At 41.8% G+C, this 220,361-nt stretch overlaps 47 protein-coding genes, 4 long non-coding RNA genes and 1 pseudogene across 97 annotated transcripts; 32 read left to right on the forward strand and 20 right to left on the reverse strand.

Moving 5' to 3' along the window:
* Positions 1-298: 298 nt before the first annotated feature.
* LOC108614442 (ankyrin repeat domain family member sosondowah) lies at positions 299-4,762 on the forward strand. Of its 5 annotated transcripts, none has more exons than XM_089467345.1 (6): positions 299-425; positions 1,662-1,734; positions 1,818-1,907; positions 3,329-3,377; positions 3,783-3,809; positions 3,870-4,762. In XM_089467345.1, the coding sequence occupies exons 1-6, from the start codon at positions 421-423 to the stop codon at positions 4,544-4,546; spliced, it is 921 nt and encodes a 306-aa protein (XP_089323471.1). In that variant the 5' UTR covers positions 299-420; the 3' UTR covers positions 4,547-4,762. The 5 variants fall into 5 exon arrangements, with proteins under 5 accessions (XP_089323471.1, XP_089323473.1, XP_089323475.1 ...); XM_089467347.1 differs by lacking the exon at positions 299-425 and adding an exon at positions 1,382-1,428; XM_089467346.1 differs by lacking the exon at positions 299-425 and adding an exon at positions 1,423-1,553.
* Positions 4,763-4,767: 5 nt separating this feature from the next.
* Positions 4,768-5,606, reverse strand: Pmm2 (phosphomannomutase). Its single transcript, XM_018005907.2, has one exon. It carries the CDS (start codon positions 5,604-5,606, stop codon positions 4,854-4,856), a length of 753 nt encoding a protein of 250 aa, XP_017861396.1. The 3' UTR covers positions 4,768-4,853.
* A 286-nt stretch (positions 5,607-5,892) lies between these two features.
* Positions 5,893-6,626, reverse strand: LOC108612866 (uncharacterized). 2 transcript variants are annotated; one of them, XM_089467351.1, is made up of 2 exons: positions 6,473-6,626; positions 5,893-6,132 (listed from the first exon to the last, which is right to left on the reverse strand). In XM_089467351.1, the coding sequence occupies exons 1-2, from the start codon at positions 6,580-6,582 to the stop codon at positions 5,976-5,978; spliced, it is 267 nt and encodes an 88-aa protein (XP_089323477.1). In that variant the 5' UTR covers positions 6,583-6,626; the 3' UTR covers positions 5,893-5,975. The 2 variants fall into 2 exon arrangements, with proteins under 2 accessions (XP_089323477.1, XP_017861403.1); XM_018005914.2 differs by lacking the exon at positions 6,473-6,626 and adding an exon at positions 6,194-6,329.
* On the forward strand, positions 6,331-10,079 carry Tsf2 (transferrin 2). The gene is made up of 7 exons (XM_018005880.2): positions 6,331-6,473; positions 6,792-7,219; positions 7,288-7,421; positions 7,480-7,637; positions 7,695-8,221; positions 8,282-8,446; positions 8,507-10,079. The coding sequence occupies exons 1-7, from the start codon at positions 6,416-6,418 to the stop codon at positions 9,569-9,571; spliced, it is 2,535 nt and encodes an 844-aa protein (XP_017861369.1). The 5' UTR covers positions 6,331-6,415; the 3' UTR covers positions 9,572-10,079.
* Positions 10,080-10,230: 151 nt separating this feature from the next.
* nst (phosphoglucomutase 3-like protein nst) lies at positions 10,231-13,473 on the forward strand. Its single transcript, XM_018005893.2, has 3 exons — positions 10,231-10,523; positions 11,349-12,792; positions 12,856-13,473. The coding sequence occupies exons 1-3, from the start codon at positions 10,423-10,425 to the stop codon at positions 12,955-12,957; spliced, it is 1,647 nt and encodes a 548-aa protein (XP_017861382.1). The 5' UTR covers positions 10,231-10,422; the 3' UTR covers positions 12,958-13,473.
* A 388-nt stretch (positions 13,474-13,861) lies between these two features.
* eIF2beta (eukaryotic translation initiation factor 2 subunit beta) lies at positions 13,862-15,281 on the forward strand. The gene is made up of 3 exons (XM_018005905.2): positions 13,862-14,021; positions 14,229-14,631; positions 14,692-15,281. The coding sequence occupies exons 1-3, from the start codon at positions 14,007-14,009 to the stop codon at positions 15,213-15,215; spliced, it is 942 nt and encodes a 313-aa protein (XP_017861394.1). The 5' UTR covers positions 13,862-14,006; the 3' UTR covers positions 15,216-15,281.
* Positions 15,217-16,084, reverse strand: ver (verrocchio). The gene has a single exon (XM_018005911.2). The coding sequence runs from the start codon at positions 15,928-15,930 to the stop codon at positions 15,283-15,285; it is 648 nt and encodes a 215-aa protein (XP_017861400.1). The 5' UTR covers positions 15,931-16,084; the 3' UTR covers positions 15,217-15,282.
* Positions 16,085-16,139: 55 nt separating this feature from the next.
* Positions 16,140-19,099, forward strand: Gcn5 (Gcn5 acetyltransferase). Its single transcript, XM_018005882.2, has 3 exons — positions 16,140-17,627; positions 17,692-18,344; positions 18,413-19,099. The coding sequence occupies exons 1-3, from the start codon at positions 16,378-16,380 to the stop codon at positions 18,940-18,942; spliced, it is 2,433 nt and encodes an 810-aa protein (XP_017861371.1). The 5' UTR covers positions 16,140-16,377; the 3' UTR covers positions 18,943-19,099.
* A 1,305-nt stretch (positions 19,100-20,404) lies between these two features.
* On the reverse strand, positions 20,405-24,901 carry tral (LSM14 family protein trailer hitch). Of its 7 annotated transcripts, none has more exons than XM_018005891.2 (7): positions 24,363-24,901; positions 22,959-23,417; positions 22,287-22,828; positions 21,992-22,204; positions 21,564-21,793; positions 21,143-21,498; positions 20,405-21,073 (listed from the first exon to the last, which is right to left on the reverse strand). In XM_018005891.2, the coding sequence occupies exons 1-7, from the start codon at positions 24,481-24,483 to the stop codon at positions 21,066-21,068; spliced, it is 1,929 nt and encodes a 642-aa protein (XP_017861380.1). In that variant the 5' UTR covers positions 24,484-24,901; the 3' UTR covers positions 20,405-21,065. The 7 variants fall into 7 exon arrangements, with proteins under 7 accessions (XP_017861380.1, XP_017861378.1, XP_017861377.1 ...); XM_018005889.2 differs by having other exon boundaries at positions 21,992-22,207; positions 24,363-24,900; XM_018005888.2 differs by having other exon boundaries at positions 22,287-22,840; positions 24,363-24,900.
* Positions 24,902-24,987: 86 nt separating this feature from the next.
* sti (citron rho-interacting kinase sticky) lies at positions 24,988-31,461 on the forward strand. The gene is made up of 7 exons (XM_018005870.2): positions 24,988-25,577; positions 25,635-25,873; positions 25,931-26,281; positions 26,438-27,817; positions 27,885-29,384; positions 29,444-29,639; positions 29,701-31,461. The coding sequence occupies exons 1-7, from the start codon at positions 25,316-25,318 to the stop codon at positions 31,290-31,292; spliced, it is 5,520 nt and encodes a 1,839-aa protein (XP_017861359.1). The 5' UTR covers positions 24,988-25,315; the 3' UTR covers positions 31,293-31,461.
* A 127-nt stretch (positions 31,462-31,588) lies between these two features.
* On the forward strand, positions 31,589-34,157 carry LOC108612854 (uncharacterized). The gene is made up of 2 exons (XM_018005898.2): positions 31,589-32,297; positions 33,024-34,157. Exons 1-2 carry the CDS (start codon positions 31,782-31,784, stop codon positions 33,693-33,695), a joined length of 1,188 nt encoding a protein of 395 aa, XP_017861387.1. The 5' UTR covers positions 31,589-31,781; the 3' UTR covers positions 33,696-34,157.
* LOC149269092 (uncharacterized) lies at positions 32,304-32,922 on the forward strand. The gene is made up of 2 exons (XR_016269815.1): positions 32,304-32,742; positions 32,811-32,922. It is a non-coding gene; the product is annotated as an uncharacterized LOC149269092 (long non-coding RNA).
* vih (ubiquitin conjugating enzyme vih) lies at positions 33,753-35,275 on the reverse strand. The gene is made up of 2 exons (XM_018005912.2): positions 35,036-35,275; positions 33,753-34,925 (listed from the first exon to the last, which is right to left on the reverse strand). Exons 1-2 carry the CDS (start codon positions 35,134-35,136, stop codon positions 34,496-34,498), a joined length of 531 nt encoding a protein of 176 aa, XP_017861401.1. The 5' UTR covers positions 35,137-35,275; the 3' UTR covers positions 33,753-34,495.
* Positions 35,276-35,384: 109 nt separating this feature from the next.
* On the forward strand, positions 35,385-37,155 carry LOC108612856 (EARP-interacting protein homolog). Of its 6 annotated transcripts, none has more exons than XM_089467336.1 (3): positions 35,385-35,762; positions 35,834-36,029; positions 36,085-37,155. In XM_089467336.1, exons 2-3 carry the CDS (start codon positions 35,859-35,861, stop codon positions 37,060-37,062), a joined length of 1,149 nt encoding a protein of 382 aa, XP_089323462.1. In that variant the 5' UTR covers positions 35,385-35,762; positions 35,834-35,858; the 3' UTR covers positions 37,063-37,155. The 6 variants fall into 6 exon arrangements, with proteins under 6 accessions (XP_089323462.1, XP_089323460.1, XP_089323459.1 ...); XM_089467334.1 differs by having other exon boundaries at positions 35,385-35,727; XM_089467333.1 differs by having other exon boundaries at positions 35,385-35,699.
* Positions 37,072-38,090, reverse strand: LOC108612862 (kxDL motif-containing protein CG10681). The gene is made up of 2 exons (XM_089467350.1): positions 37,678-38,090; positions 37,072-37,623 (listed from the first exon to the last, which is right to left on the reverse strand). The coding sequence occupies exons 1-2, from the start codon at positions 37,854-37,856 to the stop codon at positions 37,152-37,154; spliced, it is 651 nt and encodes a 216-aa protein (XP_089323476.1). The 5' UTR covers positions 37,857-38,090; the 3' UTR covers positions 37,072-37,151.
* An 86-nt stretch (positions 38,091-38,176) lies between these two features.
* LOC108612858 (aldo-keto reductase 1B) lies at positions 38,177-39,640 on the forward strand. Its single transcript, XM_018005904.2, has 4 exons — positions 38,177-38,363; positions 38,465-38,632; positions 38,697-39,212; positions 39,341-39,640. The coding sequence occupies exons 1-4, from the start codon at positions 38,292-38,294 to the stop codon at positions 39,536-39,538; spliced, it is 954 nt and encodes a 317-aa protein (XP_017861393.1). The 5' UTR covers positions 38,177-38,291; the 3' UTR covers positions 39,539-39,640.
* On the reverse strand, positions 39,340-46,838 carry Tasp1 (Taspase 1). Its single transcript, XM_018005903.2, has 3 exons — positions 46,597-46,838; positions 45,548-46,524; positions 39,340-45,442 (listed from the first exon to the last, which is right to left on the reverse strand). The coding sequence occupies exons 1-3, from the start codon at positions 46,622-46,624 to the stop codon at positions 45,359-45,361; spliced, it is 1,089 nt and encodes a 362-aa protein (XP_017861392.1). The 5' UTR covers positions 46,625-46,838; the 3' UTR covers positions 39,340-45,358.
* On the forward strand, positions 39,769-41,231 carry ARY (Aldo-keto reductase on Y). The gene is made up of 5 exons (XM_018005899.2): positions 39,769-39,942; positions 39,995-40,162; positions 40,214-40,383; positions 40,439-40,781; positions 40,851-41,231. The coding sequence occupies exons 1-5, from the start codon at positions 39,769-39,771 to the stop codon at positions 41,148-41,150; spliced, it is 1,155 nt and encodes a 384-aa protein (XP_017861388.1). The 3' UTR covers positions 41,151-41,231.
* On the forward strand, positions 41,622-42,854 carry LOC108612275 (uncharacterized). The gene is made up of 3 exons (XM_089467343.1): positions 41,622-41,763; positions 41,812-42,113; positions 42,176-42,854. Exons 1-3 carry the CDS (start codon positions 41,622-41,624, stop codon positions 42,707-42,709), a joined length of 978 nt encoding a protein of 325 aa, XP_089323469.1. The 3' UTR covers positions 42,710-42,854.
* Positions 43,683-44,630, forward strand: LOC108612860 (uncharacterized). The gene is made up of 3 exons (XM_018005906.2): positions 43,683-43,824; positions 43,893-44,194; positions 44,262-44,630. Exons 1-3 carry the CDS (start codon positions 43,683-43,685, stop codon positions 44,571-44,573), a joined length of 756 nt encoding a protein of 251 aa, XP_017861395.1. The 3' UTR covers positions 44,574-44,630.
* Positions 46,839-47,227: 389 nt separating the features above from the next.
* Positions 47,228-54,125, forward strand: ClC-c (chloride channel protein 3). Of its 4 annotated transcripts, XM_018005879.2 has the most exons (11): positions 47,228-47,321; positions 47,751-47,815; positions 48,153-48,459; positions 48,930-49,096; positions 49,159-49,362; positions 49,422-50,054; positions 50,116-50,330; positions 50,396-51,120; positions 51,179-51,392; positions 51,461-52,570; positions 52,633-54,125. In XM_018005879.2, the coding sequence occupies exons 2-10, from the start codon at positions 47,807-47,809 to the stop codon at positions 51,549-51,551; spliced, it is 2,565 nt and encodes an 854-aa protein (XP_017861368.1). In that variant the 5' UTR covers positions 47,228-47,321; positions 47,751-47,806; the 3' UTR covers positions 51,552-52,570; positions 52,633-54,125. The 4 variants fall into 4 exon arrangements, with proteins under 4 accessions (XP_017861368.1, XP_089323454.1, XP_089323452.1 ...); XM_089467328.1 differs by lacking the exon at positions 47,751-47,815 and having other exon boundaries at positions 47,242-47,321; XM_089467326.1 differs by having other exon boundaries at positions 47,243-47,815.
* Positions 54,091-55,779, reverse strand: LOC108612851 (uncharacterized). The gene is made up of 3 exons (XM_018005895.2): positions 54,809-55,779; positions 54,473-54,758; positions 54,091-54,408 (listed from the first exon to the last, which is right to left on the reverse strand). The coding sequence occupies exons 1-3, from the start codon at positions 55,621-55,623 to the stop codon at positions 54,142-54,144; spliced, it is 1,368 nt and encodes a 455-aa protein (XP_017861384.1). The 5' UTR covers positions 55,624-55,779; the 3' UTR covers positions 54,091-54,141.
* Positions 55,780-55,845: 66 nt separating this feature from the next.
* On the forward strand, positions 55,846-58,224 carry ATPsynbetaL (ATP synthase, beta subunit-like). The gene is made up of 4 exons (XM_018005892.2): positions 55,846-56,085; positions 56,146-56,292; positions 56,353-56,555; positions 56,612-58,224. The coding sequence occupies exons 1-4, from the start codon at positions 56,058-56,060 to the stop codon at positions 58,118-58,120; spliced, it is 1,887 nt and encodes a 628-aa protein (XP_017861381.1). The 5' UTR covers positions 55,846-56,057; the 3' UTR covers positions 58,121-58,224.
* A 218-nt stretch (positions 58,225-58,442) lies between these two features.
* IleRS-m (Isoleucyl-tRNA synthetase, mitochondrial) lies at positions 58,443-61,639 on the forward strand. The gene is made up of 6 exons (XM_018005875.2): positions 58,443-58,607; positions 58,668-58,938; positions 58,995-59,199; positions 59,255-60,460; positions 60,518-60,848; positions 60,908-61,639. Exons 1-6 carry the CDS (start codon positions 58,443-58,445, stop codon positions 61,559-61,561), a joined length of 2,832 nt encoding a protein of 943 aa, XP_017861364.1. The 3' UTR covers positions 61,562-61,639.
* Positions 61,572-63,923, reverse strand: IntS9 (integrator complex subunit 9). Its single transcript, XM_018005884.2, has 3 exons — positions 63,753-63,923; positions 62,510-63,667; positions 61,572-62,446 (listed from the first exon to the last, which is right to left on the reverse strand). Exons 1-3 carry the CDS (start codon positions 63,831-63,833, stop codon positions 61,634-61,636), a joined length of 2,052 nt encoding a protein of 683 aa, XP_017861373.1. The 5' UTR covers positions 63,834-63,923; the 3' UTR covers positions 61,572-61,633.
* Positions 63,924-64,028: 105 nt separating this feature from the next.
* Positions 64,029-64,761, forward strand: LOC108612865 (MRN complex-interacting protein). Its single transcript, XM_018005913.2, has 2 exons — positions 64,029-64,216; positions 64,274-64,761. The coding sequence occupies exons 1-2, from the start codon at positions 64,166-64,168 to the stop codon at positions 64,724-64,726; spliced, it is 504 nt and encodes a 167-aa protein (XP_017861402.1). The 5' UTR covers positions 64,029-64,165; the 3' UTR covers positions 64,727-64,761.
* Positions 64,748-71,150, reverse strand: Zn72D (Zinc-finger protein 72D). 4 transcript variants are annotated; one of them, XM_089467947.1, is made up of 6 exons: positions 71,009-71,131; positions 70,693-70,770; positions 69,122-70,572; positions 68,545-69,063; positions 65,773-65,975; positions 64,748-65,716 (listed from the first exon to the last, which is right to left on the reverse strand). In XM_089467947.1, the coding sequence occupies exons 3-6, from the start codon at positions 70,557-70,559 to the stop codon at positions 65,141-65,143; spliced, it is 2,736 nt and encodes a 911-aa protein (XP_089324073.1). In that variant the 5' UTR covers positions 70,560-70,572; positions 70,693-70,770; positions 71,009-71,131; the 3' UTR covers positions 64,748-65,140. The 4 variants fall into 4 exon arrangements, with proteins under 4 accessions (XP_089324073.1, XP_089324071.1, XP_089324072.1 ...); XM_089467945.1 differs by having other exon boundaries at positions 70,671-70,770; XM_089467946.1 differs by lacking the exon at positions 71,009-71,131 and adding an exon at positions 70,845-70,863 and having other exon boundaries at positions 70,671-70,770.
* Positions 68,238-69,128, forward strand: LOC149269093 (uncharacterized). Its single transcript, XR_016269901.1, has 2 exons — positions 68,238-68,314; positions 68,403-69,128. It is a non-coding gene; the product is annotated as an uncharacterized LOC149269093 (long non-coding RNA).
* A 36-nt stretch (positions 71,151-71,186) lies between the features above and the next one.
* Positions 71,187-77,442, forward strand: LOC108612839 (tonsoku-like protein). Its single transcript, XM_018005871.2, has 5 exons — positions 71,187-71,584; positions 71,643-71,814; positions 71,869-74,427; positions 74,487-74,662; positions 74,720-77,442. The coding sequence occupies exons 1-5, from the start codon at positions 71,314-71,316 to the stop codon at positions 75,793-75,795; spliced, it is 4,254 nt and encodes a 1,417-aa protein (XP_017861360.1). The 5' UTR covers positions 71,187-71,313; the 3' UTR covers positions 75,796-77,442.
* Mcad (Medium-chain acyl-CoA dehydrogenase) lies at positions 76,070-77,806 on the reverse strand. The gene is made up of 3 exons (XM_018005896.2): positions 77,665-77,806; positions 77,093-77,446; positions 76,070-77,034 (listed from the first exon to the last, which is right to left on the reverse strand). Exons 1-3 carry the CDS (start codon positions 77,680-77,682, stop codon positions 76,144-76,146), a joined length of 1,263 nt encoding a protein of 420 aa, XP_017861385.1. The 5' UTR covers positions 77,683-77,806; the 3' UTR covers positions 76,070-76,143.
* A 479-nt stretch (positions 77,807-78,285) lies between these two features.
* Positions 78,286-137,333, forward strand: Ank2 (Ankyrin 2). Of its 18 annotated transcripts, XM_089467929.1 has the most exons (23): positions 78,514-79,302; positions 84,926-85,027; positions 85,093-85,545; positions 85,603-86,367; positions 86,575-86,778; positions 87,200-88,127; positions 88,258-88,377; positions 89,187-89,469; positions 89,526-89,932; positions 90,006-90,217; positions 92,018-92,222; positions 93,335-93,361; positions 95,579-95,738; positions 95,800-96,638; positions 96,701-99,157; positions 99,220-99,318; positions 99,389-99,469; positions 102,489-126,872; positions 129,683-129,748; positions 130,141-130,554; positions 130,772-131,038; positions 131,595-136,656; positions 136,846-137,333. In XM_089467929.1, the coding sequence occupies exons 1-22, from the start codon at positions 78,787-78,789 to the stop codon at positions 136,592-136,594; spliced, it is 37,989 nt and encodes a 12,662-aa protein (XP_089324055.1). In that variant the 5' UTR covers positions 78,514-78,786; the 3' UTR covers positions 136,595-136,656; positions 136,846-137,333. The 18 variants fall into 18 exon arrangements, with proteins under 18 accessions (XP_089324060.1, XP_089324059.1, XP_089324058.1 ...); XM_089467930.1 differs by lacking the exon at positions 130,772-131,038 and having other exon boundaries at positions 78,516-79,302; XM_089467935.1 differs by lacking the exon at positions 102,489-126,872 and having other exon boundaries at positions 78,542-79,302.
* Positions 93,623-99,504, reverse strand: LOC149269094 (uncharacterized). The gene is made up of 3 exons (XR_016269900.1): positions 99,376-99,504; positions 99,232-99,308; positions 93,623-93,903 (listed from the first exon to the last, which is right to left on the reverse strand). It is a non-coding gene; the product is annotated as an uncharacterized LOC149269094 (long non-coding RNA).
* LOC108612846 (uncharacterized) lies at positions 127,117-131,610 on the forward strand. Of its 2 annotated transcripts, none has more exons than XM_089467948.1 (3): positions 127,117-129,299; positions 129,683-129,748; positions 131,595-131,610. In XM_089467948.1, exon 1 carries the CDS (start codon positions 127,117-127,119, stop codon positions 129,163-129,165), a length of 2,049 nt encoding a protein of 682 aa, XP_089324074.1. In that variant the 3' UTR covers positions 129,166-129,299; positions 129,683-129,748; positions 131,595-131,610. The 2 variants fall into 2 exon arrangements, with proteins under 2 accessions (XP_089324074.1, XP_017861375.1); XM_018005886.2 differs by lacking the exon at positions 131,595-131,610 and adding an exon at positions 130,141-130,215.
* Positions 137,334-138,231: 898 nt separating the features above from the next.
* LOC108614556 (uncharacterized) lies at positions 138,232-141,380 on the forward strand. Its single transcript, XM_089467949.1, has 3 exons — positions 138,232-138,935; positions 139,132-139,738; positions 139,835-141,380. Exons 2-3 carry the CDS (start codon positions 139,135-139,137, stop codon positions 140,809-140,811), a joined length of 1,581 nt encoding a protein of 526 aa, XP_089324075.1. The 5' UTR covers positions 138,232-138,935; positions 139,132-139,134; the 3' UTR covers positions 140,812-141,380.
* On the reverse strand, positions 141,285-142,016 carry PGRP-SD (Peptidoglycan recognition protein SD). Its single transcript, XM_018008729.2, has one exon. It carries the CDS (start codon positions 141,984-141,986, stop codon positions 141,405-141,407), a length of 582 nt encoding a protein of 193 aa, XP_017864218.1. The 5' UTR covers positions 141,987-142,016; the 3' UTR covers positions 141,285-141,404.
* Positions 142,017-150,026: 8,010 nt separating this feature from the next.
* Positions 150,027-150,957, forward strand: LOC108612660 (transmembrane protein 70 homolog, mitochondrial). The gene is made up of 2 exons (XM_018005612.2): positions 150,027-150,671; positions 150,729-150,957. Exons 1-2 carry the CDS (start codon positions 150,162-150,164, stop codon positions 150,933-150,935), a joined length of 717 nt encoding a protein of 238 aa, XP_017861101.1. The 5' UTR covers positions 150,027-150,161; the 3' UTR covers positions 150,936-150,957.
* Positions 150,958-151,743: 786 nt separating this feature from the next.
* On the forward strand, positions 151,744-154,328 carry eIF4E1 (eukaryotic translation initiation factor 4E1). Of its 6 annotated transcripts, none has more exons than XM_089466631.1 (6): positions 151,744-151,947; positions 152,692-153,089; positions 153,174-153,559; positions 153,612-153,711; positions 153,771-153,858; positions 153,924-154,328. In XM_089466631.1, the coding sequence occupies exons 2-6, from the start codon at positions 153,033-153,035 to the stop codon at positions 154,085-154,087; spliced, it is 795 nt and encodes a 264-aa protein (XP_089322757.1). In that variant the 5' UTR covers positions 151,744-151,947; positions 152,692-153,032; the 3' UTR covers positions 154,088-154,328. The 6 variants fall into 6 exon arrangements, with proteins under 6 accessions (XP_089322757.1, XP_089322758.1, XP_089322759.1 ...); XM_089466632.1 differs by having other exon boundaries at positions 152,890-153,089; XM_089466633.1 differs by having other exon boundaries at positions 151,744-151,911; positions 152,890-153,089.
* Fadd (fas-associated death domain protein) lies at positions 154,318-155,186 on the reverse strand. The gene has a single exon (XM_018008157.2). It carries the CDS (start codon positions 155,086-155,088, stop codon positions 154,390-154,392), a length of 699 nt encoding a protein of 232 aa, XP_017863646.1. The 5' UTR covers positions 155,089-155,186; the 3' UTR covers positions 154,318-154,389.
* Positions 155,187-156,088: 902 nt separating this feature from the next.
* On the forward strand, positions 156,089-170,615 carry LOC108614177 (uncharacterized). 2 transcript variants are annotated; one of them, XM_018008152.2, is made up of 7 exons: positions 156,089-156,785; positions 156,852-156,973; positions 164,975-165,206; positions 165,410-165,554; positions 165,639-165,759; positions 167,429-168,132; positions 168,194-170,615. In XM_018008152.2, exons 2-7 carry the CDS (start codon positions 156,885-156,887, stop codon positions 168,835-168,837), a joined length of 1,935 nt encoding a protein of 644 aa, XP_017863641.1. In that variant the 5' UTR covers positions 156,089-156,785; positions 156,852-156,884; the 3' UTR covers positions 168,838-170,615. The 2 variants fall into 2 exon arrangements, with proteins under 2 accessions (XP_017863641.1, XP_017863640.1); XM_018008151.2 differs by having other exon boundaries at positions 156,089-156,973.
* Positions 156,980-164,285, forward strand: LOC149269095 (uncharacterized). Its single transcript, XR_016270054.1, has 2 exons — positions 156,980-162,200; positions 162,327-164,285. It is a non-coding gene; the product is annotated as an uncharacterized LOC149269095 (long non-coding RNA).
* LOC108614182 (kunitz-type serine protease inhibitor HNTX-03141017-like) lies at positions 166,035-167,274 on the reverse strand. The gene is made up of 3 exons (XM_018008159.2): positions 166,912-167,274; positions 166,528-166,825; positions 166,035-166,472 (listed from the first exon to the last, which is right to left on the reverse strand). Exons 2-3 carry the CDS (start codon positions 166,619-166,621, stop codon positions 166,264-166,266), a joined length of 303 nt encoding a protein of 100 aa, XP_017863648.1. The 5' UTR covers positions 166,622-166,825; positions 166,912-167,274; the 3' UTR covers positions 166,035-166,263.
* LOC108614181 (heat shock protein 26 pseudogene) lies at positions 170,015-170,957 on the reverse strand (annotated as a pseudogene).
* A 227-nt stretch (positions 170,958-171,184) lies between these two features.
* On the reverse strand, positions 171,185-173,881 carry Hsp67Ba (Heat shock gene 67Ba). Its single transcript, XM_018008153.2, has one exon. It carries the CDS (start codon positions 173,185-173,187, stop codon positions 171,511-171,513), a length of 1,677 nt encoding a protein of 558 aa, XP_017863642.1. The 5' UTR covers positions 173,188-173,881; the 3' UTR covers positions 171,185-171,510.
* A 1,976-nt stretch (positions 173,882-175,857) lies between these two features.
* Positions 175,858-176,795, forward strand: Hsp23 (Heat shock protein 23). The gene has a single exon (XM_018008951.2). It carries the CDS (start codon positions 176,011-176,013, stop codon positions 176,566-176,568), a length of 558 nt encoding a protein of 185 aa, XP_017864440.1. The 5' UTR covers positions 175,858-176,010; the 3' UTR covers positions 176,569-176,795.
* Positions 176,796-177,881: 1,086 nt separating this feature from the next.
* Hsp27 (Heat shock protein 27) lies at positions 177,882-178,917 on the forward strand. The gene has a single exon (XM_018008928.2). The coding sequence runs from the start codon at positions 178,006-178,008 to the stop codon at positions 178,633-178,635; it is 630 nt and encodes a 209-aa protein (XP_017864417.1). The 5' UTR covers positions 177,882-178,005; the 3' UTR covers positions 178,636-178,917.
* A 979-nt stretch (positions 178,918-179,896) lies between these two features.
* On the forward strand, positions 179,897-180,874 carry Hsp26 (Heat shock protein 26). The gene has a single exon (XM_018007563.2). The coding sequence runs from the start codon at positions 180,035-180,037 to the stop codon at positions 180,671-180,673; it is 639 nt and encodes a 212-aa protein (XP_017863052.1). The 5' UTR covers positions 179,897-180,034; the 3' UTR covers positions 180,674-180,874.
* A 238-nt stretch (positions 180,875-181,112) lies between these two features.
* LOC108613827 (heat shock protein 27) lies at positions 181,113-182,095 on the reverse strand. The gene has a single exon (XM_018007564.2). It carries the CDS (start codon positions 181,882-181,884, stop codon positions 181,294-181,296), a length of 591 nt encoding a protein of 196 aa, XP_017863053.1. The 5' UTR covers positions 181,885-182,095; the 3' UTR covers positions 181,113-181,293.
* Positions 182,096-182,233: 138 nt separating this feature from the next.
* On the reverse strand, positions 182,234-183,493 carry Hsp22 (Heat shock protein 22). The gene has a single exon (XM_018007568.2). It carries the CDS (start codon positions 182,889-182,891, stop codon positions 182,340-182,342), a length of 552 nt encoding a protein of 183 aa, XP_017863057.1. The 5' UTR covers positions 182,892-183,493; the 3' UTR covers positions 182,234-182,339.
* Positions 183,494-183,629: 136 nt separating this feature from the next.
* On the reverse strand, positions 183,630-184,492 carry LOC108613829 (rhodanese domain-containing protein CG4456). Its single transcript, XM_018007567.2, has 3 exons — positions 184,126-184,492; positions 183,895-184,054; positions 183,630-183,831 (listed from the first exon to the last, which is right to left on the reverse strand). Exons 1-3 carry the CDS (start codon positions 184,460-184,462, stop codon positions 183,771-183,773), a joined length of 558 nt encoding a protein of 185 aa, XP_017863056.1. The 5' UTR covers positions 184,463-184,492; the 3' UTR covers positions 183,630-183,770.
* A 599-nt stretch (positions 184,493-185,091) lies between these two features.
* Hsp67Bc (Heat shock gene 67Bc) lies at positions 185,092-186,117 on the forward strand. The gene has a single exon (XM_018007565.2). It carries the CDS (start codon positions 185,288-185,290, stop codon positions 185,867-185,869), a length of 582 nt encoding a protein of 193 aa, XP_017863054.1. The 5' UTR covers positions 185,092-185,287; the 3' UTR covers positions 185,870-186,117.
* A 111-nt stretch (positions 186,118-186,228) lies between these two features.
* Positions 186,229-187,347, forward strand: LOC108613825 (GPN-loop GTPase 2). The gene has a single exon (XM_018007562.2). The coding sequence runs from the start codon at positions 186,372-186,374 to the stop codon at positions 187,293-187,295; it is 924 nt and encodes a 307-aa protein (XP_017863051.1). The 5' UTR covers positions 186,229-186,371; the 3' UTR covers positions 187,296-187,347.
* A 956-nt stretch (positions 187,348-188,303) lies between these two features.
* On the forward strand, positions 188,304-201,992 carry Hml (hemolectin). The gene is made up of 27 exons (XM_018007561.2): positions 188,304-188,444; positions 188,829-188,918; positions 188,977-189,072; positions 189,132-189,179; positions 189,238-189,633; positions 189,692-189,819; positions 189,876-189,971; positions 190,030-190,227; positions 190,294-190,460; positions 190,516-190,673; positions 190,850-191,004; positions 191,060-191,662; positions 191,728-192,849; positions 192,909-193,802; positions 193,915-194,463; positions 194,526-195,845; positions 195,915-195,984; positions 196,043-196,298; positions 196,355-197,096; positions 197,161-197,649; positions 197,713-198,219; positions 198,280-198,763; positions 198,827-200,610; positions 200,667-200,882; positions 200,949-201,404; positions 201,467-201,723; positions 201,786-201,992. The coding sequence occupies exons 1-27, from the start codon at positions 188,338-188,340 to the stop codon at positions 201,906-201,908; spliced, it is 11,511 nt and encodes a 3,836-aa protein (XP_017863050.1). The 5' UTR covers positions 188,304-188,337; the 3' UTR covers positions 201,909-201,992.
* Positions 201,993-220,361: the final 18,369 nt, after the last annotated feature.

Below are 220,361 nucleotides of genomic sequence, written 5' to 3' on the forward strand. Positions count from 1 at the left end.
CGATGGAGCGACAGCAATTGATGGCCGAACAAATAGTTCCAGAAGTGCAGCATATTGGGACACCGACGCCCTGCTGCTCGTTAACCGTCTCTCTCTCTCTCCCTCTCTCCCTCTCTCCCTCCATCTCCTTGCTTATATTAATATATATATACATATATATAATATGGCATTGTATCGGCTAACGATTAGTCAGTTTACTAATTAAGCTCTACTCCTTGCAGACCGCTTTACACTGGGCTGCCAAGCATGGGAACGAGGATGTGGTCAAGCTGATTGCCGGCACCTACAAAGCGGATGTCAATGCCCGAACGGTGAGAGCTCCAAATATCTATAATATTTAAATATTTGAAGTGTTTTTGATTTTAATTCGCATGTTGTCTGTCCAACTGTCGACGCATACATCTATATATTGGCTGCAGCATGGGGTAAGTGTTTTTTATCAAATACTTTTTAATAATATATACGAATCGAAAATCGAGCATCGAGCATCGCGCTTCGAGTGATTGAGCCTTGTCACAATCACGCGAAAATCTGCGTCACATGTCGCACGGCAAAACACTTCTTTAACCCTTCCCATGAGGCAGCGGAGAGCCCAGCCAAGCTGTGACAAATCGTGACGAGCAAATCCAATTGTGCCACAACACGTGCCCCTTCCCCTGGCTCCGGCCTCCTGCCACTGCCTTTGTCTATGCATGCGAGTTTACACAATTTTAAATTGAAACGTTGCCGTTGTTCGAAACAAATTAAGTTCCCTCAAATGTTTTCCAAATGTCTGTCTCCAAAAATTGAGACAAAGTGAATTGTCAATCACGACGAATGTGTTACATTCAATTTAATATGAATTTCCAACTGATTTGTTACGCATCTTGCCAAAAGGGTTCCAAGTGAAGGTATTATAATATGCCAAGTAAGAAAGCTCGAGTCGAAACTGCTCTTCGAAGGACTGATATTTCAATAATTCTTCGTTTCTTTTATGCTTATACGAGAAAGAGCATACGCACAAACTCACAGAAATTGAAGCAGACTATAGAGAAATACTAGTGCTTAAGAGAACTATAGAACAGAAGAGACTGATGTCTATGCCATCTAATAATCATAAATGTTAATGTACACAAGGTTTCTAGCATATCAAATACAAGAGACGGAGAAAATGTACTGAAGGTCATTTAAGTTGTCTATGTATGCAATAGTATTCATTTGGCATTTATATTTGAGTAAAACGACACTAGAATGCTTGCAGCAGCAGAGAGTCTTCCCATTGGTCACTTAAAGCTCGACTGAAACGTTCTCTACCTGTCGTCGTTCTCTCTGAGCGCGACCTTGACTTTGAGTGAAAGGTGCCCTATATAAAGGGCAGCAGCTGTAGCATTTCTTCAGTCGCCCAGACCTGCTGGGGGTCAGTCGTACAGTGCAGTAGAGTGAAGTGAAGTAAAGTGTGATCGTTCAGCTAAGCATTAAAGACTTGGAGGAAATACTTGGAAGACATTCTTAGTGGACTTTTTCTTTTCCTGCACCGCAATTTGAAACAACAATACTATCTCCATTCTATCAAAGTCTCTTTACTAGTTTCTAATCGAATCAAATATTGTTGTCTTGCTTAATATGCTAACTGTTTATAGCCTCCACTGTTTAATGATCTTGATCTGATTTTTCTTTTATAGGGCTACACACCGCTACACTTGGCTACACAATTCGGAAGGCATAATATATTCGAGCTACTATGGAATGTTTATAGTATGTATAGTAATTAATACTGAATATATGAAAAATTATAAATAGTTATTGATTCAATCATACTAACATATCTACTCTTGCAGAGGCTAATCGCGACATTATGGACTGGAGTGGCAATAAGCCATTGGACTATAGTCAACAGCGACCCAGTGTTTCGGCCTCAACGTGCAGCAGTGAGTATCAAAAGTATTTCCTTGGCACGGAGCTAAACAACAACTACCAACTGGGATACCAGCACGTTCTTGAGACTCCACTCTCAAGCTCTGGCAATGGCGGTGGCAATGGGATCATGGGCGGCACACTCGGCAGCGCACTAACACGTGGCAAGAAGCGATCTCAGCTGCGCAGCTATGCCACTATTAGCAAAGGCTCGGGTTTTGGTACTGTGACTCGTACGCAATCTCTATTGGCATCGCCATCATCATATCACCGCTATAAAAAGCCATCGGTGCAAAGTTTGCTCGATAAAGGACCCAATGATGACAGCGATTCAGAGTCCACGCAGCGACGCGACAAACGAGAGTCTGGCGAAGCCGGCGAGCTGGCGCCAAAGTCCCAAGCGAGCAGAGTACGCAGTATTCACACTCGGCGCAAAGAGAGCTTCTTGCGTAAAACGTTTCGGTCCGCTGCCGGGTCGAGCCGAACCCCACAAGATGTTGTTACTAACCCAACTAGCAATTAATCCCAGCATGCGCAAAAATAACCTATGTACTATTTACTATATAACTTACACTGCAGTCGAAAATAGCTATGTATATAGATTATGTATATATCGATATGCCCAGTTATAGCCATAGCATTAGCAAATGTATTAACAAAGAAACTATAATGTAAAGCTAAGCTGTTGCGTCGAAAACAAACTATCAGCTTATATATAGAATATGCCGATCCACCAAAAAAAATTTTAATTTACATAATTCATAATTTATAGCCATATATGTATATTAAAGTATTAACCGAAGCTTGAATTAAAAATTAAAATAAAAAACGCATAACCATTATATATATCAAGTAACCTTATATTAAAGAATATATAATATAAAACATATGGCTGGTCAGGGCATTAGAAAACAAGAATTATTTCGAACAATAACTAAAAGCTGCCTCTTCAGGCGTTTCATCTGATTCACTTGCCCATTGTTAGGCTTCCAGGCAAGACCATGTACAGTCTAGATTCTAGTTTCACCTTTGTGTTGCATGTTATTTAACAATATATAATACGCTTTGCCAGAGTTTTTTTAAATTATTTAATACTGTTATAAAGAACTTCTTGAGTTTTACCTACCCAAGCAATTCTTCCTTTGTAATACCTTCATTTTTCATACAAAACGGTATTCAAACTGCATGCCTAATCTAAATTTGTATTGAATAATTGTGTTATTCCTGCAACTGATCGCAAATACAATGATCAGCGAGTGCTCAAGTGAGTCAAGACTTGACAACTTAATAACATTAACTAACTTCTGTGGAGTCTGGCAAGTCTTGAATGACATCGAGACTACCCCTTCTACTATCCCTTCTACTTCTCAAATATCTAAACAGAATTTCTGGGCACCTCTCTCTCTATATTTATTTTCATTATTGCAACGTGTAGAAATTCAAGCGATGCGGCTCAACTCAAACGGACTCAATGGAACCTGGAGGCAGGTTGACTTAACTAAAGATTTTGAATGTTTGCCAACGATTAATGTTCAATAAAATTTGGTTTTTTGTTCGTTCGCCTGTTAATATGTATATATACATTATGATTTTGAAAATTATCTTTAAATATTGTTAAAAATGCTTTTGTAGCACACTTAAAATTAATTTAGTTTTTAAAAGCATTTGCTGCCTGTTTTACTTGTTTTCTTTGCTTGGTAAGTTTTTTATTTATTTTTTAATTCTCTAATTCGCAAACCTCATTTTGTCCTTCCAAACAAAACAAAAAATGTATAATATTGTTATGGTTTACATATTTATCATCTTTAATTGCTAATAGCATGTGCATGTTTAGTTCTTCTATAAAAAAAATGTGTTAAATAATAAATATCTTTAATTTATCTTTGCAGAAATCAAGGCACGAAAAAAGCATGCAAGTAAGTACTAATTCGAATTCGTAATATATAAATTCTAAATGGATTCCATCATATTTTCAGTCGAAAAAGATTTGGGCTTCCTGCGGATTGGTTCGTTGAATGTCCGGGTAAAGAAAACTACCGAAGCGTTCAGCAACTTCTTGGGAGTGGGCAATGGCAATGCCCTGACGGCGTATGGACCTGGCGGAGTCTCCGGAGCAGCCCCAATCGAAGCGGGTCGCCATCACCAGCGAACTCACCGTCACCATCATCAGCGTCATCCACATCATGCCAATGGTACGACACGGGATCGGCATCCGAATCAGAGAGCGTCGACGACAATACCATACGGGTCGACTAATGTGCTGGGCTCCCGGTCCAGTGTGCCAATCAATCGGAATATATATGACGCTGTACACAAATCGTGGGGCTCAGCCGATAATATAACACAGCGTCCCGACACGCTAATGCCACCACCGAAATCGGTTGACTACGTCTCGAAGCGTTACAAGTCTTCTAAACGTTCATCGTATGCCTCGAATGCCACTGACTCACCCCGTGACTCCATTTGCTCCTCAAACTCCAGCTCGAACCTTAACTCTGGCTACAGCAGCATGCCAACTACTCCAAATCAAATACGTGCTCCTAAGAACATTGGAATCACAGCCGATTCCGATTCGGATTCAGCTTGTGGATTTGACTCCAATTGGTCTGTCAACGGTCGTAATTCAGTTAACAATAATATCCTAAGATCCTAAATTCTAACAAGTTTATAAATTTTTTAAATACATTTCATAAACGAAACACCAATAATTCCATGAGGCATTATCTAATATAAGAATACAAAATTGAAGGGTTTACTTTCTAATACTGAAACGTAATGTACTACTAGATATCATATATAATATATATATATATATCACTCAGATGTCTATAAAAGAATCTCTCAAAAAATAAAAAATGTTAAAAGGCAATCACCTATTGAAACAACTATATATATTCATAAAATTTTACAAGACATAGAAAATGCAATGTTTTCATTTGGAATCATACAAATAAAAGTAATCAAAGATTCAGAAGCTCTGTTAGTATTCTCTTCGTGTCATTTGGAGTGTTAACTTTATGTCCTTTAAGGCGAGGATCGATATAGATCTCGTAATCATTGCCACCCGGTTCGGTCTTATCGCCAAAGAAATGAATTTCTTTGAAATTGTGATACGCCTCGATGTGGCGCAGACAGAAGGTCTTATCCCAACCATGAGGGAACACATCGAAGCTTATCTGGCCGCCAATGCTGTACGTAAGATCGATATCTGCAAACTCCTCCTTCAGCTTGGCAATCATTGTCGATCGAACCTTGTGCTCCTCATCGTAGGCAGCAAACATGTTGCGCTCCTCCCTGGTGCACTGTCGACCAATTGGGCAGATGTTCATCATGCCGTTGCGAAACTCAATAAACGTTCCACGTTTAATGGGCAGCTCCAGCTCCGAGAGGTATCGCAGCACATAGTTGATGAATCGCTGCAGAGTTTTCTCGCCCAAATGCTGTATAATATTTTGTTTGCCCACTTCTTTGCCAGCTTCGATTTGCACCAGACCATTTTCGGGGAATATAAAGTCAAACTCCTTCAATATCTTCTGGCCATTCAGCTGCTCGAACATTTTTTCCAGATCCGAGCCACCAACAATGCCAATGGTTGCCTTTGGCTTCACTTTTGTATAAAGGAACTCCTCAAACTCGGGCTGCACCACTGAGCGGGGCATAGTCAGGGTGCCATCCACATCGAATAACAGCAAAATATCCTCGCGCTTTGACATTTTAAAACAGACGAAAAAGAAACCCCACAGTTGTTACTCAGAATTGACCACGTATGTGTAAATAAACTGGATTGAGTCAGCTGTTTAAATGGAACTGATAAGAATGTCAAGCCGGTTGCGATGTTCACGCTACGATCATTTCTTATCGAATGCAAAGAAAGCTTGAAATTTTTAACTTTTTTTGTACGTACATATATTTATTATCAATTGGTAAGCCGGTCAATTACAAATACATATGCAAAATGCGTTAAAATCAGCTGTTCACATTTCTTTGCGCAATAATTAGTTATGGTATAAGAATAATAATATTTATTTACACTTGAGGATATATCGCAATGTAATACATATTATTTGCACTATTATATACTTTTATTTAGCATGGCTGCTGATATGCTCTTGTAGAGATTTATATTTTTTTGAGTTTATCATGGGATCCACAACAACTGGATATAGAGTAATTCCAATTGCTCCGACAATGCATGACACAAAGCCAACAAATCTCCAACCGCGTAAAGTTGCCATTAGACTGCAAAACAGAATTAATATAATTCTAAACTTATTTAATTATTTACTATTATAAAACAAACACCTGCTTGATGCGCAAATGGACTAAAAATTGACAAAATTCCTATGCAAACATCGTAGCTAACACTATCGCATATTCTATCGATGACAAAGGAAAAACACAAACAAGTATCGATTACCGTAGCAGTTGCGGGCGTGTCGTTGTTGTTAGGTTCATTTCGTTTGTAATTATTTTTTGTTTAATATATATTTAAACTAAATGTGTACTGCTATAAAAGTGTAAAATGGCTAGATTATTGCTTATATGTTTACTAAGCGCAGTTTATTTAATTACAACTTACGGTAAGTCCAATTTCATTTGTCTAGCTCGCTGACTAAACATTGGGCGTTGCTGCATGTAAAACATACATATATTTTGTATGCGTGTGTTTGTAAGTGTGTGTGTACGCATGTAAGTCTGATTTAATAAGCCATTCTTCTAGCTAGATTTGAACAATAAGTATTTATGCTGTCAAAATGTAGCTTAGATGAAATGTGTAGCAAATAATATTATCTTTTATATTAACTAAGCGTAACAAGTTTTTACAAAATTGTCAATCTCTGTGCGTAGCTAATTTAAAGCCAACATTAAAACTATTAATAATGTATTTATGATTATAGCACAACATCACTATTCTGAAGATAAAATTAGCAATATTATTTGGTGCACAAAAGGCCAGGAGGAGCAGTACAAATGCCAGAATTTAACCGTTGCCATCGAACGGGATCGTGCACTTTTCGATGATGTCTTCTTGAACCTCACCTGTCTTATGGCATACAGTGCCGATGAATGTATTCATCTCCTGGATCGCGAGAAGGCACATATCACCACACTGGATGCTGGAGATGTCTTTACCGCCGGTCGCTACAACTCCTTGATTCCCATAATGCAAGAGAAATTGGAAGGCGGATTCCTGGATTATCATTCAGTGGCCGTTATAAAGAAGAACACTTTAACCGACGTTACGGATCTGCGGCAGTTGCGCCAAAAGAGAGCCTGCTTCCCCTGGGTGGGCAGTTTAGCTGGTTGGATAGTGCCCATATATACGGTGCGAAGAATGCTTAATGTTGTCTAAGTAAATATTTATTAATATGCTTTCATTCATCTTTATTTCAGCTGCAACACAATGGTGGAATGGAGGTTGTAGATTGTAATAATCAAGTCAAAACCGCTGCCAACTATTTTAACAGCTCCTGCGCTGTGCACTCGTTGATTGATAGATACAACCCCATCGGAGATAATTCTGATAAGTAAGTAGAATTAAATCTTTATATACCGATCATTTCACATTTAGATTATTACCTTCAGACTTTGTGCTCTGTGTACTGGCAAAATACCTGGACGCTGCTCGTCTACTGATCCTTATTTTGGCTACGATGGTGCTTTCCGGTGCCTTCTGGAAGCGGGCGAGGTAGCATTTTTGCGTCACTCAACGGTTTCCGAAATGCTACAAACATCCGAATTTAGTGAGTAGTCCACCAAAACGTATAATATTATATATTTCATCTATTATTCCCGTTTAGAAAAACTGTCGCCAGACACCTTTCAGTTGCTCTGCCGCGATGGCAGTCGTGTGCCCATCAGCGACTATCGCCAATGTAGCTGGGGTCAAATTCCCTCAGATGCCATTGTAACTTCCTCAGCGCGTAGCTTCAAAGAGCGTAATCAATATCAGCAATTTCTGAAACGCGTCGCTGAGCTGTATTCAGACGCCATTCGCGAGGAACCCAATCAGCCTCAGACAGGCGGAGGATACAACGCATACAACGGCAACAACTATAACGATCAGAATCGCAATAACTACAACGATCAAAGCCGTAATAATCCATACGATAGTTTCAACAGTCAGTACGACAACAACAATCCCTACACTAGAAATCAGAACCAAAATCAATATGATCGATTTGATGGCTCGAATTATCGCAATGAACGGCTAGACAGCAGCTTTACCACAGAACGCGGTGGACTTGAGGGAAACACCTCAGTGCCTTATGAGAAATTCCGCATTTTTGAGTCGAGGCGATATGGCAAATCCAACCTGCTCTTCCAGGTAACAGAAAAAAATTTGTAATAAAGTATTTTAATCTAACACTCCAATTGAACTTCATAGGATGCAGCCAGAACCCTTGTTTCCATACCAGAGGATGATCAATCCTTTACCAAATATTTGCAAAGAGCTATTGACTACATATACGGCATTCGTGAGTGTCCCGTTCCTGCAATGACGCTATGTGTGACTTCTGAGCCAGAGCTGGAAAAATGCATTAAGATGAGAGTAAGTTAGATTAACCTTATCCTTAATCTCAGTTCAATAATAAGTGATTTCCTTCTCTAGACCGCACTCAAAGCACAAATCCTAAAACCCGAGCTGATCTGCAAGAAAATGCATTCGCACATAAACTGCATGCAGTTGATACAGTCTGGAAAGGCTGATATATCTGTGTTTGATGCTGGAGATGTCTATACGGCTGGCTTGAACTACGACTTGATTCCATTCATGTCTGAGGTATACAACTTGGGTGAGCCTGAATACTATGTGGTGGCTGTGGCCAAGGAGGAAGATCCCGATACGGAGCTTACATATCTAAAGGGCAAGTACACATGCCACACAGGCATCAATACAGCCGCCGGCTGGACATATCCGATGGCCTTCCTCCTCTCGAACGGTTGGATAAGACCCTATGGCTGTGACTCGATACGCGCTGCAGCAGAATACTTTACCAAATCTTGTGTGCCCGGTGCTATAAGCAGTGAATACAACACTGGCGTCCCGTATGACAGTATGTGTGACCTGTGCCATGGAACCAGCTATAGATATTGTAGACGTGACGCATCAGAGGATTACTATGGACACACTGGTGCCTTCCGCTGCCTCGTCGAAGGCGGTGGCCATGTGGCATTCATGAAGCACACCACTGTCATGGAGAGCACCGGAGGCAAGCGCAAAGAGTGGTGGGCCAGAAACGCCCTTAACGACGACTTTGAATTGCTGTGCACCGATGGTACTCGCGCCGAGCTCCAGGACTACAAACGCTGCAATTTGGGCAAAGTGAAGGCCAATGCTGTCGTTACCCGAGGCGGCGTGAACTACAATGAGACACAATTGCATGCATATATCAACCTGCTGACCTATGCTCAGCAGCTGTATGGTCGCAAGGACGTGGATGCCTTCAGTTTCAGCATGTTCTCATCGCCCATTGGACACTACGATCTAATCTTCCAAGACGCCACACGCCAACTGCAAGTCATTCCGCCAAACGAACGACGCTACGACACCTATTTGGGTGGAAATTACATGAGAGCACGTCGCATCACCGATTGCTATGCCAGCGCCACTCAGTTCACCTTCTCCACATTCCTGCTCCTAGCGAGTGCATTTGCTCTAAGAATTTTACTCTGATTGCATGAGGGGAATCTCTCAATTTCTATATCATACTCCAAATAGGGTAACCTTACCCATATTGACTCGTAACAATTCGAATATCCATTACGAATCTCACAACAAATGACAAACAAACATATCTAAGTGTACACCAAACAGAGAGTTCACAGTGTAATTTGTCGATCTGACCGATTCTGACTAAAGTGCCTTAAAATCTACTTTAAACAAGTTCATTGTTTATACAAATTTCAATTATCATTCCAAGTGTCAGCTACAAATTATACTATACACTAAATGTACAATAATTTAATATTAAGTTATAAAGATCAACTTTACAAATCAGAGTACAATTTTGTAGTCTACAACGTTCAACTCCGTCCTCTAAATTTAAATTATATTGTATTTTACAAACCGTCCAAGAACACATTTTATCTACAAGTCTAAAGTGTAATACATTGTATTGTTTTTTATATACTATCAGAATTATACATACATAGATATATTGAATAAACTTTTTTAGATTGAATATTGTCTTCTTTTCTTCTATAAATAAATGATCATACGTGCACACCATTTAAATGTAAATGGTTTTTGAAAAAGCAAATTCAACAAATGGTCAATGGTGACGTCAGTGGTGTGGTGAAACCGCGTCTGCAAACGTTTCAATGGTATTGACACTTTCTTCCTCTTCACATTCATTCAGCTGGTTCGCGCACTGACACGCGTTGCTTTTCGACGGTTTCTTATATGTGGGCTACTTTTAGTACAACAACAAGGTGAAAACGGAAAGTAGTTTTGCGACTGGTTGCGAGTTTTCACAAGGATAGTCAGTGCCACAGAGATATCGAGTCAGCCATTCAGTTATCAACATGTCTATCAATTTGCGCACCGTTTACGCTTTTGCGAGAGAAATGTATCCAAAAGTATCAAAGGAAACCATTCAATACGGAACAGCTGGGTTTCGCGGCAAGTGAGTTTACTTACCCCTTAGTTACATACATACATATAAATTGCCTCATACATACAAATACATATGTCCAATTGGGTGAATGTCCACGCCCACACCCAAGCAAACAAACACGACATACACACACACACACTCACCCGCATATTGCTAGATAAGTGTGCATATGCATGTATGTGTGTCTTTTAGGGAGTGGTGAAGATGAGTAAGGCGATGCACTATTTTGGCATTCAGTTATATTAATAGAATTTAATGCTTTATCAATGGACATGCACCTTTTAAAGGTACCTGAGTATGGCCAAACATCCATACATACATAATTAATATTAGTAAATGTGAGAAACGTTTCACGTCGTCAACAATATTTCAAATCCCATTTTTAAGAATTCGTTTATAAATATTATAAATTAAAATAAAGTAAAGTATATATTTGTACTTCTCATTAGGCAACTGAAAAGAACTTAACCTCCAATCAGAAAAAATCGTTCTTGTTGGCGGCTTATTTGAACGCCTAGAGGCAAAAACAATTGTTATGTTTAGTTACTCGTTCAAAGTAGAACACATAGATACACACATACATGGAAGAATATTATATACGTGCTGGACAGACTTTTCTTGCACGAATGCATTCGAATTTCGAAATGATAATAAAGACGTTCGACCGTTAACGATGAAAGATTACATAGAGAGACTACATATACATATACTAGTCGTATGACTAACAATCACAGAAATATACACGTTATCTTGTTTCGCTGTACAATTATATATGATTGCTTCGTAATTTATACTGATAATAATCAAGAAAATCAATATCTTCTTTTTGCACAGAGCCGAGCTCTTGGACAGCGTTATGTTCCGTATGGGCGTGTTGGCCACTTTACGCTCCCGGTTTAGGGAGGGCTCTGTCATTGGCGTAATGATCACAGCCTCGCACAATCCGGAGCCCGACAATGGCGTTAAACTGATCGATCCGAAGGGTGAAATGTTGGAGCCCAGCTGGGAGAAGATTGCCACAGATCTGGTGAACGTTAGCGATCAAGATCTGGAGCAGCATGTAGCTAAAATAATTAAGGATAATGAAATCGATATTACCTCAAGCTCTTATGTCTACGTGGGTATGGACAATCGCTATCATAGCCCACGCTTGCTCAAAGCTGTGGCAGATGGTGTCATCGCACTGAAGGGAAACGTACGAGAATTTGGCATAGTCACCACGCCAATGATGCACTTTTTCGTAGTGGCAGCCAACACAAAAGAGGCGTATGGTAAGCCCACGGAGGAGGGCTACTACGATAAGCTCATTTCCGCCTTTGAGAAACTTCGTAATGGTCAGCTGGAGAATGGCAACTATCGCAATCGGTTGATCTTCGATGGCGCAAACGGCGTTGGTGCTAGAAAAATGCTGCAATTCAACAAGCGCATGAATAAGTCTCTCGACGTGACGGTTATAAACCAGGGCGTTGGACCGGGCAAGATCAACGAGGAGTGTGGTGCCGATCATGTTAAGGTGCAGCAAAGACCTCCAGTGGGCATGCCCATTGTGGAACCGTTTACGCGCTGTGTCAGCGTCGATGGCGATGCTGATCGTGTGGTCTACTTTTTCACTGATGAAACGGGGCAATTTAGGCTGCTCGACGGAGACCGGATAGCCACCCTAGTGGCTGGCTACCTGATGGACTTGATTCAAAGTTGTCAGTTGGACCTGCGATTGGGCCTAGTGCAGACGGCCTATGCCAATGGCGCGTCCACAGATTACATTGTCAACGAATTGAAGGTGCCCGTTTCCTGTGTGCCCACAGGTGTTAAGCACTTGCACCACAAGGCCCTGGAATATGATATTGGCATCTACTTTGAGGCCAATGGCCACGGCACCATTGTGTTCAGCGATAGTAGTAAGGCGGCGATAAGCGAGGCTGCCAAGACGAACCCCAAAGCGCAGACTCTGCTGCTTGTTATAGATCTGATCAATGAAACTGTGGGCGATGCCATCTCCGATATGTTGTTGGTGGAGACGATTTTGAATCAGAAGGGCTGGGATGTTAAAGACTGGATTTCGAGCTACGACGACCTGCCGAATCAACAGCTTAAGATACAAGTCAAGGATAGAAACGTTATCCAGACCACAGACGCAGAACGCGTGTGTGTAAAACCGGAGGGACTACAGGATGAAATCAACCAAGTCGTTGCAAACTACAAACGTGGACGTGCGTTTGTGCGTCCATCCGGCACTGAGGATGTAGTACGCGTATACGCCGAAGCTTCAACAAGAGAAGTAAGTGTATATTGAAATGAATATAACTAAAGAAACTAAATGCCTCTTCTATCTTCCTTACAGGACACTCTTCAGCTGGCGTACGAGGTGGGACGATTGGTGCAAAAACTTGCGGGTGGAGTCGGACCGGAATTAGTTAATCCAAGCAACAATGCTCATTTGTAGTCAATATTTTTTAGAAGGCTTGCGTGCTTAGGCATAATCTCACAGAATCGCATTTAACCGGCGTGCTTAATTGGTAGCTTTTATTTTACATCCTACTTGGAGGAAATTTGTAACTAGTATGTTAAATTTATACACCGCCTTAAAGTATACCCAATTTCAATCACTTACAAATGCATTTATAATGTAATAATAATCGCAAAAGTGATTCATTTGTTATGTTTTTAAAAGGAATATAAGCTAAAATTCTCAAATTCGATTTTTTTTTATAATTTACAACTGTTAAAAAATGCATCGAAATAATTTTTAATAGAAAAGTCAGGGTGCTTAACTATATGCCTGTTCCTATTCTTAAGTACTTTTACACTCAGTCATATACCCATGTGAACCTCTTTAACAGCAATATGTATTTTTACAAATGTGTGTACTTGGAGACAATTCAAGAGATTTTATATTCTTGCCAGAATAAAAAGTACGGAGACTGTTATCACAATATTGTGATTGTCACAACTATATAAACCCGTAGTTTGCTCAAATTTATAAAGGCTTACATATCGTTAGATGTGCTTCCCCTTGTATCCTGTATAGAAAGTATATAAATTTTAATTGCATTGTCTTAGTTTAAAATGTGTTCCATATTTTTTTATACTTCAAATTTCGATTGTGAAATAAATAACAAAAATATTGTATATATTTGCCCTGTTAGTTTTATTTAATTGTTAAATGTATAAGCTAACAAGCAGACAGTTACTAATAAAATATATGGCGTACACATAAAACGATAGGTCTATTTAAATTTTGCGCCAAAATTCGACCACATAACATACTAAAATCACACAAGCTAATCAAATAATACCAAACAACAGATGATTAAGAAATACTATCGATTATATCCTAGCTATATCGATAAGAAAATCAACAACATCCCTTTAGCAAAGCCGTCAAACTGCCCTGCTGTCACTAAAGTATAAATTTTCTGATGCAATTTCATCTGTAAAGAATAGCTGAAATTTGAAATTGTTCTCTTATTCCTTGGGCATAAATCATCTAAAATGGAAGGTGAAGACGTAAGTGTCGTTAAGTTTTGTGTATTGCAAGTGTTTCTATCAACAATTATATACAAACGACGAGATCGTACATTGTGTTTCTCATGTGTGAGGTTATGTAGCGCATATGGAGCTCCATTAAAATTTGCATGAATTTCACCTATTCGCCCAAATATTTTATGTGCTCGATTCTGCTAACACATTTAATTATTTCAAAATATATTTTAGGGGTTCGATCCTACTTTGTTGAAGAAGAAAAAGAAGAAGAAGACCACATTTGACTTGGATGCCGCATTGGGACTGGACGATGCTGGAAAGAAAGAAGACCCCAAAGATGAAGCAAGTGCTGTTTCAACAGCAGCTGAAGTGGACGATAATCTGGATTTAGAAAGCTTCGGTAAAAAGAAGAAGAAGAAGAAGAAGCCCTTCAACTTAGATGAACTGGAAGGGGCGTTGCCTGATGGCGCGGACGACGCCACCGCTGCAGCAGCAGAAGACCCTGAGGAAGAAGAGATTAATTTGGACATGGACTTTACAATGGCCAAAAAGAAGAAAAAGAGCAAAAAGAAAGATTTGGATGAACTGTTTGCGGACAAAGTGGATGAAGATAAAAGCGAAGACAAAGAGAACCGTAAGTTATTTATTTAAACATTATTTGTTTCTCAATATTAATATATTAATTGCTTTTTAGTTGAAGATAACAGCAGCACCTGGGCTGGTTCGGATCGCGATTATACATACGACGAATTGCTGAAACGCGTCTTCGAAATCATTCTGGACAAGAACCCAGACATGGCAGCTGGCCGTAAGCCCAAGTTCGTGATGAGACCACCTCAGGTGCTTCGTGTAGGCACAAAGAAAACATCATTTGCCAACTTTATGGATATTGCGAAAACTCTGCATCGTCTGCCGAAACATTTGCTAGACTTTCTGTTGGCCGAGTTGGGCACAAGCGGCTCGATGGACGGCAACCAGCAATTGATTATCAAGGGTCGCTTTCAGCCAAAGCAAATTGAGAACGTGCTGCGTCGCTATATTAAGGAATATGTCACCTGCCACACCTGCCGCTCTCCAGAGACAATATTGCAAAAGGACACGCGTCTATTCTTTCTTCAGTGCGAATCCTGCGGTTCTCGGTGCTCCGTTGCTAGCATTAAGTCTGGTTTCCAAGCCGTTACAGGCAAGCGTGCCGCCATTCGAGCAAAAACCACATAAATTACTTGTATACTTTTAATTGGATTTTTTATTGATTAAAATTTCAATATATATACAAAAGCTCAACTTATCTATTATGGCTTTGATAGTAATCTATTAAGCTTTCACTGAAGGCTATTTCCAGACTACGCGACTTTTCGTTGTCCATAGTAAATGAGATCACGTCTAAACTAATTTGATCCTTAAAATTGTGTGGACGCCCATATAACATGACGTTGCTTCCAGGCGATATTACGGAGCCATCGATATACTCCGTGGCTTTACCCAGGAGCCGAGTCATGCTTGTTGAAATCTTCTCGTATTTCAAAGTATCCGCACTGCCAATCAGAGACTGGGCTTCATTGTAGAGACACTTGATGATCTTTTCTTCTCTTGGCTTGGCATAGATTCTAAATTTAATTGACCCAGTTCCATCGTCTAAAACGTAATTGTAAAAAGATTTGTTATGTACACCGCGACCTGCGACAAAACCGTACACCAAACAACTGTGATACTTCAATTCAGTGGGATTAAACAGAGTGAAGGCTCCTTTGTTGTCTGCATCTGGCTGGGAAGCTAATATATCTTTTATAAGTAATGGAATGTGATCATAAATCTTTTCTCCATTTTTTGTGGTTTTTTGTCGCGGAACATAAGTTGATGCTTGATCTTTTGTTTTTCGTATGATAAAATTATCCAGCTGATCCTCAATGTCGTCGGGCGATAAGTTTATCATTTCGAAACATGTTATTAATTAAAGAAGTTTTTAACAAATCTTTTGTTTGTTTGAAAATATTTATTTCAATTGACATTTGGGTGCCTTGCTATCGACAATTAATCGAAATCGATATATTTGTTGCTTATGTCATTAGCTCTAGCTCCGGTTCATTCCCTAAATTTGTTGACATTGATTCCATTGTCATTTATATTTCAGCTGGAGGGTGTTCGTTATATTAAATAAAAGCTTAGCCAAATATATCTTCTTTGTATTAGTTTTGTAGTTACTTAAACAACAAAGGTCAGCTATAGACATTGAACAGTAATTCAAAGATACATATATTGATTTCGCCATCCCTTGAAGCTGTATTATTTCATCATCCCTCGTCAGCATTTTCGCAGATTGTGAAATCAAGTTATAAATATAAAGTTTTTGAAGACAAAAACTTACAATCTACAACTAGGCATGTCCGGTGGACCAGCAATAACGCTCAAAAGTCAACCAATAGATGGTAACAATGGCAACAGCGGAAATGCTGCTGCACAGCAGCAACAAACTGCAAATAATGCAGCAGCAGCAGCGTCTTCATCCTCCTCATCCCAGGCTTCAAGTGGCACTGTGCCGCCAGCTCAGGAAGGCACACGCCAAAGTAGTCTGCAGCGCATCCAGCTACGCAAGCAAAAGGTATTTAACCTGCCCGAAGCACAAAAACTCGCCAAATTATCCATGTATTCGGCGTGCCAATTCGAGGGCTGCCGTTGCACTGGCTGGAAGACGCCCCAGGAAAACAGGCATCGAGATGTCGAGTCGTCCTACTGCCCAGAGCCGACTGAAGAGTGTCGAAATGCCAGTTGTCGTCACCCGCTCCGCTCCCACATTTCTCATCTCACCGAGATATCCAGATCTAGTATGGACGAGCTATTAGGCGCCATCATTGACATGGAAAATCTATTCATGTCCATGCAGCGCGTTGAAGATGAGGACACAAAGAAGGTTTACTTGTATCTATTCAGGTTACTGCGACAGTGTGTGCTCACGCGTCAGCAGGCTGTTATTCGTGGTCCTTTGGGCGATCCTCCATTCGAGTCGCCTTGTATAACAAAAGCTGTTCTATCCTTGGTTTTCTACAAGTACAACCACTTGAACCCCACTGAGCTGCAAACCATGACAGAGGTGGCAAAAACCTTTCTGAATTTTCTCAATCATTACAATTTTGAGTCGCCCTCCGCACGGCGCGGCGATCCAACTCTGACGCACGAGGATGCATCGACCTATAAGATCAATTACACGCGTTGGCTGGTATTTTGCCATGTGCCCGCCTTCTGCAATTCTCTGAGGCAGTTTGAGACATCTCTCGTTTTTGGACGCACTCTTCTGCGCACTGTTTTCCAATATATGTCGCAGCAGCTGAAGAAGAAATGCATTTCGGAACGAGATCGTTTTCCCGAAGACAAACGCTCCATCATTACGCAAATGCCAAAGTTTTTGGAGGCATTAAGGGCAGAGTTGCTAAAAGATGATTCGCCCATATGGGACTCGACATATAGGCCACCGAATTCCTTTGTCGTACAACAAAGAAAGCGTCATCAGGAAGTGGCACCACCAGCCACCATTTCGTCTGCTGGTGCAGCTGCTCCCAGTGGCAGCAAGCGCTCAAGCGTAGGAGAACCTGCTCACAAGAGGGTCAAAAAGGAGGTTGCAGAACGTGTAACCAGGTTAGTTTCTAGCAAATCGAATCTGTCTTTGTTTTAATAGACTACTATTTATTTCGTTCCATAGCGAAAACCAGGATGATTTGCCAATTGAAGTAGTGATGCGTGCCATGAAATCCGTTGCAGAGTCGAAGACATCAAACAAGTCGGAAATCTTGTTTCCCATCAATGTGTCACGCGATGAGAATGTCAAGGCCGAGGAGCAAAAGCGCGCAATCGAATTTCACGTTGTCGGAAATTCGCTTACCAAGCCCGTGGATAAGCAAACGATCCTTTGGCTGCTCGGACTGCAGCTGGTATTTGCCTATCAGCTGCCCGAGATGCCGCGTGAATACATAAGCCAGCTTGTCTTCGACACCAAGCACAAAACCCTGGCACTGATCAAGGAAAATCAGCCCATAGGTGGCATATGCTTTCGCCCATTTCCCACCCAGGGCTTCACAGAGATTGTCTTCTGTGCAGTAACCATGGCGGAGCAGGTGAAGGGTTATGGAACCCATCTAATGAATCACCTAAAGGATTACAGCATACAACGTGGCATTAAACATTTGCTCACCTTTGCGGATTGCGATGCAATCGGCTATTTTAAGAAACAAGGTTTCTCCAAGGACATCAAATTGGCACGTCCCGTCTATGCGGGCTATATAAAGGAGTACGACAGTGCTACACTAATGCACTGCGAGCTGCATCCAAGCATTGTGAATACACAATTTATTGCCGGTTAGTTAACTGGATGCGATCCTTAATTAATAGCCAATTGACAGACGTATTTTTGCTTCGTTTTTCAGTTATTCGCAATCAAAGTGAGATTCTTAAAGAGCTCATTGCACAACGACACAACGAGGTCCAAAAAGTAAGAACTGGCTTAACTTGCTTTAAAGAGGGATTGCCATCTATACCGGTTGAGTCCATACCTGGCCTGAGGGAAATTGGCTGGAAGCCGCAAATGCGTCCAGTGCGTGCCTCTCGTCCACTGGAAGAATCCACAGATCCAGAGAAACTGGCGACTCAGTTTGCATCTGTCTTACAATCTGTGCGCCAGCACACCGCAGCCTGGCCCTTCCTTCGCCCAGTTACTGCGGCCGAGGTTCCCGATTACTACGATCACATCAAATACCCCATGGACCTCAAGACAATGGGCGAACGCTTGAAGAAAGGATATTATCAGACACGGCGCTTGTTCATGGCCGACATGGCTCGCATTTTCTCTAATTGTCGCTTCTATAACTCTCCTGAGACCGAGTATTATCGTTGCGCCAATTCTCTAGAGCGATATTTTCAAACCAAAATGCGTGAGCTGGGATTGTGGGATAAATGATCTGACGATCCTATTTCGATCGCATGAACTGAATAAATTATGTAGTACCTATCATATTCATATACAAAAATATGACATTATTTATATTTCAGTTTCTACGAAGCTAAACTTTTGTAACTCTATTCCCAAGTTAATAAAATATTGAAAGGAAAACTTATCTTTCATTCTTTTTATTTTGGAAAACAAAAATACTTTTGAAACTATTTTAACTAATTAGCTCATATAAAGCAAAATGATGTAACTGAAATTGGATTGGAATTGAAATAATTATATATGATACTGTCATTTATCTATAATCCACTAGAGTATAACGATGATCCAATATATAATAATAATTCCCTTAACATAATTAGCTTAAGCTCGATTTCAGTACTTTTCGATGCCAATTTTTAAATTTAAACAAAACCCCATTATATTATCCATACCAATAGATCCTTCCAATAACAGATAGTCTATTGGAAAATTTGATTCGTTCATTACTTATAAGCAACATATACATATATATTTATTACAGTTTCATACAGGTTTGTGCTCAACATAGAAGTAGTGTCTCCATTCTATATTTAGGAAAAACAAAATAATGAAGAAAATCGATGAAAATAGAACCTATTGGGCTCTGAAATAGAAAAGTATAACTCAGTAAGTTATTTTGCTCTGAATTTAATATGAATTATATGGCTTATTTATATGAAACATTTACAAAAAACATGTTTGATGTACAATCCGTGGAGTATTGTTGTAATATCCCCATTCAATTCCGGCTACTCGAATACAGATGTAAAGTAAAATGATAACTTTAAAATAAATTTCTTTTAAAAATTAGATCATTAATCGGAATCTTACGCGAACGAACATCCACGCACAATGCGTACAGCTAACTCCTTAAACTATAAAACTGTAGTATAATGAGATATTGTTGTGCATTCCTGGGTGACAGAATATGTTTTCTTTTAACTTTTCAATTGTTTTTTTTTTTTTTTTTTTTTTTTTCTTTTTTGTCTGCAATTGTTTTGAAGGCTGCTGCAAGCTAAATACATAGTTGGTTGTTGGTGTAGACATATTTAAGTAGCGTAATTAAAAATATATATATTTTAGCTCCCTCAAACACATGAAACGCATTCAACTACAAACTATATATATATTAAGAACGATTTCGGCTATAGACCCGGAAAAAAATTATCGAAAAATTTAACTAATCTCTGAAAGACACGCTATAATTGTAGTTTTGGATTTTTGTTTTGCCTTTTTCTTATAAACAATAAGGGTAAGTATTTTATTTCTCGCCCACACTACTGCTGATAGGTGATTTATTTTTATTTTTTTTACAATTTTTAATTTCTTTTTTAGCTTTTTGTTTTTGTTGTGTTCCATATATGTACGAGTTGCTGCTAATTGTTATATATATGCATGTATTTCCATTTCTCCATCATTAAAATTGTTCTTAAAAAAGTTTAAATGCTAGTAACGCTTTGAATTAATTTATTTATGATGTCTGCCCACATTAAGTATAGTTGTAGACTTGTTTGTTTGTTTGGTTTTTAAAATATAAACATGTGAATTACGTTTTGTATTTATTAATGTTGGGAATTCCATGGATTTAATTGTTTCTTTCCTTTAATTTCATAATTTGCGACTCCTAGAGTTTATTTCTTTTTTAACTTTTCATAAACTTATGCTTAACTTTTGTTTTCTTCACATTTATTTCTAAATATATGTAGAGGTGTGTATGTTCTCTCACTATAATCAAGTGCTGCCTCGCTATCGACGTTCTAGCATGCCATTTACACAAAATACCTATCCATATGGCTGCTAAACGCTCTCGGATCATATATAATTAATAGCTAAGCAACACGGTGGGCGGGCAGAGAGTGCGCGCAGGACGTCATGAGCGTTACAACACTAAGTAAAATTTTACAATTATTTTGTTTTATGCCATTAGTTCCATAACTCGATTCTTCATGATGATAAGAGCCTTTTTTGTCGTCGATCGGTCGCTTGATTAGGTTGCATTCGGGAAACTAGCTTTGTAATGAGTAGGACTTTTGTTTCTTTTTTTTTTTTTCTTTTTTTTCTTTCATTTTTCTTTTTGTAAAGTTAGGCAAGGATTCTCCAATTGTGCGACATTATTGAGCTGCAATATATAAATAAATCCGAAGTCAAATAGTAAGTACGTTAACAGGTGAGACGTTATATCACTTACAAACTGCCGCGACTTGTTGCGTCTGCTCTGTGAGCGTAGACGTGGCTGTCTTCGTTGTTGCGGCATTCGATGCCGTGGTGTCCGTGGTGTTGCCTGTACCGGCAGCACTTCCTGCATTGTTGGCAGCTTTTAGAGCTGCGGCTACGCTACCATTTCCATTGGTTATGTTGCTCTGGCGGTTGCCGCCATTATTGTTACGATTGTTGCTGCGGTTACGATAGTTGCCGCCGCCGCCGCCCATGCGATAGTTGTTTCGATTGTAGCCAGGTGCGCCGCCATAGCCAGCATTCATGCCGCCATTGCCAGCACCACCCATCGCATTGCCATTATTATAATAATGGTTGCGCCCCCGGTAGCTATTAAAAAAAATCAATAAATTATTAAATTGCTGGAAGGAGGCGTGAACCTTGCTTTAACTTACCTGCCACGTCTGGTGGAGGAGACGCCAAACGTCTCGGTATTTAATTTGCGCTCCTGACGCCAGTCATTCTTCTTGTTCTTACTGCGATCCTGAGCAGCCTCGCACGAGATGTTGTCAAAGAACGATTTGGTCTTATCGTAGCCAATATGCACGTCGTCCTCTTCAGGCTCATGCTCGCCGGCGCCGGTTTCGTTGCCAGAGTCGTCTTTCTTATCGGTCTCACCATTTAACTGTGCAAAGTTCAACGGAATAGCAATTTAACAATTTGAAATGAAATACGCATTCGCATGAGTGTGTGGTGCATTGTATGAGTTGAGTGTAAATTGTTTTTTAAATAAATAAAATCATATGTTAAGTAAACTGAGCGCACTACAGTTCAGATGATTTTAAATGAGGCAAAAAATTAAAATAAACAAACGAACTTATACCTGATCAGTAGTGGTAGAAGTTGTTGTTGTTGTGGCTGTTGTGGTGGCTGTTGTTGTAGCTGTGGTTTTGTTGGGTTCGTCGCCCACCTTGAGTTTCGCCAGCTGGGATCGCAGCTCCTCGAACTTATTATTGGCCTGCTCGAAATCAAAGTCACCCTCAAATTTGATCTTGTTGCGCGGCTTATTCTGATTAGCCGATTGCGGACGATAGCCCTGCTGATAAACAAACAAATTCCAACATAAATATGAATGCCGAACGCGATTTGGAATGGTTTATTCTATTGCTAGAATTTACCTGATTTGGTCGCATTGGCCCACGTGTACCCATGCCGCGATTGCCGCGCATCATCATGTTATTCGGATTCTGTGGTCCGCCACGATGCATATTCCATGAACCGTTTCCACCACCGCCGCGCTGCTGCATAGCACCCCCGCCAACACCCCCACGGTTACGTTGATTATTATAGTTGTAATTGTTGTTGTCCATTTGACGGCCAGAATCACGGCGATCGCGCTGTTGCTGTTGCTGCTGGTGGGGATGATTGTAGAAATCGTTGTTGTGGTTATTCCTCTGATTCTGCTGCATGTTGGTTCCTCCTCCTCCTCCGCCTCTCTGCTGCTGTTGTTGCTGCTGCTGCTGCTGCTGATGGTTTTGGCGCTTATGACCGGCATCGCGCGCATTACCACCTCCACCGCCGCCGCCAATAGCTTGTGCAGAGTTTTGCTGCTGCTGATGAATCTGCTGCTGTTGCTGGGAGTGCTGCTGAGTCAGGTCGGCTGTTGGACTGATGATGAGGCTAATAGGCGTGGTCGAACGCGAAGCGCTCGCTAGCATATCTAAAACAGAAACTTTACATATAGACAGGAAGACGTGCATGTATGCATATTAATGATGTGTATGTGTGTGTGTGTTTAGGTGAGAGTGTAGGTGTGAGAGTGATTTTTATGTTGTGTGTCTACAACTTACTTTGTTTTGGCTGCTGCTGAGGCTTTTGTTGTTGCTGCTGATTACCGCCAATGTTCATGAACGGTCCTCCACTGCCAGGTGCGCCGGCACCTGGTGCCAAGGACCCGGGGCCCAGACTGGGTGCGCCCAAGGCACCAAATGGATTGCCATTCCCAAAACCAGTGCCAGGTGCTCCAGGTGCACCTCCACTGCCACCAGGCATCGATGGACCAGTATGTTGTTGCTGCTGCTGTTGTTGTTGTTGGGGCGCATTCATTGGGAAATGCTGTGGCATTACCTGAGGCCCATTCTGCAGTTGGGCCTGCATAATAGCCGGATCATTGTGATGCGGCAGCGTATGGTTGTTCACAACGCGAATGTCTTTGATATCGGAGCCGCGAAATAGAATGTAATCATAGATCTGCGACTGCGGAGCTATTTGAAACTGCGTATCGCGATCCTCCGTGCCAAAGGAGCGCACTGTTTAACGATAAAATAATAAGACATTTTATATATAACCTTAATATACATATATAAACTTGTATGTATGCATATATGTGCTTATGTATGTATTTTCTGTTATATTCCATACATATTTATGGATGTGTATGTATAAAATGCGAAAAACGCGGCAAGGCACGAGTATGAAGACAGTCATATCGAAAGTACAGTGTTGTAATTGCTGTTAAATTACAAATTGTAGATATTTAATTTTGTGTGATAGGTCAACATTAGCTTGTATGCAAAATCTCCCTTGGTCCATTTAAATCACTACCATGCTAACGGTAGTCGCTGTATATAATCCGTTAATTGACCCTGGCGCCAAAAAATGGTTTTGCCAGGGAAATAACGAACACATGTACAAGTCTCTATCTGACTAACACATGTATTTATTTTGATGTAAATCAGTACACGCACACATATATATGTACAGCTACATGCATTATATGCATGTGTGTGTACTTGTACGTTTATATGTATGTCATTTTGCGCGTGCATGGGGATGCAAAAGCAACACTGTACAACCCGAAGCTCTATCTGTGCCGACAGCATCTGAGCTTCGCAAACATGACAAACAAAAAGCACAAGAGAGAGGGAGAGAGAGAGGACAAAAGCGAGAGAGTGGGAGAGCGAGTTGAATACTGTCGAGTGTGTCTGACCGCTCTTTGCGCGATGAGCAGCAAATTACTGTAAAAACTAACTGAAGCAACCAAAAACGTGAACAAAAAAATTCAAAGAAACCATTTTCTTTTCAGCACCCGCCTTTGCATTTTACCGTTTTAGTTTTATAGCACAGATTACATTGTGCACATACATACTTACATACATAGATATATGTACATGCAAGCCTGTCCACATTTAAAGAAGAAAAATAACACGAACGTGTGGGCATGCATATGTACATATATTTTGTATTTTACTTACCACTCGATAGGGCGATTGTACACTCTTGTGGATCCACCGTATATAGGCGGCCTTCGTACCTAATGTCAGCTTTCGAAATTAGGCTGATCTTCGAGCCCAACTCCGGTAATCCCCCACTCATTTTGAATTCTGATTGTTTCACTGTTCGACCCGCGTATTAATACAAGTATATTTAATTCACCAGTTTTTACCAAAAAATGTTTCTGCTTATGGCCGACAATTGCCGACGAATGGAATAATCAAGTAAAGCAAACAATTATAGCGAGCGCGACGTTGCCCCGTTTGCGAGCGAGTGTTGCCTGCTGCGCTGCAGTTTCAACCTTTCGACGTTGACAAGCACGCAATAACTTTCTTTTTTCAGAGCAAATGTTGAACTTTCAAAAGGTAGATTTTTAATACAATAGATATGGAGCACAGTTTGAAAATTATATCAAATCAAATAGATAAATTAGTAAAAATGATAAATTTTTTGCAATTCGTAATGTGGAAAATTTTTTCACCTTCCGTCTGCAAAAACCTACCCGTCGAAAGTGGAAGATATTCCTACGAGCAAGAGCACTCGCTAGCATGTTAAGTGTTGTTAAACGTCAAAAGCTAGGGCTGCATAATTTTAAATGATTGCACACTTTTCACATATTGATGATAATAATCTTAACTTATATGTGAAAATCAATTGGTTGGGTTTTAAAAACATGATGGATGATCAATTTTATTTTAGTGATTATTCATAAATAATTGTTTGTATGTACCAGAAGTATGGCAACACCTTCAAAAAATTAATTCACAAGCGACAGCACTGGCAGCTGAACATGCAACCCTGCGTTTGTCACCGCGTTTAACATTCAAAACGTTCGATTCTGAGCAAGGCGTCGCTTGATTTTTGTCGACGGCATCAGCTAAATAAACACTGCATGTAGCTGTTAAAATATTGTTAAATTACACAAAATATTAATATGCCGCCACAACGCGAGCCAATTAGTGTGCGCACGACGCGACTTAATAATTTAATATTAGGTAAAGGAGTTGGCGCCGTGCAAAAACCTTTGACAAGCGCATCAAGACGCAGCGTTGTGCCTCTAAATACCGCAAGTGCAGCTGTTGCAGAAGCCATTTGTCGTGAGGGTTTGCTGGACGCATTCTGCCTGTTGTACAATGAGTGCGACAAAGAGACTCTTAAAAAACGCGACCGCAACATAGCGGAATTTGTAAATAAATGTAAGTTCTTTATTTGATTAACTTTACTATGACATTTAAAGTACCTTTCCAATCCAGTTCGTCCGATCATTGAGGAAACGCGCCAACTGCGCGTAAACGCCGATGATTTTGTTATTAAGGCCCTCATTGGCAAAGGCTATTTCGGAAATGTCCATTTGGTGGTCGAGCGCCAAACATCCGATGTTTACGCCATGAAGAAGATAAAAAAATCGATGGTGACCACATCGCAAGTGGAACGCGACATAATGTCCCAGCGTAATTCTGAGTGGCTGACCAATTTACAGTATGCCTTCCAGGTGAGTTTCATTTACATAAAAAATATATACATAATTAAATTTAATTTTAATTCGCAGGACAATGACAATTTGTATTTGGTCATGGAATATCTGCCAGGAGGTGACCTACTCAGTCTAATGTCCCGTCACGGACCTTTTGACGAGGATATGGCCCGCTTTTATTTAGCCGAGCTAACACTGGCTCTCCATACGCTGCATACCATGGGCTATGTTCATCGAGATATCAAACCGGAAAACATTTTGATCGATCGCTTTGGCCACATCAAATTGGCAGACTTTGGCAATGCTGCTGCCTTGGACCGAGATGGACATGTTTTGAGTCTGTCACCAGTTGGCACACCTGACTATATAGCTCCAGAGCTCTTACAAACTATATCAACCTATAAGCTATCGAAATCTATGCATGACGTGAGTGTAACTGTATGATTAAAATATTTCATCCTATTCACAAATGATATATGAAGGATGAACTTAATGAGTTTCTTCATATTTCATTTCATGATTTTTCACTGAACTACTTCATATTCAATTATAATAACTTTTGATTATTAATTTACTAAACAGGTAAGCTGCGATTATTGGTCCATGGGCATAATTGGCTACGAGCTGATATGTGAGATTACGCCCTTCCACGAGGATAACGTGCACGAGACCTATTCGAAAATACTTTCGCACTGCGAGGATAGCCGTTTGAAGAAAATAGTTAGTTTTCCCAGCGATCTGAAAATTTCTAGCAATTTGAAACATTTGATTGGTTCGTTGGTCACGAATCCAACAAACCGGCTTTCGTATGATCAGATCGTAAAGCATCCTTTCTTCGAAAGCATCCAGTGGAGCACAGTCCGTTCGCAGGTGCCGCCCATTATACCCACCATCAAGTCGGATGATGATATCTCCAACTTTGAGGACGGAATACGGCATAAAGCGCGCCGTGAACCGCAGGCGAAAAAGTCACTGACTTCGAACATGAAGTCGAACGATTTTAGCGGCAAGGATTTGCCTTTTATTGGCTACAGTTTCGTTCATTTGGAAAATGATTACAGTGCAGCCGATGGTTCGGATACAGCACGCACAACTAAGCTGCAGGAAAAGCTGCGAACTCTGCAGCAAAAGTTGAAATCACGCGAAGGGGAGATCCTAAAGCTAAGACAGGAGCTGGTTAAAGCTCAACAAACAGTTAAGCAGAGTGACGGCTCATCTCAAGTGGTGCTTGAAGCTAAAATGGAAATAACAAAACTCCAAGATATTATTAAGGAGAAGACTATGGAGCTGGCCAGCTGCAAGACTCAAATCAAAACGTTGCAGAGCTCAGCAAAAATTGACGAAGAAATGTGGTCGAAGAAAGAAGCCACAATAACAGATTTATTGCGCCTGAATCGCCAAAAGTACGAGGAGGCGAAAATTGCATCAGAACAAAGATATGAGAAGCAGCTGGCGGAGAAGAAACAAGAGCTGGCTTGCACGGTGCAAAAGCTGGATGCGCGGGAGCTCGAATTTCATGCCAAAACTGACGAATGTAAACATCTTCAAGACAAGTTGGAGAACTACAAGGAAATGCTGAAGCAGCTGAAGGAACAGAGCGTTAAAGCCGACACCAATCACGAGAAGCAGAGACAACAGCTAACAGAAAGCTATGAGCAAAGGCTTTCAGAGCTGCGACAGAAACTGCGCGAATCGCAGGACACCCACCGTCGCATGACCTTCGAGCTGCAAAATATACGCACGGAGCTGGATGAGTCAATTAGTTCGGGAAAATCAAACCAAGAAGCTAAAAATGCGACAGAGCGTAGCATCGAGGACATACTCCAGCGACTCAATTGCGAGATAAGCGCAAACAACGAGCTGCGTGCAGCCAAGGCTTCTCTAGAGACGCAGCTTAGTCTAACCAAAAAAGAATTCGCTGAAGTACAGTCGGAATGCAACCGTTTGGAGCGAGAGCTACAGGTGATTGGCATTGATTCCCAAATAACTTACAAGTGTCTATAATGATTCTCTTTTGCTTATCTTACAGCTTGCTGAATGCCGTGGAAACTTGGCAGAAACATCGCTTGCGTCTCAGACCTCGCCTTACGAAACAGCGCCAGGTTCGCTGACGGAGTTGCATGCTATTGAGGATCAACTGCGCGCCGATTTGGTGGCTGCAAAGGACGCGGAGTCGGCGCAAAAGACTCGCGCAGATCAGCTGCAGGAGCTGGTTTCTAAGCTGGAGAGAATGCTCGAACGTTTCAATGAGCAAAGTTTATCCCCCATGAAGGGTCATTCGGGGGGTGCTGGCAACAGTGCCGTGGGCGATATGCTCGAACGGCAGAATGAGAAACTAGAGGATAAACTGGCTGCAGTACGAGAGCAAATGATTGTAGAGCGTCAAGCGGCACGAACCGCTAACTTATCACTCTGGAAGGTGGAGAAACAACTGGAGGAGGCGCTCGCCGAGAAGAAGCTGTTGGCGCGACGCATGGAGTTGACGGAAGAGCGGGTCAAGAAGGCGCAGAATGAACGTGACGAGGCACAACGTAAACAGAAATCCACGCAGGATGAGTTCCGTCAGCGCGATGCACGAATTGATGAACTGAAAGCTGAGTTGGCAGCCAGCAAGCGAGATGTGCTGAAGGAGCATCGCATGTGGGAGAAAGCCGAGGAGGAGCGTATGAAGTGCAAATCCGAAATAATCGAGCACTTGGCAAACATCCACAGGCTGGAGCAACAGGTCCGAGAGGTGCGTCAAAAGCTGAATCAGTCCCAGCAACGTTGCGATGGGCTGGGTCTGGAACAGAAGCGTCTACAGCGCGAGCTACAAGAGGAACGAGAGCGCAATGCGGCAGCTGGCGAAAACACTCAGGCCTTGCAAGCGGAGTTGAAGCAACTGACGGATAATTTCCAGCGCCTAAAATATGCATGTAGCATCACTGACAATCAGCTGACGGAGGTGGAGAATATGCTGGAGGCGGAGCAGAAGCGAAACAAGACACAGCAAGCCCAGCTGGATGCTTGCCATGTAAAGCTACGGGAGCGCAACGATCAGGTCACCCAGCTGCGCAAGGATCTGAATGTGCAGGAGTCTGAGAAGCGGCAAGCTGAGCAACATGCGAAAATACTGAGCGTAGAATTGGAGGAGCTCAAGGAAAACTTGAAGCAGCTGCAGATGAAGCTAATCTCACAACAGAGTCAGCTGGTGGAGCAAACGAATGCTCTGTTCGGCGCCCAGGAGAGGGCGGATCAGCTGGATGTGCAGAGCGCCAGTTGCCAGGCGCAGAATGCTGACTACGAGCGGGAGCTGCTTTGCCTGAAGGAGGAGAATGCTCGCATTCTCAGTGAGCTATTCCACAGCAAGGAGGAGGTGCTGCATTTGCATGACGAGGTCAAGAATCTGCAGACAGTGCAAACAGGACTTCACACCGAGATCGATGAGCTGCAGAATGCGCTGACCGAAAAGGAACAGTTCTATGTACAGCGGGACATCAAGGCAATGGCTACGCTCGCTCAGCACAAGAAACTCATCGACTATTTACAGGTAATGTGATAGCTATAGATTATTATTGATAATTGATAACTAATACACCAAAATTGTAGCTTAAGGTGGAGGATTTATCTGCGAAGAAGAAGAAAACACTTGCAGACAAAATCTTTGGATCCAACAGCAATACCAAGGAGAACATATCGCCTAATGATGTGGAGTCATCAATACTATATCGTGCTCTGAAAGAGGAATTGCGCCGGGAACAAAAGCATTCCAAGATGCTGCAGGATCAGTTGGATCAATTAAATGGTAATGCAAGATAGAAAATGAAATGTCTACGGAATATAGTATGGATGAATTGTTCTTTTAGGCACTGCAACTTTACGTTCCCCACGTAAGTCAACCGTTGCTAATGGAGCTGCAGAAGAGCCCAAGCTGAGACCCGCTAGCATCGCCACAGTTCCCCGATCTCCACGCAAGCAGCCGACGACAATAAAACGCTCGGCAAGTCAAACGGAAACCAAAGCAAATTCGAAATCACCAGAAAAGCAGGAGGGCAAAGGCGAAGTAACGCATCATCGCTTCGAGTTGGCTTTGCAGGAATCGAAGGTCGATGCTGCCAACTGTGTGGCCTGTGATCAACCAATAATAGCCGGCTCGCCTTATTGGCGCTGCAAGGAATGCAAGGATGTATCGCACCGCAAATGTCGGACTAATGTGACTAGCAGCTGTGGCAGCTCAGTTGTGTCGTCTTGCGATGAGGTTAGCGAAGCTCGACCAGAGTCCAGCTGCAGCAGCAGTCTGGACACAATGGAAAGCGAGACTAACTGCACTGATGAGTACAAGGGCACACTGGCCTACAATGGCTCACAGAACAGCCACAACGGCGAGGTCATTGAGATCAATTGCGCATTCGAAATAGTGGAGCAGAAAATCTTGCTATTTGGCTGCAACAGCGGCTTGTTCACCTACAATGTGGATACACAGCGCTTGCTGCATATTGCTGGCATCGAGTCGGTCAGCTGCGTGTCCGTATCGACACGTCTGGCCAAAGCTATGATGGTGGGTGCCAGTGGCGAGAAGCTCTACCAGTGTGACTATCGGCAGCTGGAGTCACGTTGCCAGAGCACGATTCCCTGCAACAAGCCTGTGCTGGAGACGTCGGTCATTGAATTGCCCTTTGCCAATCGTTCGGTGAGCGAGAAGTGGAAACTTGTGCAGATCTCAAACGAATCTGAGAATGCTCTCGACTCGGTGGCCATTGCGGCAACTTCTACACGCATTGTCATACTCAAATACGATCACAAGCTGCATAAGTTCAAGCCAGTTCGTGCATTGGACACTGCCACGCCCGTAACATCGATTTTCTATACACGCCACTCGGCCATCGTCAGCTCGGATAAGTTTTATGAAATCGATCTGGATAACTATGCGGCCGAAGAGTTTGTCGATCTGGCAGATAAGACGCTGCAGCACACATCCAACTGTCAGCCCTTCGTAGCTGTGCGTATCTCTCGTCAAGAGTTCCTGCTCTGCTTTGCCGAATGTGGCATATTTGTCGATGAATTTGGTTGCCGTTCGCGTCCCTATGATTTGAGTTGGATCTACGCGCCAACTGGCTTCTTATACCGTGAGCCATTCCTTTACGTGGCGCACTATCAGTACGTGCAGATAATGCGGATACATCGCTCGTACAGCAAAGAGATGACCAATGCGGAAGGCGGAGACTCATCAGAAATACAACGTGCTTACTTGCCCCATTACATGCCTACTCTGCTGACTTCCAGTGGAGAGCGAAATATTTATACTCTGTCTATAGATAAGCAAGCGGGCTATCAGCAGGTATATCACCTGGATGCATTGCGTGCCTTCAAAAAGAAGCTCAACGTGTCCATGGAGACAATATCCTCGGTGGCAACATCAATAACGCTTGGCTCGGCGATGACAACGGATAGTCTATAAGGCGTACTTAACCAATAATATCTCTGCCTGTAATTACATACATGCGTATGTATATAGTATTTAACACAAATTTATCTTCAGTCACAAATCACTTTTTATATTGTATTTTATTTGAATATTTTAACTATGTTTATTTGCGATTTCAGCGAGAATAAAGCATTTTAATACATTTAGCGCCAAGTTTGAATGTCAGTTATTGGGGCACCCTGTGAAAGCTTCAGACTTGTGAACACGCCCTGTGCAGCATAACAGTTATTTTTCTTTTTAGTTCGCATAGGCTGATGGAGCGGCAACAGCATCTAATGAACGACTGCCGAGCTTTTGTTATCCAGCGCAGTAAAAGGCATTTAGGCGCAGGGTGCGGGCGTCATACATATTTCGGGTGCTCCAAACCACATACGCATACACACACATAAATGTATTGTTATTGTCGCAATTGATGTTAATTTATAGCATGCCGGTTGGCTGGGTATATGTAACCTGACGACGATGTTTAAATCAGAGCGAAAACAAAGCGCGCGTCGCACACTTGCTACAAGCGCAGCCGCTGCTGGTCAAATGTCATTGTGCCGAGCCTGTTTGGTACTGCTGAGCGCAGAGGAGCCCACCTACGATTTGTACCAGGAAAAGGATTTGGCCGCCAAGTTCATAGGTTGCATGCGTGCCGGCGATGGGCTGCGATTCTTGGGCGCTCCACTGGACAAGGAAGTGAGCCCACAAATTGTGCTGCGATGCATCTGCGATAGCTGCTACCAATTAGTGCAGCGATTCTATGGTTTTCAACGTATGTGCGAGGAGTCCTTTGCGAATTTTGAAAAACTCTTAGCGGAAGTCAGCTCGAAGACCAGCTACAACCAGAGAGAAAAGCATCCAACGGAGACGATAAAAGTCGCATTGCCAAGCCCTGCGGAAATTGATTTGCATACAAAAGGCGAGAAATCAATTGTTCAGGCTCGGCCTGTGGAGGCGTCCGTCTTAACGTCTGCCGAGTCAATTGAAGATATTGTGAGTGTAAAATTCAAGAGCAAACCCATGCACAGATAAGTTTTACTGTTTATCTGTGTATGTCTGCACAATCTAATCACATTTGGGTTGATGGTGCCGAGCGCGTTTGAAAGTATAACTGTTCATTTGAGCGTACGTGTGTAGGTGTGGGTGTGTGTGTGTGTGCATATGTGATACAGAAGACAATAAGCGCAAACAGTCATATATATATGTATGTTCGTATGTATATGGCACGCTTATTTTATTAGCGTGAGAACGTATCAACATAATCAGAATAGACATACATACATACACACTCACACACAAGTGTAAATACATATATGTATGTATATGTAATTAATTATCTGAATAAATGTTATCAGAGAAGGAAGCGGTTGGGATAGCAACGGCGTCCATTGTCGAAGCTTTTTAGCTGAAATCTAATAAGGATCGAAATGAAAAGGATGTAAAATATCAATAATTGTCAAGAACGGAAATTAAAGTTTACTTCACTTTTATATTTTATTTAACCAGCAAGCAACACCTGACACGAGGTACCTGTTAGGCAGGTACTCTTCACAAAATTATCTTGTTTATTTATTAATTGTATATACACAAATACAAACAAGTATAAACAATAAAAGAACTTGTTTGGTATCATCATTTATACATATGTATACTATATGTTCGGGCATAAGTATAAACAAGTTTAGCTTCTAATCTGAATATATATTTGTTTATCTGCAGGAAGAAGTCTATATAATCGAAGATGATGCGGCAAAAGAGATTCTGGGCAGGGAACGGATTGTCAAATCCGCTCAGCCAGGCTACACGAAACGCCCTTTAGGACTTCGCCATAAAATAGAATGCAATATTTGTGGTTGTGGGTTCTATAAGATGTCCCTTTACGAGGCGCACATGCAGAAGCATCAAGGCAAGCAGCCCTACAGCTGTACGGTCAACAACTGCGGCAGGACATATGCGCGAGCTAATTTGCTGGCAGCCCACCTTCGCGAGAAGCACCAAAACAAGCGAGCCTCATATGCTTGCACCCACCCCGACTGCAATAAGGTGTACACTGCGCTGCGCAGCCTCAACTACCATATCCGCCGCCAACATGCAAAACAGATTGAAGCCAAGAGTCCTATGCACATGTGTGATCAGTGCGGCAAGTCGTATGGGAGGAAGGCTCTGCTAACACGCCATCAATGGGTGCACAGGAGCAAGTGCGAATATGCCTTCGCATGCGATTTGTGTGAGCAACGCTTCTACACCAATCAAAATCTAAAGGATCACGTCCAGAGACGACATGGCAATAAGAAGCAACTGTGGCGCTGCAAACGATGTGCGCGCATCTTTCGCTCTCGAGTCACGTTGTCTGCTCACCTGAACAAGCATTTAAAATCTTGTAGATCCTAAGCACCTAGCCAAATTCGGTCCATAGTATATATATATATATATGAATTGTCGTATCGATTGACAGAGCTAATCAGTTATTCGATTTTATTTTAATTTTATATATGTATACGTAATTTCAATAACTCTTCAAGCTAACACAACTTATTACAATTTAAAAAGTACAATCATTTTGAAATACTAAAATTTTCGTTTTCGTTATTTTTGTTCATTTTTCTGTAATAGATATATGAATATTTATCGAGTCGAAAAACTGTTGATGCCGTTGTTGCATTAAAAGTAAATACATATATGTAGCGATTGGGTATCTGGGAGGATTACTATATAATTAGCTAACATTCACATGATGGCCGGGCCTGGGCCTGGGCCTGCACGAATTGCTTTAAATCAGTACAAAATTGATGGCAGTCGCCCGCTTACATACTTCAAAAAATCATTTATATAAAAAAAAAACAATTAACTAAATTTCATGCTTAAGTTTAAAAAAACAGACGTTATGGAAAATACATACATATATATCATATTACATTACATATAATTAATTTGCTTCAAATTCTTCAAAATTAAAAATCCAATAGTACCTATATATATATCAATGATAATCAGGAGTTGTAAATGCGAATGTACCAAAACAGCATGAACTAATATAAAGGTTGAGATGTGGGTGGGTGGTGTGTATGTAGTGCGGTGTTTGTTGGTTGTTTGTCGCACTAGACATACAAATGCTTAATAAATACGCCACAATATGAGCATAGATGAAAATGAGAGGGACGCCGCCATAGGTTCCTTTTTTTTTTTGGTGTTTAGGTATCCTTGTGCTTCTCATAGAAGGCATCTAGGTATTTTTTGTACTCATTTTGATCGTTCCACATCATCGCGGCCTGCGCATTTAGTGGACTCTCATTGTTCGGTTCGCCCAACAGAGATTGTATGGACAACAGTATGGTGCGCACGTCGTAGAGTGCCGACCATTTGTCTTTGAGTATGTCTAAACAAATAGCGCCCTGCAGGTCGACGTTGGGATGAAAGCATGGCGTCAAAAATTTAACCACTGGCGCGGCATACGGATAGGAATTTGGAAAGTCAAGCGACAAGCGATATGTCTGGCTCGAATACACAGTATTTATTGGGCCAGCGATGGTGCCGACCCATTTGAAAATGTTTTCGCCGTCTGGAAATGCCGATATTCCCTTCTCGTTGGCCATCATTAAGTTCATGAGTTCTTTGTGCAGTCTGTGTAAAACACCAACAAAACAAAAATTAATGCAAATCATTTGGTTGTTGCACAAACATACATATGTATATCTATATACATATATATGTATCAAAATTTGGCGCCTTACCTTTTGCTCACAGCATGATTGTCTTTGATAGGTAGCGAGTCATCATTGTGTTTGCTACTGCCACCAGCACCACTCTGTTCAGGGCTGATGTTTTGTGCCATTGCGTTGCACTCTGGGAATTTAGTTAGGTGTTTAATATGCTAAAAGTGTCACTATATATACTGCAATGTCAATTTTGGTAATGCGCGTCTGTTACTTTTGAGAATCTTTTTTCACTAAAACAAAATGGATGGAGGCAACACAGTGTTGCTTTGAGCGCGCGCAGGGTTGTATTTCCCGTCAGCTGAAAAATAACTAATAGCTTGCTCTATAAGCGAGTAACAAATAAGAAAATAATATTAATAAAGCAGCAGAATCATCAATCATTTATACATTTTTGCTATGACATCAATTAGTTGGAAGGAGCGATGTGCATATTTGATAATTTTATATTCTTCGCAGCTTTGTTGGTAGCACTTCAAATAAATATAAAAACTACTATGGCGATATTTAAATACTATGAGTTCATCTCTAATAAAATATCGTAAAAGTTTATTCATATTAAAAAATAAGAGCTTGATTTAAAACTATTTGGGTATGGCGTCGCTTCCGGAAGTATAAATGAATATGTATGATGTATATTGTTTCGGCTATTAGAATATGCCAAGGTGTCACAGGAGAATATGTATGCATCTAACGGTTTCAATATTGAAGTTAGCTTAATAATATGTTTATGTTTCATGACAAAGCTAAGCTATAAATGAATAATTTTTTTTTTATACAGCTTTATCAATGTGTAAAATTTACCTATCTTTTCAGAAGTCCAAACTGAATTCATTTCTAAATGGAAGAGAACAATTTGATTTATGGTTTGGAATTGCAGGCTCGGGCTCTAACGCCACAATACGGCGAAGGCAATGATGTATGCTTTTTTATAGCCACCAACTCGCTGAAGCCCACCAATCAGTTGCATCTGTTGCAATATGACGAGGAGCAGGGCACCATACAATCAAAAGTGAACTAGAAATATATTTATTGTACACATTTTTCATTGATCAATGTCTTTTCAGATCTTCGAGCATGCACTGGGTGAAGTTTGGAAGCTGAATAGCTGTCCCCACGATGCGCATTTGCTGGCATCCGTGTACAACGTACAAAAAGGAGCTCAGGTGCTTTCACAAGCAGCACTCTTAACCTTACCGAATGACGATTCAAGGAATAAAATGGATGCTGAGCCCATCAAAAGTGAATATATACCATGGGCCAAAATTGAGGTGCTAGACACGGTTGACTTGGGCGAGCGTGTGAAAACTGTTGAATTCCATCCAAGCCAAGAGCAAACGTTGGCCTGTGTGGTGGGCAACAAATTGGCCGTGATGCAGCGCGCGGAAGCATCTACTCGTGTGATAGCCGAAGTCAGTAGTGGTACCAGCGGTGCCAAGCACATGTCACCATTTACCACTGGCAAATGGTCGCATCATCATCAGGGACATCAGTTCTTGGCCTTGCATGACACGAGTATTCGGGCGTACGATGTGCGGGACACTCAACATTGCGCGTGGAGTATAGAGGATTCACATGGACAGTTCGTGCGCGATTTGGACTGTAATCCGAATAAACAGTGTCATCTAGTGACAGGTGGTGATGATGGATGCCTAAAAGTGTGGGATTGTCGCATGGTCAAGGCCCCAGTATTCGAACGCAGCGATCATTCGCACTGGGTGTGGTCGGTACGGTTTAACACATTCCATGACCAATTAATACTATCCAGCTCAAGTGATTGCAAGGTTCTACTGACCTGTGCAGGGTCAGTGAGCTCAGAGGCTCCAGGCACTGATGATAGCGAAGAACTTGGAACGGGCGCTTCACAGGAGAGACATAAAGTGCTTTCAGATGGCTTACTACAGACCTTCGACCAGCATGAGGACTCTGTGTACTGTGCAGAATGGAGTAATGTAGACCCTTGGATTTTCGCATCCTTAAGTTATGACGGCCGCGTTATAATCTCAAAGGTACCGAAACAATACAAGTACCAAATCATTATGTAACCTATTGCATACACTGAATATTCCACTAGAACGTATAATAAATATTGTTTAGGTAAATATGTTAAATAAAGCTAATTATTAATTAATGCTTAACCAGTATCTTCTGACGTACAATCGGAGGAGTCATTGGGATTGGCTGTCTCCACGGAGCAGACACGTTTTATCAGCTCATTTTCTATCTCAACAATACCGTTCTCGATAGCCTCCTGCATTTGCACGTATTCAATTGTCACTCCGCCCTTTTTGGGAGCTGGCTCAGCCGTGGGCTTCGGCTGGGATGATTCCGCTAACTGCGCAGCCTTCGCAGTTTCCGTTTCATCTTCTGCCTCCTCGGCCAAGCTACTGCGCTGGGGCTGAACTTCTGCATATATAGCAGGATATTGCTGCTGTAGCTTTTGCTTTATTATGCGCACCTTGCGAAATATGTAATCTAGATCCTTTTTCATTTCACTCAGTAATTTTACATGTCGTTTAAAATCTTCACTTGCATTCTTCAAACGGCTTTGTGACAAGGCATTGCAGTTGAGCAGCATTTCATTAGTTTTCTCAAAGCGCTGTAGCCTTTAAGTATATATTTGATAATTATTTATTTGCTTGTCATTTGTTTCTACTCACATTTGTTTTTGTGCTCTTATCATGGTCTCAACATCGCTCTGATTTACCATTCCAGATAGACCTTGAATAAAAGATTCGGCAGCTGTACAGTTGCTAAATTCATATCCATTAAAAGACTCCAGATCTGGTGTAGTATCTGCATTGTCCTCCGCTATATCCGTAGCTTTAATTTCAGACATTAAGCTTGCTGACCAGAAGATACAAACAAAACATAAACAAGTATTATTTATACAGCACTATCAAAGCTAATCGATAAATCAAAGCTTAGTCGATATATCGCGAAGTCACTGTGTCAACGGTCTGAAATAATTATTGCAAATTCTGTTACTTGTATATTTAAAAAAAAGATATATATTTATTTATATGTTAATTCCAACAGAAAATCTTGGACGAAATGCGTAAATACTTTTTGAACGTAAAGTCACTACATTTTATTGTTAACAGATGTTTTGCTTCTCGGGCAAATGTTAAATGTTAGTAAGCTCTGTTGATAGCATTTTTGCAAATGTTAAACCTCTTGACCGTCAACAGCTGTTCAGAGAATAGCTTAGCTTGCGGAATAATTGGAGAATTGTTTCTTTTTTTTTGTTATTCGTTTTATTATTTTATTAGCTATGAAGCTGGCACCGACAGTTAAATTGAATAATGGATACGAAATGCCCGTTTTGGGCTTGGGAACGTACAATGTGAGTTGCGTTTAATTATAATAAATATTTATTACTAAATAAGTATATAATTAAAAATTTGTATTTATATAATATTTATATAATTATATTAAATATTTTAGTCCAAGAATAATGAAGGGGAAATAGCGATAAAACACGCGATTGACATTGGATACCGGCATATCGACACCGCCTATTTCTATCAAAACGAGGCGGAGGTAGGCAAAGCTATACGGGATAAGATATCAGAGGGCGTAGTCAAGCGCGAGGACATTTTCTTGGTTACAAAGGTAAGACTGAATACTCGGAATAATTTTAAAGTCATATTTCAAGCAAACAAATGAATTCTTTTAGCTCTGGAACATTCATCATGATCCCAAATACGTTGAGACTGCATGCCGCAAGCAGCTGTCCAACTTCGGCTTGGACTATATTGATCTGTACTTGATGCACATGCCGGTTGGCTACAAGTATGTCGACGAGGAAACGCTACTGCCCAAAGATGAAGCAGGTCAGCTTCTGCTGAGCGACATTGACTACCTGGATACCTACAAGGCGATGGAACAATTAGTCAAAAGTGGCCTGGTGCGCAGCATTGGAGTGTCGAATTTCAACAGTGAACAACTGTTGCGTATTATCGAGAATTGTGAAATCAAGCCGGTGACCAATCAAGTCGAGTGCTCGCCGGCAATTAATCAGAAGAAGTTGACGGCCTTCTGCAAGAAGTATGATGTAACCGTAACTGCATACACGCCCCTGGGTAGACCAAATCCGGAACAGCAGAAGCCCGACTTCCTCTACTCTGCCGAAGTGAAGGCCATAGCTGAAAAATACAAGAAGACAACTCCCCAAGTTGTGCTACGTTATTTGGTATAAATAGTAGAATAAGTTCTATGACAACTGTGGCCTAATCCTACGACACTTTTTTCTTGAATGATTTAAGCTTAGTTTAAAATTCATTATCACTGTAATTTTTCATCTAACTCTTCTACTTAAAGGTGGAATTAGGTGTACTACCCATACCGAAATCCTCAAATGTTGGACGCATTAGTGAGAACTTTGACATTTTCGACTTTGAGCTGACGGCGGAGGAGAGATGTGTACTGGATGGCTATAACACTGGCGAGCGATATGTGCCTTTGAATTTGATCAAGAGTCTCAATCACAAGTACTATCCATTTGGCATTGAGTTTTAAAGCAAAAAAAAAAATACTTAAAAAAACATAAAAATATATATTTATGTAATATGATATTTAAAATAAATTGCAATTTGCGCACCGTTTCTTAATGGTCATAAATTCAAGTATTTAAATTATTTAAAGCTTTAGACAACTCAAAATTGCCAAGATATTGTGTGTAATCGAAATTGATTTATTATTTTGTTTTTATAATCCTGAACCAATAATATACACATATTCATAATATAATGATACCCGCACGTTGTTTAACCACATGTGAGGACGATGAGGAAGACAACACCCGGGTCGCTCTTATACTGGGCGAGAAGCCCGTCTGCGGGATCAAGAACCTGCTGATGGCACCCAAGATCAAGCTCAGCAGCGGTTACGAAATGCCTGTGCTAGGACTTGGGACGGCTAATGTAAGAGCAGCATCCGTAAATCTGTTAAATCCTTTCCGATTTCCCACTGCAGATGCGCGGCTATCAATGCCTGACTGCCATCCATTGCGCTGTGGAGACTGGGTTCAGGCATTTCGATACGGCGTACGTCCATGAAAACGAGAGGGAGGTGGGCGAGGCCCTGCGTACGCAAATCCAAATGGGAAATGTCTCCAGGGAGAATATCTTTCTCACTACCAAGGTAAGTCCGATTTGATATGCCTGCACAGTGATTCTCCAACTCCACGCTAAGCTTTGGAATATCCATCATGATCCGCGAGATGTGCGTCGTATATGCGAGAAGCAGCTGGAAGCACTTGGCTTTGACTACATCGATCTCTACCTAATGCACTTCCCAGTCGGCTTTACACACTTATGCGATGAGATTCTCTACCCCAAGCAGGACGATAAAGTACAATTATCGTACGTAATAGAGATTCGCATTGAAAATGTTCTCTTAAATATTCCATTTTGATAGCGACGTGGATTACATTGACACGTGGCGGGCGATGGAGGAGCTGGTTAAGCTGGGTATGGTGCGCAGCATTGGTGTCTCCAATTTTAATATGGAGCAGGTGCAGCGCATCATCCAGTGCAGCTCATCCAAGCCGGTTGTCAATCAGGTGGAAGTCTGGCCTGGCTTCATGCAAAAGGACTTGGTCGACTATTGTCGCTACAATGGCATCGTTGTGACTGCCTACGCGCCAATCGGCCAGCCGGATCGTGAAACTCATACACCCATCTACTTCTTCTCCGAGGGCATGCGACGTCTGGTGAAGAAATACAAGCGCACGCCTGCCCAAATCGTGCTACGTTATCTGGTATAGCCAGGAGCATGTGAGTTGATCCTGGTTCGTCGACCTGACTAATGGATCTCAATATATTCCCAGATTGACTATGGGGTGGTGCCCATACCCAAGGCAGCAAATCCCTTGCACATTAAAGAGAATCTGAACATATTCGATTTCCAGCTGACTGAGGAAGATAGGCGTCTGCTCAAGGGCATCAAGCCCAAGGATCGCCTTATGAAATTTGAGGAAGCTGCGGAGCATCCTTTCTATCCGTTCGAGCGAGAGGATGAGCGTGATCGCCGCACCGAGGAATTTGAGAAGGAAGATGGTACACCCAAGAGGGCGTCGGCGGCAGCACCCGCTGATGGGCCAGCCGAGGGTGAAGAGGGTGGAGAATAGACAAGGGAACCTATTGAATTATTCATTTGTTCTCACAAAATTGTTGTGCGTCTCAATAAAATTCGAGGTATTATATATTTATTTAGGAAGTTTTTCGTGCATATTCCTGAAGTTAGCATCGGAAGTATAGATATTATAAGGTAAAACAAATTTTGCAATACCTTAAATATGGTGAGCAAAGATAATAAAGATAAAGATAAGCCCCTAATGTATTCTAGAGAAAAAAGACCGATCTTCTGCCTATCGCAAGATAATTTATACAATTTTTGGCCGTGGTTCTTGTTGTTATGCTCAGCCAAAAAGTATGATTTGATATTGCTTTATGACCCGTTTGACAAGTCAACAATATTATAATGATTCCATAATCCCATAAACTGAAGTCGTGAAGGTTAAAACTTCTGGTATATAAGCCAGCTGCGTGGGCGGCATGGAATCAGTTAAGAACTTCCATTACAATCCAAGAGACACATCATGATCAAGTTGATCACAGTTCTGGTTATCGCTTCCCTGGGCTTCACTGCTGTACAGAGTCAGGAGGAGCTCAAATGCGGCACTTGCCTGGCAGAAAACGAGGTGCTTTGTGTATCGGAGACATCCTATTATTTTTGCTTTGGTAAGTAATGAAAGATACTCATAAGGACTTTCGCTAATATTAAATCAGATGGCGAGACGGTTGGCGACGAGATACAGTGCGCTGGAGATACCGTTTGCAGCAATGCAGAAGAAGTCTGTGTGCCTAAAACTCAGATATCCGAAACAGTGAAGAATGTATGCGGAGATGCTAGCATCGGAGGCTGCGGCAAATGTATCACGGGCAATAAATACACCTGTGTGAGCCCTACGCAAGCAGCCCGTTGCGTAAAAAACGAAATAGCTGGCGTCATCAATTGCAAGGCAGATGAGATCTGCATTGCAGACGTTGAGGTCGGTTCCGTCTGTGTGCCCCAGTGTGCCGCTGCCTATGTAAGTAGATCATTCAGAAATATTTAGCGAGTTCGCGGATTACATATATCGGGTCTTTACAGCTGGGAAAGAATGCCACTTGCAACGAGGATGCCGAGTATACCACACCAACTCCAGCGCCAAGCACAACGCCCAGTCCCGACGAACGTTCCAGAATCTGCAATGAGGCATCGGAGGGTGTTACAGGATTATTTTTCTATACATATGCCGATGGGAGCTGCAGGAACGGCGTCTATTGCCAGAGGCCCAGTCTCTCAAGCACCGACTGGACAACCTTTTATAGACCATGCTCCGCTCCCACGCCTTATTTCAATACGCTCCTTAAATATTGTGTTGAAACTAAGCCGACAAACTGTCCAGTCCCTACCACAACTGTTGCCCCAGTTACAGACTCTACTCTGGCCCCAGTATCTCCCACAACAGTTCCGAGCACAACTGCAGCCCCAGTTCCGAGTACAACTGCGGCCCCAGTTCCGAGTACAACTGCGGCCCCAGTTCCGAGCACAACTGCGGCCCCAGTTCCGAGTACAACTGCGGCCCCAGTTCCGAGTACAACTGCGACACCGGGTTCATCCTCCAGTTCAGCCCCAGAGTAATCCAGAGGTAACTCGCGGTCCATTATTGAATCAAATAAAAAATATGTATATAGAAAATATACTAAAATACATGCACATTTAATAACCATTATGCAACTTATATAATTTTCAAAAGCAAAATAAAATAAAATTAACATATAATATATTTAGATACATTTCTTGATTAGCATATCAAATTCCGCTAATGCGCCAGCGGAGGGTAAAGAGGGTGGGGAACTTTATATATATACATACATAAGTTGGAAGTATGCCAGTTCTAATAATTTATATGCAAGCGTATTGAATAGGACTTATGTATAATCGAGTGATTTAATGCGAAGTCTATACCTAATATAGGTAGTAGTATGATCAAAGGATTACATTACATTTATACGGAGTATTTTCAACCAATTTCTGAAGGTAGCATTGAAAGTACATACGTGATAAGTATTTTTACATGATCAAGTATACTCTTTTTTAGGAAAAGTAATTATCTTGTTTTTTATTCCATTTTCATTCATGTTTATGAGCCCATAAAAGAGTTATAATCAACTACTAGACTGGAAAATACCCTATAAAAATTGAAAAAAAAAAATCCCTTGGCCAAATCAAATTTTAAATAAAAACCCTTTAAGCTTAGCTTTAATTCTGAAAAAAAGACACGAAAAATATATACAAAAATCAAATCTAAAAAAAGCCCGCCTCCTTATCATTCTTGAATACCTTACATGGAGAGCAAAGATAATAAAGATAAAAATAAGCCCCTAATGTACTCTGGAGAAAAAATAGCGATCTTCTGCCTTTACTATCGCAATGTAATCTATACAATTTGTTACTGTGGTTGTTATGCTCAGCCGTTTAACAAGTCAACAGCAGTGTAATGGCAGGATCCATAAACTGCAGTCGTGAAGGCTGACACTTCTCGTATATAAGCTAGCTGCGTGGGCGGAATGGAATCAGTCAAGACGTTTCATTGCAATCCAAGAGACAAATCATGATCAAGTTGATCGCAGTTCTGATTATCGCTTCGCTGGGCGTCAGTGCTGTACAGACTCAAGAGGAGCTCAAATGCGGCGCTTGCATGGCAGAAAACGAAGTTCTTTGTGTATCGCAGTCAACCTATTATTTTTGCTTTAGTGAGTACTTAGGGATATTCGTATGGACTTTCGCTAATAATCTAATATCAATATCGATATTAAATCAGACGGAGAGCCATTTGGTGAAGAGAAAAAATGCTTTGAAGGCTTCGTTTGCAGCAATAATGAAGCAGTCTGCGTGCCTACATATAAGATTTCCGAAACTATTAAGAACGTATGCGCACCTGTTAAACCCGAGCTTTGCGGCAAATGTGTCCAGGGCTTTCAATACGCCTGTGTGACTGCGAATCAAGCAGCCCGTTGCGTAAATAATGAAATAGCTACCCTAATAGATTGCAGGAGGGATCAGATTTGCATAGCAGACATTGAGGTCGGTTCCGTCTGTGTGCCCCAGGCTGCCGCTACTTATGTAAGTAGATCTTTTAGAAATAATTAATAATTTATCGAGCGGAATCCCATTTATCCGTTTTCTACAGCTGGGAAAGGAAGCCACTTGCAATGACAGTGGCGGGTTTCTGGCTACCTCACCAGCACCAACGCCCAGTTACTACGAACGTTCCAAGATCTGCAGTAGGGCTGCGGAGAGGGTTCCAGGTTTATATGTATATGCATATGCAGATGAAAACTGCCACACTGCGCTCTACTGCGAGAGACCAAGTGTTACCAGCACCGACTGGAAAAGCATATACAGGATATGTTCTGCTCCTAAACGATATTTCGATATGGTTCTTAAATATTGTGTTGCCGATAAGCCGGAACTCTGTAACAAAATTACGTACGCCTTATAAAAATTATATCACTTATATAATATCTATAAATAAAATCAAATATTCATTAATAGGTAATGCAGCAAACTTATATTGTAACAATGCTTAGCTAAATACATCTTATGGTAATCAAATAAAATAAAATTTTAAATTTTCTTACAAAAAAAAAAAGAACGACCGAGACTGCAAACAGCTAACATATTTGTTTGTTTTTTTTTTTTTTTTTGTTTTGCTTCTACGTCATAAATTCTAAATATGTGATTAGAATATGATGTTCACGTTTTTCGACCACTGTTCGTCTGATTTATGAGGCGGGCAGATGCGTTGCGTTGCGCTTTAGTTTTAGATATATGTGTATATAAATATATATATGTGCAAAATAATCTTATTTTATTGCTAGTTGTGGCGTACACACATAAACATGCACACTATTTACATACATACATACATAGTGATATACAATGAAAAGTTGCCATTTAATGATTCCTAATATTTCATCGAGACAAGAGCAATATGAATTGTTGTCATTGTCGTTGTTGGTTTTGGTTTGAGTGTTGGTTTCGGTGGTGGCTGCAGCCTGGCTGGCTTTGTCGGTTCGCTGGTTGGGCGAAAGGCGGCGCGCCTGCATTGACAGTGTTTGTTGCGGCAATTAAATATTAAATCAAATCAGTTGGCAGAAGAGATGACGATGGAGGTGGCGCGCAGGCGGACCTGTGTCTGGGACAGAGCAGGCTGCCGGCTGTCGGCTGTCGTCTGTTGGCTGTTGGTTGTTGGCTATTGGCTAAGGCTATTTGGCTAGCCTCAAACTAAATGCGCAAATGGAAATTATGGCCATTGACAACGCACGATCTGCCTGGCACACTGTACGTGGGCAACGGAGAGTGTACGAACTGCAAAAAATAGAAACAGCATTAGAATATATATGTATATAGATATAGTATTCAATATGTAGATGGGCAAGATGATGGATGGATAGCTGATGGCTTTGCACCAACCTTTGGCACTTTTTGCGTGGTTGCCATGTACCCGACACAGAATGATTGCGTCGTATGGCTCCACATCACCTCGCCACAGCTCTGTTTGGGATAGTACAGCAGTGTGAGTGCCCCCGCATAGAGATCCTGCTGTTGCGGCAGCAGTGGTGAGTCCAAGAACTTTTGCTTGAATGTCTTGTGTAGGCTGGTCACAGCGCAATCACTACTGAAAGCACCATTGCATATCTCGCGGGCAAGCAGTGTCTTCATCAGGTACTCTCCATTGCCTGTCGTGCACGTGGCAATGGCCAGCTCATCCGTGTCGGTGGCCCAGCAGCCGGCGCCATAGGTAGCCGCCTGACCAACACGACCAGGCACCTTGAGTAGAATGCCACCGGAACTGCAGCCGGCTGCAGTATTCCCAGCACCATCGACACACACAGCGCCAACGGTGTCCAAGGCGGCAGCTAACTCCACCTCGTTGCTTGGCTCGGGGACAGCCTCGGCAGCTTCGACCGTTTTGCTGTCGCCGACAACTAGATCGTATTTGCTCTTATAATGATTATAATGGAATTTCGCTTTCGATGAGATCAGCACATTGGGATCGACCATAGCACAGCCCACTTGCTCGGCATATTGCTCTGCACCGCTAGCTGCCAGCACCATGGGCGGAATGCGTTCCAGTGGCTGTTGATCCGATTGGCCGTCACAAATGCGACGCGCTAGCTGTATAGGATTCTTTACTCGACTGACATTGGTGCATGCACCAAAGTTGAGAGTGGTTCCATTCATTATGGCTGCATCGCATTGCACGGAGCCGTCTAGGCAGAGATTGGAGCCAAAGCCGGCGTTTGTGTGACCACAGTTCTCCAGGCGCATTATCGCTGCCTCGCAGGCATCGATAGCGCTGCCGCCATTTCGCAGAATTTCTGTAGCTCGTATGCATGCCTCTTTGATGACGCGTTGGTATTTGGATTCGTCGATGCAATTTCCAGCTCCTGAAACAAATGTACGTGTCCGTAAATCGTAAATAACTAGATATACATATACGCTCATCAATCAAAACGAACCTGTATGCACCGCAACGAAACCAGCCATATTGTTGTTGTATAGTTGCTGCTAACGCCAACTGCACTCGCGTTTCGCGGCCTTTGTTTACAGCGGACAGAAGCTATTTTAGTATTTGTTTGTTTAAATAATTTTGGAAACTGAGACTAGAACGACCGTTTGCTAAATGCGCCAAAATACTGATTTCATTACAAACTTATTAAAAATACTATAAATTGTGCTTTTCAATACTGGTCTAATTGCACATTAGGGGTATCCAGTTCTACTCTTATCAGTTTCAGCGATACCATAAAATACGATTTTAGTATTTGTATGGTAAAAACTATCGCTAAAAACATTTATTGTTAATAGGTATGAATTCAATACATTGTATGGACGATTTCAAATAAAATCTAGAATTAGCAAACCTTAAGAGACGTTAATTTAGCCATGGTCCGTACGTCCAAATACCAAATAAATGAAAAAAAAAAAAATAATAATAATATACCTTAAATATATTTTATTAAACGTTCATCTCAGATTTACTTAAGGTAATGAAAACATAAATGTTTTTAAAGGTATTAGAATCATTTATATCAATTTAAGTAAATAACGGTCGCTCAACAGCTTAAAATATATTTTGGATTTACAAACGATATTGAAAGTATTTTCGCGGTATGCTTAACCTGGTCACACGGAATTGTGACCGTGATTTTTGCAATAAAGCAGAACAATTGAAGCTAGAAAAGTAAGATGTATTAATTTAGAAATGTAATTAACTAGTGCACTATTTAGTTCTGATCTGAAAAAATGTGCGCACATCTCTTTAGACAAATTAGAGATTAGGTGTAGACAGCAAGTGCAAGTGAAATGTGAAGTGTTTTTTTTTTTGTTTGTCCAAGTCGAACAACTGTTTGTGTGCTTGTATATGTGTGTGTTGTGTGTGACGTCTGGTTGCACTTGTTATGCACTAATACCAATTAAAATATGTAAAGAGTAATATAAAAAAGAAAAGAAAAAAAAAAAAAAAAAAACAAAAATAACCAGCTGCAATATTGCAACGCAAAAGAAAAGAAGAGATTTACCATAATCACTGAAATACCAAACAAAGCGACGCTTTAATACACGCATTTAAAATACTACGTTTTAATAAAAATGGACAAATTTCCATTAAAAGGTAGCAGAGAGGCTGCAGCGGAAGGCAACAACTACATAACCGCATATCAAACAGTCATGAAAAAGGTATGTAAGAGTCTAGTGCTGCCAGTCAACGTGATACGAAATAAGCTGCATATAAAATATGTGCTCATACATGAATTATTTGTGCACATTTTAGGGGCGGAATTAAGTTTTGAAAAGTGTCTACGTGGGTGTCAGGGCTAAACAGCTGAGCAGCCGCATGTACACCCTACCCCACTCCGCCCCCTTGCCTTTGGAGACATTAAAAGCCAAAAATACCATTTAAGCCTATCAATATGTTTGTGCGTGAGCAAATAATTATTGTGTCGCCTAGTGTTAATATGCTGTGCAAAGTACATGAATAGCGTTAAACTGATAAACTGAATTATCGATTTTACAGTCAAATGGCCATAGCATAGGAGCAGGAGACGGCGATCATCCTTTGGCCCCACACTCAAAGCAATCATATACGGCAGCGGCAACCACGTCACTCACCGCAAACACAGACGACGAGGATATGATTGATATAACGCCACGTTCTAGTCCAGGCGATCTTATCGGCGGCTCCAGCGGCTATCATCGTGAGACTGTCACCGAATCGGATACGGAACGCGACTTTGCGCCAAATCAGCGAGCAATGCACCATCATCATCATCATCAACATCAACATGTGCCAACTCACAACGCTTTCGGCGACCCCATGGATGGTGAGTATCAAAACGAGATCAACATAAGAAATCAGTGTTTGTTTATCTCACTTATCATCTTAATCTCGTTAGCCCGGGAGACGTCACAACAATTGTGACTGTACTTGCTTTTATTGATATTAATATACATATACACATGTACGAGTATGTGTTTGCATATGTATGCGGGCCATTCCCACTCGTTTCCATTAATTTCGTTTAATTATTAATAATATACACAACATGTGCACGATTCCAGTCTGTATTCCTAGTTAAAAATAACTGCAAGCTGTTGTATTGTTATATCGTCGATAAGAAATTTTTCACTGAAAGCATAACGTTATTTTAGAGTCCTAGCTTTGTTTTGTAATATTGATAGCTGATTGTTTACAGCCACTATTCAAGAATCAAGTATCACATTCAAAATGTGTTTAGCAAATGAGCAATTTAAATCAAAGCACTCTACTTTGCGATAATGTCTCTCACTTTAGGAGCACTATCGTTCTACGGCTCCTCGGAGGTACATGATGAGATACCGGGCATTGGGCAGTACGAGGACTTTCATACCATCGATTGGCAGCGGGATATTGCTCGCGATCGCATGCGACATCGTTACATAGTCAAAAAGCGACAGGATTCACTTTGGGATTTGATAAAAGTAAAAATTATATGCCCCAATCTCTCCATGTTATCACGACTAATACTCATCTACTTTTGCAGGGAGCTATTGACGCAGGCTCTGGCTGGCTATGCGTGCTGCTTGTGGGCATTGCGGCGGGCTGTGTTGCGGGCATGGTGGATATAGGCGCTAGCTGGATGTCAGATCTGAAGCACGGAATATGTCCGACTGCCTTTTGGTTTAATCGCGAACAATGTTGCTATCCAGATAAACAGTCTGTCTTCGAGGAGGGAAATTGTTCCATGGTAAGTCTTATTAAATGAAAATTCAGTCTAACACCATCATTAACATACTTTCATTTTAGTGGAAGACGTGGCCGGAGCTCTTTGGGCTTAATCGCACAGGCACGGGTCCGAATATTGTATCGTATATCTTATATATTTTATGGGCATTGCTTTTTGCCTCACTAAGCGCGTCGCTGGTGCGCATGTTTGCCCCTTATGCCTGCGGATCTGGCATACCGGAGATTAAGACCATATTGTCGGGCTTTATCATACGCGGCTATTTAGGCAAATGGACTCTGTTGATCAAATCGGTGGGTTTGATGCTCTCCGTGTCTGCAGGTCTGACACTTGGCAAGGAAGGACCAATGGTGCACATTGCTAGCTGTATTGGCAATATATTTTCGCATCTCTTTCCCAAATATGGGCGAAACGAGGCCAAAAAGCGTGAAATTCTATCAGCAGCATCTGCCGCTGGCGTCTCTGTTGCTTTTGGAGCGCCTATAGGCGGAGTTCTGTTCTCGCTGGAGGAAGTGTCCTATTACTTTCCACTGAAGACTCTGTGGCGCTCATTCTTCTGTGCGCTTATTGCTGCTTTTGTTCTTCGATCACTGACGCCATTTGGCAATGAACATTCCGTGCTGTTCTTTGTGGAATATAACAAACCTTGGATATTCTTTGAGCTGATTCCGTTCGTCTTTCTGGGCATCATGGGTGTAAGTAGCATATTTAAATACAAATGACATGTTGTTATTTATTTCCTTGTATGTCTTTCAGGGTGTCATTGGCACGTTCTTTATAAAGGCAAACTTGTGGTGGTGCCGCTACAGAAAGTTTAGTAAGTTGGGCCAATATCCTGTTAGTGAAGTGCTCTTTGTTACGTTGGTAACTGCCATCATTTGCTATCCGAATCCTTTCACACGCATGAACATGAACGAGCTCATCTTTCTGTTGGTTAGCAAGTGCTCGTCCGGAGACTCAAATCCTTTGTGGTAAGTATACCCGTTTTACAGCTTGGGCATAAACTAAAACTAATGCTATTGTTATTATCTGACAGTGATTACAAGCGAATGAATATCAGTACAGGAAGTAGTTTTATAGAGGTTACAGAGCCAGGTCCCGGCGTATATCGTTCCATTTGGCTGCTGGTATTGACATTTGTTCTAAAGCTGGCACTGACCATATTTACGTTCGGTATAAAAGTGCCCTCGGGTTTGTTTATACCATCGCTGCTGTTGGGCGCCATCATGGGTCGCATTGTTGGCATCGGTGTGGAGCAATTTGCGTACAGTTATCCTAACATTTGGTTCTTCACCGGAGAGTGTGCGGATAGCAATCTAATAACACCAGGATTGTATGCGGTTGTCGGCGCTGCCGCTGTGCTTGGCGGAGTAACGCGTATGACTGTCTCCTTGGTGGTCATAATGTTCGAGCTAACTGGCGGAGTGCGTTATATTGTGCCATTAATGGCGGCTGCCATGGCCTCTAAGTGGGTTGGCGATGCGCTGGGCAGACAGGGAATATACGATGCGCATATTGCCTTAAATGGTTATCCATTCCTTGACAGTAAAGAGGAATTTGCGCATACAACGCTGGCAGCAGATGTCATGCAGCCAAAGCGCAATGAAACATTAAATGTCATAACACAGGATTCCATGACGGTGGAAGATGTTGAGAATCTGCTTAAGGAGACCGAGCACAATGGCTATCCTGTCGTTGTGTCTAGAGAAAATCAATATTTAGTTGGCTTTGTACTGCGCAGGGATCTTAACTTGGCTATTGGTGAGCTAATTACTTATCTTTTCAAGTTGCATATATTTAAGTCATTCTTCATTGTCAGGTAACGCAAAGCGTCTTGTCGAGGGCATCAATAGTAATTCTATAGTATTATTTACATCCACGACACCCACTCAAAATCTGGGACCGCCACCACTTAAATTAAAGAAAATTCTTGATATGGCGCCCATCACGGTGACCGATCAAACGCCCATGGAAACTGTGGTCGACATGTTCCGTAAACTGGGTCTGCGTCAAACGCTTGTCACACATAATGGGTAAGTAGATTATTACATTAATACAATGATTGCAGAAATAATTAAACAATATTTGTAACTATTTGCAGTCGCTTGTTGGGTGTTATAACGAAAAAGGATGTACTACGGCATGTTAAACAAATGGATAATGAAGATCCCAATACTGTGCTCTTTAATTAAGTTGAATTTATTAGCCAATCAGGCAGATGCCTAGTTATTATTATTATTACTATTATTATTATTATTTTTATGTGTACTATTATCGCAAAACCAACAAAACTTCATATGAATAAGCGGAAAGTTGAGAGCACGAGTAAAGTGATTAGGAAATTTACGAACGGAATCGGATAGCGTGATGGATTTAGCAAAATTGTGTGCAGTACTACTATATACATATATACATATGTATAGTATATATTAATTGGTATATAACTATACACATAAATATATGTTTGTGTCGTTAATGTTAATTGTATAATTTATTAAAAACTAGTGCAAAATTTCGCAGCATATTCATAATTTCCACTCTGTAATTATTATCATTTGTAAACGCAATCAAAATAATATTGTCTACATTTATTTTAATAATATGTAATCATCCTATTTTTATATACCTTTGTACATCACGCGCATGTTTGAAAATATTTTTTGATTTAAAGCAATTTTTAAGCTGGCAGCACAGGCAATAGTATGAAAGAAATGATTTTATTTAATAGAAAGTTAACGAGAATGAATTATATGGTTTTGCATTTCGTTCATACCTTATATATATATATAAATACATATATATATATATACCAATATTGTATTTTGTTAGACATCTGTGAAATTTTAATCTAAACTCGTGTAAATAGCATTGAAAGATGATGAAACCATTAATAAACTTAAGCGAAGCTATATAAAAGTCTATATTATATGAAACATATTCTATATACTACTTTTATGTACATCAGATATTATATATACATTACTTCTATGTGGGTAACGTCATTAGTAGTAAAAAGCAATACTTGAATATTTGAAAGTTTATGTAAACAAACTTTGCACCAAAATTCATTTTTATTTTGCCTAGGTATGGAGGCATTCATCATTTCATAGTTATTTATCATTTATTTTATATTCAGTTATGTTGAAAAATTAACAAAGTCACAGAAAATTTTAATTTAGAAAGATGTTCACGGTTTTGCGATTTGCCAAAGGTAAGATTAGCAGACAAGAAAATTATATATTTTCTATAATTAATTTGGCTTTATTTATAAAGCATGTCCCAAAATTGGGTTTCAAACTTGTCATAAAGGCGAGAGTCATTCTCATGGACATCGGCTCCCATTGAAAACAGATAATTTATTTCATAGCGGGTCGACTTTTTTTAAGAAGACGGGAGACTACGACAAAACTATTGATATAACAATGGTAACGTCCAAAAGGAAAAGAAATAGGACGATATGCCCAACTCTGTCTGTCGACGATAATGATGCGGAAGCCTCTCTCAAATGCGTTAAGCAACCATGCTCGAGAGATAAAAGTTCTTTTGAAATGTTTATAATGAAGCACGCAGGCGAATCAAACAATAGATCGTCCAATACTGTTACTACCAAGCAGGCGGCACCATATCAAGAGGAGTGTGCCTCCAAGTATGAGGAGACCATCCCTAGTGAAAAGGAGAGAGACTCTAATGTGAATGAGAATTCCTCCGATGAGGAGAATGCCGGTTTATTTATTGGCTCTAGTGAAACAACAGTTAGTTCCAATAAGAAAGCGGCAGTCTCTCATGAAGTTTCCCATAAAAATCGGGCTGTTTCCAGACAAATAGCGACTGTCAGCAGAAACGAAGAGACTAACTCTCTTGAGTACCCAAACGTATCGACTGAGAAACCATTTATTCGCCGAAAGCAAAATGCCTCTTATAAACAATATGCATTGGCAGATAAAGAAATTAGTAGTGGCAGTGAAGAGCCCACTGCCGTCAGACAAAATTTTAGTTCATCTAATGAAAGCTCCGCTGGATTAGAAGATACTGCAGTCAGTGAGAGCTCAGGTAGTGAGGGTTGGACTCGCTTATGTGTAAGTTTGACATCTTTCAATAATCCAAATTTTCCGACACATCATATGAGCGCCGGCTGTATAAATACACCCGCCGCAAATAAAAGAGAGACTATTTCATCTTCTCAAAATCCGACGTCCAATAGAAAGCAAAGTACAGCAAATAAGCCTTCAGCTTCCAGCCATAAAGATCAGTGTTCTTCCTGTGAAAATCTTTCATATTTGTGTGACCAACCGATAGCCTATAAAAAAGTGACTGGCTACACAATCAGCTCGCCCATTGTTGAGCCCAAAGACTCTTATGACAGAAGGCCTGATGTAAAGCAGACCGCCTCCAGTACGGAAGAATACGGTAGAGCACAACAAATCTACAGTCAACCCAGTGAAGAGCCGACAACGCATAATAAAAACGAGATTGTCTTCAGTACATCTACGTCCTGTGAAAATCCCATCTATAAGACAGAACTATCAGGTCAAAGAGAGAGTAACGTCGACATGAGTGAAAACCAGGTCGAGGCCATGTCGAGCAACTCGAATGATATGAAGTCTACTGCTATGCAGAAACCATTAGGATTCAGCAGAAAACTGATTGTCTTGTGTGAAAAGGTATCTGGATTCTGTGGAAAGCTAATAATTTCAAGCAAGAAACCGAGTGGCAAGGCTTAACAATGAAACACAAATATTAATAAATGCAATAAGTTATTAACTTAACGGTAGTTACTTTTAGTTACTCTCTTAAATTACTCTCAATATAGAATATTTGAAACTCATTTCCATAGAGGCCTGTGATCAACCAGCAGCCATTGTCGCTGATGCGTATGAAGTGTCCGCGACCACGTAGGCCACCCTTTGCGTGAGCATGGGCACCATCGCTGATCCTGTAATACTCCAAGGCGCCGTCATTGCTAGGGCAGTAGATGATGTTGGCATCACGGCTGCAGGCGATGGCGTTCTTAAAAGGCAACGGAATTTGCACAATCAATTGCGCAGTGTCCTATAAGAGAATAAAAATGCTTTTACATATATGTTGACCTACATATACACATTCTCATACATACCTCTTCTTCGTGTCGCATATCATGATAGTAGGCCTGGCCACTCAAATCGCAGCTGACCACAATTTGGTGGCCATCCATTAGCGTCTTCAGCAGCGTGGATACCATGAAACGATGCTTGCGGAGTGAGAGCAACTGGAATTGCTTGCTGGATCTATCTAAGGCCGGCTGCCGACCTGAGCTCCAGCAACGGTAGACGCCTCCACTATTAGTACCCAGCACGAAGTCGTCCAGGCCGAGAGACACCATGGTCGTTAGCTCTGCACCAACTAAAGCTGGCAGGGAATATCTAAAGAACACATCTATAGAAAGTTTTTATTTTGTCTGCTGTTAGCTTACTCCCAATCCAAGGTCATTTGTTGAGCCACCAACCATTGGTGCACTGTGCCGTTAGCATAGCAGGCGAGCAGGCGTTGCTCCGTGACCCAATCGAGCGCCACAGCAGCGCCTTGTGTAGAGGAAACGCTGTGCAACTGTCTGATTTCCGCTGTTGCCTGTTCGTACAGCCAAACGAAGAGCTCTCCATCCATAGTGGCGCCGGCAAAGATATTCTTATTAAAATTATTTGTGCAAAGGCTGCGCAAACACGATTTGAGAGGTAAAGCTTTGGCCTCTGAGTATACTACAAAGTTGCCATGGGGCATACGCTGCGGCACAAAGAGTTTCAGCTGCTGTTCCATATGTTCGCACCAATCGTCGTGAGGTGCTACAGTTGTGACCACCAGTACGGGCGCATTGTTGGTGTGCACGCACAGCCAAATGGCCAATCCTTGCGAGTTCTCAATGCTGCTCATTGTTAGCTTCTGGTAAGCGTGCACTTGCAGCTGCTCCTGCAAAGTAACCTGATTTGACTGCTGCTCCTCCATGAGTGGCGTTGGTTCACTTAATTCCTGCTCCACCAGTGGGCAGATCTGCCGCAGCCATTTGGCCAAGGCACGCTCGTCATATTCCACATTTTTAATACTACTGCTGCTGCAGCTTTGCTCGGTTTGTGTGGACACATGCTGCTTCTGCTGTGTTTCGGTAGCCGTGTCTACATGGGGTGGCGGAGGATCCGTGCCAGTGCAATTGTCTACCAGTACACTTTGCTTTTCTAGCGGCTGTGCAGCTGGGAATTCGATCACAGGAGAGCTATAATGCGAAAGTACATCCATTCTGCAACCAATTCACTTTTCTGTGGACACAACACCAGTCAGCCGTTGGCATAGCAACTACTAACTACCCATGCTCACCAAACCTAAAACCTAAATTGTTTAAAATTTCCGTTAGAATTTATAGGCTATCGATCAATTTCCCTATATTGTTAACCTATCGGTAACAACTTATACTTATCGATGAGCCTATCGTGTTTTAAGTACTTGGTTCAATCTCTAACGGATTATTCTCAGTAGTCCTTGGAAAAACATCAAATTGAAGCTGTCACAGAAGGAGAACCTTTCATTTGCAAACAGAATCGAGTCAGTTGCAAATAAAACTGTGCTGAGAAATAAAAAATAAATCTAATTGAAAGCAATTAAAAGATAATAAATTTTGTTAAAGAATATCCATTTTTTTTCTCTGTGGAATAATAAAGCTTAATTTGTTAAAAATGCAGATCTTGTCTAGATTGGCAACGGGTAAGATTTTAGACTTTTCGCTTTCTTCATGTGAAGTTAAATTAAATTAATTATTTGCAGCTTGCACTAAAGTCGGCCTTAAGGTAAATCGTCAAGTTGGCCAACCAGCAAAGGCTAACTTTTCATTGCAGAGGCGTTGCCTTTATAGTACGCCTCTGCTGAAGGATGACGACGACAAATGTAATAAGTCTTGTCCGGATGAAGAAAGTAAGTGAAAATTGCAAATATTTGGCGATCGCTAACTTGAATATAACCTCTGTTGAACAGGCACAAAAGATTCTTGTGAAAGTGGCGCAAAAGGTGGAAAGGAAGGTGGCGGAGATAAGTCAAAGTTGGTTGGGAAAGGTAGAGAGGGCATAATTCACGCTGTCATTGGACCAGTAATCGATGTTTACTTTCCTGATGAGATGCCAGAAGTGCTGAATGCCATGGAAGTACAAGACGCCCCTATTGGTCGTTTAGTATTAGAGGTAAGATCTGTTTATTCGAGTAATTTGATATTTTTTTAAAGCGAATGGACAATTAGGTCTTTCATCATCTAGGCAACAATGTTGTCCGGTGCGTCGCTATGGATTCCACGGACGGGCTCAGACGTGGACAGAAAGTCATTGATACTGGGTACCCAATTAGGGTGCCTGTGGGCAAAACTGTATTGGGTCGCATCATAAACGTGGTGGGTGATCCAATAGACGAGCGCGGCGAGATAAAGAGCGAGTTTTACTCATTTATACACAATGAAGCTCCACTCCTGGAGGAATTGAGCGTAAAGCCTGAGATTTTAGTCACAGGCATCAAGGTGATTGATCTACTTGCACCCTATGTAAAGGGCGGAAAAATTGGTCTCTTTGGAGGAGCTGGTGTTGGAAAAACGGTGTTAATTATGGAGCTCATCAATAACATTGCCAAGTCCCATGGCGGCTATTCAGTGTTTGTTGGTGCCGGAGAACGTACCCGAGAGGGCAACGATCTGTACCATGAGATGATCGAGACCAAAGTTATTTCTCTAGAGGATGATACGTCGAAGGTGGCGCTCGTCTATGGCCAAATGAATGAGCCACCTGGCGCTCGCAGTCGGGTTGTGTTGACTGGTCTAACTATTGCTGAATACTTTCGGGATATTGATGGACAGGATGTACTACTTTTCATAGATAATATATTCCGATTCACTCAAGCTGGCTCTGAGGTGTCCGCGCTGCTTGGTCGTATACCCTCCGCCGTTGGCTACCAGCCCACGCTCGGCACAGACATGGGCACCATGCAAGAGCGCATTACCAGTACTAAAAATGGTTCGATTACTTCTGTGCAAGCGGTCTATGTGCCGGCAGATGATTTGTCTGATCCGGCGCCAGCTGCTACCTTTTCCCACTTGGATGCAACTACTGTACTGTCCCGCCCAATTGCCGAATTGGGTATTTATCCAGCTGTGGATCCGTTGGACTCTTCATCCCGTGTTCTCGATCCCGATATTGTGGGTGACGAGCACTATAATGTCGCCCGGGCCGTGCAGAAAACACTGCAGGGATACAAGTCATTGCAGGACATCATTGCCATTCTTGGCATGGATGAGCTTTCTGAGGAGGACAAGCTAACAGTGGCAAGGGCTCGCAAAATGCAACGTTTCCTCTCTCAGCCATTCCAAGTCGCTGAGGTGTTCACTGGCACTCCCGGCAAGCTAGTGCCTGTAGAGAAGTCTGTGGATGGGTTTAAGCGGCTGCTAAATGGCGAATACGATGACATACCGGAAATAGCATTTTATATGGTCGGGGACATTGATGAAGTTCTGGCCAAAGCAAATCAGTTGGCAACAAGCATGGCCGCCGATGGACCCCCCAAACCCAAGGAAGCGCCCAAAGATGACAAGAAAGGAAAGGAGGACCCGAAAGCTAAGGCCGATCCGAAAGCAAAGGTCGATCCGAAAGCTAAGGCCGACGCCAAGCCACCCAAGGCAGAGGCTAAAGATGCAAAGAAGCCAGAAAAGGGAAAAGATGACAAAGCCAAGGACAAGAAAGACGATCCCAAAGACAAGAAGAAATAGATTTTCTGCTACCATATAACAATTATCATTGCAATTGAATTTATACTATTTCGATGAAAATATAGATTTTTACAAATAAATGACTGTTGATTGAAATTCATAAATATTTTTTTGTTTATTTGCATTAAATAAAATGAAGAAAACTATTTAGTAAGCATAAGAAATATTATAAATTATTTTTTAATGTTAATGTTATTCTTTAATGTCAGTTAATATGAATTTTTTTAAAATTAAATATGTCGCGCAGTCTGTCGAACAGTAATCAGCTGTTCGAACAGCTGATTTTATTTGAACCGGCTAAATTGTTTTGGTTACGTACAGAATGTTTCGTGCGGTTCAATTTCGTCTGGGCATACGCCTTTATTCTGTGAAGCCGGTGAAAAAGGATGCCAATAAGTATACTGATACAATAAACCTGCCCAGAACCAAGCTTCCGAACCGTTTAAGTGCAGCCAAACGTGAGGAACTGGAACGAGAAATTCTGGATGTGAGCTAGTATGCCTATTAGAGCGCATTGCAGTTAAAATTGATTAAATGTTCTTTACAGCATAAGATTGCGTCCGCTTACCAGTACCAGGAACAGCACAAACGTAAGCCCGCTTTTGTGCTACACGATGGACCGCCGTATGCCAATGGCCAGCTGCACATGGGTCATGCTGTTAACAAAATACTCAAGGATATTACGTTACGTCAGCGCGTGGCACATGGACAGCAAGTGAATTACATTCCCGGCTGGGATTGCCACGGCTTGCCCATTGAGTTGAAGGCAACGAGTGCTGCGACGGGCGAGCGGAGTGCATTAGAAATACGGCAAAAATGTGAGTTTGCCTGTGTAGAGGTTATAAGTTGTATAACTCTTTCCCATTCCGTGCAGCGCGTGCATTTGCCTTGGAGGCCATCGAATCGCAAAAGGCAGATTTTCGCAGCTGGGGCATTTTGGCCAGCTGGCAGCCGGAGCAAATCTACCTGACCTTCAAGCCAGAGTTTATTGCAAACCAGTTGCAAATGTTTTACAGTCTGTACGAGCGCGGACTTGTTTATCGTGATCTCAAGCCTGTCTACTGGTCACCCTCCTCCAAGTAAGCATATCTTAAATTAATTGATAATTGTTTCTCTTAATCGTACTTCTTATAGAACTGCTCTGGCAGAGGCGGAACTGGAGTATGATCCGAAATTCGTTAGCCCTTCTGTTTACTTACGTCTCGTTTTAAATGGCTTAGCAGCTGCTGAAGCTGCTCAGGGAAAACAAGTCTATGCGCTAGTGTGGACAACAACGCCTTGGACACTGCCTAGTAATCAGGCAATCTGTTATAATAGTTCGTTGGAGTACGTGCTGGTCAAGCTGTTAGATCGCAACCCAAATGAACTTTACCTTATGGCCTCAGCGCTGGTAGCTCACTTTGAGAACAGCACGCAACTGAAGTGTGAGGTTGTGGAACGCTTGCCTGGTAGCGCATTAAAGGATTGTAGCTATCAGCATCCCATTGACAAAACCCAAGGAAAACTGCCATTCTTTGAGGCTACGCATGTGCAGGATACTAAGGGCACGGGCTTGGTGCACACAGCTCCGGCTCACGGACCAGATGACTTTCTGATTAGCTTGGCCAACAAGTTGCCCGTCAAGTGTTACGTTAATGAATCGGGCATCTATACTCAGGAAGCTCCCGAATTTTTGCGTGGTCAGTCAGTACTGGCGCAGGGAAATCCCCTGGTGCTGCAACACATTGCCGATGACGTTGTGCATGCATCCCAGTTCGAGCATTCCTATCCAATTGACTGGCGTACCAAGCAACCAGTGATAATCCGAGCAAGCGAACAGTGGTTCATCAATACGGATAAACTGAAGGCGCCTGCAGCTGCCGCCCTGGAACGTGTGCAAATCTATCCCCGTGTCAATGCTGAATCTAGTAAAAAAGCGCTGCTGACTCAACTGCACAAGCGGCCCTATTGGTGCATCTCAAGGCAACGTGCCTGGGGTGTGCCCATCCCTGTGCTGTACAAGAGAGACAACAACCAGGTGGTGCTCAATGGTGCATTGATTGAGCACCTGTGTGGGCTATTGCGAAGCGAGGGTTCAATGGATTTTTGGTGGTCCAAGTCCCTGGAAGAACTGCTACCGGACCAGCTCTTAAAGCAACTGGGTTGTGAAGCAAAGGAGCTTTGCAAAGGCAACGACATATTTGACATTTGGTTTGATTCGGGTAGCACTTGGTCTGCGGTACTAAAAGATCAGCCACAACAAGTAGCTGATCTGTATTTGGAAGGCTACGATCAGTTCACGGGATGGTTTCAATCGTCGCTCTTAACCAGCATAGCTGCTCGCAATTGCGCGCCCTACAGGTGAGTTGGTCCTATCAAAAATAAAGCAAAGTATCCATATTAATTTGTCTCTTGCAGAGCTCTTTTTGTACATGGCTTTACAGTGGACGAAAAGGGACATAAGATGTCGAAGTCATTGGGCAATGTCATTTCGCCCAAGGAAATAACTAAAAAATATGGCACCGATGTCCTTCGTTGGTGGGTAGCGTCGCATGGCACTCAACATATGTCCATCACAGTCAGCGATGAGCTGATGCAACAGGCAGCCGAGAATCTAAGTAAGGTGCGCGGAACACTGCGGTACCTCAACGGAGTCATCAATCAGAAGGAGCAGAAGCTGTGCATGTCCATAAATGATAGCTATTTGAATAAATTCCTCTTGCATAGCCTGGTGGAATTCGAGGAGGAGGTATGTCTACAATGGATTCAGTATAAAAACAAATATTTCAATATCCTCAATTGCTACAGATCGAGAAACTCTATAATGCATATGAGTACAATCGCGTTGTGGCTTGCATTCAGAATTTCATTGCGAATCAGGTATCAAGCATATACGTGCATTTGATTAAGGATCGTCTGTACTGTGGCAACAAGCAGGAGCTGCAGGATATTCGCTACACGCTCACCCAGTGCTACAGGCAAATTTGCAAGGCATTGTGGCCCATAGCGCCGTATCTAACTGAGGAGAGTTGGAGCTATTACGAGCCGACTGGCAGTGCCTTTCACGAGGAGACAGTGCAAGCTGACAAGGATTGGAGAAATGTCCAAGCTAGCCGAATAGTAAATGCAGCATTGGATATCAAACGGCTTGTCAACCAACAGGCAGGCGATGTCAATAGCTGGCATCTTGCCGTGAGCATTAAATGCTGCTCACCGGAACAACAGAAAATGCTCACCGCATTGCATGGTCAGTTGACTGTGCCAGTTGCGAATTCAGAGCTCTGTGAGATTCTGCAAGTGGGCAGTGCTACAGTTGAGTCTGAGCTAGACTCATCAATGGAGATAGCTATGGTTAGGCTGGAAACGTTGGAAGCGTCGCTCTGTCCTCGTTGTCGACGCTTTAGCATTGTAGATTATGCGATTTGCGGCAGATGCTCGGAAATATTATCTGCCAAGAATTAATTTAATAATATTGTTGTGTAGGTCATTTATGTAAAAGGTAATACGTTTTGTATATTATTAAAAAAGGATTTGTTAGAAGCTCTGTAAGCATTTGAGAAGCGTGTCGCGTAGCTTGAGACGCGTTGTTGGCTTGCCGCCACATATGATGTGAGTTTCATTGTCCTCGAATTTGATGGTCGTGTCTTCGTTGACTAGCTGCAGCGTCAAGTTGCCACCACTGCGATCCATTTTGATATTGGAGAAACCATCCTGAGCCAAACGCTTCATAAGCGTATCCACATCGATGGTTCCATACTCGTATTTGATATTCTTGAGCACATCCTCTTTGGAGGGCGCCACGGCATTAAGGCCGCTGCCGCTTGTGCCGGGCTCATCCTTAATGCTGTCTGCGCACGGTTGGATGCAGTGCACCTTGTCCTTCACTTGTAACACGCCTGTGAGTGTGGAAAGTGATACACCAGCTGCTACCTCACGTGCCGTGATCTTTTGTGCCAGCTCTGAGGCAATATAAATGCGATCAAGCTTGCGCTTCAACGGCAATCTGATAATCTCTCCGCATTTGAAAGTAATGATTTTCTTATCAGGCTGCTCTATAAATAGATTCGGTGCCGTGGGATGCGGCTTTGTGTATGCATCCGGTATGACTAGCACATTCGGCTTAAGCTCTTTGATCAGCTTGTTGGCCTGCTGATAGTTCAGCGAGGTGTCGATGGGACAGTAAAAAGCCTTCATAGCCAGCGGCTGGAAGGGAGCCAATACTTGCAGGTACGGAAAATCTGGTTCCGTGAATATAATCGAGTTATTGGGATTATTGCCCCACATTTCAATGAAATGCACTGCATCGCCAAAGCGCAAACTTGGATGACCGCAAAAGACAACGCACGGCTGTAATAGAAACAGTTGTAGATGCCATTTAAACAGTTGTGCTTCGGTTAAGAGTCAACTCACCTGTCTAAAGTCTTTACTGAAGCCCTCGGAGAAGACGTGGCTGTAGTGCTTCAGCTTGGAGTTGCGCAGGTAGAAGGCATGCGGAAAGGGATCATCGGGCAGATAGACTTTATTCTGCTTCGCCGAGCTCAGCCATTCGGCTAAAATGTTGGAGTAGGCCAGAGAGCTGTCTGCCACGGGTGATATGAAGAACATGGGCACATTGTTGAGTCCGGCGTTCTCTAGATTTTGTGTTAGGCACTCAAACAGATCATAGACAACGCCGGATGGGTAACAGGGTATCAAGGCTGAGCCATTGTTTCTTATCGTGAGCGCCACATTCATGCAAAGTTCGCCCAGTTTTGTATCCGGATTGACTGTTGGTGCCTGTGTTAATCCCGTCATAATTAGCACATCGGCGTGCTTGAGTGCTGACTGATTGATGGGACGAGGATGCGTTGTTAGCGTCGAAGAGCCACTGACATAGCAAATCTTCTCATGCGCAGTGCTAAGTACCCAATTGCTGGAGCCTAGGCAGTAACCCGAGCTGACGGGCGTTGCTATAAAAGCACCAAGTATATCCAATTTCTCATCATAGCCCATTATGGTCACCTTGGAGAGACTGCCCTGGACATCCTTTAGGCTGAATATGGTGCGCCATTTCTTAGCACGAAAAGCCTCACTCAGTGGACTGGGTAGCAAATGCAGTTTATCCTTCCACAGGCGTGCTGTGCATGCCTTGGGGGACACTTCGATGTAATCCACAAGTTCCTCGAGGAAAAATCGACCAATTTGAAGTGTTGGTTCCGTTGCATAGACTTTGCCCTTAAAGCCCGTATTCTCCGTAATGTAAGGCAGTGCCAGCATATTCAGATAGTTGGAGATAAGTATTACATCTATTTCGCTAAAGTCAAGCATTTTGTCCATGGGCAAATTAAACTCCGGTACTGAGTCCACAAACACGCGGCCGCAACACTCCTTTAGCTCGCCATCCATTTGGGGATCATGATCGCTGCTGGGTACGAAATTTGGCAGATTGGACAGTTTGAAGCTCTGGACAAAGGGAAGTGGCAAGAAGTTCAGCACAGTTTGCTCCGTTAGACCACAGTCAAGCATTATGCGCAGTCCTTTGAATGTGATGATGTAGCATGGTTTTGCCAAATCACCGCTGAGGCAATACTATAAAGATAGAACACAAAGTTGAGAATAATTTACATTGTCATTTCCTTTGATAACACTTGTTATTCAGGTGTTTTTTATATACCAATCTCATTTTGAAAAACTGCCAGTCGCTGTGACGCCGTGCGACTATTTGATTACAATTAAAACAATTGGCGTTCCGCATATAACATTCGGCAGAAATGTTATTAACAGCGAGGGCCACTTCGAAGATTGAGGTCCATGATAGTTTTTCAGCTCATTAACAGTTAGTTGAATTAGAGATGTAAACAATTATTAAGTGAATAAATTAATGAGTTTGCGCTAAAAAAAAATGCAGCTAGAATGTCAAAGTAATGTTTTAATTTTATATATATATATTAATAGTAGCAGATGCTAACATTCTCATAACAGAGCCATCTTCGAATCAGCTGTTCAGATTGACATCGAAAAAATAATGTGGTATCCCTGGTAATACGCATATAGCGGCGTTTGTTTAAAAATATTGGAACACAAAATATGTCTCAACAAATTCGCGTTTTACAATGTGTTGAGTGCAGTTTATATCAGGTATGATACTCAACCATTTTTTATATAATTTAATAAAACGAATGCTTAATTATGTAGGTGGATATAGTTAAGAAGGCAAATAGATGGGAATGTAAGGTATGCGGTGTTAAACAGGTGATACAAAAGGAATATTTTCGCGGTTCCGGTGCTGAATGCCGTGCAAAGGTGCAACAGTTAAATCTGGATTGTGGAGAACGCAAGGAAGCACAAGAAAAGCGGAAGATTTTGGAGGTACACGAAGAAATCCTAGGGGACCGTTCATTGACAGAGCCGGGAGATCAACTGAAATCATCGCACCGCTCTGGTGGCTCAAGCAAATGGGCAGAGTACATCGATGAGCCGATTGCAGGTACTTGCTCTGGCCCAAATAGACATATTGACCCCAAAAAGCTAGATGAGCAGGAGAACACTTCTTTTTACAAAAAGAAAAGCGGTTCCAATAAGCGTAAAGCACAAACCGATTTTGTAGCTGACACCAAATCCTTCTCAAAGTGGCAAAACTTTCTTTAGTAAATAAATATATAATTAATGTATTTTTATTAAAATTTGTATTTGTTCTTTAATCTTTTTTAATGTTTGAAACGCGGTGTGGAGGCAGTCAACTGTTTATAGTTTATGTTTATAGAGGATCAACGCCTCCACGGCTAATCGATTACATTTTGCATTAATTTTTACATAGTATAGAAAAATGCAACTAATTGTTTTGAGTTAAATATTGTTAGTATGGGAATTGTATTTAATGTTCTTGTTGCTTTCAAATAGGGCAATTTAATGGACACAATCAATATTCGTGTCCAACTTTAATTAGTGTGAAAGTGTTATAGTTATTATTCATCGCATTTTAGAGCGCAATTAGATTGAGAAAAAATTTGTTATATTATATTTGCTGACGGTTATGTATTCCTATTGCTGATTGCTTAGCACTTAAGCTGTGGCAGTTGAAGCACTTGCGCTTATATCCTTCTTAGCCACTTTCTCATCGGAGCCAGTCTCCTCGATGTCGGCAGGATCTGTTTCACCACCGGGTGCACCAGCTTTGCCTGATGAGCGGCGTCGCTTGCGATTAATGCGCCACGGGCGCATTGGATACTTCATGGCCGGCAGTTGATCCATGCCAAGCACTTTGAACATCTGACGGAAAGCAATGTAACGCAGGAATAACTGTGCCGACACAGTGAGATCTTCACGCTCCTGCTTGGTGAGCTGCTGCAGAGCATCGGTTGGATCCTTTTCACATGGATCTAACAGGCCGGGACCATTGATTAAAAAGCCCGAAGACAAAGCCTCCATAATTCGACGCAAACAGTCACCGGGTGAGATGGGGAAACCAGCCGATGAGATAACTTTTTCCACTAGCAACTCTAACGACCATTGTGGTAGCGATTGCCACGACGGAACGCGCTGGCAAAGATCGCGCAATATGCGAATAACCATCACACAAGATTGGAGTCCGGTAGCACGTGCCTGGAACCATTTGGCATGCCGTAAATCGGCGAGTGCCTAATATACAAGCATTAAATATAAAATCCTTATATGTATGGACGTCGAGTACTCACCCGCAGACAAGGCTCACGTGGCAGAAAGTCTGTTTCGGCAGCTGCAGATGTAGATGCCCCATCCTCGGATTTCGAAACGGGATCGCCGGTTTCACGGAGCAGCGGCGAAGTAAGTGTAATCTTCACAGCGACCACTTCATCGAGCACTATTACAGCAGCTTCATCCGCATTCACCTCAACGCGATAGTTGACTGGTGTTTCACCTAGAACGGAGAGTGTTTGGCCATCGGTTAATGACAATCAATACTTAACTATAATATAAGCAGTAAAAATTACGTCCGGCTTAGAAAAGAGACAAACATTGTTAGATAGATACAATAGATAAATTTATGTGTGGGCCCACAAAGTATATATATAGGTATATAAGACATGAAGGTGCACATCTGATAATCATAAGCAAAATGTAAATGTTTGTTTCTTCCTACGTTCCACAGATAAATTCCGCTCAGTTCCCAGCAAACGTACATATTACAAACATATATATATATATTGTATATATATGTATATACATGTATAATTATATATAGAACGATTATTTAACGTTGTTTAATGACTTGCGTGCTGGGATCGGACCGGTTTAGCCAGCAGTTAAAGCGACGACACCACCGCCACCTCCACCTGGGCCTCATAAACGGAATTGCAAGAATTGAAATTGAAAAATTGGAGCTGCAATTCCACTTAGAGCGCGTGGCTGGCTGTGTTTTTTGTTGTCATTTTTGGTTAGTTTTTTTTTGCAAACAAAACTAAAAACATTGACCGAAATTTTTCGTTTATTTGCGGCTCACTCAATTAATCATCGGTCCGGTCAGCATTCACCGTTCGCAACATAAATTTCGGTCGCAATTTTTCGTTCGATTTTTCTTTCTTTTTTTTACAATCAAGTTTGATACACACAAAACGGCAGCTTGAAGAGGCATCGATTCTCTAGTAAGCTAGTAGAGCTGCCCATTTAGAAAGGGGCGCAACAATTTTGGTTGATAAAACTATATAGATTGTACATTGTACATATATGGTACACAAATTCTATATATTCCATGAGTGTGTACGCCTTCTATGCGTCTGTCTGTGTGGATCAATCGCATTGCTTCAGGTCGGCTCTTTTACTTTTATATTAATATGTATAGCTGCTTTGAGCTTAATATATATATCTCAAAGGACTTTATTTACACAAAGTTTCATCGCATTGGAAGTGGAGAATGGGGAAAAATATGAGAGTGAGAGTGTGTGTGTGTGTGCGTTGTGTGTATACGTGTACAGTAGAACAACAACAGAGCACAACAGAGCGAGCACCCAAACTTTGTATAAATATATTCCTTTGGTTTCGATTGTTTTGTCTGTTCATTTTGTTAAGTTTCATTGTTCCACACATATGAACTCTTCCGCATCCGCATGGGCATCCGCGGGTTAGAGAGTGTGTTACCATTACGATTACGAGATCCGTTGATTGTTATCCACCACCAGCAGATGCAGTAGCAGTAGCAGTTGGTATCAGCAGCAGCAGACTTGGAAAGCTATAGACGGCTAACAGACACCTGAGTGTGAGTAGTGTGAGTGGATAGCATCTCAATATGGCTAAGGGCTCAAATCTCAAATCCTGCAGTGAAGAGAAGCTGAAAACGGCAAATACGTTTATATATTTTTTATTTTTTGTTTTGGTTTTTTTGCTTGCTATTGTTGTTGTTGTTCGGCTTTGTTTAGGCTGCTGTTGTTCGTTGTATCTGTTTGTTGCTGTTGGTTCTGGTCGTCAAACAATTTCAAATCCATCACGGCAACAACAACAACAGGGCTCAACAGTAGTACAACTAGTAGTAGTAGTAGTAATAGTAGTAGGTGGTAGGTAGTAGTAGTAGAGTATGTACATACATTAATTCAAACAATGATTTCACTTTTTCCACACAAATTGCGCATTTCAAACGAAACTAAATTGATATATTGAATATAGTACATCACATTAGTTGTGCTTTCGTAATTTATAATTTGTTTACTTGCTTTCGCATTGCTTTTACTAGCATTCATTATGGCGCTCCGAAATTTATATACTCTCTCGGCGAAATTCACATTCTGTTTCTGATTCAGTTTCAGCATTGTGAAATTGGCCAGGCAGAAGTTTTGTAAGTTTTGGATTTGCTGCTTTTGATTATGCAATTTGTCGCGATTGTTTTATTTAGATTTTTCTTTGACATGGATATGTCTTGGTATCACATTAAGTTTTATTTATTGTCGAATTTGTATTTTTATCACTTTATATAATTATAAATATGTTGTAAATGTTCTTGTAAATGTTGTTCCTTTAAGAGCTACAACTATAACTCTGTTCCACACAATATTTAGCCAATATGCAAAGGGTATATTATTATTTGTGTATAAAGAATAAAGCAAAGGGTATTATACGTTTGTAACGAGCCCATCAAATTTTCATACTTTAGCTAAATCTACACAATTTAAATATATTTATCCGTATCGGACAAACAATAAAAAAAAGTTATTCAAAACAAACATTTCCTAAAGAGAAGATGTGAAGTTGCAAGAAGATATGTAATGTGTGAGCATTTGTGTAGAGCCTAAGACATATCCATGATACATTTGTGATTTCTGGACTAGAGAAATTAAGAATCTGCATCTTTTTATAGGCATTTCTCTGGAAAAAGTTTTTGCAATCAATATTCACAATGGACACCGAAATATATATATAAGTGTATATATATCAAGGGATATAGTTATGCATGTAAATATTGTATGTGATGGACGATTGCCAAATGCTCTACAACATACCTGCAACCTCCTTGAGCTTATCGGGTAGCACATTGGCCACACGTTGCAGCAGACTTATCGTTGGCTTCTCTGCACAGAGAACAACCAGTTCGACCGCTGTGTCGCCATGCAGCAGCAGTCCCTTGGCTAAGAAGCCAACACGCATGACACCCTTTAGGATGCGCACCACATTTCCACCATTGTCGGCTTCTTTGTGGAATGAGAATATTTGATTATCTCGTCCATCCTTTTCCGATGCTTTATCGGCCTTCTCTTTTTTAGCGGCCGGTTCGCTATCACTGCCCGCAGCTGGCGTTGGCAGCTCAGCCAAAGTATCCGAGACGAGTTTAAGAGCGCGTTCTGTGTGCGACACAATGCGCTGTATAGTCTGGAGTTCTTCCTCCTTTGGATAGATTTCAGCATGACGCGCTATAGCGTGACGATCGTCGGTGCTCTCCGGACGACGCACATTTCCGCCGCCAGGCATCATGCCAAAGTGTGGCGGAGGTCCATTGCCCATGCGACCAAAGCGCTGGGCCCCTGTGATCAAAGTTAATGATAATATATACATTTTATTCAACTTATTAAAATGAATTACCTCCAAAGCTGCGGGACATCCAATTATTATAGTCATACTCTTCATTGTATTGACGATTGCGCTGCTCATCCCAGTAGTTGCCTCCTTCATGCTCATCACCACGATGTGAGGACATGAGCGCTCGTTGGGCACGCGCCTCGGCCAGACGACGCTGACGCGGTGTGGGCTTAAAATCGACAACTAAGTCTGGCTGAACTTTGCGCTTGTATTGTAAGCGATGGCGACGGCCCTTCATGTGCATCTCTTTGGCATTCGGATCGTTGAACTTGCAATCGCACAGCTTACAATTGAAGCTAAGTATTTTGCCCTCATCGTCCTTGACCTCTTCAATGTACTCGCCGCCCACGGGCTTAATGTTGTCCGTGTTCTCGCCCATCGAATCGTCCATATTGTCATCCATATTTTCAGATGCTGTTGCTGCTCCACCGCCTGCGGTTGCATCAGATTCGGCTTGATCAGACTTGGTTCCTGCTGCTGCAGCAGCTGCAGTGGTTGCATTTGGCCCTGCAGCTGGCACAAAGTTAATCTTTCCCATTTTCTTGGGCTCATCAGAAGGTATTGGCTTTCCCAGTTTCTGATGCAGCTTAACTACCTTCTGATGCTTAGCGCCGCGTACATGAGCCGCATAGGCATCGGTGCCAGTACAGGTGACGTCACACAGTTCGCAGTGATAGTTGTTACCACGATTCTGGGCGCTGTTAGCAGCGGACGCCTGCATTTTCAGTGATGCCTCCCGCTTCTTATGCTTCTGTCCTTCCAAATGCTCTCGATACGTTTGGGGACCGGCACATGAGATTTTACATACCTCGCAGTAATGCAGCTGCTGTGGTCGTGGCGGAGCCTTTGGGCGCATACCACGCAATGCGACTGCCCCAGGGATTGTCGGACCCATCTTTCGTTGATACCAGCTATTGTTGGAGCCGCCGTTTGGCTTCTGCTGCGACCCCGGATGCTGTTGTGCCACATACATGCTGGCCGCATTGTAGATCGCCGTATCATAGCCACTATAACTATTGCCTCCAGCGACATTTGGAGGTGGCTTTGGTGTACCATTCGATTTGTCCATTTTGCCCATGCCCTTTTGTGTAGAATTAGGATTCTTTACCGGCGGCGCCGAATAATGTGTCTTACTAACTGCTGCTGCTGCTGCTGCCGCTGAGGCCGTGTTGTAGCTGGCCGGTGCTTGTTGGTAGAATGTTTTGGTTGCGTCGTACGACTGCATGGCACTACGATAGTCACCATAGCCCCCATAGCCAGCAGCACCAGCACCGGCACCGGCCGCTGCATACCCACCACCCCCTTGGCCAGCAGCCACAGCAGCACTTTGATAGGCAGCCGCATTTGCATATGTTGCATTAGTTACGGCCGGATATGTCACCTGTCCCGTGTTGTACTGGGTGCCGCCGTAGTTGAACCCGGCATAGTTATTGTTCGCCATTGCCACGCAATTGCTGTAAAACGAATGGAACATACAAATTACCAATCAATGCAAATCAGTTAATGATCCAATTTTTTTTTTCTGCCTTCAAATCGACAAATCAGTTCATACTTATACATTTACTCCTTATTACTTTCTTATTGCTGTGCCAATATTCTCTTTGACTAGATATTTATTTATTTGTGCTTGTTGAATAATAGGCCGTTTATATCTGTTAATAGAATGCATGAAAAAGTACTTTTAGTCACGTCATGTTTCGCAGTCTCGCTGAAAGGAAGCCCCCACCATTTTTTTTTACCCTATCGATTTTTCTGGCACAACAATTTTAATGCATTTCATCACATATGCAAGAAACACGCACGCACAATCAACAATGTTACCTAAACAATGCAATTACATAGACATAAAAAAAAATAGAGTTTGAGGAAATATTTGCGCATTTAAATTACCTTCAATTTGCTGAACTGCTGAAAAATTTTTTCTCTATTAACCGGCGACAGTAGTGATGTGTGTACAAGTATCGGATTGTGCCGATAACAAACTTTCATCATGTCCGTTGTTTGCGTGTGAAGTCGAGTTGATATCCGATTACTATTGTATTCAGTGCGATTACGAAAGCACCTATCCATATGTTCGAAATACGATGTCTGACAGTGTGGCAACACTCTTGATTCGCGCCGAAAACAAAACGATGGTGCAAAAAATGTATTGAAATTGTGAAATTTGTGTTTACTTGTGTGATTTATTTGTTTTGATGGATGAAAAGCGCTACATAAAGCGCAAAGAAAAAGCGCGGATTGATGGCAATCGCGAACAATTGGCAGTCAGCTGTAATCAACTGGGCGACTTTTACTATCAACTGGGAAGATACAATGAGGCCGCCAAAGAGTATAAACAAGAGGCGGCAATATATAGCAGCATGGGCAAGGAGCTGGAGACGGCAAAGGCGAAGCGCATGCTGGGCGAAATGTTCACTTTGCTTTGTGAATACGATGCTGCCAAGGATCACATCAATGATTATCTAAGTGAGTAGTAACAGATGTATGCTATATCTATGTCGTAAACATTGCCTTGTCGTGGCAGAAATTGCCAAAAGACTACAAAACAAAGTGGAGCAGCAGCGGGCCTATGCAACGCTAGGACGGGTACACCTCCTGCACGGACAGAGTCTATCAGAGACGTCAGCCTCCGGTGCTATGGAGCAATTAAAACTGGCGGAAAAAAGTTTTCTGCGGAGTCTTTTGCTAATTAAAGAGTAAGTGCTGACTCCTTTAGTTTTTATAATCATTAACAAGAATTCGTTTTATAGGCTTTCAGGTCAGATTTCGAAACTAGAGCAATTGGATATGCAAGCGCGTTGTTACCTCAACATTGGCGTTGTGAAAGAGCATATGGAAGAGTTCGAGGCCTCAATCGAGTACATTGATAAAGCTATTAAAATCAGCAAAACTCACGATTTGTTCGAACTGACCCACTTGTGCTACATTTCGATGAGTTTGCTTTACAATTGTAAGAAGAACGACGCCGCGTCTGCGTTGCGCTACTGCAATATGGCACAGGAAGTTGCCAAGCGTTTGCCCAATAAGGTGAAGAAGATCTGTGAGACACTTATAACCAAATCAGAGATCCTGATCAGTGCTGGAGACTTTGCTAGTGTGAAGCAAATACTGACCAAGGCGTATAAGAAGCATTCCCCCGATGAGAATGACCGTGCCACTATTGAGCGATCATTGCGTGTTGTGGTCAAGATTTGCCAAACCCTTGATGAGCTGGTGCTGACAAGCTCGGTAAACTATGCCAAACTAAAAGATTTGTACGAGAAACTAGGCGATGGCTGCTGCCATTTGCTGAATTATGAAAAGGCCATCGACTACTATAAAAAAATGCTGGAAAATGCGGAGCTAAACGGGGAACGAGGCAAGAGCTTGGTGCCTATCTATGTGAGCCTGTATCAAACCTACAAGGATAACAAACAGTACGATAAGGCGCTGGAGTATTTGTGGAAAGAGTATGAGCTTAATCAGGATATGCCAGGGGAGGCATTTACGACGCTGTGCAGCATTGCGGAGATCTGTGAGCTGCTAGCGCAGCCATTCTGGACAATACATGATGTGTACCAAAAAGCTTTGAGACAAGCAGCCAAGGCCGATGAATCATCGTCCGCAAAGCTGGAGAAGATTGCTTTAGTGCGCTTACATAAGCTTCAGCTAAAGCATAAAATGACCATGCTAGCCGAAAACTTAGAGGCTGACGCTAAGGCCAAGGGAATCAATCTGGCTGAGGAAGCAGCAAAGCTGGACGAGGATGAGGATGCTGAAAGCGACGTGCCTGCAGCTTTGCAGCAGAACACACCTGACTGGGGGGATGATGTGGATTTGGATGCACTCACTGATTCCGATGCCAGCGATCTCGATGAGACGGACAAACCCCGCCCACAGCGCATTACTCGCGGCAACCGCACACTCACTATCAAACGCAACAACAAGGGCGAAACTCAGCTGCATCAGGCCTGCATAGCAGGCAACCTGGAATTGGCGCGTCGTTTGATCGAACAGGGCCACACGGTGAATGTACGCGATCATGCTGGTTGGCTGCCTCTACACGAGGCTTGCAACCATGGCCATCGTGATATTGTCGAGCTGCTGCTGGACAAGGGAGCTACAGTGGCGATCAATGACAAGGGCGGAACTAGTTGTGATGGCATTACACCGCTCTACGATGCCTGTGCTAATGGTTATCTGGACGTGGCCGAGTTGCTATTGGAGCGGGGAGCCGATGCAACTGTACGCACAGACTACAATGAAACTTGTATTGAGGGATTGGACAAATGGCGGCAATCCAAGCAACTACTCGATGGCGAACAGGCGCAGTATGCCCAGCTCCGCGAAACGCTTCTGCGAACGCTCTCCAAGGTGGGCATATGTAGCATGCGACAGGCACGTCCCTTGACCAATGCCAATGCCCAGCCATCTTCTAGTGCTTCAGCTTCTTCAGAAGCTGAAGAGGAGGAGCTTGAGCTGGCGTCACGCACCCTTAGGCGCTCCTTTAACATGCACAATCGTTCAGGCAGCTCGACACACAGTCCGCGTCAGCCATCAAGCGCTAGCAAGGAATATCGCAACGTGATGGCGCAACTTAAGCGTCCAAATCGTACACCCGCCACTTACGATGAGCCAAGCAGTAGCACGGCCCTCAATGTCAGGCAGAAGCGTGCCGCGCTCTTGGATGATAATGAAGTAGACGCAGATAACTGGCTAATCGATGATATAGGACCAGAGCGCAAGCGAAAGCGGTATAATTCGGGCAGCATTGGTAGTCGACCGATTAATTCAAAGGAGAATCTGCAGGACTCCGCTCTGGCTTGGGATGCGGAGATCCAGGCCACGCCTCCAGAGCAGGATGCTCATCAGCTGTTACTCGAGGCAGCCAATTCGAAGCAGCGGCAAAAGCAAATGCGTAAGCTAACGCTCTCGCGTTCCTCCAGCATGAGCAGCAATAACAGTAGCAGTAATTCTAAGCCCAAGCAGCAGGCATCTCTGCTGGACAGCGGCTTTTGTCGCTTTCGCAGTGAAAGTCCTTTAGGCAGTGGCGAGGATTCGACTGATGGGGCTTCGTTGATAAGCTTCCGCACGCACACGGAACCGGATTCCACAACAAGTGGTGCACAAAATGCTGGCATTCAGCTACTTATCTCGCCGTCTAAAATGGCATCACCCATTAAAGTGCAAGCCACGCCAGTGCTGGCAACCACTGTGTCCTTCAAAGTCAAAGTCCAGGACGAACTGCTGCTAGTGCCAATTGAGCGCAAAAAACTACAGGATATTAACATGCGCTGGCTGGCCGAAGAGACAGGGCGACGTTATAATAAGTGAGCAGATGTGGATAGGTATTGAAAGAATTAGTCTCACAATATCAATATATTTTTAGATTAACTGGACTCACGCCTTTGTTGCGTCTCAAGACATCCGATGGCTTTGCCTACGAGGAGACTGATTCAGTAAGCGTTGCGCTTGAGCAGAATATGCTATTATCCACAATTCTAGATTGGAAAATTTCACCACTTTCTCAACGCTATGAGGAAATGTGCCATCAATTGCAGAAAGGTGTGCAGCACACATTAATCGTGGTAGTTTATAAAATAACTTTTCAATCTTCTACAGCTGTCGACGATAAGATAAAGGTACGGTTGGAGCGTTCACAAAGTACACTCACACTGGAACTGTCGAGTCTGTGGCTACGTGACGTTCAAACAGAGCCACTGTTCAAGGCCTTGCTGCATCAGGCGCGTCTCACACTGTTAGATTTATCCTTCAATTTCATTGGCAACGAGGGCTGTCAGCAGTTAGCCAAGGCGCTGCCCACATTATTGCAATTGAAGACATTGCGACTGAAGTGTAATGGGATCAGTAATCTAGGTCTCGAGGCTCTGCTTTGCGGTACGGATATTGAAAATTTGGAGAACTTAGAGGAGCTACAACTTAGCCAAAATCCGCTGGGCAACGCCAGCCTGCGGACCTTGCATAAGTTTTGTGCTAGTCGAGCTGGTCGAGCGTTGACAACGCTGAATCTTTCACAATGTGAGTTGACCGAGCTGCAGGACTTTGATCTGGCGTATACGCAATTGACCAGCTTCGATATTAGCTTCAATCAGCTATCGCAGCAAAGTGTGCGCCGATTGACAGAGAAGTTGAATAGTTGTCGCCTGGAGCACTTAAATATGAGCTACGTACGTTGGCCACTGGATGAACAGAGTGGATTTGCGCTCGGAGAGCGTCTGGTTTCGCTACTCGAGAGCGGTACTAGTGAGAGATTTGTGCGATTGGAACTTGCTGGCTGCGGGTTGATTGATGCGCATATTTACAAGATGACACAACAGTTGGCCAAGGCACAGCAGCTGGAGTGGTTGGACATTAGTGACAATGAGCGCTTGAGTGGAGCTGCCCTGGGCTATGTGCTCGATGAGCTGCCCCATCTTCGCGTTCTCTTGGCCACGAATTGTATACGTCTGGTAGACGATCTGCGACTGCTGAAACTGGAGGAACAGAAACAACTGCCCAAGCGCATGGAACTGAGCATCGATGAGCAGGCATTCTCCTTACCAGGTGCCTTCACCACATTGGCAGCCATTTGGCAGTTAAAATGGGGTGACAATGCCAAATGCTTGACTCCCAGGGGCAAAAAGGGTCTGCTAAGACTCTATTTAGACGAAAGTGATCTGCATTGGTGCACTGGATGAAGTCAATGTGATATCTTTTGTTATTTGTGTTCTTTACGTCTTTTATGTCCCGTTTTATGTTTGACGTACGAAAATAGCCATAACTCCTATCAGAAGAACCAAGGGGGCAGACTGTCAAGAACTTTCGTATCTTATCAGCAAGCGTTTTCGAGCGCCCCAATTTAGGCTCGCGATTTGGTGTCTTCTAGCTAAGATTGTATGTATGTTATCTATAGCAATAATATGTACTATATGACTACCCCTATCAAATGGTTTTCAACTTTTTCAGTAATAGTTTAAGTACTTATATATTAACTTTATTTATCGTTGTTTGTGAAATGAGGATGATTGTGACCGTGACCTTACATCTTATCTGCTGGTACCGCCCTTGGCCATTTCGTACATGTTCCTTGAGATAATAAGACGTTGAATTTGAGATGTGCCCTCATAGATCTGATAGATCTTGGCATCGCGCATTAGCTTTTCCACGGGATACTCGCTGTTGAAACCATTGCCGCCAAAGATTTGCACAGCATCGGAGGCAATCTTGTTCGCCATGTCGGCCGCATGACACTTGGCAATGGATGCGTAGTAGCTGTTGCGACGTCCCTGGTCAATCTCCCAAGCGGATAGGCGCCACGCCAATCGAGATGTCTCCACGCCAATGGCCATGTCGGCCAACATGAATTGAACTGCCTGATGATGGGCAATAGGAACACCAAAGGTCTTGCGTTCCAGCGCATACTTTAGGGCCTCGTCCAAGCAGCGCTGGGCCAAGCCAACGGCTCCGGCTGCGACTGGAGGGCGGGTCTTGTCGAAGGTGCCCATGGCAATTTTGAAGCCAGCTCCCTCGCCAATCAGCACGTTCTCTTTTGGAACTCGTACATCCTCGAAGGTGATACCACGTGTGTCAGATGCACGCTGACCCATGTTCTGTTCCTTGCGACCAGGCGTTAGGCCAGGGGTCTCACGATCAACAATGAAACCAGTGAATGCTTTGCTGGGCGGGCACTTGGGATCGGGGTTGGTTCGTGCCAGCACAAAGTACCAGTTGGCCACGCCTCCATTGGTGATCCACATTTTCTGGCCATTGATCACATACTCGTCGCCCTTCTTTTCGGCTCGAGTCTTAATACCGGCCACATCAGAGCCAGCGCCAGGCTCCGTGACACAATAAGCTGCCACCAAAGGCTCTTCCAGCAGACGACCCAGATACTTCTTCTTCTGCTCCTTGTTGCCGGAGAGGATCACAGGTGTTTGCTAAAATATAGTTGCGATTAAATATATATACATAGAATGTGGAGTCATATTCACTTACGCCCAAGCCGCTAGCCTCCAGAGCAGTCATAATACCGGTGCAACCATAGGCCAGTTCCTCGGCAGTCAGGCAGGTCGTAAACACATCTAATTCTAAGCCACCCAGCTCGGCGGGTATGTGGTTGTTCATCAGACCCAAGCTCCAGGCCTTCTTGATGATCGGCCATGGGTACTCGCCGGTCTTGTCGTATTGCGCAGCCACTGGAATGATCTCTTCACGGGTAAACTTCCGCGCCAGCTCTTGGAGCTGTTGCTGCTCTTCGGTCAGAGCAAAGGACGGGCCGGTGGGCGAGACGTGAGAGACGGCAGCGTAGCACCGGCTGGCGGCCAGCTGACGTATAGCAGGAGCTGCGAGCTACAAGCAAACAAAATAATTAGTCTCGGAATTCCGTGTGGGTTCACAAGTCCAACCAAGGGGCAAAGTACAAACACAACAGATAAGAGAAATAATCTGAAAAATCTCTATCTCTCTTTCAAACGCATTTCAAAATGTCTGCCTAATGATCAGCGGCTGTCATTGCTTTGGCTAGAGTCAATAAAGCTGTGTTTATGCTCAACTAAATGTGTACAAACCTTATTTAAAAATGCCATGTCGCAGCAAATTTATTATCAACTTATTGCAAATTAAGAGATATTTAATAATATTCCGTTTTTATTTAGGTCACAATGTTGACTCGCCGAGGTACTTTGTCGTATTAAAACAATCGAGCGAACTGTTGCTCACAAATCGTCGCAGCGTAGCCAAAGCGAGATGTGAACATTAGACCCGCTTGCTTGTGGCGAATTCAGAGCAACAACAATTTGCAGCTTGCACGAAGCTTGCGTGGGTTGGAAAGTGGCGTCAATAAACTTTCGCTGCATGCAGGCGAATATCATTCGCTTTGGCACTCTAGTCGAGACACACCCCCAAATGAGATCCCAAGGCCAAGGCGAAACTCAGCAATCAAAGCGAACTAAAAGCTTTTTGTGCGAAAAGTTTTGTATGCAACAAAAAACGCGCGCTATTTAAATGCCTTAAATAAAAAAGTATTGTATATTTTCAGGCGCTGTTAAAATTAGCTTAAAGGTTATGTTAAAAATAAAAATACTTTGTATATATACCCGAAGCACTGGCGGCCGCCCTTTCATTGCTGTGTCGAAATCAATGCTTGGGCTATGGAAGCAACAACAAAAAATAAGAAAAACAAAAATAAATCAATTGTTTATTGCCAGCAGCTCTTATCAGGCACGTCAGCAGCAGCGGCAGTAGCAGCATCACATAAAACTTGGTCCGGTTAAAGCTTCCGTTTAGCCACCGAGCACCACCCCAAAAAAAGCGCGCACGACTCGGAGCCGAAGCGAGTAGCGAAGCAACGAAGGACGAGGACGAGGTGAAAGTCCCGTCACATCTAAGGCAAAAATTGGGATAGCTGCTGCTGTTGGCTAGGCCAGTCATTTGACATTGCTCCTGCGTAAAGGTTGTCCACGCGCACAGCAAAATTAATCCGTCGTCGAAGAAGCCGTCTCCAACTCCCGTTCCACTGTGTTTGTGCATGTGCATGTGTGAGTGAGGGAGAGTGTGAGTGTGTGTGGCTGCTACACACTCTCAGTTTTTTAGTATACATATGTGTGTATATGTACCCCTCTAAATTTTAAGTGGAAAAAAGTCTTTGAAATCGTAATCAAACAAGTGCAAGGCCTTAAGTGCTTTTTATCATGGCTCAATTTGTGACTCACATCCAGCCAACGCTACTGGAGGCGTCGCAAGGTCATGTGCCGCACCATCATAGCCATCAGGTAGGCGTGCAGCACTCGTCGCATTTGCCACACAGTGGCCACAACATGCCATCGCCACCCACGGCACACAATCATCATCATCATCATGGCGGACATCATGGCAATGCCTCATCGCACCACCAGCAATCGCATCAGCAACAACAGTCGCATCAGCAATCCCATCATCAGAATCCAGAACAGCAGCAAAACCAGCACCAGCACCAGCATCAGCATCAGCAGCACCACAAGAAATCACATCATCCGACAGCTCATGGTGCTGCCAAGACGATTCAAAGTCCACCCAAGCCGTTGTCCCCGGAGCATGTGGGCCACTATGAATACTTTCAGCATCAGCATGAGCTGGTCTTTCAGCATGGTGGCGCCCCGCTTTGTGACAAGAACAATAAGCAGCATCACGATAAGCATGAACACTGCCCCACAGGACATCAGAGTGCGGTGAGTGCCAAGGCGTACATCATATACACCCATAGAGCCCGGGCAATGATCGCGTTTACTTATGAATTGCCCATATTCATGTGGCTCATCTCTTAACTGTATGTTTAAGTATAAGTACATATATTTTATCTTTTATATGGGTATATGTATGTGTTTATGAGTATATGTGGGGCTGCCAATCCATTGAATGACGCAATCGCAATCCTTGAGCTGAATAACTGAATGCCAAATGAGTCATCGAGCCCATCTAACGCTGTCCTTGCTGGGCCATTAGCCACTCCATGACGACTCTCTGGCGTCGTAGCGTCTCCCAGGCATCACTTACGGCTGTATTAAAAAAAGCTTCAAAATTAGAACTTAGAGCCTTGCCACCCGCACCCCCAGCGACACTCCACACCATTCCAAAACACACCCAGCCCTGCCTCATTTTCGCATTAGCCCCCATTCATCCTGTACACTCGAAAGCTTTTTTCTTGATAATTTGCTTCTCTAAAATTTGTTGTGTATGTTTTAAAAATAAAACCAATTGGCGAAATTCTCTTTGTGCTCTTCGCATGGGTCTCTGGCCGCACGGCGAATAGAAATAATTTAGAAAACGTCTCGAATCGCTCGCTGTCTGCGGTTCTTGGTGGCGGCCAACGCGTGACTACTCGTCTATATATTTAGATATATATATATATTTATTCCATATACATTTTAAGCGTCTGTGTTTTGTTTGCATATAAAAAAAAAAAATAAACGGCATGGAGACATTGAAGAAACGATTTCCTTCGCTGCAGAGTTTGGGCGTAAGTCGCTGGCAACTTGGACTCGATTTATGTAATATATAAACGTATATATTAATGTGTATATACGCACATATAGTTTCCTATCAAAAGTGCAGTTGACCCAAATAAATCAAGAATTTCTGAACAAAAATAGACAGATTTATGTGCATAAAATATTTACATTATATTGTTTTATTAAATTCTGTGCGTCGGCGTCTTTTGTGTCGGTGCAGTGAACTGTTCATCTACAAGAAACTACTTCCGCTTCTCTCCCTCTCTCTCTTTCGCTCTCTCCCAGCCACCACTCCCCATTCTCGACTAGATGCCCCAGGGTAGCTTTATATTAAATTGACTGTCGCGACTCGTCTCGCCATATTTCTGTTGCGTTTTCAAAGGTCATCAAAGTTGTGGACAATTAGCTTAGGCCGTGTCGTCTGACTGACGCTTTACTTCGAGCCACTCGTGTTTGCTTTGCTTGTTATTTTCGTGTTCTTCTTATTGTTGTTGTTTTTGTTGCTGTGGCTACTTTGGCTTTTGAAATGTTATATGCCATGTCGCGCCGACAAGCGATAGCCTCATCGACGCCAACATAGTTGTTAAAAAATATATAAGGAAATATGGCCAATGTGTTGAGGTATAACGAAGTCTAAATACTCTGTGTTGTTACCCATTGATAAAAGAAGATATTTAACAATTTAATATCTATTCTTTAGAAAATTTTTGTTTTTATTTTCGAATGTAAATTATTATTTATAATCTATTTTGGGTAAATAATAATTATTTTTACTCATTTACAAAAAATCTTATAGAACCAAGAAATTAATTAGGTCAATATATAATAAAATTAAAAAATTTAACTATACAAACCAATAAACTGACTTCCAACACTCCATAGTGTAGATAAATATAAATTATTCACGTAATACTATAGGTGTTGAAATGTAAGTAGTTATATAATGTTTAATAGATCACCTGTTCGCAAATAGTAATCAAGCAATGTCTATAGTAATTTACATAACACTTCATAGTGAATATAGAGTATAGAGGCTCAAACATTTATTATGGAGTAGCAGCTGACATGCAAACCTGCAATTTAGCTCCGTTTCGAGCATTTCGTGCACAACCCCAAAGAGTTCGATGGGTTTAAAGTGTAATCGAAAACCCTTTGCTGGCCAAACCAAATAGGCCCAATGTTTGGGTAAGCGATAAAGACTGAAATGCAGCTTAAAGATACCAGCTAAAGCTGAAAGGCTCATTAATTGAATACCAAAATGTGCGTCACACCTTGCTGCCACATGCCACATGCCACATTAGTTGCTTACCCTCGTGCCCAGGCCCAACCCCTTGCAGCATAGAAAGCAGAGCAAGCACTTTACACAATTTGTCCCGGTCACGAATGCAATTCGAAATGCAATTTTATGCAATCGCCTAGGGGTAAGTTTTAACAATAGGGTGGAATTCCCTGCAATCGGCTAATTTGCCAAGAACAATAGTAGAAATTGTGTCGTTCCTCTTACTTGGCTTGCTTTGCCTTGCCTCGGCTTGGCTTACTTGGCAAAACGTGACTCTGAATGCGGCTGCATACGCATCTGATTGGATTTTCGTGAGGGTGTTGGGTTTTGGGGTTGCTATTTCGTTTCCAATTCGAAACTGGAAGTAAACAAAGTCCAGCCAAGAGTACTGATTGCTCTTGCAAAGCGCTGGATTGGAAGGCAAATCAACCCCCCCATCAAACCAAAAAACATAAACCCTCCACCAACCAACTGTGGATTGTGTGTAGTTTTTCTTAGTCTTGTTTACGCTTAGTCAACAACGTTTTAAACGCCGACTGCGCCAAGGACCTGTTTCTAAATGATTATATTTGCTCAGCTAATTACTTGGAATATGCTGAAAATACAAACGCAGTTGGGTGTGACAGCAAATTAATTACGTGACGGTAGGAGGTCCTTTTTCCACTAAAAAATGTTTTTCAAGTCCCCAAGGATCAATTTACACATCATATTCTCTGGAGTTTCAATGCAACGTTCTTGAATAGCCCTGATGAAAATCCGAAGTTGGAGAGTCTTAGCGAGTACCTCAATTTCTAAATTTTTCAACTGGTTTCTTATAAGACTTGATACTAATATCTTGTTTATTATTGCACACGCTGCACACGTGTCCGCTGCACCGCTTCCAATGGCTTCAAATGTCAACAAAGCGAGACGCACGTGCTAACTGGGCGGCATACGCTTCCGCTTCCAATGCCAGTGAACCACCCTTGGGTGATGGTGGCGCAGACGCAGGCCGCACGGGCGGCGTTTTCCAATTGGAATAAGCAAGTGCGCAGGTCCTTCGAAAATCCTGGCATTGCTCGGTTGCCGACAACCGATTTTCAACCACGACTCTAAGGTAGGACTCTTCGTACGGGCCCAGCAAACATCCAGTCTGGAGTTGAACATTGAAGAAAACGGCAGCAAAAAGCGACCGCTCCTCAGCGTGTATAATTCAGAAGCGACTGTGTTAACTAGCAAAAGGAATCCAATCAGACACACACACAGACAGCGACACAGTCACAGTTACAGTCACATATAAACGTACACTGACACACACACACGTAGACAGACACACACCCTCGCGCACACACACGCACACCCATGCACCAAAGCTTACATAAAATCCAAGGAAAAATCGATGCGAGTGCATTTAAAATTCAACAAAAAGAAGTCTCGAGTAGTTAAATCTTTATTCGCGTCATATTCGAATACGAAAAAGAAGGTTTATTAATTAGCCGAGTGAAAAAGAAAAACTATGACTAATCAGTGACGACATACGCGCGCCTCGCTTACACAATATTTCTATACTAGATATATATACATATAAATATATATATCATAAGATTGAAATTCGGCTGTTCTACTCTATTTGAAAAACGGTGAACGCAAAATGGTCACTGAAAATGGAGCTCAGGTAAAGAAAATAATTGAGAAAATATCTCATTTCAATTGCAGCGGGTATTAACTTTTCGAAAAGACTGTCTGAGACGGCCATGTTGGCGTCCATTTTGCACGTTATCGATTTTTCAGTGTCTGGACTGAAAAATCGGGTGCAAATAGCAGCAAAGAGTAATTAAAACTCAATTTGTTAATTATAAAAAGAAACTTTAGAATTCGACATAATTAGAGCTGCTGTCTGGCACCTGGTAACCATTTTTATGACGGCAAAGTTTTATTGATTTTTCTTAGTCGCATTTAATTTGAGTAAGATATATGTAGGAATAGGAATAAAAGGTATTCATATTCATTTATACAATGAGCTATAAATAAATAGCTAACTATTGTTGAGAAGGACAGCTATTTTGTCATCCGAACTGGGTGTGGTGCGGTACATGCTGTGCGTGAGTCCGTGCCTCAACCCGTGTTGCAAGGTAATACAGATTTAGGTTAAATTTAATGATGACATGCGACATTTCATGCCACAACCGAGATGTAGAGAAAATCCATAATATGAGTCATATTCTGCCTTTGCTCTCTGGCTCTTAATGAATATCACTCTATTTGTTGCACCGATTTTCCATTATAATCTGCACTTGAGTTTTGAGCCTCGAGCTGATTAGCTACTTGGGCGACATTTTGTTGCACAAGTTCAAAGGAAATCCACTTCAAGGCTTCAAGCATTCAATTGAGCTTGTTATACAATCCCTGAGAGCCACCTTTGAACTTTGGCTGCTAGAATGTGTTTTTGTGTGTGTCTGCCCCTCATCAAGTTGGGCAAACAAGGAAGCGGCCAGCGCCTAAAGACATCCTTTAGAGTTGGGCTTCTTCTATATACACTTATGTACAAAAGCATATGAAATGAGTTTTGTGTTGGCCCAGCCATGCCATGAATAGGTGCCGCTTCAACTTCCGTATTGGCTGAGGGGCGAGCCCTCGAATTTGCCCTCACCGTTGCTCTCGCCCTCTTCCCCTCTCTTTCGCTCTGTCTTCGCTTTCTCTCTATGCATTGCAACAGCTTGGGAGCTGGTCTCCGACAGGAAACGGCGGCTCGGTTTTAATGGGACTTTTGTCTGCGGTCACTTACAACGTTGTCGGCATTGCGTATCCAGTGCGAAAATCAACCTTCCAATTGGAAGCCGCCTTCCACTTGCAGTTTTCCAATGTCACATCATGACGTCATTTTCGATATCGAATTCCAAGCAACGCGCCCCAAATGCTGCTCAGTGGAGCGTAAAGCAAAGCGAAAACATAAACAAATTGTGGGTGGCTATTAAAAAAAAAAGGAGGGAAGGCAGCTGTTGGCATAAAGCCGAATTACACCTGCGCATTGAAAACGCTGACGTTGACCCCTCGCCTTGACCGTCAGCTAACTGAACTTGGTCTCCCTGCCTCCACACCTCCATACCCCTGCTCATGCTACCAGGTGCACAGTTTACAGTTCACAGTGCGAGCTTCAGTTGCGCAACGACTGTAACGGTTCTTTACCCACATGCAGGTACATATACGATCAATAACAGCCCTCAGCTACAACTAAAGCTCTTGTGATGAACACGCAGCTGGCACGCAACTTACGTTTGGCCAAGGACAGAGAGCCGCTCTTTGATTTATAGCTCTGCCCAACTTAAAAACTGAATTATACAACTCTGTCAAACCGTAATAAATTGATTAAAATTAAAATAAAAATATAAAATCAATCTAAATGAGAATGGTAAAATGTTTGATGATTAGTTTGATTAGTTATTATGCAGAAAATATTTCGATTATACGGACTTACCTCTCTCATGCTCTGTTATATAGGAATTCTATGAACACAATGAATTTCTTTTTATTATATTGTATTGTTTTATATTGTTACTTATATAAGATCATATTTTATAATTTTAGGGCGATGGCAATACTTCCTTCCTTCGTGCCGCACGCGCTGGAAATTTGGAGCGCGTGCTGGAACACCTAAAGAACAACATTGACATTAACACTAGTAATGCGGTAAGTAAATTCTTCATGAAAGGTGGAATTCAATACCTAATCTCTGCTCGACTAATTTTTTGTAGAACGGCCTGAATGCTTTGCATTTAGCATCCAAAGATGGACACATACACGTTGTCTCGGAGCTGCTGCGACGCGGTGCAATTGTTGACAGCGCCACCAAGAAGGGGAATACAGCGTTGCACATTGCTTCGCTGGCTGGACAGGAGGAGGTGGTGAAGCTATTGCTGGAGCACAATGCCTCTGTCAATGTGCAGTCACAGAATGGCTTCACACCACTCTACATGGCTGCCCAAGAGAATCACGATGCAGTAGTTCGTCTCTTGTTATCTAATGGCGCTAACCAGAGCTTGGCCACGGAGGATGGCTTTACTCCGCTGGCTGTAGCCATGCAACAGGGACACGACAAAGTTGTAGCCGTGCTTCTCGAGAGCGATACACGCGGCAAGGTGCGCTTGCCAGCACTGCATATAGCTGCCAAAAAGGATGACGTAAAGGCTGCTACGCTTCTACTAGATGTAAGTAAATATCACATATTGAATATCGTTCGGATAGTTAGCTACTGTCTCCCACAGAATGACCACAATCCGGATGTGACTTCCAAGTCGGGCTTTACACCGCTGCACATTGCCTCCCACTATGGCAACCAGAACATTGCCAATTTGTTGATCCAGAAGGGCGCCGATGTCAACTACTCGGCCAAGCATAACATCAGCCCCTTGCATGTGGCTGCCAAGTGGGGCAAGACGAACATGGTCTCGCTGTTGCTCGAGAAGGGCGGCAACATCGAAGCCAAAACTCGTGACGGCCTCACTCCACTCCACTGTGCCGCACGTTCCGGCCACGAGCAAGTCGTAGACATGTTGTTAGAGCGCGGTGCCCCAATCAGCGCCAAAACCAAGAACGGCTTGGCGCCCTTGCACATGGCCGCCCAGGGCGAGCATGTGGATGCTGCTCGCATTCTACTCTATCATCGCGCACCAGTGGATGAGGTCACTGTCGATTATCTCACTGCTCTGCATGTGGCCGCCCATTGCGGACATGTGCGTGTGGCCAAGCTCCTGCTGGACCGTAATGCCGATGCTAACGCACGTGCACTCAATGGATTTACACCACTGCACATTGCTTGCAAAAAGAATCGCTTGAAGGTCGTCGAGCTGTTGCTGCGCCACGGCGCCAGCATTAGCGCTACTACGGAAAGCGGTCTAACTCCGCTGCACGTGGCCGCCTTCATGGGTTGCATGAACATCGTCATTTACTTGCTGCAGCACGACGCCAGTCCCGATGTGCCCACTGTGCGTGGCGAGACTCCATTGCATTTGGCTGCACGCGCCAATCAGGTGAGTGTCGTTCAAAGTTCTATTTCGTTAAAGGCTCCTATCGATATCAAAAATATTAATTGTTATCGAAAGCCTTTTTGAGTAATCCATTAAATAGTTTCGTTCTTCTCCTGTTTAAGTACTCGATATTTTTAATCATCGATAGTTTACGTAGATTATCATATTCAATAAAACGTTAATTTCAAATTGTATTGTTCTTCATTTCAGACGGACATCATACGTATTCTTTTACGCAATGGCGCCCAGGTTGATGCACGTGCTCGGGAACAGCAAACGCCGTTGCATATCGCTTCGCGTTTGGGTAACGTTGATATTGTGATGCTGTTGCTGCAGCATGGCGCTCAGGTGGATGCCACTACAAAGGACATGTACACGGCACTGCATATTGCCGCCAAGGAGGGCCAGGACGAGGTAAAAGACTTGATTGCCAAAAAGATAACGGATCACATCGACACCGTCTACCTAATGCAATTGTTCTGGATACGTCATCAGGAGTATTTCATTTGAAATTGGTTTTTAAGTTTCCTTATGTATATTTGCTTTAATTATTACTTTTATTTTTATTTTTGTTACATTCATCGAGTATTACGAGTTTCGTTATGTCTTTTGTTACTGTCTATTATGTTGGCCATAAATAAATGTGTCCACTTCGATATTGTTTTGGTATTCTTTACATTGATTTCTTATTTATGATTTTTAGCTCATATTAAGTTGTATTCCTGAACAGGTAGTTAGATCTATGTATTGCTTTCACAATTGAATTTTTGTAGACATAAAAGTGATGCATAGAGAAACGCAATTTCAGTATATTTATAAGTCATTATCTATTTAGGTGGCCGCTGTGCTGATCGAGAATGGCGCTGCTTTGGACGCAGCCACCAAGAAGGGCTTTACGCCATTGCATCTGACAGCCAAGTATGGGCACATAAAGGTCGCTCAGCTGCTGCTCCAGAAGGAGGCGGATGTCGATGCACAGGGCAAAAATGGTGTTACACCGTTGCATGTGGCTTGCCACTACAACAACCAGCAGGTGGCCTTGCTGCTGCTAGAGAAGGGCGCCAGTCCACATGCCACCGCCAAGAACGGACATACACCGCTGCACATTGCGGCGCGCAAGAACCAGATGGACATTGCTACCACTTTGCTGGAATACGGCGCTCAGGCCAATGCTGAGAGCAAGGCTGGATTCACACCACTGCATCTAAGCAGCCAGGAGGGACATGCCGAGATTTCCAACTTACTGATTGAGCACAAGGCTGCCGTCAATCATCCAGCCAAGAACGGTCTAACACCCATGCATCTGTGCGCTCAGGAGGATAATGTCAATGTTGCTGAGATTCTACAACGCAACGGCGCCAACATCGACATGGCCACCAAGGCTGGTTATACTCCGCTGCATGTGGCCTCCCATTTCGGCCAGGCCAACATGGTGCGTTTCTTGCTCCAGAACGGAGCCAACATCGATATGGCCACCAAGGCTGGCTATACTCCTTTGCATCAGACCGCTCAGCAGGGCCATTGCCATATTGTCAACTTGCTGCTGGAGCACAAGGCCAATGCAAATGCCCAGACTGTCAATGGTCAGACACCTTTGCATATTGCACGCAAGTTGGGCTACATCAGTGTGCTCGATTCTCTCAAGTCGATTACCAAGGAGGACGAGGATGCCACTGCTGCCGCTCAGACAGAGGAAAAGTATCGCGTCGTGGCGCCAGAAGCCATGCACGAATCCTTCATGTCCGATTCCGAGGAAGAGGGTGGTATGTATAGACTTCTATTCGGTTTACACCTAAACACATACACAGACTTCGACTACAGCAATACTCTAAGTTATAATTAGTCTTAAGTAAATCGAAAAAAAAAACAAACCCCTTTTATGTGTGCCGTCAGGTGACACAGAATGGGAATTGGACGCATGCTACGAGTTTGGCATTGGCGGTGATCGAGACCGTAGGCCAGACATCCAGATCTTTCAACCGTATTACCAGGGCGACTATCTATATGTCTCCAGTAAGTTGTCAATTGAAACGTGGCAAGGCCAATTGTAAATTAATATTGAAGAGCCGACTGCTATCAAGTGCACCAATTGGCATTGATTGGAATCTAATTGGAATCCAAATTATAATCAATTAACAAGGATAATGCAGCACTTTATATGGTTGCCTCGCCTAAATGTATAAACTATATCTTGACGTTGTCGTAAACACCAGAAAAAGGTGTGCTCAACACCTTCCCAATTCTTTGATTTAAACACTTAAACTATACAGAAATGAAATCGTTTTGGTTTTCTTGATATAAATAATTTATAATTTTTTGTAATACATAACGGTTTCATTTCGAATACCTTGATGTCCATGTAAATATACAAGAGATAGGTTTTTGGGTGAAAATTGTGACTTTTTTGTACCACGGCATGAAATACTATATCAAAATATATATATATTAAATGATGTATCTGATATAATCTATAAAATAAGTTATATACTATTGCTCCTATTTATGATTCATGCTAGCTTTACATATCATCCTATTAATATATATGTATCTACTTATACAAAATATGCATGTAGTGTTGACGAAATTTCTCGACTAAAAGAAAAACTCATTTGCATTCTTCTATTTTCAATGCACTGCGCTCTCATCATCTGCAAATCAAATAACAACAACAACTACTACTACTACTGAACTACACTATACAACACAATACAACAACAACAATACTTCGCTATATGGCCAATTGGACTGTCTTGTGCTTAATTGAAATGCTGTGGAATGCTACCGAAATGCTACGCAAATAAACGAAAAATAAAATCCCATAGGCGAAGATAATATGCTATCCGATCAACCTTATCGCTATCTGACCGTTGATGAAATGAAATCCCTAGGCGATGACTCGCTGCCCATTGATGTTACGCGCGATGAGCGCATGGACTCCAATCGCATGACCCAAAGTGCTGAGTATGCGGGTGGAGTACCGCCTACCATTGGCGAGGAGATGATCAGTCCGCACAAGGCTCAAGTCTATGGCAACTCGCCCAAAGCAACGGTCGACGGTGTCTATATAGCCAATGGAGCTGGCAACGATGAGCCACCACATGTGGGGTAGGTATAGCAATCGACTTACTCAAGTATGTTTCCTAATTTTGTGCTCTTTGTAGTCGCAAGCTGAGCTGGAAGAGCTTCCTGGTCTCATTCCTGGTGGATGCACGCGGCGGTGCCATGCGTGGCTGTCGCCACAGCGGCGTCCGTATGATAATACCGTCGCGCTCCACCTGCCAGCCGACGCGGGTGACCTGCCGCTATGTAAAGCCGCAGCGCACCATGCATCCACCGCAGTTGATGGAGGGTGAGGCCTTGGCCAGCCGCGTGCTTGAACTGGGACCGTGCTCGACCAAGTTCATTGGGCCCGTTGTCATGGAGGTACCGCATTTTGCCTCGCTGCGTGGCAAGGAGCGTGAGATCATCATCTTGCGTTCCGACAACGGCGAAACCTGGCGAGAGCATACCATTGACAACTCCGAGGAGGTTATTCACGATGTCATGCAACAGTGCTTCGAGCCAGAGGGTGAGTGGACTTGGCTTGACTTAAATGAGCTTTCCTCATTTCAATTTTCAATTCGTTTCTTGTGCTGCTACAGAAATCGCTCAGCTGGAGGAGCAGGCCGGCAATCATGTCTGTCGCTTTGTCACCTACGATTTCCCGCAGTATTTTGCTGTCGTATCACGTATACGCCAGGAGGTGCATGCAATTGGACCCGAAGGCGGCATGGTGTCCAGCACTGTGGTGCCGCAGGTTCAGGCCGTCTTCCCCCAGGGCGCCCTGACCAAGAAAATCAAAGTTGGCTTACAGGTAAACCTCTTTAAACCACGCAAAGGCGTTGCGCCCGAGAAACTACGCAAGATCAGCGTCAATCATGTGCCCAAAAAGAAGCGCTTCTCGCTCATTTGGTAAATCAAGAAGCAAGATCAACGTAAAGAAAAGTAAACGATCGATTTATATAGAGTATACACCAATAATCGTGCATTTAACATAAATAGCTTCCTCAAAGTATATCAGCCAAGTTTTCCAAAATATTACAAGTACGCATTTAAATACTAATTAATTAATCAAGATGTAATACCGCTCCAAAAACTTTGTAACTCGCGTCGATGATATACACGTACATATATCTATATATATATATATATATATATATATATATATATATATATATATATATATATATATATATATATATATATATATATATATAAATATATAGCATGATCAGCTCAGATTAATTTGAAAGGAACCTATTATCAAATCAAAATATTCTACTCCAATGCTAGTATTTAGATTTGTTTAAAAATATTCCTACTTTGAATGCCTCTAGTTACAATATTACAATTTTGTTTTTGTTTTGGGGGCTTTATGTGTTACTTATGATATATATATATGTGCACTTTGTTTGAGAATTTACTAGAAATCACACTGCAGAACTAGTTGAGAATTATTTGGCACTCCACGACAAAACAAAGGAGAAATTACTTTAGAGTGACTTGCAATAATATTTAAATGAATAATATTTACGATGATTGATCATGGATCAAGCGACTTATCCAAAAATCGCATATTTTCTTAAACTTTAACGAACAAATTGTCCAATCGAAGTAGGCAACTAATAATAATACTAAATATACATATGCCTATTATTATTATTATAAATTATCATATTACAAACAAAAAAAAAAAAAAAAAAAAAAGGAAAAGAGAAAAACTTACCTATGCATAAGATTATAAAAGTTTACTGAAATGAAGTACTATACCCAATAAATTTAGTTCAACAAAAACTTTATAACAATGAAAATCTTTTCATTAATTTTAATTTTTATTCATTAATTTTTCGATTAAATTGCTTTTTTGAGAACAAACAGAAATATAATGGAATTGTGAAATACTATATAGTTGTATATATGTATTGTAAAAATGCTTAGAGACCGTTACAATTGGGTTCGGTTCAGAAATGCCTAACGAAGTTGTAAGCCAAAAAAAAGAGAAAAAACGATTTTATGATGGCCCCACTCATGAGTTTAAAACTTTTTTTTAGCACATTTTATTTTGCATTTTGTATATAAATTTCAATAAAATATGATTTTCGGCAAATTGCTGAGATTTTCGTTTTCTACGGTTCGATTAAGTTGTAGTCAAAGTTTTTTTTGATAACTAAATTTATTGGGACATAAATGGGCTTGAACATTGTTATTGTTTGTAGTTAACTTAACTAAAAACATGCGATTGCTCAATAGAACCATTAAAAATAATAGTTGTATGAATGAAACATCTAAATCTTTAATAAGCATTGTATAAAAAACAACAAAAAGAATATGACACAAAAGACAAAAAACAAAAATGTTCACCATTTAGCCCAAAACTCATTTCATTTTTAAAATTTTAATTTTTGTTTTTGTATTTTTCTATGCATTAGATTTATACATATATAGATATAGATATATGTATATATTTTAACAAATGACGCATAGTTCGTATATAGTTTTTATTTTATTCAATTTTGTGTTCCTCATCTACCATAATTGCTGAAGAGTGTGTGTGTGTGTGGCCTGAAAATCGATTTTTGTTGTCTATAGTGCCGAAAATTCGTTACATTTCTAGGCCCAACCAGTTGATCCAGATCTAACGGCTAAGCTATTGGGTCGCGGCGTTGCCGTCTCGCCGATCGTAACGGTCGAGCCGCGCCGTCGCAAATTCCACAAGGCAATCACACTGAGCATGCCCGCCCCGAAGGCACACAGCCAGGGCATGATCAATCAGTACTCGGGCAATACGCCAACGCTACGCCTGCTCTGTTCGATAACAGGTAAGTTAACTTTGTTTGTGTTCTTCCCTTTTGTGTTGTTGTCAAGCAAATTACATAAATAATGAGTAACTACTTAACATTATGTTGTTTTGTTGGTTGATGTTTTTTATATGAGTAACGAATACCTGAAGCCTCTCTCTGTATCTGTAAACATCTCAGGCTCTCCTTTTACAATTCCATTTCCACTTTTTTTTCTAATTAGTTTCCATTTAGTTTTCTCCTTTAGTCCAACTCTAGTCTGTATTTAGTATGATTTCGTTTAGTATATATTTCCTATTTATTTAACTATAATGTACTACATACAATTATCATGTACTATATATACATGCCATATATATCTATATACATAAAATGTTGTACAGTGAAAATTGCCAAATTACTAATATAATAATTAAAATAATAATACTAATAATTATAACAATTCGTGAATTGCCAAAAATCCAGGTCGCATTTGATAGCAACAATGTGCTTGTGTCTGTGTAGTTGATGCGTATAAGTTGTTTCGGGTTAAACTCTATTTCGTTTCTGCAGCATTTACTCCAAATTCAATTCGAAATTGCGATCCAAATTTGATTAACAGTAGCCTCGTTTTTATATTCAGTAACAGTAATCTTAACAGTAAACAGTAAAAATTACAGCAACAGTATTCGTAACAGCAAACAGCATAGTTAAATGTTCATTCACCCCCGCATACCGACATAGAATACGCTCATACTCCAAGCTACACCCACACAAATACAGATACAAATACGAACCCAATCACACATATACTCTCTATCTCTTTCTCTCGTACTCAATTGAATGTTATCATTGTGCCAAACAGTGTTTGATCCAGTATATATTATACTATATATATTTATATATATAAATATATATATTCGTCCTCTTCTTTTCTTATTTATGTACATATATATATGACTTTTGTTCTATGATTTTCCTTGAACTTCAGTTGAATATGTTTTTGATTTTTGGAACAAAGCAAAACTAAAAATACAAAAAAAAGTTTAATTAAATTCTTAATTGAAACCGTATTTAATTGTTCTATAATTTTGTACTAATGCGTCAAATGCATTTGTGCACGCATTCCATTCTGTTTTCTCAATCCATTGAAGGTGTGTTTCGGAAAAGGTCTCTAAAAGGTAACTAAAAAATGACAAAATGTCCAAAAAACCATAAAAAAATAAAATAAATTCAGAAATTCACAAACATGTATGAAGTTTCTTCAAATTGAAACTCTGTTTACAATATAAACAAAATGTTATTTGTTCATATTTAGTTGTTTCGTTCTATGCCAAAAAAAAAAGTATATATATATATTAATAACAATTAACAACAATAACAAAACATAGTTACTTATATTGAATATGAACCAAATATAAAAAATGAAACAATTTAGCAAATTTCAATCAAAAATAATATTTGAAAATTCTGCATATTTTATTTCAAAACAAATTTCTTATTAAAAAAAAAAACAAAAACCATTGCAAATATTTCTAAAAATATGTATTTCTTTTTGTTAATATTTTACTATGCTTTCAACATGTTTATTTCGTTTCGATATATTTTACTTTCATTCATTTAACTTCATTTTGGAATCGTTATTTATTTATTTATTTTGTTTTATGTTTTTTATTTTTTTATTCTCTGCCTTAATTCGGGTTGCGCTGCGTCTTTGGGTTTTCTGTAAAATAAAAAAGAAAATTAAATAAAATAAAATGAAGATCAGGAACAAATTCAGTTGGGCCTCTCCTGATTCCCTTCCAATTGTTAAAGCCAAGGCTTCTTCAGATCAAAGCAGCTTCGTTTTTTTGAAGTAAGCTAACTTTCTCGAACTCCTAAGCTTGTCCTACAAAAACAACTCTTTTGCTGCTCTCTCTCTCTCTCTCTCTCTCTCTCTCTCTCTCTCTCTGTCTCTGTCTCTCTCTATGTCTCTTTCTGTAAACTAACTAAATAAGAATAAATTACATATCTTAAATGAAATTTCTGACTGCACGCGGTTTTTTCTACTCATATATCAATTGCACATTTTCATTAAACAATAAAAAAATGTTAATAGGTCTCTAATAAAACAAGTTGCTAAAGTTGCTCTTTGGGCCAATGAAACCGTATTTAAATCAAGGCCAGACTTGAACTAAATTATTTCTTTACTCTCTTTATTTATCATATATATTTCGTCCCCATTTTATTCTTAATTTGGAATGTCATGCACTTAAGATAATTCGTAATTTCGTTGCTTTATTAGATTGTTCAGATTTAATTTGATTTGTTATGCATTCTTTTGAGTTTAATATAAAGCAGAATATATTCACATATTATCTATATAAATTGTTTTCAAAAAATAACTTATTCGATTTCGAATTTCAACTGTTTGTGGCCCCAAAGAGAACTTTTCTGAAACCGAGAAAATGAAAAAAAAAAAAAAAAAATGAATAAAAAATATTCACACACAAATAAAAAGAAGGAGAAAAGAATAAGAAATTGATGCTATTAAAGAAATTACGCTCTATATTATATATTTAACGAACAAAAATATATTTTGTTTATTGTATATAAACAAGTCAAGGTCTATTTATTTATCTTATCTTATTAAGTTTTTTTTTTTTTTTTTTTTTAATTAAATATCTATGATTTCGTATGTTTCGGTTTTTGTTTTTCTTGTTTTCTACACATATACAAGAAACACGTAAAACACGCTCACTTAATTATCATTGAAAAGTCTAACAATTTTATTATTCCAAACATATTTAGCATGTTGTTTCAAAATGGCTTCGAAGTCAGCGTAACAAGTACCTTTAGTACCTGTATATCCCTGTAAATGCTACAGCCTTCCAAAGATTTAATTTAACAAATACCTATAATGCTTGAATCAAAAGTGCGACACACACACACATACATGGACACATACACATACATATACATGTACATTGATCCATACAAGGCTTAGACCTAACCCAGTCACAGCATCACATTAATCTATACATATATATATATATAAATACGATATGCCACAGACACACAGACCACAAGAAACAATTTACTAATTTTTCTATAACTCTTACGCTAAATACATATTCGGTACTTTTTATTAGAAATAACTTACATCTTAATACTTTTCTCAATAATACTCTTTAATACATATAAACAATTGCTTTGTAATTATAACACACTACCGTATTTCTCTCTCTTTAAAGACAAAAAGTTTTTCATTTTCATTTAGTTGAACAATTTTTCGAATTACATAATGATCTGCTAATAAGACATAAGTAGAGTTTTCAAAGAGTTATTCATATTTAGTCTATGCAAATCGTCTTTACGCTGATCTATGCCTGAAAATTGAACGTCTTATTACCCATTAGGCGGACCGTCACGGGCCCAATGGGAGGATGTAACGGGCTCCACGCCCTTGACATTTGTCAACGACTGCGTATCATTCACAACAACAGTTTCTGCCCGTTTCTGGCTGATGGATTGTCGCAACATTTCCGATGCAACCAAAATGGCAACAGAGCTGTACAAGTAAGTTGAATATTAAAAGCTAGATCTCATATAGATCATATTAACCATGTGCTCGTTATAGGGAAGTCATTCACGTGCCCTTCATAGCCAGATTTGTGGTATTTGCCAAGAAAATAGAACCTTTCGAGGCACGTCTGCGCGTCTTCTGTATGACCGACGATCGCGAGGATAAAACTCTCGAGAAGCATGAACTATACACCGAGGTAGCCAAGAGCCGTGATGTCGAGGTGCTCGAAGGCAAACCACAATACATTGAAATGGCTGGCAATCTAGTGCCCGTTACCAAGTCGGGTGATCAATTGCAGTTGCAGTTCAAGGCCTTTCGCGAGAATCGTCTGCCCTTCACGGTGCGTGTAAAAGACCAGCATGCAGATATTGTGGGTCGCACGCTGTTCATGAAGGAGCCTAAGGTGGCCAAGGGCGAGCCTCCACAGCAACCCATCTGCATACTCAACATTGTCCTGCCAGAGGCTGTCATACCCGATTCGACGACAGCATTCTCTGAACGCGTCTCCTCTGCCTATCGCACCTCGATGTTCAGCCTGAGCAAACATCAGAACGATCACTACATTGGCGACATACGCATTGTGGACCTATCCAATTTGTTGGGCAAGGACTGGATACAGTTGGCCCCAGAGATAGGCATAACAGCCGATGAGATTGACGAAATCATCAACCAAAATACCGACAGTATTGCGCGACAGGCGCAGAGCATGATTCGCTTGTACAAAGATAAGCCAAACTACGATATTCTAGCACTGGAAACAGCTCTTAAAAACATCGGAAGAGACGACATCATGAAGAAGTGCAAGAGTGGCAGATTGTCGCATTCGCGAGAGTTTGACGAGGCAGATCTTATGAAGAACTCCGAGTCCGTAGAAGAGCTGGTCCGCAGAGAAAGTGAGTATTTACTATTGGGCATTTAAAGCATAAAACTAATACCCACACATATTTTCGTTTAGGTAAGCGAATACAGCAAATCAACGAACGCGAAGAAGTCAAATACTCTGCTGAGGAGAAGGAAGTTGAAGAGTCTGAGTCCGATGAGGAGCCAGCAAAACGAACCGTTGCCGAACGCCGAGAGAAAATCGTCAAGCGCCTCTCGGTGGAACGCTCCATACCAGCCTCCACCCAAAAGAAGGAAATTACACGAGAGATTACTGAGATCAAGCGCAAGAGCTTGATTGAGGATAAAAAGGCGCACCACGAATCAGAGATTCTGATGCAGCTACCCGCCGACAATGTCATAATCAAAACCACGACAGTGCCCGAGCAGGTCATCAAGATGAAGATGGGCAAAATGGATTCCACTGAAGTGAGCAAGAGCGAATTCGATAAGGAGTTGACACATAAGCTCAAAACTTCCGGACGCAGCTCAGAAGAAGAAGAACTGCCATCTCCAGACAAGGTTGATAAGATTGTCCAGGACATAAGCACCGCTGAGAAGACGGCCAAGAAGGATACGGCAACGACTAGCCGAGTGGGCTTTATTACCCGCCAGGAAGCGCGTGACATGACCGAGGATTTCTTGGAATTCGAAAAGCGCAATCAACTGCCATCCAAAACGACGGCTACAGTTCATGAAAAGTTCTCAGAGGAGTTCAAGGAAAAGACCAGTCCTGTGGCAACAATTGCTCAGGAAACCATCAAAGAGGTTGAGCAAGTCATCAGTGAAGTTACTGAAACTGCTAGCAAGAAAGTGGAGAATATAATCAGTTCCTTCGAGAGTGGCAAACAAGAAATCAAGGAGAAGAGCAGTGAGCTCACCAAAGACACAACGAAGGTCAGCGAGACCATAAAGCAGCTGCAAGAAACCAAAAGTACAGCTGGGGAAGAGATTTCCAAAACAGTTGAAATTGAGAGCACCAAAATTGAGGAGAAAATTGCTGACTTCGAGGCCAAAAAGGTTAGATACGATTTTCATGGCGGCGAGCCAAAGACACAAATACCCAAGCTGGTAAAGCGATCTAGCGAAGAGCCCCTTAAGCCGACAGCAGCACCTCGGGCTGCAACTGAAACGGAGTTCGAAAAACCTGTCGAGGCTAAGGTCGAGAAACAAGTCTCAAAGATTCCAGTCAAGACCGGAGAAGGTGCCAAGATTGCCGAAGTGGATGCCCGAAAGTTGACACAAGACTTTCTGCAGGCTGAGCAAAAGACTCAGCTGCCGGCAGTCGAGCCCAAAGCAGCTCCGGCTGCAAGTAAGATACCGAAGGTGGAGCCCAGAAAGTCAATTGACAAGGAGGCGAAAATCTTTGATGACATTGTAGTATCCACTGCAACGATTATGACATCTGGAATGGCTGCCGAACAGCCCAAGCCACAACCCGAGGTTGCTGCCAAGGCTGAAACTGTGAATGAAAAGTTGACCGACCTGATTGACACATTCCACAAGATCGAAGAAAAGATAATCAAAACTGACAAGCCAGCAGAGGTGGCTGACAAAATAGAGGGACTTGCTGGCAAAAAGGAGGAACCTCAGGTTACAGCTCAGCAAGAACTGCACGAATCAGCCAAAAAGGAAGATAAAGTAGCAGAAAAAGTAGCTGGTGCTATAGAGACATTCCACAAAATCGAGGAGCACATTGTCTTTGATACACTTCAGAAAACCAATGATTTCCTGAGTATGGAACAGCAAAGCCAGCTGCCCAGTCTGCGAAGTGCACCCGAGTCGCTGATCGAGTCCAGCCAGACATCAACAGCTTCCGAGCCAGAATCCGTGATATCTGTAAAAGCAGCACCGCCAGCCAGTAAAATACCTGTTGTAGAACCAAGAAAGTCATTAGTCGAGGAAACAGTGAAACCAGCTGGGGTGGCAAGCAGCCAACAGCAGAAGCCAGCTACACTAAACGAACGTCAGCTTACCGCAGACTTTTTGAAGATGGAGCAACAAGCTCAGCCTCAGCCTCCGTCGCAGCCTCAGTCTCAGCCCCAGGCTCAGTCTCCAAAGATTATCGCTGAAACAACCATTTTGCCAGAAGTGATGCAGACAAAACTTGCTGCGCAGGAACCAACAGTCATAACTGAGATAAAAACTACCACTGACAAGGAACCTAAAGCCACAGTCGTAGAGCCCGAGACGAACATCGTTGCTGGAGATGGCATCGAGTCTGCTGCACCAATTAGCGAAGTTTCACCATTTGCCGCACGTAAGCTGACTGCCGATTTCCTAGCGATGGAGCAACAAGCTCAGCAGCCTAGCATACCTAAAACAATGTCAGAATATGATAGCGATACGTTCGATAAGCGGGCCACAGTGCCATTGAGCGATGTCCTCAAAGAAGAAGGACTCTCTGCACCGCTGTCCATTGAGCCACGCAAATCGCTGACCGATGCGGAGTTCTGCAAATATGTCGGTGAGACCATTACCAAAAAGATGAGCGAGGGTTTAATTGAAATGCCAGATGCACTCAAACAGATAGGTGCGTATACAAAAGATTCTGATATAAACCAGAATATATACCTAATTGAATTATACTTTCAGCGAGCGACATACCATATTCCCAAACTCCGCCACCAACACCGAGTGATGCCAAAACCGAGAAGCAGAATGAGCAATCCGACCTGGGCGATCTAGAGCATGGTAAATTCTTAGTAAATTAACATCTCATTGATTACACTATTTGATGTGATTCTTTACTATATATATATAGATTATTTAGCCGACACTGTGACCACTTTGCACACGACCGCAGAGTCGACGTTCGAACGCGTCGCTGCCATTTCCACAGTTGGTAAGTGCTGCCTCTACTCTATGCAATTAACGTATTTGTTATGTAAATTGACTTACCAACGTTTTATGTTTGCCTTTTTGGTATAAGAAAGTGAACTCGTAACACCCCTTGTTTTTTGGTTTCTATTTTCCCTTTGATTTCTGAGCCTTTTGTAGTGTCTTTGTTTTCTATTTTCATTAGTACAACTTATAATTTGGTATTTCCTCTTGTTTTGTATGTTGAACTCATTTCGTTTTGAATTCAAATCCAAAGGCTTTTTGTATGCAAACTACCATTCATTAAAACTATCAACGATTCAATGGAAACGAAACAAGTTCATTGTTAACAATAAATAGTCGTAAAAGCATCAAGCAACAAACTACTAGTGTGTATATCTTAATCAAAAAAGTCTGTATGTGAAGAAACCATAATTCGCAATTCACTAACTCAAATTGAAGCTCACCGAGTTGCGTTTGGCCAGCAGCAGCAGATGGTGACAAAAGCTCTTCAAGAAAATACCGCTGAAATACCGTTGTAACGTCGCAGTACTATAGCTAATCCAATTACCTAAAGTCTAAGGTCGGGAAAATGAGGAAAACACAAACAAGAGAAAATCCCCAATAGTTCAGCTAGTGTCGGGCGCCGCTGCAACCGCTGTGGTTGACTAACATTCAAAATTGACAATGTCAACACAAAATGTTCGAATCGATAAAAAGCAATTGCATTCATTGGGTAAATATTCAGGGGAAAGGGCAATGCAGTACATTCAAGTTTAAGCTTAAATCATAAAAGTTTCCAATATACAACCTATTATTTCGTCTAGTTAGCTCTAGTTAGACTTATCTAAATATGTATGTATTATCTTATATCTAATATAATATAATATAACTGCTCGTAGTTTTGGGGTAGGTGTCGTTTGTTATGTCACTGCGCAGGCCGTCGAATGGTACGCGCTGGCGTATACTTAATTTAATTTGTTTCGTTCATTTTGGCGTAGTTAAACAGTGAGCGTACATTTGTTCGCAGATTTAGTTACACATTTGCATTTGCCCAAGTACACGCGACGGTAATACGTAGCCGATTTTCCTGTAGACGCGCTGTCTTCTATCTGCTGCCTTCTGGCCAAGCCAAAGCTCTCAACTATATTGTGGCCTAATTTGTTTTGTGTTTCTTTGTGCGTTTCAATTTAACGAGTAGTAATCGAACATTGTAGCGTTGAGTTGTTGTTTGTGGTTTATTCAATGCATTGATAACATCTTAAATTAACTTGAATACAAAACAAAACTAGTTTAAACTACACTCAAAACTTTATAAAACTCAATACCCAAACACTAAAGTAACTTTAAGTATTGTAATTTTATGGTAAGTTCTGAAAAAAGCAAATTTGAAAAGTTGCAATTAGAAAAGTTCTAAGCATATAAGATGGGTATCGCTAATAGGTCTCTCTCTCTCTCTCCCACACTTTATAGAGTATAATATAAATATTTTTGTACATCCAGCAACAATAATAATGAACCATAATTGTTTATTTTATGATCGAATATAAAACGACAATTACGTTTGCAATTTTTCAGCAATTATTTATGCAATCTAGTTTATGTTTTACTGTCAAATACTGCAAGCTACAATAATTGATTCAATTTCATTTCAAAAATTTCAAATACAAATGAATAAGTACAATAACAAGTTAAGCCAATATAACTAGTGTACATAACATGCAACATATTAACAATGTACTATAAGATTTTTTTCATTAAGATAAACACTCAAATTTTCGATATTTTCGAACTTCTCGAAATTTATATAGATTCATTTGTCAATCGTTATGTGTGTTGTGATCTGAAATGAGTTGAGTGACCAAATAAATAATTTTATGGAAAACAATCGATCCAAGTCCATTGTGATCTCATTTCGCATTTCGATCCCAACCAAACTGCCGCATTTAGCACTTCAATTCCAATTTCGATATCTGTAACCACCATGGCTTTAAGTTTCCAATAATTTTATCATTTATTTGATTATGTTCTGTTTGCTTTTCGTAATATCTGTGAGTCCTTAACGAAAAAGCATATGTACTCTCTCTCTCTCTCTCTCGTTCTGTCATCTCAAAACCACGAATATCTTAACTAAATGTTTAGTAAAAGAAAATCTAATTGAATATTAAAACATACAGTTAACAAATAAAAAATAGCATCACAGTAGCCGTTATGTAAACATGCATAAATCGTACTCTATGTTTAGTTTATAGATTTTTTACATTTTTTGCATTTGCGGCTTTTACAACAAATACACATTAATGCACTCCTAACGCGCTTCCTTATCCCAATTGGCTACATACTATGTATAATGTATGATGTATCTGTAAATGTAAAAGTTAGATTGAAAACAAAAACATCAACAATAAATACCGCTATACTATTGAGCCTGATTAACTCGAAGGCTGCATCGTATCGTATGTGACATATGATGTCGTGGTATCATTATTCTTGCAGTAGTTTGCTAATTTTGTCTTTTTAAGTTTGTTTCCAAACTCCAAAATGAATGCAAAATCTAAAACATACAACAATTGCTTAAATATTCTTGTGAAAAAAATATGCAAACGTAATTAATGAAAATTTCAAGTTGAGTCGAATTTCAAAATGATGTCAGAGCAGCAAATGGGCAAGGAATCCACGACTTCATATAGACCATACTCTAGACTTACATGGCAGAGCATAGTACATAATAAGAAATGCTCGACTGGCATTTAATTCTATCTGTCTATCGAGACGCATTCTGTTCTGCTTTATCAACTAACTGAATACATATGTAATAATAAGCGCATTTACTTATACCGTACAACAAATTGCATGTTTGTGCCTGCTGCTGGGTTCTTTTATGGCGTACAAGCTTGTAGTCATGCAATCAATTGCACAGTGTAAATAAACTAACCCACCATATAAGTCTGGTTTGTTTGTAATAGGTGTTTAACTGTCTAAATATTGCCTTGTTTCTACTTCTTAAAAATATTGCGCTACCCCACCTGGAACGCCTCAAACAGAGCACTTCAGTGTTCATAATGTAAAAACCGAAACATTTACAAGTACAGATGAAACTGATAAGCTGCTACATAGAATGGCAGCTCCCCCCACTATACAGAAACCATACTCACAAGACACTACCTCATTTACAGAAATGAGTGCAAGTAGTCCAACTCCGAAGACAACGACCACAACAACAACAACGACGACTCTGACTACGCAAGTAGAACGCACCAAAGTAGATTTAACTGCAAAACCCATCGATCATCCAAAGAAACAAACGGAGCTGGATGATGGCCAGCGTGATGCTGGCGATAGGGAATACTTAGAGCAGATCATGGGCTGTGGTGATGTGAGGCGCAAGATATTGCGCTTGGAGAGCTATGGCAGTACGGAATCTTTGGAATCCAATGCCACACAACAGAGCGCACCACTCAAGTACATAGGCGATAAGGTGACAGTTGTTAAAGATGTGGTCCAGAGCATTGAGAATAAGATAAGCGGTACTGAAGTTGAGGCTATTCCATTTCCAGTACATAAGCGAGCAACAGATCAGGAACATAAAGAGCCGAACATCTCTGAGGTAGAGAAACAGATTTTATCTGCTGCAGATCTCGCACTAGATAAGTTAACTAGATGCGAGCCACCTACCGAAGTTGTTAAGCGTTCACCTGTTGAAGCTATGGAGCGGGGAGCAATTGGTATGGCGAAAATTGAAGAAGAGGTGTGCGAAAAGATTTGTGAGAAGCGAAAGGCCTTTGTGGTGGCAGAAGACTTAAATGAAACGCAAAAGACTTTGGATGAGCAGGTAGTAGATATAAATAGGCAAGTAGAACAGGTACCTGGCAGCATTTTACCGAAAGACTTAGTAAGTAAGGAAAATATATTAGAGACATTGCCAAAAGTAAAAGAAGTTGTCCAAGACATTGAACGTAGGTATACCTCAACGAGCTTAGATGTTACACCTTTTAGTCCACGTAAGCGTGAAACTGTAGATCGCAAGCCTGATTTATCCACGATAGAACAACAGATTTTAAGCGAAACTGACTTGGTTCTAGAAAATCTGGGTGCAATCCGTGCTCCTGAACAGAAGGTAGTTTCGCCGGTGCTCCACATGGATAAAACAAGCCCGAGTGTTGAAAACCTTGAAGTAGCTTGCGAAAAGATATGCTCAAAGCGTAAAGTTTCTGATATGGCAAAAGAGTTCCATAGGGAACCAGATAGTGAAGACAGTTTACAATCGAACGATATTAAATCAATTACTGCTAAGTTCCTTTTAGATGAAAGAACTAAATACAATTTAGCCGAAAGTATTAAACAGGCACCCGAAAGTGATTATATTTTATCTAAGCAATGTGATAAGCAAGAGTTTCCAATAGAATTAACTAAGCACAATAATGAAGTAGTATTTCCAAAACTGGCACACACAGTTGAGCGACTGCATTCAATTTCAAAATCTGACATTCAGGACACAAAAGAATTCATAAACGTTGCAACTGAATACGAAAGAAAACTAAGTAAACTAATTTTAGAAGAGAACCGGCCGAAACCACAGACTGATAAAACTGAAAAGGAAAAACAGTTTTTAGATAAGTTTCCAACCCATGAAAAAATTGATATACCATTAAAAACTTCAGTCGATACGGCACAAACCCTAAAACAGATTGATTTTAAACCAATTTTTCCATCTGATACAACTAACATTAAGGCACATGAGAGTGAAAGTGACGAGGAGATTGATCATGATGAGAAGCTGCACAAGATAAAATTACTATCAAATATAGAAAAAAGTCCGCTACAATCTATTTATGTAAGCGACACTAGAATATTAGAGTCGGAAGGAATATATAAGAGCGAAAAGGGAAAGCTTCCAAAAAATTCAATAGAATGCGAAGACAAATTGACATCTGAGCTATTATCAAAAAGCAAAACAGAGATCCAGAACACAGATAACAACACCTCCGAAATTAAACCAGATAAAACACAGCAAAACATAGATGACAGGCCGAAGTCTCCTATTGATGCATCTAAGCAAACTTCTGAACCGAAGGAATCTGCTAGGCCTCAAGATAAAAATCTTCCCTTCACCACACCTCTGATACCACTTTCTATGACTACAAGTAAAATTACTTCCATCAGTGAGACTCGGGATTCTGTTGATATACAAATCAAAGATGTTGTCAAGCTGCCTACAGATCCAGTAAAATCTGTTGAGAAACCCAAGTCCCCAACTGAGTTAGCAAAGACAATTCCAAAAGAATATTCAGACGATGAAAGTGATGAAGAATTGGGATCTGTGAAGCCACAAGAAAAACCCATTGCTTCAACCACTCCTCTTCTGCCAATTGCAGATAAACCTGTTCAAAAATCTGACGATATTCCAAAACCAATTACTGACGTAAAACACGATAAGCCACAACCTAAATTAGATGAGAAGTCCAAGTCTCCTATGGATGCATCTAAGCAAACTCCAAAGGACTATTCTGACGACGAAAGCGATGATGAGACAAGTTTCGATAAGCCTCAAGATAAGACCCTTCCCTCCACCACACCTCTGGTACCACTTTCTATGACTACAAGTAAAATTACTTCTGTCAGTGAGACTCGGGAGTCTGTTGATATACAAATAAAAGATGTTGTCAAACTGCCTACAGATGCAGTAAAATCTGTTGAGAAACCCAAGTCCCCAACTGAGTTAGCAAAGACAATTCCAAAAGAATATTCAGACGATGAGAGTGATGAAGAATTGGGATCTGTGAAGCCACAAGAAAAACCCATTGCTTCAACCACTCCTCTTCTGCCAGTTGCAGATAAACCTATTCAAAAATCTGACGATATTCCAAAACCAATTACTGACGTAAAAGACGATAAGCCACAACCTAAATTAGATGAGAAGCCCAAGTCTCCTATGGATGCATCTAAGCAAACTCCAAAGGACTATTCTTACGACGAAACCGATGAAGAGACAAGTTTCGATAAGCCTCAAGATAAGACCCTTCCCTCCACCACACCTCTGGTACCACTTTCTATGACTACAAGTAAAATTACTTCTGTCAGTGAGACTCGGGAGTCTGTTGATATACAAATAAAAGATGTTGTCAAGCTGCCTACAGATGCAGTAAAATCTTTTGAGAAACCCAAGTCCCCAACTGAGTTAGCAAAGACAATTTCAAAAGAATATTCAGACGATGAGAGTGATGAAGAATTGGGATCTGTAAAGCCACAAGAAAAACCCATTGCTTCAACCACTCCTCTTCTGCCAGTTGCAGATAAACCTATTCAAAAATCTGACGATATTCCAAAACCAATTACTGACGTAAAACACGATAAGCCACAACCTAAATTAGATGAGAAGCCCAAGTCTCCTATGGATGCATCTAAGCAAACTCCAAAGGACTATTCTGATGACGAAAGCGATGATGAGACAAGTTTCGATAAGCCTCAAGATAAGACGCTTCCCTCCACCACACCTCTGGTACCACTTTCTATGACTACAAGTAAAATTACTTCTGTCAGTGAGACTCGGGAGTCTGTTGATATACAAATAAAAGATGTTGTCAAACTGCCTACAGATGCAGTAAAATCTGTTGAGAAACCCAAGTCCCCAACTGAGTTAGCAAAGGCAATTCCAAAAGAATATTCAGACGATGAGAGTGATGAAGAATTGGGATCTGTGAAGCCACAAGAAAAACCCATTGCTTCAACCACTCCTCTTCTGCCAGTTGCAGATAAACCTATTCAAAAATCTGACGATATTCCAAAACCAATTACTGACGTAAAAGACGATAAGCCACAACCTAAATTAGATGAGAAGCCCAAGTCTCCTATGGATGCATCTAAGCAAACTCCAAAGGACTATTCTGATGACGAAAGCGATGATGAGACAAGTTTCGATAAGCCTCAAGATAAGACCCTTCCCTCCACCACACCTCTGGTACCTCTTTCTATGACTACAAGTAAAATTACTTCTGTCAGTGAGACTCGGGAGTCTGTTGACATACAAATAAAAGATGTTGTCAAACTGCCTACAGATGCAATAAAATCTGTTGAGAAACCCAAGTCCCCAACTGAGTTAGAAAAGACAATTCCAAAAGAATATTCAGACGATGAGAGTGATGAAGAATTGGGATCTGTGAAGCCACAAGAAAAACCCATTGCTTCAACCACTCCTCTTCTGCCACTTGCAGATAAACCTATTCAAAAATCTGACGATATTCCAAAACCAATTACTGACGTAAAAGACGATAAGCCACAACCTAAATTAGATGAGAAGCCCAAGTCTCCTATGGATGCATCTAAGCAAACTCCAAAGGACTATTCTGATGACGAAAGCGATGATGAGACAAGTTTCGATAAGCCTCAAGATAAGACCCTTCCCTCCACCACACCTCTGGTACCACTTTCTATGACTACAAGTAAAATTACTTCTGTCAGTGAGACTCGGGAGTCTGTTGATATACAAATAAAAGATGTTGTCAAACTGCCTACAGATCCAGTAAAATCTGTTGAGAAACCCAAGTCCCCAACTGAGTTAGCAAAGACAATTCCAAAAGAATATTCAGACGATGAGAGTGATGAAGAATTGGGATCTGTGAAGCCACAAGAAAAACGCATTGCTTCAACCACTCCTCTTCTGCCAATTGCAGATAAACCTATTCAAAAATCTGACGATATTCCAAAACCAATTACTGACGTAAAAGACGATAAGCCACAACCTAAATTAGATGAGAAGCCCAAGTCTCCTATGGATGCATCTAAGCAAACTCCAAAGGACTATTCTGACGACGAAAGCGATGAAGAGACAAGTTTCGATAAGCCTCAAGATAAGACCCTTCCCTCCACCACACCTCTGGTACCACTTTCTATGACTACAAGTAAAATTACTTCTGTCAGTGAGACTCGGGAGTCTGTTGATATACAAATAAAAGATGTTGTCAAACTGCCTACAGATCCAGTAAAATCTGTTGAGAAACCCAAGTCCCCAACTGAGTTAGCAAAGACAATTCCAAAAGAATATTCAGACGATGAGAGTGATGAAGAATTGGGATCTGTGAAGCCACAAGAAAAACCCATTGCTTCAACCACTCCTCTTCTGCCAATTGCAGATAAACCTATTCAAAAATCTGACGATATTCCAAAACCAATTACTGTCGTAAAAGACGATAAGCCACAACCTAAATTAGATGAGAAGCCCAAGTCTCCTATGGATGCATCTAAGCAACCTCCAAAGGACTATTCTGACGACGAAAGCGATGAAGAGACAAGTTTCGATAAGCCTCAAGATAAGACCCTTCCCTCCACCACACCTCTGGTACCACTTTCTATGACTACAAGTAAAATTACTTCTGTCAGTGAGACTCGGGAGTCTGTTGATATACAAATAAAAGATGTTGTCAAACTGCCTACAGATGCAGTAAAATCTGTTGAGAAACCCAAGTCCCCAACTGAGTTAGCAAAGACAATTCCAAAAGAATATTCAGACGATGAGAGTGATGAAGAATTGGGATCTGTGAAGCCACAAGAAAAACCCATTGCTTCAACCACTCCTCTTCTGCCAGTTGCAGATAAACCTATTCAAAAATCTGACGATATTCCAAAACCAATTACTGACGTAAAAGACGATAAGCCACAACCTAAATTAGATGAGAAGCCCAAGTCTCCTATGGATGCATCTAAGCAAACTCCAAAGGACTATTCTGATGACGAAAGCGATGATGAGACAAGTTTCGATAAGCCTCAAGATAAGACCCTTCCCTCCACCACACCTCTGGTACCACTTTCTATGACTACAAGTAAAATTACTTCTGTCAGTGAGACTCGGGAGTCTGTTGATATACAAATAAAAGATGTTGTCAAACTGCCTACAGATCCAGTAAAATCTGTTGAGAAACCCAAGTCCCCAACTGAGTTAGCAAAGACAATTCCAAAAGAATATTCAGACGATGAGAGTGATGAAGAATTGGGATCTGTGAAGCCACAAGAAAAACGCATTGCTTCAACCACTCCTCTTCTGCCAATTGCAGATAAACCTATTCAAAAATCTGACGATATTCCAAAACCAATTACTGTCGTAAAAGACGATAAGCCACAACCTAAATTAGATGAGAAGCCCAAGTCTCCTATGGATGCATCTAAGCAAGCTCCAAAGGACTATTCTGACGACGAAAGCGATGAAGAGACAAGTTTCGATAAGCCTCAAGATAAGACCCTTCCCTCCACCACACCTCTGGTACCACTTTCTATGACTACAAGTAAAATTACTTCTGTCAGTGAGACTCGGGAGTCTGTTGATATACAAATAAAAGATGTTGTCAAACTGCCTACAGATGCAGTAAAATCTGTTGAGAAACCCAAGTCCCCAACTGAGTTAGCAAAGACAATTCCAAAAGAATATTCAGATGATGAGAGTGATGAAGAATTGGGATCTGTGAAGCCACAAGAAAAACCCATTGCTTCAACCACTCCTCTTCTGCCAATTGCAGATAAACCTATTCAAAAATCTGACGATATTCCAAAACCAATTACTGACGTAAAACACGATAAGCCACAACCTAAATTAGATGAGAAGCCCAAGTCTCCTATGGATGCATCTAAGCAAACTCCGAAGGACTATTCTGACGACGAAAGCGATGAAGAGACAAGTTTCGATAAGCCTCAAGATAAGACCCTTCCCTCCACCACACCTCTGGTACCACTTTCTATGACTACAAGTAAAATTACTTCTGTCAGTGAGACTCGGGAGTCTGTTGATATACAAATAAAAGATGTTGTCAAACTGCCTACAGATGCAGTAAAATCTGTTAAGAAACCCAAGTCCCCAACTGAGTTAGCAAAGACAATTCCAAAAGAATATTCAGACGATGAGAGTGATGAAGAATTGGGATTTGTGAAGCCACAAGAAAAACCCATTGCTTCAACCACTCCTCTTCTGCCAATTGCAGATAAACCTATTCAAAAATCTGACGATATTCCAAAACCAATTACTGACGTAAAAGACGATAAGCCACAACCTAAATTAGATGAGAAGCCCAAGTCTCCTATGGATGCATCTAAGCAAACTCCAAAGGACTATTCTGATGACGAAAGCGATGATGAGACAAGTTTCGATAAGCCTCATGATAAGACCCTTCCCTCCACCACACCTCTGGTACCACATTCTATGACTACAAGTAAAATTACCTCTGTCAGTGAGACTCGGGAGTCTGTTGATATACAAATAAAAGATGTTGTCAAGCTGCCTACAGATCCAGTAAAATCTGTTGAGAAACCCAAGTCCCCAACTGAGTTAGCAAAGACAATTCCAAAAGAATATTCAGACGATGAGAGTGATGAAGAATTGGGATCTGTGAAGCCACAAGAAAAACCCATTGCTTCAACCACTTCTCTTCTGCCAATTGCAGATAAACCTATTCAAAAATCTGACGATATTCCAAAACCAATTACTGACGTAAAACACGATAAGCCACAACCTAAATTAGATGAGAAGCCCAAGTCTCCTATGGATGCATCTAAGCAAACTCCAAAGGACTATTCTGACGACGAAAGCGATGTAGAGACAAGTTTCGATAAGCCTCAAGATAAGACCCTTCCCTCCACCACACCTCTGGTACCACTTTCTATGACTACAAGTAAAATTACCTCTGTCAGTGAGACTCGGGAGTCTGTTGATATACAAATAAAAGATGTTGTCAAACTGCCTACAGATCCAGTAAAATCTGTTGAGAAACCCAAGTCCCCAACTGAGTTAGCAAAGACAATTCCAAAAGAATATTCAGACGGTGAGAGTGATGAAGAATTGGGATCTGTGAAGCCACAAGAAAAACCCATTGCTTCAACCACTCCTCTTCTGCCAATTGCAGATAAACCTATTCAAAAATCTGACGATATTCCAAAACCAATTACTGTCGTAAAACACGATAAGCCACAACCTAAATTAGATGAGAAGCCCAAGTCTCCTATGGATGCATCTAAGCAAACTCCAAAGGACTATTCTGACGACGAAAGCGATGAAGAGACAAGTTTCGATAAGCCTCAAGATAAGACCCTTCCCTCCACCACACCTCTGGTACCACTTTCTATGACTACAAGTAAAATTACTTCTGTCAGTGAGACTCGGGAGTCTGTTGATATACAAATAAAAGATGTTGTCAAACTGCCTACAGATGCAGTAAAATCTGTTGAGAAACCCAAGTCCCCAACTGAGTTAGCAAAGACAATTCCAAAAGAATATTCAGACGATGAGAGTGATGAAGAATTGGGATCTGTGAAGCCACAAGAAAAACCCATTGCTTCAACCACTCCTCTTCTGCCAGTTGCTGATAAACCTATTCAAAAATCTGACGATATTCCAAAACCAATTACTGACGTAAAAGACGATAAGCCACAACCTAAATTAGATGAGAAGCCCAAGTCTCCTATGGATGCATCTAAGCAAACTCCAAAGGACTATTCTGATGACGAAAGCGATGATGAGACAAGTTTCGATAAGCCTCAAGATAAGACCCTTCCCTCCACCACACCTCTGGTACCACTTTCTATGACTACAAGTAAAATTACTTCTGTCAGTGAGACTCGGGAGTCTGTTGATATACAAATAAAAGATGTTGTCAAACTGCCTACAGATCCAGTAAAATCTGTTGAGAAACCCAAGTCCCCAACTGAGTTAGCAAAGACAATTCCAAAAGAATATTCAGACGATGAGAGTGATGAAGAATTGGGATCTGTGAAGCCACAAGAAAAACCCATTGCTTCAACCACTCCTCTTCTGCCAATTGCAGATAAACCTATTCAAAAATCTGACGATATTCCAAAACCAATTACTGTCGTAAAAGACGATAAGCCACAACCTAAATTAGATGAGAAGCCCAAGTCTCCTATGGATGCATCTAAGCAACCTCCAAAGGACTATTCTGACGACGAAAGCGATGAAGAGACAAGTTTCGATAAGCCTCAAGATAAGACCCTTCCCTCCACCACACCTCTGGTACCACTTTCTATGACTACAAGTAAAATTACTTCTGTCAGTGAGACTCGGGAGTCTGTTGATATACAAATAAAAGATGTTGTCAAACTGCCTACAGATGCAGTAAAATCTGTTGAGAAACCCAAGTCCCCAACTGAGTTAGCAAAGACAATTCCAAAAGAATATTCAGATGATGAGAGTGATGAAGAATTGGGATCTGTGAAGCCACAAGAAAAACCCATTGCTTCAACCACTCCTCTTCTGCCAATTGCAGATAAACCTATTCAAAAATCTGACGATATTCCAAAACCAATTACTGACGTAAAACACGATAAGCCACAGCCTAAATTAGATGAGAAGCCCAAGTCTCCTATGGATGCATCTAAGCAAACTCCAAAGGACTATTCTGACGACGAAAGCGATGAAGAGACAAGTTTCGATAAGCCTCAAGATAAGACCCTTCCCTCCACCACACCTCTGGTACCACTTTCTATGACTACAAGTAAAATTACTTCTGTCAGTGAGACTCGGGAGTCTGTTGATATACAAATGAAAGATGTTGTCAAGCTGCCTACAGATCCAGTAAAATCTGTTGAGAAACCCAAGTCCCCAACTGAGTTAGCAAAGACAATTCCAAAAGAATATTCAGACGATGAGAGTGATGAAGAATTGGGATCTGTGAAGCCACAAGAAAAACCCATTGCTTCAACCACTCCTCTTCTGCCAATTGCAGACAAACCTATTCAAAAATCTGACGATATTCCAAATCCAATTACTGACGTAAAACACGATAAGCCACAACCTAAATTAGATGAGAAGCCCAAGTCTCCTATGGATGCATCTAAGCAAACTCCAAGGGACTATTCTGAGGACGAAAGCGATGAAGAGACAAGTTTCGATAAGCCTCAAGATAAGACCCTTCCCTCCACCACACCTCTGGTACCACTTTCTATGACTACAAGTAAAATTACTTCTGTCAGTGAGACTCGGGAGTCTGTTGATATACAAATAAAAGATGTTGTCAAACTGCCTACAGATGCAGTAAAATCTGTTGAGAAACCCAAGTCCCCAACTGAGTTAGCAAAGACAATTCCAAAAGAATATTCAGACGATGAGAGTGATGAAGAATTGGGATCTGTGAAGCCACAAGAAAAACCCATTGCTTCAACCACTCCTCTTCTGCCAATTGCAGACAAACCTATTCAAAAATCTGACGATATTCCAAATCCAATTACTGACGTAAAACACGATAAGCCACAACCTAAATTAGATGAGAAGCCCAAGTCTCCTATGGATGCATCTAAGCAAACTACAAAGGACTATTCTGATGACGAAAGCGATGAAGAGACAAGTTTCGATAAGCCTCAAGATAAGACCCTTCCCTCCACCACACCTCTGGTACCACTTTCTATGACTACAAGTAAAATTACTTCTGTCAGTGAGACTCGGGAGTCTGTTGATATACAAATAAAAGATGTTGTCAAACTGCCTACAGATGCAGTAAAATCTGTTGAGAAACCCAAGTCCCCAACTGAGTTAGCAAAGACAATTCCAAAAGAATATTCAGACGATGAGAGTGATGAAGAATTGGGATCTGTGAAGCCACAAGAAAAACCCATTGCTTCAACCACTCCTCTTCTGCCAATTGCAGATAAACCTATTCAAAAATCTGACGATATTCCAAAACCAATTACTGTCGTAAAAGACGATAAGCCACAACCTAAATTAGATGAGAAGCCCAAGTCTCCTATGGATGCATCTAAGCAAGCTCCAAAGGACTATTCTGACGACGAAAACGATGAAGAGACAAGTTTCGATAAGCCTCAAGATAAGACCCTTCCCTCCACCACACCTCTGGTACCACTTTCTATGACTACAAGTAAAATTACCTCTGTCAGTGAGACTCGGGAGTCTGTTGATATACAAATAAAAGATGTTGTCAAGCTGCCTACAGATGCAGTAAAATCTGTTGAGAAACCCAAGTCCCCAACTGAGTTAGCAAAGACAATTCCAAAAGAATATTCAGACGATGAGAGTGATGAAGAATTGGGATCTGTGAAGCCACAAGAAAAACCCATTGCTTCAACCACTCCTCTTCTGCCAATTGCAGATAAACCTATTCAAAAATCTGACGATATTCCAAAACCAATTACTGACGTAAAACACGATAAGCCACAACCTAAATTAGATGAGAAGCCCAAGTCTCCTATGGATGCATCTAAGCAAACTCCAAAGGACTATTCTGACGACGAAAGCGATGAAGAGACAAGTTTCGATAAGCCTCAAGATAAGACCCTTCCCTCCACCACACCTCTGGTACCACTTTCTATGACTACAAGTAAAATTACTTCTGTCAGTGAGACTCGGGAGTCTGTTGATATACAAATAAAAGATGTTGTCAAACTGCCTACAGATCCAGCAAAACCTGTTGAGAAACCCAAGTCCCCAACTGAGTTAGCAAAGACAATTCCAAAAGAATATTCAGACGATGAGAGTGATGAAGAATTGGGATCTGTGAAGCCACAAGAAAAACCCATTGCTTCAACCACTCCTCTTCTGCCAATTGCAGATAAACCTATTCAAAAATCTGACGATATTCCAAAACCAATTACTGTCGTAAAAGACGATAAGCCACAACCTAGATTAGATGAGAAGCCCAAGTCTCCTATGGATGCATCTAAGCAAACTCCAAAGGACTATTCTGATGACGAAAGCGATGATGAGACAAGTTTCGATAAGCCTCAAGATAAGACGCTTCCCTCCACCACACCTCTGGTACCACTTTCTATGACTACAAGTAAAATTACTTCTGTCAGTGAGACTCGGGAGTCTGTTGATATACAAATAAAAGATGTTGTCAAACTGCCTACAGATGCAGTAAAATCTGTTGAGAAACCCAAGTCCCCAACTGAGTTAGCAAAGACAATTCCAAAAGAATATTCAGACGGTGAGAGTGATGAAGAATTGGGATCTGTGAAGCCACAAGAAAAACCCATTGCTTCAACCACTCCTCTTCTGCCAATTGCAGATAAACCTATTCAAAAATCTGACGATATTCCAAAACCAATTACGGACGTAAAACACGATAAGCCACAACCTAAATTAGATGAGAAGCCCAAGTCTCCTATGGATGCATCTAAGCAAACTCCAAAGGACTATTCTGATGACGAAAGCGATGATGAGACAAGTTTCGATAAGCCTCAAGATAAGACGCTTCCCTCCACCACACCTCTGGTACCACTTTCTATGACTACAAGTAAAATTACCTCTGTCAGTGAGACTCGGGAGTCTGTTGATATACAAATAAAAGATGTTGTCAAACTGCCTACAGATGCAGTAAAATCTGTTGAGAAACCCAAGTCCCCAACTGAGTTAGCAAAGACAATTCCAAAAGAATATTCAGACGATGAGAGTGATGAAGAATTGGGATCTGTGAAGCCACAAGAAAAACCCATTGCTTCAACCACTCCTCTTCTGCCAATTGCAGATAAACCTATTCAAAAATCTGACGATATTCTAAAACCAATTACTGACGTAAAACACGATAAGCCACAACCTAAATTAGATGAGAAGCCCAAGTCTCCTATGGATGCATCTAAGCAAACTCCAAAGGACTATTCTGACGACGAATGCGATGAAAAGACAAGTTTCGATAATCATCAAGATAAGACGCTTCCCTCCACCACACCTCTGGTACCACTTTCTATGACTACAAGTAAAATTACTTCTGTCAGTGAGACTCTGGAGTCTGTTGATATACAAATAAAAGATGTTGTCAAACTGCCTACAGATGCAGTAAAATCTGTTAAGAAACCCAAGTCCCCAACTGAGTTAGCAAAGATAATTCCAAAAGAATATTCAGACGATGAGAGTGATGAAGAATTGGGATCTGTAAAGCCACAAGAAAAAACCATTTCTTCAACCACTCCTCTTCTGCCAATTGCAGACAAACCTATTCAAAAATCTGACGATATTCCAAAACCAATTACTGACGTAAAACACGATAAGCCACAACCTAAATTAGATGAGAAGCCCAAGTCCTCTATGGATGCATCTAAGCAAACTCCAAAGGTTTATTCTGACGACGAAAGCGATGAAGAGACAAGTTTCGATAAACCTCAAGATAAGACCCTTCCCTCCACCACACCTCTGGTACCACTTTCTATGACTACAAGTAAAACTACTTCTGTCAGTGAGACTCGGGAGTCTGTTGATATACAAATAAAGGATGTTGTCAAACTGCCTACAGATCCAGTAAAATCTGTTGAGAAACCCAGGTCCCCAACTGAGTTAGCAAAGACAATTCCAAAAGAATATTCAGACGATGAGAGTGATGAAGAATTGGGATCTGTGAAGCCACAAGAAAAACCCATTGCTTCAACCACTCCTCTTCTGCCTATTGCAGATAAACCTATTCAAAATTCTGACGATATTCCAAAACCAATTACTGACGTAAAACACGATAAGCCACAATCTAAATTAGATGAGAAGCCCAAGTCTCCTATGGATGCATCTAAGCAAACTCCAAAGGTTTATTCTGACGACGAAAGCGATGAAGAGACAAGTTTCGATAAACCTCAAGATAAGACCCTTCCCTCCACCACACCTCTGGTACCACTTTCTATGACTACAAGTAAAACTACTTCTGTCAGTGAGACTCGGGAGTCTGTTGATATACAAATAAAAGATGTTGTCAAGCTGCCTACAGATCCAGTAAAATCTGTTGAGAAACCCAAGTCCCCAACTGAGTTAGCAAAGACAATTCCAAAAGAATATTCAGACGATGAGAGTGATGAAGAATTGGGATCTGTGAAGCCACAAGAAAAACTCATTGCTTCAACCACTCCTCTTCTGCCAATTGCAGACAAGCCTATTCAAAAATCGAACGATATTCCAAAACCAATTACTGACGTAAAACACGATAAGCCACAACCTAAATTAGATGAGAAGCCCAATTCTCCTATGGATGCATCTAAGCAAACTCCAAAGGACTATTCTGACGACGAAAGCGGTGAAGAGACAAGTTTCGATAAGCCTCAAGATAAGACCCTTCCCTCCACCACACCTCTGGTACCACTTTCTATGACTACAAGTAAAATTACTTCTGTCAGTGAGACTCGGGAGTCTGTTGATATACAAATAAAAGATGTTGTCAAACTGCCTAAAGATGCAGTAAAATCTGTTGAGAAACCCAAGTCCCCAACTGAGTTAGCAAAGACAATTCCAAAAGAATATTCAAACGATGAGAGTGATGAAGAATTGGGATCTGTGAAGCCACAAGAAAAACCCATTGCTTCAACCACTCCTCTTCTGCCAATTGCAGACAAACCTATTCAAAAATCTGACGATATTCCAAAACCAATTACTGACGTAAAAGACGATAAGCCACAATCTAAATTAGATGAGAAGCCCAAGTCTCCTATGGATGCATCTAAGCAAACTCCAAAGGACTATTCTGACGACGAAAGCGATGAAGAGACAAGTTTCGATAAGCCTCAAGATAAGACCCTTCCCTCCACAACACCTCTGGTACCATTTTCTATGACTACAAGTAAAATTACTTCTGTCAGTGAGACTCGGGAGTCTGTTGATATACAAATAAAAGATGTTGTCAAACTGCCTACAGATCCAGTAAAATCTGTTGAGAAACCCAAGTCCCCAACTGAGTTAGCAAAGACAATTCCAGACGATGAGAGTGATGAAGAATTGGGATCTGTAAAGCCACAAGAAAAACCCATTGCTTCAACCACTCCTCTTCTGCCTATTGCAGATAAACCTATTCAGAAATCTGACGATATTCCAAAACCAATTACTGACGTAAAACACGATAAGCCACAATCCAAATTAGATGAGAAGCCCAAGTCTCCTATGGATGCATCTAAGCAAACTCCAAAGGACTATTCTGACGACGAAAGCGATGAAGAGACAAGTTTCGATAAGCCTCAAGATAAGACCCTTCCCTCCACCACACCTCTGGTACCACTTTCTATGACTACAAGTAAAATTACTTCTGTCAGTGAGACTCGGGAGTCTGTTGATATACAAATAAAAGATGTTGTCAAGCTGCCTACAGATCCAGTAAAATCTGTTGAGAAACCCAAGTCCCCAACTGAGTTAGCAAAGACAATTCCAAAAGAATATTCAGACGATGAGAGTGATGAAGAATTGGGATCTGTGAAGCCACAAGAAAAACTCATTGCTTCAACCACTCCTCTTCTGCCAATTGCAGACAAGCCTATTCAAAAATCGAACGATATTCCAAAACCAATTACTGACGTAAAACACGATAAGCCGCAATCTAAATTAGATGAGAAGCCCAAGTCTCCTATGGATGCATCTAAGCAAACTCCAAAGGACTATTCTGACGACGAAAGCGATGAAGAGACAAGTTTCGATAAGCCTCAAGATAAGACCCTTCCCTCCACCACACCTCTGGTACCACTTTCTATGACTACAAGTAAAATTACTTCTGTCAGTGAGACTCGGGAGTCTGTTGATATACAAATACAAGATGTTGTCAAGCTGCCTACAGATCCAGTAAAATCTGTTGAGAAACCCAAGTCCCCAACTGAGTTAGCAAAGACAATTCCAAAAGAATATTCAGACGATGAGAGTGATGAAGAATTGGGATCTGTGAAGCCACAAGAAAAACCCATTGCTTCAACCACTCCTCTTCTGCCAATTGCAGACAAACCTATTCAAAAATCTGACGATATTCCAAAACCAATTACTGACGTAAAAGACGATAAGCCGCAATCTAAATTAGATGAGAAGCCCAAGTCTCCTATGGATGCATCTAAGCAAACTCCAAAGGACTATTCTGACGACGAAAGCGATGAAGAGACAAGTTTCGATAAGCCTCAAGATAAGACCCTTCCCTCCACCACACCTCTAGTACCACTTTCTATGACTACAAGTAAAATTACTTCTGTCAGTGAGACCCGGGAGTCTGTTGATATACAAATAAAAGATGTTGTCAAACTGCCTACAGATGCAGTAAAATCTGTTGAGAAACCCAAGTCCCCAACTGAGTTAGCAAAGACAATTCCAAAAGAATATTCAGATGATGAGAGTGATGAAGAATTGGGATCTGTGAAGCCACAAGAAAAACCCATTGCTTCAACCACTCCTCTTCTGCCAATTGCAGACAAACCTATTCAAAAATCTGACGATATTCCAAAACCAATTACTGACGTAAAAGACGATAAGCCACAATCTAAATTAGATGAGAAGCCCAAGTCTCCTATGGATGCATCTAAGCAAACTCCAAAGGACTATTCTGACGACGAAAGCGATGAAGAGACAAGTTTCGATAAGCCTCAAGATAAGACCCTTCCCTCCACAACACCTCTGGTACCATTTTCTATGACTACAAGTAAAATTACTTCTGTCAGTGAGACTCGGGAGTCTGTTGATATACAAATAAAAGATGTTGTCAAACTGCCTACAGATCCAGCAAAACCTGTTGAGAAACCCAAGTCCCCAACTGAGTTAGCAAAGACAATTCCAAAAGAATATTCAGACGATGAGAGTGATGAAGAATTGGGATCTGTGAAGCCACAAGAAAAACCCATTGCTTCAACCACTCCTCTTCTGCCAAATGCAGACAAACCTATTCAAAAATCTGACGATATTCCAAAACCAATTACTGACGTAAAAGACGATAAGCCACAATCTAAATTAGATGAGAAGCCCAAGTCTCCTATGGATGCATCTAAGCAAACTCCAAAGGACTATTCTGACGACGAAAGCGATGAAGAGACAAGTTTCGATAAGCCTCAAGATAAGACCCTTCCCTCCACCACACCTCTGGTACCACTTTCTATGACTACAAGTAAAATTACTTCTGTCAGTGAGACTCGGGAGTCTGTTGATATACAAATAAAAGATGTTGTCAAACTGCCTACAGATCCAGTAAAATCTGTTGAGAAACCCAGGTCCCCAACTGAGTTAGCAAAGACAATTCCAAAAGAATATTCAGACGATGAGAGTGATGAAGAATTGGGATCTGTGAAGCCACAAGAAAAACCCATTGCTTCAACCACTCCTCTTCTGCCAATTGCAGACAAACCTATTCAAAAATCTGACGATATTCCAAAACCAATTACTGACGTAAAACACGATAAGCCACAACCTAAATTAGATGAGAAGCCCAAGTCTCCTATGGATGCATCTAAGCAAACTCCAAAGGACTATTCTGACGACGAAAGTGATGAAGAGACAAGTTTCGATAAGCCTCAAGATAAGACGCTTCCCTCCATCACACCTCTGGTACCACTTTCTATGGCTACAAGTAAAATTACTTCTGTCAGTGAGACTCGGGAGTCTGTTGATATACAAATCAAAGATGTTGTCAAGCTGCCTACAGATCCAGTAAAATCTGTTGAGAAACCCAAGTCCCCAACTGAGTTAGCAAAGACAATTCCAAAAGAATATTCAGACGATGAGAGTGATGAAGAATTGGGATCTGTGAAGCCACAAGAAAAACTCATTGCTTCAACCACTCCTCTTCTGCCAATTGCAGACAAACCTATTCAAAAATCTGACGATATTCCAAAACCAATTACTGACGTAAAACACGATAAGCCACAACTTAAATTAGATGAGAAGCCCAAGTCTCCTATATATATACAAATCAAAGATGTTGTCAAACTGCCTACAGATCCAGTAAAATCTGTTGAGAAACCCAAGTCCCCAACTGAGTTAGCAAAGACAATTCCAAAAGAATATTCAGACGATGAGAGTGATGAAGAATTGGGATCTGTGAAGCCACAAGAAAAACCCATTGCTTCAACCACTCCTCTTCTGCCAATTGCAGACAAACCTATTCAAAAATCTGACGATATTCCAAAACCAATTACTGACGTAAAACACGATAAGCCACAACCTAAATTAGATGAGAAGCCCAAGTCTCCTATGGATGCATCTAAGCAAACTCCAAAGGACTATTCTGACGACGAAAGCGATGAAGAGACAAGTTTCGATAAGCCTCAAGATAAGACCCTTCCCTCCACCACACCTCTGGTACCACTTTCTATGACTACAAGTAAAATTACTTCTGTCAGTGAGACTCGGGAGTCTGTTGATATACAAATAAAAGATGTTGTCAAACTGCCTACATATCCAGCAAAACCTGTTGAGAAACCCAAGTCCCCAACTGAGTTAGCAAAGACAATTCCAAAAGAATATTCAGACGATGAGAGTGATGAAGAATTGGGATCTGTGAAGCCACAAGAAAAACCCATTGCTTCAATCACTCCTCTTCTGCCAATTGCAGACAAACCTATTCAAAAATCTGACGATATTCCAAAACCAATTACTGACGTTAAACACGATAAGCCACAACCTAAATTAGATGAGAAGCCCAAGTCTCCTATGGATGCATCTAAGCAAACTCCAAAGGACTATTCTGACGACGAAAGTGATGAAGAGACAAGTTTCGATAAGCCTCAAGATAAGACCCTTCCCTCCACAACACCTCTGGTACCATTTTCTATGACTACAAGTAAAATTACTTCTGTCAGTGAGACTCGGGAGTCTGTTGATATACAAATAAAAGATGTCAAACTGCCTACAGATGCAGTAAAGTCTGTTGAGAAACCCAAGTCCCCAACTGAGTTAGCAAAGACAATTCCAAAAGAATATTCAGACGATGAGAGTGATGAAGAATTGGGATCTGTGAAGCCACAAGAAAAACCCATTGCTTCAACCACTCCTCTTCTGCCAATTACAGATAAACCTATTCAAAAATCTGACGATATTCCAAAACCAATTACTGACGTAAAAGACGATAAGCCACAACCTAAATTAGATGAGAAGCCCAAGTCTCCTATGGATGCATCTAAGCAAACTCCAAAGGACTATTCTGACGACGAAAGCGATGAAGAGACAAGTTTCGATAAGCCTCAAGATAAGACCCTTCCCTCCACCACACCTCTGGTACCACTTTCTATGACTACAAGTAAAATTACTTCTGTCAGTGAGACTCGGGAGTCTGTTGATATACAAATAAAAGATGTCAAACTGCCTACAGATGCAGTAAAGTCTGTTGAGAAACCCAGGTCCCCAACTGAGTTAGCAAAGACAATTCCAAGAGAATATTCAGACGATGAGAGTGATGAAGAATTGGGATCTGTGAAGCCACAAGAAAAACCCATTGCTTCAACCACTCCTCTTCTGCCAATTACAGATAAACCTATTCAAAAATCTGACGATATTCCAAAACCAATTACTGACGTAAAACACGATAAGCCACAACCTAAATTAGATGAGAAGCCCAAGTCTCCTATGGATGCATCTAAGCAACCTCCAAAGGACTATTCTGACGACGAAAGCGATGAAGAGACAGGTTTCGATAAGCCTCAAGATAAGACCCTTCCCTCCACCACACCTCTGGTACCATTTTCTATGACTACAAGTAAAATTACTTCTGTCAGTGAGACTCGGGAGTCTGTTGATATACAAATAAAAGATGTCAAACTGCCTACAGATGCAGTAAAGTCTGTTGAGAAACCCAAGTCCCCAACTGAGTTAGCAAAGACAATTCCAAAAGAATATTCAGACGATGAGAGTGATGAAGAATTGGGATCTGTGAAGCCACAAGAAAAACCCATTGCTTCAACCACTCCTCTTCTGCCAATTGCAGACAAACCTATTCAAGAATCTGACGATATTCCAAAACCAATTACTGACGTAAAACACGATAAGCCACAACCTAAATTAGATGAGAAGCCCAAGTCTCCTATGGATGCATCTAAGCAAACTCCAAAGGACTTTTCTGACGACGCAAGCGATAAAGAGACAGGTTTCGATAAGCCTCAAGATAAGACCCTTCCCTCCACCACACCTCTGGTACCACTTTCTATGACTACAAGTAAAATTACTTCTGTCAGTGAGACTCGGGAGTCTGTTGATATACAAATAAAAGATGTTGTCAAACTGCCTACATATCCAGCAAAACCTGTTGAGAAACCCAAGTCCCCAACTGAGTTAGCAAAGACAATTCCAAAAGAATATTCAGACGATGAGAGTGATGAAGAATTGGGATCTGTGAAGCCACAAGAAAAACCCATTGCTTCAATCACTCCTCTTCTGCCAATTGCAGACAAACCTATTCAAAAATCTGACGATATTCCAAAACCAATTACTGACGTTAAACACGATAAGCCACAACCTAAATTAGATGAGAAGCCCAAGTCTCCTATGGATGCATCTAAGCAAACTCCAAAGGACTATTCTGACGACGAAAGTGATGAAGAGACAAGTTTCGATAAGCCTCAAGATAAGACCCTTCCCTCCACAACACCTCTGGTACCATTTTCTATGACTACAAGTAAAATTACTTCTGTCAGTGAGACTCGGGAGTCTGTTGATATACAAATAAAAGATGTCAAACTGCCTACAGATGCAGTAAAGTCTGTTGAGAAACCCAAGTCCCCAACTGAGTTAGCAAAGACAATTCCAAAAGAATATTCAGACGATGAGAGTGATGAAGAATTGGGATCTGTGAAGCCACAAGAAAAACCCATTGCTTCAACCACTCCTCTTCTGCCAATTACAGATAAACCTATTCAAAAATCTGACGATATTCCAAAACCAATTACTGACGTAAAAGACGATAAGCCACAACCTAAATTAGATGAGAAGCCCAAGTCTCCTATGGATGCATCTAAGCAAACTCCAAAGGACTATTCTGACGACGAAAGCGATGAAGAGACAAGTTTCGATAAGCCTCAAGATAAGACCCTTCCCTCCACCACACCTCTGGTACCACTTTCTATGACTACAAGTAAAATTACTTCTGTCAGTGAGACTCGGGAGTCTGTTGATATACAAATAAAAGATGTCAAACTGCCTACAGATGCAGTAAAGTCTGTTGAGAAACCCAGGTCCCCAACTGAGTTAGCAAAGACAATTCCAAGAGAATATTCAGACGATGAGAGTGATGAAGAATTGGGATCTGTGAAGCCACAAGAAAAACCCATTGCTTCAACCACTCCTCTTCTGCCAATTACAGATAAACCTATTCAAAAATCTGACGATATTCCAAAACCAATTACTGACGTAAAACACGATAAGCCACAACCTAAATTAGATGAGAAGCCCAAGTCTCCTATGGATGCATCTAAGCAACCTCCAAAGGACTATTCTGACGACGAAAGCGATGAAGAGACAGGTTTCGATAAGCCTCAAGATAAGACCCTTCCCTCCACCACACCTCTGGTACCATTTTCTATGACTACAAGTAAAATTACTTCTGTCAGTGAGACTCGGGAGTCTGTTGATATACAAATAAAAGATGTCAAACTGCCTACAGATGCAGTAAAGTCTGTTGAGAAACCCAAGTCCCCAACTGAGTTAGCAAAGACAATTCCAAAAGAATATTCAGACGATGAGAGTGATGAAGAATTGGGATCTGTGAAGCCACAAGAAAAACCCATTGCTTCAACCACTCCTCTTCTGCCAATTGCAGACAAACCTATTCAAGAATCTGACGATATTCCAAAACCAATTACTGACGTAAAACACGATAAGCCACAACCTAAATTAGATGAGAAGCCCAAGTCTCCTATGGATGCATCTAAGCAAACTCCAAAGGACTTTTCTGACGACGCAAGCGATAAAGAGACAGGTTTCGATAAGCCTCAAGATAAGACCCTTCCCTCCACCACACCTCTGGTACCACTTTCTATGACTACAAGTAAAATTACTTCTGTCAGTGAGACTCGGGAGTCTGTTGATATACAAAGCAAAGATGTTGTTAAGCAGCCTACAGATGCAGCTAAATGTGCTGAGAAACCCAAATCTCCAGCTAATTTTGCTATCTTGGCTCATAAAGAATTTTCAGATGTCGCGGTTGATGAAAGTTTTGGAGGTGTTATTTCACAAGACAATTCATGTCCTTTAACAATACCTTTGTGTCCAATGTCAGGAAAGCCAATATCATTAGTTAAAGCCATACATTCTGCAGAAAAAGTATTTTCTGAAGTAGTTCCGGATATATATGATACAAGATCTGTACAACAAATAGTTGAAGAGACTTTAAGAGCCGGTGATGAGGAGGCAGAGAAAATTGTCAATGAAACTCTTAAAAGTCTGCAGGGTCGTAAAGAATTAGATCAGAAAGATGATATATTTATCGAATTAGCCAAAAGTGAGCGGTCAGTTGATGAAATTGTCGAAGATACATTAAAAAATGCAAATATTATATTGGGAGAAAAGGCTTCTGGGGTTAGTCAGTTGAGGGATGAAATAATTTCACAGGACAGAAATAATATTGAGTGCAAAGAAGTTCGACCTGTTGCCTATTTTGTGAAGTTAGACGACACAGGTATAGATGTAGTACCAAATAAATTGAAGGAAACGAAGACTCCAATTACAAAACCAAAACTTATAAGCAATGTCAATGCGAAGTCGACGGCAGCTTCAAAAATTAAACCGCAGACTAAAAAACCAATAGATAATAGGGAAAACCCGAAGACAATACAAAAGAAAGCTCCACAAACACAGCCAAAAGTAACAAAGGTCACAAGCAAACTATCAGGGCAGCCCAAAACAATATCAAGTGAATCGTCGAAGGCTGCTAAGAAAACCGAATCGAGGAGATCAGTGACAAGTTCTGTTTCAACAACGACAAGCTCCGCATCGGCTACAAGTAGAGTCATAAGTGAAATTCACTTTGAAAGATCTTCAAGTCCAGCATCAAGCTCAATATTTTATGAAAGTCATCCTCAAGGCGAAAATAGTCGTTCCACAACGCCTAGACCTAGGGTGAAGACAGATGTTACCAAAATACCATACAACAGCTCAGTTCGCTCCTCAAGTCCGTCAACTAAAGCCACAAAATCGAAAACAACTATCGCAAGAAAAGATGTTAGCAAGAACGCAAAAGTGGTTAATATAAAAATGAAAAAAGAGATCAACTCAAAGACAAAAGTTGTCGAAGACAAGCGAACAAAAACGCCAACTCCATCTACCACCACACACCGATATATGCAGCCAACATTAGCTCACAGTATGCGTTACGGCCGGAATGTCGAGAGCGAAAGCCGGAGTGGAACTCCGGCTCCATCCAAATCACCAGCACCGCCTAAATCTCCAGCTCCGACACAATCCAGTCGACAAAGTGTATATAAAACAAAGAATGTGACAAGTGCCTTGACAAAAAACTCGTCAATAGATCAAAAACAAAAGAAATTGAGTACAGAAAAGCCTTTAGTTTTGACCAAAAGAGGCTCCCACACCGAAAGTAAGGAGTCATTAAAGAGTACAGATCGCCTTTACAAAAGACAAACATCCAAAGAGAATAAACAAGCAAACGTGATAGGCTCCAAGAGCCAAATAACTAAAAGCATGAAGACACAATCAGCTAATGCAACCAAATCCATTGCCTACAGAACTTCCATAGAATCTGATAACAAAAATCTACAGAAGAAAACTACAACAACTATGCAACAGCGCACCAAAGTTCCAGTTAGCTTGTCTTCCGTAACACCAAGAACTTCATCTAAGCTAAGCAAAAAAAGTGATGACACCGTTTTAAAACCTCAGATAGACAATAAGAAAATCGTTAGGAAGACAGTAAGCAAAGCGAGTGAGGGAAGCAACAAAAACATACGCAGTTCCATAGAACCCAAACTGCAGAAACAGATGAAGGATACAATGAACGAGTCTAATACTTCAGCTAGTGGCAGCACCAGTGCCAGTGGCTCCTCCAACAGCACCAGACGCAGCGTTCGTTCCGTGACGGTCAGTCGTAAGACGGACAAAGAGAAGACCAATATGAAGCTATCAGCAGAGCAGAAGGTTACCACATCGACATCGACAGTGCGTGTTCACAAGGCACCGACGGCCACAACCGGCGCGGTTAGCACCGTGCTCGTTGATGACGACTCCGAGGTGATAACCATACGATCCATTAAATCAAGTGATAGTACAAAAAGCTCTACCTCATCATCCTCTGGTAGCGGCAGCAACAGTCGCAAGGTGCTAACCAGCGAGGTTTTCACTAAGACTTTCGGCCCCGACAAACCCCTAGAAGTGATCTACCGCCAGCCCGATTTTGATGGAGAGCACCATACATCGATTGGCATGCGTCCACAATCCACAAATGAACAACAGCGCTATGTTAACGAATTCGATGTCAGCTTTATTGATACCACCGATTCCAGTCTCTCCGACTCTGTTGCACTGCCCATGTTTGGCGCTGGTGAGCCAGAGCGCTTGCAGGCCGCCAGCCCCGGCTCCCCAAAGCCAACCCGTAGTCCCTTAGCCTTAATTGAGGAAACATTGCGGCGCCACCATCAGCACCAGCATGCTCATGTAGGTTCATCGGGCAGTGCAGTAGAATCTTCGCCACAATTGCATGTCGAGAGCGGCAGCATTGTGGCGGTGAGTGAGAGTCGTCAAAAGAAAGAGACGGAGAAATACTGCACAACCAAAGGTAAATAGATACATTTAGGTTTAGAGCACTATCATACATTTATTAAGCATAGCTTAGAGCGATACCCACCATGCTTAGGGCAATACAAAACATTACGCAACTTTTCTAATTGATATCAATTTGCAAAATGCTTTTATTCAATTTAATTTTAACTTATTTTCCACAACTAGCTAACGCAAATAACTAAGCCCAATACAAATATATAAAAACCACAGTTCAATCAAGTAAAACCAAACCCACCAAAATGTCCAAAAAACTCCCAACTATATCCGTAACTGCCGAGCAGCATTCCACTTCTTCCTCATCCTCACATGACTCCGATAGCAATGATATGGACTATGGTCACAACAACGGCGGCGTCACAGATGTTGAAGATCTCGATAGCCAGGCTGAGGTACTGAGACTCAACTCTCGGCACAGCTCTGGTAACGTATCGCCAAGACTAAAGCCCCAGCAGAAAAAACCAAGTCCCCTAGAAAACGATGTTACTGACGTGGAGGACTACGACACTGAATCAGACGATGATGAGAAAAGCGTTGCTTATCCCGAGTTGAAATTGTCACTGCGCGAATTCTTACAGCAAGGATTGCAAAACCAGCAAGCTATGGACAACGATGCTAAGGAGAGCTGTGAAATCAAAGATGGTAATTTTCTTCAAGCACAAAATCTGAATGGCCTGGCCGATTTATTAACCGACTGCGAGGACTACGACACAGACTCCGAGGTGGACTACGGCTGTGAAAAGTCTGTCTGTGTTGATTTAGACAATGCTGTGGGAGATCAGGGACGAGTTAACATTGCCGATGGCGAGAAGCACGAGGATGACTCTGACCAATATGAAGATATCTCCGTCGTTAGCGACATTAGTGACTTGGCATCCGCAATGTCCGACTGCACCGGCATTGGCATTCATGTGCGCGGCAATTCTGAGGACGAGGTGCTCCAGGTGTCTGGCAGTGGCAGCGAAGAGGTATGTCAAATAGCCTGTTCGGGCTCTGAGTCTGAATCGGGCGGCGCTGCTGCCAGGAGCGCGAGCATAAGTGAAGCCAGTTTGCCACCAATCGATGTGGCCTTCATTAACGCTAGTGGAGAGCACCGCCGGAACTCAAAGTCAACTCTGTTCAATACTGAGAAAAAGCATTTTCTGCAAGTGGCTCCGAAAAACGAAGAGGTACTCACAGATATTGAGGGCATCGATGACTCAGCTGCAGAAGATAGCTTTGATGAGGATGAGGATGAACAGCCGATTCCACGTGCTATCATTCTAGCCGCTGGGGACGATGGCACATGCCTAACTGATGTAGAGGACATTTACTGCGATGACCTTTCACTTGCAAGCGCCTTGCCCGAAATCATTTCTGTTGCCTCCGAAGCATTGCCAATGCCCCATCGCGAGGTCGTTGAGCTGAAAGAGGATAAGAATGGAGATACGATTACCAATGTTATGCCAATGAAGAGCAATTACGAGTTTGGTATATATAACCACTTGAAAGACGTAAATAATACCGATTCAGATGAATACTCGTGTGCCGAAGACTTGAGTACAAATATTTCACTTGCCGAGGAAATGGCCATGGGAGCAGCGAGTCTTATAGAAAATGAAGTCATTGTCTCCAATGAATTGTTGAAGCAGCAGAATAAGCGTCTGGAGGTGCTTTCGAATGCCGAATCTGTGACTGATGTAGAGGAAATCTTTGTGGCAGGCACCAATCGACGAAAGAAGATGAAGACTCGCACTCTCAGCAAGGGAAAGAACAAGCTCCTTGATGCTGTCAAGGGCAAAGAGGACGGCATTACCGATGTAGAGGACATGGAACTCAGTGAATGTGACCTACCGCCTAGCGTGAAGCGTGTGGCCCAACTGAAACAGCAAGCCAAGGGCTACACTGATTCCGATGAACCGTCCACCGATGATGTATCTGATGGTTCGGATACTTCCTTACCGCCAGCTGAACTACCCAAGGTATCTCAGAATACATATAAAGTGCAGCCACTTCACTTGCGTTTGCTTAAGAACGACGCAGTCAGTCAGCAGAACACGGATGTGGAGGACGTGCAACTGCCATCAGATGCAGAGGACGTACTCGAGCCACCGGTCATCAAGGTGGCCAATAGCAACAGCAAAGAGCTGAACGATATGCTGAATGAGAGCTATACCGTGGTACATGAGAAAGACGGCAGGAGCTACAATGCCGACGCCGAGAGGGTCCATAGAAAAGGCGTGATACGAGACGCCCATACCGATGTGGAATATGTTGAGTCCGATGAGTCGGTCGCTAGAGTTGACAACTAGTCTTCAAGTATCCAATCCTTACCAAATAACCAATATAACAATAGTTGCATAACTCGTATAAGTGTCTAAATAAGATATCTAATATAATGAATAAATTCAACTGAATATATTTAACACATACACTCAAGCATATTGTAAGTAAACCCAAACAATTAATAATTAACATGCATAAAATTAAATTTTCGTTAAAGTTTTTACCACACAACAAGCAACAAAAAGCCTGAATTTAAATGCTAATGTCTGCCTTAACTTTGTGCCCCCGTACAATACTAACAAAATCAACATTTCTAATCACCTAAGCGTCGTGCAACTAACATTCTAAGTACTTAGTAATTAGAACTAACAAAAATGTGAAAAAAAGATCTTTGGAATCTGTTTGTTTCGTCCTTATTTTTAGTCCGTGTTAACTTTTTATTTTGTAGCGTATAATTAACGTATATAATTGCTTTTAGGTTACTTTTATGTTACTTTCCCAAAGTTCCATACACTTACTAATCATTCGCTTGTTCGTTTGCAGAAGGCCTTACGAAAACAACAATTGCCCCAACCATTCTGCATACAGAGAATATCTCTCATACTTTTGGTAAGTTCAGCGATCTTCCGTCCACATAAAATGCTTATATTGATTTTGCGCAAACATTTTCTCATGCGCTTCACAAGTATTTTTGATAATTATAAGTGATTTCTTATTGTTTAACAAATGCAATTAAAGCTCATTGAGACAAAAAGTTATTAAGTCAATTAACTCAGTTTGACAAACCGTATACGCTGCTCAAAGATCTCGCTCACTTCACCAATATCACCGCATTTTCAACTCTCCATCTTCTATCTATCACATAATACTGCACATACGTATCCTGATTAATCACAAGATTTCGATAATTCGCTTCTCATGCCGTTCATGATTTCCAAGCTTGTCAACTATCTGTCTGTCTAATTTCTACCTATCAATGAATATGTGCAATTGTTTTACAGGTGATCATAAAGTTGGTGAATGTGATGATGGCGAAGATGTTAATCGTGTGGCACGCATACGCGAGGAAGCCAAAATTCTAGTCGATAATGTGCTCGAAGAGAGTGTCGATTTTATTGAGGGCCATGGGGATCAGGCCAATGGCCACGATTTCATAAAGCACGAATACAATTCTGAGAGTGAGAATTATGCCATAACATGCGACGATATTGTCGGCGTTGATGTTATCAAATCGCCAACTATTGAGTCCATGTCGGGCAAATCATTCGATGATAATATGAGTTTCACAGATGAGCACATTAATTTACCCTTGCATGCCCAAAACATAACAGCAACAACTACAACAACAACAGTGACAACGCAATTCCAACAACAACAACAACAGCAACAACCACTAGCCTCATCGACAGCAAAAGGTAATCTATAATGCCAAGGCAACAATCTGTTCGATCTACAATAATAGCAGTTAGCAGGAACCTAATAGGACCTTAGCGTCATCAAATATATTCTCCTACATATTGGGTCGCAGTAGTCCGTTAAATTTAATCATTATCCTGTATTCTTTGTATGCTTGCTACCCGTTGATCATGTCTCATCCAAAAATACCTACAAATCACGTATGTATGTGTGTAGAGCCTAGTGAAGGGGAAGATAAAATGGAGGTGCGAACCAGACGCATCGAGCATAAGATACAAAAGCTATCCGCTGACGTAGATGATGTCAGCGCCCGATTCGATGAGGCATTCGAAACAGTTGTACAAGAGGACGAGATAAGCGCCCTGCAGGGCGAATATTCGAAGCTCAGTTGGGATGATAGCGTTTCGCCCACAACTAATACAATGGCCGATATGGCACAGACCCAATTAACGCCCGACAATGATATACAAGAATTGACTACAGGTATCATCAGTATAACAACAATATAGCCACACGCTTAACACATTAAATTATACATAAATATTGCTTTGTATATGGTTCCTCTATTGGTGACTTCTGTAGATTGTGAATACAAAATCTAGATGTAAAACGTATAACATTCGTTATTGGTTTACGTTTCATAAACACCTGTGAAATGGCGGCCAATAAAAGCGAAAATATTAAAACACTTTTTGTTCAAGTTGAGCTCTAATTGCATTTAATCTTATGTTTCGAATTGTTACAAATTGTTCAAGTTTATTCATATGAAATATGCATGTCAACTCCATAAATGTCAGTCAATCAATCAATCATTCACACCTATTCTATCAATCTATCTATCTACTCTATCTCTATGAACCTATCTATCAATCTGTTTAACGCTTACTAATCACTCATATCTCTTATATACCACTCTGTTCTGTTCATCCTTCTGCTCCCTTATGTATACTTCTGTTTCCTCTTTCTCATCTTCTTTCTGATTTCAATTTCGCAACACACTTTTAAAATTGCTTTTATTTTCACACCTATTGTTTTGTAGAAACAGGCGGCGATTTACCAATCTCAACCGATACCACTCCTAAACCACCGTCGGCTGTTGTCACAACAACAACAACAACTAAAACAGCAGCTGAAACGGTGGTCGAAACCAATACATTCACGACCACCAGCCAAGACACACCCACACCAAAACCTCGCGTACTCAAAGCAAGCCCGCCCGACTCCATATCCGAAGGCACAGATAGCACCACCATTCCAAATCAAGTTCAGCAATCAGACATACCGATCGATATAAGTATTGATGCATCTGCACCAGTTCCGAAGCCCCGTGCTCCCATTAAGCACACAGATCAGTTTGAGAATCTGGCAGCATTGGGCGAACAATCCGACAGCATTAGCCTACGTAGTTTTGATTTTACAGAGGATATTTCCAAAACAGACGAGCCCTCCACAGAGCTGTCGATCCGATCGCAGCTAAGGGATATTGTCACAACAACAACCACAACAACTGCATCTGAGGATCACACTGAAAGTTTTGATCCAACAAGCGAAATTTCAGTAGACGAAGCAGACACAGAAAAATCTGAAGGTGTCGAGAAGACAACAAGCTTTTACATTGGCGAATCAAGCCAAAATGTAATAACGAAAACCTTTACGAAATCCCCTAGTATGACGCCACAGGACGAAGAACCTAAGACAGAAATGACCGAGATAGAAGCAAAGGATATATGTCTTATGAAGGAGGTCTCAGTTGATTCAGATGAAGCTAATGATGCCTTTAAGGAATATGTAACTATGAAACCCGATGAGCCAGCTGGTTTGGATAGCAAAATAATCAGACAAAGCTCGGAAACTAGAAATGATCTCCTGGAATTGGAAAATGCTGAAAGAGATAAAACCACCGAAGCTAAAATGTCTAAAGTAACCACCGAGGAGAGCCTAACCACGTCGACCGGCTCCAGTGGTCGTGCGGTTATCGAGGTGGCGCCTTCAAGCAGTGAAGAATCAAGCAAGGAAATTCCGGAAATAGTCAACACAATTATTGAAAAGCCAGACAAATTCGAGGTGCCACTTGAGAAAAGTGAGTGGGAAATGGCTGAAAAAGAAATTCCCACTGCAAGTAAACCAAAGGTACTTCACTCGCCACAGCAACCACAGGCATTGACCGAAAAACCCATAGAAAAGATTCCGGAATCCACAGGGGCTATTAAAAGAGAATTTGAGCTTAGCAAAGTGCCTCAAGACTTTCGTTCTGATATTGAAGTAGAGGATGTGTCATCCTTTATAGGAATACCGGAACGTCAAGCCTCCACAATAGATGCTACTAAGCCACCAGAGGGTCTCTTCGATACAACAGTCAAGGAGACATTAAACAAACAAGCTGTCATTGCTCATTACGGTAACGATGCGCCAAGCGAAGTAGATCGACGTGATGATCATGGATCTCTAGGATTTGTTTCAACAGGCACAGCTGAGGACTTTAGTTCAATGGAAGAGCGTTTGGCAAAGGAAGAGCAAGTCTCACTTGGCTTCATATCTACCGAAACAGCTGATGACTTTAGCTCCATGGAGGACTATTACACAGAGAGGTTAGCCACAGCATCTGTAGTCGCAGAAGGCAACGTTGCCGATAAGTCGATTAGCAGCACCTTCGAGGAAGCAGTTTCTGATCACAGCATTAAGCCAGTCGACTTAGTAGTACATCGCATAAAAACTGATTCGTCGCCAGACTCCACCAATCGCTGGTCTATTCCAGATGTAGATCATTCAAGCTCCAGCGACAGCTACCACAAGAGTTTCGATAAAACTCAGAGTCGTCCGCTATCGTCAGATGTAGAAAACTTGCTTACAGGTACCGGAACATCAAGCGAGTATCAAACTGCACGAGATTTCACACCTTCCACATGTCGCGATGGCACCGAGTACGTGAGTGCAGTCAGTACTCTAGGTAGCAGCAGTGGAAAGTCGATTAGCTCGCATGAGAGCATGCGCAGCCTGGACTCCCAGTCAGAAACTTCAGCCAATCTGATAAGCATTGACGTCTCTGAGCTGTCTGAGACTCTAGTAGCATCCTCAACAGAAGCTGATGCCTTGGAGGCTGAAGAAATGGCTCGCCTGCACGATCTGCGTGCTGATGACGACGATAGTGATGAGAGCCTTGATATGATAGCCTCTGCCTATCCTACAACTGAACAGCAAAGCGCGATGAAGCGCTCTCAGGAAATGATATTCAAGCCCAAGTCTGAGGCTGAAGTTATACCTCTGCAACAAACGTCAGAGACTGCACAGATTGATGAGTATCCCAAACCGAAAGAGATCGAACGCACTTGGGGACTAGCCTATCCAATTGAAGAGAAAGAGGGAAAGATGGATAGCCCCCGAGAGAGCGAAAAGGGAGAAGATATACTGCTCTATCACGGTGATTCGAGGCGTTCAATTGACGAGTCGAAGCTAGCCTCAAGCTTAGATGAGGGAAGCATTCTCTCTGTCAGCATGTCGAGTACATCAAATATCGATACTGTTGTGGAAAACTTTGATGACATAATCGGCTCTGCCGGTTCCTCGTCATTGACAGGTATTGAAGGTTTTCAATATGGCCATGAGGATCCAATTCCATCCACGTCAATACCAGAAGACACATTCATTATGGAAATGGAAAGTAAAGAAAGTTCGCCACAAGACTCGAATGCCAGTACACCGCCTGGCAGTGAGTCGAAGAGGCGTGGTCACAAACGCAATGAGAGTACAACAATTTCTGGAGATGCGCTAAAGAATTTAGACAAGGATACACCAACACCAGGTGAAGGCAAGGAATCGGAAAGTGAGTCCGATACAGACCCCTACGAATCCGAATATGCTCGCCAATTCCGCTCTCCAAAAGAACGAAAGCATAAGAAAAAAAAACAAGCAGCTGCTGAGATGGATCACAGCTCCGAGCTTGAGAAACGTCCATTCACACCCTCTCAGCTGGTAGCCGAAGTCATTGTTGAGGATGCGACAGAGGAGCTGGAAGCGGAAGCAGCCATGATTGAAGAGCGACGACCCTCGCAAAATATGCAAGACTACTCAAATATCCCTGACATAATGGTTACCGAGGATGTAAAGTCGCCGATTTTGGAAGAAGACGCTGATGACTTTCCGGAGAAGACTTTGTATAAGGTTCGCACTGAAGAGGAGCTAAACAAAGCAAGTGATGTGGCCATTTACCAAAAAGCCAAAGAAGAAGAAAAGGAGCTCGACTTCCAGAGACGAGTGCAGGAGCAATATAAGCAGAAGCTTGAAGAACTCAAGAGAGCCGAAGTGGGTGCAGATTACGATGATCAAAGGGCAGCTGATTCGCCCGACTCCTTTGAAATGGTTGAACAACCTGATATCTCAGATGAGTTTGTCATCATTGAGGAAGTAGCCAAAGAGGCCAATGAGGTGGATTTGGGCGGAAAAAGCATAAAGATTAAGCCAACCAAATATGAACAGAAACATGATCAGGATGTTGAAAAAATAATAATAAAATCAGCACCTGCCGATCCCAAACTGGGCTCTCAGCTATACAAGGACGACCTCAACTTTGAGTTCGAGGAAAGTCCGCCAACAGGAGCCAGCAGCAGCAGCGAGCAGCAGGAGGAAAGCGATTCAAGCGATACTGCAGCTGCAAATAAGCGCTGGGTCGAGATGCAGCTGACTGACACACAGCTGCGTTATCCCTATGATCTAGCGGGCGCTGTGTTGGAGGATATTAAGGAGGAAGATGGAGAGTTCGAGGTGGGCAGCAGTCGCATTAGCAGTTTCAAGGATTCGTTCTCGAGTACACCAGAATATGATTTGGCAGCACGTCGCTATCATTCGCGCGGTGACCACGATGATGTCTCCATGAGCAGCCTGCAAGAGTTTGAGTCCCTGGAGCAGGCCATTTCGCTAGAGAACCGAAATCGTGGCCACCAAGGCTCCACAGACTCTAGCAATGGTAGCTTCACACGCCGCTATATGGTGCGGCACAGTGGCAGTGGGACAGCGCCTGGCGATGATGTCTCAATATCTAGCCTCAAAGATTTTGAGGGACTGGAAAATGCATGCATTGAAGCTCATTTAATTGAGATCAAAGCCAAGGAGGAGGCGGCAATGCTGTCACGTTCGGACGAATCCAACAAATCGAACGGCAGCGACCACGGTGCCGCTGGCAATGTGGTGGTCACCAAGGTAACGCGCACTGTGACCCGCACTGAAGTGCTGCCAGCTGGCCAAGCAGAAAACCTTGAACTCTTGCTCAAGCAACAACTGGAGAGGGACGAATTTGACTCGAAAGCAGTTAGTGGCACAGTCAAGATTACTGAACTGCCAACCACCGAACTGGATCTGAAGTCAAAAATTGACAGCCAGGATTCGGAAAAGGACAGCATCGATAGCATGGAGATTCGAAGCCATGACATGATGACCAGCAGTATAGAGAGCTTCGATATCTCCAAAGATGCGACCACACGCTCGGACATTGACTCCTTGGAAATTGATAAGCGCCACTCGCGACAGGAGAGTATTGAATCGTTTGGGGATGAGCAACTGGATCTTATGTCCAAGCTGGTCACTGGTGGTGGTGTAACATTAGGAGATGGTTTGACTACCACCACGACAACCACAACCACCAGCACAGACGCCGATGGCCAAGAACACACTGTCACACGTGTGATAACCACCACGACGGTTACCAGCGGCGGAGGTGGAAGTGGCATTCAGGAGTTGCCACTGGATGAGAGCGGCATGTCCAAGGACATATCCGTTGATTCTCTAAACCTGTGCATTGAGCAAACTACCAGCTCAGCTGGTACAACGGCTACGTATCAGACAAGCGCTGGAAACTCTCAGATGTCCGGGAGCATTACGAGCTGTGCATCAAGTACGTTAATGGAGGATTCATTCCCTGGTGTGGGGGGCATGTCATCCTCTCAAATGTCGGCCAGCTTTTGGTCGCACGACGAGTCGACGGTGGTTGAGGATGAAGATCTAAGGACACAACCGCAACAACAACAACAGCAGCAACAACACCAATAAAGATGAGAAGAAAAGAATTTATTAATAAGGGGCTTAAACAATGACTAAGAATAATTGGCTAGGTAAGCATTCTAAGGCAAGGCTTGTGGCTTTTAGTTGTATCTTTGATTTTCGGTTTTTATTTTAGTCTCAATATAGAAGCAGCAGAGCTCAACTTTGACAGAGACAGAATATATGTCGCCTTTATAGAAAGTTCGAAAGAAAGTTCGCCTTTACTAAATATTCTGATATTTTCTTATGTACCATTGCAGACAAGACATTCAACTAAGGATGGAAGTACAGTTCGAATCCTATATCCTGACTAAGAAACACACTGAATGGGACACCACATCACCAACTTTTTATGACACGGACTTTCATATTACTAACAGCTTGATGATCATATTATAATAAAAACTAGCAAATTCGTCATTTTTTCATCAGTATAAACATTTTAAATGAATATGAAATGCATTCACATGAGTTTTAAATAATAAATAAATATATATACACGAATATATATATATTTTATATATTTATAAAAACTATAAAAAATCGCAAAGTTGAATATGGCAAGCGAAGGCTAATTCACATTTTTCTATAATTGGCTTTAATGTTTTATAATTACATGTTTATGAAATCTTCTAAGAGACAAGAGTTATCGAGCTAAACGAGCATTGTAATCGAATGCAGAATCCACATTTGCTTTTAATTTGATGTAGTTATACCTAATATGTGTATGTATTAAATGAGTCGCTTATTATTGTAGTTTAATTTAAGCAAAATATACAATTGCATACGGATGTAATGAGCAAGTAGTGAAGGCCTGGGAAGTGAAATGCTTTTAAAGTCTCATTTTTTACAAGAACCAAGCAAATTTTTACGCTTGCATATTTTAATGAAAAATATACATAAATACATACATTATTATTATACAGTAACAAAACAAAACCAAACAGAAACTTGCATAGATAAAATTTAAAATACTTATATACAAGATGAACACAGCCGATGTATGGTAATTATTCACATAAAGCCGCAAACATACAACAGAGTCATATACTTAATGCTAATTTTCGCAATGCACACCTTTGCCGTGTATTCATAATTAATACTAAATTATTACAAGATTACAATGTCTTAGCATCGCCTGTGTAATGGGTTATAAATATAATAATATTTGTGTTAAAAACATACAACAAATAGAAAAACAACAAAAAAAAAAACATTATTTGTATTGTAAACCACACGCGTATGATTAACCAAATAAAATGCTTAATAAAAAAAATGGCTTCAATTGTTTTATTTTGGGTTTATTGCGTACTCATATATCTATTTACATATATAGTATTTAAAGTGGCTAACTCAAAAATAAAATAGCCGTTATAAACGTTTGAAACTGAAGTTGGATCTGATTGATTATTTAGTATTTTAAAATTGGTACCATAAAATACCGCTTTGGGATTGTCAAGGCGAGGACGGAAATTCTTAGCTTGAATGTCGATTTTGCTGGCATACTTCAAGGTCTGTAAGTCAGTATTTTATTTAACGAATTCCAATTGGTCAAACTACGAAGAAGTTTTTGAAACAAGAAGTAACATTTTCTTTAATAATTATTTGTAAGTTACTGTGATTACTTTGAGATTCAATCCCGTATTAGTTAATCAGCAGGCTTGCTCATATTGTCACTATAATGTAAATTTTAAACGACTATTTACTTTTTTGAAATGCAAAAAATACCAAATTCATTGAATCAGTTCAATAATCAACTGGCTCGTTGTGCAGCACGTAGCTCGACAACACTGCACCTCAACACATTACAGCTGACGACGAAAGCAACAGCTGACGAAGCAGCAAGACGAAGCGAACAAGCAATACTTCGTGCGTATGGAACAGAAAATTGGAAAAAGAGCAACTGCATAGTGAAAAAATCAAGAAAAATGTGGTTTTTAAGCACATAATTGCATAGAAGCTAAAACAAAGTTAAACAATATAAGAATCTACATCGAACACAGCGCACAAACTGGCAATGAAATTACTGCCAAAATATCAGATTCTTCGTCGTTGTTGCTATCGCATATCGTATTGAGTTGACAGAAGCCAAGAAACAGATGACAGATCAGAACTAAAATCTACGTGCAAATTTGTGAAATTCACTGAAGATAAAGATAACAAACGAATGTTGAGACAGTGGTGCAAATAATTCTAATTATACAACAGTCCAACCGTGTTCCCCTCAAAGAACGAAACTGGTTATACACACAGCGACGACAACGACAGCGACGACGACGGAAACGGCAAAGGCAACGAAGGAACGGGAGCAGCAGCAGCGAAAGGCATTTCAACGCAGCGGAGAGTGAGGGTGAGTAAAAATCGATTTGTTGCACAAAACGCCACAGTCATACACACACAAAAACACACACACACACACGCTAACGACTGTGACAGCCCTGTACACGAGGGCGAGTGGTTGTCGTGGGCGGGGCGGGGCGTGTACGAGGAGCTGACGAACTGTTTTGATGAGAGATGCCCACTACAAATTTTGAATACATTTCCAGGCAATGGAAAAAATCAAACTAAAGGTTATCGGTGTGCTGCGCGAGCGCGACGGTGGCACGAATGTAAATCGCAGCGGCAGCGTCGCTGCTGGCGTTGGCAGTCATCAGGTGGGCGTGGGCGCGGCTGTTGCGAATGGGGTCACGCAGGACAATACCAATGGCAATGGCAACGACAACGGCAATGGCAACGCCCCTGGACCAGAACGCAATGATGCCCATGCACTGAATGCAGCTGGTGGTGGTGCTGCTGCCGTAGGACCGAGTGGTGCGGCACGCACCTCGGTGCTCACACGGCCGCAAACATCTAAAATCAGTGCGCTCGACCTAGCTGGTATACTGAACACGCGACGGCGTCTCGAATGGACCAAGGAGTGGCTTCGCAAGAACCAATCAGAGTTTCTCAGCAAGGAGAATCTTCTCAGTGAGCTGCAATCGCGCAAGGACGAGTGCTATCATTTGAATTACTTCCTCGCCATAACTGAGAGTCAGTTTCGCTATCTGGTAGAGAAACTGGAGCCCATTATCAGTCAGTATGCGCCGCAGCGCAAAAAGAAATCTTTCAGCGCCGAGGAGCGTCTGGCCATAACGCTCAAGTATTTGGCAACGGGTAAGCAAAATACTAATAAATTGATTTCGATCCCATTCTAAAACTATATATATAGAATGATTGATATACATCATGATATATGTGTATATATTGCAGGTGAAGTGCATTCTTGTCGAAACTACTGCTTCCGTGCCTCCAAATTTGTGATAAACGAAATGATTGCCAATATCTGTATGGGCTTCTACGAGCACCTGAAGGACCAATACGTGACACTACCAAAGACTGACGAGCAGTGGCGCAACGCAGCCACCGAAATGGAGCGCAAGCATAACCTGCCCCAGTGTGTGGGTAATCTGTTTATGCGCAGCATTCAGCTGCAGAACAGCATAGGCAACGACGAACGCAAGCGTGCGACAGTCATCTTTACGGCCATCGTCGATGCGGACAACAATTTCCAGTATGTGAAGGTGGAGCGTGCAGCGAACAGTCGACCAAATGATATCTACAACCAGACCACTGCCGTCGAGCATATCGAGCAGAAGATGCAGGCACTGGAGGCCAAATCTGAGCCTCATCGCAAGGGCTATTATCTCGCCGGCGATGCGGTGCTACCGAGCACGTCGTACTTGGTCAGCACACGGCTCGTGGCCAAGGAAAGTGCCGCGTACGCTGCCCTGGAACAAATCAATGCTCATGCAGAACAAACATTGCGCATATTGTGCAATATATTTCCGATACTGGCGCAGCCACTGCGCGTTAGCGAGAAGCACGTCAACGAGGTGGTCCTAGGCTGTGTGGCATTATACAATTTCCTGCGGAAGACCGACGACTCCTTTCGGCGCAACAGCGACAGCATAGCCCAGCAACGGAACGGCATCGACCAACATCAGCCGGCCTATGCGGACGGCGAGGAGATTGACGAGGATTGTATTATGCTGGCCACAGAAGAGGAATTACGCGAACGTGCCGAGTTCACGCCCAGCGTGGGATTGACCACCTGCTTCCAAACGCTGAGCGCACAGCGTGGTGATACGCCCGAGGGCCAGGCGAAGCGAGATTGGCTGCTCCAACTGCCCATTGTGGCAGCACAGCAACAGAATGGTAACGCCTCCACGAATGGGGGTGTTCATTAGTGCAATTTTACCTAAGTACTTTACGAATTTTGTATAGTTCCTTGTTTTCTATTTCTATTTTCTAAATCATAAACTATATATTTATATATGTATATGAACACATATATGTACATAGATATGTATCTATCTATATATACATATATATATTTGAATTGATATTGGCATTAGCACTTGATATTGGTTATGTTGCTAGCCAGCTAGTTTTGCCTCTATTCTTCTCTGCATTAAGTGAGCTGTTCTTTTGCTTCTGTGCTTTAAGGTTCTGTAAAGTTAGTTTAGGTTTTTGTTTTTGAAGTTCAGTGAATACTATGTGATGTCTCAAATCTCTATTGTGGCCCAGTGCTCCCGGGGAGCTTTGCAAAAGCGACAACAAAACGTTTCGGCGCGCGAGTATATCGAGATGAAAGAAAACAAAATATAATAAAACATATTATATTAATAAACAAATGAAATGAGAAAACAGATCAACAAAATTAAAAGTTTAGTATTCTATTTAAGCAAGCAACAAATTATACATAATTATATTTACAATAAATGTGTAAGGAATGGTCTTTACGTGTCGAAATCTATACATTTGTCTCTGAAATCTATTGCTATGCCACATCTCCCACGTTGCTCCAGTGCGGCCAGCTCTTTATAACAGTATACAACGCATCGCCTGGACTTTTGGTGGCGCTCAACTGCCTGTGGCCCAACAGATCATAGTTCTGGGCCAGCTCACCCTGGCTGACAGCATGCTCCAGCAGCGACTGGGCAGCGGCCAGAGCGGCATCTGTGGGCGACTCCAAATCAAAGTTGCCAATGAAGGCGATTGCCAGGCTATTGGCATTATTGCCAGCGGCAATTGCACCCTGCTGACTGGGACTGCGTGCCTCGTAGACGCGACCATTGCCACCCACCAGATAGTGATAGCTGATATCAGAGTATTTCAGGCGAATCATCTGGTACGTCTGGATGCTGGCCACCTGGTCGGCACAGCTCTGATCATCCGTGCAGCTGCGTCCTGCCGTATGCGCAATCACAGCACGTCCCAATGGCAGCGCCATGGCTGTCATTGGACCACTTGGTGGCCGAGCATGCCAATCCGCGCGAGGAACTATAGACAGACTAGGGTCTGCATCGGCAGCTGTGAATGCGGCCACAACAAGAAACAGGGCTTGCCACGCGGAGCTCATTTTAGTGACTGAGTCAAGCGCGCGAATATGCTATCATCTTATTGACCTAAGATAAGCCCCTGAGAGCAGATAGACGAGGTGATTTTTCTGCGAACGTCATATATAAAAACATATACAAATTGAATGACTGCGAGGGCAACTCAAACAGTTGCCAACCCGACTCGGAAATATACAAGAACAACTCTTGAGTTACAACGAGGGCAGCTCAAACGATTGTAAGCTTTTCTCAATATTCTGGGAAACCGTAGTTATATAGTTATATATGGTTGTATATTTACTTTATATTTTTTAACATTCTTCACGTGAGCCTCAGAACTTGACAAACTCCCCCAGAGCACAAGAATCTATTTCCTTTCATATAAAGGGAATGTACAATTACATCATATTCGTTTCATGCGGGGATTCACATTGATAGAGTACACAAATCGAGGGTGCTGTTATTTGGCTTGTTGTCTCGCACATTATGTGAAGCCGAAAAAAAGAGCCTCGGCCTGACACAGATGTTCTTCACAGTAATTTAATTAAAAAACTTTCGTAATTAAATGCGAAACTACAGCAAGAAGTTAAAAGGGGAGAGAATAGAATGCATTTGCCATTGGCTAAGTTCTTGGGGAGCAAATCCAAAACTGACAACGAAAATGCAAGTAAGCGAGCCCCAATTAAAGCCAAAATGAATAAGTCGAGAAAAAAATTAACTGAAAATGGAGCTTGAGCATGAGGAGAAGAAGCGAGCAAACCGAGAGCTTCTCTCTGAAATTGAAGTGTGGCCCTAAAAAGGAGCCCATGGACTAGTTGTTGTTGTTGTACTTGTTGCAGTTGTTGTTGTCAATGTTGCTGCTGAACTTCTAAATTCTGCAGTAAAAACATATTTTTTGTCAGCTCCACCATTTTGTTTGTTTGCTATTTGGCCCGCATTCCGGCCAAAAGTTACGAGAGATTCAATTGCCACGCCCACTTGGGCGCGTAGTACCGTGTCCCCAGTCCTGGCTCATTTGCAAAATTGTTGAATTTATTTCGCTAATTGCTGCTCATCCGTTTAATTAAAATTAAAAGAACTTGCACAACTTAAAGAAATCGTTTTCCATCCATTATACCCATTGTATATGTGTAGTGGGGTATATTGGTTGCATGCTAGTTTTGTTGATGTCATGCATAAATTATGAATATGAACTATCTGTTGATAGCTTTAGGAATATACAACTTTCTTTGATATTACATACATATATACATACCTAACCATACTATAAATTCGCATATAGAAGCTATCTATGGGCACTTAGGATACGACCGAAGTGTTAAATCCGTATTCATATGTACAATGTTAACATTGAGGGTATCTGCAAGTCGTCCTTTCTCTCTCTTTCACCTGCCTAGCTCCCAGTGACTTTCATTTTAATTTTATTGTTTTTCATTTGATTGTTTTTTGCTTTTTTGTGCGCATTTAGTGGAATTTCGCATTGGGCACGTTTAGTTTTTGTCGTAAGCAAAAACAATGTCGCTCATCCGCTTCAATTGCTGTGTGCAAAGTTTTCAGTTTTCAGTTTTGAGTTTTCAGCTTTCAGTTTTTGAGCATCTGGCAATAACAAGAGGCGCCTGCCAAGCTGCTAGCCAAATTAAGATGTAGGTAGGCTGCATTAAGGCCACGTTAAAGACCACTTCACCCACATAGCGAAGGTGTCAATTGTACTAGCCAAAAAGTTGTGGACAACAACAGCAACTACAATAATAACAACAGCAATATACAGCAGCAACAACAACAGCAACAGCTGCAGCTGGAGCCTTCCCCTAAAGAGCAAAAGTTGTAACCACAGTGGATTTCGGTGGCGAACTTTACTGTGGCATTGGTTATTCGATGCATTGTGGCAATGGCTGGGTTTTTTGGCTGTTTCTTGTAATGCGATTTGGGTGTGAACATTTTTATGACAACTTGCTTAAATTTCATAGCAACTCGCTGCACAGAAACTTATTTCGCTTACGAGTTTTGTTGCTGTTGCTGTTGATGTTTGTTGGACTTGCGTCGCCAACTAATGAATAAAGTTCGTTTATGAATTTTCACCAAGTCAAGCCATGCGCAGCACTTTGCCCAAGATTTAACCTCACAACTAAGTAGCTGAGATTTAAAGCCAAAGCAGCAGCTAATTGGCATCTGGTTGCCAGGGACAACTGCGAGACGAGGACAGTGAGGTCAGGGCGGAGTAGAAGGGGCGAGGCCAACTGCAGCTGCATTCATTATTCAAAATCATTTAGGTTAAGGCTAAATAGCTTGGCTGCTTCACAGAATACATAATAATTGTTGCCATCGTTACGCATACGCCGTGTTATGCAACAAAAGAAAGTCAATCAAATTACATAACAAAAATATAAATGTTCAAGAGAAATAAAGCTCAATAAAGAAAAAATAATTACATAAATATATACTCAATAAATATATACATATGTATATATATGTTTGTATTTGATTTTTTATATTTTTTTTTTTCACTTTAAGTGTTAAGCTAATTAGAAAATAAATTGAAATGCTTTAACTTGTTAACAAGTTGTTGAGCTTGCCATGTCCTTCTGCCGGCGGTTGCCGCTTGGCAAACAGAATTTTTTTTTTTTTGCTTTTAATACGAAATTCAACAAATATGCGGCAGAAGCAGCAAAGCTGGGAGTGTGAGTGTAATGCAATATTAAAGTGAAACGAGTATGCGTAACATCATTCGCATCCGCATTTCCATATACTCGTTGCTCCTTTCATCTCAACATTATCATTCGCATTGCCATTGTGATCATAAGCGTGGTTGGCGCTTTGTCCTGTTGCTGGCGCTGGCGAAGCTCATCGACATCAGTTTTGGGGGAAAGCGCGCTGCTGCTGCTCCTGCTGCTCCTGCTGCTGCTGCTGTCACAATTTTCATGCTGCTCTAAGCTATTTTCATGCACATTTTGGCCACTTGTGCGCTTCGCACAAACACTTCAATTTCGCTTCAAGGATGCGTGTATGTCAGCAGGAGTCGGAGAAGGGATGCTGTGCTCTGGCATTGAAGCGTGCTGACTAGAATCAACCAGTCAAGGCAGTCAAAGTGCCGGAAGCGAATGCGCTGCGACGGCGGGCGGGTGTTATAAATATATACATACATATATATTTGGTTTTATATATATATCGTTGGGAATATGTGTGTCTGCACTCTCCAAACATGCAACTCTTTAACTATAACTTTTGATATATTCTAAAGAAATAATGTGGGAGTGCACTCAAAAGCAGTTGCCAATGGTTGCAGCAGCTGGAGCTGGAGCTCTGCTGCTCTAGCTGCTGATGCAGCCATCAACTACTTAGCGTCAAAACGCTTAAAGTTAAATTTGTAACGCTTGAAGTGAGCCAAAGGCACAAAGCCAATGAAGTTCATGTCTGTGTGTGGCACGCACACACACACTCAGACTCGAATGCCAGTTTACTCATCTATTTTTATTAAATCGCCACACGCACACACACTCAGAGAGAGGCAGTGTCTGCTAAATCGCAGGACAAGCAAACAAACAGCACGTTACGTATACGCAACGTTTGCCCAGCAACAGCAAAACAACAGGCAGCCATTGACTTTGGACACTTGACTGTTGCAGCAACTGAAGCACTACTACAGTACAGTCTTGTCTGCCACATGTACTCCCTCCCTCATATGTATCTCTAACAGTAGCTTATTTTCGGTGGGTTTAATTTTGATTTAAATGCTGGCAGACAGCTTGCAGGCAAAGTCCGCTACGCGCTGGGGCAGAAACAAGGACATGGATGCACATGCAGCTGGACAGGCATAAAACTTTGTAGGCACTTGCCCAACTACTAAGCCCAGTCGTATGGTCTCGCCTCAGTTGTCAGATTATTGAAATTTAAGATTCTCCCTCAATTATTTTTCTGCACGCATCGCAATCGATGTTAATGAAAGGACACCAAATCGGTGATGAGCAAAGAGTCGCCCACTCCGCAGTCGTTTCATTTGCATTAGATTAAGGTAAGCATCTAAGCATATTTCCCGGCAGTCAACAGACTCAGCCGCAGCAAAAAGCCACATCCATAGCCAGCGCCACAGGACAAGCTCCTGCGCCTCGCCTTGCAAATGTAAAAGTTGCAACTTGTAGCCTCAAAATAACCACAAAGTAAACACCAGAGTGTGGCAATGGCAGTAGTGGGGGCTGTGGCAGTGGCAGGGACACTGGCCATGGCAGTGCAGAGTGGCTGAAAAGGTATTTGAATAGCCCAGCCAAAGGACGTGGACAAGGACATCGCAGCAGCAGGCGAAGGATGACAGGAAGTGCGGCAGGAACAGACACAAGTGTCGAGTAGTTGCAGCTTCTCATTATTGCGGGTCCATATGCCGCCCGTTACACCTCCTCTCCTTTGGCAAAAATAAATAAGTGTGTAATTTAATATTTAAGGCTTTGTCAGTAATTATTTTAGTACAACTTCTGCTCTGCCCGCTGCCCGTTGTCCGTTGCCACAGCTACCAAGTTACTAATAGAAAATGACAAAATAAGAAGCAGCATAATGTTGCAAAACTGGGCAAAGTGAATTATGGCTGCTGCTTGATGAAACTAACATTAAATGTGTATCAAATTAATTAATGCGCCTTTCAATTTTCCACTGAATTCATTTCATAGTTCCATAATGACACTGACTTACCTCCTCCTGACTAGCGAAAACTAATCGACAGGACTCAGGGACTTTCTATCGAGCTATCGACTGATCCCTGATTGACATTGCAGTAGCTTAAGCAAGTACGCTGCAATCTAAATTAAATACTAAATACATTCTATTTTTTATATACTATATAAATACATACATATACCCTGCTGCTGCGCAACTGTAATTCAAAAGCTATGTGCTCCCGAAATTGACCCATTTGCTACACATTTGTCTTTATTAAATGTTGAAAATTATTGCTTGGCTGGTTGCACACTCGAAAGGGCGTATAAATTATAAACCAATTTACAATCTAACCAAGCGAAAATGTGCGCAAAATGAACTACCAATTTGTAGACTACAACAAAACCGAAACATAACTTAACGAAACATTATAATAGCGTCGAGTTAGCGTGAACGTGAATTATGCTGCAAAAATACGAAAGGTACAAAAAATACACACAGCTCAAATGCTCGACAATGAGAAAGCATATTCACATAGGCAAACCCATATGCACACTTATGCCGAGTACAGTGAATGCTGGCTAACGAAAAGAGAGAAGAAATAAATAAAATGTATGTTAATGTTATCCAGATAAAGGAGTACGGTATTGTGAACTATCAAGTCCCAAACTTCCGATCACTTCAAGATTCTTTGCTATCGATATACATATGTGTATAAAGTTCTACTACGAATATGAATAATTAATTTAGCATGTTCTGTGTAGGATATTTGTTTTTAGAGTCTTCACTGTAAATATGAGTATATGTATATCAAACAATGTTTGCAGTTTCCGCCTGCCACCTGTACGAGCGAATTCTCCAAATTTGTAGTCTTTCTATGGCCCGATGTGCATATCCTGGACATTGGCTCGAATGCTCATCGCATTCTTTTGGCTTCTTTTTGAATATGCGCATAGTTTAAGTCTGTAATTATTCCAGCATTTAGTTTAGCATTTCCCCAAACAGCTACCCTGCCGCCGCCCTCGTGGCTTTTGGAACGCGCTATGAAAACTGCATGCGTCGTTGATCCTGCATCTCCTCTCCACATCTACTTCCACCAGCTCTCTCACTCTTCCATTCTCTCGTTTACCTTGTCTAGTTCTGTCTGCTTGGTCAGGATGTGGCTGGGTGTTTTGCGCGTGTTAAAGTGAATTTTAAATGATTTATTGCACGTCTAGCTGCGAGGGTCTAGGCAACTGCATGCAAATATGCAACAATTACAAAAACGCGTCTCAGGAATCGTGTGAATTTCACTGGCTGCCTTGACTCCCTACCCACATTTTTTGCAGCGAGCCTCATTAGAAAGATAATTGTAATTACGTTTAAATTTACGTTTGAGATACTAAATTAGGTTTGAGTTTAATTTTGAGTGCTGACAAAGCCTTTCACTCCAACAGCTTTAACAGGATTATATTTTCAATGCTCTCCACTCAAACGAATTTCCCCAATGAAGACATCAAAATTGAGCTGCACTCAAGTTGCGCTCCAACACGAGCAACATAATCCACATACCGTATTACATCAAACAGGATACACACAACAGGCGATTCGCCATGTTGCGTATAAGAGTTCGCCGTTCTCCTTAACGAGCCGCAACATCAAACAGCGAACACAACATGTTGCAACGAGCCTTTGCAGAATGTCTGAGATACAAATGAGTGATTGCAGCAGCAATTGAGTTGAGCTAATTCTGAGTTGAGTTGTTCGCTTTTAAGTTTTGAGCGCAACAGGAACTCATAATTGTGCGTCATTTATATTTTAAAGAAAGGAATTACATTAAGCAAAAGGCAAATGGAATCAGAAATAACATTAAACAGAATTCGATGCACATATGCAGCCATATTTATATTGACGGGAAATATGAAATAAATAAATAAAAATTGATATTCCAGTATATTGGAATGTGCAATATGCGCTGCCTAAGTCAGCAAACTCTCTCCATCTCCCTCTCGCCGCTTTATAGCTTCATATATCATTGCTACTTTTTGGCTATGAATTATTTTGGCTCGTCTGCATGTGAAATTTTAAGCGAGAGAGTGAAACGAAAAGAGAGGGAGTGGGGTGGGTGACGGGGACGCAGTGCATATGATGCATGAAATAACAATAATGAAATGACAACAAAAGGCACAGATAACAAAAGAATTGCCATAGCAGGCGGCCAGGCAGGTGGGCGTGGCAGGCGAATGCACATGTCACAAGAGCAGTTGACCGATGCAGAGGAAAGGAAGAGTGAGGCGGAAAGCTGAAATCCAAATTCAACTCAAATGTGATTTTTGGTCACTTTGAAAATTGTTGATTAGTTACGTCTGAGTGCATTATAATGCGACCTAGACAGAGATAGCGAGAGGGGAGTGAAATGGTAGGAATAAAAATGGGCGTGGCAGTAGGAAGGCAGACGTAGATTGTAACTCGTTTTGAACACTTGACATAGAAAACAAATTATGGACATGCAACAAGGCCACAAATTGTGGCAAGCAATGAACCAAAAACACACATAAAGAATATTCAATAATAAAAGTGGAGAGAAATTAAATTTCTGGCATATTAACAATTAAAATGCGAAATCAATTAAAACATGCGGTTGCGACGAACAACGAAATATATATATGTACATATCTAGTATATATATTATATACATATAAAAGTATGTATGCCTCTAGACGTACATAGATATACAGTAAACCCTCTTTGAATGAACAACTTAAAGCTCTCAATTCTTAGGATATAATTATATTTTTATGTTACATTTATATTCGATGTTCTTATTCTCATTATGTATATTCGCTTATACGAGTCCTTACTGTAGCACATACATATGTACATATACATGTATTTATGTATGTGCCACGCCTACCCATCTGTTCGTTTCGGCATTAATGTGCATTTACAAGCGCATTTTGTGTGTTCGCATTGCTTTCCACAAACATGCACATTACAAAATTGATTGTTAATCAAGTCCAACAACAAAAGCAATAACAAAACCAACACACACACATAAATAGATTTCATACTCGATTTAAGCAGATTATGAATTCACATGCAAACAGGCAAATACATATGTATGTACACATGTACATATATGTGCTAAATATGTATGTATGTACATATATGTATAACAAACAGTGCAACTTCCAAGTATTATTTGACTATGCATGTTTTACTTTGCCATTCTTGGCATAGCCTTCTTTAAGCTTTTGTTGTTGCTGCGTACTAGTTCCAAATATAAATAGACCATCACATAATCAAGGAACCCAATCTTTTTTACTATCTACATATATATAAATGTGCATGAAATTAATATTCTAGTTTCGAATGCCGCGCGCTTTGACTCCACCACATAAGCGCTACCACCTTCACGGCGTTCAACACGCGTTCGCTCAATTTAACAGTCTGCAACATGTGTTAACAGCACAGCTGTTTCCGTAATGTGTTGTTATTAAATAATAGGAGCTTCTGCAATCAACCAATAGGAAGAAATATAAAAAACTAGCTAATCTTGACCAAAACTAGTAAATAAAATGTTGACAATACGCTGTGGCAAGAACTTTGCGCTGACCATGAGGCATATAAGTCGTGCAGCTCAAGTGCAGTCAAGTTGCGGATTTTCGGCCTGGTCAAGAACACAATTGCAGCACCAACAACAACAATTACAGCAGCAACGGAAGCAACCAAAGCAGCAGCAAGCCAGATGGCTGGCAACGCCAGTGGCTGATAAGGACACTGATGATAAGGATCTAAAACGCATATATTACGGAACATTAGCTCCACGCATGAGGCTGGTGAAGCTGTTCTCGCTCAGCACCAGCCTGGCCGGTTTGGCTGCTCAGCCCATCCTCATGGAGCAGGGGATGAAGATCGGTGGTACGGGCATGGCGGTCTTCCTCTGCTCAGTGGGTGGGTTTTTTACCTTTGTGACGCCAATTCTGCTACATTTGGTAACCAAGAAATATGTGACGGAGCTACACTATAATCAAGCTACTGATGAATATATAGCTACCACAATATCCTTAATACTGTTGAAGATCAAGGTGAGTGAAAGACTTCATTTGTTCTATAATTCTACCCATTCAATTTTGAATTTTTAGACGAAGTTTCGAGCAAGCGATGTGACTGTCCCTGAGGTTCCGGGCATGTTTACCTCATTTTTGGTAAAGAACCGCCCGCTCTTCGTTGACCCAGCGCTCTTTGATGATCCCGAACATTATGTTCGAATTATGGGCTACGATAAGCCCATAGACTTTAAATTAAATTTAAAGCACGAATCGGAGCAAATTCAAAAGAAAGAAAAATAAATGTATTGCATAGATTGATAAATCTCTGTTTATTTCGTACTGAACTTATAGAATCAATGCTATTTACTCACAGTTTATTGTAAATATGAGATATAACATATATTTAAATTAACCGCCTTTGAAATAAGTAATTGCTCGCAATATCCGAACTATTGCCGATAGAAAATGTGAAAGAAAATTAACAGACTGTTAAACAACAACAGTGACACTATATATGTCTTGTACGATGTCAGTGTGACCATCAGCCGTAACAGTAAATTACATTAAAATGTATAAAATAAAATACTAAACATATTCTCAGATCGCTTTGTATTCGGTCACGCTGTATTGAACTTACAAAGTTAGCCAGACGCAATTATTTAACGTTTAACTGATAATTGCCGGGTATCTTAGTACGCAAATCGAGTGCGTATACAGTAATTTCTTAATAAAATTCTCATTGACATCATGGTAGTGTCAGAGAACGAAAAGGTAAGTAAAATATGATAAATGTGTGCCGCATGGTTTCAGCCGTGGCAGGGTCGTCGATAAACAGGGCTGTTGCACAAGAGGGGAGCGTGCAGTAAGGGAAATAAACACACACACAGTATACGAGTGCAGCTGGCGTGGCAAGTCATCGCTGGATTTTCGATTTACATTTTTCCATTTATTACATACACGTCCACATTTCTATTGTTTGCCATTAACGTAATGCAGTAAAGTAAATTATTATCTGCACGCTGTTGTCTACGTAAGATTTCTCGTGCTACGTTACGAAGTTGCTCTCTCTATTTGCATATGCTGTGCCGTGAGTTCTGTGCTGTGTCTTTCGTTTGCTCTTTAAAAACACGCCGCGAGTTTACCTCTGAGGCTGTCATTCTTCTGTGGTATCGCTCGGTCGCTGGAATTCGTTGAGATTATTACTCGCGCGCACACACGCCTAGCTCGCCTTTTTATATACATATACATACATATATGTATGTACGTACAAACATAGGTGTGTGTACAAGTGCATATGTGTGCAGCATAAAAAGTAGGTGAAGCAGGAGAAACAGAAAACTAAATTACTGCAATGAACAACAAAGAGTCAGCAGCCAGCAAGAGAAACAACAGTTAAATTTTTTGCCATGGCGACTTCGACGCTTTGCTTTAGACTTTTATTGCAGCTGTCATATGAACAGTTCAGTTCAGCCCGTTGGCTTTAAGTAATTCGCTGCCACACTTATCGGAACCTGCATATTCATATTATATCTAAATTAAACATATATTTCCGATTTTTTTCTTTTGTTTCTCATTTGCCATAAAGATCAAAAGTAGCCAGTGAGAAAAACAAAAGATCCAGGCAAACTGTGTGTATTCAGACATCTGTGTGTGTTGTGTAGTCGTAAATTTTAGCGTGCAAGCAACACATTCATTTCGGAATTTGTACTTCCATTCCAGTACCGAAAAAAGATATTTCGTGTATTATTTTTAACAAATAAAGGACATATATATACATATATATATACGTATATGTAAATTATATTTATTTATATATGTATATATGTGTATATATACATAAATAAATACAACATACATAGTAATTTGTGCACAAATCGAAAGTAAAAAGCGGCCGCGAATTGCACACACAACAACGAGCTGAACAAGTTAATTTTCTGCATAAAGAAAAATAAATGAAATAAAAGACAAACATAAGTGCAAAGTGACAGTGTAATGTCAATGACATCCACCAAATCTCCAGAATCTAATAAAAATCCGTTTTGTAAGCGTCTCTTAGCTTGGTTGAACTGGCAGAAGAGTGAAAATTAAGAATACTGCAATAAGCAATAATTCCACCCGGCCCGTTATTTACATACATACATAGAGAAACTTACAAAAGAAAAGCTTCACGCACGCTCACCAACACACATCTACATACACTCAAAACGCACACACCTATATATACATATTTATATATATGTATATGTATATACAGTACACAGCAACGACTAGTGAACGCGTCAAGTGAATCAGCGTCTGATCGTCTCGTCGCTCCCACTCGTAAAAGCTCGCGCTCACGCTCCCTCCCATCAGCCCGTCAGCAGCAAAAGTCTCTTCAACTCGTTTGGCGGCCTCAACATGCAGAGCGACTTTCACAGAATGAAGAATTTTGCCAACCCCAAATCCATGTTCAAAGTAAACATCAAAAACTGATTTAGCCAATGAATTCGCCTTCAATTCGTTCTGATTTTAACACTGGTTTTCTTTTTATCCTATCAGAGCAGCACTGTGTCTGCCGGCACTGAACAGCCCAATGCTAATGCTAACACAGTAGCACCTGGTCGTCCAGATCCAACTCCAACTGGTACTGCTGCTGCTGCTCCTGCTACCGAAGTGGCTTCCAAGAAGGAGGAGGCCAAGGATGTCGCCGATCCACAGTCCGATGATGGAGCTGTGCGTACCGAGCATTTGTTTAAACACCCGCTGCAGAACACATGGACCCTCTGGTATTTGGAGAACGATCGCACCAAATCCTGGGAGGATATGCTGAACGAAATTACCAGCTTCGATACAGTCGAAGACTTCTGGAGTCTATACAATCATATTAAGCCGCCATCTGAGATCAAATTGGGCAGCGATTACTCTCTATTCAAGAAGGGCATTCGGTAAGCATGTTAAAATCGTATTTAAAGCAATCCTAAACCCTTGTCTTGTTAGCCCCATGTGGGAGGACGCTGCCAATAAGCAAGGTGGTCGCTGGGTGATCACATTGAACAAAAGCTCCAAGAACGATTTGGACAACTTGTGGCTCGATGTGGTAAGAAAAGACAAAGAAAACGGATCATCGTTGAATTCTCATGATCTATTTCCTTTCAGCTGCTTTGTTTGATTGGCGAGGCATTCGATCATTCCGATCAAATCTGTGGCGCCGTTGTCAATATTCGCGCCAAGAGCAATAAAATATGTAAGGAAATCTCTAATTGGAAAAAATTGATAAATATCTCTATACATGTCTCTGGTACCTTTTAGCTATATGGACTGCCAATGGCAACAACGAGGAAGCCGCTCTGGAGATTGGACACAAGCTACGCGATGCTCTACGTCTGGGACGCCAAAATTTGCTTCAATACCAACTGCATAAGGACACCATGGTCAAGCAAGGATCGAGTGTCAAATCGATTTATAATTTGTAAAATTTCGAGCTAGGCTCTCTAAATTTTGCAACAGTTTTTTAAGTTTTTTGCGTTGGCTTTATTACCGGTTATAGCTAATCCAGTTTATAGCAACGCAAACAAACTGATCCCAAAAAAAAAAAAAGAAAATAAGCGAGAGATATACCCTCTTGTTATCAAAAAGTGGAGCGTTTTATTACACGCGCCGCTCTTTTAGTCATGAAATTTGCGAAAAATAAAGAAAACTACGGTTAAAAACGGATTATACATTCTTTGGAATTGGATAAAAAAATAATGATATAATGGAGTCGCTTAAAATATTGTTAGTGAGACATTATCTGCTCCACTCGGCGTCGCAAATCGTTCCGTCCACATTCCGAAAGTCCACGGCACAATTGCAATAGCAGCTGCCTGGGATCATTGCATTCGTCCTCTTCGAACATCTGGAGGAGTCGCAGGATGCGTGATTTGAGATCCTGCGGGTAACGCATCTCTATTTCGTCCATGGCACCTTCACTTATACTTAGCTTGCGACCCAAATTGCGCCACGAGCGACCCAATTGCTCGGAAATTTGTTTAAAAACTGCAGCACGCTTCGCATCTGTAAACTGTGCCACAGTTACATAGTTCTGTGGAGCTGGAGTTGCAGGTGCGGCTGCTGGCTGCCTGACTCGCTGTGAATTGATATGCAACTGATTTTGCAGCTCTTCGGCCAGTCTTTGTTCCTGATAGCAGTTTACAGCTGTTCTGCGTTCAACTCTCTGGTAATTGTCCAGTGCCTCTTGCAACTGCATATTGTTCATACCAAGATTACGTAGTGGCTCAACATTCTCCTCACTTATTTGATCACCCCGTTCCAGGCAGTCTATTAAGTCTTCTATAGTATTAATGCGATCCAGTTTTCTTATGGACCCGATTTCGACGGCAAACGTGTTCTTTAGATATTCCAAATCACTGTTGCTGACGCTTTCGATGGCCATTTTCTTGAGCACATCGTAGCACCAGTGAACTTCTGCAGTCATGCTTGAACTTAAAAGATTACTACACTCCACAATTATTCACCTGTTTTTATGGCAATACAAAAATTTCCGACGTATCGATTGTTAGAGTGACCAAATTTGAAAATGTTTTCAAACCAAATGATCGATGTTTCTAATTGAAATTTTCCACCCACACTGCAATGCTAACGGATCTGTTATATTTGCGGATATTTCCTTAAATTGGGGTTATGCCAGATTGCACCTAGTATAATAAGACTGATACAAATAATAAATAAACGAGAAGAACCCCTTTGTTATCAGGAATCGGGTTTCTTTTGCGAATAAATAAACGAAAAGAACCCCTTTATCAGTAAAGCGGTATCTTTTGGGAAACAAAATAGCTTAACAATTATTAACTCTTGGCTATATAATACTAATAATTGAATCACATAAAATTGTTACTAGGACATTATCTTCTCTACTCGGCGTTGCAAGTCTTTCCTTCTACAATTCGAAGAGTCAAAAGCATTGCTGGGAAAGCAGCTGCCTGGAATAGCCACACTTGGCGATAGTCATATCATTCTGAGGAACAGCTGCTGGCTGCACAACTCGCTGAGAATTAATGTCGAACTGCTGTTCTTGTTTTTGTATGTTGACACTGCCAGGATCACGCAGTCGCTTAACATTCTCATCACGATTTTGACGACGTTTTTCCAGGCAGGCTATTATAGTCTTCTATAGTATTTATGTCATCCATTTTCCTTTGAGATCTGATTTCGGTGGCAAATTTGTCCTTCAAATTCAGATCATAATGGTTTTTTTCGATGTCCATTTTCTTGAGCACATCGTGACTCCAATGGGCTCCGATACATAGAAGTGATTCGAAAAACTTAAATTTTAGGTCTATAAATAGAAGTTGCTATAAATGCGCGGATATGATGCGTATCGATTATTAGGGTGGCCAAATTTCATTGCATCATCGTAGAGCTAAAATATCGACAAGTATCGAAAGCAAGTATTTTCACAATTCGAATGTGCAGCCACACTGCAGTGTTGTCGCAGCTCTTGTCTGTGCAAGTGCGTTTGTGTCGCAGGTCAAACCAAAATGTCTTTGTTATATTTGTAACTACAGCAGATTGTATCTGGTTAAATAAATAAAAATATGTGCAATCGTGAACAGTTCAGATTACTGGTCGTGCTATTGCGCCCAAAAATCATATTAAATAAATCAATTTAATTATTTTATTGTGAATAAGCAAAATATATAATAATAGACACGCACAAACACACACACACACACACTTGCATTCACATTTGCGTCTCGCAGATATTGTTAAAGTTCATTGCCTCAAAAACCTAAGTCGAAGTGCAGTAGAAATTGCAATTAATTTTAAAACATTCAAAATAATTACCGGTCAAAAACTGTGTGGAGTCAACGAACCAAGAGTACGAAAATAAGAGAAAGAAAAACATCAACCAGAGCAGGGACTTGCTAAAAATACAACATAAGCAGCAGCCGCAGCAGCATCTGTTCCCCATTTCAAAACAAACTAATGCACCAAATAGAATAACAACAATAGCTATATTGCAAAACATAAACATATCGACTAGCTAAAATCGGTACGTGGTCAAATGCGGTGGTAGCCGAAGGAAAACGTCACAAGAACAAGAAAAAATAAGAAAACCATAACAATAATAAAACAGCAACAACAACAACAACACATCGTAAGGGCTGCTACGTAAGAGTGACCAGATTTTGGTATAAAAAAAAAGCAAGCACAACTAATGCATCCTCTTGAATGCAGGTCATAGAGCAACCAAAAACAAATAACACAAAAATGTCGTGCGATAACGCTAAAACCTCCTCAGACATAGAGCATGTAGACTGGAGCACCGGTGGCTCTGGCCAGCACTACGCAAATGTCAGGTAAATTGCAAATTAAACAACAAAAACAAAGGGTAATATTATTTGCCAACTCGATATGCGAACTTCATGCAGAATATTTGTTGGTTTGGTTAAGTAAAAGCTGAAACGGAATACACATTATTCATAAAGAAGTATAATTTAAGCAGAAATGCTTTACTCTCAAAACAAATTTGTGAATAGCCATTTCATTTGGTTTCTAGTTGCATTTCATTGCAGTGAAGTACGCTCGACTGTCTTGAATGACCACAACTTTATTTCCATTTTTATACGCTGCAGAATTTTGATTGGTTAATGCAGAAATATTGTTATACTAAGGCCTTGCGAACTGTTATATTCAACAATTACCCATAAGGTGCTAATCATACGCCCCATTTGCAAAGCTAGCTTGACCAATTAACTTTACTATTCACTAAAATAGAATTAATTCTACTCGTCTAGCTTAACTATCTGTTATCTTTAAAAGACACTTTAAGTTCATTTCTGTAAAATACATCAGTTTTCAAATGAATAAAAAGTGTTATTAGTGTGTTCTGGTCTCATACAAATATCAAAACAGAAGCCGCTCGAGCCGATACAATCTTTTTCATCTGTTTAACTAGCAGCAAAACAGTCAAATCCCATTCCATTAATGTAATCTCATTTAGAAAATGTTAATGATGGCAATTAAATTTGCAAAACAACGCGCGAACTCACATATGACTGTGAATAGCTAATGGCATAACTAATTTAATTAATCATGGGCCCTGCATACATTTGTCTAATTCCGATCCGCGAGAATTTTATCAATTGAAATGCAAATGCAGATGCTCAAATTAATATACGAATATGCGGTCAGGTGTCAAGCAAGTGACACCTGACTCTCTAATTACTTTGATTTACAGCCAGTTGCATCAACTCCCAGAGTGATATATGTATATACTTGTAAATATATTTACATATATGTTTAGTATAAATTTCCCATTCATTCATTCATCATTGCTTTAGTTTACATTACGCTGGCCGCAATTATGGCGTCATTTTAATTTATAAACCAGTCAGAAACGCAAACAGACTTCTGATAAAGAATCTTAGACAAGTGTGAACCCGTCACAACTCACCTTTTCTCCTTATCTGAGCAACGTGCAATCTATATACTACATATATTATTATGTGGAAATCTTTCTGCCGAGCCATGGGTACGGGTCGACGGCTCTGCTGTTGAAATTAAATATTTACTCATGTTGCTTACTTATTTGTTAAGCGGATAATTCACTCAAACAAAATTGCAAAACGAAATATAGCAAAGCAAAATATATACAACTGATAAGCCCTGTTTGCCATATCATCAACATCATCAAAGTGCCTTAACATTGCAAACATTTTGATTTATACAATAATGTTTTCTACTAATCATATGAGATTATATATTATATTATATATATATTCAAAAATAATGTAGAACCTCACAGATTCTATTTATACAATACAATGTTTCACAACTTGGAATAACCACAAAAGATTATTTTGTATTTCTGGATAATCCAATGAATGAATGAAAGAGTGAAATGTATTTTTAGATAAAAATTGCAGATTGAATATACAAAGGCTTTTGGAACACATTTTGCTATCATAGCTAGAATCTCTGTGTTTATTACAGTCCATAAAATTAAAAATTAAATAAGGTTGTATGTATATACATATATATTATATATTTATTATCTATAGGTTTACCTTCAAGTGTTATTCATAAATTTGTTGTTCCATTTTGAAGTGCGAAAACAAAACGAGTTTTAAACAAAAGTAAAAATCAAGTACAGGCAGCTGAAAAACAAGAGAAATTGAAAGCACACATATTACATACTCATACACCATCCACAGTTAGTGTCTTAGTATGGGTGCATTGCTTCCTCGTACGAAGCTTTAGCTAAACGCTGTATCCATGTGCTGTATTTGTGAGCTGACCTGCGAATCGAGCAAACGTGACAAATTACACGATTTGTCGTGTTTAACATTTTGATATATGTAGCGTTATATATATACAAATATATAAAATATAAATGAACGATTTTTTAATATTTCATTTTACTGATTAATGCGTCGCTAGATTAGTTAGACTGAAACTTGGACTTAAGAGTCATGAATCAATCAGAATTACTTACGATTTCATTTAGACACAGTTCAAAGAGTTCAAGGCCCAATACGAGTTGGCCTAAAAATTAAACAAACACAAAATTAAATTAAATAAAATAATGCACAAAAACAATTAAATGTTAACAAAATATAAAACAAAATAAAGTTAAGAGGCATTAAAAATAGAGAGACAAAGTAAAACTAACGCTATTGACTATAAAAATACAAAGAAAATAAATAATAAGATATATGGAGCTTATATATAAATATAGATAAATATGATTCATGAATCAGAAATATAAAATATTAAAATATACATACATAAATGAAGAAATTTAAGATTTTCCAGCTGGCAACTAAATGAAAATATATAAACCAATATATAATTACTATACAATATTAAGCACATTTGACAAAATTGAACATACGAAACGCATATACCCATTTTCGCATAAATAAAAATACAGTGTATCGAAATGAGACGGCAAACCAAACAGATATATATTTACAGAATACTTCCGGCTATTCATAATTTTCTCATGAATTTATGTATACATATATGCTGTATATAAGTATGATAATTTGTTGCAAAATAAGCTAAATTGACCACAAGTAAATGCAAGTGAAATGCTTTTGTTTCATTGATTTGTGACGCGTAACACGTTGCGTATACGTTACGCACGCTGTCTGGCTTCAATTGCTGCAGTCTCCATGGTCCCCATGGGAGAATGGCTACAAGCTAGAGGCACTTTCAATTCCAATTGATGGATCGCAGCAGTATGGAGTGAGGGAAATCTACTATTAATTACTCCATGTCGCATGTCCCGTGTCTCATGTCGCACGTCCCGTGTCTCATGTCGCATGTCGCATGCATATAAGAGCTTCCATTGCAATAACTCAACTGATTGAATTGATTGCCTGATAGCACACTTGCTGATTACACACAATGCTCGGCCACTTGTTCAAATAAATATGTGGATTATATACAATATATATCATTCTATATATATATACTTATTAATGTCTATATGTAATTGTCTTGGGCGCCTCTTCAAGTGACAGCGGAAACACAGCAACAACAGCAGCAAACATTTGCTTTAACTTTGCGAACGGAAACTTGAAACCAAATGCAAAAACAAAACAACAACGACAACAACAAAAAGTCCGAAAGTTGTTTGAATTTTATTTTATTGAGTTTTGCACCTGTCCCAAAGTGGAAATGCGATAGCATGGTGCATATTACAATTATCAATTATATACCACAGCCACGTTTCATCAGCTCAGCTGCGGAGCTCTCTATGTATGTGTGTGTGTCTGTCTGTCTTTATTAGTATTAGTGTGTACGAATCTCTCTGCGCAGTTTGCTTTGCTAAGCTCACATTTTGAAGCTTGAGGAGCACCTGTGCATATATCTGGCAAGATTTGAGTTCCTTGCAAAAAAAAACTTTGCCGATAAAACAAAAAGTATCAACATAAGGTTCATTTCATTGGAAAATAATAATAATTATAATAATAATTGAATTGTTATCATATTTTAGAGTCTTTATGAACAATTAAATATAAGTGAATGACAAGGCTATCAATCTTTATACATATATTGTTTAGTCGTATATTACTGAACTGTTAGGAATGAATATTGATAATATTTCGTATGTGAGAATTCAGCTTTATAAAATTTAATTTTATTAAACAAACATTTATAGATTTCATATTCATTATTCATCTTCATTTTCAACTGACAAAATGTCTGTCAATGCCTTCTATAATGTCAAAGATATCTTAAAGTATTCGAAGAATAAGTCTGGTATTTCTTGAATATACATATAAAAAAATTTTTTAATTTGTAGTCTTGATCAGTCTTGATCGAAGTTGTTTACTTCTGTCGGTCGCTTGACTTATAAACATTTATACAGACAGCTCTATTGTGCGCGGTCTGAGTGGCCCACACTTGCCTGCCTACCCCATAGCCAATTTGGATTGTGAATAATGGAATACGCAGACGGAATATCTATAAATATTATTGTTATTGTTATTGTTTGGCTTTCAGCGCTTATATCTGTATATCTTATCGGAGCGATAAAGTGAGCTTTGCATTAATACGTTCATAAATCGAATAGTGCAGAGAGCGAAAGCTTTTATTGCATGAACCCACGAAGAAATACTGGCAAAGCTTTAATAGCAACCAAATATAGATCCCATAGAGCCCATTGATATTATATGAATATACGAAAATAGCCAAGAAGGTCAATGAATGCGCTTTGTTTTGAATAGACAAAGAGATATTTTTGCAGTATGCGTGGGGGTTGAAAATCTGATTCGATAAATTCGGAATGATTTCTGATTTATGCAGCCTGATCTTCAGATATGAGCACAGTTTATTTACTTTACCCTAATTACGCAAAGTCTGTTTACTGCGTCTTCGAAAATTCGAAATGTCAAGCCATCAAAGTGGGGACGCGCAGCCTCATCCTCCAGTTCCCGTCTATTATCAAGATGTATGCAAATTAAGATTGGGTATCCCGCCAGACTGGCGTCTGCTCTCAGCTCTCAGCTCTCGTCTGTCGTCTGGCATCTGCTGGCTCCTGAGCCTATTAACTAATGAAGTCATAAAATTGGCAGACATCATGCTTAGATATGCATATAAATGTGACAGTCTGAAAGGATGAACAGCTACTGAAGTGAGTTTACATCCGATACATATATATATTTATATATAGAGAGAGAAAGCTAGAGAGACGTAACAGTCTAAGAAATTAGACGGTTTTATGATTGGGCTGACTAGCGTTTGTGTGTGGGCTTCGCACAGTCCAAATGCGTTTTATTGATCCGATTGGACAACCACTACGTGACCCTGGCCAGGGCCCATAACAACAGCTAAAATGTGATGACAACCGGCACCACAAACGCTTGTGCCTGCCTTTGTCCGGCAGTGTCCTTCGGCCCAATCACGCACTTGCTGTCTGAACTCTAAAATCACAAACAGCAAACAGCCAAGGGCACGAAAGGCGGGCCGAAGGGGCGCTGAAAGTAAAAGTGGCTCAACTAAAGCCAATTTTCATACCCTCAAACTTAAATAACGATCCTAAGTAGATGAAATATGAAAGAAGTAAACTTAAAGGTATGAAAGGGAACTATTACTAAGTAAAATCTGAAATATATTTAGTTTATTGAATAGTTTTATCAGTGATATTTAAATGTATAAAGCATATACATATTTATAATAATATTATAAAAATAATTTCAGGGTATTTTCTAGTCAGGCACTACCACAAGAACGCCACTGCTGGCTACTCTCTTTCTGTCCAATTGGCCAACATGAAATGTAGTTAGTTAGTTGGTCGTTTATGACGCTTCACTGTGGGGGCTTAACCCTCCGGCCCTAATGATAGTCCACTCTATGCTGCTCAACTAATTGCGCCTGCCCTGAACTTGACCAGTTCAAAGCAGATTGAATTGTCATAATTGTGGCAATATACGATTGAAGCATGACACACTGAATAAATGAGCAAATTTTTATGATTATAATGCAACCCGTCAACTTTTCGTCATGAAAATCCATGAAAATATGCCCCATTATTAATTTGAAGCACATACAACGAAAATCACGGAACGCCATAGAAATTAATTACAAAGTGTTTTGATATATATAAATATATACATATACATATGTATATTTATATATAATATGTACGTACAATAATTTTGGTGTATTTCTTATCGGATTTGTATAGCCAACAATAAAAACAACAACTAAAATACAAAATAAACACGCAGCTAGATTAGTAATAATTCGGAAATAGCGTGTTCATCTCTCCTCCAAAAAAAAAAATATATATATAAATATAACATCGATAATCTTGACGGGGGAATTTCCAATAAATAAATTCTTAACAAATATTTCAGTTATTTTTCTGTTTTATAAGGCATTTTCTACATTTATAAGTATTGCTATATAAAATGTATAAGAGAATATTGAAATATGTTTATATCGGACGGCTTTAGGAATCATGTATATTTCATAATAGCAGGACTTGGCAAAAGACTTCTTAGAAGGATTTTCGCGATTTTTAAGCTTACTTATCTAAAAGTAAAATATGCTCAGTTCTCACACTTTTTTTTTAATTTCGCGACTAAAAGCTTTATCAGTATCAGATGTGGGGTTTTTATAAAAATGAACATTTTTACACCAGTTAAAGATGTGAAAAGAGCTAATTGGTTTAATAAAATTCTACAGTATATTCTATATAAAAAGAAATAAGCAACTTAGAACATACATAGAAAATCTATTCAGATGAAATCTTAGGAAAACAAGTAAATAGCGAGTTATATATGGATTTCAGATGCTGTTCGTCACCTTTCCTGATAAATTTCATTACGTTTTGTATGCCTCTGGGAAATTGTAGTCAGTTCTTGGAATTGTGATTAAAGTAAGTGCTTAATGAGCAAGGATTTATTATGAATGCATTATTAGTATGGGAGTCCTTACATACATATATATATATATATATATATATATATATACACGCGCTCATAAATTGATTAGAGCTTTCTAGGAAATTAAACATTTGTCGACAACATTGAAGAGAAAAAATATACACATGTGTACATATATACACACACGTATATGTATGTATGTATGTACGTAATCTAATAGAACTGCGTTTCTCTTTTGTTTGCAAGCCTCACTCTAAGCAGCAAACACTTAAATCGCAGACATATACATACGTACATATATATGTATCTAGTACGAGCAAATAAATATCATTATATGATTGTATCAGTATGCCATAGAAAATGCAATGCACTAACTAAATTAAATACCTCTATTTACCCAAAGACACTCTGGGTCTAAGTTGTACGCAAATTGATTTATAAATTGTTGATCAACAAAAGCGCGAGCTCGACTAGAAAACAGAATATGTAAATAGCAGATCAGTGCGACCTATGTAGATAGTAAATAGTAGATACACAAATTATATAATATAATTAGTACTGTTTTGTTTTTGTATAGGCAATAAGCAGAGCCTATCGCAATAATTAGAATTAATTACAAATGATGGAGAAAAAACTACAGAGAAAAATCTAAAAATAAAGCGACATCAAATTGAAACTAATAAAAATATTAATTATTTTCACTATTATATATTAAATATTCAGCGCAAGAAGGGGAGAAAAAAGAGAAACCAACGAGTGAAAACAAGAACAATAAAATAATCAATTTATTACAGTGAATATAAAAAAAATACATAAATCGTTTAACTGAAAATAAATGACGTTTATATATACATATATATGTACATATATAAATCGATCGACTGTGCCACGTTCCAATTTTATCGTTCATTTGGCTTCCTTATCATGCATTAACTTTCCCATATCGAAAGTGAATTTCGCAAGTCGCGTTATCCCAATCAAACTCAATTGCTATAGACGTGGATTGATAAATATCCGATAAATTATAGTATATATCATACTCTGCTAAATATATATACAAATTGAGTTATATAGTGTCCTATAGGGAGTTGCGTCCACTTTTTAGCTGTAATCACAAGACTATAAAATTGCCCACACATAAGCCTATATTTATTTGGATATAATGAAAGAACAAAGCCGCCCAGGCTCGGTCCAGCGGCCTGACCTGACCCCAAATCCGTCTGCTTTGTAAAAGTGGGCGGACAAAGGCTGGGGATAAGCCGTGTGGATTGAGCGCTTGGGGCTGGTTTTCTTTTAGCTGCCAATCAAATGGGGCAACAAATGGCTGCCCATTTCACATCGAATAATCGGTTTAAGCTCTCCGTTGAAGGTCACGACCCGGGGAAACATACATAAATACGGACATACGCACTTTACATTTAAAGGTCAACTTATAATGGAGCTCACAATTTATTGCAGATTCGGCTCGGGCAGCAGCCAAGCGTCACAGAACAGCGGCGATATATGCCGCATCTGCCACTGCGAGAGCGATCCACAGAATCCGCTGCTGACGCCCTGCTACTGCTCCGGCAGCTTGAAGTATGTGCACCAGGCGTGCCTGCAACAGTGGCTGACGGCATCGGCGACCAACTCCTGCGAGCTATGCAAGTTCCCCTTCATCATGCACACCAAAATAAAGCCCTTCAATGAGGTAAGTGGCAGCAGCAGCAGCAGCAGCAGCCGCAGCAGCAGCAGCAGCTGACATTTCTCCATCTCTATTACTCAAACTAATTTATTTCGCATTGTTTTTGTTTTTGTTTGATTTTTTTTTCTTTTGCGCATTGTTTGGCTTCCTTTCGCTCCCTCTCTATCTGTCGCACTGTGCCGGGCCATCGATTGCTTTGCGGCTGACAGTGGCGCAGCCTTGACATCTCTAGCATTGAGAGGCGCCGGCTCTGCTGTTCGGTGCTCTTCCACTCAGCGGCCGCGTTGTGCGTCATTTGGTCGCTGTGTGTGCTCATCGAGCGGGCCGCAGATGATGTAAAGCGTGGAGTGATTGGTTCGTATACCCCATTAACTTGCACTCTCTACACATATGTAATGGCTATCATTAAACTGTACTGTATTTTTCAACCACACACAGATTGGCCGTTCTGGACAAAGCTCGCTGTTGTTACCGTCGGTCTCACTGGCGGCATTGTCTTCATGTACATTCAGTGTAAGGCCTATCTGCATCTCTGCCATCGCTGGAAAGCACTCAACAGGCGAGTAGACCAGCCAAAGGAAGATAACTCGAAACTTTGATAGTTAATCATTGTATATAGACGGCTCTAGTAATATATTTCTGATTAGGATTAGTTGTCCAGCTATTAATTTATATTAGACAGAATTTTTGTAATAGCCATATGTAAATTTGTATACAGATATGTAAGAATTATCAGCATCTGTATATAGCACGCTGTCTCTGAAATCTATATTTAGATCATCTCTGATATAGTTGTCTATCGGATATGTATTAAGATGAAAGTAACTCAACAACAACAAATTAAAGAAACATTTATTAGCATTTATCGATTCTAATATATTTATAAATTTATAGTATTGTATATCGAATCTCTATATAGCATTTATATTTCAATTATTTCTTGTATACCAATTTGACAATCATCTTAAACAAAAATAGGCCTTCACAGAGTAGTAGGATAGATTAAGAGTTTACTTTAGGGTTTGCCAATAGTTAACTTTTAAATTTGTAATTTCCGAAAGATTTACCCGTGTTTCTTTGTTGTTATGCACTTTTTAGCACAGTCGGCCTCAGAGCAAAAGCGATTAAAGTTGCCTCCGCAGCCCATATAGATCATCTTATTGCAGGTGTTGTGGATCATATTGTAGTACCACATTTCAGCCATGGCGTACTCTTTGCACCAGATGTACTTATTGTGACCCAGATCTCTGCGCAGGTTGCAAACGTCTTTAACTGAGGTGCTTCATTAGTTAGTTAATCGATCTATTAGATTCATTTAATCACTTACTTGGTTGCCCGACACATTTGGGCGTCTTTTTGGCATAGCCCTCAATGTTGCCCACAAATAGTGCGACACATATCAGCAACGGGTAGAGCTTCATTTCAATTTAAATTCCAAATCAAAACTAACGAGCCAATTGTTGAGTTTTGGTTTTAAATACAAAACTAGCCGTGGAAATATCGAGAAGTACCCAAAGTAATTTCCCACATCTGTTTCCCAACAGCTATAAAAACGATTGCACAATTGTGAAAACTATGATGAATCCAGCTGTTGCGTTATCCATAGGCCATATAGCATTTTATATCTATCGAAATGAAAACATATTGATTACATCGGGCGCTGAAATTATTCTATATAAGTGCTATAAATACAGTTTGAAATGTTACTTACTTTTTATATGAAGGTTTAGTAGTTATAGAACTGGTAGAAGTTGTCCTTAATAGTTGTAGTAGTAGCAGTTACAGTGGAAATAATAGTAGTAGTAATAGAGGTAGTCTTAGTAATAGTAAGAGTAAAATAATAGAGGCAGTCGCAGAGTAGTAGTAGTATATGTAGTAGGAATAGTAGTAAAGGTAGTATTAGGAAAAGTAGTAGTAGGAATAGTAGAAGGAATAGTTGTAATAGACGGAATAGAAATAATAGACTTGGTGCAGTAGTAGCAGTATAATTGTATTAGTAAGAGAAGAAAATTTCCCAGTCCTCACTTATAATACATATTTTTGATAAATAGAGTAGAGCTAGCTTAGTTCAGCAGTCCGTCTGTATAAACAATTAAATTCTGAAAATCACATAAGGTAGAGGCATGAAATGAATGAATAGTAAGAAAGTGTCTCAGTATATCTCTATCAGACCCGATTATATCCTTAAGCAATTTCTGCACATTTTCTAATAGTTCTTAATCTTATAGGATTCTGCTCATTCAGAACGCACCGGAAAAGATTCATCCATTGGCGCCACCTTCACCTGTGGCTGCCCACCATCAGTTCAACGAGCGGCACAGCTCGATGCATGGCCGTGGTGCCATCAATGGAACCGTGGAGATCAATGCGTCGGGTGGCGCAGGTCACTCAGTGCACGATTCGAGCTGTGGCCCCATGGAGAACGGCGGCTCAACGGGTCTGCATCAGCATCAGCACCAGCAACAGATGCAGTTGCAGCTGCAGCAGCGTCTGTTGAACGCCTCGCCGCAACACATGCTGCAGTTGGACGCAGTGGCGCATAGCAGCAGCAGCGCGGGCACTCAGACGGAGGACGCGCACGCACAACATCTGCAGCAACAGCAGCATCTGCATGGCCAACAGCTTGGTCAGCAGCTGGGCCAGGTGGCTGTGGCGGCCAACATTGAGTGCTCGCAGTCGCAGCACAACTACGATCGCGACTGGGCGCTGGACGATGTCGTCTCGCAGATCTCCTCGTTTCGGCCCTGTCCGCAGGGCTCGGGCAGTATGACGCCGTTCCATGACTCGATACACAATGTGCTGGAGCACTCGGAGAGCTCCAGCCGCGGATCGGCGACAGATCTATGCGCCGGCTCACGCCAAGATCTCAGTGCTAGCGGCATATCCACAGACACGGGCCGTGAGCACGGGATGCAGCTAAGCAGCTTTAGTGGTTAGTCGATAGATAGTTCCTCTTGCTAATTCACTTGCTAATCCCGTCCTCTCATTTACAGGCAGTGGTGAACACAAGGCGCCATCGATTAGCTCCGGTGTCTCGCATGCTGTGGCCAATGGCTTAGGCGGCTTTGTCTATAAGCCGCATCAGTCGAAGCGCTACTCCAACTCGTCCATTTTTCTGGAGAATCGTGATATACTCAATGACTCGCCCATGTGCGTGGGTGTGGGCACGCCGCTCGCCTACGATTACAGCACACCACCAAAGATCGATTATCGCCACTCGAGCATATTAGGCGAGGGGGAGCAGGCGGGACTCAGCTGTTGTGCCACTGCTGCTGACTGTCGACTGGGCAGGGAAGCGGACGTGCGTCGCTATTCGGACACCAAGCTGGACATGGAACAGGAAGCGATGCTGCGCTGCAAGAATGCCGGTGGCAATGACACCGTCCTGGATATTGAGCTGCCAGCCTCACCGCTCTCGCCACCAGCTGCCTACGCCGGACACCAACACCAACACCAACACCAGCAGCAGCAGCACCTGGTGCTTCGTCGCTCTTTTGATAAGGGCGTGGATGAGACGAATAAGGGCAGCAAGTGCTCGAATCGTTCGTCGGGGGAGGCGAAAATAGATCGTTCCCGATTGTTCTTCAAGTCGTTGCCAAATCTCAGCAGCAGCTGTGAAAGTCTCATCAAAAAGTGATTGTCCCCTAACTCTCTTAAGATGTTTAAAGTATTCAGACAAACAGACCCACAAATTCATATATTCTCGTTGTTTATATCTTTGTTCTTTGACCTATCCCATCCTTGGAACCGTTCCTAAGTTAATTTCGTATCTCGTAGCCACATATACACAAAGCCCATAAACAATTTTGAGACTGCAAACATAACAACAACATGAAAAAACATATATGTTTAGAACAAACAAGAGAAATACGTTTCATTTGATAAAAAGAGGGGAAACAGTATCTATATAGGAATATAGTACTTTATAGACAGGCACTGAACAAATGAACAAACATACAACTTATAGATAGATATACAAATCGACTAAATCGCTGCGATTCATGCAGAAATACAATTTGCCCATTTTCACAGCTAGCGCTGGATGTCAGCCAGTCCTTCTACCCCGGCCCCGGTCCCTGCCACTGTCCTTTTTCCTCCACCTGCTGATCAAGCCAAATCCATTTTTTATGTGTAGCTCATATATTTATATATATGTACTAAAATATGTAATGACATACATGCAACTGTAGACGTGAACTTGTGACATTTTGTATTTTGTTTCTTAACTTCTAAGTCAAATGAAAATTTTAAAAATTGATCTGTGATTAAGCGTCATTGAATATATATACACATAAAACCACATAACCTAACATACATACATACATTAAATTAAAACTAATATTATTAATAATAATAATATTAACAGCAGCAACAACACAACCAATAACAATGCATAAATATATATATACACATATGTATGTAGTTTTTAACTATATTTAAAATGGCATTTTGATGATTAAAAGTGCAAAAGCCCCAATGCCTGGGAGCTTCTCCGTGCAGCTTCAGCGGCTCTCTATGTAAATCCTCAGCTTGCGATAAAATTGAAAAATGTAATTGAAATTGAAGCCGATTTAGATATATAGAATTAGCATAATATATATATACTGTGTGCATACTTATGATCGCGACATTTTTTATTATGCATTACATTATTTAAATAAATATATATGCAAAACGAATAAAAAGTGAAAGCTATTCCAAAGAGAATCACGTGAACTTAATGGCGGGTGGAACTAAAAGGAGCGAACTAGACTGCGATAGTCCGAAGAAAGGAATATGAAAAGAAAAATGGCGGATGAAAAAATTACACGAAATTTGGTTATTAGTTTTACAAACAATTTATTTTTCACTTTTTAACATATTAGTCTTTCGCTCATTACAATAAATATGACTTTTTAATAAATACATGCAATACATGAAATATGATGAGAAATGAGGTTGACTTTGGTTTAACGTTGATCGCTGGCTTTCTATTTGGTGTTATTTCCATTGGTGGGGGTCTTCGGCTTGGACTCTTCCTCGTTTCGCTTGATGTTCAGATGAGCTGGGCCCACTTGCTGAATTTGAACCACGCGCTCCTTGGTCTTGTCCTCATTGGGCTGCGGCTTAGGAACACTAACGGAGAGAATGCCATCGGATGACAGAGAGGAGATGACCTTATCTCCGTCGTAGCCTTTGGGCAGAGCATAACGGCGCACAAAATGGCGCGAGATGTAGCCATGGCCGTCCTCGCGCTCTTCGTGCTTGCCCTCAACCGTGATCCAGTTGTCGGCCACCTTCACGTTCAGCTCTCTGGGCGTGAACTGGCTGACATCCATGCACACCTGGTAGCCATCTTTGCCCACCTGTGCAATGGGCATGCTCCAAGCATCGAGCTCACCATTCGCTAGTTTTGTCATGTCGCCACGTCCGCGGCGATTGGCCAAAATCTTTCCGACCGGCGAGGTTGGGCACTCGGGATGTGGGCACTGCCATGGACTCAACAGCGACGAGTTCATGCCCCTGGATTGGAACTGAAGTGGATTCATTCCCATACCAAAATCGTAGACGGGATTGCGAGGCTCGTTCAGAGCATCAACCAATGTAATTAAATGGGACAGCGACATTTTCAATTTAACTTTTTTTTTAGCGCGATATTAGATTTAAGGTTATGCAGATTTCGCAAAGATTTTGGCGCTTTTTTAACTTTTTTTTTCGCTCAGCGAAGCTTCACTTTGACTAATACTGTTGTTCAACTGTAACATCGCAGCCTGCCGGCTGCAGCTTTTATAGCCGGCAATCGTGCTCTTCTGAAAACATCGCTCAATTGCTAGAGCATAGTGAGAAAGATGAAAAAACATCGCATAGCTGTAAAGAGTATGCTCTCCACTGAGCGAGCGTAACTAGAAAGAGTATGCCTGTGTGAAGAGAAGAGCGAGAATCATAGACTGGAAAACAACAGCAATGAGTAAAGAAAAGCAAGTGAAAAGACAAAACACAAAACGCACTCTTTGAATCTTTATTTACTTGTAAGTTTTAAGTACATAATGTGCTTAGTTTTACTGAATACTTGTAGTCGTAATTGTTTCACACTTGTTTAGGAAATCATAATTTCATATCATAGTTTCTCATCTCTTTCTCCTTTTGCATTTCGTCTACCTGCAGGCCCTATCTCATGTATTTATTGCGAATTATTGAAAAAACACATAAAACATTTATATATTAAAACGCATTCCAATTTGATATTTGTTTATCATTATTTATCGTTATTATATTTTTTTTTTAGTTCTTTTATAGTTCTGGGTTGCGCATCAATTATCAGTCTCTACATTCACTTAGCCGCTGCGAGGGTTGGCTCCTCTGCCGCTTTACCGGCGGCTGCGCCGTTCTCGCTTGCCTGCTTCTTGGCCAGTAGAATAGCCGCATCTTCAGCAGCGATCTCCTCCGCGCCCTTGGTGGCCTTTTCAACTTTCTCTACTGCCTCTGAAGGCTGCTCCTCGACTTCGATTTTGGCTTTTTTGGCAGCCGGCATAGTGTCATCCTCGGCATCCTCTTCGACGGCAGCCTTTTCGGCTTTCGAATTCGAATCGGAGCTGGACGAAGTGCCATTTGCATTGGCATCTTCGGTTTTCGTGCCGTCGGCCTCTGCCGAGGCTGTGCCACTGCTACTGACGGCGTTGGCGTCGGTGGAGTCCTCCTTTTCGGCAGAGGCAGCGGCTGCTACTGCAACTGTGGAGGCAACGACGGCAGTGGCCACATTGTCAGTTTCAGAAGTTTCATCCACTTCCATTGACTTTGACTCTGGAGTTGGCTGCGGTTCACCATTGTCACCATTGGAATTGGAAATGGAAATTGAGTTGGAATTGGTAGTGGAAGTTTGGACAACGGGCTCAGTCTCTTTCTCTTTTTCTTTTGTTTTTGCATTTGCAGTTTCATCAGCAGTTTTAGCTACGCTTGTGTTGGCATTGACGTCGCCGGCAGCGTCAACGTCGGCGTTGACGTCGACGTCGACGTCTGCCTCTCCGTTGCCATTGCGCTCTTCAGCGCTCTTCTGCTCGTCGCTGGAAGCGACTGCTGGTGTTGCTGCTGTTGCTGCTGCAGCTGTTTTTAGGGTTGGCTGCTCCACGTCGTTGGCTGCACTTTTTCCAATTGGCAACTGCGCATCCTTCGTCTGCGCCATCATGGGTAGCGGTACTGCAGCCGACTGCTGCTGCGGCTGCTGCTGAATATCGACGATGCGCTCAATGGGTCGCTCCTCGCCCGCTTTGGATGCGGGCGGCGGTGGCGGTGGTGGCGCCTTTACAGTTAGAATACCATCCGAAGACAGCGTCGAGTGGACATCGGCCGGATCAAAGCCCTTCGGCAACATGTATTTGCGTATAAAATGACGCGAGATGACACCGTGGCCATCCTCCTTCTCGTCGTGCTGCCCCTCGACTACGATGCAATTGTCGATGGTCTTCACGGTGAGCTCGTCCGGTGCGAACTGCTTCACATTCATGCTCACCTGGAAGCCGTTGCGATTGACCACCGAATAGGCCGATGCCGATGCCGATTTGCTGGCACTTGCCGACGAGCTGCTCGTAGCACTTGCCAACGAGGAGTTGACCTTGTCGCCCAGCTCCTTCTCCAACTCGAGCAGTGACTTATTGCAGCAGACAGTCTTGGCGCCGGCCACACGGCTGTAGGGATGATGGCGATGCTGAGCCTGTACCTGTCCCCCACCCTTGATAGGCACCCACAAAACCCCACTGGTGGCTGTCGGAGAGTGGGCGTGGCCGTGCGAGTGGGCGAGACGTGTGCCACGACGCGTGCTGTTTGAGGGCGACAACTGCGGGAGCGACTGTGTGGAAGCCGATGCGGCGGCCAGCTGCTCCAGCGGATACATACCGAAGCCGTCGTCTATGTCCATGCCCATGCCGAGGCCCAGACCGAGGCTGGCGCTGCGATTGAAATTAAAGTCGTGCAGCTCCTCGGCCAGGTCGAGTATAAACGGTATTAGCGACATTTTCTGATTTAATTCACTGGGGGATTTGGAGTCACTTGGCTTTTAATTGTCTTTGCCTCTGGCTGGGATCTGATGACACTGACAATTGGCACTTGGAAATGGGCACTTGGCACTGGGCACTAGAGCACTAAATATGTCCTATCTGCTATCTGCTGCCGCGTGCGATCCGTTCCGGCTTCTAACTGGATTGCGTTTGAGCTCTTATGGCTGAATGTTCAACCTTTTAAACGGCTGTGCAGCGCTGAATGGAAAGCAAATGTCTGGCCTGGAAGCGTGCTGCAGCAGCGACTACGAATGCCGGCTCGTATCCAACATCATCGTTGTTGCCGTCGCCGAGTTGTGGTGTCGGCGTAAACTTCGACGTCGTCATCGTCGTCGGCTTATGCAAAGTGAGGCTGGGCCAACGTTTCCCATGTGCAATCTTTGTTTATTTGCACAGTTTTGGCAAAAAATCAATAGAACTAAACCTGGCGACGACACCCCTCGAAATAAGATCCAAATCGGCAAAAAGACGCACACACACATCTACATATGAATGTATATAGACACACTATGTATGTATGTATTTTTCGATGTGTCTACTTTTTCGCAATGCGAAGTTGGCAATTTTCCGGTTGCGAGAACAAAGAAAGTATTCCAGGCCGCAAACGATGGAGAAACATACACAAGCCGGCACAACTTGAAAACCGGCTACAGCCTCTCGACCTACGCCTCGGCTCTGGGCATGAGTTGCCACGGCAATATATGTACATACATATGAATACTATTTATGCATATATACGAACACACATACACATATATGAACGTTTGTCCACAAATACACTTCCATTTACTTACTACATATGTATGTATGCATATAAATGAAGAAATGAAGACACGAGCATGTAAAGTAGCCATGTTGCAGCTGAATTCCCTGCGCTCAGCCGGCAAACAGCTAAACAGCTGAGAGGCCGCAAAAACGTATCGTGCCACAGGCCGGTTGCCGAACCGGCGCGATTATAGCAACTACAACAACAGCTGGTTTTTGCGTCTCTCCACTCACTCACACAGACACATTGCCGGCGTGTGCATTTGTGTTTGTGGTCTGGAAGGCCAACCGGCAACTGAAAATTTGTTGATAATGGAATTAAGTCGAAGAGGGCAACAGCCGGCAGTGGGGCAGGCGCAAAGCATGCGCATTGCCCCTTGGCGAAGCTATGTATATACAAATATTCATATATATTATAGATTGCAATTGTATGCAGCAACAAATGCTGATGTACTCACGCCAATACAATGCATAAAACATACGTATATGAAGGTGCGTGTGTGTATAAAATTTGTTACACATACAAGCAATTTCTAGACAAGAGCCAGACACTAGTTTGGAGACTTGTGCAATAGTGAAAACGACAAACAAAATAAGGGGCTGGCAACGAAGCTGGAGCTATCCATTAATGAATACATACATATGTACATACATATATACCTATATATGCTAGTACTTTTATATGCATACATGCATATGTATGTGCAGTTGTATATATTCGGAGCTATCGTTGTCATGAAAATTCATAAGCTGATTGAAAATTTTGTAAGCGCAAAGTACATATGTACATACATATATACATACATGTATGTACATAAATACGTATATATATACAAATATATAGTATGTGTATATATATACGTACTATCTATTTATGTATGGATGCTTGTACATATGGTTATCCGTATATAAAATATATTATTTGTTATGATTATATTTATTTACTGTCATCCCATATACATATGTACATACATATTTACATATGTATGTATATACACAGTTACAGAACATTGTCTACTATGAAATTGTATGTACATCTAGACATAATACATACACACTTACATGTTTCTAAAGTATATATGTACATATGTATGTATGTACATATGTATACTAAATACATTTTGTGTGTGCCAAAGTAAAGAAACGAAAAGAAAAAGAGAAAAAAATGTTACTTTTCGCTTTGTCATCTTTAATTTTTCGGGTTTTCATACTATATTCATTATTGAAACATCAAAACATTACTATGTACATTTTTATGAATGTACATATCTGCATTTAGTACCTACATATACATATATACATACATTTACGTACATACATACATACATTCGTACATTGATAAAATTGCCATTAATAAATTACGCTGTTAACGAATGAAAATAAAGTCCACAGTGAAATATTAATAAATAAATTTAAAAGAGCAAATGAAAATGTCTATAGCTGTAAATTAACAAATTTTCTAGATATGTACATATATACATTATCTGGAAAGTTACAGAACATTCTTCTATCTGCAATGTTTTTGTTTGTTTATTCTCTCTGTTATCACTTTTCTCGCTCTTTAACTGCTGCTGTTGCTATCTCAGCGAAACACTCTCACTTTCGTTGCTAGATAATGCTGCAAATGAATATATAAATTTTATATACTTACTTACATATATATGTATGTATTCTTGTATATACATATCTACAAGCATCACGTACATACACATATTCGAGCGCTTTCCAGAACATCGGCAAAATTATTCAACTTTAGCCAGAGCCAGAAGTTTCCTTGGCGTGCCCAACTCTGCTATCTCTCTCGCACGCACGAGCGCGCGCGTAATCGAGAGCCACCACCGGGCAGCTATAAATACGCGACGCATTTCGTTCCCGTCATCAGTTTACTTCGAAAAAGCAAAGCAACAAGCAACAAAAAGTCAACACAAAGCCTTCCTGCAAGGAACGCCAAGGAACAAAAGCACAAATAATTTTTTCTGAAGAAGTTATAAAGTATTGTTGAAAAAAGAGAAAACATGGCAAATCTTCCACTTCTGTTGAGCTTGGCTGACGATCTCAACCGTCTGTCGATGGTGCCATTCTACGACACTCCTTACTACTGGCAGCGCCAAAACCGTAATCCGCTCCTGGCATTGGCTGCAGTGCCTCTTGACCAGCAGCTGCGCCAGTTAGAGAAACAAGTGGGTAGCATTGGTCCAGTATCGAAGATTGGCAAGGATGGTTTCCAGGTGTGCATGGACGTCGCACAGTTCAAGCCCAGCGAACTAAACGTCAAAGTTGTGGACAACTCGGTCATCGTCGAAGGCAAGCATGAGGAGAGAGAGGACGATCATGGCTTCATCACTCGTCACTTTGTGCGCCGCTACGCTCTGCCCGATGGCTATGAGGCCGACAAAGTAACTTCCACCTTATCCTCTGACGGTGTGCTCACTGTCAGCGTGCCGAAGCCAGCGGCCATCGAAGATAAGAGCAATCCTCGTGTTGTCCAGATCCAGCAGGTGGGACCTGCCCATCTCAACGTGAAGGAGAACGCCAAGGAGCAGCCAGAGCAAGAAGCCAAAGCCGAGAAATGAACTGAGCATCTCATAAGTTAACCTATTTTTAGTGTGTAGATCACATTATTATTATAATCAATTATGGAAGTCAATAATTTGTTCGATATGCATTTATGTATTTAACCTATTAGCACATAGCCATATATATGCATGCATACGTAAGTATGTATGTACTATATGTTTCCTTTACCTAAGCCTTATATAACTATTATATTCGAAATAAAAAACAAATTTAATTACTGTAATTCAATGAGTTTTCATTATGGGTAGCAGCAGATGTATGTACATAACAGTCTCTATGTGTGCATCGATATATGTATGTATGTGTATGTATGTAGGTAGGGAATGACGAAATGTGATAAATACGTTCATACATATGGACGTCAAAAGCAGTCGTGTACACAGCATGTATACAATTTATACATATGTGTGTACATTAGTGTGTACGTGAGAATTGTTCGAGAAATTTTATTTGGGAGAAATACCCGAATTTTTCAGGGAACTTTTCGACACCACTAAACTCAACTCCATTCGTATACGTACATATGTATGTTGTACATCTAGACATACATACATATGTATATATGTACATATCTGTGCATGAAAAGCTTAACCAGTAGCATTATACTACATTTAGTTGCTTGACTTAAAAGCTTGCAAATTTCCCTTAAATGCATGTGCAACTTACTCAAAAGAGAATTTACATTTACACACAGAACATCTACATGCACGAGTAATATACATACATATGTATGTGTGTATATATGTATTGCAATACAGAGAAAAGAAAACGAGGATAAAGAATGACAAACAAACCGGTCTCGGCAAACAGAGACTGCAAGTTCATTGTACTTGCAAAATGGCAACGTTGACGTCTGAGTGGATGCGTTTTTCTGCTAGTGGTCTCCTAAATATACTTTAACATTTTAGCAAAATGCCATACGAATTTTAAAATGCAGGCGGTTTATATAAAGAAATACTTAAAATATCGTATATGCACATAGTACATGCAAACATATATTTGTATAGGCAAATGTATGTACGTAGTATGTATTTACACACTTACATACATGTGTATGTATTTACAAATGTATGTATGTACATATATTGCTACCATGCACAGAAATTTCAAGAAACTGGTAGATTTTTATTTGTGGCAAAGAGAGCAAACAAAATAAAACGCCGGCTGGCACACACATACACACACATACGTACATATTTATTTGCCGACAGAAAGAGCGAGTAAATTCAAGAGCGAACGAGAACAATCACCAACATGTTATCTCTGTGTGTGTGAGTCGGTTTGGCGTCGGTATAAAAACCCGCTGCGTTCCTTGCGCCTCTTCAATTCTATTCAAACCGTTGTTTAAAACACGTCTGCTACGCAGAAGCTATATAAAAAAAAAAACAAATTTTCGATAATTTACCAAGCAAAAAAAAAGTGAACGAGTAAAAATGTCAATTGTTCCACTCTTGAGTCTGGCTCGCGATCTAGATAGCGCCTACAGCGACTGGGACCACTTCTTGGACGATGACTTTGGCTTTGGACTGCATGTAAACGAGTTATTCCACCGTCCACGTCTGGTGATACCACATCACTTGCATCGTCGCCGCTCTCACTTTTCACCCTACGAGAGAAGCCATCAGTTGTTGCCCGCACGTCGTCGAGCCTCCGTTGGGCAGAATTCACTGCTGCCCACTGTTGGCAAAGATGGCTTCCAAGTGTGCATGGATGTCGCACAGTTCAAGCCAAGCGAGCTGTCTGTTAAGGTGCAGGACAATACCATTATCGTCGAGGGAAAGCACGAAGAGCGTGAGGATGGACATGGGTTGATCCAGCGCCACTTTGTGCGCAAGTACACCTTGCCCAAGGACTATGATGGCAACGATGTGGTCTCCACTGTTTCCTCGGATGGTGTGCTGACTCTGAAGGCGCCTCCACCGCCCAGCAAGGAGGCCAAAAAAGAACGAATTGTTCAAATCCAACAAACAGGCCCTGCACATCTCAGCGTCAAGGCACCAGAGGGCGCTGACGGCAAAGGGAAGAGCGAAAATGGTAGCGAGAAAATGGAGACAGGCAAATAGGTGAACTTCGAGGGAGGAGAAGTTTAGCCGAAAACTGAGTGCTGCCACACTGTTCGGAGAGTGCAAGACTAAAATCATACCCATACACACACACACACATAAGCATCACAAGCTACGTCACATTTAGCTATAAGGTATCGAAATGTAAAAATTCCATTTTGTTAGCTATGTACTTGTAATGTAATTCATATGTCATTTAAAAGAGCAGCGGCAACACTCGACCCTTATGTATTTGCATTTATGTTTACTGTGAGAAAAAAATAAAATTAATTTAAAATTAAATTTGGCTTAACTTTTCTTGAAAATGGGGAATACAATTGTTTTATGCAATAATTTATAGTAGTGACAAATATAGGCATATGCATACATACATACACATTTCGAGATGTATGTACACGTATGTACTTATGTATGTATTCTTCGCCGCTTTACATAGTGCGTGTGGACGTAAACATGTATGTATGCATGAGTTCTCAGGAGCAAGGATAAACATACATATGTACATATGTATGTATATGAATACTTACATATGTATGCATATATGTATGTATTTTTGAATAAGTATGTATTGTATATAGGCACATTTTTGGGTATGTCGCGATGATTTAGTTTCTCGAAAGTACACCCAATCCTATGTATATGTAAATAAATACGTATGTATGAATGTACATATGTATGTGTGTATTATTTTTGGTATGTATGTATATGTACATACAGTCCTACAAATGTATTTTGAATGCAATTTCTAGTTTCCCAATAAATGCAATTTGAAAATATAAAAATAAAATCGTAGGCATATGTATATGTATGTATGCATATGTATTTATGTACATTTGTTTGTATGTATGCACGTACACTCATACATCCGTATATGTATCTATGTATGTATGTAGGTGCATACATATGTACATAATCAGACGTGTATGTATGTATGTAAATATGAACATGTCTGCCTGCACGCGTAAATAATAGGCTTTTTATTAAAAAAAAAAAAAGAGTTTGGAATGAGCTTCTGAAGTTGCCTGTTTTAATTGCTTTTGTTATTTAGTTTGACTTTTTGCACCGTCTGACATTCTCTCTCGCTCTCACACACACAATATTAACACGCATTCTCTCGTATATTCGATTCTCTTTTTTTGTGACACACACAAACACTCTAGCAAGCACGCGATGTTTCTCGCTCTGTTTCTCCGATTCGCACTCAACTCGTAAAAGCTCGATGCTTCTAGAAAACCACTCAGCCGGCTATAAAAGGCCGCTGTCTGAGTTCATTGCTTCAGTTGAAAAATATCAATCGTCAAGTGAAGAGATTCACAGCGCTTACAACAAAGAATACAAACGTTTGAAACTACTTCAGTTTTTAGAAAAGTGGTACACGTGAAAGAAAAATTAAAGCAAAATGTCGCTATCTCAACTTGTTTCTTTGATGAACGAGCTGCAGGAGCCTCGCACTCCCCTCTACGATTACGGATTGGGAATTCATCCAATTCAGCTGCAACCTAGAACCACTCGTCAGCTGTTATTGACTCCCTGGAGTTTCCCAGACTATCCCGCTTCGACGGTTGGAGAGATTTTGGCCGGCCGTCGCAGGCGTGACTTGGCCAAGTCCGCAAATGGATCTGGAGATGGCTGGCAGTGGCCACTCTCGCAAGTGGGCAAAGACGGATTCCAGGTGTGCATGGATGTCACTCAGTTCACTCCCAGCGAGCTGAGCGTCAAAGTAGTGGACAATTGCGTTGTCGTCGAGGGCAAGCACGAGGAACGCGAAGACGATCATGGCTACATCTCACGCCATTTCGTGCGCCGCTATGCTCTACCCAAGGGCTACGACGGAGATAAGGTCGTCTCCTCGCTATCGTCCGATGGCGTACTCACTGTGAGTGTACCAAAGCCACAGCCCATCGAGGACAAGTCCAAGGAGCGTGTGATTCAAATTCAGCAAGTGGGCCCGGCTCATCTGAACGTCAAGCGCAACGAGGACGAGTCGAAGGAGAACGAGAAGGACAAGAAGGAGAAGAATGCCAGCAATGGCAAATAGAATCTGGAAACTATAAGCTAGAACAGCCTCACAACCTGTGTCATTCCTCATTCCTTACCAAAAACCTAATGTATTTATTAGATCATATATGTTAATGAATAGAAGACTAATAATTGTAATCTAAAATAATAACTGAAAAAAATTGCTTTTCGGAATAGTTCCGGAAGGCGAAAATATAAATGAAAAACATCTAAAATTAAATTTTTGTCTATTTTACTTTTCGTATTATTTTAGCTGGGATTCCATAAAGTTTGTCATTAAAAAGTACTGCAAAACGTATTATTTAAATTTTCGTGTTGGGTAACTTCAGTTTGGTTTTGCTTCTGGCAAAATCCACAAAGAACCAAAACAGCAAGAAAATCCCTAAAAATGACAGCGCTGGTAACCCTAGATGTGTTGTTTTTTTTTATAACTGATCTATTCCATTAAAGACATAAAATTCAATTTATTGCGCATTTAAGATTGCATCAAGCGCTTTTTCTGTATTTGTGCATTTAAAATAAAATTAGAATTCTCGATGCAACACGGTGGTCACAAATAGTTCACCTTGAATTTGAATATTTCCCAATGATGCGAAAGAGGCTATAAAGATGTCAGCAGCAGCTGAAGAGGGGGCGCAGCTACTTCCAGGGCAGCGCTAGTTTTCCTGTTTCATGAACGCGGACAAGCCGTTCGCTGGGCGTATAGTATTTGGATGGTGGCGGCGGCGGCGCCTTGATGGTGAGAATGCCATCCGAGGAGATATCGGAGATGACTTCGTTGGCATTGTAGCCACGCGGAAGCAGATACTTGCGCACAAAGTGTCGCTCCACGTAGCCATTGGCGCCCTCGCTGCGCTTATTGTGGTTGCCTTCGACAATGATGTAGTCATCGTTGGTCTTCACCACAATCTCATGTGGTCGGAACTGGCGCACGTCGATGTCAATGCGAAAGCCCTTCTCATCCGCATGCACCCGCTCGCCGGAGTAATAGTTGTCCCAGCGCATGGGATAGGACCAGTCGTAGGGCGTCGATTGTATTAGCTGGTTGCGCACTCGCCTGCTCACCAGCTCATCCAAAGGACGCAAGAAGTCGCTGCTGTTGGTGGGCCACCAGATGCGCGGATCGTCCCATAGGTAGGGGTACAGCTGGAAGTCATATGGCTGGTAGAGTGGACGCGGTCGATCTAATTCCCGGGACAGATCGCGATACGTGGTCGGCACCAAAGTCATTTCTAATAGGTTTCTCGTCTCGAATGCTTATAAAATTTGTTGATGGCGCTGTCGGCGCTTTTATAGCCTGCCCCAGGGGCTACGAAGACTGAGAAGACAACGACAACGACCAAGTGGCCTCGTGCGATGGCTGCGCCGGATGCGGATGGCTGATGAATCATTTGCCCGATGCGCGAAGGCCAACAAACAAGACACAAGCGTGTCTAACGGCAACTGCGAAATGCAATAATGTTGGACGCGAGTCAAGTGGACGTCATCAAGGAACCGGCCGTCGGGCTAAGGGGCGGGACAGGCGTTGAAGGGGCGCCGAGTGCATGTGGCTGCTGCCAAGCGTAATAAAACGAAAGTGTATTTGATTTGTTTATGTTTATTGTAGTTTTTTTTTTTTTTTTTTTTTTTTATGTAAATGCTAATTCTACAGCTATTGCGGGACTAGGATATCTATAGTATAGGATTCACTGTTCCTTCTTCTCCTGCTCCTTCGCAGCAGGCTGATCCAGTGGAGGATTTGGCTTCACATTCAGTTCCGCTGGCCCGGTTTGTTGTATGGGCACAATGCGTTCCTGGAGCGCCGCCTCAACAGCTGGCGGATTGGGTACACTGATGGTGAGAACACCATCGCTGCTCAGGCTGGACGTTGTCTTCTCTGCCTCGTAGCCCTCGGGCAGAGTGAAGCGACGCAGGAAGTGACGGGAATAGTAGCCACCTTGTGCATCCTCCTCCTGCTCAGACTTTCCCTCGATGACGACGCTGTTGTTCACCGTCTTCACTGTCAGTTCGTTGGGCTTGAATTCGCTGACGTCCAGAGACACCTGGTAGCCGTTCTTGCCAATGGTGGCAGCCGGTGTAAACTGCTGCTCCTGTGTGCGCGCTATCTGCTGCCAATTGCGAGGCACAGTCAAGCCGGTCCACATCTGCGGCTCGTGGAAGAAGGCCTGGAACGGCGACACACGCGGCAACCTGGTCAGCTCCTCGGCCATACGTAGAAACATCGGTAACGAACGCATTTTTGTTGAATTTATTTTGTAATAACTTTAATCACTTGCGAAATCCTTTCTCCTTAGCTCGCTACTGCTTATCGGCAGTTCTTTTCACTTTGACGTACTTTGTTCAAATGTTGAGAGCAGAAAATGCCGGCTGCCTTTTATAGGAAATGTCAACGTATTCGAGAATGTTCTCGCACTCTCCCGACTAGGCAGCTGATGCAATTTTGAATATTCTTATACGGCTGGCATTTACATAGATAGTGTTTGTTGAGGGCATGCTATTATTGCATTTAAAGTAAAAATACTTTTCATTTCTATTAATTGTTGCTTAACAATGGAAGTTTCAAGAAATTTAACAAAGCGAAGCAGTTTTTATTTACAAACACCAGTGCGGTAGGTCAGTTCAAAAAATAAGAAAGAGAAGAGAGAGAGAGAGGGTGGGTAGTGAGAGTGGTTTATTGAGAGTATACATTGGTGTGTCTTCTCAGTAAAATGAGCTTGCGTTCATGTGTGTGTGTGTGAGGCATGGGGCATGGGCGTAGTAAAGGGGTTAGCTTTTTAATATAATTATGATATAACCTGCGCGTGAAAAAGATTAGATTTTATCTTGTGAAAATAATAATTATATTATAGGCGTAGCTTCTACCCCCTCTCCCAATTATCTACAGTTGTTATATATGTTTGTATAAACCAATTTCATCGTGCGTGTAAAACTTGTTTATATAGAGAAATATATACATACATATGCGAAAGCAATAATTGCATTTAAATTCAAATTTATTCCGCAACCGTATATGTATATTGTTTAAATAAATGTATATAGTATATTAGTAAATTTGAATTAAATTATATTAGATGCCAAAGAGTAAGTGTAGAGTGGAATGTTTTGCTTTTTAGATATCACTGTGGAAGACCTTCCTTCTCGGCCCACTCCAGCCAGGAGCCACGATAGACGCTCAAGCTGCAAGTAAAATATTAATATTGTATAGACGACATTCTAGATCTGAGGAAAAGAGAAACCTACTTGGTAAAGCCCACTGTCTTGGCGATCTCTGCGGCCTCCTGAGCACGTCTGCCCGAGCGACAGGTAAATATGATATTTGCATCATTTGCCGGCTTTGCACGTCCATATTTCTTTTCGAACTCCTCTGAGTCGGACTTTAATGCGGCCTCCAGTTCGGGCACTGAAAATCAATTGAAATATAAATATAACAAACAAGTAAATAAAGTGTATTTAGCTTAATATTATACTGACAGGGCACATTGAGGCTGGAGGGGATGCTGCCCGTTGCCGTCAGCTCCTCTGGATTGCGAACATCGATCAGGTAGATCTCTGGATGGTTGGGCACATCTTTGACTTGTTCGTATGTAGCGTCCATTATTTTGCTTCGTTTAATATGCAAATTAGCAGCACTCGAAATAGTGCTTTCACCTGGTTTGATTGCCGACGGATCACTAAATTCTCTGTTTGTCGAATCGTTGGCACTTATAATGGGCAAGAGCGAAGCCACTGTCAAGACGATGACGAAAGCGTCGACAGCGACAGCGGCGGCGGCGTTGGCAGCGCCAATGTTAATGTTTATCAGCCGCATGCTTCAGCTACAATAAAGTAACCGCAGCTGGACTCAGATTCGGATTGTTAATCGAAATCTAACCTGTAGCCGGTTTTCATTGTTGTTGTCGCTTTGTTGTTGAGCGTTGGCGACAACCGCCACCGGCCAATCATCGAATTTCACCTCAGACGCTGCTTCAATGCGAATTGCGTGAACTGTTTTGTTTTCCAGACAGACGCCAGCAGCAGCGGCTGGCTGTTTACTATTTGAAAAATGTATCGAGTTTAAATTCTAGCAAAGGGTGTCTGCGGTTTGTGTTTCCATTTTTTGGCGCGCTCTCAAAGCTTGACCTCGACGTTGAAAAAATTGCATTGAATCCAGACAATTCCCAATTGCCGCTGCAGCACAGCAAAGCTTTTTCATGAAGAACTTCACTCACTTGTTCGCTCTCAAAGCTCAAACTTTAAAATGCTGCAGTAAGTTAAATAAATTCCCAATTGTTGCTTCCAGTAGCCGAGCTTTTTGATGTGCCGGTTCTGCGCCCCAGAACTTCGCAATTTCGTCGCCATAGTCGGTGTGTTCGCTCCAAAAAGCTCGAGCAACTGCATTCAGTCCAGAAAATTCCCAACAGCAGAGCTTTTCCTGGCTTGAGTATAAAAGTCAACTCTGCTCTCAGTAACTTCACATTTTTGTCGCGACATTCAAGTTGAATTGTGATTGTATTAGCCCAGCAAAACTACCGCTAAAAAATCAACCCTCACCTACACAAGGAAAGCAAGACACTGTCGCAGCTGGGTTCAGTGAACCTCCACCAGATACAGATTCTCAATTTGTGAATTAATTTCAAGCGAAAAAATAAGAAAAATGCCAGACATTCCATTTGTGCTGAACTTGGATGGCCCTGAATCCATTTTCTATGGCCACGACATGTTCCCCAATCGCATGTATCGTCGGCTGCACTCTCGGCATCACGATCCCTTGGATTTGCATACATTGGGTATGATTGCCCAGTTGGGTGCACATGCTCGTCATCTGGTGGCCCAGAAGCACAGTGGCGAAATAGGCCACACCCGATCCACTGGCCAGGACAAAGAAGGCAATTATCAGGTGCACCTCGATGTGGGGCTATTTGAGCCAGGTGAGCTGAGCGTCAAGCTGGTGGATAATTGCGTCATCGTTGAGGGGAAGCACGAGGAACGTGAAGACGAACACGGACACGTCTATCGCCATTTTGTACGTCGCTACCCCCTACCCAAGGAGTACAATGCAGACGCCATCGCGTCAACTTTAACTGACGAAGGTGTTTTGACTATAACGGTGCCCCCCTTAAATCCCAAAGTTGAGGGAGCCGAACGCATCATACCGATTAAACATGTCGGGCCATCCGATCTCTTTGTCCAGAAGAACAATGGGCAAAAGGAGTCAATTGAAGGCGAAGCCAAGTAAACAGCACAAGCGGCAGCAGCAGCCAATGATGCACTCAAGTGATTTACCAAGACTCTCGTTTTTATTGCACTCTCAATATAATCAAATAATGCACGCTACATTTTTTAATAATTCATATGTATGTATGTAATACCCATTGGAGAATTTATTTATTCAAATTTTAACCTATATAATAATTCATATAGATTTAAAATTTACTCAAATTATGCATCAGTATTAATAAATGTATTTATCTATCTTAAACTTTAGTCAGTTATATGTATTTTTAATAAAAAGTATGTTTATTTGTTATTAAGTACTTTTAATTAAAGACCGCCATGTTAATTTATCGAAATAGTCGATGTTTTTATTATCAGCTGTAAATATCGGGAGACGATTTTATGGTGGAGGTATCGGAATAACAGTGCCATAATGAGTATTTTGCAGTCACACACCTATTGGATTATTTTTGATATTTCTACTTGGTCACACTGATCACAACAATAATAAATAAACATACAAAATGCTGCAACGCGTTCAACCGAGAGTAGAAAATCCACGTTATGGCCAATTAATAATAGGTCCACCTGGTTCTGGAAAGACAACGTACTGCAACGAAGCGTATAAATTCTATAAAGAGTTGGGTCGGCAAGTGGGTGTCGTCAATCTGGATCCAGGCAACGACAACATGTCCTATCAGCCGGTAGTCAACGTAATGGAGCTGATTACGGTCGAGGATTGCATGGAGCACATGCAACTGGGACCCAATGGCGCACTCATGCATTGTGCCGAATATCTGGAACAGCATTTCGAAGATTGGCTGCTGCCGGCACTGAGAAAACTGAGTGCAACGCACAATTACTTTCTCTTCGACTGTCCTGGCCAAGTGGAGCTCTACACGCACCACACTGCCATGGCGCGAGTCTTTGAGCGATTGGAACGGGAGCGCTACAATTTGGTGACAGTCAATCTCATCGATTCGCATTACTGCTCCGAGCCAGCTAAATTCATAGCTACGTTGCTGATGGCGCTGAATACGATGATGCGAATGAGTTTGCCGCATGTGAATGTGTTATCAAAGGCGGATCTGCTTCGTAAACATGAATCGAAGCTTCACTTCAACGTTGACTACTACACGGATGTGCTTGATCTGAAATATTTACTAGAGAAACTAGATGATGATCCCACAATGCGTAAACATCAGAAGCTCAACGAGGCCATTTGCTCCATGGTGGAGGACTATGCGCTGGTTTCCTTTAAACTGCTGGATGCGTTCAGTACAGACAGCATGCTCCGGCTGCGCAATCACATTGACAAAGCGAACGGCTATGTGTATAAAGCGGGCGAAGAGCAAACGGTTAACTCTCTGCTAGCTTGCGCTGTGGGCGCTGAAACTGAGGCAATGCGTCAGCAGCGAGATATTGAACCCTATACGAATCAGCAGTAGTAAACAGATGTTTATAATATATTTATATATAATATAGCTATATATATTTTTATTTTGGAAGTTTTGTTTTATCAACATCCCGTCGCCAAAATTTTGCTTCGGAATCCGAATTGTGAACAAGTAGCGAATAGCATTTTGGTGATTGCTGTTTCCTGTGATAAACTGTACTTTCAAATTGCTCTACAAATTAGATATATTAGTTATTAAGCAAATAAAAGAAATGAACTCTATATATGTATATTCGAATATTAATTAATATATTTAAATCGAGGCGCCTAGTCACTGTTTATATGGGCAGCACTATGCAGAAAAGTATCGGTTGCAATCGATAAGCAGTGTTGTCATTGATAGCCAATTGACACTATTAGCCGTTACCAGAAAATTGGGCGGTTAATTTTCGGCAGTTTGATTACGTATTTAACTTGAAAATATAACGTTATGCGAAATACGCACATATTATTTAATTCATTCATGGTTTGCATGCAGATAAAGCTGAATGGCGACGTAACTTCTGATTTGCGTTTCGCTTATGTAATTTATTTATAAACTTAACCTTGGCATATTCATTAGGTCAGTTTCATAATATCTTTGAGTGCGAGAATTCGTTTTATCGCTTCCAAGTTGCTGAATTGCACTCCCAGCTTCAACTTGGCACATTTAGCGGCGATAAGACGAGAAAAAAAGTGAGTTTGAAATGCGAACTACACAGAAATCAGCATATTGACGTCGACTTTAGGAAGCACAAAAACTCTGATTAGAACTAAAAACAAAATGGAGTCTGGCTTTAGTTTGGGGCCTATAAAAGGCGCTGGGGATCCACTGCTTAATTAGTTGCGTTCGCGCGGTCGCTTTGACTAACGGGTTCTAATAGTGAATATGTGCTAAAGTGAAAATAAATTGTGAAGTGTTTAATTGTGCAGTGAATCGACAAGGATTCGCAGGATAGCGGACTGCCAACATTGAATACTTCAATATCAAGGATAAAACGGATTACCAGTGATATATGCAATACAAATAAAAATATATTTTTGCCTGCCATAAAATGGCATCCAAGTACACTTACTTCTTGGCATGGTTGCTAATTCTCAACCAAGTGTGCGCCGAGGAAGGCGATGTAATTATGTCTGATGATGATGATCAAGATATAGAGTGAGTGACAGATTATGAATTGTGTGTAAAATACAATAGAATGAATTAAATTATATAAAACATGTGTATGTTCTAAACATGAAGCTGTTTTTTGATAAAACAGGAAATGCTTAATCTAAAATAAACATAATATAAAAGTGAAATGTTCTTCTAATATATGTCTATATATACTATATACCATATATGTATATATTCTATTCTATATACTATATATATAATATTTAACAATCATCAGAATATATTTCTCAAACTTCGACTTCCGCTTTCGCTACGCAAATTTTGTTCTAAGATAAAATCGTGTTTTGTAATTAAAACTTATTTCGCATTTGAATTTATATGTTATCTAATTAAATGCCTTCGGGTACTGTATTCGCTACTTGATAGTCCCCTGGCTCAGTCGGCACCGGATGTTGATAATAAGGAACGCCAGGAACGTCATTTCAATTTTGGATATCGTAAGGCGCCTGCTGTGAGGTGCGATATATATGAAATTATTGTAGGAATATGTATATGTATATTGATTATCCTTTAGTGCACGCTATACCTACGACTACAATGATGCTCCGCCTGCAAACGTTGACTATGGTGGCAAGCTGTTTCCTATCAAGGGCAGCATTAAGACCGGGAGGTGAGTGTAGAGTTAAATACATTCTATTAGTATATAAAATTTAAAAACTCTAAATGCAGCTCAAACATCCTCAACAATGCGCTTAGCTTATTCGGCATGGGCAAAGGGTAAAATTTGTCAGATTATTTATATAGTTTGTATATCATATATAATGTAATTCCCCAGTGTGAAGGGCAACTTTTATGGAAATGCCGCTCAATCGTTGAGAACGTATGGCAAATGCGCAGAGCTTCCACTGCCACAAAATGTGCTGTCCCAATGCGATGGCAGTGGTAAGTGTCAAGTGTATTGCCCGGATGGTTATACGTTTTCCCAGGACACCAGATCCCTGGATCTTTTTTGCAGCAACGATGGCTGGATAATAGTAAACTCGGAGTTTACTCGAGTGCCGCCTTGTCAGGCTGTGTGCTTGCCGCCATGCGAGAACAATGGCATCTGCCTACAAGCAGGCATATGCCAGTGTCCGGAGAACTATTCAGGCCCGTTATGCCAGCACAAGAAGTCCGTGTGTGCTGCCAAGCCGCCAGTGCCCAAGAATTCCAAGGTGTCCTGCAAAAATAAGTGAGTTGAGTGGGTTATATCAACCATTATATATATTTAATATAGAATTTCCTGTTAGTTTTTGTAATGCTCAATGCATGCGAGGCTTTCAGTTCCCGGACGGCAGCGGCATCGCCAACATTGAATGCCGCAATGGCCAGTGGGTGCATTCCAAAACTGGACTTGCCAAGATGCCAGACTGTGGCCGTAAGTGGACAGCATATTCCGGTTATATAATGTAAGCTGACCTTCTATATCTTCAGCAACCTGCTCGCCGGCCTGCGAGAACGGCGGACAGTGCATCAGCTTCAACATCTGTCAGTGCTCCAAGATGCATCGCGGCTCATATTGCCAATACAGTGAGCATACATCTGGATGACCTTAAATGAATTTGAATACTTATAATTTGTATATCAGGCATTTCTAGTTGCAATGTAACCAATACGCATTTCAATGGCAACTATAAGTGCGCCTACGATACGGAGGAGGCACGCTGCACCTTTAGTTGTCCACAGGTGAAGGGTCTCCAGGTGCAAGGACGCCTCGACATGGAGTATAAGTGCAGTTATAAGGATGGTGTTTATTTGCCTGCGCCATTGCCAAAGTGCATTTTCCGTAAGTCTCCCTTCTACTATAATTAAAGAGAGTTTAATATATTTAATATTATATATAATTGCACAGCTCCTGGATATACCATTAGATCGGGCAGCGTGCAAGTGACGCATATGCAGCAGCCGGGTCGCACATATCATGGCGCCTTTAGCGGGGAAATTACCTCGGAGCTGAGAAGTCAACGGGAGATTCTGTTGGCGTTGCTCGCCAAGTATAAGGATCTGGAACGTCGTAGTGTAAGTGAATCTTAGAAAGGAGCGTGCAGCACTTTATGTTTTGCTTACTGTGCAGGAATGGTGGTCATCGGAGGAAACAGTGTCAACTCTCAGCAGTTATTCCCTGTATATGAGCGGTGAGCTGGATGTGGTCATCGATCAGTCGCCACGGCCAGCAATGTGCACCACCTGGGGTGGCATCAATATAAAAACTTTCGATGGCTTAGTTTTCAAGTACGTACTTATCGATTAGTTCAAGTTCAGTGAATTTAAAAGTGATTAGCCGGATGGCAACGATAAGTACTTGCAATATCGATAGCCTAATCAAATGAGTATATTGCGATAGCTGAGATACCAACATTATTCGCTTGTTTGTTCTTATTGGCGCTCTAATTTCATGTTACGCTTAGAGCACCTTTGTCCTGTTCCCATACGTTGATCTTGGACAAAGTGTCGGGCACTTTTGATGTAACGCTGAAGGCATGTCCCTATGGCTCTGGCTATGGTTGTGCGCACACACTGAAGATTCAATGGCAATCGGTGCTTTATATCCTGGAGAGCTTAAGTGAGTAGTATTTTACAAGAACTCTGATTTGAAATGATTTTCACTTGCTTTATAGATGGCACCATACGCTTGTCCACGCCCAACAAGCAGTTGCCCATACCCGTTCAGGTAATGGGCATGAAGGTGATGCCAGTGGCGCAGCATGTTCAAATTGATCTGGAATCAATCGGGCTCAAGCTCGACTGGGATCATCAACAGTATGTGGCCGTGCATGCAGGTCCTGCCATGTGGGGCAAAGTAGGTGGTCTATGTGGCTCTCTGGACGGTGACTATCGCAACGATTTGATGTCTCGAACTGGCAAGAAGCTGGAGACAGTGAAGGCATTCACCGACACATGGCGTGTGGATGACCACAGTGAAATGTGCCGAGTGGAGAACAGCGCCGAATTGGAATTTGGCATTGAATCCTGTGAGCAGAGCAAGCTCCAGAAGGCAGTCACTATTTGTGAGCGCTTGCTGGCCAACGAGAAGCTGAGCGACTGCATCAAACCTTTCAACTACGATGCACTCATCCGCACCTGCATCGCCGACTATTGCAACTGTGCGAATCGCGAGAGGCCCGAAAGCTGCAATTGCGATGCCGTTGCCATGCTGGCCAAGGAATGCATGTTCAAGGGTATTCAATTAGAGCACGGCTGGCGCAATCTGGAAATATGCCGTGAGTGAAGAGTCTATATACAACATCATATCACATTTACTTATCATTATGCAATATTTCAATAGCCATCAGCTGCGGTTTTGGACGAGTCTATCGCGCCTGTGGGCCGGACGTGGAGCCAACCTGTGAATCAGGTCTGACAGCCGCTGCCCCCACAAAAGACAAGTGCAACGAGGGCTGCTTCTGTCCCGAAGGCACGGTCCAGTACAAGGATGCGTGCATCACTCGGGAGCTGTGTCCCTGTTCGTTGCGTGGCCGTGAGTTCAAGCCCGAGGCAACGGTCAAGAAGAACTGTAATACTTGCACCTGCAAGAACGGGCAATGGAATTGCACAGACGATAAGTGTGGTGCACGCTGCGGTGCTATTGGTGATCCTCATTATCAGACTTTCGATGGCAAGCGATACGATTTCATGGGCAAGTGCTCGTACTATTTGCTGAAGACACCGAACATGTCTGTGGAGGCGGAGAACATTGCCTGCTCCGGTGCCGTATCCGAGGCACTCAGCTATGCGGCGCCCGATGATCCCTCCTGTACCAAGTCGGTAACCGTGCGATTCGTACTACGCGACGGCACCCCAACCACAATCAAACTGGATCAGGGCTTGACGACGGTCGTCAATGACAAGCCCATTGCCAAGTTGCCAAAGATGTTGGGCGCCGGTGAGGTGCTGATAAGACGCGCCAGCTCTACGTTCTTGACCGTGGACTTTGCCGGGGGCATACGCGTCTGGTGGGATGGTGTGTCGCGTGTCTATATTGATGCACCGCCGAGCTGGCGTGGCCAGACGGAAGGTCTGTGCGGCACATTCAATTCCAATACACAGGATGACTTCCTGACACCCGAGGGCGATGTTGAAACGGGTATTGAGGCATTTGCGGACAAGTGGCGCACCAAGGACACCTGCCAGTTCCAGGCGGAGACCCACCAGGGACCGCACCCTTGCACACTAAGCCCAGAGAAGAAGGCGATTGCAGAGAAGCATTGCGACTGGATATTGCAGGACATATTCCAGGAGTGTCACTTCATGGTGGAGCCTGAAAAGTTCTACGAGGACTGTCTTTACGATACTTGCGCCTGCAAGGACGAGCCCGAGAAGTGTTTCTGTCCCATTCTCTCTGCTTACGGTACCGAATGCATGCGACAAGGAGTCAAAACTGGTTGGCGCATGACTGTAAAGGAATGCGGTGAGTATGGCTTAGCTTTGTATATAACATTGGATCTATATCTACTTCGATTTCATTAGCTGTCAAGTGTCCCATGGGTCAGGTGTTTGATGAGTGTGGCGATGGTTGCGCCTTGACTTGTGACGACCTGCCTGGCAAGAACAGCTGCACCCGTGAGTGTGTCGAGGGCTGTCGCTGTCCCCATGGGGAGTACGTCAATGACCAGGGTATCTGTGTGCCCAAGCACAAGTGCCATTGCAGCTTTGATGGCATGATCTTCCGGCCTGGCTACAAAGAAGTGCGTCCAGGTGGCAAATTCCTTGATCTCTGTACCTGTGCGGATGGCGTTTGGGATTGCCAGGATGCTGATCCGGGTGATGATGTCAAGTATCCACCCTCGTCGGAGCTGCGCAGCAAGTGTGTCAAGCAACCATTTGCGGAGTTCACCAAGTGTGCACCCAAAGAGCCGAAAACCTGCAAGAATATGGATAAGTATGTGGCGGACTCTGTAGACTGCTTGCCTGGCTGCGTCTGCATGGAGGGCTATGTCTACGACACATCTCGGCAAGCTTGTGTGCTGCCCACAAACTGTTCTTGCCATCATGCTGGCAAGAGCTATGACGATGGCGACAAGATCAAGGAGGATTGCAATACGTGCGTGTGCCAGGCGGGCAATTGGAAGTGCTCCGACAATGGCTGTGAATCCACTTGCAGCGTGTGGGGCGACTCACATTTCACCACCTATGATGGCCAAGACTTTGACTTCCAGGGCGCTTGCGATTATGTGCTCTCCAAGGGCGTTTTCGAGAATGGCGATGGCTTCAGTATTACCATACAGAATGTGCTGTGTGGTACAATGGGAGTCACATGCTCTAAATCGCTGGAAATTGCATTGACTGGGCGGGCGAAGGAATCATTGCTGCTGAGTAAGGATTCGGCCTACAGCGTAGATCCCAATAAGTCGGCCATTAAAAGTGAGTAACTCGTTGTGCTATCGTTATCGATATAACTGATTCCAAGTATGAAGTATATTTTAATATCGATACATGAATATATGTACTTCTTCCATTTCCATTTTCCAATTAGAACTTCGAGACAGCGTTCATTCCAATGGCCACAACGCGTTCCACATTTACAAATCAGGCGTATTTGTTGTTGTCGAGGTTATTCCTCTCAAACTACAAGTGAAATGGGACGAAGGCACGCGTGTTTATGTCAAATTGGGCAACGAATGGCGCAACAAGGTCAGCGGCTTGTGTGGCAATTACAATGGAAACAGCCAGGATGATATGCAAACGCCATCACTGGGCTTGGAAACAAGTGCCATGCTCTTTGGTCACTCCTGGAAGCTGCAGCCACATTGCGCAGCACCCGTAGCACCAATCGATGCCTGCCGCCAGCATCCAGAACGCGAAACGTGGGCGCAACTTAAGTGCGGCGCCCTGAAATCTGAACTTTTCGAGCTCTGCCATGCGGAAGTGCCACTGGAGCGTTATCTAAAGCGTTGCATTTTCGATACGTGCGCTTGTGATCAGGGCGGCGATTGCGAGTGCCTGTGCACGGCTGTGGCGGCCTATGCGGATGCCTGTGCCCAGAAGGGCATCAATATACGCTGGCGATCCCAACATTTCTGCCGTAGGTCTATGCATCCAATATATAAAATAAAATCTACATTTTAAATATTTGCATCCTTTCAGCCATGCAATGTGATCCACACTGCTCGGAGTACAAGTCCTGTACGCCCGCCTGCGCCGTAGAGACATGCGACAATTTCTTGGACCAGGGCATTGCGGAGCGCATGTGCACGCGTGAAAACTGCGTCGAGGGCTGCCAAATTAAGCCCTGTGAGGATGGCTTCATATACTTGAACGACACCTATAGGCAGTGCGTGCCTAAGGCGGAGTGTAAGCCTGTGTGCATGATGAAGGAGGGCAAGACCTACTATGAGGGAGACGTAACGTTCCAGGATGCCTGTGCCACTTGCCGATGCTCGAAGCGCAAGGAAATCTGTAGCGGCGTTAAGTGCGATGAGCCCCATACACCAGCAACGTCTGCGCCATATATTAAGGGCACCACCGAACCACCGCTAGCCACGCAGAACCAAACGAAATGCGTGCGAGGCTGGACGCGTTGGTTTGACAACGACGCCGATACCACAGAGAAGATTGTGCGGCTTAACGATGAGGAGAAGCTGCCGCGCTACGACCGTCTGGAAAGCATCTATGGCACCTGTCTCAAGAAGTATATGACCAAGGTGGACTGCCGTGTGAAGGGCACTCATGAGCCGCCCGAGCTAATGGATGAGAATGTTGTCTGTAGCCTGGCTGAGGGTTTGCGTTGCATTGGCAAGTGCCATGACTACGAGCTGCGCGCGTTCTGCCAGTGCGATGGCGAGACGGAGCTCACGACACCTAAGCCAATCGAAAAGCCCCAAATCGGCGCCAGCTGCGACGTGGGCGTGGTCGAGTACAAAGAGTATCCCGGCGATTGCCATAAGTTCCTGCACTGCCAGCCCAAAGGCGTCGATGGCGGCTGGGTGTACGTGGAGAAGACGTGCGGCGAGTTCATGATGTTCAATCCCACCATGTTCAATTGCGATCACATTAGCATTGTCCAACAGCTGAAGCCCAGCTGCGACAATCGCAAGCCAGAGCCTGAGCAGGAGCTCATTACGCAGTGTGACGAGGACAAGATCTGGTCAGAGTGCGCCAACCAGTGCGAGAACACTTGCCACTACTACGGCAGCATTCTGCGTAAACGCGGCCTGTGCCAGCACGGCGAGCACTGCAAACCCGGCTGTGTGGATAAACTGCGTCCGGACTGTCCTAAATTGGGCAAGTACTGGCGTGATGAAGACACCTGCGTGCATGCGGACGAGTGCCCGTGCATGGACAACGACGAGCAGTATGTGCAGCCCCACAAGCCCGTCGTGGGTGAGCTGGAGATTTGCCAGTGCATCGACAATGCCTTCACGTGTGTGCCCAATAAGCCGGAGCCAGTGCCAGAGTCAACGATAAGTAAGTGGGCAGACAGCATTGCTTGAACTGCGATCCTAATCAGTGTTTCTTTTCTTTTCTTTTCTGCAGAGCCGTTTGAACCCATTGTGCCCATAGTTCCGATTACTCTGACGCCACCATTGCATTGCGCACCCGAGCGGTAAGATGTGTGATGAGATCTGAGTGTGGCTTTATCTTCTTCATCTTCAATTTTGTAGTCTCATCCCCATGATTGAAAATGGCCCGAATTCATTGCCCGATAGCATCTTCAATGCTAGTTCCCAGCTGGCTCCAGAGCATGCGCCGCACAAAGCGCGTCTGAGCAAGAAGCCGACGACGGACAGCGGCAGCTGGTCACCACAGATCAACGATCAGATGCAGTACTTGGAGCTGAACTTTAAGCATCCGGAGCCCATTTATGGAGTCATCATGGCTGGCAGTCCCGAATTCAACAACTATGTGACACTCTTCAAGGTGGAATTAATTTGTGAACAATTGGAAGGGTTAATATATAATTATATATGTTTTAGATTCTGCACAGTCACGATGGCATCGCCTATAACTATCTGGTCGATGAGACGGACATGCCGCAGTTGTTTAATGGACCATTGGATTCCCGAGAGCCCGTGCAGACGCTCTTTAAGATACCCATTGAGGCGAGCTCACTGAGAATTTATCCACTCAAGTGGCATGGATCGATTGCAATGCGTGTCGAGCTGTTGATTTGTGGTGAGCTGCCAGTTGTCACTCTGCCACCGCCCACATTGCCCACAAGCACAGAGCGTCCGTCCATGCATTACGAGCTGGAGTGTGTCGATGAAATGGGCGTGGATAAGGGTGAGATGCATGAGCAACAGATACAGGCGAGCAGCTTGTGGCAGCTGCACCAAGCGGCTAGGAAACCACGTCTACTTGACCTGCTCAAGCTGTCCACACCCCAGGCATGGCGTCCGCTTGCCAATACGCCCAATGAGTTTATCGAATTTGATTTCCTGGAGCCGCGCAATGTATCCGGTTTTATTACCAAGGGCGGCTCCGATGGCTGGGTGACTGGCTATAAGGTTATGTTCTCAAAGAATAAACCCACTTGGAACACGGTGCTGGCACCCAACGGACAGCCACGTATATTCGAGGCAAATGTGGATGAGCAGACGCCGCGTACCCATCACTTTAAGAAGCCAATCCTGGCGCAGTATCTGAAGATTGTGCCCGCCAAGTGGGAGCGCAACATAAACATGCGCGTCGAGCCCCTGGGTTGCTTTAAGCCATATCGTGAGTCGTTGGAAAGCTTCAGCAGGAAAATTCAATTGATTTGATATTTTTTTTTTATCTATAGCTGTGGTGAAGGAGGAGAAATACGAGGAAAAAGTGGAGCCCACCAAGTGCAATGTGTGCGAAGGAATCACCAGCTCCAGCCCCGATGCCAAGAAGTGCCAATGCAGTGACCAGCTTTACTGGGACGGCAACAAGTGTGTGCAGCGCAATCTCTGCCCTTGTGTGGAGAACTATGTCAGCTATCCGATCGGCAGCAAGTTCGAGAATGCCGCCTGTGAGGAGTGTGTCTGCGTTTTGGGTGGACGCCACAATTGCAAGCCCAAGAAGTGTGCTCCGTGCGAAGAGCGTCATCTGCGTCCGGTCATAACCAGCGACTGCTTCTGCAAGTGCGAGCCATGTCCCAAGCACCAGCGTCTGTGCCCCTCCAGCGGTGACTGCATACCGGAGGTTCTGTGGTGTAATGGCGTGCAGGATTGCGCGGACGATGAAGATGCCAGCTGTCGCGACTCATTCACTGTAGAGCCCGACATTAAGCGTGAGAAGAATGAAAGTGAGTGGACGTCCGATGTTTGGGGATTACACATATGTAATTCGTGAATTTTTTGTATTTCAGCCACGGTTATCACCTGCCCTGCGCCCGTTTGTCCACCCCAAATGAAGATCAAAATTATTGAGAAGAAGGCACGCAAGATGTCCAAGATCTTCACATTCCACAAACAAGTGTCCATTGTGGATGACGGCGTCAGCATAACGAAAACCAAGTTTATTTCCTCAAACGAGAAAATTTTGGCCATGCCCGGCAGCGAGCTGAACTACCAGGAAGAGGAGGAGTGCAGTGAGTTCACCTGTGTGCCGATACCCACCAAGGAGGTGAACAAAAACGAGACAATCACCTGCGTGGAGCCCAAGTGCCCGGAGAAATACGATGTCGAGCTAGACCTGAGCACCGCCAAGGCGGGCGACTGCCTCCGATATACGTGCGTGCTGCGACCCAATAAGGATGATGTGTGCGAGATTAGCGGCAAGAGCTTCACCACCTTCGATGGCACCATGTTCAAATATAGCCCGTGCAGTCATATACTAGCCAGAGACATACACAACGGCAGCTGGACCATATCGGGTAGAGATCTGATCATAATAACTAGATTAGGCAATTATTTATAGTTTTTGTCCTTTGCAGTTCATCAGCAGTGCAGCGATGAGACGCGCAAAGTGTGCCATAAAGTGGTCAGCATTCAGGATCTGCAGGCTGGCAACGAGCTAGTGCTGTTGCCACATCTCAAGGTGAAATTCAATGGCTTCGAGTTCACCGTGGATCAGCTCATCAAATCGCCCATTTGCAAGGCCTCGTTCGTGGTCTCGCAGCCGGGCAAGACGTTGCTCGCCGTGTCCACCAAATATGGCTTCTGGGTGCAATTGGATGACATTGGCATACTCAAGGTGGGCATCTCCTCCAAATTTCTACGCACTGTGGACGGCCTGTGTGGCTACTACAATGGCATTCCACGGGACGACAAGCGCACGCCCGATGGTCAAGTCTTGGCCAACACGGAGAAGTTCGGTAAGAGTTGGTACGACAAACGCATTCCTCTGGATCAATGTGGCGATCAGAAGTGCACCAGGCAACTGCAGGCCAAGGCGTTACAGCTATGTAACATCATCAAGTATGTCTTCCCTTAGACTTCCTTAGATTCTCTCTAGCTAATCCCTTTCATCTTGATCTGCAGCCATCCCACCTTCGCCAAGTGCCACAAGGCTGTCAACTATAAGCAGTTCTCCAACAACTACTGCCTGGAGGCAGCCTGCGATTGCTTGCTGGCAAATAATGGAGATGCCTCGGCATGCAAGTGCAACATACTCGAGAGCTTCGTGAAGAAGTGCCTCAGTGTCAATCCACTGGTGCAGCTAAACACCTGGCGAGCGGTGCATCAGTGCGAGATTAGCTGTCCGGCTCCCTTGGTGCACACCGATTGCTATAAGCGACGCTGTGAGCCTTCCTGCGACAATTTGCATGGCGATGACTGTCCTGTGCTGCCGGATGTCTGCTTCCCGGGCTGTTATTGTCCCGAGGGCACCGTTCGCAATGGCCCCAAGTGTGTGCCCATCGCCGACTGCAAGGACTGTGTGTGCAAGGCATTGGGCAACTCCAAGTACCTGACCTATGATCGCAAGAGCTTCAGTTTCAATGGCAACTGCACCTATCTGCTGTCCCGGGATGTGGTGCTGCCAGGTGTGCACACGTTCCAGGTGTACGTCAGCATGGATGATTGCAAGAAGCTTGGCCAAGTCAGCGCCATGGAAGGTGCCAGCTGTCCCAAGTCGCTGCATGTGCTCAACGGCGACCATGTGATTCATGTGCAGCGTGTGCCGAGTCAACCAAAGGCACTGCAAGTGCTGGTGGATGGCTTCGAGGTGAAGAAGATGCCATACAAAGACAGCTGGATAACGTTGCGCCAAGTGGTGGGCAAGGAACTGGTGCTCTCTCTGCCCGAATCGCATGTAGAGCTGACAGCCTCATTCGAGAACCTGATCTTCACGCTCGGTGTGCCCGGCATCAAGTATGGCAGCAAGATGGAGGGACTTTGCGGTGATTGCAATGAAGACGCCAGCAATGACTTGAAGCCAAATCCGGCCAAGAAGAAGCCTGGCATGGATGCTATACAGACCTGGCAGGCCGATGAGCCCAAATTGGGCTTAACCAATGACCAGGAGTGCTTGAGTGAGGATGTGCCCAAGGAGCACTGCATACCATTGCCGCCAGAAAAGGATCCCTGCCTGCAGTTCTACAACGAGAAGCTGTTCGGCAAGTGTCCGCTCGTTGTGGACCCCATTGGCTATGTGTCGGCCTGTCAGCAGGATATCTGCAAGCCGGGCAACACCCAGCAAGGCGTCTGCTTATCCCTGGCCGCCTATGCAAAGGAGTGCAACAGCAAGGGCATCTGCACGGACTGGCGCCGTCCAGAGCTTTGTCCGTTCGAGTGTCCCAGCGACATGGTCTACGAACCCTGCGGCTGTGCCAAGAACTGCGATACGGTCAAGGCCATGACCGACTACGATGCGGTTAACATAAAGACCGATACGGTGTTCCACACGGTGAGCAGCGATGATATGTGCCTCAGCTCGGAGCGCTTTGAGGGTTGCTTCTGCCCGGCTGGGCAGGTTATGGATGACGGCAAATGCATTCCAGAGGCGGCGTGCACCAAATGCGATGATGGTGAGCACCTGCCGGGCGATAAATGGAAGCAGGACAAGTGCACCGATTGCCAGTGTGATGCCAGGGGCAAGAGCTCGTGCGTGGAGAAGAAGTGTCAAGTGGAGGAGAACATATGCGCCGAGGGCTACAAGCCACAGACCATAGTCAGCGCCGAGGAGTGCTGTCCACGCTATCGCTGCGTGCCGGAGCCCAAGGAATCGCAAAAGCTCTGCCTGGCTCCACTGATGCCTGTGTGTGGACCAGGTCAATTTAAGAAGCAGAAAAACGATGTCAACGGCTGTCCACAGTACATTTGCGGTAAGCTTTGGCTCTTGAATTTTATATTATTAAATTACTGAATGGAATTTCTATAGAATGCAAGCCCAAGGAGGATTGTGATCCACTTGAGCCACCGCGCCAGCTGTTGCCTGGCGAGCAGCTCGTCAAGATCGATGAAGGCTGTTGTCCCACACAGAAGATTGTCTGTAAGCCGGATCAGTGCCCGCCTGCCCCAGTCAACTGCCAGCAACGCTTCTACGAGGTCAGCACACAGAAGACAGAAGGCGCCTGCTGTGCCACACATAAATGCGGTACGCATGACAAATCTAATTGGATCTAATAGGACTTAATTAATTACTTCGATTCTGTGCCCGCAGTGCCGCCCAAGCATTTGTGCATTGTGCAATATGAGGTGGACGAGTCGAGCAGTTTCACCAAGCAAATCGGTGACAAGTGGCAGCATGCCAAGGATGTCTGCAAGCAGGAGCAGTGCGCCTATGGACCCGATGGCATTGCTCAGGTTATCAGCACGTTGCAACAATGCTCAACGGATTGCCCGGCTGGCTATAGCTATCAGAAGCTGGACAAGAGCAAATGCTGCGGCGAATGCGTGCAGACGTCCTGTGTGTTCGAGAACAGACTGTATGATGTTAATGCTGTATGGAGCTCACCCGACAATTGTACACACTATGTATGCCTGAAGAAGGATAAAATGCTAATGGTCAGTTCCTCTATCGAGGTCTGCCCAGACGTCAGTCGCTGTCCAGAGCATTTGCAGTTTGTGGAGGGCTGCTGTAAGCTCTGTAAATCTGAGCCAATCATTGAGAATCTATGTAAGTGGAGCAGAATAATCCGTGTAATGCTATTTGTTAATTTCGATTATATTCCATTGCAGCCAACTGTTTGCCAGTTTCTTTGGCCGAGCCGCTGACGAAGGAGTTGCTAAAGTATACCAAGCCTGGTCATGGCGTCTGTGTGAATGCGGAGCCCATCAAGGGCTTCACGGATTGCGAGGGCGCCTGCAGCTCGGGCTCCAAATATAACAAACTAACGGATGTGCATGAGAAGTTCTGCACCTGTTGCACCATCAAATCCTACGAATCGATCTCAATCAAAATGGTCTGCGAAGATGGTTTTACATTCAATCAGCGCGTAAGTTTCATAATATTTATTCTATTTTGTTTAGTACTAAAAGATTCATTTTTAATTGACAGCATGAGGTGCCATCGAATTGTGGTTGCTCGCCGTGCGCTGAGTTCTCAGAGAGCGTAATAGATATGCGAATGGCTGAGACGAAGCAAAAGCCACTGTCATTGTTGCAGTTTATTGGCCATTGAGGTTGTAGTTGCTCCGCTATCCTAGTTTGTCATAATAAATGCATTTACTATAACTAAAAATAAAAGAATATTCCAAAATTCCAATTTGCCGTATGACTTCCAATTGGAAACGTTCTTAAGCTTTGATCGTTCACGAGAGCTGTGTCAGTTCATACTATCGATATGTTTAAGTGCCGATATAAATGTTGATCAGTTCATCTCTATTAACAATGAGAGTACAGTGAAAATTTCATAATGTGCAATTGCCATGCCACATTCAACGAGTTCAGCTTAACTCAATTTATTGCGGCGCCTAGAGCAGCGCCAATATTTGTCCATGGCACGCAACAGACCAACGGCGGGCAGTCATTATTTTTGCTACTGGCAAGTCTGGCAGCCATTAAAAAAAGAATGTTGTGGCACCTTTTGATAATGCAGTCGACATTGCCGTTGAGCTGTTTATGAAAACTTTGCGGCTTTCAGACTCGGACTCAACTTCACTACATTTGCATTTCAATAATTAATTGTTATTGTTGGCTGTGCGCACTCCGTGTTTGTTTTTCACATGTGCAGCAACTACATGCATGGACTTCCCTTCGAGTAGACAGCGCAAGGCTATAAAAATGCGTGCCAGCAACAACGTAAGTAGATACGTAAGCACGTGCACACAAGCATACATACATACGTACGTAATAACAAAGACGTTGACTTTTCTGTGGCGGACGTTAATTTATTTACTGCTGCGCTTGGCAAATGGCACTGTCCCCTCGCGCTCTTACTCTCTCGCGCTACTCATATACAGACACACACACACGCACACATAGCTGTCCCTCTCCACAAAGAACCGCAAGCAATGCGCGCTCTGCACTTTTGCACATTCATTGCGTTTTATTTATTGTATGATTCAACAATTTACGTAAGTTAGCGACGCGAATATGAAATTATCCTTTTGTGTGGCGAGCTCAGCGAAACTCGCCCCCAAGGAAGTTGACAATAAAAACACGTACACACGCCTATTATGACAGGCTTAAGGCATTTTCTTTTTCTTTTTTTTTTTTTTATAAATGCAATGCCAAAGTACCTGGCTAAGTTATTGTTCCGGCCCCCTTTCGTTATATTTGTGCATGTTTAATATGGCCCGTGGCTGGGCTTATAAAGTATTCAATATGGCGGCGCAAATCTTAAAGAGAGGTAAGTTTTCTAATTTGTCATTGGCATCAATTAGATTCTAAATTCAGCAGCAGGACGGGATATACCTATACAACGACAATTTATATATGTAAGTGTGTGCACATATATTAGCTGGGCGTTGGGTCACACAAATTGAGGAAATAACCAATTAGACAGCTGACACGCACACACACACACATCCATGTACATTGGAGTATTTATATTTCTCTCTCTCCCTCTCTGTGCAAAACTCTCATTGGAATATATATTGAAATTTAATGGAGCATATGCTGCATGCCGGCAAAAAAAAATCATCATATTTTGTGCATATTGTGTAAGAGAGTGTAGTCTATATAATTGCCCAGAAGTAATCTCAAGCAGGAAATGAACAGTGAAATGGCTAGCGATACGAAACACACACACACACGCACACATAGACATATGCCAGCACAGGCGGTAAACGGTAAACACTTTTTACACACACACATACATGCATAGACACATCAAAAATTATTTTTACTCAGCTATTGCCAAATCGATATGCAATTTTCCTAAATATTGTACTTATTGGTAAAATGTATATATGTATGTATGGTATATGTCTTTACATCTGTACGGCCGCTTAAAAATCTAAAATGCAAAAATCGTTTATTTGCTCAAGAGCCGTTAAAATGTACAAACTGCAAGGCGATGGCCAAATGTCTCGATATATGTGTGTGTGTGTGAGTGTGTGTGCTTGGGCTGATTCGTTCGGCCGCTGCAAAAAGTCAAACATGGCCATTTGTTGCAGGTTTCAATTTCAGTTGATTGCATACAGAGAAAGAAGCAGAGAGTGAGAGAGAGAGAGAGGAAGAGTGGGGAGTGAGAGAGTAGCAACTAGCTTGCTACCTTCAATGCCATTGACGAAGAAACTGTTGTAGATATTTGGACGTGCAGTCGAGCGCAAAAAAGCAACAGAGACATCGACGACAGACGGTCCGACCAGAGTCAGCGCGACTGTGCATAGAGACATATGTAGAGCTCACACATACACACACACACACACACACACAGATGTAAAACATACAAAAATTATAAGGATATACGCTACGTGCAGTCAATAAATAAAACAGTTCCAGTAGCAGTCCTTGCCAGGCAGCAACTACCAAGCACATATGCCCTACCAAAAGAAACACGTTCGATTTAATACAAATGCGCTTAGGTGTAGCCGGGTGAGGCGCCAGAGGTGCGCGTATGGCGAGGGGGTGGGGGCGGCTGCTGGGTGGGATTTATGCCAAGCGACGTTTTAAGTCTTCGTCGCAGCAACAGCTGCTGTTGCTTCTGCTGCTGCTTCGGCTTCCTTTGATGGTGGCACAGCTGCGCTTACGAATGCGCTCCATAAAGTCATTGCATTGCATTTGCCTGGTTAGCAATTTGTAATAATTTTCCTTCTATGATGGTTATCTAATTTTGTATGCTCAAATAAATATGTTTTTTAGTTTCCACTGCTGACTGCGCATAATTTTGTATGTAACCTGTTCGATTGGCCTACCTGCACAGCAAGCATTAAATCAAACATAAAACCTAAATTTCCGATTAGTTTTTCTAATGCAATTGCAATTGTAATTCTAACTCATTTATCATATTTCCAATCAGAGTTATGTGCAATTTTTGAGGTTAACTAAATAAAGTCTTTGCATAGTTTCGAGAGTCGACTGGGGCTAAGACCGGCATTGTCCCCATTTCAACCCTGTGGCATGTCTATAAATTGTGATTTTACATTCCGAAAACTCGAGCTACAACTTTGGCTACAAAATGGCAATACAGTTAGCTTGATAAACAAAAACTCGTTGCATACCTTTTTCTACCATGGCCAAAAGTGCAAATATCTGAACAATGCAAGCTGATATGCTGACTACTGATTGCTGCAGTTGCTGGTTTTGCTATTTTTGAACTTAAGAAACTCACAGAGAGGTGTTGATTGTGTGTGTGTGTGTGTGGGGGGCACATTAAGTTTGGCATTAAATTCAAAATACGTGGAAAATGCGTATGGGAAATGCAACAGCTGCATATTGTTTGATAAATAAATAGCACAAATACATACAGACGCGTCTTCCACTTGCATACGCTTATATACATAGCGCATACATAGTCAAATACATTTGCACGCACACACACACACACACACACACACACACACACACACTCGCAGACAGACTCGCATACATATTGCCATTACCCAACGCAATGATTTTTCGACACAAGCTGTTGTCAGTGATATATGTGGGAGAGTCTATCTGGCAGGCGCACATGTGTGTGTGTCTGTGTGTGTGCGAGTGTGAGAGAGCGTGTGCTTGACTGTTTGCCAGTGTTGCTATCAAGCTGCCTCTCACCTTTGGCGTTGCATTTGCACTTTAACATTTAAAGTTGCTTTTGTGTAGCGATGCGGCTGATTAGAGAGAAAAGGATGCAAAATTTTTTGCAACTGTCTGCGAAAGATAATTTAAATAACAAACTCTCACGCGCACGCATCGAGACTCACACACAGGCGCACTCGCACACATACACAATGGCCACAAATTGTTACGACAGTGATAAATAAATGTTAACAATGTGCAAATTGTTTAAATTTGCCGCAGCAACAACACCAAACAGCAACAACAATGCGAGCAGAGTTTGTAACAAATGCAAATGCACATTTACAACCACAATTACAATTGCATTATCACACACGCATTTACTCACGCACACCCACACACATGCACACATGCACAGATGCATGCATGCCAGCATGCGGCTTTTGTGCTACACACACTCACATAAACATACACACGCATAGTCAAGCACAATTTGACACTCACATTCTCACACACACGCACACACATACAGACATGTGAAAAAAGTTACACGTTAAGTTTTACTGGCTGCAGCTTATATCCTACATTCAAGACTGAGAGAGAGAGAGGGACAGAGAGTGCGATGATTATAATTTGTTAGTTTTAATTCAAAAATGAGTTTATTTATATTACAATTAAGTAATTTTTTTGCAGTTTTCAATATTGTTATAAATAATATTTGAATATTTATGTTTATTTCCTAGGGTATACAATTGTCGACTCACTAAACTTAATCACGCTTTCTTGTTCGCATTGTTGTTGTTGCTGCGGCTGTTGTGAGAGTTATTATTATGGTTGTTGTTTGTTGTTGTTGTTGTTGTTGTTGCTATTTAAGACTGGTTTGTTGTTGCTGCTGCTGCTCTTGCAGCCTCAAATGCGAAATAACGAAAAACTTTGCCTGGCAAATTTGCTTTAAGCAGTTATTGTGTTAAATATTTAAAGTACTTTGACAAAATCGAGTTATGACTTGTTAAATAACTAAGATATAAATTGATTTAAGCCAAATTTACATAGCATCAATAAGTTTTTCTATTTGGCTTCAAGAAAATGCTTTAGCTCTTTGTCTCTCTTTTGGGGCTTTAAGCTTAAGCCTAAACTCTCTTTATAGCGTCTTGTAGCTGTTGCACATTTTAAACGGATTTTCGTGTTTGGCTAATGCCACGAATTATGTCGTCATAATGACGAACACTCCCAGCCCTCATTTAATTTGCGGTCGTAGGCATTGTGGCTAGGCCTTGACAGATGAATGTGCCTTAAATTAGTGGAAGGCATTTTCGATACCCTACAAATGATTTTATATTTAAGCAGAAAAATTCTAGAAAAAATTTAATAGTTATTAAAATTAATTTTATGCTTTTTATTATTATGATTTCATTCTTAGGCTACTTATTATAAATACTCGGAACTAAAATAGGAATAAATCAAAAGGCTAAACAATCAGAAAAAATGCTGGGGATTGCAGATGACAGAGTTCAGAAGTAAGTCAATAATAGCTTGACTATTATTCTGTATTTAGTTATATATATATAGAGAGCTGATATCTGGTAATATATATTAGAGTACCTCCTAGTCCTGCACACTCAACTCGTGCTCGTTTACTTTGTTTTGTTTGGATGTTGTTGTGCATTTAAATGGCGGTCGCACTTTTGGTGACGCTAATGCGGCGCTCATTTGTCGCATTTATAACACCGCTTACCCCATCAGCACCAACACGAGTAGCAGCAACACCAGCACTAGCACCAGCCCAGCTCACTCCACCACCCCCTGGAACCGCAGGGCCTTCTGCCTCGCTTCACATATGGCACTTGGGCCGGGGCTCAGCAGGACTTTTTGGCAGCTTACTGGCCGTCGCAGTTGCAGAGGCGCTCAGTGTTTATGTTTTGGCAAACTTTTTGTTTGGTGCCAACTACAATAATTTCGTTGCATAATATCCTTTGACAGGATACACTTTCGCTAAGCCTCAAGGAGCGCACAGCACGCTGGCAAACGTCATCAAACAACATTAAATTGTTTTTGGCACTCGCTCCACAGTCGCCCCGTTCATTTTTTGTTTCTTCTCTCTCAACCGCCTTGCCAAGTAGTCGAAATCGAGTCGAGACGCGGAGTGAAGCTCATGCATTCACATATTATTTGCCCATTTGTATGCTCTAGGTATTTGCTAGTATAAAAACTAGGGTATATTGTTAATGCAATTGCGAATGGTTTCACTTTTTTTACAGTTGGAGCTAGCTCTGGGTCCGATCCATATCTGATGGGATTATAAATGATATGATAGATGGTGGCTGGTTGATGTTGAAATTGCTCTGGATCGGAGTAAAATGTAATGTTTGTATGATGACAGATGATAGATGATAGATAATGAATAATAGATGATAGATGATATGTAATACTAGATGATAGATAATAACTGAATAGATGACATTCGATACAATATAGGTATGAGATTTGATAGTTGATGATAGAAGAGAAATAATAGAGAGGAGGTGATAGACAGTAGATATTAGATAGATGATAAGGGATCTATTACAGATTCATGAGGAGAGGTGACAGATAATGACAGATAGTAATAACATACAGATGATAGAGTATAGGTGTTAGATAACAGATAATATTGATAGATAATATCATCTGCCCATATCATCTGCACGTTTATCTTCTGCCATATGCCTTGGCTTTTTACAGGGTACCTGTTGTTGCATTCGTGCTTTGCTTTCTTTCGCTGTTTCGCTATTGTTTTGTTTGGCTCTGACGCTGCCCAATAAACAACATTTATGCATGTTTACAATTTAATATGTTGCGCGCACATGTGTAAAAAACAATTTGTGCCTGCTTGGCACAGCCTGGCGGGTTCTGTGGCTGTCTGTCTGGCTGTCTGTTTGGCTGGCTGCCTGGCTGGCGGGCATAGCAAAAAGCAGCGGCCATGAGGTCCTGGCGCTGGATAATAGCTTTGGCGGCTGCTAAAATTGTTGCTTATTGTTGGAAGTGCGCCAGGCGTGTTTCTTGCTGTTGCTGCCATTGTTCCGGTTGCTCTGCTGCTGCTGCTGCTGTTGCTGGTGCTGCTTCTGTTTCTTCCTTTTGTTGTTGCTGCTGTTGGATTGGCCGCAATTGCAAGCCGCTTGCGGCAAGGACATGCGGCCAGCACATTGGCATCGCGTGCGTGTTTATCATTTTAATGAAGCAGCCGCCTCGCAACTGCCCCGCCGCTGCCTCATGGCGCGCCAGCACATAATGCGTGCGTTACGTTTCTTTATCATTTAATGAGCCGTAATCAGTTTTAATTACCCACGAATGCAAGCCGGGCAGTGTCCTTAAAGACTGTTGGTTGCTTAAAGTGCCTGCAACATGGCTGAGTAATGCTCGCTCTCTCTCGCTCTCTCTGTTTTTCTCTTTTTGGCAGTCTCTCTTTGTGTGTGCAAACGTGCGTTTATAATGGATTTATCTGTGTTTGCCTTTATTCGCACTCCAGCAAAAGGATATTCAGCGGGCAAGTGTATATATATATATATAGTCCTGGCTGTCGCTTCATAAGCCAGCGTGCTTTGCATAATAAAAAATAAACTTTTGCTTGCCATTTGCCTTCACTCTCAGATCTATTGCAACTTGCCACAAACTTAATATGCATTTGTCTGTAGTCATTCTCTCTCTCTCTCTCTCTCTCTCTTTCTCTCTGTCTGTCTCGCTCCTGAATAGGCGTTGTCTCAAGTATTTCCTTCCATTTGGCTTAATTTGCTGCAAAAACTTGCTTATGCAAACTGCTTTAAATTGGCTTTCTTCAACTTCCACATTTCATTTGCCATTTAATTACGTTAATTGCTATTTGGACATTTGTAATTGATTAACAGCCATACAGCCACTAAGCCAATGAAGAAACCGATTTTCAATAATGCATTCGTTTCACAAAATTCCCCAAAGAGCTGGCAAGTTTATATTGATTGAGTGCTTGAATTATCGCCAAATAAATCTAATTATAAGAATATATTTAATTTCACGGCATTTATGAGTCTTTGTGCCTGCTGGGGAAAAGTCTTAAAATGAAATGCAATTGAAATGAATACATATTTCATTTCCAATTTTAATGAACTAATTATTTATATTTATCAAGAAATCTTGAGCATAGTCAAATAAATAATTTACTTTGACAGCCTGACAAGTCTCAAATTGTTCGCTCATTTTGCAGAAATAAATCAAATTTGCTTATCAGTGGGCCAAGGCTCCACCTGAAATATTTTTGTGGGGTTATATTTGAGCCGAGTTGTAGATAATATTGACAAATGTCTTGGGCTAATTAATTACCAGGTAGCAGCTGAGCAACGTCTCTGGGGTCTAGACTGGGCCTCGGCATTTAACTTAAGCGCAACTTTTGACATTGAGAGCAACGGGGAGAGAGAGGTGCCGGGGGCGAGCTGTGCCTGTAGCTGTAGTTGAACTGCCTCCTTTGGGGCCGTTGCGGCTGCTGTTTTTGGGATCGGAGGTTTGGGGTTTTGGGGATTTTGGGGCGGCGGCATTTGCGCTTAACTAAGCTGCTGGTAAATAATTCATTAATTTTCGCTTATGATTGTAATCCGCTTGTGCACGGACCACGAGCAAGGCGAAGCTGACGGCGACGTTGCTGAAATCCTTTTGCTATTTGCACAAGCGCACGAAACTTTAGTTAAACATAGCGGCAACGCCCTCGGCTCCTTCAGAACGGGTGCAGGGTATACCAACGGGGAATACACTCTCTCGCTATATGTGTTTGTGTGTGTGTGGGTGTGTGTCAAGCTTGGCGCGGTTGGCTGACTGGCGGCTCTGTGATTCGGGCTCCTGGAATTGTGCAAACATTTACAATTTCAAATTTCGACTATTGTTTGCTTTGCCTGCTGCTCACCCACGCTCTCTATCTATGTGTATGTGTGTGTATGGGGCACAAGTTTTGCTTTAAGTCAAAAAGTCTGAGCTGCAAAATACAAACTAAGCAGGCGCAGCTTAGTCTGTCTGTGTGTGTGTCGGTGTGTGTGCACGTGTGTGTGGCATTCAAGGTCAAAACTTTGGTTAAACTTTTAAGCCTAAGCGGCTAAACAAATATGTCTAGCATACACACGGGCCCACCCGTGACAACATGCTGCAGGACAACTGGCGGCTGCCCCATGTGGGCGCACACACACCCACACACGCACACATTTACACACATGCATATATATGTGCCCAAAAAAGAGTTGTATGTGCAAGTGTTAAGCACGGCTTATATATGTGTTATATACATAGCATATTCTGAACATTAATTCCTGCTCATATATTTATGTTTGATCTCATAACATTTGTTTTATGCTTTTAATATTTATTTAAATTTTTAAATTTAAATCATATGGTTTTTCAAGCAATTCTTATAAAAAACTTACGGTAAGTAAAGCTCAAAGGGCTCGAATAATTAATCAAAATTTCCATTTCAATGCAACTTTCATTTACCTGCAGCTTAAAATATTAATTTACTCTCGATGAATTCTTTTCAATTTGCTGCATGAATTGCACTCGATGTAAATGAAAATATCGCTCGATAAGGAAAGCGCATTAAGATTTTGCACTCAGTAATTGAAAACGCGCATTCGTTGTCGTTGTTGTTTTTTTTGTTCTTTTGTAATTTTGTTCTGCCTCCATTTATTTCCTGTAAGCGACACATGTGCCTTTTTTTCGGCGGATGTGGGGCTGATGGGCCACAAACATTTTTGGCAGCCACGCCCACGGTCCACCAAAACAACAGAAACAAAACAAGAACATAAAGTGCAAAAAAATAGTAAACGTAAAACCAAACAAAAGCGCAGACGATCGTCTGCTACTCCTGCTGCTGCTGCTGCTACTCCTGCTGCTGTTGTTGTTGTTGTTGTGGCTGTGCGGCATATTTGCATTTGTTTTAATGCCAGGCCGCTTAGGACAGGGTTCGAACTGCTGCTTGGACGAGAACAAGTTGAACTCGTTGCCTGTTAAGCCTAAAATCGACATGCAACCTACTGGCCCCGGGGTGTGGTCGACGCCCACATGGCCATCATTTCACTCGCTCCACAGCTCCGCAACTGCACTCCATCCAAACGTGCACAACGTGATGCGACCATACAACGGCTGCTGCTGTGCGGCTGCATCGGCGTTAAACTTGGCACTTGGCCAACGGAATTTGCTGGCATAAAGTACAAAATATTCCAACTGCCTCCTGCTGCTGCTGTTGCTGCTGCTGCCGTTTCTCTTGTTGTTGTTGTTGTTGTTGCTCGTGCCCAGCTTTTGATGCTGCTCAGTTTGCTAGGCTTGGGCACAATTTGAGGCTTATTTCTGTATGGCTGACACTCGGCGCAAAAATTTGTCGTAAGTGCAATTCGTTGTGGCGTCGGCCTTGTTCATTGGTATCAACTCAATTGCAATTGTTTTGCGCCTCAAGTTATGCTATATATTTTTGCTTTAAAGCTTTTGCCCACGCACACTGTCAATGACACTTGAGCGCGGCTTGGAGCTCGAATCCCAAGCATTCCCGTTTGCAATTTTTAGTGAATTTCGCTAGGAATATAATGAAGTATATATGACTCTTCCCTAGTGGATCTTCATGATATATGTATGATTCCTGAATTTCGACCAGTTTGCGCACTTCTCTCTTATAAAGCGATTTGTTGGCGTTATCGATTTTTGGAACGCCTTTTCGCGCCACTTGTAAGGCAACATTATAATATGCAAAGTAATGTCATAATTAAGGATTTATATGAAAAAGTTGCGCCATAACACACTCTAAGCACTTGCAACTTGAACTCTGACAATTTTGAACTTGTCTCCCCCACACACACAAACACTTATAGAGAAATAGAACTCAAGAGAGAGAGAGAGAGGGAGAGAGAGAGTGTGTGTGTGTGTGTGGTTGCTGCTCCGTGAAGTACTTCATAATCAGCCGTATTGCTGGCAGTTTCTTGTAGCCCGCATATCAATCTCTCTTCAGCGCTGCACACAAAGGCTTCGAGAGTAAAAAGTTTTTGCCAACTGCTCGCGCATTCGCGGAAATGACACTGTGGGGCATGAATACTAATTTCTAATTTCGCAGCTGGCGTCGACAACACATTAAGTTGGTACCCAACCACGACGACGACGACGACGACGTTGGCGACGCCGTCGTAGATAGCGTAGCTTGCAGTAAACTAAACCAAAAATTTGCGCTGCGTTGAGCATATTTTGCGGTTGGTAAATGGGTTTAGGGAGCATGAGATTTGGCTGCGACATCTTCTGGACAGTGGAGAGATTGTAGCGTTGGGACTAGCCTGGGTTAGTTGGCGGCACTGGCAGCGGCAGCTTCACTTGACTCTGCACTTGACAAAAGTTATGCGTTTGCATTTCCGTCACCCAAATGGTGCAATCAACATGCCAGACAGAGACAGAGACAGAGACAGCGACTGTGAGGGGTATAGAAGATCAAGTGAATGCCCTTTCCGAAAGTGGTAGGAATGGCGGGGAAATGAAGAGACTATTTAACATGTGAATGCTCAGCAGCTGATTAGCAAGACTTGACTTCAGGAGAATCGCATGGAGAGGGACTATTTAAATAAGATTTTAAAGACTTGCCTTTATTTAGGTCTGATTTAAGAGAGCACACATACATGCTTACATATATACATACAGTTCTCCATTCTCTCTCATATCACACACACTTTTGCCTCCATTATCTAGCTTAGCTCATGTAGTCCATTAGTTCATCTATTGGACAAGCTTCCATTCGATTAGATTTGATTTTGCTTAACTCGTCTATGACATAATTGATGACATTTTTGATATACCCAGAGATGTGAGCAGGCTCGCCCTTGCCCATGCTATCTGTGTTGGTTCGTTGTACAATCTTTGCTATCGTCAGTTGCATCTAAAGCGCTTGCCACATTGTTGTTGTGGTTTTTCTGGGCAGCAGCAGCAGCTTGTAGTTCAGAAACTTTTTGGTGCACGTTGCGGCACATGCTGATGATGATAACGATAATGATAATGTTCTTGCTGCTGCTGTTGCTGCTGCTGTTGCTGCTACTGATGATGATGATTTGTATCAGGCTGATGAGCAAGTTGATAATGATGTTGATACAGTTGATAGTCTAGTAGATGGCATGGCCTGGCATGGCCAAAAAGTTTCTTTTTGGCCACTCGGACTTGCGCTCATTAGACGTTAATTGCGCTGACAGCGCGCGCGTCGAGTTAATAAACAAATTAAATGGCCCAAACAGGCTGCCAATTGGCCAGCTGGAATTAAAACTGCAGCCAGCTAGCCAAAGTTGGCCAAAGACATTTGGCGTGTGCATTTTCTACACTTGACATTTGCCATACCCTCAGCACATGGAAAATGCTTGATTGGGGTATACTGGCTTATGGGTTATGTAAGATTTATTAAGTATTTTTAAATGAGAATCGAATTCAAATTTTGCTTAGGTATCGAATTCCTGAAAATATATAATTTACTAATTGTAAATCTAATTTTAATAGCCGTTTTTCCATTATGTGTAGACTACTACTACTATCTACTCCTTTCTGCTACTTTCTCTACTTTCTATATTAAATACGTAAAATAAAGTTTATGAAATAATTGTAATCAAAAACCCTTTGGCCTTGTTTACTTTTCCGACTTAGAATATCTACTAGTCGTGTTATCCTTGCTGTGTGTGTGTGTGTGTGTGTAAATGCTGCATATACTTGTCTGAATTCCAACGAGTTGACATTTGCACACTGTCTGCCACTCAGATGTGCAATCCTCGACTACCCTTAAGCCTGCGCCCCGCTGCTCCATTGTTTGCATGCCAAACAAACAAAAACAAAACGAAAAAAAAAAAAAAAACAACTATATACATATATAGCCAGAAGAAGAAGAAAAAAATGAAAATACAGTTTTGTCTGCGTCGCTGGTTTGTCTGTCTGTCAACCTGTCCAGCGTCCGGACTTGTCTGTCATGACATTTGTCCTTCCGTCGAGTACGCCCGCTCACTAGCTCGCCCGTCCGCCCGTCCGCCCGCCCGTATCTCGGTCTGTCTCTCTGTCTGGTTCCTGATGCCCATCCATGTTTAGCTTAAATAACTCAACGACGACTGTTGCGGCATAGAAAATGAAAAGTTCGCATTTGTCACTGGCATAACGGATACCGGGGACTCCGCTCCCTGGTTATTGTCGTTGTTTATGCATTTCATAAATATAAAAGTGCCCAAAAATCCACTGACGAACCTTTGGGATTGATAACATACCATTGCCAGAGCCATTTCGAGTCTTTTATAATGAGTGGCATTTCACAAAAGTTGAATTGCGAGCACTTCAAATTGAACTTTGTGACGATGATTTCTGTTTTCGTTGATCGCTCGAGTCGACAACATAAATTTGAAAGATTAACCGACAGAGATATTCGTTGTGCTTTGTTTTCTGATAAATTTGGGTCGCTCGCTTTGAGAAATTGTTTGTGTTGCTATTTCAGTCGCAGACTTTAGGCAGAAGTCTGGTCTTAAAGTGGAATGGCTCCAATGAAACACTAACAAGCTTTTCATTTGTGTAAAACTTTGTTTTGGGTGTGAGAATATCTTAGAAATGTATTTGGTTTAGAAATTATTTATAAAATATTACATCTCTAGGGTGTCAAGTACTATTAGTAGATAAATTGATCAAGTTGAGCAATTCATTATAACTGTTGTTATTTATTTGTAAATGTTTCTATTCCCTCTGGTGATCTCGTTTCTTTCTCTACATTTCCTACCTACCTACATCTGTCCATTTATTTTTGTTGTCCAGAAATGCTATTTGTCTACTACTATTCTTTCCCTGTTTCTCTCTATGGTATTCCGTTTCTTTTATATCATATATCTCACTTACTTTTGTCTTGATCTCTGACACTCTCTTTCTTTCTGCCGTTTTCTCTCTTTATCAATCTGTGTTATATTACTATGCTGTCTATTTTACTTACTTTGTGATTCACTTTCTTTTCTCTCCATTCTTCTGCTCTCTTTTAAGATATAGCAAACCTTAGCATACTCTCCCTCTCTTTCTCTCACTGTGTGTCTACTACTTTCTCCACTTCTGTCTTCAGCTCTCATTGTAATTGCCATTATGATGATTGCAGCTGCTGTGATTTGCATTTGCTTAATTGTGAGTAATCTGCAATATGCATCAATATTAATTTCTTGCATTCAATTTTACCTGCTTAATTTGGGAGCTCTCGTCGGTCCAATGGTGGCTGTGTGAAGGCAAAGCCGAAATCGGCTTGCCGTGGCATTACAATCAATTATGCATTAGCTTAAATCGTCACATATGTGTGGAGTAAATGGAGCTCTTTCGTTCCTCTCCCTCTCTCTCTCTCTCTCGCACGCGCTAGGCAATCTGTGTGCGCCACACAAAGTCAACGATTCATTTCAGTTACTGAAGTTGTCCTGCCGGGCTGCCTTGACTGCTCCTGCTACAGCTACAGCTACAGCTCCGACTCCTGCTCAGGCTCAGTTTGAGTCTCTGTTTCTGTCAGACGGGTTTTCATGTGAATTGAATTGATTTTCAAGTGGTCTATGCTATTAGTTGTAATTGATTCTTGAAATAATTTATTTCATGGCTTTTTGTCGCCAGTGGAGACGCAGTCGAGGCTTATCCTTATGCCGGCAAGACGTGTAACTTCGGCAAATTGCATATAAAGCACTTTAAAATGTTAATGGTCTTAAATTAATTAGAAGACACACACACACACACACACACATTGGCACTTTTCATCACTTGGCAAAGGTGACTCAATTTAAAGCTGACAGCTGCCAGAGCCACAAATAATTCACGAACTGCACTTGGATGCTACTCCGATGTGGATGCATTTCTCCGACTCTATCTCTGGGCGATATTAAAAACGCGTTCGTTGACTGAAAATAAATATCGAGGAGCTGACGAACTGAAGAGCTTTGACTGGTTTTCGTTTTGCTGCTGATGGCTCTTGCCACACGTTCGACTCATTGCTAATTCCACGAAATCGAAGCATCATAAAACCTTGATGCTGCATTTGCCCGCCATCTATACAGGCGGCATAGGCGGCGCAGGCGGCAGAGCCTCTGCTGTTGCTGCTGCTGTCTGCTCGCTTGCATTATGTTAGCATATTTTCAAGTTTTTTCACGCCACTCGCAGCCACTTTGTAGCGCCCATCCCCTATGCCCCCATTCCCCACCCCTTGCTAGAACCTACAACATCGAGCAGCTGCATCAGCAGACGACAACGGCGTTCCGTTTGGGCTGCAATTTATTTATGAGCCTGTTGTGTTCATGAATATTTTGTGTGCTGTTGCTGCCTGGCGGTTGCTGCCTCGCTGCCGTGGCACCTAGCTCTGCTCTGCTCTGCTCTGCTCTGCACTTAAAACTTGTTTGATTTACAAAATGACGGCATCGCCGCCATTGCCATTGTTTAGGCGCTGCTCTGCGCCGCCCGCCATTCCCAGCCCAGCTCCGGGTGTGTGGGTGCAGGCGGTTTGAAGTGCGTTCCACTGTTCGCTTCGAACTTTTCTCTTTTTCTCTGCACAGCAAATTTATTAGAAGTTGACAAAATGGCGCTGGCAAGGATGTACGTGATCTGGGCCATAGATGAAGGCGGCATTTTTGGGCCGCATCGAGGTGCTGAGCAAAATAGTGTAAAGTGTAAGATTGACGCCCACATGAAATGCTAAAATGGCACTGGTCGAAAAAGGGAGCTAAACTTGTAGGTAGTGTTGTGTAATGATGCGAAGATGAGGGATCTTAAAATATTTTTGAATACGGCAGTATTTTTTTTGGTTTCTTTTATATATTATTATAACATTTCCGATCAGATTGATTTATACTTGCCTGTGGATGTATGTATGTATGTATGAGTGCATAAAAGAAGTGCAGAATGATTCGAATAACAGCTTGAAGGGTATCTCCTAGTCGAGCAGGCTCGACTAGAGCCTTCATACTTTTATATTTATTTATATTTCTTTTTAAATTTTATTTTATATATTTAAACAAATGTTGACTAAATTTTGTTACACACAAAACAGTTTTTGATACAGTTTTAATAAGATTATAGGGTATAAAAAGATTATCTTATGAAATTTCTCTATCTAAACGAAAGTCGCCAGCTAAAAAGCCATTAAAAATATGTCAGGTTAATTTACAGCTAATCATAAATAAAAACGTTAAGACCTACGCCCACTCACACGCCCCACACTGAGACAGACACCAGCAAACAAAAAGAGAAACAAAGAAAATGCCAAAAGGCAAAGAGCAAAAGGAAAAGAGAGAGAGAGAGAGAGAGACAGAAAAAGTTGTGTATTAAATATTGTGTAGGCCTGCCAGGACACATTAACTTTGCAACAGAAATGGACAGGACAAGCGGGCAGGCCAACTCGACTCCAGTTGAGCCGAACTGAGCTGAGCAGGCAAGAAAATTATCTGGCTAAATGCCAAAAAATTATGCACACACACACACACACACATACAGTTGGACATAAGCAGGGCAGACAAACGTGGCAGGACATGCTCTATGCACGTTTCGCGTGAGCGGCTCACGAAGGACACAGACCCATACACATACACACCTACCCACCTACCCACCTACACACACACACACACACACACACACAAACTAACCACAATTAGGATAAGCGACGCTAAAGTGCTTCAAAGTGCTGGCGGCGTTTTGAAAAAAAAAAAATGAGAAAAAAATAACGAAAACAGCAGCAAACCAAGAAAAAAAAGCAACACATTCAGCTGAAAACTGTAAACTGAACCGCTGCAGGGCTGCCCCGAAAATTGTGCAGCCTACTTTTTGAGCTACATAGGTGTTTGGGGCTGGGGGTAGCTGCTCGCTGGTGTCCAACTTGCATAGCCCCCGCCCGCAACAGAGAAATAGACAAAATTAACAGTTAGCTACAACGCTAAACGTGCTAACGCCAACAATTTTCGAAACAGGGCTGCAGCGCAGCCCTAACGAATTAATCCACATCATTAATTATATAGGTATATCTTATCAAATTGCTTGGAAATGTTTTTTCTTAGAAAATTGAGTTTTTTTTTTTTTTAGTGATAAAGTTTATTAGAGGGATAAAGACATTTGCAGGTTTGTTGTATTATTTACATTTTTCTTATGTGCTTAAGAGAGAGGCTGCCAATGTACAATACAATAATAAACAATAGAATTTTAATATTTTTTTTAGCTGAATAATTTTTAATTTGAATACATAGCACTCGAGAGAAAAAGTTTCAATTTTTTATTTTTTTTTATTTTTTGTATTATTGTTTGTATGTTCTGAGTATTCTTATAATATTCGATAATTATCATTAAACTTAATATCTTAACTCATCAACTACAACTATTTAGCATCGTATTCACTTTATAAATCATCAAGATTTTTGAGCTCGAGTGAAATTGATTTAAAATCTAATTTTTAGTCGACTCTCTTACTATAAGAGCCCTTCCTCTTAACCGCCTCCTCAATTGTCGTATATTGTCTTATGATTGCTTAATAGGTGTATCTCTTAAGTGTTGGCCCAGCCCTGGCAGAGGCCTGGCTGATGGTGACTGCAACTAACTCAACCAACTCTCATGGACTGACTAACTGTCTCTCTGTGCAGAGAGGTCCGTCTCCTGTTGGTCCTTTTGGGCCTATTAGCCTTAATGGGACTTTTGCATGCTTCACTACAACAACTCGCCGGCTGCTGACTGCCGACTGCCGACTGGCTCTTGCCACATATTTCGCTACGTTTCGTTTCGTTTCATTTCTTTTTACTTTTACTTTTCTTTTTTTTAGAAGCTCGCCTTTGCCACGGCATTTTTTGCACGTCTTTGCAGTTTTCAATTATTTATGGTTTGTGGACGCTTTTGCATTAAAACTGCCTAAATATTGCCAAGCCAAGGCAGAGGCTCTGCTGCTGTGCCTGCCCAGCCAGACAACCAAATTGCCAAGGCAAAATATGGCAATGGCCAAAGCTGCAGTTGACCCAGCATATGAGTCAATCCCACAAGTACACCCAGCCAGCCCCGCCCACTCGGCTATGGCTACGGCTATGGCTACGACTACGGCTACGTCTACGGCCCATCTGTCTGCCCAGCCCGGCGAGCCTGCCTCTGTTTATGTAAAACAGCTTAGCACGCGCCCAAAAATTGCTTTATTTGTCGAGCAGGTGAAAACGCTTCAGCGTCGGCTTTGCTTGTCGACTTTTTGGCCAATGGCCGTCAGCTGAAACGTGAACGTTGGACATAATGACTAAATTACAATGTAAATATTGGTTAAATGTTGCTTAATGTTTATTTATTAGGCTCACTGCGCTGAGCTGGGCATCGTGAAGACTTTTAAATGCGCAGCCCCAAACATTTTTAATGGCGTTTCACGGTGGAGAAGCTAAAGAAACGTTGAGACGGGTTGAGATGGGTTTACCCCACAAGGTTAGACGATACGCTATGTGCATTATATTAATTATCGTATATTTGACTGATGTGATGTGTTGAATGATTCATAAAGAAGCGCTTTGACTAAAGGATTTATATAATATAGAGACAAAGATATTTTATATTAAATAATCAATATGTTTATATATTTTCAGAAATATTTAATTAATTTTTGTTTACACTTTTTGTTAAGTTATAATGAAAAGGCGTAGTATAAGAGAAATAGTAGCGTATATTTTAGTCGGGCTGGTATTTTATCAGTATTTAGTATTTGTTTCATACTAAAAATAATCTTTGTATATAGGTTAAACTACAATATATTAATTTAATTTAATTTAATTTTAATATATGTTTTCATATACATATATTTCAAAGCTGTCCAACTTATTCATGACACTCTCTTCCACTCCCTTCACGCTAGGCTTCCTGTCTGCAAGTTTATCATAATCTGCACAGCAGGTAATTGATATGAACACCTCGTGTGGTTTATGCTGGAGTATGCACTGCGGTGTTGGTGCCTGTCCAGGGCCGAGTAAAAATGTTCTGT

The sequence above is a fragment of the Drosophila arizonae genome, chromosome 4 (genome assembly GCF_054131065.1).
Source record: "Drosophila arizonae isolate 15081-1271.41 chromosome 4, UAZ_ARI_1.0, whole genome shotgun sequence".
NCBI lineage: Eukaryota > Metazoa > Arthropoda > Insecta > Diptera > Drosophilidae > Drosophila > Drosophila arizonae.

What these genes read in the sequence shown, in the direction of transcription:
- LOC108614442 (XM_089467345.1), top strand. An exon ending in GCTACTATGGAATGTTTATA is followed by an intron (nt 1,735 to 1,817) that starts GTATGTATAGTA and finishes CTACTCTTGCAG; the next exon opens with AGGCTAATCGCGACATTATG. An exon ending in GGACTCAATGGAACCTGGAG is followed by an intron (nt 3,378 to 3,782) that starts GCAGGTTGACTT and finishes TTATCTTTGCAG; the next exon opens with AAATCAAGGCACGAAAAAAG.
- Pmm2 (XM_018005907.2), bottom strand. Translation starts at nt 5,606, where the DNA reads ATGTCAAAGCGCGAGGATATTTTGCTGTTATTCGATGTGGATGGCACC.
- Tsf2 (XM_018005880.2), top strand. Translation starts at nt 6,416, where the DNA reads ATGGCTAGATTATTGCTTATATGTTTACTAAGCGCAGTTTATTTAATT. An exon ending in TTATTTAATTACAACTTACG is followed by an intron (nt 6,474 to 6,791) that starts GTAAGTCCAATT and finishes TTATGATTATAG; the next exon opens with CACAACATCACTATTCTGAA. An exon ending in ATCGGAGATAATTCTGATAA is followed by an intron (nt 7,422 to 7,479) that starts GTAAGTAGAATT and finishes TATTACCTTCAG; the next exon opens with ACTTTGTGCTCTGTGTACTG.
- LOC108612866 (XM_089467351.1), bottom strand. Translation starts at nt 6,582, where the DNA reads ATGCGTACACACACACTTACAAACACACGCATACAAAATATATGTATG. An exon ending in CAAATGAAATTGGACTTACC is followed by an intron (nt 6,133 to 6,472) that starts GTAAGTTGTAAT and finishes TCTGTTTTGCAG; the next exon opens with TCTAATGGCAACTTTACGCG.
- nst (XM_018005893.2), top strand. Translation starts at nt 10,423, where the DNA reads ATGTCTATCAATTTGCGCACCGTTTACGCTTTTGCGAGAGAAATGTAT. An exon ending in ACAGCTGGGTTTCGCGGCAA is followed by an intron (nt 10,524 to 11,348) that starts GTGAGTTTACTT and finishes CTTTTTGCACAG; the next exon opens with AGCCGAGCTCTTGGACAGCG. An exon ending in CCGAAGCTTCAACAAGAGAA is followed by an intron (nt 12,793 to 12,855) that starts GTAAGTGTATAT and finishes TCTTCCTTACAG; the next exon opens with GACACTCTTCAGCTGGCGTA.
- eIF2beta (XM_018005905.2), top strand. An exon ending in AAGCGAAGACAAAGAGAACC is followed by an intron (nt 14,632 to 14,691) that starts GTAAGTTATTTA and finishes ATTGCTTTTTAG; the next exon opens with TTGAAGATAACAGCAGCACC.
- ver (XM_018005911.2), bottom strand. Translation starts at nt 15,930, where the DNA reads ATGATAAACTTATCGCCCGACGACATTGAGGATCAGCTGGATAATTTT.
- Gcn5 (XM_018005882.2), top strand. Translation starts at nt 16,378, where the DNA reads ATGTCCGGTGGACCAGCAATAACGCTCAAAAGTCAACCAATAGATGGT. An exon ending in GTTGCAGAACGTGTAACCAG is followed by an intron (nt 17,628 to 17,691) that starts GTTAGTTTCTAG and finishes TTCGTTCCATAG; the next exon opens with CGAAAACCAGGATGATTTGC. An exon ending in GAATACACAATTTATTGCCG is followed by an intron (nt 18,345 to 18,412) that starts GTTAGTTAACTG and finishes TTCGTTTTTCAG; the next exon opens with TTATTCGCAATCAAAGTGAG.
- tral (XM_018005887.2), bottom strand. Translation starts at nt 24,483, where the DNA reads ATGAGTGGGGGATTACCGGAGTTGGGCTCGAAGATCAGCCTAATTTCG. An exon ending in TACAATCGCCCTATCGAGTG is followed by an intron (nt 23,418 to 24,362) that starts GTAAGTAAAATA and finishes ATCGTTAAACAG; the next exon opens with TGCGCTCCTTTGGCACGGAG. An exon ending in TCAGCAGCAGCCAAAACAAA is followed by an intron (nt 22,841 to 22,958) that starts GTAAGTTGTAGA and finishes CTATATGTAAAG; the next exon opens with TTTCTGTTTTAGATATGCTA.
- sti (XM_018005870.2), top strand. Translation starts at nt 25,316, where the DNA reads ATGCCGCCACAACGCGAGCCAATTAGTGTGCGCACGACGCGACTTAAT. An exon ending in AACTCATCGACTATTTACAG is followed by an intron (nt 29,385 to 29,443) that starts GTAATGTGATAG and finishes CCAAAATTGTAG; the next exon opens with CTTAAGGTGGAGGATTTATC. An exon ending in TCAGTTGGATCAATTAAATG is followed by an intron (nt 29,640 to 29,700) that starts GTAATGCAAGAT and finishes TTGTTCTTTTAG; the next exon opens with GCACTGCAACTTTACGTTCC.
- LOC108612854 (XM_018005898.2), top strand. Translation starts at nt 31,782, where the DNA reads ATGTTTAAATCAGAGCGAAAACAAAGCGCGCGTCGCACACTTGCTACA. An exon ending in CCGAGTCAATTGAAGATATT is followed by an intron (nt 32,298 to 33,023) that starts GTGAGTGTAAAA and finishes GTTTATCTGCAG; the next exon opens with GAAGAAGTCTATATAATCGA.
- vih (XM_018005912.2), bottom strand. Translation starts at nt 35,136, where the DNA reads ATGGCACAAAACATCAGCCCTGAACAGAGTGGTGCTGGTGGCAGTAGC. An exon ending in AATCATGCTGTGAGCAAAAG is followed by an intron (nt 34,926 to 35,035) that starts GTAAGGCGCCAA and finishes TGTTTTACACAG; the next exon opens with ACTGCACAAAGAACTCATGA.
- LOC108612856 (XM_089467336.1), top strand. Translation starts at nt 35,859, where the DNA reads ATGGAAGAGAACAATTTGATTTATGGTTTGGAATTGCAGGCTCGGGCT. An exon ending in AGGGCACCATACAATCAAAA is followed by an intron (nt 36,030 to 36,084) that starts GTGAACTAGAAA and finishes ATGTCTTTTCAG; the next exon opens with ATCTTCGAGCATGCACTGGG.
- LOC108612862 (XM_089467350.1), bottom strand. Translation starts at nt 37,856, where the DNA reads ATGTCTGAAATTAAAGCTACGGATATAGCGGAGGACAATGCAGATACT. An exon ending in ATAAGAGCACAAAAACAAAT is followed by an intron (nt 37,624 to 37,677) that starts GTGAGTAGAAAC and finishes ATATACTTAAAG; the next exon opens with GCTACAGCGCTTTGAGAAAA.
- LOC108612858 (XM_018005904.2), top strand. Translation starts at nt 38,292, where the DNA reads ATGAAGCTGGCACCGACAGTTAAATTGAATAATGGATACGAAATGCCC. An exon ending in TGGGCTTGGGAACGTACAAT is followed by an intron (nt 38,364 to 38,464) that starts GTGAGTTGCGTT and finishes TAAATATTTTAG; the next exon opens with TCCAAGAATAATGAAGGGGA. An exon ending in AAGTTGTGCTACGTTATTTG is followed by an intron (nt 39,213 to 39,340) that starts GTATAAATAGTA and finishes TTCTACTTAAAG; the next exon opens with GTGGAATTAGGTGTACTACC.
- ARY (XM_018005899.2), top strand. Translation starts at nt 39,769, where the DNA reads ATGATACCCGCACGTTGTTTAACCACATGTGAGGACGATGAGGAAGAC. An exon ending in TAGGACTTGGGACGGCTAAT is followed by an intron (nt 39,943 to 39,994) that starts GTAAGAGCAGCA and finishes TTCCCACTGCAG; the next exon opens with ATGCGCGGCTATCAATGCCT. An exon ending in ATATCTTTCTCACTACCAAG is followed by an intron (nt 40,163 to 40,213) that starts GTAAGTCCGATT and finishes CTCCACGCTAAG; the next exon opens with CTTTGGAATATCCATCATGA.
- LOC108612275 (XM_089467343.1), top strand. Translation starts at nt 41,622, where the DNA reads ATGATCAAGTTGATCACAGTTCTGGTTATCGCTTCCCTGGGCTTCACT. An exon ending in ATCCTATTATTTTTGCTTTG is followed by an intron (nt 41,764 to 41,811) that starts GTAAGTAATGAA and finishes ATATTAAATCAG; the next exon opens with ATGGCGAGACGGTTGGCGAC. An exon ending in CCCAGTGTGCCGCTGCCTAT is followed by an intron (nt 42,114 to 42,175) that starts GTAAGTAGATCA and finishes GGGTCTTTACAG; the next exon opens with CTGGGAAAGAATGCCACTTG.
- LOC108612860 (XM_018005906.2), top strand. Translation starts at nt 43,683, where the DNA reads ATGATCAAGTTGATCGCAGTTCTGATTATCGCTTCGCTGGGCGTCAGT. An exon ending in AACCTATTATTTTTGCTTTA is followed by an intron (nt 43,825 to 43,892) that starts GTGAGTACTTAG and finishes ATATTAAATCAG; the next exon opens with ACGGAGAGCCATTTGGTGAA. An exon ending in CCCAGGCTGCCGCTACTTAT is followed by an intron (nt 44,195 to 44,261) that starts GTAAGTAGATCT and finishes CGTTTTCTACAG; the next exon opens with CTGGGAAAGGAAGCCACTTG.
- Tasp1 (XM_018005903.2), bottom strand. Translation starts at nt 46,624, where the DNA reads ATGGCTGGTTTCGTTGCGGTGCATACAG. An exon ending in TTTCGTTGCGGTGCATACAG is followed by an intron (nt 46,525 to 46,596) that starts GTTCGTTTTGAT and finishes CATTTGTTTCAG; the next exon opens with GAGCTGGAAATTGCATCGAC. An exon ending in CCACGCAAAAAGTGCCAAAG is followed by an intron (nt 45,443 to 45,547) that starts GTTGGTGCAAAG and finishes TATTTTTTGCAG; the next exon opens with TTCGTACACTCTCCGTTGCC.
- ClC-c (XM_089467326.1), top strand. Translation starts at nt 47,729, where the DNA reads ATGGACAAATTTCCATTAAAAGGTAGCAGAGAGGCTGCAGCGGAAGGC. An exon ending in ATCAAACAGTCATGAAAAAG is followed by an intron (nt 47,816 to 48,152) that starts GTATGTAAGAGT and finishes TCGATTTTACAG; the next exon opens with TCAAATGGCCATAGCATAGG. An exon ending in AGGAGGGAAATTGTTCCATG is followed by an intron (nt 49,363 to 49,421) that starts GTAAGTCTTATT and finishes CTTTCATTTTAG; the next exon opens with TGGAAGACGTGGCCGGAGCT.
- LOC108612851 (XM_018005895.2), bottom strand. Translation starts at nt 55,623, where the DNA reads ATGGATGTACTTTCGCATTATAGCTCTCCTGTGATCGAATTCCCAGCT. An exon ending in CAAATGACCTTGGATTGGGA is followed by an intron (nt 54,759 to 54,808) that starts GTAAGCTAACAG and finishes TGTGTTCTTTAG; the next exon opens with ATATTCCCTGCCAGCTTTAG. An exon ending in ATATGCGACACGAAGAAGAG is followed by an intron (nt 54,409 to 54,472) that starts GTATGTATGAGA and finishes ATTCTCTTATAG; the next exon opens with GACACTGCGCAATTGATTGT.
- ATPsynbetaL (XM_018005892.2), top strand. Translation starts at nt 56,058, where the DNA reads ATGCAGATCTTGTCTAGATTGGCAACGG. An exon ending in CTTGTCTAGATTGGCAACGG is followed by an intron (nt 56,086 to 56,145) that starts GTAAGATTTTAG and finishes AATTATTTGCAG; the next exon opens with CTTGCACTAAAGTCGGCCTT. An exon ending in GTCTTGTCCGGATGAAGAAA is followed by an intron (nt 56,293 to 56,352) that starts GTAAGTGAAAAT and finishes TCTGTTGAACAG; the next exon opens with GCACAAAAGATTCTTGTGAA.
- IleRS-m (XM_018005875.2), top strand. Translation starts at nt 58,443, where the DNA reads ATGTTTCGTGCGGTTCAATTTCGTCTGGGCATACGCCTTTATTCTGTG. An exon ending in TGGAACGAGAAATTCTGGAT is followed by an intron (nt 58,608 to 58,667) that starts GTGAGCTAGTAT and finishes TGTTCTTTACAG; the next exon opens with CATAAGATTGCGTCCGCTTA. An exon ending in TGGTGGAATTCGAGGAGGAG is followed by an intron (nt 60,849 to 60,907) that starts GTATGTCTACAA and finishes CAATTGCTACAG; the next exon opens with ATCGAGAAACTCTATAATGC.
- IntS9 (XM_018005884.2), bottom strand. Translation starts at nt 63,833, where the DNA reads ATGCGGAACGCCAATTGTTTTAATTGTAATCAAATAGTCGCACGGCGT. An exon ending in AGTTTTTCAAAATGAGATTG is followed by an intron (nt 63,668 to 63,752) that starts GTATATAAAAAA and finishes CTATCTTTATAG; the next exon opens with TATTGCCTCAGCGGTGATTT. An exon ending in TCAGTAAAGACTTTAGACAG is followed by an intron (nt 62,447 to 62,509) that starts GTGAGTTGACTC and finishes TTTCTATTACAG; the next exon opens with CCGTGCGTTGTCTTTTGCGG.
- LOC108612865 (XM_018005913.2), top strand. Translation starts at nt 64,166, where the DNA reads ATGTCTCAACAAATTCGCGTTTTACAATGTGTTGAGTGCAGTTTATAT. An exon ending in TTGAGTGCAGTTTATATCAG is followed by an intron (nt 64,217 to 64,273) that starts GTATGATACTCA and finishes TTAATTATGTAG; the next exon opens with GTGGATATAGTTAAGAAGGC.
- Zn72D (XM_089467945.1), bottom strand. An exon ending in GATGTCCCGCAGCTTTGGAG is followed by an intron (nt 69,064 to 69,121) that starts GTAATTCATTTT and finishes CTTTGATCACAG; the next exon opens with GGGCCCAGCGCTTTGGTCGC. An exon ending in CACGTGAGCCTTGTCTGCGG is followed by an intron (nt 65,717 to 65,772) that starts GTGAGTACTCGA and finishes CTTGTATATTAG; the next exon opens with GCACTCGCCGATTTACGGCA.
- LOC108612839 (XM_018005871.2), top strand. Translation starts at nt 71,314, where the DNA reads ATGGATGAAAAGCGCTACATAAAGCGCAAAGAAAAAGCGCGGATTGAT. An exon ending in TCACATCAATGATTATCTAA is followed by an intron (nt 71,585 to 71,642) that starts GTGAGTAGTAAC and finishes TTGTCGTGGCAG; the next exon opens with AAATTGCCAAAAGACTACAA. An exon ending in AGTCTTTTGCTAATTAAAGA is followed by an intron (nt 71,815 to 71,868) that starts GTAAGTGCTGAC and finishes TTCGTTTTATAG; the next exon opens with GCTTTCAGGTCAGATTTCGA.
- Mcad (XM_018005896.2), bottom strand. An exon ending in TGGAGGCTAGCGGCTTGGGC is followed by an intron (nt 77,035 to 77,092) that starts GTAAGTGAATAT and finishes ACTATATTTTAG; the next exon opens with CAAACACCTGTGATCCTCTC.
- Ank2 (XM_089467929.1), top strand. Translation starts at nt 78,787, where the DNA reads ATGGCTCAATTTGTGACTCACATCCAGCCAACGCTACTGGAGGCGTCG. An exon ending in CTGCTACGCTTCTACTAGAT is followed by an intron (nt 85,546 to 85,602) that starts GTAAGTAAATAT and finishes TGTCTCCCACAG; the next exon opens with AATGACCACAATCCGGATGT. An exon ending in CCTGGGCGATCTAGAGCATG is followed by an intron (nt 99,319 to 99,388) that starts GTAAATTCTTAG and finishes ATATATATATAG; the next exon opens with ATTATTTAGCCGACACTGTG.
- LOC108612846 (XM_089467948.1), top strand. Translation starts at nt 127,117, where the DNA reads ATGTCCAAAAAACTCCCAACTATATCCGTAACTGCCGAGCAGCATTCC.
- LOC108614556 (XM_089467949.1), top strand. Translation starts at nt 139,135, where the DNA reads ATGGAAAAAATCAAACTAAAGGTTATCGGTGTGCTGCGCGAGCGCGAC. An exon ending in GCTCAAGTATTTGGCAACGG is followed by an intron (nt 139,739 to 139,834) that starts GTAAGCAAAATA and finishes TATATATTGCAG; the next exon opens with GTGAAGTGCATTCTTGTCGA.
- PGRP-SD (XM_018008729.2), bottom strand. Translation starts at nt 141,986, where the DNA reads ATGAGCTCCGCGTGGCAAGCCCTGTTTCTTGTTGTGGCCGCATTCACA.
- LOC108612660 (XM_018005612.2), top strand. Translation starts at nt 150,162, where the DNA reads ATGTTGACAATACGCTGTGGCAAGAACTTTGCGCTGACCATGAGGCAT. An exon ending in TAATACTGTTGAAGATCAAG is followed by an intron (nt 150,672 to 150,728) that starts GTGAGTGAAAGA and finishes TTGAATTTTTAG; the next exon opens with ACGAAGTTTCGAGCAAGCGA.
- eIF4E1 (XM_089466631.1), top strand. Translation starts at nt 153,033, where the DNA reads ATGCAGAGCGACTTTCACAGAATGAAGAATTTTGCCAACCCCAAATCC. An exon ending in ACCCCAAATCCATGTTCAAA is followed by an intron (nt 153,090 to 153,173) that starts GTAAACATCAAA and finishes TTATCCTATCAG; the next exon opens with AGCAGCACTGTGTCTGCCGG. An exon ending in CTATTCAAGAAGGGCATTCG is followed by an intron (nt 153,560 to 153,611) that starts GTAAGCATGTTA and finishes TTGTCTTGTTAG; the next exon opens with CCCCATGTGGGAGGACGCTG.
- Fadd (XM_018008157.2), bottom strand. Translation starts at nt 155,088, where the DNA reads ATGACTGCAGAAGTTCACTGGTGCTACGATGTGCTCAAGAAAATGGCC.
- LOC108614177 (XM_018008151.2), top strand. Translation starts at nt 156,846, where the DNA reads ATGCAGGTCATAGAGCAACCAAAAACAAATAACACAAAAATGTCGTGC. An exon ending in AAATAAAGCCCTTCAATGAG is followed by an intron (nt 165,207 to 165,409) that starts GTAAGTGGCAGC and finishes TGCGGCTGACAG; the next exon opens with TGGCGCAGCCTTGACATCTC. An exon ending in TGTAAAGCGTGGAGTGATTG is followed by an intron (nt 165,555 to 165,638) that starts GTTCGTATACCC and finishes AACCACACACAG; the next exon opens with ATTGGCCGTTCTGGACAAAG.
- LOC108614182 (XM_018008159.2), bottom strand. Translation starts at nt 166,621, where the DNA reads ATGAAGCTCTACCCGTTGCTGATATGTGTCGCACTATTTGTGGGCAAC. An exon ending in CAAATGTGTCGGGCAACCAA is followed by an intron (nt 166,473 to 166,527) that starts GTAAGTGATTAA and finishes GAAGCACCTCAG; the next exon opens with TTAAAGACGTTTGCAACCTG.
- Hsp67Ba (XM_018008153.2), bottom strand. Translation starts at nt 173,187, where the DNA reads ATGTCGCTAATACCGTTTATACTCGACCTGGCCGAGGAGCTGCACGAC.
- Hsp23 (XM_018008951.2), top strand. Translation starts at nt 176,011, where the DNA reads ATGGCAAATCTTCCACTTCTGTTGAGCTTGGCTGACGATCTCAACCGT.
- Hsp27 (XM_018008928.2), top strand. Translation starts at nt 178,006, where the DNA reads ATGTCAATTGTTCCACTCTTGAGTCTGGCTCGCGATCTAGATAGCGCC.
- Hsp26 (XM_018007563.2), top strand. Translation starts at nt 180,035, where the DNA reads ATGTCGCTATCTCAACTTGTTTCTTTGATGAACGAGCTGCAGGAGCCT.
- LOC108613827 (XM_018007564.2), bottom strand. Translation starts at nt 181,884, where the DNA reads ATGACTTTGGTGCCGACCACGTATCGCGATCTGTCCCGGGAATTAGAT.
- Hsp22 (XM_018007568.2), bottom strand. Translation starts at nt 182,891, where the DNA reads ATGCGTTCGTTACCGATGTTTCTACGTATGGCCGAGGAGCTGACCAGG.
- LOC108613829 (XM_018007567.2), bottom strand. Translation starts at nt 184,462, where the DNA reads ATGCGGCTGATAAACATTAACATTGGCGCTGCCAACGCCGCCGCCGCT. An exon ending in CTCCAGCCTCAATGTGCCCT is followed by an intron (nt 184,055 to 184,125) that starts GTCAGTATAATA and finishes ATTGATTTTCAG; the next exon opens with TGCCCGAACTGGAGGCCGCA. An exon ending in AAGACAGTGGGCTTTACCAA is followed by an intron (nt 183,832 to 183,894) that starts GTAGGTTTCTCT and finishes TTTTACTTGCAG; the next exon opens with CTTGAGCGTCTATCGTGGCT.
- Hsp67Bc (XM_018007565.2), top strand. Translation starts at nt 185,288, where the DNA reads ATGCCAGACATTCCATTTGTGCTGAACTTGGATGGCCCTGAATCCATT.
- LOC108613825 (XM_018007562.2), top strand. Translation starts at nt 186,372, where the DNA reads ATGCTGCAACGCGTTCAACCGAGAGTAGAAAATCCACGTTATGGCCAA.
- Hml (XM_018007561.2), top strand. Translation starts at nt 188,338, where the DNA reads ATGGCATCCAAGTACACTTACTTCTTGGCATGGTTGCTAATTCTCAAC. An exon ending in TTGCATTGCGCACCCGAGCG is followed by an intron (nt 195,985 to 196,042) that starts GTAAGATGTGTG and finishes TCAATTTTGTAG; the next exon opens with TCTCATCCCCATGATTGAAA. An exon ending in CTGTCCACAGTACATTTGCG is followed by an intron (nt 200,611 to 200,666) that starts GTAAGCTTTGGC and finishes GAATTTCTATAG; the next exon opens with AATGCAAGCCCAAGGAGGAT.